The 249,997-nt window shown below is 44.8% G+C and overlaps 2 protein-coding genes across 5 annotated transcripts; one reads left to right on the plus strand and one right to left on the minus strand.

The window, feature by feature from the left end:
• Positions 1 to 114,678: 114,678 nt before the first annotated feature.
• Positions 114,679 to 199,756, minus strand: HDAC2 (histone deacetylase 2). The gene is made up of 14 exons (XM_069726158.1): positions 199,408 to 199,756; positions 180,442 to 180,554; positions 180,067 to 180,184; positions 168,934 to 169,008; positions 152,903 to 153,041; positions 149,682 to 149,823; positions 140,927 to 141,019; positions 140,726 to 140,834; positions 126,689 to 126,829; positions 124,046 to 124,154; positions 123,615 to 123,745; positions 122,350 to 122,505; positions 115,115 to 115,172; positions 114,679 to 114,985 (listed from the first exon to the last, which is right to left on the minus strand). The coding sequence occupies exons 1-14, from the start codon at positions 199,457 to 199,459 to the stop codon at positions 114,955 to 114,957; spliced, it is 1,467 nt and encodes a 488-aa protein (XP_069582259.1). The 5' UTR covers positions 199,460 to 199,756; the 3' UTR covers positions 114,679 to 114,954.
• A 71-nt stretch (positions 199,757 to 199,827) lies between these two features.
• Positions 199,828 to 243,535, plus strand: LOC138637455 (uncharacterized). 4 transcript variants are annotated; one of them, XM_069726160.1, is made up of 5 exons: positions 199,828 to 200,109; positions 205,732 to 205,915; positions 206,289 to 206,383; positions 236,210 to 236,356; positions 242,109 to 243,535. In XM_069726160.1, exons 2-5 carry the CDS (start codon positions 205,772 to 205,774, stop codon positions 243,001 to 243,003), a joined length of 1,281 nt encoding a protein of 426 aa, XP_069582261.1. In that variant the 5' UTR covers positions 199,828 to 200,109; positions 205,732 to 205,771; the 3' UTR covers positions 243,004 to 243,535. The 4 variants fall into 4 exon arrangements, with proteins under 4 accessions (XP_069582261.1, XP_069582260.1, XP_069582263.1 ...); XM_069726159.1 differs by having other exon boundaries at positions 199,830 to 200,081; XM_069726162.1 differs by having other exon boundaries at positions 199,867 to 200,101.
• Positions 243,536 to 249,997: the final 6,462 nt, after the last annotated feature.

Below are 249,997 nucleotides of genomic sequence, written 5' to 3' on the forward strand. Positions count from 1 at the left end.
CCCCACAAATATTGGCTGTGAGTAGGAGAGGAAAGACACACACAGGCAGAAAACAGGATTTAGCACAAGAGGCCACTCTAGCTAAAATAGGAAAGGATAGGACAGAGTACTGTGCGGTGAGTATTAAAACCCTTCCAAAAATATCCACAGCAGATTATACAAAAAATTCCTCCATCTAACTAAAGACGTGGAACGTATATCTGCAACTCCAGAGACTCCTACACTCAGAGCAGGAATACAATCAAAAAACAAGCACACAGCTTGTGTGCCACAGAAAAAGAAACAGACACTTATCTTTGCTGAATTGGCAGCTAAGCAGGAGAAGCCAGACAGAGGTCCAACACTTCCCAAGAAACAGTGACAACTGGCAAGGACTAATGAGTCCTGCAAACCTAAATACCCCAGTCAGAATTGCAATTAGCAGGTACACCTGTCCAGGACTGCAGCCCAGGGACAACTGCATTACCACCTACAACCACCGGAGGGAGCCCAAAAGCAGAATTCACAACAGTACCCCCCTTGAGGAGGGGTCACCGAACCCTCACCAGAGCCCCCAGGCCGATCAGGATGAGCCAGATGAAAGGCACGAACCAAATCAGCGGCATGGGCATCAGAGGCAAAAACCCAAGAATTATCCTTTTGACCATAACCCTTCCATTTGACAAGGTACTGAAGCTTCTGCCTCGAAAAACGGGAATCCAAAATCTTCTCAACAACATATTCCAACTCCTCATCAACCAACACAGGGGCCGGAGGATCAACAGAGGGAACAACGGGCTCCACATATTTCCGCAATAAAGATCTATGGAAGACATTATGGATCGCAAAAGAGGCCGGAAGCGCCAGTCGAAAAGACACCGGATTAATAATCTCAGAAATCCTGTAAGGACCAATAAACCGAGGCTTAAACTTAGGAGAAGAAACCTTCATAGGAACATGACTGGAAGACAACCAGACCAGATCCCCAACCCGAAGCCGGGAACTAACACACCGACGACGGTTAGCAAAACGTTGAGCCTCCTCCTGAGACAACACCAAATTGTCCACCACATGAGCCCAAATCTGCTGCAACCTATCAACCACAGAATCCACACCAGGACAGTCAGAAGGCTCAACCTGCCCAGAAGAAAAACGAGGATGAAAACCAAAATTACAAAAGAAAGGCGAAACCAAAGTAGCCGAACTAGCCCGATTATTAAGGGCAAACTCGGCCAATGGCAAGAAAGCCACCCAATCATCCTGATCAGCAGACACAAAGCATCTCAAATAAGTCTCCAAAGTCTGATTAGTTTGCTCGGTCTGACCATTTGTCTGAGAATGAAACGCAGAAGAAAAAGACAAATCAATGTCCAGCCTAGCACAAAAGGCCCACCAAAACCTAGAAACAAACTGGGAACCTCTGTCGGACACAATATTCTCCAAAATACCATGCAAACGGACCACATGCTGAAAAAACAACGGAACCAAATCCGAAGAGGAAGGCAATTTAGGCAAAGGCACCAAATGAACCATCTTAGAGAACCGGTCACAAACAACCCAGATAACCGACATCCTCTGGGAAACCGGAAGATCAGAAATAAAATCCATAGAAATATGCGTCCAGGGCCTCTCAGGGACCGGCAATGGCAAAAGCAACCCACTAGCACGGGAACAACAAGGCTTGGCCCGCGCACAAGTCCCACAGGACTGCACAAAAGAACGCACATCACGCGACAAAGAAGGCCACCAAAAGGACCTACCAACCAAGTCTCTGGTACCAAAAATGCCAGGATGACCAGCCAACACGGAACAGTGAACCTCAGAAATCACTCTACTAGTCCATCTGTCAGGAACAAACAGTTTCCCCACAGGACAGCGGTCAGGTTTGTCAGCCTGAAATTCCTGAAGAACCCGTCGTAAATCAGGGGAAATGGCAGAAAGAACCACCCCTTCTTTCAGAATACCGACCGGTTCTAAGACCTCAGGAGAATCAGGCAAAAAACTCCTAGAGAGGGCATCAGCCTTAATGTTCTTAGAACCCGGAAGGTACGAGACCACGAAATCAAAACGGGAAAAAAACAAGGACCATCGAGCCTGTCTAGGATTCAGCCGTTTGGCAGACTCGAGGTAAATCAAATTCTTATGATCGGTCAAGACCACAATACAGTGCTTAGCTCCCTCAAGCCAATGTCGCCACTCCTCAAACGCCCACTTCATAGCCAACAACTCCCGATAGCCGACATCATAATTGCGTTCAGCAGGCGAAAACTTACGGGAAAAGAAGGCACACGGTTTCATTAAGGAACCAACAGGATCCCTCTGAGACAAAATGGCCCCTGCCCCAATCTCAGAAGCGTCAACCTCAACCTGAAACGGAAGAGAAACATCTGGTTGGCGCAACACCGGAGCAGAAGTAAATCGACGTTTAAGCTCCTGAAAGGCAGAGACAGCCGCAGAGGACCAATTCGCCACATCAGCGCCTTTCTTCGTCAAATCGGTCAAGGGTTTAACCACGCTGGAAAAATTAGCAATGAAACGGCGATAAAAATTTGCAAAACCCCAAAATTTCTGAAGGCTCTTCACAAGTGTGGGCTAAATCCAATCATGAATGGCCTGAACCTTAACCGGATCCATCTCTATAGACGAGGGAGAAAAAATAAAGCCCAAAAAAGAAACCTTCTGCACCCCAAAGAGACACTTAGACCCTTTCACAAACAGGGCATTGTCACGAAGGATCTGAAATACCATCCTGACCTGTTCCACATGAGACTCCCAATCATCGGAAAAAATCTAAATATCGTCCAAATATACAATCAAGAACTTATCAATATAAGTCTGGAAAATATCATGCATGAAGGACTGAAAAACAGATGGAGCATTAGTGAGCCCGAATGGCATCACAAGGTATTCAAAATGGCCTTCGGGCGTGTTAAACGCAGTTTTCCATTCATCACCCTGCTTAATACGAACAAGATTATATGCCCCCCGAAGGTCAATCTTCGTAAACCAACTAGCTCCCTTAATCCTAGCAAACAAATCGGTAAGCAAAGGTAAAGGGTATTGAAACTTGACCGTGATTTTATTCAAGAGGCGATAATCAATACAGGGTCTCAAGGAACCATCTTTTTTAGCAACAAAAAAACCCCGCTCCCAACGGTGAAGAAGATGGCCGAATATGCCCTTTCTCCAAAGACTCCTTAATATAGCTCCGCATGGCGGTATGTTCAGGCACAGACAGGTTGAAAAGTCGACCCTTAGGAAACTTACAGCCTGGAATCAAGTCAATAGCACAATCGCAGTCCCTGTGCGGTTAAAGGAAACTGGACTTGGGCTCATCGAATACATCCTGAAAATCAGACAAAAACTCTGGAATTTCAGAAGAGGAAGAAGAGGAGATTGACATCAAAGGAACATCATTATGAACCCCCTGACAACCCCAACTAGTCACAGACATGGACTTCCAATCCAACACAGGATTATGTACCTGCAACCACGGAAAAACCAGCACGATAGCATCATGCAAATTATGCAACACCAGAAATCGACAATCTTCCTGATGGGCTGGCGCCATGCGCATGGTCACCTGTGTCCAAAACTGGGGCTTATTTTTAGCCAAGTTTGTAGCATCAATGCCCCTTAAAGGAATAGGGTTCTGCAAAGGCTGCGAGGGAAAACCACAACGCCTGGCAAACTCAAAGTCCATTAAGTTCAAGGTGGCGCCTGAATCCACAAACGCCACGACAGAAAATGATGACAATGAGCAGATCAAGGACACAGATAACAGAAATTTAGGTTGTACAGTGTTGATGGTAAATTAACTAGCAATCCTCTTTGTCCGCTTAGGGCAGACTGAAATGACATGAGAAGCATCGCCACAATAATAACACAACCTATTCTGACGTCTGAATCCTTGTCGTTCCGTTCTAGACAGAATCCTATCACACTGCATTGGCTCAGGATTCTGCTCTGAGGACAATGCCACAGCGCGCACAGTTCTGCGCTCCCGCAAGTGCCGGTCAATCTGAATGGCCAGAGACATAGAATCACTCAGATTGGAAGGCGTGGGAAACCCCACCCTAACATCTTTAATGGATTCAGAAAGACCCTTTCTGAAAATTGCCGCCAAAGCATCATTATTCCATTTAGTCAACACAGACCATTTTCTGAATTTCTGACAATACAATTCTGCCGCCTCTTGACCCTGAGACAGGGCCAACAAGGTCTTCTCAGCTTGATCCACAGAATTAGGTTCATCATATAATAATCCTAAAGCCTGAAAAAAGGAGTCTACATTAAGCAAAGCCGGATTCCCAGATTCCAGGGAAAACGCCCAATCCTGCGGGTCGCCACGCAGCAGGGAGATGACGATTTTAACCTGCTGAATGGAATCACCGGAGGATCGAGGTCTCAAAGCAAAAAACAGTTTACAGTTGTTTTTAAAACTCAAAAATTTGGACCTGTCACCAAAAAACAAATCAGGAGTAGGAATCTTCGGTTCTAAAACAGGAGTCTGAACAATATAATCAGAAATACCCTGTACCCTAGCAGCAAACTGGTCTACACGAGAAGCTAATTCCTGAACGTTCATGCTCGCACAAGGCTCCTCAGCCACCCAGAGATAAAGAGGGAAGAGAAGATAAAGCAGACTGAAGAAAAAAAATGGCTCAACACCTTTCTTCCCTTCTTCTGAGATGCATTTAACTCATTATTGGCCTGTTGTACTGTTATGATCCGGTGACCTTGGAGCAGCATGAAAACTTTCACTGGAGTAGGTGGTAACTATACTGACTGCAAATCCTGATCTTAACACCGCAACTAGAAGTAGCCGTGGGGTGTACCTAACAAACCCTAGACACCTCGTCACAGCCGGAGGACTATATACCCCTATAGATGGAAATAGGAATTCTACCTTGCCTCAGAGCAGAACCCCAAAGGATAGGCAGCCCCCCACAAATATTGGCTGTGAGTTGGAGAGGAAAGACACACACAGGCAGAAAACAGGATTTAGCACAAGAGGCCACTCTAGTTAAAATAGGAAAGGATAGGACAGAGTACTGTGCGGTCAGTATTAAAATCCTTCCAAAAATATCCACAGCAGATTATACAAAAAATTCCTCCATCTAACTAAAGACGTGGAACGTATATCTGCAACTCCAGAGACTCCTACACTCAGAGCAGGAATACAATCAAAAAACAAGCACACAGCTTGTGTGCCATAGAAAAAGAAACAGACACTTATCTTTGCTGAATTGGCAGCTAAGCAGGAGAAGCCAGACAGAGGTCCAACACTTCCCAAGAAACAGTGACAACTGGCAAGGACTAATGAGTCCTGCAAACCTAAATACCCCAGTCAGAATTGCAATTAGCAGGTACACCTGTCCAGGACTGCAGCCCAGGGACAACTGCATTACCACCTACAACCACCGGAGGGAGCCCAAAAGCAGAATTCACAACAGTACCCCCCTTGAGGAGGGGTCACCGAACCCTCACCAGAGCCCCCAGGCCGATCAGGATGAGCCAGATGAAAGGCACGAACCAAATCAGCGGCATGGGCATCAGAGGCAAAAACCCAAGAATTATCCTTTTGACCATAACCCTTCCATTTGACAAGGTACTGAAGCTTCTGCCTCGAAAAACGGGAATCCAAAATCTTCTCAACAACATATTCCAACTCCTCATCAACCAACACAGGGGCCGGAGGATCAACAGAGGGAACAATGGGCTCCACATATTTCCGCAATAAAGATCTATGGAAGACATTATGGATCGCAAAAGAGGCCGGAAGCGCCAGTCGAAAAGACACCGGATTAATAATCTCAGAAATCCTGTAAGGACCAATAAACCAAGGCTTAAACTTAGGAGAAGAAACCTTCATAGGAACATGACTGGAAGACAACCAGACCAGATCCCCAACCCGAAGCCGGGAACTAACACACCGACGACGGTTAGCAAAACGTTGAGCCTCCTCCTGAGACAACACCAAATTGTCCACCACATGAGCCCAAATCTGCTGCAACCTATCAACCACAGAATCCACACCAGGACAGTCAGAAGGCTCAACCTGCCCAGAAGAAAAACGAGGATGAAAACCAAAATTACAAAAGAAAGGCGAAACCAAAGTAGCCGAACTAGCCCGATTATTAAGGGCAAACTCGGCCAATGGCAAGAAAGCCACCCAATCATCCTGATCAGCAGACACAAAGCATCTCAAATAAGTCTCCAAAGTCTGATTAGTTTGCTCGGTCTGACCATTTGTCTGAGGATGAAACGCAGAAGAAAAAGACAAATCAATGCCCAGCCTAGCACAAAAGGCCCGCCAAAACCTAGAAACAAACTGGGAACCTCTGTCGGACACAATATTCTCCGGAATACCATGCAAACGGACCACATGCTGAAAAAACAACGGAACCAAATCCGAAGAGGAAGGCAATTTAGGCAAAGGCACCAAATGAACCATCTTAGAGAACCGGTCACAAACAACCCAGATAACCGACATCCTCTGGGAAACCGGAAGATCAGAAATAAAATCCATAGAAATATGCGTCCAGGGCCTCTCAGGGACCGGCAATTGCAAAAGCAACCCACTAGCACGGGAACAACAAGGCTTGGCCCGCGCACAAGTCCCACAGGACTGCACAAAAGAACGCACATCACGCGACAAAGAAGGCCACCAAAAGGACCTACCAACCAAGTCTCTGGTACCAAAAATGCCAGGATGACCAGCCAACACGGAACAGTGAACCTCAGAAATCACTCTACTAGTCCATCTGTCAGGAACAAACAGTTTCCCCACAGGACAGCGGTCAGGTTTGTCAGCCTGAAATTCCTGAAGAACCCGTCGTAAATCAGGGGAAATGGCAGAAAGAACCACCCCTTCTTTCAGAATACCGACCGGTTCTAAGACCTCAGGAGAATCAGGCAAAAAACTCCTAGAGAGGGCATCAGCCTTAATGTTCTTAGAACCCGGAAGGTACGAGACCACGAAATCAAAACGGGAAAAAAACAAGGACCATCGAGCCTGTCTAGGATTCAGCCGTTTGGCAGACTCGAGGTAAATCAAATTCTTATGATCAGTCAAGACCACAATACGGTGCTTAGCTCCCTCAAGCCAATGTCGCCACTCCTCAAACGCCCACTTCATAGCCAACAACTCCCGAGAGCCGACATCATAATTGCATTCAGCAGGCGAAAACTTACGGGAAAAGAAGGCACACGGTTTCATTAAGGAACCAACAGGATCCCTCTGAGACAAAATGGCCCCTGCCCCAATCTCAGAAGCGTCAACCTCAACCTGAAACGGAAGAGAAACATCTGGTTGGCGCAACAACGGAGCAGAAGTAAATCGACGTTTAAGCTCCTGAAAGGCAGAGACAGCCGCAGAGGACCAATTTGCCACATCAGCGCCTTTCTTCATCAAATCGGTCAAGGGTTTAACCACGCTGGAAAAATTAGCAATGAAACGGCGATAAAAATTTGCAAAACCCCAAAATTTCTGAAGGCTCTTCACAAGTGTGGGCTAAATCCAATCATGAATGGCCTGAACCTTAACCGGATCCATCTCTATAGACGAGGGAGAAAAAATAAAGCCCAAAAAAGAAACCTTCTGCACCCCAAAGAGACACTTAGACCCTTTCACAAACAGGGCATTGTCACGAAGGATCTGAAATACCATCCTGACCTGTTCCACATGAGACTCCCAATCATCGGAAAAAATCTAAATATCGTCCAAATATACAATCAAGAACTTATCAATATAAGTCTGGAAAATATCATGCATGAAGGACTGAAAAACAGATGGAGCATTAGTGAGCCCGAATGGCATCACAAGGTATTCAAAATGGCCTTCGGGCGTGTTAAACACAGTTTTCCATTCATCACCCTGCTTAATACGAACAAGATTATATGCCCCCCGAAGGTCAATCTTCGTAAACCAACTAGCTCCCTTAATCCTAGCAAACAAATCGGTAAGCAAAGGTAAAGGGTATTGAAACTTGACCGTGATTTTATTCAAGAGGCGATAATCAATACAGGGTCTCAAGGAACCATCTTTTTTAGCAACAAAAAACCCCGCTCCCAACGGTGAAGAAGATGGCCGAATATGCCCTTTCTCCAAAGACTCCTTAATATAGCTCCGCATGGCGGTATGTTCAGGCACAGACAGGTTGAAAAGTCGACCCTTAGGAAACTTACAGCCTGGAATCAAGTCAATAGCACAATCGCAGTCCCTGTGCGGTGGAAGGAAACTGGACTTGGGCTCATCGAATACATCCTGAAAATCAGACAAAAACTCTGGAATTTCAGAAGAGGAAGAAGAGGAGATTGACATCAAAGGAACATCATTATGAACCCCCTGACAACCCCAACTAGTCACAGACATGGACTTCCAATCCAACACAGGATTATGTACCTGCAACCACGGAAAAACCAGCACGATAGCATCATGCAAATTATGCAACACCAGAAATCGACAATCTTCCTGATGGGCTGGCGCCATGCGCATGGTCACCTGTGTCCAAAACTGGGGCTTATTTTTAGCCAAGTTTGTAGCATCAATGCCCCTTAAAGGAATAGGGTTCTGCAAAGGCTGCGAGGGAAAACCACAATGCCTGGCAAACTCAAAGTCCATTAAGTTCAAGGTGGCGCCTGAATCCACAAACGCCACGACAGAAAATGATGACAATGAGCAGATCAAGGACACAGATAACAGAAATTTAGGTTGAACAGTGTTGATGGTAAATGAACTAGCAATCCTCTTTGTCCGCTTAGGGCAGACTGAAATGACATGAGAAGCATCGCCACAATAATAACACAACCTATTCTGACGTCTGAATCCTTGTCGTTCCGTTCTAGACAGAATCCTATCACACTGCATTGGCTCAGGATTCTGCTCTGAGGACAACGCCACAGCGCGCACAGTTCTGCGCTCCCGCAAGTGCCGGTCAATCTGAATGGCCAGAGACATAGAATCACTCAGATTGGAAGGCGTGGGAAACCCCACCCTAACATCTTTAATGGATTCAGAAAGACCCTTTCTGAAAATTGCCGCCAAAGCATCATTATTCCATTTAGTCAACACAGACCATTTTCTGAATTTCTGACAATATAATTCTGCCGCCTCTTGACCCTGAGACAGGGCCAACAAGGTCTTCTCAGCTTGATCCACAGAATTAGGTTCATCATATAATAATCCTAAAGCCTGAAAAAAGGAGTCTACATTAAGCAAGGCCGGATTCCCAGATTCCAGGGAAAACGCCCAATCCTGCGGGTCGCCACGCAGCAGGGAGATGACGATTTTAACCTGCTGAATGGAATCACCGGAGGATCGAGGTCTCAAAGCAAAAAACAGTTTATAGTTGTTTTTAAAACTCAAAAATTTGGACCTGTCACCAAAAAACAAATCAGGAGTAGGAATCTTCGGTTCTAAAACAGGAGTCTGAACAATATAATCAGAAATACCCTGTACCCTAGCAGCAAACTGGTCTACACGAGAAGCTAATTCCTGAACGTTCATGCTCGCACAAGACTCCTCAGCCACCCAGAGATAAAGAGGGAAGAGAAGATAAAGCAGACTGAAGAAAAAAAAATGGCTCAACACCTTTCTTCCCTTCTTCTGAGATGCATTTAACTCATTATTGGCCTGTTGTACTGTTATGATCCGGTGACCTTGGAGCAGCATGAAAACTTTCACTGGAATAGGTGGTAACTATACTGACTGCAAATCCTGATCTTAACACCGCAACTAGAAGTAGCCGTGGGGTGTACCTAACAAACCCTAGACACCTCGTCACAGCCGGAGGACTAAATACCCCTATAGATGGAAATAGGAATTCTACCTTGCCTCAGAGCAGAACCCCAAAGGATAGGCAGCCCCCCACAAATATTGGCTGTGAGTTGGAGAGGAAAGACACACACAGGCAGAAAACAGGATTTAGCACAAGAGGCCACTCTAGCTAAAATAGGAAAGGATAGGACAGAGTACTGTGCGGTCAGTATTAAAACCCTTCCAAAAATATCCACAGCAGGTTATACAAAAAATTCCTCCATCTAACTAAAGACGTGGAACGTATATCTGCAACTCCAGAGACTCCTACACTCAGAGCAGGAATACAATCAAAAAACAAGCACACAGCTTGTGTGCCATAGAAAAAGAAACAGACACTTATCTTTGCTGAATTGGCAGCTAAGCAGGAGAAGCCAGACAGAGGTCCAACACTTCCCAAGAAACAGTGACAACTGGCAAGGACTAATGAGTCCTGCAAACCTAAATACCCCAGTCAGAATTGCAATTAGCAGGTACACCTGTCCAGGACTGCAGCCCAGGGACAACTGCATTACCACCTACAACCACCGGAGGGAGCCCAAAAGCAGAATTCACAACAGTACCCCCCTTGAGGAGGGGTCACCGAACCCTCACCAGAGCCCCCAGGCCGATCAGGATGAGTCAGATGAAAGGCACGAACCAAATCAGCGGCATGGGCATCAGAGGCAAAAACCCATAAGGAGAGACATGTTAGTCACCTGATACAGCATTCAGAGAAGCCAGTTGGGGGTAGATTTTTAAAGTATATTTTCTATTAAATGCTGAGCATTTCATAGAATCATATACTGTACCTGGCTACAATCGTGGAGCTGGGCTGCAATTCATGCTGCCCATGGTTTGAAGGCTTAGCATAAATACCATTAGGGCATTTGATTGCTGTTTTTTCTAAAGACACTGTCACCAGTCACACACATGATGTGGAGCAAGCTGTTTTCTTTCTTAAGGTACCTTCACACATAACGATATTGTTAACGATATCGTTGCTATTTGTGACGTAGCAACGATATCGTTAATGAAATCGTTATGTGTGACAGCGACCAACGATCAGGCCCCTGCTGGGAGATCGTTGGTCGCTGAATAAAGTCCAGAACTTTATTTGGTCGCTGGACTCCCTGGAGACATCGCTGGATCGGCGTGTGTGACACCGATCCAGCGATGTCTTCACTGGTAACCAGGGTAAACATCGGGTAACTAAGCGCAGGGCCGCGCTTAGTAACCCGATGTTTACCCTGGTTACCATGCTAAAAGTAAAAAAAAACAAACAGTACATACTTACCTACAGCCGTCTGTCCTCCAGCGCTGCGCTCTGCACTCCTCCTGTACTGGCTGTGAGCCGGAAAGCAGAGCGGTGACGTCACCGCTCTGCTTTCCGGCTCCCAGACAGTACAGGAGGAGAGCAGAGAAGCAGAGCGCAGCGCTGGAGGACAGACGGCTGTAGGTAAGTATGTACTGTTTGTTTTTTTTTACTTTTAGCATGGTAACCAGGGTAAACATCGGGTTACTAAGCGCGGCCCTGCGCTTAGTTACCCGATGTTTACCCTGGTTACCGGCATCGTTGGTCGCTGGAGAGCGGTCTGTGTGACAGCTCTCCAGCGACCAAACAGCGACGCTGCAGCGATTCGGATCGTTGTCGGTATCGCTGCAGCGTCGCTAAATGTGAAGGGGCCTTTACATCTTCCGAGAAGGTAACCGTAGCTGAAATAAAATAGATTCCATTGCAGTTCTACAACTGGTAAATTTACGTAGGCCATTAACAGAGGCACTCACAGAACAGCAGTGAAGAATTGTCAATGTATGCCTTTTATTACAGATAAATGCTGCAATAGTTAATTGATTAGTATGCACATAAATAGCCTATAGATATGCAAATGAGTTGAATGCAACAGAAGGAACTTGGATTCAGTATATTTTACTACATGCGGTGCTAAATCCGGTATGGAGAAGTGAAAATAATCTAGGACTTAATTTCCAAGGTGAGAAACAGTCTCGTTGTGGTATTTTCTTTTTCATCCTAAATAATCATATTTTGAGCAGCATTATGGAATTACATACTATTTCTGCAGAAGTCAACTTTATAGACAGTTTATTTATTTATTAGCTAAATATGCTATTTGATATAGCATATCTATATCATATATGCTATTTGATAGTGTATATATATATATATATATATATATATAGACTACTGTTCAAAAGTTTAGGGTCACTTAGAAATTTCCTTATTTTTTAAAGAAAAGCACATTTTTTTTTCAATGAAGCTAATATTAAATGATTTAGAAATACACTCCAGTGTTCTTATGGTACTTTGCGTTTGCTATCTGTGTAAGACGGCTGATGGATGGTTAGAATACCCTTGAAAACCCTTGTGCAAATATGTTAGCACAGCTGAAAACAGTTTGGCTGATTAGAGAACCTATAAACCTCACCTTCCTTTGAGCTAGTTGTGTATCTGGAGGATTACATTTGTTGGGTCCATTAAACTCTCAAAATGGCTAGAAAAAAAGAACTTTCACGTGAAACTCGACAGTCTATTCTTGTTCTTAGAAATTAAGGCTATTCCATGCGAGAAATTGCCAAGAAACTGAAGAGGAGAGCACAAACAGGATCTAACCAGAGTAGAAAGAGAAGTGGGAGGCCCCGCTGCACAACTGAGCAACAAAACAAGTACATTAGAGTCTGTAGTTTGATAAATTGATGCCTCACAGGTCCTCAACTGGCAGCTTCATTAAACAGTACATGCAAAACGCCAGTGTCAACGTCTACAGTGAAGAGGCGAGTCCAGGATGCTGGCCTTCAGGGCAGAGTGGCAAAGAAAAAGCCATATCTTAGATTGGCTAATAAAAGGAAAAGATTAATATGGGCAAAAGAACACAGACAATGGACAGAGGAAGATTGGAAAAAAGTGTTATGGACAGACGAATCCAAGTTTGAGATGTTTGGATCACACAGAAGAACCTTTGTGAGACGCAGGACAACTGAAAAGATGCTGGAAGACTGCCTGACGCCATCTGTCAAGCATGGTGGAAGTAATGTGTGCTTTCTTGCTGGTGAAGTGGGAGATTTGTACAAGGTAAAAGGGATTTTGAATGAGGAAAGCTATCACTCCATTTTGCAACGCCATGCCATACCCTGTGGACAGCGCTTGATTGGAGCCAATTTCATCCTACAACAGGACAATGACCCAAAGCACACCTCCAAAACATGCAAGAACTATTTAGGGAAGAAGCAGGCAGCGGGTATTCTACAGTCATGGCCAAAAGTATTGACACCCCTGCAATTCTGTCAGATAATACTCAGTTTCTTCCTGAAAATAATTGCAAACACAAATTATTTGGTATTATTATCTTCATTTAATTTGTCTTAAATGAAAAAACACAAAAGAGAATGAAGCAAAACATTGATCATTTCACACAAAACTCCAAAAATGGGCCAGACAAAAGTATTGGCACCCTCAGCCTAATACTTGGTTGCACAACCTTTAGCCAAAATAACTGCGACCAACCGCTTCTGGTAACCATCAATGAGTTTCTTACAGTGCTCTGCTGGAATTTTAGACCATTCTTCTTTGGCAAACTGCTCCAGGTCCCTGATATTTGAAGAGTGCCTTCTCTAAACTGCCATTTTTAGATCTCTCCACAGGTGTTCTATGGGATTCAGGTCTGGACTCATTGCTAGCCACATAAGAAGTCTCCAGTGCTTTCTCTCAAACCATTTTTAGTGCTTTTTGAAGTGTGTTTGGGTCATTGTCCTGCTGGAAGACCCATGAACTCTGAGGGAGACCCAGCTTTCTCACACTGGGCCCTACATTATGCTGCAAAATTTGTTGGTAGTCTTCAGACTTCATAATGCCATGCACACGGTCAAGCAGTCCAGTGCCAGAGATAGCAAAGCAACCCCAAAACATCATGGAACCTCCACCATGTTTGACTGTAGGGACCGGGTTCTTTTCTTTGAATACCTCTTTTTTTCTCCTGTAAACTCTATGTTGATGCCTTTGCCCAAAAAGCTCTACTTATGTCTCATCTGACCAGAGAACATTCTTCCAAACCGTTTTAGGCTTTTTCAGGTAAGTTTTGGCAAACTCCAGCCTGGCTTTTTTATGTCTCGGGGTAAGAAGTGGGGTCTTCCTGGGTCTCCTATCATACAGTCCCTTTTCATTCAGATGCCGACGGATAGTACGGGTTGACACGGTTGTACCCTCGGACTGCAGGGCAGCTTGAACTTGTTTGGATGTTAGTCGAGGTTCTGTATTCAACATCCGCACAATCTTGCGTTGAAATCTCTTGTCAATTTTTCTTTTCCGTCCACATCTATAGGGAGGTTAGCCACAGTGCCATGGGCTTTAAACTTCTTGATGACACTGCGCACGGTAGACACAGGAACATTCAGGTCTTTGGAGATGGACGTGTAGCCTTGAGATTGCAGATGCTTCATCACAATTTGGTTTCTCAAGTCCTCAGACAGTTCTTTGGTCTTCTTTCTTTTCTCCATGCTCAATGTGGTACACACAAGGACACAGGACAGAGGTTGAGTCAACTTTAATCCATGTCAACTGGCTTCAAGTGTGATTTAGTTATTGCCAACACCTGTTAGGTGCCGCAGGTAAGTTACAGGTGCTGTTAATTGCACAAATTAGAGAGGCATCACATGATTTTTCGAACAGTGCCAATACTTTTGTCCACCCCCTTTTTTATGTTTGGTGTGGAATTATATCCAATTTGGCTTTAGGACAATTCTTTTTGTGTTTTTTCATTTAAGTCAAATTAAATGAAGATAATAATACCAAAGAATTTGTGTTTGCAATCATTTTCAGGAAGAAAATGAGTATTATCTGACAGAATTGCAGGGGTGTCAATACTTTTGGCTATATATATATATATATATATATATATATATATATATATATATATATGGAGCGCCCCCAGACACAGGGCCACGAGTTCTCGGTATCGGGCCTCTCTGGTTCAGTTCTGAGGCTGTCACGGTGGCTAGACCCGGTCAGCGACCCTGCCAAGGGGCGTCCAATAAAGGTGGTACAGTCTGTCAGGGATTCGTAACGCCACCTGTGGTGTTCGGTCAGGGTGACCGACGCTGCTGTGGGGTCCGCTGAGGTGATGGAATGGCAGCTGGATGGTATACCTTTCCACAGGTGAAGTCTGTCCCCAGGGCTTCCCAGCAAGGTAGATGGTGATGGTGTGAGGTGCAGTCAATAACGAGGACACAAGGTTGCAGTCTCTTTACCTCTTTACTGTAGACTTCAGGATCCTCAATCCGGAGCACGCTTAACAGGGCTATCTGAGACCGGCCGGTCCGATGGGCACATCCAGAAATCCCTTTGCAGGTGGAAATCAGTGCCTACCACTAGCGCCTGTGTGTTGTAGTGCTACCCTGCTGAGCATTCGGAATAGTCCTCACAACTGCTGTTCTCGTTCGTTCTTTCTAATTCTCTCTCGCTTGTTCCAGATGTTACTAGTTTCTCATCCCCCAGGTATGTTATGGCTAGGACGCACCCGTATGATGGGAAGGCTCGGAGCTCTTTCGGGACCCTAGAGACGCCCCTCTCCATGCGTTGCCCCCTATGTCTTCGTAGGAAATTTAAGGTAGACAGCCAACTTATAATTAACTGTCCTGCGGAGTTCGAAGTAAGGCCTAGAGTCAGTTACTCCCGCGGTGTTTCGGCCACCGGCTACGCGCCTCAGTAGGATGTTGCCTCGGTCTCACGGCACGACTCCTACTGGCTCTCCTTTGTGCTTTATCTCGTTTCTCACTGTTCCACAATATCCTTCCCTTCGTGTCACTCTCTTAAGATACCGCCGCGGGGTGTGCAGGCGCGGTTCCGTAACGTTCCGCTCTGTTCGCTAGGCACCTGCCAGGTTCCCACGCCTGCCAGGGACCTCCCTGTGTCTTCTCCCTGCAACACCCCCTGCCACGGGATGTTGCCTGAATCCAACCCAGTCAGCTTCTGACTAACTTCCTATCCAACCCCTAGTTTTACCAGTGTGAGGAGTGGCCCAATAAATAAAGCCTTTTTCTCCCCCTAGTGGCCGGAGTGTGAAGTGTAATGTGTGCTGGTGATACCTGGTCAGTAGAATTCCTTCAGTGCCATCAGACGTACCATCACTCCCCTTAGCGGCAGAGTGTCATAGTGCAACGACCAGATCTCTGGGGCGCTGCATATATATACACACACTATTGTATAAAAGTCCCAGAAAAGTACGGAAAAAATGCTGCAAGGTCAGAGAGCTATTGTAAATTGAAGTTTTAATACACTGTGTGCAGAATTATTAGGCAAGTTGTATTTTAGAGGATTATTTTTATTATTGATCAACAACTATGTTCTCAGTCAACCCAAAAGATTCATAAATATCAAAGCTTTAATATTTTTGGAAGTTGGAGTGGTTTTTTTTTAGATTTGGCTATCTTAGGAGGATATCTGTTTGTGCAGGTAACTATTACTGTGCAGAATTATTAGGCAACTTAATAAAGACCACATATATTCCCATCTCACTTGTTTATTTTCACCAGGTAAACCAATATCACTGCACAAAATTTAGAAATAAACATTTCTGACATGCAAAAAACAAAACCCCAGAAAAATTAGTGACCAATATAGCCACCTTTCTTTATGATGACACTCAACAGCCTTCCATCCATAGATTCTGTCAGTTGCTTGATCTGTTTACGATCAACATTGCGTGCAGCAGCCTCCACAGCCTCCCAGACGCTGTTCTGAGAGGTGGACTGTTTTCCCTCCCTGTAGATCTCACATTTTATGAGGGACCACAGGTTCTCTATGGGGTTCAGATCAGGTGAACAAGGGGGCCATGTCGTTATTTTTTCTTTGAGACCTTTACTGGCTAGCCATGTTGTAGAGTAGTTGGAAAAATCATTTTTTTCTTGAACAATACCGACTTCCTCCTGTACCACTGTTTGAAGAAGTTGTCTTCCAGAAACTGGCAGTAGGTCTGGGAGTTGAGCTTCACTCTATCCTCAACCCGAAAAGGTCCCACAAGTTCATCTTTGATGATACCAGCCCATACCAGTACCCCACGTCCACCTTGCTGGCGTCTGAGTCGAAGTGGAACTCTCTGCCCTTTACTGATCCTGCCTCTGGCCCATCCATCTGGCCCATCAAGAGTCACTCTCATTTCATCAGTCCATAAATCTTTGAAAAGTCAGTCTTAAGTTATTTCTTGGCCCAGTCTTGACGTTTTATCTTATATTTCTTGTTCAAAAGTGGTCGCTTTTCAGCCTTTCTTACCTTGGCCATGTCCCTGAGAATCACACACCTTGTGCTTTTTGTTACTCCAGTAACGTTGCAGCTCTGAAATGTGGCAAAACTCATGGCAAATGGCATCTTGGAAGCTTCACTCTTGATTCATGCGCAGTTATTTTGTGACCGTCACATCCAAACATGGACTAAGTGTGAACAGGTGTTGAACCTAGAGTCACCAACTCATATACTCATATAAAAAGGCAGCACACTGTAGCTCATAGCATGCAAACATGAAATACGAAAATTGAGTTGCATCACTGCACTAGAAATATGAAACATTTAGAAAGTTTAGCACATAAATTGGCCAATTTGAGTATCCCAGCATACACTTGGGTTTCTCAAACAAAATGTCATCAAGCTGGAAGTAGGTTAGCTTTAGCTCACCCTTTTAAGATCGTTGCCCTGCAGCAGAATTAATTTAGAGCCAATTAGACACCTGTATGATTATATTTCAGGATGGATAATCTGCCTGTATTTCTCAGCATTAAGGACTCTAAGAAATGGGCAACAATGAGGACCATAGATGCAGTGATCAGCCAAGGAAGGTTATTCCAATAGATGAAAGACATCTTGTATACTTCCCTTTAAAATCATCGGAAGTTGTCCTTTAGTGCCAATAGTTCAGAACTGGCAGCAACCACACTTTTGACATGGAAATAAGGCCAAGTGGATTTATTTTGCATAAAAACTTAGAAACTGGAGTGCTCTGCACTGATAAGTCAACATGTGAAATATTTGGTTGTAACAGAAGACAATATGTTTGCCAAAGGCCTGGAGTGTGATACTATAATGAGTGACTGCAGGTAACAGGTGGAAGTTTCTTTCAAGTTTGAGGCTGCGTTTCAGCACATGGAGTTCGGTCAAGATGAATTGTATTCTCAATGCTGAGGAATACAAGTGGGTACTTACCCATCATGCAGTACCAGGGAGGTATCTGATTTCAAAATTATTCTGCATCAAGACAATAGCCCCAAATGTACAGTCAATATAACTAAGAACTATTTTCAAGGTAAAGAAGAACAAGGAGTCCTGGAACGGATGATATTGCCAACACAGAGCCCTGAAGTCAACACTAGAGATGAGTGCACTTGTTTCGGGAAAACGTTCGCCAATCTCAAAAGTCGGCATGAACATGGCACATTCGGATTCGTGTTCAGATTCCCGAGTATTTTCCTCAAAATTGGTAAAATTTGTCTGTCAGATGTAAGCATGACCCCGCAGCTTTGACTGTGACCCTTGGTAAGAAGCATACCGCAAGTCACAAGCATCATCTGATGAGAGATTACCACTCCCATCATCCTACGCCTGCAAGCGCTGATAACAGCGTAGTCATCAACCGGCGCCTGTGCTCAAGGTAAAGAAAAAAAAGTTAAAATAAAGAAATACTGTACATGTTAAAATAAAAAACCCAATATATTCTCACCTTACACGTAATCTCTGAAGCCCTTTGTGTTCTGTAAAAAATAAAATATGAAAAAACCTCCATATACTCAACACTTAATTGCCGATGCCCATGTCACCTGGAAAAGAGTAAAAATAATAAACCTCCATATCCCTCACCTATCTGCCATAATTTATACTGTACTGCAATGATTCAGATCACTTGTAGAGCAGTCACATAAGCTGATGCGACTGCTCTACCTGGCAACTGGTGACATGCTGGCAGGAGCGTGTAATTACTCCCGCAGTGTGTAGTGCTGAGCTGCAGTGAGAAAGTTCACCAGTGATCACACCAGGATGTTCAGGTCTGGTGAGTTCAGCCGAACAGTTTCAAAAACTTAGGGTTCGGGTCCCAGAACAGTATCCAGACCCGAACCCGGACCCCATTCACTTGAATGGGGGGCCCGAACATCCAGTGTTTGTTGCGCTGTTATGTGCATGACAGCGCTGCAAACACCGCTTCTGATCGGCGGTGAAATCATCCCTGCCGGTAAACGAGCTGCCGTTACCACACTGTCAGTAGACAGCGTGAGCGCTCAGCTCTGATCGGAAGTTTAAAGTGTTTACCTCCGGTCACTGGTGTCAGCTGATGGGACAACTTCTCCCATCATCCGACACCTGCTGCTGCTAATATCAGTGAGAGCAGGAGCGGCAGATGGGAGTATTCATCAGCCGCTCCTGCGCTGTAAATAAATAATTTGAAAAAAACCTGGCTCCGATTCCCCTGTATTTTTGTTAACCAGCCAGGCAAAACTCACAGCTGGGGGCTGCAATCCTCAGCTGTCAGTGTTAGAAAGGCTGGTTATCAAGAATAGAGAGGCCCACATGTCGTACTTTTTAATTATTTAAATAAATAATTTAAAAAAACAGCTGGGGTTCCCCCACTTTTGACAACCAACCAAGGCCGGCTCCAGGTTTTTGAGGGCCCCGGGCAAAAGAGTCTCAGTGGGCCCCTTTAACACATGCCATGATTCATGATGCACAGATACAGCAGAGAAATATAGGTATAGTACAAAGCCAGATTTCACTTCTTACATTAGGTATAATTGTAAAAAACCAATTTAGCCAAACAAAAACAAAGGGGTACCACAGTGAAGGAAGTGCCCTATAACCAATGAACAGAAAAAGGTGGTGGTGGTTGTTAAAAAGGTACTACTGGCCCACAGATCCTCAATATTAATCTGACCTGATAGCCGCAAACCGCAGTACTAGTACGGCGGCACGATCGCGCAGTCTCACAGTGAGCACCGCGGCGATTGCGTGCGGGTGTCAGCTGTATGTGACCGATCGTGGGCATTTAACCCCTCTGATGCCACTGTCAGTAGTGACAGCGACATAGAGTGGCATCGCGCAGGGACAGGGGTTGGGGGCATATTAAGGTTTTTAATATTAGACAGTGTAGGACCGTCCCGATCAGAGTTACCTTGACATGGTGGGATGGCTTTTATGCTATTTTTGATCAAAAACAGTATTACTAAAAATTCTGTGTTACTCAGATGCACTTTTTGCTTTTTTTACTTAGTTACAGCAGGGTTTTTGCTCATTTTTTCTCTTGTAGGTTTTATCAAGATAAAGGGAAGGATAATAGATTGGGAATCCTACAGTAGTGAATCTTAAATCTACTGTAGAGACAAAGGTCAACAGCAATAGGTTAAAATTGTAGACAGTGAGAAAAATATCTACTAATACCATACCACATAGTGGATGCACTATAATTAGGTACATGCAATAGCTGTAAATCTAGAATCTCGGATGGCAGTGTATTAAAGTATCTATAGTCCTACAAAATGACAGCTAGAGTAATCCCCCACATCACTTCTCAAGACCAAAAGTAACTCATATAATGACCAATACAAAACTTGTGGTTTTATAAATCCACTTTTATGAAATTGTCAAATAAAAGTAAATTTTTAGTGACTTTACAGAATCTTTAGTTAGGTTCTATTTGTCATTGGCAATTTGTAAATAAATATCTAATACCCTATGCTGATTCTTTCTGAGCAAGTGAAGAAGCTTGTTTTTCTAGCTTAACCCCTTAGTGACGGAGCCAATTTGAAGCTTAATGACCAGGCCAATTTTTACAATACTGGCCACTGTCACTTTATGACATTATAACTCTAGAACGCTTTAACGGATCCCGCTGATTCTGAGAATTTTTTTCGTGACATGTTTCATGTTAGTGGTAAAATTTCTTCGATATGTCGAAAATGTTTTAAATTTTGCAATTTTCAAACTTTGAATTTTTATGCCCTCAAATCAGAGAGATATACGGTATTACATAAAATAGTTCATAAATAAGATTTCCCACATGTCTACTTTCCATCAGCACAATCTTGGAAGCAAAATTTTTGTTTGTTATGAAGTTATAAGGGTTAAAAGTTGACCAGCGATTTCTCATTTTTACAACAAAATTTACAAAACCATTTTTTTACGGACCATCTCACATTTAAAGTCACTTTGAGGGATGTACATGACAGAAAATACCCAAAAGTGACACCATTCTAAATTCTGCACCCCTTAGGCTGTGTGCACACGTTGCTGATTTTTCACGTTTTTTTTGCTATAAAAACGCTATAATACCGCAAAAAACAGCATACATTATGCATCCCATCATTTAGAATGAATTCTGCAATTTTTGTGCACATGATGCGTTTTTTTCCACGAAAAAAACGCATTGCGGTAAAACACGCCGCATGTTCATTAATTTTGCAGATTTTTTTGCAGATTTCCCACATTATAATGCATTGGGAAATGTTTGGAAAAATCCGCTAAAAAAAGCACCAAAAATGCACCAAAAACACGGTAAAACGCGCAAAAAACGCATGCAGAAAATTTTAGGTTTTTCTCAGGAAATTTCTGCAAGAAATCCTGAACTTGTGCACATAGCCTTAAGGTGCTCAAAGCAACATTCAAGAAGTTTATTACCCCTTACGTGCTTCACAGAAACTGAAGCAATGTAGAAGGAAAAAGTGAACGTTTAACTTTTTTTTACATTTTACATCAGAACTATTTTTTTTTATTTTCACACGTGTAAAAAGAGAGAATGGACCACAAAATTTGTTTTGCAATTTCTCCTGAATACGACGATACCCAATATGTGGGGGTAAACCACTGTTTGGGCGCACGGCTGAGCTTGTAAGAAAAGGAGCGCCGTTTGACTTTTTCAATGCAGAATTGGCTAGAATTGAGATCGGACACCATGTTTCGCTTGGAGAGCCCCTGATGTGCCTAAACAGTGGAAACCCCCCACAAGTGACACCATTTTGGAAACTAAACCCCTTAAGGAACTTATCTAGATGTTGTGGTGAGCACTTTGAACCCCCAAGTTCTTCACAGAAGTTTTTAACTTAGAGCCATAAAAATAAAAAAAAATATTTTTTCTGCAAAAATGATATTTTCTCCCCCAAATTTTTATTTTTACAAGGGTAACAGGAGAAATTAGACCCATAATATTGCTGTGCAATTTGTCCTGAGTACGTTGATACCCCATATGTGGGGTAAACCACTGTTTGATTGCACGGCAGAGCTCGGAAGGAAAGGAGCGCCGTTTCACTTTTTCAATGCAGAATTAGCTGGAATTGAGATCGGACACATGTCGCGTTTGGAGAACCCCTGATGTGCCTAAACAGTGGCAACCCCCCACAAGTGACACCATTTTGGAAACGAGACCCCTTAAGGAACTTATTTAGGTGTGTGGTGAGCACTTTGAATGCCCAAGTGATTCACAGAAATTTATAACGCAGAGCCATGAAAATAAAAAATCTTTTTTTTTCAGAAAAATTATTTTTTAGCCCCCAACTTTTTATTTTCCCAAGGGTAAGAGGAGAAATTGGACACCAAAAGTTGTTGTCCAGTTTGTCCTGAGTACTCTGATACCCCATAAGTGGGGGATGGACCACTGTTTGGGCGCATGGCCGAGCTCGGAAGGGAAGGAGCGCCTTTTGGAATGCAGACATTGATAGAATTGTCTTTGGGCGTCATGTTGCATTTGCAGAGCCCATAATGTACCTAAACAGTAGAAATCCCTCACAAGTGACCCCATTTTGGAAACTAGAACCCCCAAGGAGCTTATCCAGATGTGTTGTGTGAACTTTGAACCCCCAAGTGTTTCACTAAAGTTTATAACGCAGAGCTGTGAAAATAAAAAACATTTTTTTCCACAAAAATGATTTTTAACGCGCAATTTATTATTTTCCCAAAGGTAACAGGAGAAATTGGACCCCAAAAGGTATTTTCCAATTTGTCCTGAGTACGCTGATACCCCATATGTGATGTTTTGGAATGCAGACTTTGATGGAATGGTCTGCGGGCGTCATGTTGCGTTTTTGAGAGCCCATGATGTGCCTAAACAGTAGAAAGCCCCCACAAGTGACCCCATTTTGGAAACTAGACCCCCCAAGGAGCTTATCTAGATGTGTGGTGAGCACTTTGAACGCCCAAGTGCTTCACAGAAGTTTATAACGCAGAGCCATGAAAATAAAAAATAATTTTTTTCACAAAAATTATTTTTAGCCCCCAATTTTTCATTTTCCCAAGGGTAACAAATGATATTGGACCCCAAAAGTTGTCAAATTTGTCCTGAGTGTGCTGATGCCCCATATGTGAGGGTAAACCACTATGGGTGCACGGCAGAGCTCAGAAGGGATGGAGCAGAATTTCACTTTTTGAAGGCAAAATTGGCTGGAATCAATGGTGGTGCCATGTTGCCTTTGGAGACCCCCTGATGTACCTAAACAGGGGAAACTTCAACCCTAACCCCAACACAGCCCTAACCCTAATCGCAACCCCAACCATAACCCTAATCACAACCCTAACCCCCACACACCCCTAACCCTCATCCCAACCCTAACCGTAACCTGTCATGATCCCAATGGCAGGGGATCACAAAAGGACAAGCACACAAAAAACAGAACAAGCTCTAGGGTGATGGAAACTGAGCTGACCGCGATCCTGAACCTAATTCACAACACTAGCAGTAGCCGGGGAACGTGCCTACGATGATTCTAAATGTCTCAACCCAGCCGAAGGACTAGCTTACCCTATTAGAAGAAACAAAGACCTCTCTTGCCTCCAGAAAAACACCCCACAGAAATAGCAGCCCCCCACATGTAATGACGGTGAAATGAGAGGAAAGCACATACGTAGTAATGAAAACAGATTCAGCAAAATGAGGCCCGCTAAAACTAGATAGCAGAGGATACAAAAGTGAACTGCGCGGTCAGCGAAAAACCCTACAAAAAACCATCCTGAAATTACCTGAACTCATGTGCCAACTCATGGAACATGAGGAGTAATATCAGCCCACTAGAGCAACCAGTAACAAGGAATCACATAACTGCAAGCTGGACTAAAACAAAAATAAAACAAAACGTGGAACAGGAAAATCAAAAACTTAGCTTGTCCTGAAGATTACAGAAGCGGAAAGCAGAGGTAACAAGACACACTGATTACATTGATCGCCGGCGAGGAAATGACAAGAAAGCCAGGTTAAATAGGAAACTCCCATATCCTGATAGAACAGGTGGACACCAGAGACCGCAGAGAACACAAGTCACCCAGTACCATCTGTAACCACCAGAGGGAGCCCAAAAACAGAATCCACAACAGTACCCCCCCCGAGGATGGGTCACCGAACCCTCACGAGAACCACCAGGGCGACCAGGATGAGCCCTATGAAATGCACGGACCAAATCAGCAGCATGAACATCAGAGGCAACCACCCAAGAATTATCCTCCTGACCATAACCCTTCCACTTGACCAAATACTGAAGTTTCCGTCTGGAAACATGAGAATCCAAGATCTTCTCCACAACATACTCCAATTCTCCCTCCACCAGCACCGGAGCAGGAGGCTCAAGCGAAGGAACAACAGGTACCTCATACTTCCACAACAACGACCGATGGAACACATTATGAATAGCAAACGATGCCGGGAGATCCAAACGAAACGACACAGGGTTAAGAATTTCCAAGATCCTATAGGGACCGATAAACCGAGGCTTGAACTTAGGAGAAGAGACCTTCATAGGAACAAAACGAGAAGACAACCACACCAAGTCCCCAACACGAAGTCGAGGACCCACGCGGCGACGGCGATTAGCAAACTGCTGAGCCCTCTCCTGGGACAACTTCAAATTGTCCACCACATGACTCCAAATCTGATGCAACCTATCCACCACCATGTCCACTCCAGGACAATCAGAAGGCTCCACCTGACCAGAAGAAAAACGAGGATGAAACCCCGAATTACAAAAGAAAGGAGAAACCAAGGTAGCAGAACTAGCCCGATTATTAAGGGCAAATTCGGCAAGCGGCAAAAAGGTAACCCAGTCATCTTGATCAGCAGAAACAAAACACCTTAAATAAGTTTCCAAGGTCTGATTAGTTCGTTCCGTCTGGCCATTCGTCTGAGGATGGAATGCAGACGAAAAGGACAAATCAATGCCCATCTTAGCACAGAACGTCCGCCAAAATCTAGACACAAACTGGGATCCCCTGTCAGAAACAATGTTCTCCGGAATCCCATGCAAACGAACCACGTTCTGAAAAAACAGAGGGACCAACTCAGAGGAGGAAGGTAACTTAGGCAAGGGGACCAGATGAACCATCTTAGAAAAGCGGTCACACACAACCCAGATGACGGACATTTTTTGAGAGACAGGGAGATCCGAAATAAAGTCCATGGAAATGTGCGTCCAAGGCCTCTTCGGGATAGGCAAAGGTGACAACAATCCACTGGCCCGAGAACAGCAAGGCTTAGCCCGAGCGCAAACTTCACAAGACTGCACAAAAGAACGCACATCCCTCGACAAGGAAGGCCACCAAAAAGACCTGGCCACCAAGTCTCTAGTACCAAATATTCCAGGATGACCTGCCAACGCAGAAGAATGGACCTCGGAGATGACTCTATTGGTCCAATTATCCGGAACAAACAGTCTTTCAGGCGGACAACGATCAGGTTTATCCGCCTGAAACTCCTGCAAAGCACGTCGCAAGTCTGGGAAGACAGCCGACAAAATCACCCCATCCCTAAGGATACCAGTGGGCTCAGAATTTCCAGGGGAATCAGGCACAAAACTCCTAGAAAGAGCATCCGCCTTCACATTCTTTGAACCTGGCAGATATGAAACCACAAAATCGAAACGGGAGAAAAACAGTGACCAACGAGCCTGTCTAGGATTCAGACGCTTGGCAGACTCAAGGTAAATCAGATTTTTGTGATCAGTCAAGACCACCATACGATGTCTAGCACCCTCAAGCCAATGACGCCACTCCTCAAATACCCACTTCATGGCCAAAAGCTCCCGATTACCAACATCATAATTCCGCTCAGTGGGCGAAAACTTTCTAGAAAAGAACGCACATGGCTTCATCACCGAGCAATCCCAGCTTCTCTGTGACAAAACCGCCCCCGCTCCAATCTCAGAAGCATCAACCTCAACCTGAAAAGGAAGCGAAACATCTGGCTGACGCAACACAGGAGCAGAAGAAAACCGGCACTTAAGTTCCTGAAAGGCCTCCACAGCCGCAGGAGACCAATCAGCAACATCAGCACCCTTCTTAGTCAGATCCGTCAAAGGCTTAACAACACTAGAAAAATTAGTTATGAAACGACGATAAAAATTAGCAAAGCCCAAGAACTTCTGTAGACTCTTAAGAGATGTAGGCTGCGTCCAGTCACAAATAGCTTGAACCTTGACGGGATCCATCTCAATAGTAGAAGGGGAAAAAATATACCCCAAAAAAGAAATCTTCTGGACTCCAAAGAGACACTTTGAACCTTTTACAAACAAAGAATTGGCCCGCAGAACCTGAAACACCTTCCTGACCTGCTGAACATGGGACTCCCAGTCATCAGAAAAAACCAAAACATCATCCAAATACACAATCATAAATTTATCCAGATATTCACGGAAAATATCGTGCATAAAGGACTGGAAGACAGAAGGAGCATTAGAAAGTCCAAAAGGCATCACCAAATACTCAAAATGGCCCTCAGGTGTATTAAATGCGGTTTTCCACTCATCAACCTGCTTAATCCGCACAAGATTATACGCACCCCGAAGATCAATCTTAGTGAACCATTTAGCCCCCTTAATGCGAGCGAACAAATCAGTCAACAATGGCAAAGGATACTGATATTTGACCGTAATCTTATTCAAAAGACGGTAATCTATACAAGGTCTCAAGGAACCATCTTTTTTGGCCACGAAAAAAAAACCTGCTCCCAAAGGAGATGAAGATGGACGGATATGTCCCTTTTCCAAGGACTCCTTAACATAATCCCGCATAGCAGTATGCTCTGGCACTGACAGATTGAACAAACGACCTTTAGGAAATTTACTGCCAGGAATCAAATCTATAGCACAATCGCAATCCCTGTGAGGAGGAAGCGAATTGAGCTTAGGCTCCTCAAAAACATCCCGATAATCAGACAAAAATACAGGAACCTCAGAAGGAGTAGATGAAGCGATAGAAATCGGAGGTGCATCATCATGAACCCCCTGACATCCCCAGCTTAACACAGACATCGTTTTCCAGTCCAAGACTGGGTTATGAGTTTGTAACCATGGCAGACCAAGCACTAAGACATCATGTAAATTATACAGTACCAGGAAGCGAATCACCTCCTGATGAACGGCAGTCATACGCATGGTCACGTGTGTCCAGTACTGAGGTTTATTCATAGCCAAAGGTGTAGAGTCAATTCCTTTCAAAGGAATAGGGACTTCCAGAGGCTCCAGACTAAACCCACAGCGGTTGGCAAATGACCAATCCATAAGACTCAGGGCAGCGCCTGAATCCACATAGGCATCGACGGAAATGGCTGATAATGAACAAATCAGAGTCACAGACAGAATGAACTTAGACTGTAAAGTACTAATGGCAACAGACTTATCAACCTTTTTTGTGCGTTTAGAGCATGCTGATATAACATGAGCTGAATCACCACAATAAAAACACAACCCATTTTTCCGCCTATAGTTTTGCCGTTCACTTCTGGACTGAATTCTATCACATTGCATTGTCTCAGGTGCCTGTTCAGAAGACACCGCCAAATGGTGCACAGGTTTGCGCTCCCGTAAACGCCGATCAATCTGAATAGCCATAGTCATAGACTCATTCAGACCTGTAGGCGCCGGGAACCCCACCATAACATCTTTAATGGCCTCAGAAAGGCCATCTCTGAATTTTGCAGCCAGAGCGCACTCATTCCACTGAGTAAGCACCGACCATTTCCGAAATTTCTGACAATATATTTCTGCTTCATCTTGCCCCTGAGAGAGAGCCAATAAAGCTTTTTCAGCCTGAATCTCTAGGTTAGGTTCCTCATAGAGCAAACCCAATGCCAGAAAAAACGCATCCACATTGAGCAACGCAGGATCCCCTGGTGCCAATGCAAATGCCCAATTCTGAGGGTCACCCCGCAGGAAAGATATTACAATTTTGACTTGCTGAGCAGGGTCTCCAGAGGAGTGAGATTTCAAAGAAAGAAACAACTTGCAATTGTTCCTAAAATAATTGTTCCTCTGGACGTCCATGATAAACAGCTGAGGTCAAAGCCATTCAAGGATTAAGAGGAGGTAAGACGCAGCCAGGCTGCAATTAAGGCTAGGCAGCAAACTCTGAGGGAAGGAAAAAAAAAAAACTTCCTCAGACTACTTTTCCTCCTACTTCAGCCAATACGATTACCACTTTTCGGGCCGGCGATACTGTCATGATCCCAATGGCAGGGGATCACAAAAGGACAAGCACACAAAAAACAGAACAAGCTCTAGGGTGATGGAAACTGAGCTGACCGCGATCCTGAACCTAATTCACAACACTAGCAGTAGCCGGGGAACGTGCCTACGATGATTCTAAATGTCTCAACCCAGCCGAAGGACTAGCTTACCCTATTAGAAGAAACAAAGACCTCTCTTGCCTCCAGAAAAACACCCCACAGAAATAGCAGCCCCCCACATGTAATGACGGTGAAATGAGAGGAAAGCACATACGTAGTAATGAAAACAGATTCAGCAAAATGAGGCCCGCTAAAACTAGATAGCAGAGGATACAAAAGTGAACTGCGCGGTCAGCGAAAAACCCTACAAAAAACCATCCTGAAATTACCTGAACTCATGTGCCAACTCATGGAACATGAGGAGTAATATCAGCCCACTAGAGCAACCAGCAACAAGGAATCACATAACTGCAAGCTGGACTAAAACAAAAATAAAACAAAACGTGGAACAGGAAAATCAAAAACTTAGCTTGTCCTGAAGATTACAGAAGCGGAAAGCAGAGGTAACAAGACACACTGATTACATTGATCGCCGGCGAGGAAATGACAAGAAAGCCAGGTTAAATAGGAAACTCCCATATCCTGATAGAACAGGTGGACACCAGAGACCGCAGAGAACACAAGTCACCCAGTACCATCTGTAACCACCAGAGGGAGCCCAAAAACAGAATCCACAACAGTAACCCTAATCACAACCCTTACCCCAACACACCCCTAACCCTAATCCCAACCCTAACCCTAATCCCAACCCTAATTCCAACACACCTCTAACCCTAATCTCAACTCTAACCATAACCCTAACCACAAACCTAACCCTAATCCCAACCCTAACTCTAATCCCAACCCTAACCGTAATCTCAACCCTAACCCTAATCCAAACTCTAATCCCAATCCTAACCCTAATCCCAACTCTAACCCTAACTTTAGCCCCAACCCTAATCGTAATTTTAGCCCCAATCCTAACCCTAATTTTAGCCCAACTCTAAACCTAATGGGAAAATGGAAATAAATACATTTTCTTTATTGTATTATTTTTCCATAACTAAGGGGGTGATAAAGGGGGGGTTATTTACTATTTTTTTTATTTTGATCACTGTGATAGGGTCTTTTACAGTGACCAAAATTAACCAATAAGAAAAATCTTTCTATTGTTGCGGGTGTCGGATGGCAGATCTCGGTAGGCACACTGCGCATGCGCCTGCGATTTTCTTACCGGAAGAAGACGCCAGCGGCTGTGTGGGGAAGCAGGAGGACCCAGGGACACCGGGAGATACAGCTATTGGGGGGATTGGGGACCATATTTCTCTGTCTTCTGATGTGCGATCACATCAGAGGACAGAGAAATTAAATGGCAAATTGCACTTTTTTTTGCGGTCACCGTTATACAGTTAATAACGGCGATCGCAACCCTGGGGTCAGTAAAAACTGACCCGAATCATGTTTTCTTGGGTCTCGGCTACCCCGGGCAGCTGAGACCCCGGAGAAAACCCGACTTTGGGGGGCGCGATACACGTTTTCCACAGCGATGTTAATTAATGGCGCTGTGGTTTAAGGACCCTTAACTACTACCGTTAAAAGGCGTATCGGCAGTCATTAAGGGGTTAAATTATTATGTGTGCTCTCCTCGGTACAACAATGCCAAACATGTGGCCGCTTACTGTGGTTTAGGCACAGTGGGGCTCAGATGGAGGGGGTATTTGGGATTTCACTGGATTTTATTTGGGGGGCAGGAGCCATGTTGCTTTTCTATAGTCTTTATTCTACCAGTAACTTGTGAACTCCCGATATTTCCAGTGACAGATGATGGACCTGAGTGGGGGCAAGTTTTTTGCAGTCTAAATTAGGGTTTTTATTGGTAACATTTTGGGGTACATAACATTTTTGATCACTTTCAGTATAAGACTGGGATCACTTTCTTGTGTTCTACGCTAAGTACTTATGTTGGGGTTTCCATGTAAATCTCACAAAAATGAGTTTTCACACCCCGAAGGAACCACTGACCATGATGAGGCAGAGACATATTTGAGTATGTTTTCCATCTGTTTAGGTGGTATCCATTTTTTTAGGTGCCGAGTGGTTTGTCCTGATGAAGAAGTTTGAAACTTCAAAACGCGTTGACTAATAAACCGCATTTCTGGATATCTTTCTTCTTTTCCATCTTTAATGTCGGTATCGCAGAATAAACTTTTATTTAATTTCTGATGGTACCGTAGCCGTGCGTCTGCAGCAGCCTTGAGCCTTTTTAGTTTTTGTGGTTTCACAACCACACCAGGTGATTACCGTTGCTTTCGGTCTCCCCATTTCTACTTGTATAAGACTCTATTATGCTTATTGTTTCTCCAGTCTTCTACCTAAAGATGAAAAAGTGAATTTTTTGGCATGTTTTTGTTAGTTTTTTTTACAGTGTTTGTCATGTGGAATAATTAAAGTGACAGTTTTGTAGATCGGGTCGTTCTGGACATGGCAATGTAAATTGTGTGTTCTTTTTTTGCTTATCTATGTTTTATCACAAATGCTGCATTTTTAAAGGCGAAACAGATTTTTGTGCTTTTTTTGTGTGTTTTGTTTATACATTTTATTTTACTTTTTTTCAGTTTTTCACTGGGACATGTATAATTTCTACTCTGATGGTTGGTCTCATGCACTGCTGAACTTGATTCACTGACAAAGCTTAAGGGACCAGGCTTATAGCTGAATCACACAGGCCACTGAACCCTGGGGTCATCAGATGACCTCAGGGTACCATGGAAACGATCAGTACCTGCGATAACGATTGCAGGGGAGCCGATCCTGCCATAGGTGATCTTTTAACCATTTTTAACCACTAAGATACTGCTGTCGTGATTGAGTTATTTAAAGGGTTATTCGGCCCCAAACCTGAACAGGGCCGATACCACAGGGTGTCAGCTATCATGTACAGTTGTCACCCGCAGGAATTGCACCTGCAGAGGGAGGCGCTATTCACTTATTCCCAATTGGTTTTAAAGGACGACCAGGAATGATGCCCCTTAACAGCCACCTTTTTAATGCGTATTGGCAATTGTTAACAGGTTAAAATGCATCATGGTGAACAATGAAATACTGAAGGTCTCAAACTTATTGTCCATACAGCTGATTTAGTTATTCTCCCTCTTTTAAATGTACCATATTTTTTGGAGTATAGGACGCACCTTTTTCCCAAAAAATTTTGGGAGACAATGGGAGGGTGTCTTATAATCCAAATTGTAGCGAATTGTAATTGTGGTGATGGAGGCAGGAGTCATGCGATGACTGCAGACCCCACGCTGGTATGACGAGGTGTTTAGTGGTGCTGGGGCTCCGCCAACATTTTGTGAAAGCTCGGAGCCCCACACTTCCATACTCTTCTGTGTGGTGGACCCAGGCAAAATAGCCACCGGAGATCTCATCTCCCTAGATCTCGGCTTCAGAGATCTCAACTGCGCATGTACCGCCTCTGGCAGCCATTTTCCCAGAGTCCACCGTTTTAGTATGGAAGGTGCCGGGTTCTGGCTTTCACAAAATGTCAGCGGAGTCCCCACACCACTGAACACCTTGTTGTACCAGCCTGGAGCCTGCTGCCGCCAAACACCCTGTCCTACCAGCCTGGAGCCCGCAGCATCATCTGCCTCCACCAGCAGTGACCCTACCACATGGAACCCAGCTTCACCACCGCTGCCCCCCAGTTAAGCCATCGCAAAAGCGGATTATAGCATGCACCATTTTATTGAAGAAACATTTTTTCTTATTTTCCTCCCCAAAATTTGTGGCGCGTCTTATAACCCGGTGCGACTTATAACACGCAAAATACGGTATACCTGCAGAATTGTCCTCACGTCTTCAGGCTGTGCAGGGAACATCATCTGTTCTTATCCACTTAAAAAGTGAGAGTAGCCTGAGTGCTACCGTTTAAGGGGAAAACAAATGTTGGGGACATAGCGCTCCACTAGAACTGCTGACCAGATTTTGCTTACTGACTAGGGATGACCAAAACAAGTGTCAGGACCCTGATCCAATGACCAGATCATTATGCCGTTGCAGTTGAACCAAAGATCTGCAAACGTCTCCTACCTGCCCGCTTCCTCAGTACCTCTACTGATTGCAAGGTCTGTGAGAAATCATGAATGCATCATGAAGTATGTTTCGCTATTCTTGCTATGACATCATGACGTTGCATGGTAAAATAATCAGAAAAGGTGCTGAGAATTCCATTGACTAGTAGTGTTTTGCTCTGACTGCCTTGGAGAATGGGCATGATCACTAGACCAGGGTCCTGTAAGTTGTTTTTCTCATCTCTACACCCAATATCTTAAGGTACCGTCACATTAAGCGACGCTACAGCGATATAGACAACGAGCCGATCGCTGCAGCGTCGCTGTTTAGGTCGCTAGGAGACGTCAAACACCGGCAACAGCTGAACGATGCAGGAGTGATCCAGTGACGTACTTATCGTTCTCGCTGGTTGTAGCTCCATGAAAAACCATTGCTGGCATCGTTGCTTTTGCTGTCAAACATGACGAATCACGCCGACCTGACGACCAAATAAAGTTCCAGACTTCTAGCTACGACCAGCGATGTCACAGCAGGATCCTGATCGCTGCTGCATGTCAAACACAACAAGATCGCTATCCAGGACGCTGCAACGTCACGGATCGCTGTCGTTCTCATTGGAAAGTTGCTCAGTGTGAAGGTACCTTTAGTAGAAATGTTTTGCTTGGCAGAATATCAGGTGCTGTTTACGAAACACCACATGTAAAATGTGAGACAATGTCTCAGCTAAATCTAAAAAAAAAAGATTGTCTGAACACTGCTACAGATAATGAGGTAACTGCAATTAGTGAGAAGCTGTCTGATGCTCAAACATATTGACAAAAAGATTAGCAAAACAGTCTTAATGGTACATGGTGATTGTGCACGAGATACCAGATACAGTAAAAGGATTTGAACAAAGATTATGCTTCAGAATCAAACATTAAAGGTACCTTCACACTGAGCAACTTTAGAACGAGGACAGCGATCCGTGACGTTGCAGCGTACTGGATAGCGATCTCGTTGTGTTTGACACGCAGCAATCAGGATCCTGCTGTGACATCGTTGGTCGTAGCTAGAAGTCCGGAACTTTATATGGTCGTCAGGTCGGCGTGATTCGTCATGTTTGACAGCAAAAGCAAGGATGCCAGCAATGTTTTTCATGGAGCTAACAACCAGCGAGAACGATAAGTACATCACTGGATCGCTCCTGCATCGTTCTGCTGTTGCCGTGTTTGACGTCTCCTAGCGACCTAAACAGCGACGCTGCAGCAATCGGCTCGTTGTCTATATCGCTGCAGCGTCGCTTAGTGTAACGGTACATTTAGATCAAGAGCAGTAGCTTCTACTACATACAACATACCATTTAATAGCTGCTATAATAGAACACAAAAGCCATAAAAATTAGACATTGTTTAAATACCAAAGTCTATTTGTTGCCCACCCGGACATGACTTCACCTTGTCATAAAGTGTACATAATCTTGCACTTGTTTCACTAACATGATAAGTTAATTGCACAATAACCACCTGCATAGTCAGAAGATCTTACAATAAAAGTGCATTATTTGTCGACAATGTGAAATTGGCAATTTGCTGACCGAATACAAAGCCAAAAATATGCAGTGATGTGAACCAGACTCTCCAGCACCTCACTAAATCTATGCCATGACATATTCTGACTTTTGTGGGGGTAACATGTGTGTTACCCCATACTGAAGATCGCTAATGATGCTGATTCATCCCATATTAGTGTAAAGATAAGGGAGACTTGGTTAAAACTTTACACTGTGCTTGGCGCAATACCGATCGTACAGTCTCCTGAAGTTAAACCGCTGCCAGACAAGTCCGGCCCAGCTCTAATAGAGAACACATGAGCACTCAGCCAAACAAACTCTCTAATGTATGGGAGAACTGTCTGAGATGGCTGCCGGCTGATGATCAGCAGAGCCATCATTCAGCTGACAGCCATCTAATGTGTGTGGTGGGATTTAGTCTCAGGTCACTTTCAGGCCAAAGTTGAACAGGGCTTTGAACATATTGGCCAGGTGCTTCAAGTGGTCTTCATAGGTCTTGGAGAAGACGATGATGTTATCCAGGTACAACAGAATGGTTTCAAAGTTCTTGTGCCCAAGGCAACACTCCATCATCCTTTGGAACATCCCTGGTGCGTTGCAAAGCCCGAATGGCATGTAGTTGAACTCGCAGAGGCCCATTGGTGTCGTGAAGGTGGTCTTCTCTTTATCAGCCTCTGCCACGGGAACCTGCCAGTACCCACTGGTGAGATCTAAGGTTGAGAAATAGTTAGCGGATCTCAGTGTAGCTAGTGACTCCTCAATTCTAGGTAACGGGTAGTCGTCCTTGTGTGTAATGCTGTTAATTTGCCTGTAGTCAACACACATTCTCAGGGTACCATCTTTCTTTTTAACAAGGACTAACGGCGTTGCCCAGGGGCTACAACTATCTCTGATTACACCAGCCTCCTTCATCTCCTGTAACATATCCTTAGCATGTTGATAGTGTGCTGGGGGTACAGGCCAATACCTTTCTTTAATGGGCGGATGATATCCAGTGGGGATATGGTGTTGGACCCCTTTTACCTGCCCAAAGTCTAGAGGAGGTTTGCTGAAGACCCGCTCATACTCTCGAACCACCCGATAAGCCCCATGCTTGTGGTACAAAGGATGGAGTCTACGTGTAGCTGTTGACACCAATCCTCCATCTGCCCCTCAGAGCCATTGTCCTCCACCTGGTCGGATGGAAGCAAGTGTTCGGCTGTATCTATTGCATTGTTACATACAGTGAACAGCTTAGCAAGGGTGGCATATCGGGTTAAATGGACCCCTTTTCCCCCACAATTCAGAATGTACTCTCCCCTTGCGGATTACCCTCCTGGCTGTCAGGACAGTGGGCCTACTATCGGAGTACACTGGTTCTACAAGGCTTGGTAATCTTGACCCCTGAGGCATATGGTTGCCTGACACCAAATTAACATTTCACTCCTTGGGGGTACTGCAATGGGGAATGGATTACTCACTCTGACACTACCGACTTCTCCACCAGACAACTCTACCTGTTGTCTTTGCATCAGTGCTTTTTCCTTTTGCAGGACGCGTTGCTGACTGGAACTGGCGGTCTCGGCTACCTGTTGCAAAAAAACAATAATTTCTGCAAGACAATGTTCTATTACATTAGTGCCTAAAGTGATCATAGGATGGCACTCTCGTTTGTCAATATCAACTATAATCAAACCTTGTGACTGCAATTCTTATACCCCACTTGTGGCAAAGGCTGACCATTGCTGGCGACTATTTTCAAATCATCATCTGGACCACGGGTAATATCAGAGTCAGCCCAGTACCGTTTGTAAAGAATATATGGCATAGTCATCACCTGGGAGCCGGTGTCCAGTAAAGCGTTCATTGGGATGCCATCAATCACAACAGGCAGGACCGGCTGTCCTCCCACATACTTGTTTCGCCAACTGAGGAGGCCTGAATGCCTTACTCCTGAGGGTTGGCCCTCTGCCCCAGGGGTTGCTCGTTTAAATTGCAGAATCTTGTGATGTGTCCCACCTTGTTGCAGCGGCAACAGATGAGCTGTCCATCCTGGTCTTTGTCTTTCCTTCTGGTTGGTGGGATCTTCTGCTGTCACCATTGGACGTCATCTGGACTGGAACCCAGCTGGATCTTCTCATTTGGGGACACTTGCAGGGACTGCACAGTTTTAGTTAATGCAGCCATACTTTTAATCAGCTCCTAGACCTGGAGACGTAGGTCTGCAGAGGAGTTATTATCTAGGGTCTGCGCGTCGGCTTCCATGAGGGTCTGGGGAAAGGATGCTTCTTCTTGGTGGTATGTAATTGCATTGTGCCCAGGGGGCACTGTGCAGCTGGAATTTGGTTCATGCAGCACCCGGACGGCCCTATCTTTGAAGTGTGCAAAGTCTAGGTCAGGGTTTTATAGAACCAAGATGCACAGCTGTGTCCTGTGAGTGCTGGACAAGAGTCCCTCAATAAATTGCTCCTTTAACAATCTGTCATCTTGCAGCTGTTGGGGTCAACATGCTTAATGGCCCGCAGCGCGTCCTGGAGATTAAGAGCATAGTCTCGTATACTGTCCTGCACCATTTGTTTACACCCAAAGAATCTCATTTTTGTCTCTGATGCAGTGCGGGTGTCAAAGGTGTCCTTCAGCCTGGCTAAGATTTGTTTAACAGTTCTTTTATTGGTGTCCAGCCAGGACTTTACTTCCCTCTGAGCTGCACCAGTTAACTGGCCAATGAGGATGCTGACCTTTTGATTCTCAGACAGGGGGTACACTTCAAACAAACTGCAAAGTCTCTCCTTAAAATTGCTCAGGGTGTGTGACTCCTCAAAGTACTGCGGTAACCAGGCTGCTCCTGGTATGTACAGCATTGATAATGGCATTCTGCAAGCTGTGGCTGCGGCTGGATCTGGCTGCATCATGGGAGCTGTGGCTGCAGCCGCCACGGAATCTCCACCCGAATTGGACATTTTCTCCTCCCCCCTAGTTAATCTCAGCCAGGCCCTGCGTTTCATTACCGTAGTCAGCGGCTGTTCCACCGGCAGTCTGGATGGTGCTCCTTCTGGTTTTCAAGTCCGGGGCCTCCTGCTTTTTCACCCGCTGAAGGCAGAGCATGGAGCGCAGCTCCTCTTTGCGCTTTCTCTTGCTCCGCCCATGAAGACACACCACCTCTGCTCCTCTCACACCCAGTGGTGCAACAATGGCGGCGATCAAACAGTTCAATAGGGTCTATGGCGCACAGGACCCAGTTTGCTGTGTCGATCCATCCTGTTCATGACACCAGAAATGCAACACCCGCCTGGGCCGTGGGGTACTCAGAACCGGGTTAGACGGCTCTTAAAGGGGTGGTAACTGAAGCAGTGACCCGATCCGTGGCCCTGGGTGCACAATAAAAGGGATGAGGGAAATTAGGGGATTATTCGGGATGCCACCTGTGGTGTTTGGCTAGAGATGGCCGACGCTGCTTAAATGGACTACTGGGGCCAGTGGTGTTGCAGCTGAGATGGTTTGACTCCCCACAGGTGGAGCAGGGTTCCAGGGCTACCAGAACAGTCTATGAGGGGTTGTGGACTTTTTTGGTGCAAGAATAATTGGAGGACACAGGGACTGTAGTTTCTTTACCTTTAATTGTAGGTGCAGTCCGGAGCACAGGTAACAGGTTGTATTAAAGATCCAGGCAGCCTGGAAGCAGTTCAGAATTCCCCTAGCCAGGTGGGGCTGGAAGCCTCCCTACTGTGCTGCTCTCTGGGTTCCTGATGCTTGTAGTTCTCAAGTCCCACTCTCAGTCTGTCCACTTAGTGAAATGCTACTCGCTTGGCAGGCAGCTTGAGCCTTTTACACACTGAACTCACCAAACTCGCCTCCAGGTCAGAACTTATAAGGAAGCTACCCTGAAACCGGGTTTAGAGCTCCCCCTTCTGGTCTGGAGTCAGGAAAGGTATTGTATGCCAGCATACCTGCTAAGGGAATCCCTTCTTGCTTCCAGGCATGGCATCACCCCTGTGAGGGAGGCAATGCCACCATGGCAACTGGACTCCTGGGGTGCCACAGAACCTCTACCTGAACTATTATAATGCATAGAAATTGTAAGATGTAATCTTTTTCTTTGAACTCACCTTCACTTGGCTGCAGTAAGTAGACAAAGGGCCTGAGCTCTGTATATTAATGAAGCATCTACGAGTCCATTGTACTTTGTCTCTGAGCTTAGGAGTCCTGGGGATTCATTACAATGCAAAGCACAGATTGATTACCATCTAAAACTATATTTATTCAGGTGCAAAAAACTTTTCTGAGAGGGAAATTTTAAAGGATAGAAGAGAATCTTAGAGTAAGTATCTGAAGTAAAAATACACCAAAAATCTACATTGAAATCCATATGGGTTTTCATTAGAGATGATTGGATTGATCCGTAGAGGAATGAGTTCACGTTGAATTTTCTGAATTTCACACAAATTAGGCATACGTCATTTTGCATTGCCATGTTTGCTTCCCCCTAATGCTCTGCAACTGTGACATCTTACGGATTATCATGCGTAAGTTTGTACAACAGGCTTTTTCCATCTCCAGACTCTACTCTCTTGTCTGTATAATGTAAGCCCTTATGGTCCGCTGGGTTCTGTCACTTGTAAATTCTAAGCTCTTATGGCCAGTGGGATCCTCGCTCTCTTTCCTGTAGTGTGTAAGCTCCTATGGTCAGTGAGGTCCTCTCTCATCTGTAGTATAAGTTCTTATAGTAAATAGGGTCCTCTCTCCTGTAGAGTGTAAGCTTTTATGGTCAGGGAGGACCTTTCTCTCTCTCCTATAGAGTCTAAGCTTTTATGGTCAGGGAGGTCCTTTCTCTCCTATAGAGTGTAAGCTTTTATGGTCAGGGAGGTCCTTTCTCTCCTGTAGAGTGTAAGCTTTTATGGTCAGGGAGGACTTTTCTCTCTCTCCTATAGAGTGTAAGCTTTTATAGTCAGGGAGGTCCTTTCTCTCTCTCCTATAGAGTGTAAGCTTTTATGGTCAGGGAGGTCCTTTCTCTCCTGTAGAGTGTAAGTTTTTATGGTCAGGGAGGTCCTTTCTCTCTCTCCTATAGAGTGTAAGCTTTTATGGTCAGGGAGGTCCTTTCTCTCCTGTAGAGTGTAAGCTTTTATGGTAAGGGATGTCCTTTCTCTCTCTCCTATAGAGTGTAAGCTTTTACGGTCAGGGAGGTCCTTTCTCTCTCTCCTGTAGAGTGTAAGTTTTTATGGTCAGGGAGGTCCTTTCTCTCTCTCCTATAGAGTGTAAGCTTTTCTGGTCAGGGAGGTCCTTTCCCTCTCTCTCCTGTAGAGTGTAAGCTTTTATGGTCAGGGAGGTCCTTTCTCTCTGTCCTATAGAGTGTAAGCTTTTATGGTCAGGGAGGTCCTTTCTCTCTCTCCTGTAGAGTGTAAGCTTTTATGGTCAGGGAGGTCCTTTCTCTCTCCTATAGAGTGTAAGCTTTTATGGCCAGGGAGGTCCTTTCTCTCTCTCCTGTAGAGTGTAAGCTTTTATGGTCAGGGAGGTCCTTTCTCTCTCTTCTATTGAGTGTAAGCTTTTATGGTCAGGGAGGTCCTTTCTCTCTCCTGTAGAGTGTAAGCTTTTATGGTCAGGGAGGACCTTGCTCTCTCTCCTATAGAGTGTAAGCTTTTATGGTCAGGGAGGTCCTTTCTCTCTCTCCTGTAGAGTGTAAGCTTTTATGGTCATGAAGGTCCTTTCTCTATCTCCTGTAGAGTGTAAGCTCCTATGCTCAGTGGGTCCTCTCTCTCTTATTCTCTTCTCCCGCACATGTATTTTCTGAGCATTTACAAACTTTCTAATATTGAAATTTGCATGAATTTATTTACCACAAATAGAACTTGTTGGAAAAATTTGGTGAAGTCGAATTTCAAAAGATTGACTTGTCTTTAGTTTTCATTGCAGATTTTGGTCATAGGCTTGGATTTCAGTCTTTCCATAACAATTAATGAGTGAAAACTCTGCTGGAGATCATCCGCAGCATGCCTAAAAACATTTATAGATTGTTATGCTGTAAGGGAATAGAATTTCTTGAAACCTAATTAAGTAACATTGTACTGTACTTTATTAAGGATTACCGACAAACTGCAATGTGTGAATCAATGTCACATCTTTCTGAGCAAATGACAAACCCAACTATATCAATCTCAAAATGAATGTACTGGTGTTATAAAAAGAATGAGGAACAAGAAAATATCAATCAAGAAACTGAAACTGCATCACTTTTTTTGAGATGCAGTACTTTTTTTAAATTATTTTATTTTACACATACAGTATGACACTGATCTATATGTGCTATACTAGAAAAATAATGTCTTCAAAGGGAGATTTGTAGTTAAAATTCTGCGCTGCCACTAAGATGAATTTAAGGAGAGTATAGTTGATTCACAGTGGTTTTATTCAACGCGTTTCAAGGGTCTCATGCCCCCTTCATCAGGAAATGTGGTGTGGTATTTCCTGATGAAGGGGGCATGAGACCCCTGAAACGCGTTGAATAAAACCGCTGTAAATCAACTATACTCTCCTGAAATTCACCTTAGCGGCAGCGCAGAATTTTAACTACAAATCTCCCTTTGAAGACACTATTTTCTCTGGTCGATGAAGACCTGTGGATCTGCAGCAGCCGCTATCTATATGCTCTAATCTCATCCTAACCAGGTGAGCAAATTTGGTGTATATTCTCCTCTGTGTAACGTGGATAACACCCTATTGCGCTCTTTGTCTCCCCATTGTTTTGCAATACTAGAAAAATAGAATTTAAACTAAGATTCCATTGTTATGATCTACAATATTTGCAAAGTGACACTGTATTGTATGTATTTGCATTTAATTCTGCATTACTAACCACATATTTCCTGTGAGATGTGGAAGCTTTATTTTAGCTATAACACGTGTGCCTCACATTTACAATTATTTTCACATTAACACCTTCACAAACATGGTTGAAAGTGCACAAAGCAAAAAACAAACTTGTTTCTGCAATTTAAAGAGGTTGTGCACTACTTTTACACTGATGACCTATCATTAGGATAGGTCATCAGTGTCTAATTGGCCGGGGTCCGACACTCGGAACCTACACCGATCAGCTGTTATTGGTGTCGGCTGTTATGACCTGGTGGTTAGGAGCACCTGGAATGACCTGATAATTAAACCTCATACAGGACGAGCTCTGGGATGTGGGAGCTCTGCTGACCGCAAGCCCTAATCCTATCACACACACTAGAAATAGCCGTGGAGCGGTCCTGACCAGACCTAGGCGCCTCGTCACAGCCTAAGAACTATCTAGCCCTAGAGATAGAAAATAAAGCCTACCTTGCCTCAGAGAAATTCCCCAAAGGTAAAGGAAGCCCCCCACATATATTGACTGTGAGTAAAGATGAAAGTCACAAACGCAGAAATGAAACAGGTTTCAGCAAAGGGAGGCCAGACTTACTAAATAGACAGAGGATAGGAAAGGTAACTTTGCAATCAGCACAAAAACCTACAAAAGACCACGCAGAGTGTGCAAAAAAAGACCTCCGCACCGACTCACGGTGCGGAGGGGCCACTCTGCATCCCAGAGCTTCCAGCTAGCAAGACAAAATCATGAAAACCAGCTGGACAAGAAAACAGAGAACAAAATAAGACTATAAGGAACTTAGCTTCTGCAGGAGAAGGCAGGTCACCAGAGAGATCCAGGAGCGAACTGAACGAATGCAAAAACATTGACAGCTGGCATGGAGTAACGATCTGAGAGGAGTTAAATAGAGCAGCCAACCAAAGGATAAACCACGTCACCTGTGTAAGGAACCTCAGAAGCAGCAGCTTCACTCATAGCCACCAGAGGGAGCCCATAGACAGAACTCGCCGAAGTACCATTCACGACCACAGGATGGAGCTCGACAACAGAATTCACAACAGTCGGCGGAGGCTGTCGGCTGGAAGTACTCACTTACCTAGCTGCTCCATCTACTTGTAGTGGCTGCCACACAGTACAGCACATCCCCCTGTCAGTACATGAAGCAGTTCAGTAAGTGAGGATGTCCAGCTACCGACACCGATAATAGCTGATTGGCGGTTGTGCCCTCATCAGAACCCGGCAGATCAGACATTATTATGTTTCGTAATCTTCCTTGTCCAACGTTTACTGGATGGTAGATACCTTTCTAAAACACTAAAACTAGTTATAAATAAATAGAAAGATATAATGAAACCATGTCTAAAGACTTTGTTTTCGGCTGACTTCAGTGATATTGACTTCTCCACCATAAAAACTTACTATCGTGATCAAATGTCTCTTTGCAGTGTAAGGAAATATAAAATCTGAATTCATGCAACATAGTAACATAGTTAGTAAGGCCGAAAAAAGACATTTGTCCATCCAGTTCAGCCTATATTCCATCATAATAAATCCCCAGATCTACGTCCTTCTACAGAACCTAATTGTATGATACAATATTGTTCTGCTCCAGGAAGACATCCAGGCCTCTCTTGAACCCCTCGACTGAGTTCGCCATCACCACCTCCTCAGGCAAGCAATTCCAGATTCTCACTGCCCTAACAGTAAAGAATCCTCTTCTATGTTGGTGGAAAAACCTTCTCTCCTCCAGACGCAAAGAATGCCCCCTTGTGCCCGTCACCTTCCTTGGTATAAACAGATCCTCAGCAAGATATTTGTATTGTCCCCTTATATACTTATACATGGTTATTAGATTGCCCCTCAGTCGTCTTTTTTCTAGACTAAATAATCCTAATTTCGCTAATCTATCTGGGTATTGTAGTTCTCCCATCCCCTTTATTAATTTTGTTGCCCTCCTTTGTACTCTCTCTAGTTCCATTATATCCTTCCTGAGCACCGGTGCCCAAAACTGGACACAGTACTCCATGTGCGGTCTAACTAGGGATTTGTACAGAGGCAGTATAATGCTCTCATCATGTGTATCCAGACCTCTTTTAATGCACCCCATGATCCTGTTTGCCTTGGCAGCTGCTGCCTGGCACTGGCTGCTCCAGGTAAGTTTATCATTAACTAGGATCCCCAAGTCCTTCTCCCTGTCAGATTTACCCAGTGGTTTCCCGTTCAGTGTGTAATGGTGATATTGATTCCTTCTTCCCATGTGTATAACCTTACATTTATCATTGTTAAACCTCATCTGCCACCTTTCAGCCCAAGTTTCCAACTTATCCAGATCCATCTGCAGCAGAATACTATCTTCTCTTGTATTAACTGCTTTACATAGTTTTGTATCATCTGCAAATATCGATATTTTACTGTGTAAACCTTCTACCAGATCATTAATGAATATGTTGAAGAGAACAGGTCCCAATACTGACCCCTGCGGTACCCCACTGGTCACAGCGACCCAGTTAGAGACTATACCATTTATAACCACCCTCTGCTTTCTATCACTAAGCCAGTTACTAACCCATTTACACACAATTTCCCCCAGACCAAGCATTCTCATTTTGTGTACCAACCTCTTGTGCGGCACGGTATCAAACGCTTTGGAAAAATCGAGATATACCACGTCCAATGACTCACCGTGGTCCAGCCTATAGCTTACCTCTTCATAAAAACTGATTAGATTGGTTTGACAGGAGCGATTTCTCATAAACCCATGCTGATATGGAGTTAAACAGTTATTCTCATTGAGATAATCCAGAATAACATCCCTCAGAAACCCTTCAAATATTTTACCAACAATAGAGGTTAGACTTACTGGCCTATAATTTCCAGGTTCACTTTTAGAGCCCTTTTTGAATATTGGCACCACATTTGCTATGCGCCAATCCTGCGGAACAGACCCTGTCGCTATAGAGTCCCTAAAAATAAGAAATAATGGTTTATCTATTACATTACTTAGTTCTCTTAGTACTCGTGGGTGTATGCCATCCGGACCCGGAGATTTATCTATTTTAATCTTATTTAGCCGGTTTCGCACCTCTTCTTGGGTTAGATTGGTGACCCTTAATATAGGGTTTTCATTGTTTCTTGGGATTTCACCTAGCATTTCATTTTCCACCGTGAATACCGTGGAGAAGAAGGTGTTTAATATGTTAGCTTTTTCCTCGTCATCTACAACCATTCTTTCCTCACTATTTTTTAAGGGGCCTACATTTTCAGTTTTTATTCTTTTACTATTGATATAGTTGAAGAACAGTTTGGGATTAGTTTTACTCTCCTTAGCAATGTGCTTCTCTGTTTCCTTTTTGGCAGCTTTAATTAGTTTTTTAGATAAAGTATTTTTCTCCCTATAGTTTTTTAGAGCTTCAATGGTGCCATCCTGCTTTAGTAGTGCAAATGCTTTCTTTTTACTGGTAATTGCCTGTCTTACTTCTTTGTTTAGCCACATTGGGTTTTTCCTATTTCTAGTCCTTTTATTCCCACAAGGTATAAACCGCTTACACTGCCTATTTAGGATGTTCTTAAACATTTCCCATTTATTATCTGTATTCTTATTTCTGAGGATATTGTCCCAGTCTACCAGATTAAGGGCATCTCTAAGCTGGTCAAACTTTGCCTTCCTAAAGTTCAGTGTTTTTGTGACTCCCTGACAAGTCCCCCTAGTGAAAGACAGGTGAAACTGTACAATATTGTGGTCGCTATTTCCTAAATGCCCAACCACCTGCAGATTTGTTATTCTGTCAGGTCTATTAGATAGTATTAGGTCTAAAAGTGCTGCTCCTCTGGTTGGATTCTGCACCAATTGTGAAAGATAATTTTTCTTGGTTATTAGCAGAAACCTGTTGCCTTTATGGGTTTCACAGGTTTCTGTTTCCCAGATACATACACTGCATTATTTATAGCTGTCATGGATAACAGAGAGGCCACTTAAACAGTATAAACAAGCAGTTTTTGAACAAGTAGGTGACCAGAGATAGTAACTTCTATGAGAGACAAAATGGATACATTGCTACCAGACACGGTTACGTACCTATCTCTATTCCAGGGCCAGGCTCCACTCCTTTTTTCTATGAACACCTCTTTTTACTGTGCTCCATATCAGTGTTCACAAGTAATGTGGCACTCCTCAATGACGTACCGTATATACTCGAGTATAAGGCAAGAATTTCAGCCCATGTTTTTAGGCTGAAATTGCCCCTCTCGGCTTATACTTGAGTCATTCCCAGGGGTCGGCAGGGGAGGGGGAGCGGCAGCTGTGTAATAATACTCACCTGCTCCTGGCGCGGTCCCTGCACGTCCCTGGTTCCCCGGCAGCTTCTTCCTGTGTTGAACGGTCACATGGTACCCCTCATTACAGTAATGAATATGGACCCGACTCCACTCTCATAGGGGTGGAGCCGTATATTCATTATTGTAATGAGCGGTACCATGTGACCACTCACTACAGGAAGAAGCTGTCGGTGCCCGGAGAACCAGGGACCTGCAAGGACCGTGCCAGGAGCAGGTGAGTATAACGGGGGCATTGCGCGATATTCACCTGCCCTCATTCCACCACCGGGCTCCGTCTTCCTCATCCTCTGTGACGCTCAGGTCAGAGGGCATGATGACGTGTTAGTGTTTGCGCCGCCCTCTGCCTGAATAGTCACTGCGGAGGACGCTGAGGAGCAGCGGGCAGCGACGAGATGTGAGCAATGTATGTCTTTTTTTTTTAATTGCAGCAGCAGATATACTGTAGAGTTAACAATATCAGCATATGGAGCATCTTATGGGGCAATAATAACTTTTATGCAACATTTTATGGGGCAAATATCTCTATGGAGCATCTTATGGGACCATAATCAACATTTGTGCAGCATTATATGGGCCAAATGTCTCTATGGAGCATCTTATGGGGCCATTATTAACCTTTGTTCAGCATTTTATGGGGCATATTTTAATATGGAGCATCTTACGGGGCCCATCATTAACTTTATGGAGCATTATATGGGGCGTATTTTATATGGAGCATTACATGGGGCCCATCATGAACTGTATGGAGCATTATATGGGGCGTATTTTGTATGGAGCATTATATGGGGCCCATCATGAACTGTATGAAGCATCTTATGGGGCCCATCATGAACTATATGGAGCATTATATGGGGCTCCTTATTCAATATGGATATTCAAAAACACTTAACCTACTGATGTCTCAATTAATTTTACTTTTATTGGTATCTATTTTTACTTTTGAAATTTACTGGTAGCTGCTGCATTTCCCACCCTAGGCTTATACTCGAGTCATTAAGTTTTCCCAGTTTTTTTGTGTCAAAATTAGGGGGGGTCAGCTTATACTCGAGTATATACGGTAATCACCAAAGGCCTTTCAAGACCCAATTAGATACACGTGTTTTTGAATATTCAGTGTTTTGTGGTGTTGAGTGACGTTTATTTTGGAGCTTGCCACCATCCAGTTCCTTCAGCTGCAATTATCTTTGCAAAGTTGTGTTGCTTCTACAGTCTGCATCTACTTCTTTTCAGACCTGCTGACTAACCCATTGTCTGCTATAAGCATTTCGGACTGTTATTGACTGTTCAAATTATGCTGCAATCATGGGCAGCACGGTGGCTCAGTGGTTAGCACTGGAGCCTTGAAGCACTGGGGTATTGGGTTGGTACTGTATGGGTTTCTTCCGGTACTCCAATATATAATGAGTAAATTAAATCATGCCTGAAAACTCTACAACCTTTATTTATATCCTAATTCAGACCTGCTGTGAGGCCCTTCATCAGCTTTTTTGTGTTTGCTTTTACTCCTTAGGCTACTTTCACACTGGGGTTTTTTTGAATACGTCAAAATGCGTCGTTTAGGGGCAAAAACGCATCCTGCAAAGTTGTTTGCAGGATGCGTTTTTGCCCCATAGAGTAACATTACCGACGCATTGCGACATATTGTCACACGTCGCCGTGTTGTGGCGGACCGCTAGGAGCAAAAAACGTTAAATGTAACGTTTTTTGCTGCCGACAGACCGCTTTTTCCGACCGCGAATGCGCGGCCGGAACTCCGCCCCACATCTCCGCACTTCACAATGGGGCAGCGGATGCCCCGGAGAAATGCATCCGCTGCACCCGTTGTGTGGCGCATCAAACGCTAGCGTCGGCATCTCGGCCCGACGCAATGCGACGGGCCGAATCCGACGCTAGTGTGAAAGTAGCCTAACTCTGATTTCTGGTTTGTCCTGCTCTACTTGATTGTTAGCCATCCACCATAGCCCATTGTTCAGGTCCTCAATGTTCCACGTGCCATCCGGAAAATCCAACCCGCTGTGTTATTTTGTTCACCCAGATCAGCAGCTTAGTGAATCTATCTCAATAGTGGAGCCCAACAAACTTTTTCCTGCTCCACAGAATGATCATAAATGGACTGCAAACATTACAAATTCAGTTTTTTACCCCGTCATGAAAAACCGTTCCAGCTCTACAAGTAAGATATGTTGCGTTGGTAGAAACAGTCTTCAAGTCATACCACAGATTCTCCATTAAATTGAGGTCAGAGCTTTTGAGTAGGCCATCCCCAAGACATATGTTTCGCCTTAAAGGGGATGTCCGGCCTTAGGCTACAAGTTTGCATAACATACAAACATAACAGGAAAAACAGCAAGAGAGGCTGAATACATTTACAAGGCATTGTATGTTCAGTTTCACAGTTATTTTGTGGTGTGTAAGTGTAAGCTAGGTTCACACAGAGCAGGTTTAGTATGCAAAGCATGCAGCAAAACAGCATTGTGTCAGCTAGGCCTCATACGCTTAAAGGGGTATTCCCATCTCCAAGATCCTATCCCAAAATGTGGTAGGTATAATAATTATATTAACAAATACCTTCAATTAGAAATGTAGTATAGTCCTTCTGATTCACTATGTCTCTTTACTCATGCGCTGACATTACAGGACCTTAGGTATCCATGGTTACAACTAGATAACTAACAGTCACTATATGAGTGGTCATAACCATGGATACCCAAGGTCCTGTAATGACTGCACATGAAGAAAGAGACATAGTGAATCAGAAAAACTATACATTTCTACTATTATTATTATTACACCTGCTACATATTGGGATAGGATCTTGGAGATGGGAATACCCCTTTAATGTCAATGCAAATTATCTAAATAGTCAGTTTCATATGATAAAACAAAACATGTAATCTAATGGGTTGACTAGGTTTAGAAAAAAAGAGTCTGCTTGATTTATGAAAACAGCTCCACCCTTGACTAATGGCTTTATTTGGTACTGCCGGTCAGCTTCTCTCATTGGCATAGACACATCTCATGGACAAGAAAGTGAATGTTTCTGAGAGAAAATAAAACTATTCTTATAATCCTCTAAAACGCTTTTAAAAGTGGCTGTGTAATAAAAGTGAAAAAGTCCTATATACTGTGTATTTATTGCATAATTACAATTTTATACTGGAACTGCATTTTTTTACTATCAGTAATTGTTCTTACAGAGTATGTATGGCTGTATGCATTCACTCAAAGGTAATCCCCCCATGTCGCTCCTGCATTCATATTTACAGCAGCATCATGAGTAACCAAATCAGGGCTAGTTCATCCCTTCCATTTTGTGCGGTTTATTCACATAATTATGACAATACATCATTATTTATTTAGTGTTATTAAATTGTTGTCATTTTTTTGCTTTTCCTATGAAAGATAAACATACAGTGGCCGTCCTCACGGTAGATCTAATGTCTATTTGGCTCGTAGATAATGAATTCAAATACCCAGGGAAGCGTACAGCTCGGTTACCGCTTTGCCACCAAGTACAGATCTTTAGTGCCACCCAGTGGTCATTGTCAATATTATTTTTTGTTCTAAATTATTCATAAATTCCTGAAATACCAGTCCCCTGTAGGGTCTAAGAGGTCCTGGGAATTACAGAAATGTATTTCAAAGTAAACATTTAATGGACATATATTTCTTGTAAACTCTGAGACAAGCATTTTACTCCACCATTTCATTTATAGTCACCAGTTTTAGAAACGCGCGTACTACATATTTTGTTAAATTACAATTTCTGTACATCATATTTCACAATGAATGAGACTTTTTACATTTTTTCTCTGCCGTGGTAGTTTGTTTCTGATTGAAATGTAACATTTTACTTAAACAAATAATATTAATGTAATAATTTTCCACTTGGTCCTAAAAAAAATTATCAGAAAGTTGAAATTAATTTTGATTTGCGAAAGTAGCCAATGGATCCTAATGGAAAGTAAAGCCATCCATAGCCTTTTGTAAGGATCGATTATGCTTCCTGTCTTAATCCCTTAAAAACATATTTAGCTAATAATTTGCACACAATCTCTGATGTTTTCTGTTCACGTTTCCTGTGGATCATGAGAAACCCTGCTTAAAGACCCAGGGTGCAGGGGCAGCCTGCAGTGGATCCCCCACCCTTTAGGTGTAGGGTGAATACTCTCACTCAATTACTTGAAACGATCCTTAGGATCGGTGGAGGTGTGACACTTGGCACCCATGCCGATCAGCTCTTCCCGGTGTTGGCGGCGGCAGGAACTGCTCAGTTACAAGGCTGCACAGCTCCGTTGACTGTATAGTGGCCGCGGTACTGCATATCCACCATGTATTGAAATTTAAAGGAGGGGGTGTGTAGTACCCCACCGCAGCCAAAATTCAGATGACAAAGCTGTGACGTTCAGCTCTGTAACAGCTGATCAGCGGGGGGTGCCCAACTGATCAGTCATGTATGGCCTATCATAAGGATAGTCTGGAAATATGCCTTTCTTCAAACACCTTGCATTTTCAAATATGCCTGTGAGCGACGCTATCACTGTCCGCTCATAACCATCATGTGACACCCGGCTGTAGCTGTCTCCGATGTCCAGAGATGTCAAAACAACTTCTGGAATTGGGAGCTGACCCAGCATCACCGAGGTGGGACCCAGTCTCCCTGAGTGACTGAGCTTCATCGCACATCACAGCCCAGCATCGTGGGGGCTTGCTGCGCTGTTAATGAAGGCAGTGCAGGAGAGAGTGTGCGCGATGCTAGGCTGGGAATAGACTCAACATTCATCATCTGCATGTTTTTGAGTCTGTGTATTAGAATAATTAAATGAAATAGCAGTGTGGAGTTCAATTAATGAGGTCAATCATTCTGTGAAGGAACAGGTATGAATCAGGTGACCCTTATTTAAGGGTGAAGCCAGGACATGTTGTCCGGACTAGGACTCAAATTCAGCCCTGGCATTTGAAGTTACACAGGCCCACTTGTCACATGGTGACTGTATAATATCTTTGTACACTTGTAGGTTACAAGAAGTGAGGGGAGTGTAACATGACTATATAACATATAATCACAGCTGCATCCAGCATTACAGCTCAGTCCTATTTATTGCTTTTAGTTGTGGTTACAAGAAAAGCCGCTACTTTACCTACATAACTGGATCTCGTAGATAATGAAGGGATTTGTGGAACCTCATTCTGATGCTCCATATACTTTGCCTACAGCCACTTTTGGTTCCGCTGCGCAGCACGAGACCCGGTGACTCTGAAGAGCGGTGACATCAGTAACGTCACCGCTCTTCAGATATTCCGAGCATTGCGCTGAGCTCGGCGACTGTGAAGAGCGGTATTGTTACTACCGTCACTGGTCTTCAGATTCGCTGGGTTTTGCCAGGTCTGGGCTAGTAGTGGGGATGTCTGATAGACACCTCTCCATTACTTACACCAGGTATTGATAGCAGCTGACATCAACCCTAAAAATCATTACACATACCAGAATTAAATGCTCTGGCGGCTGGGAAAAGCAGTAGAGTTAGCGCTATTCCCAGGCGTCGGGTGCTAACTACAACTGTCATCATCCTTGCCTGGTCTCCCTGCAAAGCATTTCTGCTGTATTTACATGCGCTGATCTCAGGCCACTAAACAAGTGTGATCAACAATACTGAAGTCTTTGCTTGTTTCCCGGCCTCTTTACACCAACTGAGAAAGAATGAAGGGAACAGAACAATCACAATTAGATCAATCTGTCCCCATACAGTATCACGTTATCAGCAGCACATCTACAGTTTACACCGGCGATGTGCTGCTGAGAACAAGGATTTCTGTTCCCACATAAACAATCCAATCACTCGATGAATATGCAGCATTTTGCTTGTTTAGTATAAAACACCCCATAGTCCTCCATATATTATAATGTGCACCTCAGTCCTCCATATAGTATAATACACTCCTCAGTCCTCCATATAGTATTATACACTCCTCAGTCCTCCATATAATATAATGTACTGCCACAGTCCTCCAAATAGTATAATACACTCCTCATAGTGCTCCATATAGTATAATGCACCACCATTTTCATCCATGTAGTACAATTCACTTTCCATAGTATAATGCACCCCATCGTTCTTTATATAGTGTAATTTATTCCCCATAGTCCTTGATACAGTATAATGCAGCCTATATATAGTATGATGCCACTCCACAGTATAATGCAGCCACCACACAGAATATATAGTAGCCCCCTGAGTATAATGCAACCCACAGAGAATATAATGCAGCCCCCTCATATAGTATAATGCAGCCCCTGCATATATATATATGGTAGCCCCCTCATAGGGCATAATGCAGCCCCCCATAGAATATAATGTAGCCCCTCCATAGAATACAATGCAGCCCTCCTCATATAGTATAATGCAGCTCACCATAGAATATAATGTAACCCCTCATAGAGTATGATGCAATCACCCCTCATAGAATACAGCCCCCCATAGAATATAATGTAGCCCCCAGAGAATGTAATACAGCCCCCCATAGAATGTAATATAGCCCCCATAGAATATAATACAGCCCCCATTGAATATAATACAGCACTCCATAGAATGTAATACAGCCCACCTCCCCACAGAATATAATACAACCCCCCATGGAATATAATGTAGCCCCATAAGATGTAATACAGCCCCCCCATAGAATGTAATACAGCCAGCCCCCATAGAATGTAATGCAGCACAGCCCCCATAGAATGTAATGCAGAACAGCCCCCATAGAATGTAATGCAGCCAGCCCCCATAGAATGTACTGCAGCTAGCCCCAATAGAATGTAATAAATCCCCCCATAGAATGTAATACAGCCCCCCCAATAGCTCCACAATCCACTTATCACTCATTGCTATATTTAAAAAAAAAACACTTTCCTCACCTCTCCTCGTGCTGCTCCCGGCTCCGGTCTCAGCAGCTGCAGTCTGCACAACACACAGCAGGTGCGCAATGATATGACGTCACTGCTCACCCGCAGTGTCAGAGCAGAGGCAGAGCGGGGAATGATGGGAGAGGGAGCGTCAGTGGACGCTCTCCTCCATCATTACATTAAACTGTACCGGCGTCATAAACGCCGGTATAGTTAAATGCGTGAGTCGGCGCTGGCGGGAGGGGTCGGCTCTGGCGCCACTGATAGCGGCAGCGGCCCACTCCTGGCACCGGCCCTTCTGGCATTTGCCAGAATTGCCCGATGGCCAGTCCGGCCCTGCATGTAACGTATTTCTCCTTGAAAGGCTGAGGAATATGGGTTGTTCAAGACATTGTTCAGAAGATGATTAAAAAGTGGATTGGAGTGAGTAAAACTTATAAAGAAGTGCACACAATGATAGGCAATTCAGCTAAAATTATCTCCAATGCTTTAAAATGGAAAGCTAAACCAGAGAGACGTGAAAGAAATGGAAGACTACCATTCAAATGGATGGAAGACTAGCCAGAATGGGAAAGGCTGAGACAATGATCAGCTCCAGGATGATCAAAGACTGTCTCATGTTACCTGAGTACTGTGACAGTTAGGAGACACCTGTGTGAAGCTAATCTTTTAACAAGACGTCCCCACAAAGTCACACTGTTAAATAAAAAGACATGTACTGAAGCTTACACAATTTGCTGAAAAACACATCAACTGGCCTGAAGAGAAATGGAGAAACATTTTGTAGACTGATGAAATTAAAGTTGTTTGTTGGGGGTCTAAGGTGTTGTGAATTCTGTGGCTGAATTCACTCCTGTGGTCACAAGTGGTACTGCAGCTTCTGAGCTTCCTCCCTCAGGTGTTCTGGTGAGCTCGTTAACTGCTTCATTACTTAACTCCGCCTGATGCTGCTATCCTTGCTCCTTGTCAATGTTTCAGTGTTGGATCTGAGCTTCTCCTGATTGTTCCTGTGACCTGCTGCTCTGTATAGCTAAGTGCTTTTTGCTTTTTTGTTGCTTTTTTTCTGTCCAGCTTGTCTTTTGTTTTGCTGGAAGCTCTGAGACGCAAAGGGTGTACCGCCGTGCCGTTAGTTCGGCACGGTGGGTTTTTTTTTGCCCCCTTTGCGTGGTTTTGCTTTAGGGTTTTTTGTAGACTGCAAAGTTCGCTTTACTGTCCTCGCTCTGTCCTAGAATATCGGGCCCCACTTTGCTGAATCTATTTCATCCCTACGTTTTGTCTTTTCATCTTACTCACAGTCATTATATGTGGGGGGCTGCCTTTTCCTTTGGGGAATTTCTCTGGGGCAAGTCAGGCCTATTTTTCTATCTTCAGGCTAGCTAGTTTCTTAGGCTGTGCCGAGTTGCCTAGGTAGTTGTTAGGCGTAATCCACAGCCGCTTTTAGTTGTGTTTAGGATAGGATCAGGTGTGCAGTCTACAGAGTTTCCACGTCTCAGAGCTCGTTCTTGTATTTTTGGGTATTTGTCAGATCACTGTGTGCGCTCTGATCGCTAAGCACACTGTGTTTCTGGATTGCCTTCATAACACCTGTCATTAGCAAACATAACAGTACAAGGAGCCAAACTAATGATTCTCAATAGAGGGAAAGAAAAAGTTCTGACATCATTTTTTTTTTTTTCTGCTCTGTGTTCACTTTTTTTTTTTCCCCTAGACATTTGGGTGATTCTGGACACAGGTGTGGACATGGATATTCAGGGTCTGTGCTCTTCAATGGATAATCTCGTTATAAATGTACAAAAAATTCAAGATACTATTGATCAGAAATCTATGTTAGAACCAAGAATTCCTATTCCTGATTTGTTTTTTGGAGATAGAACTAAGTTTCTAAGTTTCAAAAATAATTGTAAGCTATTTCTGGCCTTGAAACCTCATTCTTCTGGTAATCCTATTCAACAGGTTTTGATTATTATTTCTTTTTTGCGCGGCGACCCTCAAGACTGGGCATTTTCTCTTGCGCCAGGAGACCCTGCATTGAGTAGTGTCGATGCGTTTTTCCTGGCGCTCGGATTGCTGTACGATGAGCCTAATTCAGTGGATCAGGCTGAGAAAAATTTGCTGGCTTTGTGCCAGGGTCAGGATGATATAGAAGTATATTGTCAGAAATTTAGGAAATGGTCAGTACTCACTCAGTGGAATGAATCTGCGCTGGCAGCTTTGTTCAGAAAGGGTCTCTCTGAGGCTCTTAAGGATGTCATGGTGGGATTTCCTATGCCTGCTGGTTTGAATGAGTCTTTGTCTTTGGCCATTCAGATCGGTCGACGCTTGCGCGAGCGTAAATCTGTGCACCATTTGGCGGTACTGCCTGAGGTTAAACCTGAGCCTATGCAGTGCGATAGGACTATGACTAGAGTTGAACGGCAGGAATACAGACGTCTGAATGGTCTGTGTTTCTACTGTGGTGATTCCACTCATGCTATTTCTGATTGTCCTAAGCGCACTAAGCGGTCCGCTAGGTCTGCCGTCATTGGTACTGTACAGTCCAAATTCCTTCTGTCCATTACCTTGATATGCTCTTTGTCGTCGTTTTCTGTCATGGCGTTTGTGGATTCGGGCGCTGCCCTGAATCTGATGGATTTGGATTATGCTAAACGTTGTGGGTTTTTCTTGGAGCCTTTGCGGTGTCCTATTCCATTGAGAGGAATTGATGCTACACCTTTGGCCAAGAATAAACCTCAATACTGGGCCCAGCTGACCATGTGCATGGCTCCTGCACATCAGGAAGTTATTCGCTTTCTGGTGTTGCATAATCTGCATGATGTGGTCGTGTTGGGGTGGCCATGGCTACAAACCCATAATCCAGTATTGGATTGGAATTCCATGTCGGTATCCAGCTGGGGTTGTCAGGGGGTACATGGTGATGTTCCATTTTTGTCGATTTCGTCATCCACCCCTTCTGAGGTCCCAGAGTTCTTGTCTGATTATCAGGATGTATTTGAAGAGCCCAAGTCCGATGCTCTACCTCCGCATAGGGATTGTGATTGTGCTATCAATTTGATTCCTGGTAGTAAATTCCCTAAAGGTCGATTATTTAATTTATCCGTGCCCGAACACGCCGCTATGCGCAGTTATGTGAAGGAATCCCTGGAGAAGGGACATATTCGCCCATCGTCATCACCACTGGGAGCATGGTTCTTCTTTGTAGCCAAGAAGGATGGTTCGCTGAGACCGTGTATTGATTACCGCCTTCTTAATAAGATCACTGTTAAATTTCAGTATCCCTTGCCATTGTTATCTGACTTGTTTGCTCGGATTAAGGGGGCTAGTTGGTTCACTAAGATAGATCTTCGTGGTGCGTATAATCTGGTGAGAATCAGGCAAGGAGATGAATGGAAAACTGCATTCAATACGCCCGAGGGTCATTTTGAGTATCTAGTGATGCCGTTCGGACTTGCCAATGCTCCATCTGTGTTTCAGTCTTTTATGCATGACATCTTCCGTGAGTATCTGGATAAATTCCTGATTGTTTACTTGGATGACATTTTGATCTTCTCAGATGATTGGGAGTCTCATGTGAAGCAGGTCAGAATGGTTTTTCAGGTCCTGCGTGCTAACTCTTTGTTTGTGAAGGGATCAAAGTGTCTCTTCGGTGTGCAGAAAGTTTCATTTTTGGGGTTCATCTTTACCCCTTCTACTATCGAGATGGATCCAGTTAAGGTCCAAGCCATCCAGGATTGGATTCAGCCGACATCTCTGAAAAGTCTGCAAAAGTTCCTGGGCTTTGCTAATTTTTATCGTCGCTTCATCTGTAATTTTTCTAGCATTGCCAAACCATTGACCGATTTGACCAAGAAGGGTGCTGATTTGGTTAATTGGTCTTCTGCTGCTGTGGAAGCTTTTCAGGAGTTGAAGCGTCGTTTTTGTTCTGCCCCTGTGTTGTGTCAGCCAGATGTTTCTCTTCCGTTCCAGGTCGAGGTTGATGCTTCTGAGATTGGAGCAGGGGCGGTTTTGTCACAGAGAGGTTCTGATTGCTCAGTGATGAAACCATGTGCTTTCTTTTCCAGGAAGTTTTCGCCCGCTGAGCGTAATTATGATGTGGGCAATCGAGAGTTGCTGGCCATGAAGTGGGCATTCGAGGAGTGGCGTCATTGGCTTGAAGGAGCTAAGCATCGCGTGGTGGTATTGACTGATCATAAGAACTTGACTTATCTCGAGTCTGCCAAGCGCTTGAATCCTAGACAGGCCCGTTGGTCGTTATTTTTTGCCCGCTTCGACTTTGTGATTTCGTACCTTCCGGGCTCTAAAAATGTGAAGGCGGATGCTCTGTCTAGGAGTTTTGTGCCCGACTCTCCGGGTTTATCTGAGCCAGCGGGTATCCTCAAGGAAGGAGTCATTGTGTCTGCCATCTCCCCTGATTTGCGGCGGGTGCTGCAAAAATTTCAGGCGAATAAACCTGATCGTTGTCCAGCAGAGAAGCTGTTCGTCCCTGATAGGTGGACTAATAAACTTATCTCTGAACTTCATTGTTCGGTGTTGGCTGGTCATCCTGGAATCTTTGGTACCAGAGAGTTAGTGGCTAGATCCTTCTGGTGGCCATCTCTGTCACGGGATGTACGTACTTTTGTGCAGTCCTGTGGGATTTGTGCTAGGGCTAAGCCCTGCTGTTCTCGTGCCAGTGGGTTGCTTTTGCCCTTGCCGGTCCCAAAGAGGCCTTGGACACATATTTCGATGGATTTCATTTCTGACCTTCCCGTTTCTCAAAAGATGTCAGTCATTTGGGTGGTCTGTGATCGCTTTTCTAAAATGGTCCATCTGGTGCCCTTGGCTAAATTGCCTTCCTCCTCTGATTTGGTACCTTTGTTCTTTCAGCATGTGGTTCGGTTGCATGGCATTCCTGAGAATATTGTTTCTGACAGAGGTTCCCTGTTTGTTTCAAGGTTTTGGCGAGCCTTTTGTGGTAGGATGGGCATTGACCTATCCTTTTCCTCGGCTTTCCATCCTCAGACTAATGGCCAGACCGAACGAACCAATCAGACCTTGGAAACATATCTGAGATGTTTTGTTTCTGCAGACCAGGATGATTGGGTGTCCTTTTTGCCGTTGGCTGAGTTCGCCCTTAATAATCGGGCCAGCTCGGCTACCTTGGTTTCTCCATTTTTTTGCAATTCTGGGTTCCATCCTCGTTTCTCTTCAGGACAGGTTGAGTCTTCGGACTGTCCTGGTGTGGATTCTGTGGTGGATAGGTTGCAGCACATCTGGACTCAGGTAGTGGACAATTTGATCTTGTCCCAGGAGAAAGCTCAACTTTTCGCTAATCGCAGACGCCGTGTGGGTCCCCGACTTCGTGTTGGGGATCTGGTTTGGTTATCTTCTCGTCATATTCCTATGAAGGTTTCCTCTCCTAAATTTAAACCTCATTTTATTGGTCCGTATAGGATTTCTGAGGTTCTCAATCCTGTGTCTTTTCGTTTGACCCTCCCAGACTCCTTTTCCATACATAATGTATTCCATAGGTCGTTGTTGCAGAGATACGTGGCACCTATGGTTCCATCTGTTGAGCCTCCTGCCCCGGTTTTGGTGGAGGGGGAATTGGAGTATATTGTGGAGAAGATTTTGGATTCTCGTGTTTCTAGACGGAAACTCCAGTATCTGGTTAAATGGAAGGGTTATGCTCAGGAAGATAATTCCTGGGTTTTTGCCTCTGATGTTCATGCTTCCGATCTTGTTCGTGCCTTTCATGCGGCTCATCCTGGTCGGCCTGGGGGCTCTGGTGAGGGTTCGGTGACCCCTCCTCAAGGGGGGGGTACTGTTGTGAATTCTGTGGCTGAATTCACTCCTGTGGTCACAAGTGGTACTGCAGCTTCTGAGCTTCCTCCCTCAGGTGTTCTGGTGAGCTCGTTAACTGCTTCATTACTTAACTCCGCCTGATGCTGCTATCCTTGCTCCTTGTCAATGTTTCAGTGTTGGATCTGAGCTTCTCCTGATTGTTCCTGTGACCTGCTGCTCTGTATAGCTAAGTGCTTTTTGCTTTTTTGTTGCTTTTTTTCTGTCCAGCTTGTCTTTTGTTTTGCTGGAAGCTCTGAGACGCAAAGGGTGTACCGCCGTGCCATTAGTTCGGCACGGTGGGCTTTTTTTTGCCCCCTTTGCGTGGTTTTGCTTTAGGGTTTTTTGTAGACTGCAAAGTTCGCTTTACTGTCCTCGCTCTGTCCTAGAATATCAGGCCCCACTTTGCTGAATCTATTTCATCCCTACGTTTTGTCTTTTCACCTTACTCACAGTCATTATATGTGAGGGGCTGCCTTTTCCTTTGGGGAATTTCTCTGGGGCAAGTCAGGCCTATTTTTCTATCTTCAGGCTAGCTAGTTTCTTAGGCTGTGCCGAGTTGCCTAGGTAGTTGTTAGGCGCAATCCACAGCCGCTTTTAGTTGTGTTTAGGATAGGATCAGGTGTGCAGTCTACAGAGTTTCCACGTCTCAGAGCTCGTTCTTGTATTTTTGGGTATTTGTCAGATCACTGTGTGCGCTCTGATCGCTGAGCACACTGTGTTTCTGGATTGCCTTCATAACACCTGTCATTAGCAAACATAACACTAAAGGTACCGTCACACTTAGCGACGCTGCAGCGATACCGACAACGATCCGGATCGCTGCAGCGTCGCTGTTTGGTCGCTGGAGAGCTGTCACACAGACAGCCCTCCAGCGACCAACGATCCCGAGGTCCCCGGTAACCAGGGTAAACATCGGGTAACTAAGCGCAGGGCCGCGCTTAGTAACCCGATGTTTACCCTGGTTACCATCGTAAAAAAACAAACAGTACATACTTACATTCAGCTGTCTGTCCCTTGCCGTCTGTTTGCTGCACTGACTGCTGGCCGCAAAGTGAAAGCAGAGCACAGCCACAGCGGTGAGTCACCGCTGTGTGACTCACCGCTGTGCTGTGCTTTCACTTTCACTTTGCGGCCAGCAGTCAGTGCAGCAAACAGACGGCAAGGGACAGACAGCTGAATGTAAGTATGTACTGTTTGTTTTTTTACGATGGTAACCAGGGTAAACATCGGGTTACTAAGCGCGGCCCTGCGCTTAGTTACCCGATGTTTACCCTGGTTACCAGTGAAGACATCGCTGAATCGGTGTCACACACACCGATTCAGCGATGTCTGCGGGGAGTCCAGCGACGAAATAAAGTTCTGGACTTTCTTCCCCGACCAGCGACAGCACAGCAGGGGCCTGATCGCTGCTGCCTGTCACACTGGACGATATCGCTAGCGAGGACGCTGCAACGTCACGGATCGCTAGCGATATCGTCTAGTGTGACGGTACCTTAAGGACTGCAAACAGTTCGTCAGACGACCCCCAAACTCTGCATTCAAGCCAGAGTACAGTCTGAAGACAGTGAATCATGGTGGTGCAAGCATCATGATATGTTCAGGTTTCTCTTACTGTGGTGCCGGACCTATTTACCACATACCAGGGATCATGGTCCAGTTTGCATATATTAAAATACTTGAAAAGGTCATGTTGCCTTAAGCTGAAAAGGATAAGCCCTTGAAATGGGTGTTTCAACAAGACAGCGACCCTAAACACACCAGTAAACAAGCAAAATCTTGGTTCAAGTCCAACAAAATTGAGGCTATGGAGTGGCCAACCCAATCCCTGGACCTTAATCCAAAAGAACACTTGTGGGGTGACATCAAAAATGCTGTTTTTGAGGCAAAGCCAACAAATGTCAAAAAATTGCGGGATGTAGTCCAAGCATCCTGGGCTGGAATAACAGTTAACAGGTGCTTGGAGTTTGTTGACTCTATGCAACATAGATGTGAAGCAGTTCTAAAAAAAACTGTGGGTGTACAACTAAATATTAGGTTAGTGATTCACAGGAATGCTAAATCATCATAAAAATGGTACATATTGTGAGTTTGTAAAGACAAATGCAGACACTGCTATTTTTAGGACAGCCCAATGTTCTTATTATATTTTCTGTGAAGTAGTTACAAATTATATACATTTCAAGTTTAGAATTAGAAAATAGTGCGCAATGTTCCCAATGCATGGAAATAAAAGGATAAAGATTTTGTGATTAACTCACATTTTTTAACACACTGCTATTAACACACTCCTAGAAGTCAGCAGGGTTCTCTCTCCTGTAGAGTGTAAGTTCTGATGATCAGTGGAGTCCTTTCTTTGTCTGGCCTATAAAGTGTAAGCTCTTATGGTCAGCAGGGGTCCTCTCTCTCCTGTAGAGTGTATGCTCTTATAGTCAGCGGGGTCCTCTCTCTCCTGTAGAGTGTAAGCTCTTATGATCAGCGGGGTCCTCTCTTTCTCTCCTGTAGAGTGTAAGCTCTTATGATCAGCGGGGTCCTCTTTCTCTCCTGTAGAGTGTAAGCTCTTATGATCAGTGTGGTCTTCTGTCTCTCTCTCCTGTAGAGTGTAAGCTCTTATGGTCACCAGGGTCCTGTCTCTCCTGTAGAGTGTAAGCTCTTATGGTCACCAGGGTCCTCTCTCTCCTGTAGAGTGTAAGCTCTTATGGTCACCAGGGTCCTCTCTCTCTCCTGTAGAATGTAAGGTCTTATGGTCAGCAGGCTCCTATCTCTCCTGTAGAGTGTAAGCTCTTATGGTCAGCGGAGTCCTCTCTCTCCTGTAGAGTGTATGATGTATTTACAATGATGGTCCAGCCATCTTCAGGGGGTGGGGGATAGATGGAGATAGTGAATGGGCTACACACACACAAACATAAAATGACTTTGATTACTGAATGTGATAGGCTGCTCTGAACAAATGTATTTTGAGCGAGCGTGGATATTGTGGATGGTCCTAATATTTTGGGGTAGAGCATTCCAGAGGATTGGTGCAGCGCAGGAGAAGTCTTGGAGTCGGGAGTGGGAGGTACAGTTTAGTGCAGAGGTTAGTCGAAAGTCATTTGGAGAGCGCAGCGGTCGGTTAGGCCGATAGACAGAAATAAGGGAGGAGATGTATGGGGGGCGCTGCACTGTGGAGAGCTTTGTGGGTGAGAACAAGTACTTTGAATTGTATCCTGTCATGAATGGGCAGTCAGTGTAATGACTGGCGAAGAGCGGACAAGTCCGAGTAACGATCTTTCTTGTAGAGTGTAAGCTCTTATGATCAGCGGGGTCCTCTCTCTCCTGTAGAGTGTAAGCTCTTATGATCAGCAGAGTCCTCTCTCTCTCCTGTAGAGTGTAAGCTCTTATGATCAGCGGGGTCCTCTCTCTCCTGTAGAGTGTAAGCTCTTATGATCAGCAGAGTCCTCTCTCTCTCCTGTAGAGTGTAAGCTCTTATGGTCAGCAGGCTCCTCTCTCTCTCCTGTAGAGTGTAAGCTCTTATGATCAGCAGGCTCCTATCTCTCCTGTAGAGTGTAAGCTCTTATGGTCAGCGGGGTCCTCTCTCTCTTCTGTAGAGTGTAAGCTCTTATGATCAGTGGGGTTCTCTCTCTCCTGTAGAGTGTAATCTCTTATGATCAATGGGGTCCTCTCTCTCCTGTAGAGTGTAAGCTCTTATGGTCAGCAGGCTCCTATCTCTCCTGTAGAGTGTAAGCTCTTATGATCAGCAGAGTCCTCTCTCTCTCCTGTAGAGTGTAAGGTCTTATGGTCAGTAGGGTCCTCTCTCTCTCCTGTAGAGTGTAAGCTCTTATGATCAGCGGGGTCCTCTCTCTCCTGTAGAGTGTAAGCTCTTATGGTCAGCAGGCTCCTCTCTCTCTCCTGTAGAGTGTAAGCTCGTATGGTCAGCAGGCTCCTATCTCTCCTGTAGAGTGTAAGCTCTTATGGTCAGCGGGGTCCTCTCTCTCTTCTGTAGAGTGTAAAGGTACCTTCACACTAAACGACGCTGCAGCGATCCAGACAACGATCCGGATCGCTGCAGCGTCGCTGTTTGGTCGCTGGAGAGCTGTCACACAGACCGCTCTCCAGCAACCAACGATGCCGGTAACCAGGGTAAACATCGGGTTACTAAGCGCAGGGCCGCGCTTAGTAACCCGATGTTTACCCTGGTTACCATCCTAAAAGTAAAAAAAACAAACGCTACATACTTACCTACCGCTGTCTGTCCCCGGCGCTTTGCTTCTCTGCTCTGGCTGTGAGCGCCGGGCAGCCGGAAAGCAGAGCGGTGACGTCACCGCTCTGCTTTCCGGCCGCTATGCTCACAGCCAGAGCAGAGAAGCAGAGCGCCGGGGACAGACAGCGGTAGGTAAGTATGTAGCGTTTGTTTTTTTTACTTTTAGGATGGTAACCAGGGTAAACATCGGGTTACTAAGCGCGGCCCTGCGCTTAGTAACCCGATGTTTACCCTGGTTACCAGCGAAGACATCGCTGAATCGGTGTCACACACGCCGATTCAGCGATGTCAGCGGGAGAGCCAGCGACCAAAGAAAGGTCTGGCCCTCTAGCCCCGACCAACGACATCACAGCAGGATTCTGATCGCTGCTGCGTGTCAAACTAAACGATATCGCTAGCGAGGACGCTGCAACGTCACGGATTGCTAGCGATATCGTTTAGTGTGAAGGTACCTTAAGCTCTTATGATCAGTGGGGTTCTCTCTCTCCTGTAGAGTGTAATCTCTTATGATCAATGGGGTCCTCTCTCTCCTGTAGAGTGTAAGCTCTTATAGTCAGCAGGCTCCTATCTCTCCTGTAGAGTGTAAGCTCTTATGGTCAGCGGGGTCCTCTCTCTCTTCTGTAGAGTGTAAGCTCTTATGATCAGTGGGGTTCTCTCTCTCCTGTAGAGTGTAATCTCTTATGATCAATGGGGTCCTCTCTCTCCTGTAGAGTGTAAGCTCTTATGGTCAGCAGGCTCCTATCTCTCCTGTAGAGTGTAAGCTCTTATGATCAGCAGAGTCCTCTCTCTCTCTCCTGTAGAGTGTAAGCTCTTATGGTCAGTAGGGTCCTCTCTCTCTCTCCTGTAGAGTGTAAGCTCTTATGATTAGCGGGGTCCTCTCTCTCCTGTAGAGTGTAAGCTCTTATGATTAGCGGGGTCCTCTCTCTCCTGTAGAGTGTAAGCTCTTATGGTCAGTAGGGTCCTCTCTCTCTCTCCTGTAGAGTGTAAGCTCTTATGATCAGCGGGGTCCTCTCTCTCTTCTGTAGAGTGTAAGCTCTTATGATCAGCAGAGTCCTGTCTCTCTTCTGTAGAGTGTAAGCTCTTATGGTCAGCAGGCTCCTCTCTCTCTCCTGTAGAGTGTAAGCTCGTATGGTCAGCAGGCTCCTATCTCTCCTGTAGAGTGTAAGCTCTTATGGTCAGCGGGGTCCTCTCTCTCTTCTGTAGAGTGTAAAGGTACCTTCACACTAAACGACGCTGCAGCGATCCAGATCGCTGCAGCGTCGCTGTTTGGTCGCTGGAGAGCTGTCACACAGACCGCTCTCCAGCAACCAACGATGCCGGTAACCAGGGTAAACATCGGGTTACTAAGCGCAGGGCCGCGCTTAGTAACCCGATGTTTACCCTGGTTACCATCCTAAAAGTAAAAAAAACAAACGCTTTGCTTCTCTGCTCTGGCTGTGAGCGCCGGGCAGCCGGAAAGCAGAGCGGTGACGTCACCGCTCTGCTTTCCGGCCGCTATGCTCACAGCCAGAGCAGAGAAGCAGAGCGCCGGGGACAGACAGCGGTAGGTAAGTATGTAGCGTTTGTTTTTTTTACTTTTAGGATGGTAACCAGGGTAAACATCGGGTTACTAAGCGCGGCCCTGCGCTTAGTAACCCGATGTTTACCCTGGTTACCAGCGAAGACATCGCTGAATCGGTGTCACACACGCCGATTCAGCGATGTCAGCGGGAGAGCCAGCGACCAAAGAAAGGTCTGGCCCTCTAGCCCCGACCAACGACATCACAGCAGGATTCTGATCGCTGCTGCGTGTCAAACTAAACGATATCGCTAGCGAGGACGCTGCAACGTCACGGATTGCTAGCGATATCGTTTAGTGTGAAGGTACTTTAAGCTCTTATGATCAGTGGGGTTCTCTCTCTCCTGTAGAGTGTAATCTCTTATGATCAATGGGGTCCTCTCTCTCCTGTAGAGTGTAAGCTCTTATAGTCAGCAGGCTCCTATCTCTCCTGTAGAGTGTAAGCTCTTATGGTCAGCAGGGTCTTCTCTCTCTTCTGTATAGTGTAAGCTCTTATGGTCAGTAGGGTCCTCTCTCTCCTGTAGAGTGTAAGCTCTTATGGTCAGCAGGGTCTTCTCTCTCTTCTGTATAGTGTAAGCTTTTATGCTCAGTGGGCTCTCTCTCCTCCCCGCTTCCCCACGTGAATTTTACGAACAACTCCGAGCTTTCCAGTATTGAAATCTGCACAAATATTTAGCAAATTTAAATTTTAAAAGAAATGTCATAAAAAAAAAACACAATGTTGTGCATTTCATCTTCTCTACTGGTGATCAAATGTAAAAATAAAGAATGTCAACCCAAAAAGCATTGCTTAGTAAATTGTTATCAATGGATGCTACTTGTGTCATTTTACCATAAATTAATACAATAAAACATCAAGAATGTTGGTAATTTAGAATTAATTTGTGTTTTGCCATTCAACAAAAAATGTGACACTTCTTAAATCTCTGGAGCCATTTTACTACTGTTGGATTTATTAGGAAATAAACTAAAAGAGTAGCAAAATAGTATTATGCTGGATTTGCACAAAAATGTAATCTGCAGAGTTGATGAGGAAATCCTAGCGTGACAGCTGCTTGGACTGGACTGTAAGTCTGTGAAATTGGTGGCTGCTGTGGCCGCAATGGATGGATTTATGCAAGTACCAGCAATCTCCTGCTTTCAGGGCTGGCAGCGTTATTCACATGGCACATACAGATTGTGTTAGAAGGTTAGGATATGCCAGGACCTTACATCAGTGCTCACATTCCATTCCATTCATGGTTTTAATGTAATGTAAACCGTTTCTAACTTGTAAAAAAATAAAAAGAAGAGTGATCACTTATTAGACGAACCCATTATAGCTGGGTGGAATCAGTACAATCCATAATGACACAGTAATTGAATGTGCATGGATTTGGAATGTGTCTACATTCCACAAGAGACCCTTAAATACTCCCAGGCTGTAAGATTCCTATACACAAAAACTGTAAGTAAAATAAATGATAGACTTCCCCAGATTCACTCAATTTTGATCTATTTAAAGGGAACATGTGACTTCAAAGAACGATTTTTAGCTGCAGATGTAGGGTCAATCTGTAAGCAGTGTTACAATGTGTGCTGCGGCCACTGTTCTATTGACAGCGCTGAGACGTTCACCTCCGCAACTCAGCACTTCCGGCCATAACTATCACCGGTAACAGCTGATTGGAGGGGGTGCCAGATGTCACACCACCACCATTATCTATTGGTGGCTTTTTCTAAGGATAGGCCATAAACATAAAAGTGAATGTAACTATCCAAAAAAACTCTAACCAATGAGAGGGCAACACTTCACAATACATGAACCCAAAGTGACCACTGAAATTAATCTCAGGTCAAAAAGCGTACAAAAAAAGGTATAAAAATAATCTTTACTAATTAATCAAAACAAAATACGGTGACTCATGCCAAGAAGAGACGCAGCAACATGACATTATAAAAGGTAATAATAATAGCAATGGACACTGCACAATATTAGCTATAATAATCTTGGTACCAGTTTAAATGTACCACTGTATAAAATCAAAATAATAATGCAAAGTTCTAAATATAGATGCCTATAGTGGATCATCTACAGCTATAAATATGGTAACAGAATCTATTTTGTCTGAAATCAAAGTGCTAGTGGCTTCCAGAAGAGAGAGAGTGCTGCTTCCCTCCACCCTGACGCACGTTTCGCCTTGCTTCTTCCGGGTGTCTGTGTGAGGGAGAGCCGTTGCTACTTAAAGCCAAAAAGCCAGTGAAATGTAAAAGTCCTGAAAAAGACTTCTGCCATCAGGATAAAGCTTTTTATCATCTATGTCATTGGAAGCATGCAGTTCCCACACATGCTGCACTCGAAGTACTAGAACTGTATTTATTAATTTTACTTGCTTATATAGCTAATACATCGCATTACAGTCATCATTATCCCTAACCCTAATGCGGTCTGAAATTTTTAGTTTCTAGAGTGTGGAAGGAAACCAGAGTACCTGAAGGAAACCTAAAAAACACAGGGATAATATACAAACTCCTTGGAGATGTTGTCCTTGGTGGCATATGAACCCAGGATACTGCAAGGATACAGTGCTAACCACTGAGCTACCCTGCTACCAGTAATGAACTGAGTGGTGAAACCATTGTGCCATGATCTGAGGAGAGCCTGGAGGGGCATGACTAGGTGCTTCACCAAGTCCAACCTTGGATACACAGCGGCTGATGATACCGCGATCCGAGGAAGAACTAGAGAGGCGGCACCAGGTGCTACTCCAGGGCTGACCATGGCAGCTGATCCCCAAGTAACCGGAGGCAGGAACAGCCAGGGACGGTAGACTTGGCAAGGAGAGGTGGCTGATTGATAGGCAGGTGGGTACCACTGATAGACAGGCAGGCAGACATGTTAGATCGGCAAGAAGGCGAGCACGGCTGATAGACAGGTAGGTATACAGGAATATGAGCACTGGGACCTGAGAACTAACAAGAGTGCTATGAAATAAACTCACGACATTGCATTGGCACCTCCCACCTGGTGGAGGTGCCTGAAATAATAAGTGTTAATATGCCGGGACCGCACGCTTGTGTATGCCTTAAGTGCAGTGCCGGGGATCTGCGAGCAGTGCACAGAACCCGGTCAGCCGCAGGAGGATGAGGACTGGAAATGAAACTGCAGCGGTATGTCGGCATCTCTGCTGGAGGAGGGAGGCAGAGTGCAGAGACGCCGAAGCCATGGCAGGGACAGCAGGAGAAAAAGATGTAGGTGCGGGGCCACGGCGGTGAGAGCGTCAGCATCTCTGCTGGGAAAGGGGTTGCAGAGATGTTGGCGTTACACTACCTTTGGCTGTAAGTGACAGTCACATGCTCTTACTAATGGCAAGGATCAGAGAAACTTTCTCTGCAACTTCAAGCAAGAAAGGAAAACACAGGCTGTCATATTTGCCCCTGTACAAATACAGGATGCCTGGGGGATATACGCAAAACCTGCCCCCTCTTAACAAAAAGAGTAGCTATTTGCTCTGTGACTGTCACATTTAGGAAGTATATTATTTCCAATAGCAACAATAAGTTGGGCAGTTGCTCATCTCATCATCCCCTGGGTCTGCTTCAAAAATATGTTCTGCAGAAAGAAGATGCGGGAGGGTGGGGGAGTGTATTTCGGAAAACAGTATAACAGTATCACAACAGCAACTCTCTCAATTTCTTATAGAAGAAGCTAGCGATGCTCTCCTGATTTCATTAAATATCTAGGAATAAATAATGTATAATTGTTTGAGAAGTTAAACTTAATGGCCTTATGTCTTTTTCCAACCTATATAACTACAGTATGTAAATTTAAAATCGACAAATACTGTTATATATTTGGTACAGAATTAGACAACATGTCACTGTATAGGAATGAGATTGTATGTAGTGTCAGAATCAATTAATAGAACAGGATGGGGCTGAGTAATGGAGTAACAAAGAAAATGGGTGCATGGCTGCATGAATAAGTGTAACTTCCTCCGTCTCGGACAAGGGCGCACTGTAAATTGCTGTGAACAATTTAGAATATTTAAGCCATGTACAGAAAAAAAAGGTCACTGGCTTTGTTCCACTTGATGGACTTTTTGTTTGTGACCCCAATACTTGTCTGTTGAATACCAGTCTTCAGTCGAAAATGAATACATTTATTATGTGTCCCGTTTATTAATACATGGCAAAGGGAAAACAGCCATTAGTCAGATTATATGTGCATTGTATGTGGTGACCTGGCTTAAGAGGTCACATTTCAGTGGCTGAAAAATAAGAGTAATTCTGTGTGATCGTTGTATTGAAGCAATCAATGTCAAAACAATACAGAAAAGACTTACTAACATGCAAATTAGTTAAACTTGTTGTTTTTTAGTATATCTTACTGCCAACAGTAAAAAGGAAAAAAATGGTATTCTAGAACCTACAGACTAGGCTCTAGTACATATTATACTTTGGTATTACAGTAGATAGTAGATTGTTATTTCTAATATTAACCTTTGATTTATTTTCATCAAATAATATATTGTAGGGCAGCAGTAGCACACTATGCAGTGATGAGGCATTGACCCAGCCAAGTTCAAAGCAAAACGTCTCTTTAATGTTCAACTCGTATAAACACAGCATACAATATCCTCTGGATCGCAGCCGGGCATATATTATTATTATTTATTGTTATAGCGCCATTTATTCCATGGCACTTTACATGTAAGGAGGGGTATACATAATAAAAACAAGTACAATAATCTTAAACAGGGGTGGATTAAGGGTAGCCAGGGCCCCGGGCTGTTCAGACACTGTGGGCCTCCCCAGTCATGTGACGGGGGTCATGTTATACCTGAACCAGATTATTCCAGAAAAATGGCCGGGCCCTACTCTACTGTAACCTATTAAATATTTGTTAAAATATGCAACACAATTTAGGTATATTTTGACCAATATCACATACAAGGAACAAATACCACTGCACCATGACCAGACCACAAATTACAACCACAGTGATCGAATAATATCACATACAAGGAACAAATACCACCGCACCATGTCAAGACCACATATTACCACCACTTGGTGACCAAATAGCACATACAAGGGACAAATACAACAACACCATTTCCAGACCACATATTACCACCACATAGTGACTGAATACTACAATACTGATCAGTAATAAAAAAAACAAAACACAATACTATCAACATAAGTGCCAGTATTCACAGGAGATCTGTACTTAGTATGCAGTGTCTGTGTAGAGGTAATACAGAGATCACTGGTGACATTATACACAGGAGCTCTGTATATAATGTATAGATAATACAGTGATCACTGGTGACATTGTACACATGACCTCTGTATATAGTATACAGTGTATATTGTCAGTGTATAGGTAACACTGACTCACCAGTGACATCTCTAGGTGAAGTCCTTCATCTTTCATCCAGCACAGACCACCATCATTTCTTCCAGCCAGGACTCGTTTCTGCAGGAAATAACAGTTATCTCAAGCTCCGCTTGCAGAACACATTACTTAATTTTTCACAAATTCTACATTACACCACATGAAGAAAAAAAGGCGATATAGTGTCACTCTACACAGTAACAGGACCGCCCCCCCCCATTTAAAACAGTATACTCAAAAAATAAAATAAATACATCACTGCAGTAATAATATCCCTTAATTAGCTCCTATGGTCATAATATTCCCCATCCTGGCCCCGTTTATCTCATTCCTGGCTCCAGCCATATGTTCTCGCATCCTGCCCTTGTGAGTATCCATTCTACCCCATACGATCTCCCCATCCTGCCCCATCTGTCTCCATCGTATCCATCCTGCCCCATGATCCAATCCTGCGCCATGTCTTTCATTCTGCCCCGTGTCTCCAATCATGCCCCGTATCTACATTCTGCCCATGCCTCCAGTCCTGCCCCCAGTGTGTCCAGCAATCTGCCCCAGTGTGTCCAGCAATCTGCCCCAGTGTGTCCAGCATATTACCCCCAGTGTGTCCAGCAATCTGCCCCAGTATGTCCACCAGTGTGTCCAGCATTGCCCCCAGACAGTGTGTCCAGCAATCTGCCCCATTGTCTGACTCCAGCATATTGGCCCCAATGTGTCCAGCAATCTGCCCCAGTGTGTCCAGCATTGCCCCCAGACAGTGTGTCCAGCAATCTGCCCCAGTATGTCCAATTGTCCAGCATTGCCCAGTGTCCAGCAATCTGCCCCAGTGTTCAGCATTGCCCCAGTGTCTCCAGCATTGCCCCCAGACAGTGTGTTCAACAATCTGCCCCAGTGTCCAGCATTGCCCCAGTGTCTCCAGCATTGCCCCCAGTGTGTCCAGCAATCTGCCCCAGTGTGTCCAGCATATTACCACCAGTGTGTCCAGCAATCTGCCCCAGTATGTCCAGCATTGCCCCAGTGTCTCCAGCATTGCCCCCAGTGTGTTCAACAATCTGCCCCAGTATGTCCAATTGTCCAGCATTGCCCAGCAATCTGCCCCAGTGTCTCCAGCATTGCCCCAGTGTCTCCAGCATTGCCCCGTGTGTCCAGCAATCTGCCCCAGTGTGTCCAGCATATTACCACTAGTGTGTCCAGCAATCTGCCCCAGTATGTCCAGCAATATGCCCCAGTATGTCCAATTGTCCAGCATTGCCCAGTGTGTCCAGCAATCTGCCCCAGTGTCTCCAGCATTGCCCCAATGTCTCCAGCAATCATCTGCCCCAGTGTCTCCAGCAATCATCTGCCCCAGTGTGTCCTCCAGCATTGCCCCCAGTGTGTCCAGCAATCTGCCCCAGTATGTCCAGCATTGCCCCCAGTGTCTCCTGTCCAGCAATATGCCCCAGTATGTCCAGCATTGCCCCCAGTGTCTCCTGTCCAGTAATAGAAATCTCAAACATCTCAACTTACAATCACTCTCTGAGTCCCTTCTCCCTCTCACAGACATAGCCTCCCTTCATGACACAGATGCTGCTGCCACTTTTTATAACACCACAATAACAACAACACTCGATTCGGCCACCCCACTCATGCATAGTAAAACTCGTACAATTAACAGGCAGCCCTGGCTGACCAGCCTGACCAAAGAATTGAGACGGGCTTCCAGGATTGCTGAGCGGAGATGGAAGCGATCCCACTCTGCCGACCACTTCACTGCATACAAGCAGTCCCTCGCCAGCTTCAAGTCTGCGCTCACTGCCGCAAAACAAACTTACTTCTCATCCCTCATATCCTCCCTGTCCCACAACCCTAAACAGCTTTTCAACACTTTCAATTCTCTACTCCGTCCCCCCACACCTCCTCCCTCCCCCCTCATTTCTGCTGATGACTTCGCCTCTTTCTTTAAACAGAAGATCGATACGATCAGAGAAAGCTTTGGCCCACAGCGCCCACTGCCCCTCTTAGCTGCTCAACCCTGCTCCTCCAAAACCAGCTTCTCCACCATGACAGAAGATCAGCTCTCCACCCTCCTGTCAAGATCACACCTCACCACCTGCACGCTTGACCCGCTCCCATCCCACCTCATCCCTAACCTTTCCACGGTCTTCATCCCAACCCTAACACACCTCTTCAACCTCTCACTCACAACAGGTGTCTTTCCCTCATCCTTCAAGCATGCCAAGATCACACCCATCCTCAAAAAGCCCTCCCTCGACCCATCCTCTGTGTCTAGCTATCGCCCAATATCTCTTCTCCCTTATGCCTCCAAATTGCTGGAGCAACACGTCCATCTTGAACTGTCCTCCCACTTCTCCTCCTGCTCCCTCTTTGATCGGTTACAATCAGGCTTCCGTTCCCATCACTCAACTGAAACTGCCCTAACTAAAGTCACCAATGACCTACTAACTGCCAGGAGCAAGCGACACTACTCTGTCCTCCTTCTCCTGGACTTGTCTTCTGCCTTTGACACTGTAGACCACTCCCTTTTGCTACAAATCCTCTCATCCCTTGGCATCACAGACTTGGCCCTTTCCTGGATCTCGTCATATCTGACAGACCGAACATTCAGTGTCTCCCTCCCCCACACCACCTCCTCACTTCGCCCCTTGTCAGTCGGTGTTCCTCAAGGCTCTGTTCTAGGACCCCTACTCTTCTCCATCTACACTTTCGGCCTGGGACAGCTCATAGAATCCCACGGTATGCAGTACCATCTCTACGCTGACGACACGCAGATCTACCTCTCCGGACCTGACCTCTCCTCCTTGCTTACCAAAATCCCGCACTGTCTGTCTGCCATTTCAGCCTTCTTTTCTGCTCGCTTTCTACAACTGAACATGGACAAAACAGAATTCATCATCTTTCCCCCATCTCACTCTACCCCTCCACCAGACCTATCCATCAATGTCAATGGCTGCTCACTATCCCCAGTCCCACACGCCCGGTGCCTCGGGGTGATCCTCGACTCTGCCCTCTCTTTCAAGCCACATATCCAAGCCCTTGCCTCCTCCTGTCGTCTCAAACTCAAAAATATTTCCCGGATCCGTGCTTTCCTTGACCGCAACACTGCAAAAACGCTAGTGCATGCCCTTATCATCTCCCGCCTCGACTACTGCAACCTCCTACTCTCTGGACTCCCCTCTAGCACTCTGGCACCACTCCAATCCATCCTACACTCTGCTGCCCGACTAATCCACCTGTCCCCCCGCTATTCCCCAGCCTCTCCCCTGTGTCAAGCCCTTCACTGGCTTCCTATCACCCAGAGACTCCAGTTCAAAACCCTCACACTGACATACAAAGCCATCCACAACCTGTCTCCTCCATACATCTGTGACATGGTCTCCCGGTACCTACCTACACGCGACCTCCGATCCTCCCAAGACCTCCTTCTCTACTCCCCTCTCATCTCTTCTTCCCATAACCGCATCCAAGACTTCTCCCGTGCTTCCCCCATACTCTGGAACTCTCTACCCCAACACATCAGACTTGCGCCTACCATAGAAACCTTCAAAAAGAACCTGAAGACTCATCTCTTCCGACAAGCCTACAGCCTGCAGTGATCCTCAACCTACTGAACAGCCGCACAGCCAGCTCTTCCCTCTCCTAGTGTATCCTCACCCACCCCCTGCAGACTGTGAGCCCTCGCGGGCAGGGTCCTCCCTCCTTATGTACTCGTGTGCCTTGTTATCTGCTCATGTTTAATGTATTTGTCTATATTTGCCCCGTATTCACATGTAAAGCGCCATGGAATAAATGGCGCTATAAAAATGTATAATAATAATAATAATAATATGCCCCAGTATGTCCAATTGTCCAGCACTGCCCACAGTGTGTCCAGCAATCTGCCCCAGTGTGTCCAGCATTGCCCCAGTGTCTCCAGCATTGCCCCAGTGTCTCCAGCATTGCCCCAGTGTGTCCAGCAATCATCTGCCCCAGTGTGTCCAGCAATCTGCCCCAGTGTCTCAGCATTGCCCCAGTGTCTCCAGCATTGCCCCAGTCAGTGTGTAGTTACACCCCTACACACACACATCCAGGAAAACACACATAGGAAACCACACATACTCAGAAAAAAAAAAACACATACTCTGACCTGTCATATTTAATTTGTCAAATGCCCCCTCCCCCCTGCTACTTAGCACAGCAAACCTTGAGATGAGCAGCTGGAGAGATTAGCTGGAATGTGCTGGGCAGTGGACACACAGAGCTGCCTACCTCTCATCTTCTCCTGCCCTCCTGTCCTGTGCTGCAGCTCTGCACACTGTAGCTCCTCCCCCTCCAGGTCCTGGCAGATCGGACATCAGAGACAGATAATAATAATAATAATAATCTTTATTTTTATATTGCGCTAACATATTCCGCAGAGCTTTACAGTTTGCACACATTATCATTGCTGTCCCCGATGGGGCTCACAATCTAAATTCCCTATCAGTATGTCTTTGGAATGTGGGAGGAAACCGGAGTACCCGGAGGAAACCCACGCAAACACGGACAAACTCTTTGCAGATGTTGTCCTGGGTGGGATTAGAACCCAGGACTCCAGCGCTGCAAGGCTGAAGTGCTAACCACTGCGCCACCGATCTGCACAGTGCACACAGAAGAGGAGAAGGCTGCGTGCGATCACTATGTAAGTATTGCACCCATCCTCCTCTTCTGGGTGCCAGGAGCTGCCCCCACTCACCGCAGCCTGCACATTACTGAAGCCGGCCATGGCTCCGGCCACAGGTGCAGGCTGCGTGTCCCGCCCTCCTGTTCCTGCTCATCACAAACAGCAGTGCAGGTCCTCCAGCGGCCCTCAGCAGCTGCTTACACACCGCCCGGGGAGCATATGCATTCCTGCAACCCGACCCAGCCCGCCCCTGGTCACGTGCAGTAATGCCCTGATGGCGGCGGCCGGCGAGCAATCTGTGCGGTAGCCCAGGGCCCCCCCCCCCCACACCACTGGGCCCTGGGCTACCGCCCAGATTGACCCTCTTATAATCCGCCCCTGATCTTAAACAATCTTAAACAATACAAGTCTCAACTGGTACAGGAGGAGAGAGGTCCCTGCCCGCGAAGGCTCACAATCTACAAGGGATGGGTTAGAATACAGTAGACGAGGGTAGAGCTGGTCGTGCAGCAGTTTGGTCAATCGTGGTCATTTGATGGTTACTGCATATATCCTCTGGATTAGTCACTAAACACGCCAGCCCACCTCTGGCCGGTTGCTGTGGGTGACTGCACCGCCGTGTTAATGTCTCTTGACTCACAGCATTACACAGTACACGATATCATCCGGATTGCAGCCGGGAACCATATCCTCCAGATTACTGTCACTAAACACGCCAGTCCACCTCCTGAGATCATTGCCGTGAGCAACTGCACAGCTGTGTACGCTGTGGGTGCCAGGCCTTCCAGCCCCCTTGGCTGCTTGGCTCCACTTGCCTGTGTTGCCTCACACGGACGGAGCTCTGTACTCCTGTCAACACCAGACTGACACCGACTCTGAACCTGACACACCCAAACCCTATACTGCAGGGTTTTTAACTGGAATCTGTGGCCTTGAGCCACATGGAAAACCCAGCCAGGAATGAAACGGACTGCCTGACTACCACCCTGTAGTTAATTTCAAAACACAAAAGCCCAGCAGGTTTTCTTAAAGCTGCCCTGGACAAATAGCTTGCTCAGGGCTAAAACTTTTTTATTTCGCATTGCAATCACAGCTATGCCTATGACTGCAATGCACTCCCATGGCCTCAATATGCCTCTATGTGCATCTTGGGGTAACATACAGCGACCCCTAGATGTAACACCAGTCACTGCCTCACAATATGGATATCTTTTATGAGCTTAGCCCCAACCCTAACCCTAACCCTAGCTTTAGCCCAACTCCTATAGCTGCCGGCCGGCAGATCATGGCGGGTGCACTGCGCATGCGCCCGCCATTTTCTTACCGGATGAAGAAGCCGGCAGCCAGGAGGGGACGCAGGAGGACCCAGGGACACCGGTAAGTATAACAGGGTTCCCAAATCTCCCTATTTCTGTCCTCTGATGTGCGATCACATCAGGGGACAGAGAATGACACATCGCTTTTTTTTTTTTTTTTGCGGCCGCCGGTAAACAGTTAATTACCGGCGATCGCAAAACAAGGGTCCGACCCCGATCATGTTCTTTGGGGTCTCGGCTACCCCCGGCAGCCGAGACCCCAAAGATCTTCCGGGTGCCAGCCGGCAGGTGCACTGCAGATGGCGGCGCCCATCGGGAGCCACGAGGAGCACCGGGGAGACAGGCGAGTATCAGGGGGCGATTTGCGACCCCATTTCTCTGTCCTCTGATGTGCGATCACATTGGAGGACAGAGAAATCAAATGGGAAATCGCGTTTTTTTTTTTTCGAACGCCGGTAAACTTTTAATTACTGGCGATCGCAACCCAGGGGTCGGTAAACCCTCCTGAATCATGTTCTCTGGGGTCTCAGCTACCCCCGGCAACCGAGACCCCAGAGAAAATCTGACTCTGGGGGGGCGCTATTCACTTTTTCCACAGCGCCGTTAACTAACGGCGCTATGGTTTAAGTACCCTTAACTGCCGCCGTTAAAAGGCGTATCGGCGGTCGTTAAGGGGTTAAACTAATTTTTGTTGATGTTTCCAGGTGTTTCCATTATTTAGTCCAACCCCCGTATATTCTATCACTAAATAAATATTTGAATGAAAGAAAAAATGTAAACAATAAAAGTACATATATTTGGTATCACCGCGTCCGTAATGACTCGACCTATAAAACTGTCCCACTAGTTAACCCCTTTAGTGAACACTATAAAAAATAAAAATAAAAAAACAAGGCAAGAAACAATGCTTTATGATCATACCGTCGAATAAAAAGTGGAATAACACGCAATCAAAAAGATGGATATAAATAAACATGGTACCGCTGAAAATGTCATCTTGTCCCGCAAAACACAAACCGCCATACAGCATCATCAGCAGAAAAATAAAAGTTACAGCTCTCAGAATAAAGTGATGCAAAAATAATTATTTTTTCTATAAAATAGTTTTTAATGTATAAAAGCGCCAAAACATAAAAAAAAAATATAAATGAGGTTTCGCTGTAATCGTACTGACCCAACGAATAAAACTCCCTTATCAATTTTACTACACATGGAACGGTAAAAAACACGCCCCCAAAAGAAATTCATGAATTACTGGTTTTTGATCATTCTGCCTCCAAAATTTGGAATAGAAAGTGATAAAAAAATGTCATGTGCCCAAAAGTGGTACCAATAAAAACGTTAACTCGTACAGCAAAAAACAAGACCTCACATAACTCTGTGGATCAAAATATGGAAAAGTTATAGCTCTCAAAATGTGGCGAGGCAAAAACTATTTTTTGCCATAAAAAGCGTCTTTTAGTGTGTGACAGCAGCCAAACATAAAACCAGCTATAATGTCTCTTTCACACGACCTGATATTTCTTGTACAGGAGATGTCAGTGTCCGTGTGTGTGTAATACATGTGGCACGTGTGTGCTATGCGTGTGCCGCATCAGTACCACAAGGACGGGCGCCGATGCACGTCATACAGATGACATCCATGTGTGTTATGCGTATGCACATGTGCGTGACGTTTTGTGGACCGTGCCAACATAAAAAAAAAGAAATATCAGCGTGTTTTGCCCACGGACACACGGTTGGTGGAAACAGACTGACATGTGCACAGACCCATGCACTTGAATAGGCAAATAGTGCTCCGTTCCTCCCTAGTCTCTCCGCATAGCTAAGTAGTACTGTTATAGCCATATGAGGTATTGCCACATTCAGTAGAAATTGTGGGACACATTTTGATGCCATTTTTACCCACTTTGTATGAAAATGTAAAATCTCTGGCTTAAACAAAATTTTAGTGGTGAAAGTGTAGTTATTTTGACTTCACTGCCCAATGGTATAAAATTCTGTGAGACACCCGTGGTGTCAATATGATCACTGCATCCCTAGATGAATTCTTTGAGAGGTGGTTTGCAAAATGGGGTCACTTATGGGGGGTTCTGCTGTTCTGGCACCTCATGGGCTCTCCCACTGGGTTATGGCATCTGCAAACCATAACAGTAAAATCTGGCGCTCCTTGCCTTCTGAGCTTTGCACTGTGCCTGAAAAATATTTCCCGATTACATGTAGGATATTGGCACACTCAGGTAAAAATGGACCTGAGTTTGTTGTAAAAAAATTTCCTATTAGTCCTTACAAAAATTAAAAACTCAGGGCTAAAACAACATTTTAGGGCAGTTTCACACGTCCAGATATTTCCGGTACCGGAAAAATCGGTATCGGAATTATCCGTGTCCGTGTGTCGGTGCGTTTCTGTGGCACATCAGTGTGGCACACGTGTGCCACCCGTGTGCCCACTGGGTACCACACGCACCGTGCCGGAGACAGCGCTAAAGTTTAGCGACGTCCCCGGCATCGTGCTGAAGCCCCATTCATATCTTCCCTGTAGCAGCGTTTGCTGTAGAGAAGATATGAATATTAGTGTGTAAAATCAATATCCAGGTCCCCACCCCCCTCCCACCCCCTGTGCGCCTCCACCGCTGTGATTAAAATACTCACCTAGCTTCCGGATCCCTCGCAGCGCCCTGTCCTGGCCGCACCTTGTACTGTATGAGGGGTCACGTGGGGCCGCTCATTTACAGTAATGAATTTGCGGCTCCACCCCTTTGGGAGGTGGAGCCGCATATTCATGATTGTAATCGGCGGCCCCACGTGACCGCATACAGAGGGAGCGAGCTGGGTGAGTATTTTCAGAACAGCGGGGGGGGGGCGCACAGGGGGTGGGGGGGCGCACAGGGGGTGGGAGGGCGGGGGGCACATAGATCTTTATTTTAAACACACTTATTCATATCTTCTCTACAGTAAACGCTGCTGCACAGAAGATATGAATCGCGGCTTCAGCACCAGTGGGGGGGACAGCGCTTAATGTAGCGCTGTCTCCTGCCCGGCAAACGGACTGCACACGTACAATAGGGTACGTGCTTTACACGGACCCATTGACTTTAATGGGTCCGTGTAATACGTGCGCTCCCACGAACACTGACATGTCTCCGTGTTTGGCACACGGAGACACGGTCCGCAAAAAATCAATGACATCTGAACAGATGCATTGATTTTTATGTGTCTACATGTGTCAGTGGCTCCAGTACGTGAGGAAACTGTCACCTCACGTACCGGAGCCACTGACGTGTGAAACCGGCCTTAGTGGTAGAAACGTAACTTATTCTTTCTTCACCTCTCAGTGGTATAAAATTCTGTGAGGCACATGTGGTGTTAATATAATCACTGCACCTCTAGATGAATTCATTGGGGCGTGTAGTTTGTAAAGAGTTCACATATGGGGGGTTTCTGCTGCTCTGGCACCTCAGGGGCTCTGCCAATGTGACATGGCACCCTCAAACCATTCCAACAAAATCTGAACTCCAATATGGTGCCTCAAAAGTAGTATTCCCCTACATATGGGGTATCGACGTACTCAAGAAAAATTACACAACTTTTGTGGTTCCAATTTATCTTGCTACCCTTGGCAAAATAAAAAATTAGGGGTAAAAAGATCATTTTTGTGGAAAAAATGATTATTTTTATGGCTCTATGTTATAAACTTCTGTGAAGCATACGGAGGTTCAAAGTGCTCACCACACATCTAGATAAGGGGGTCTAGTTTCCAAAATGGGGTCACTTGTGGGGGGTTTCTACTGTTTAGGTACATTAGGGGCTCTCCAAATACGACATGGTGTCCTATCTTAATTCCAGACAATTTTGCGTTGAAAAAGTCAAACAGCGCTCCTTCCCTTCCAAGCTCTGCCATACACCCAAAGTGTTTTACCCCCACATATGGGCTATCAGCGTACTCAGGACAAATTGCACAATAATTTGAGAGGTCCAATTTCTCCTCTAAGGCTGTGTGCACACAATGCAGATTTAGGGCAGATCTGCAGCGTTTTTTTCCGCGCAGAAATGCTGCAGATCTGCACTGTGATTTACAGTACAATGTAAATCAATGTGAAAAAAAAAAGCTGTGCATATGGTGCAGAAAAATCCGCGCAGAAACACTGCGGATTTCAAGGAAGTGCATGTCACTTCTTTTGTGGAGATCTGCAGCATTTCTGTATCCCTCCATTAATAGAAATCCGCAGTGGTAAAAACTGCAGAAAATCCGCACAAAATCCGCATCAATTCCGCACAAAATCTGCATCAATACCGCACAAAAAACGCAGTAAAACTGCATAAAAACCGCGGCAAGTCCGCAGCTGCGGATTCTGCCAGGAGATGCGGATTTTGTGCAGAAAATTCTGCACCTCTTTTGTTACGTGTGCACTTAGCCTTACCCTTGGGAAAATAAAAAATTGAGGACGAAAAGATCATTTAAAAAAAAAAATATGATTTTTTATTTTCACGCCTCTATATATTAACTTCTGTGAAGCAGATGGGGGTTCAAAGTGCTAACCACACATCTAGATAAGTTCCATGGGGGGAGTCTAGTTTCCAAAATGGTGTCACTTGTGGGGGTTTCAATGTTTAGGCACATCAGGGGCTCTCCAAACGCAACATGGTGTCCAATTTCAATTCCAGCCAATTTTGCATTGAAAATTCAAACGGCGCTCCTTCACTTCCGATCTCTCCCATGTGCCCAAACAGTGGTTTACCCTCACATATGGGGTATCGGCGTACTCAGGACAAATTGGACAACAGCCCTTGGGGTCCAATTTCTTCTTTTACCCTTGGTAAAATGAAAACAAAATAGGGTCTGAAGTACATTTTTTGTGAAAAAAAAATAAAATGTTCATTTTTTTTTAAACATTACAAAAATTCCTGTGAAACACCTGAAGGATTAATAAACGTCTTGAATGTGGTTTTGAGCACCCTTAACCCTTATAACTTCCTAACAAAAAAAAATTTAGTTCCAAAATTGTGCTGATGTAAAGTAGACATGTGGGTAATGTTGCTTATTATTAGTGATGAGCGAATATACTTGTTACTCGAGATTTCCCGAGCATGCTCGGGTTTCTTCCATTTTCTTTTTAGTGCTCGGAGATTTAGTTTTCTTCGCCGCAGCTGAATGATTTACATCTGTTAGCCAGCATAAGTACATGTGGGGATTCCCTAGCAACCAGGCAACCACATGTACTTATGTTGGCTAACACATGTAAATCATTCAGCTGCGGCAAAGAAAACTAAATTTCCGAGCACTAAAAAATACTCGGAGGACCCCGAGCGTGATCGGGAAATCTCGAGTAACGAGTATATTTGCTTATCAATACTTATTATGTATTTTATGTGACATATCTCTGTGATTTAAAGGCATGAAAACTCAAAGTTGGAAAATTGCGAAATTTTCAAAATTTTCACCAAATTTCCATTTTTTTTCACAAATACAGTAATTGCAAATATAAAAGAAATGTTACCACTATCATGAAGTACGATATGTCACGAAAAAACAATGTCAGAATCACCGGATCCAGAGTTATTACCTCATAAAGGGACAGTGGTCAATTTTAAAAATGACATGCAAAACACCCTCGGGGGTAAAGGGGTTAAAAAAGTTGTGCAAAAAATTGTCTAAAGCTTCTGGTCCCAACGCGCAATTTGTAACCTGGCCCTACAGCTGTCTCCTTTATATTAGAGGGGACTTAAGCCCCTGTTACTTACAGCTTTGTATTGTACATTTCATTAGCGGTCAGTAAAGTTGGTGCAAATCTCTTGGAAGGGCCCGGTCCATTGGCCATATCAGTAATATGTGGACAGGAGCCTTGAGAACCTCCTCCTCCAGCGGTTACAGATTACTGACATGGCTAATTTTTTGAGTCCTGGGAACCAATTCACACCAACTCTAGCTGTCATCTTTTTATGTAGATGGTGGCCTTCAATACTCTCCTTTTGAGGTGTAAAAAATAATATAATAGAGCAATCGTGTACATATGTGAATGATATGAAATACAAATTTTTTTATATCCTTCATTTGACCTCAAATAGCACAATAGAACTCATAAGGGTCAATCAGAATAAAAAAAATGCCAGTAGTAAATAGGAGATTAAGTTGAATGCAGGATTAGTTTGTCTCACTACGATTTGCTGCATAAGGAATCAAAGCTCAGAGCTATGTAGCTTAATACAGTTGTAACATTAAATCGCTCTTCCAAGAGAGTCTGCAGAAAGAGGTCACTGGCAGCAGGCCATGGAGGAGGCAATGCTGGGGAGGAGTGATGAAAACTGAACTACAACTATCAAGAATATACTATAGGAGAATTGTGTTATGCTATCTCTCTATTTAATATAAACTACGAGGAAATAGACAGCTCATTAAGAAACATTATAGTTGATGCTCGGCCAGTGCACAGGTAGTTTTCTATACCCAAAGAGAATGATAAAATTGACTAAATTATCTACTTTGTAACCATATATTAAAGGACCCAAACACCAAGTACATATTTGTTAACCTGCCACAAATTCTATATATAGGTGTGTCTGGAAGCAGTGAATTCAGCCATCCAATCTAGGACAGGAGTGTGCCGAGCTGTCAGTATGGTGATGGACAGCTCAGCCATAAAATCAGAGACTCAGGTGTGCTGAGCTGTTGGTGTGTTGAGTGACAGTTCTGCTGTCCAATCAGAGCTGAGGCGTGTCAGGTCTACCTCCTTGTTTCTGCTATTTAAGTGATTACCTGGCTATTTAGCTAGCTCTTTGCCTCCAATTAGTGCCAGTTGTAGCTTAGCTCAAATAGTGTGCATTTGCAATGTTCTGTGTTACTGTATTCGATCTTTGTTGCCTGACCTTTGACCTTGCCTTTTGTCTTGTTCTGCTACCTTCCTGGAATTCTGACCCCGGACTGTGACCTAAATATTTCTTTACCCCTTTTTTTTATGATGAGCCCTCTGGGTATCAGACCCCGGAACTCTTGACTAGAGATGAGTGAATATATCAATATTCGGTTCCAATCACGATTGCGGAATTTGCAATATTTGGCGATATAATCGCCGAATATAGCCGAACGCCATACACAACACATGTGCCGGTGTTTCCCACACTGTGACAGCGTGGGAAACACCAGTGTAGCTCTTCTGACCGGCGGTAACATTACCGCCGGTAGATTGTTACCGTAGTCAAAGCCTTGCAGGGTTATGCTGCCAGATGTCGGCATGACCCCACGGAGATGCGGTGACCCGCGGTAAAAAGCTGACTGCAGGTTAGCAGATGCTGGCTCATGAGAGATTACTCCCATCAGCGTATGTCTGCTGTCACTGACAACAGGAACAGCGGGTGCCGCGAATGGGAGTAGTCTCTCATTAGGCGGTGCCTGTGCTCAAAGTTAAAAAAAAGAAAACGTTACCGACATCAGAGCACTGCAGGATCACACTGTAAGATGTCAGCATTACCCCGTAGCTATACTGTGACCTGCAGCGGTGACGCTCGGTGAAAAGCTTACCGCAGGTCAGCAGGCGCCGGCTGGTGAGAGACTACTCCTCCCATCAGGCTGTCTGCTGTAACTGGTAACAATGACAGCAGGTGCACCATTTCTGGGGTGGCTAACAGATGATGTTTTTAGTCTGGGAGGGGGCCAATATCCATGGCCCCTTCTTAGGCTATTAATATCAGCCCGCAGCTGTCTGCCTATTCTTTGCTAGTTCATTTTATAGGAGACTCTTATGTAAATTTTTTTCTAGGGTTCCCATGTAAACAGCTGTGAGCTGACATTAATAGCTATTGGCTCCTTCCCAGAAGATTAACATCAGCCCTCGGCTTTCCCTCTGCTGGTACTGAAAATTTCACGGGAGCTCATGCATTTTTTATTTTTTTTGTAAAAATTAACAGTTGCTGTTTGGTTACAGTCTTTTGGCTCATTCTGTTAACACTCTCATATAGGCTGGTTACTGCGTGTGCGTGCGTTTATTTACCAGCTTGGTAATGAGGTGTCTAGGTGAGACGTTTTCATTTCTAATCCTAGGGATCGGTGTCAATGACAGCTGCTGACACCAAGCCATAATCCTATTACCCTGATGCTACTGCATCAGAATGAAAAAGAAGGTGTTGAAACATGAAATTACACCATAAAACTTTTTTAAAATATCTTTAGGGTAGGCACATTGTCAGTAAATGCTGCGGGTTAGACGCTGCTTACTTGCGCAGCGTCCAGATGTTACAGCATAGTGGATGGGATTTCAAGAAATCCAATGTTCACTATGTCCAGAGTCACCCACAGCTCACCTACAGAGACGGACATACGGCATGTCTTTCCAGACTGCAGATGTCTATTTATCTTGCAGAGATGCGAGCCTCCACAAGATAAATTTCATCTGTACAAAGCGCTTTGGACACAGCAGACAGGTGCTGCGTTCAAAGCGCTGCCAATTACTGAACATGTGCACATACGGTCAGATATAATCATGGTGATCTGTGGTGAAGTCACTGAGCTTGAACTGCGGTGATCTCATCACTGACTTCCCACGGTGCTGAAATCACCACAGTTCAGCCTGGCTGGAAACAGCCTCAGTGACCGACAGGCAACCTAGATGACAACACCGCTAGACATTGAGGCTGTGTTCGCAGCAGCTCATTCATTAGTGGTTTTCAGCCTGGACAGTTGCATCTTGGCACCATCTAGGTTAAAAACTATTAATCTCCAGACATGGATTATGGCTTGCGACAGAACGGAAAGGTAAGGGATATTATTGTTTTTTATTTTTGGTTTATTACAGGAGACAAGGGATTCAGTAGAATTAGGCATTAGGTGAGTATAACTGTGTGTTATTTTTAAATAAAGAAGTGTGATTTGTTTTATTTCTAATAAAGAACTTTATTCTGGCTGTGTCTTTATTTACCATATAACTATAGGATTAGTAATGGATAGGTGTCTTATAGACGTCTCTCCATTACTAAGACGTGGGCTTGATGTCACCTGACAATACAAAGGTGACATCAACCCCACAAATTTGAACCCCACTTGCCACCGCTACAGGGCAATTGGGAAGAGCCAGGCAAAGCACCAGAAATGGTGCATTTAATAGATGTGCCTTTTCTGGGAGGCTGCGGACTGCTATTTTTAGTCTGGTGGGGCCAATATCCATGGCTCTTTATGAGCCCGAGAATACCAACTCCCAGTTGTCAGTTTTAGCAAGGCTGGTTGTAAAAAATACGGGAGGACGTCACGCCATTTTTAAAAAATTATTTATTTAAATAATTATAAAATATGGCGTGGGGATCCTTCTATTCTTGATAACCAGCCTTGCCAATGCGGACAGCTCAGGGTTGCAGCCCCGTGTTAATTCTGTCTTGCTAGTTGTCAAAAATATGGGGGAACCCATGCCCTGACAATTTTTTCACATTTTCGTTGTCATTTTGCAAAAAGTGTAACATTTTTATTTTTCTATCAATGCAGCCATATGAGGTCTTGATTTTTGCCACACAAGTTGTATTTTTAACGCCTTCCTGACATTTGATGCAACTGTACGTCATAATCAGGAGCTTCCCTCACACTGAAATACAGTTACATCATGATGAACGCTGCTGGGAGCTCAGCTTAAGTGATAGCCAAGCTCCTGCTGTCATAGCCAGGGCCGTTGTTTGCACCACCATGATGTCATCAATAGCGATTGCAGCATTTAGAAGGCTAGGAGAGGGTAGGGATGCCCTATCCCCCGATCGGCACCCTAGCAACAAAGTATTGAATACTTGAAGAAAAAGACGTACAAAAAGCCATGAAAAATAATATCATCTGGATCAACTCATGGCCTGTAAAAAGATGTCTCATTACCAAGGTGCCACACATGAAACATCTCATGACAGGTAAAATCAGTGAGTTTTCTCAAGACCTTTGAATCCTTACTATAGCAAGAAATACTGATGGCATTGGTTACAGAAGAATTTCTAAACTACTCAATGTTCTAGTGAGTACTTTTGGGGACATAATCTGGAAATGGAAAGAACATCATGTCACCATAAACCATCCACGACCAGGTGCTCTTTGCAAGATTTCAGACAAGACTGAAAATAATTCTCAGAAGAGTTGTCCAAGAGCCAAAGACCACCTGTGAAAAACTACAGAAAGACCTGGAATCAACAGGTACAATTGTTTCAAACAAAACTATACGTATTGCACTCAACCTCCATGGCCTGTATGGATGCTCAACAAGCAAGACTCCATTGCTGAAAAAAAGCATGTTCAAGTTCATTTACAGTACAGTTTACTGACCAACATTTAGACAAACCTCTAAAATACTGGGAGAATAGTCTGGTCAGATAAGCTCAAAACTGAACTGCTTGGATGGCATATTATGCATCATGTTTGGGGGCCAAATAGCACTGCATATCACCCTCAAAACACCATACCATCAGTTAAGTTTGGAAGTGGGAACATCGTGGTGTGGGTCTGTTTTTCAGTATACGGCACTGGAAAATTTCATGTAATTGAAGGAAGGATGAATGGATAAATGTACCAAATTTACCAGACTTGATAAAAATCTGCTGCCATCTACCAGGATGGCGACGGTGAAATGAGGGTGGACATTTCAGCTAAATAAGGATTCCAAAGACACAGCCAAGAAAACTCTCAGTTAGTTTCAGAGAAAGAAAATAAAGCTGCTAGAATGGCCTAACCAATTATCTGACCTGAATCCAATAGAAAATTTATGGAAGAAACTAGACTGCAGAGTTCATAGAATGAGCCCACGGAACCTTTAGGATTTCAAGAGTCTTTCTGTGGAAGATTGGGCCAAAATCACACCTGAGAAATGCATTCGACTAGTTCTCCATACAGGAGGCGTCTTGAAGTTGTCATCACCAACAAAGGCTTGTGTTCAAAGTATTAAATACATTTCAGTACAATACTTTTTACCTGTGTAAACATAACTTAATTTATGGGAATTTATAGTTTGATTTCTTTGCCTGAGTGGATTAGATGGGTTGTTACCAACATCTGGTGAGAATTTCATATCAATGGCACCTTAACCCCTTTACCCCCAAGGGTGGTTTGCACGTTAATGACCAGGCCAATTTTTACAATTCTGACCACTGTCCCTTTATGAGGTTATAACTCTGGAACGCTTCAACGAATCCCAGTGATTCTGCCATTGTTTTCTCGTGACATATTGTGCTTCATGATAGCGGTAAAATTTCTTTGATATTACCTGCGTTTATTTGTGAAAAAAACGGGAATTGGGCAAAAATTTCGCAATATTCCAACTTTGAATTTTTATGCAATTAAATCACAGAAATATGTCACACAAAATACTTAATAAGTAACATTTCCTACATGTCTACTTTACATCAGCACAATTTTGGAACCAAAATTTTTTTTAGTTAAGGAGTTATAAGGGTTAAAACTTGACCAGCAATTTCTCATTTTTACAACACCATATTTTTTTAGGGACCACATCTCATTTGAAGTCATTTTGAGGGGTCTATATGATAGAAAATAACCAAGTGTGACACCATTGTAAAAACTGCACCCCTCAAGGTGCTCAAAACCATATTCAAGAAGTTTATTAACCCTTCTGGTGCTTCACAGGAATTTTTGGAATGTACATGTATGTAAAAATGAACATTTAACTTTTTTTCACAAAAAATTTACTTCAGCTCCAATTTGTTTTATTTTACCAAGGGTAACAGGAGAAAATGGACCCCAAAAGTTGTTGTACAATTTGTCCTGAGTACACCGATACCCCAAATGTGGGGGTAAACCACTGTTTGGGCGCATGACAGAGCTCGGAAGCGAAGGAGCGCCATTTGACTTTTCAATGCAAAATTGACTGGAATCGAAATGGGACACCATGTTGCGTTTGGAGAGCCCCTGATGTGCCTAAACATTGAAACCCCCCACAACTGACACCATTTTGGAAAGTAGACCCCCTAAGGAACGTATCTAGAGGTGTGTTGAGCACTTTGACCCTCCAAGTGCTTTACAGAAGTTTATAATGCAGAACCGTAAAAATAAAAAATCATATTTTTTCACAAAAATTATATTTTCGCCCCCAATTTTTTATTTTCCCAAGAGTAAGAAAAGAAATTGGACACCAAAAATTGTTGTACAATTTGTCCTGAGTACGCTGATACCCCATATGTGGGGGTAAACCACTGTTTGGGCGCATGGGAGAGCTCGGAAGGGAAGGAGCGCCGTTTGACTTTTCAATGCAAAATTGACAGGAATTGAGATGGGACGCCATGTTGCATTTGGAGAGCCACTGATGTGCCTAAACATTGAAACCCCTCACAAGTGACACCATTTTGGTAAGTAGACCCCCTAAGGAACTTATCTAGATGTGTGGTGAGCGCTTTGACCCACCAAGGGCTTCACATAAGTTTATAATGCAGAGCCGTAAAAATAAAACAAAAATTTTTTCCCACAAAAATTATTTTTTAGCCCCCAGTTTTGCATTTTCCCGAGGGTAACAGGAGAAATTGGACCCCAAAAGTTGTGGTCCAATTTGTCCTGAGTGCGCCGATACCCCATATGTGGGTGGGAACCACCGTTTGGACGCATGGGAGGGCTCGGAAGGGAAGGAGCACTATTTGGAATGCAGACTTAGATGGAATAGTCTGCAGGCGTCATATTGCGTTTGCAGAGCCCCTAATGTACCTAAACAGTAGAAACCCCCACAAGTGACACCATTTTGGAAAGTAGACCCCCTAAGGAACTCATCTAGATGTGTTGTGAGAGCTTTGAACCCCCAAGTGTTTCACTACAGTTTATAACGCATAGCTGTGAAAATAAAAAAATCTTTTTTTTTCCCACAAAAATTATTTTTTAGCCCCCAGTTTTGTTTTTTTCCCAAGGGTAACAGGAGAAATTGGACCCCAAAAGTTGTTGTCCTATTTGTCCCGAGTACGCTGATACCCCATATGTTGGGGTAAAACCCCTGTTTGGGCACACGGGAGAGGTCGGAAGGGAAGGAGCACTGTTTTACTTTATCAAACGCAAAATTGGCTGGAATTGAGATCGGATGCCATGTCGCGTTTGGAGAGCCCCTGATGTGCCTAAACAGTGGAAACCCCCCAAATTATAACTGAAACCCTAATCCAAACACACCCCTAATCCTAATCCCAACAGTAACCCTAACCACACCTCTAACCCTGACACACCCCTAACCCTAATCCCAACCCTATTCTCAACCGTAAATGTAATCTAAACCCTAACCGTAACTTTAGCCCCAACCCTAACCCAAACTTTAGCCCCAACCCTAACTGTAGCCTTAACCCTAGCCCCAACCCTAACCCTAGCCCTAATGGGAAAATGGAAATAAATACATTTTCTTAATTTTTCCCTATCTAAGGGGGTGATGAAGGGGGGTTCAATTTACTTAGCGGGTTTTTTAGCGGATTTTTATGATTTTCAGTGTGTGACGGCTGCCAGACGCTTTTTATTGCAAAAAATATTTTTTGCATTACCACATTTTGAGAGCTATAATTTTTCCATATTTTGGTCCACAGAGTCATGTGAGGTCTTGTTTTTTGCGGGACGAGTTGTCGTTTTTATTGGTAACATTTGCGGGCACGTGACATTTTTTGATCGCTTTTCATTCCGATTTCTGTGAGGCAGAATGACCAAAAACCAGCTATTCATGAATTTCTTTTGGGGGAGGCGTTTATACCGTTCCGCGTTTGGTAAAATTGATAGAGCAGTTTTATTCTTCGGGTCAGTACGATTACAGCGATACCTCATTTATATCATTTTTTTATGTTTTGCCGCTTTTATACGATATATACTATTTTTGTATCGCTTTATTCTCAGGACTATAACTTTTTTATTTTTTTGCTGATGATGCTGGGTGGTGGGCTCATTTTTTGCGGGTCAAGATGACGTTTTCAGCGGTACCATGGTTATTTATATCGGGCTTTTTGATCGCGTGTTATTCCACTTTTTGTTCGGCGGTATGATAATAAAGCGTTGTTTTTTGCCTCGTTTTTTTCTTCTTACGGTGTTTACTGAAGGGGTTAACTAGTGGGCAAGTTTTATAGGTCGGGTCGTTACGGACGCGGCGATACTAAATATGTGTACTTTTATTGTTTTTTTTTTTTTATTTAGTTAAAGAAATGTATTTATGGGAATAATATATTTTTGCTCAGAGCAGGCACTTGGTAAGCCACCTCCCTCCCTGCAAGACCCGGATGCCGCGGCCATTTTGGATCCGGGCCTGCTACAGGGAGGGAGGTAAGGAGACCCTCGCAGCAACGCGATCACATCGCGTTGCTGCGGGGGTCTCAGGGAAGCCCGCAGGGAGCCCACTCCCTGTGCGATGCTTCCCTGTACCGCCGGCACACCGCGATCATGTTTGATCGCAGTGTGCCGAGGGTTAATGTGCCGGGGGCGGTCTGTGACCGCTCCTGGCACATAGTGCCAGATGTCAGCTGCGATAGGCAGCTGACACCCGGCCGCGCTCACAGGGGGATTGCGTATGACGTACTATCCCGTCGGTGGTCATACGGGCCCACCCCACCTCTACGGGATAGTACGTCATATGTCAGAAAGGGGTTAAGAAATATATTTACTTAGAAAATTGATGACGTGTTCAAAACCTATTTCACCCGCTGTATGTCAAAGTGAATCGTATCGCTGAAAACATCATCTTGTTGCACAAAAAAAACAAGCCCTCATTCACTTCTGTCAGCGGAGAAATAAAAAAGCTATAGCTTTCAGAATAAGGCCATGCAAAAACATTTTTTTTTCCGTAGCATTGTTTTTATTGTGTAAAAGCAACAAAACACAAAAAAGATATAAATGTGGCATCTCTGTAATGGTACTGAGCTGAAGAATAAAACTGTGCTATCACTTTTACCTGTTTATTGCCAATTCTGCCTCCCAAAAATCAAAATTGAAAGTGATCAAAAAATGTTAGCAATAAAAACTCCAACACATCCTGCAAAAAGTAAGCCATCACATGACTGTCAGTAGGAAAAATTATAGCTCTCAAAATATGGTGATGCATAAACATTTTCTTAGCGTGTGCTAGTAAAAAAACCTTAACCCCTTTACCCCCGAGGGTGGTTTGCATTGTTATTGACCGGGCCAATTTTTACAATTCTGACCACTGTCCTTTTATGAGGTTATAACTCGAACGCTTCAACGATCTTGGTGATTCTGAGATTGTTTTTCGTGACATATTGCACTTCATGATAGTGGTAAAATTTATTCGATATAACTTGCGTTTGTGTAAAAAACTGAAGTTTGGCGAAAATTTAGCAATTTTCAAACTTTTAATTTTTATGCCCTTAAAACAGAGAACTATGTCACACAAAATAGTTAATGAATAACATTTCCCACATGTCTACTTTACATGAGCACAATTTTGGAACCATCATTTTTTTGTTAGGAAGTCTTAAGGGTTAAAAGTTAAACAGCGATTTCTCATTTTTACAACACCATTTATTTTTAGGGACCACCTCACATTTGAAGTCACTTTGAGACATCTATATGATAGAAAATACCCAAAGTGTGAAACCATTCTAAAAACTGCACCCCTCAAGGTGCTCAACACCACATTCAATATGTTTATTAACCCTTCAGGTGCTTCACAGGAATTTTTTGAATGTTTAAAAAAATAATAATAAAAAATGAACATTTAACTTTTTTCACAAAAAAAATTAATTTAGACCCAATTTTTTTATTTTACTTCAGATGCATTTTTTCTTTCTACCAAGGGTAACACGAGAAATTGAACCCCAAAAGTTATTGTGCAATTTGTCCTGAGTACGCTGGTACCCCATCTGTAGGGGTAAGCCACTGTTTGGGCTCATGGCAGAGCTCGGAAGGGAAGGAGCGCCATTTTACTTTTTCAATGCAAAATTGGCTGGAATTAAGATGCCGCGTTTGGAGACAATACAGCACGGGATCACAGTGGATTCGTTTTGTGAGGTAAAATATTTCACTGACTGTTTTTAAACAATATTATACCTTACAAAATGTATCCTCTGTCATCTCCTGCTGTAATGTCAGTATTGTCTTTTGCTTCCTCCCCTGCCCAGGAGATGTGGTACGTTCGGTACATGGTCAGACACAGACAATTTTTAAAATGAACTTTTGTTCGTGGTAAAACCCCTTTAAAAAGCAAGTATCAACACCAACATGGCTCCTCATAAAAAGTACGCCAATTACAATGAAAGGAAAGCAGCAAAGGCACAACGTCGAAGACAACAAAGGGCAAATAAGACTCTTGAAGAGCAACAGCATCGCTGGGACAAAAGCAATGCATAAAAGCTAAGGTGTCAAGCACATGAGTCCCCTGATGCAAAAGTCATTAGATTATCACAGGATGCCATTAGGCAACAACATTGCCGCATGCCTGCCTCCATCATGACATTACCGCCTCCCGATGCGATAGCATCGAGCCTCCATCTAGTTCATTATAATTAGCTTATATCTATTCTCCAGCATCCGAAGAAAAATTTAATATGGCAATGAATAACCTACACATTACGTAACCCCAATTTATGTTCACTCAACTGAAGGTGTTAAATATGCTTTATACATGTATCCTTTAGAGGAAAAGGTGCAAGTCAAAGCAAGGTTAAGAAGATTATGTTGTGCTGTATCCGACTGATAGATCAACTATTAAGGAGATTATTTGTGATGAGATCAACTTGAAGTACAATCTTTTAACTGGATTAAAGCCCTGATGAGTAGAAAAAAAATAACATAATTGGCAACCAAAGATAATGTTGTGCTCCAGTTTAGTGCTCAAAACATGCAGTATTACAGCAGAGAGGATGGGTGGTGACAGGAGGGATCCAGTGTTGCCCATGTTCTCTACCAGGAACCAGCACAACTGGAACAGGAAAGGTTAAAAGGGGCAAAATAAAACAGCTGCTCTGCACAGAGGCAAAAGTTTCCAAGAAAACAAGAAAAGTTGCTTGAAAAAAGAATGCTGAAGCCTCCCCTGCATCTCGACCCCATCTTCTAAAGGCCCCTTCACATTAAGCGACGCTGCAGCGATACCGACAACGATCCGGATCGCTGCAGCGTCGCTGTTTGGTCGCTGGAGAGCTGTCACACAGACCGCTCTCCAGCGACCAACGATGCCGGTAACCAGGATAAACATCGGGTAACTAAGCGCAGGGCCGCGCTTAGTAACCCGATGTTTACCCTGGTTACCATGCTAAAAGTAAAAAAAAACAAACACTAGATACTTACCTACCGCCGTCTGTCCTCCAGCGCTGTGCTCTGCTTCTCTACACTCCTCCTGTACTGGCTGTGAGCCGGAAAGCAGAGCGGTGACGTCACCGCTCTGCTTTCCGGCTCACAGCCAGTACAGGAGAAGTGCAGAGCACAGCGCTGGAGGACGGACGGCTGTAGGTAAGTATCTAGTGTTTGTTTTTTTTTTACTTTTAGCATGGTAACCAGGGTAAACATCGGGTTACTAAGCGCGGCCCTGCGCTTAGTTACCCGATGTTTACCCTGGTTACCAGTGAAGACATCGCTGGATCGGTGTCACACACGCCGATCCAGCGATGTCAGCAGGAGTCCAGCGACGAAATAAAGTTCTGGACTTTATTCAGCGACCAACGATCTCCCAGCAGGGGCCTGATCGTTGGTCGCTGTCACACATAACGATTTCCTTAATGATATCGTTGCTACGTCACAAATAGCAACGATATCGTTAACAATATCGTTATGTGTGAAGGTACCTTAACCATTTTCACACATTCCTACTTTGCAAAAAAACAAAACAAAACCCTGCGCTTTCAAGTCTAACCAAAGAACACATTTGTTTCACTGTTTTTCACTGCACACTTATGATACTGTATGTAAAAGCTGCTCAGAGTTTTAATCAAAGTGACTTATTCTCATTGATAACTAGTTTTATTCACAAATTTACAAATATATATATATATATATATATATATATATATATATATATATATATATACATACACACACACACACACACAGCTCAAAAAATAAAGGAAACACCTAAACAACACAATGTCACTCCGAGTCAATCACATTTCTGTGAAATCAACCTGTCCAGTTATGAAGCAACACTGTGAATCAATTTCCCCTGCTGTTGTGCAAATGGAACAGAAAACAGGTAAAATTATAGGGGGAGACCACAGACCATTTCTCTGTTCTCACATCCCTTTTGGAAGTTGTTTGGGTCACTTTTGAATTTCATCATTGCTCTCTCCCCCCTAGAGGTACAGTACAGTAGCCAGAGGCTGAGTCTACAACCCACAGAAGTTGCTCATAGTGCAGCTCATCCAGGATGGCACATCAATGCGGTGAGCTGTGGCAATAAGGGTAGCATTGTCTATCAGTACAGTGTCCAGGGCATGGAGCAGATACCTGAAAACACAGCAGTACATCAGGAAACGTGGAGGGGGCCCGTAGGGGCCCAACAACCCAGTAGCAGGACAGCTATCTCCTCCTTACTGCAAGACGGAAGAGGAGGTGCAGTGACAGACACCTGCTAAATGACCAACAGCAAGCCACTAAAATCAATGTGTCTGCTCAAATTGTCAGAAATAGGGATTTTTGTGTTACTCACCGTAAAATCCTTTTCTCCGAGACGCTCATTGGGGGACACAGGACAGTGGGTGTATGCTTCTGCCGCCAGGAGGCTGACACTAAGTAAACGTAAAAAAAAAGTTAGCTCCTCCTCCATCGTATACACCCTGACACTGGCTACCAGAGACTCCAGTTTGGTGCAAAAAGCAGTAGGAGAACAAAACACAAAAAATAATATAACAGCATAAATACAGAAACTTTATGTCTAGAAAAGATCCTACTGAGTAATGTAATCAGATATAACCAAAGCAGCCATAAGGCTACCAGGGAGGGAGCTGTGTCCCCCAACGAGCGTCTCGGAGAAAAGGATTTTACGGTGAGTAACACAAAAATCCCTATTTCTCCTTCGCCTCATTGGGGGACACAGGACAGTGGGATGTCCTAAAGCAGTCCCTGGGTGGGAAAAATAACTCACCAGTCAAATACATCCAGATGATGGTTGTCTATAAATGCGCCACTGCCGCTTGAAGAATCCTTCTACCCAGACTTGCATCTGCAGAGGTCTGGGAGTGGACATTATAATGTTTGACAAACGTATGCAGACTAGACCAGGTCGCAGCTTTGCAAACCTGTTCTGCTGAGGCCTGGTGCCGAACAGCCCAGGAAGCCCCCACCGCTCTTGTTGAATGAGCCTTGATTCCGGCCGGAACCGTCATGCCCATAGTGCGATAAGCCTCCTGAATGGTCGCCCTTATCCACCTGGCCAGGGTAGATTTTGAAGCAGCGCATCCCTTCCTGCGACCCTGCGGAAGGACAAACAGAGCATCTGTCTGGTGAAAAGGAGCCGTTCGGGAAACGTATCACCTCAGAGCCCTTACCAGATCCAACGTATGGAGAGCTTTTTCTACACGGTGCGTAGGTGCCGGACAAAAAGAGGGCAGAACAATATCTTCATTGATGTGGAATGACGAAACAACCTTCGGCAAAAAGGACGGTGCTGGTCTGAGAACCACCTTGTCCTGATGAAACTGCAAAAAAGGGGAACGACAAGAAAGGGCTGCCAGCTCCGATACCCGTCTTATGGACGTTATGGCCACTAAAAATACGACTTTCCAAGAAAGAAACATCAAAGAAATATCTTGAAGAGGCTCAAAAGGAGCGTTCTGTAAAGCCCTTAAAACCAGATTAAGGTCCCAAGCTTCCAAAGGAGTCCTATAAGGAGGGACCTTATGAGCGACTCCCAGGAAAAAAGTCCTGACCTGACGATTCGTAGCAATCTTGCGCTGAAAAAGGACTGATAAAGCCGAAATCTGCCTTTTAAGAGTACTTGGAGCAAGCCCAGAATCCAGGCCTGCTTGAAGGAAGGCTAGAATGTTCGGAATGGAGAAACGCAGAGGAGGCAGCCCGCGCTCTCTACTCCAGGAAAAGAACACCTTCCAAGTGTGATAATAAATCTTGGCCGAGACGGGCTTACGTGCACTGATCATGGTATCCGCCACTTCTTGAGAAAACCCTGCCTGGGTTAAAACCCAAGATTCAACGGCCAGGCCGTCAAACGTAGGACCTCTGAGTTCTGGTGGTAGATCGGCCCTTGAGATAGAAGATCCGGCCGATCGGGGAGCCGCCAAGGAACCCCGGCGAGAAGTTGTACCAGGTCTGCATACCAGGTCCGTCGTGGCCAATCCGGAGCGATCAGGATGGCCGGTGCTCTCTCTGATTTGATTTTCTTGATTACCCTCGGGAGCAGAGCCAGAGGAGGGAACAGATAAGAGAGATGAAACTGGTTCCAAGACAATACCAGCGCATCCACGGCGATCGCCCGGGGGTCTCGGTACCGAGAGACAAAACTGGGCACCTTGGCATTCATCTTGGACGCCATTAGATCCACGTCCGGAGTCCCCCAAAGATGGCAAATCTGCAAAAATACCTTGGGATGGAGAGACCACTCCCCTGAGGCCAGACCCTGATGGCTTAGGAAATCTGCCGCCCAGTTTTCTTCGCCCGGAATGTGGACCGCTGAGATTACAGAGTGATTCCTCTCCGCCCAGAGTAGGATTTGCTTTACCTCCCGCATGGCTGCCTTGTTGCGGGTGCCCCCCTGGTGATTTATGTAGGCTACCGCTGTGGTGTTGTCCGATTGAATTCGAACAGGGCGACCTGCCAGAAGATGGTGGAAATGTAACAAGGCTAGTCGAACTGCTCGAATCTCTAAGATATTGATGGGGAGGGCTGATTCCAGAGGAGACCAGAGCCCCTGAGCAGTGTGATGAAAGAATACTGCTCCCCAACCCAGGAGACTGGCATCTGTTGTGACCACTAGCCAATTGGTTGGGGGAAAGGGCTTCCCCGAGTAGAGATGAGCTGTTTAGCCACCAAGAGAGGGCCCGCCTGGCCTGGAGAGACAACCGAAATCTGCGGTTGAGAGAGGATTTCTGTTCCACACTGATAGGATTGCTTGTTGGAGGGGTCGAAGATGAAGCTGCGCAAACGGAACCGCCTCTATAGTCGCAACCATCTTTCCTAACACCCTCATGCCAGACCGAATCGTATGAGGGCCTGGTTGTTGAAGATTCCTCACTTCCCACCGAAGGGCTAGGACCTTGTCCTGGGGAAGGATTGATAGGGCTTGAGAGGTGTCGAAGATCATGCCTAAAAATGAGATCTTCCGGGACGGCTGTAGGGATGACTTCCTTAAATTCACCAGCCAACCTAGACGAGAAAGGGTGTTCAGAGTGAAGCCGACATTTTCCCTGCAAGATTGAAAAGTCGGTCCCTTGATCAGCAGATCGTCCAGGTATGGCAAGACAACTATACCTCGGGAGTGCAGAATGGAAACCACAGTAGACATGACTTTTGTGAACACCCTGGGAGCGGAGGCCAGCCCGAAGGGTAATGCCGTGAATTGAAAGTGTAGATTGTTTACGGCAAACCGGAGAAATCTTTGATGAGGTGGAAAGATGGGGATATGTAGATAAGCATCCTGGATGTCTACTGAGGCCAAAAACTCTCCCTTTTCCAAAGAGGCGATGACTGACCGGAGAGACTCCATCCGAAAGTGACGAACGCGGACAAACCTGTTTAAGAGTTTGAGATCTAGAATAGGCCTTACTGCTCCGTCCTTTTTGGGCACTACAAAAAGATTGGAATAAAAGCCCTGAAACCTTTCCTCCCTTGGAACAGGAGAAATGACACCGCTGATACGAAGGGACTCTACGGAATTGAACAGGCTTTAACGAAGAGACTTGGACCTGGGAAGACGGGATGGAAAGAACCGGGGAGGAGGCAGCTGAACCAGCTCTATTTTGTACCCTGAAGATACGAGTTCTCCAACCCACTGGTCGTGGATTACCTGAAGCCAGACCTGGCGAAATAAAAGTAGACGTCCGCCTACTCTGTTGGAGACACCCAGAGGAGGCCTCCAGTCACTTAGCCGAAAATCTTTGAGTCCTAGATCCTCTGGATCTAGTAGATTGGGGACGCATTCTTCCGCCCTGGCTGGCCGTATAAGGGGTCCGACCGTCTCGGTCCTGATTGTGTCGACCCTGCGCAGGAGAGCCTGATGCTGGGGCCCATCTAACGTTGCGAAAGGTTCTAAAACGGGCCTGAAATTGGCGACGAAAAGGCTGTCTAGACCTCTGCTGAGGAAGCAAATTACTCTTCCCTCCTGTGGAGTCAGAAATAAGCTGATCCAGCTTCTCTCCGAGCAAACGCCCACTCTGATACGGTAGGGATGTAAGAGATTTTTTAGAGGTAGAATCAGCCCGCCAGGACCTTAACCAAAGGGCCCATCTGATGGCAATAGCATTAGATGCAGCCGAAGAAGCACAATCTGCCGCATCTAGGGATGCGTTAATCAGATAACTACCAGCCATTGCTACCTGAGATGACATTTCTGCCAATTCTGCTGACAAATTACCTTCTTGGAGAGCCTTAGATAACGACTCTGACCAAGAAATCATAGCCCTGGCAACCCAAGTTGCTGCAAAGGAAGGAAAAAGTGCTGGACTGGAAGCCTCAAAGACGGAACGAGCCAAGCTCTCTATCAGACGATCCGTAGGATCCTTAATCGATGAGCCATTAGGGAGAGATAGCAACGTGTTAGAGGCTAAACGGGACACTGGAGGATCTACAGAAGGGTTTCCTGCCCAGTTACTACAAAGTTCCGAAGCAAAGGGATACCTGGCCTTCAGAGCTCTTTGCCCTGAAAAACGCTTGTCTGGGTGCTCCCGGTTGCGTTGAATCAGATGCTCAAACTCAGGATGAGAGGAAAAAACCCTATGGGCCCATTTAGCCCGCTTAAATGAGACCTTATGATCAGAGGATGAGGCGAGCTCGTCCTCTATCCCCAAAGACTGATTGACAGCCTCAATCAGGCTATCTACCGACTCCTGAAAACCAGGTTTCTCAAAATTAAGAGACCCTTCTGACTCGTAATCAGTCTCAACTTCCCCGCTTTCTGCAGGGGAAGGAGAACGAGATACGGAACTCCAGGATGCGGAAGCACCTGAGTGCCTGGACGACGCTTTGCAAATCTGCTTTCCGTGCGTCTGTCTAGAGTGAGCGCGGCCCCTGCAGGCCGAAGGCTCCTGAGACCTCGAGGCCCTCTCCGAGACAGGTGGACTACCGTCCCTGACTGCCAGGGTCTGCAGAGATTTGATTGCTTCAGTAAGGGACGCCATGGATTGTGACAAGGACGTGACCCATTCTGGCGGAGCTGCCCCAGCATCTGCTTGAGGAACCGGAGCGACTACTGGAGAACTGGCAGGGGGTGGCTCCTGGGCGCGTTCAGAGTCAAAGGCCTCGCAGAGGCGATTACTTTGGGCGTGCGGAAAAGGGGCACGACAAGATACACAACCGGTAAAAAGAACCGTGTGAGTCTTAACCCTTCTAGACATAACGATCCGTAAAGCTATACCCAGGGCCAGAGACTGGGACAAAAAGAATGCTTCAGCCAGATGGAGGGAGAAGCACTTACCCCAGTCCTGTGTCCCCCGTGATGGATCCTGAAAGCACGATGCGGAGCCCAAAAGCGCTGTCTTATATGCACAGCAGGCCTTAGGGGGGAGGGACCGCCAAACGATGCTGCGGCCTGGAGCAGGCCCGAAGTCGGGGCCTCAATTTTTCCCCCTTAGAGAGAGGAGAGCCGGGACCGGAAGTGACACGCCGGAGAGGGCGGAGCCTCACAGCGCGGTCTGATGGCCGGAAGTCCCGGGCTCCAGGAAGCTGCCCCACGCCCGTAGCAGCCAGGCAGGGCCGAAGCCTCTGGGGGGACAGCGGCACCGAACATACCCGCAGCACCGCTCCTAACGCCGCGGCGCCGCCCGGATCACGCTGTAGCGTAGCTGCGCTGCAGCGCCGCTGTCCTAACGCCACAGCGCCGGATCACGCTGCAGCGCCGCTGTCCCAACGCTGCAGCGCCGGATCACGCTGCAGCGCCGCCGGCCCAGCACACCAAGACGCCTCAGCAACGCTAAAAAAGGCGCCGCACTCCCGGAGGACGCAGCAGCAGGTAATGCCAGGAGCCCCCCTTGTCATACCGCACTCAGCGAGGGGTAGAACAAACGACGGTGCAGGAACCCTATCTCCATTATCCCCAGGATAAGGAGAGGGACCGTCCACCACCCCAGCTAACACCCGCAGGGGTGTAGAAATCAGGGGGAAACACACGGACATCTTACGGGCGCCTGTAAAGCCTGGAGTCTAGCTACCTCAGGGTGGTCAGGGCTAAGTCCGGTGAAGAATCCCACGTAGCGGGGAAGGATACGTGGAGAAACATCGCATGTACTTGCCCGTTGATGGTTTGGGGAGATCGGACCCTCAAAAAGGTCCGTCGCCCCTTCAATCCAAAGATGTTGAAAAATCGGGTCCAACGATCCAGGACCCAGAGATGTGCCTCCTTGAGACACTAAGCATAAACTGGAGTCTCTGGTAGCCAGTGTCAGGGTGTATACGATGGAGGAGGAGCTAACTTTTTTTTCAAGTTTACTTAGTGTCAGCCTCCTGGCGGCAGAAGCATACACCCACTGTCCTGTGTCCCCCAATGAGGCGAAGGAGAAAGTGTCTCCATGAGGGTGGTCTGAGGACCTGACGTCCACAAATGGGTTTTGTGCTTACAGCCCAACACTGTGCAAGGCATTTGGCATAGAACACCAAAATTGGCAGATTCGACATCGGCGCCCTGTGCTGTTCAAGGATGAGAGTAGGTTGATACTGAGCACATGTGACAGACATTACAGAGTCTGGAGACGCCGTGGAGAATATTCTGCCTCTTACAACATCCTCCAGCATAACAGGTTTGGCAGTGGGTCAGTAATGGTGAGGGAAGGCATTTCTTTTGAGGACCACACAGCCCTCTATGTGCTAACCATATGTAGCCTGACTGCCATTAGGCACCGGTATGAGATCCTCATTGTGAGACATTATGCAGGGGCAGTGGGCCCTGGGTTCCTTCTGATGCATGGCTATGCTAGGCCTCATGTGGCTGAAGTGTGCCAGCAGTTCCTGCATGATGAAGACGTTCACGCTATAGACTGGCCCGCCCGTTCCCCAGACCTGAATTCGATTGAGCATATCTGGGAGTTTATGCCTCGTTCCATCCTCCAACGCCACGTTACACCACAGACTGTGGCCAGACACCAGATTCTGGTAGTGTTCCTTAGCCCATTCTTCATATTAATGAATTGATGAGCAACTCACCAGTTCATTAATATTCTAGGGTTGTCAAGAGCGGTCCAAAAATTTAAGACAAGAAATACTAAAGACACTTGTCATATAGGAGTCACAACTTTCCATATAGTTATGCTGAGATATTTAATTGTACTCCCTTAATTAATTTATTGCAAAAAGTAGAAAATGTTGGCAGTAAACCTACCTTGCATTGAGGGAGTTGAATGGTTTTGATTATATATACAAGAACACAGACTTTACTATCTGGCCATATACCACAACTGCCACCTAGTGGTTGCAAGGGGAAGAACAGTTCTTATTGAGAAAAAAAGGGATATTATTTTGTGTTTCTCAAAAATTGCAATAATTGTAACCCACATTTTCATAAGAACGGATAAAAAGGACCTTATTTCTCATGAGAGTTGCTGGTCACAAAATACCTTATGGCCGATTCATAATAACCAAGTGCACGGTAGCTGTAATGAAAGAACGAGATGGAGTAGGATGTGCCGAATTTATTAAAAGGTGCCTGCTACGTAATGAATTTGGCGCATTTTCACATGTGCGCTCGCCACAAATGGTACGCTTTCAGGGACTGGAGCAACATTTCTGGTGTAAATAACCATATAGCTTTTGAATAATTTAATGGCGAAGTGCTAACCCACCTTGTCTCGTCAACCTTGCTGGAGGCGGCCGGGAGTGGAACGAAAAAGTAAAAAGTAGCAACATTTTTATGTAACTTCACATTGAAAAGTTGCAAAATTTTGGTGCAAAGTGTTTTATGCCATAAGACTGGTGTAAACATGTTGATGAATTGGTCATTTAGTGTATTCATGTGACAATCGTTAAAAAGGATTGTTTACCACAACCTATCCTAGGAGGAACAAGAATGCCCAATTTGGGAAGGTATTCCCGCAAGTACACGTGCCAGATTATCATGGTGCCAGGCATGTGCACCAATAGAGCTCATTGCCAGCAGCACCAGATCATGGCTGATGAACCCAGTAGATGCTGCAGCCAATAGCTACACTACATCTAGATGCACTGCATGGTGCTAATGATTTCCATGGCATCAGAGGTCAAAGACTTCCAGGTCGGCCTGGTACAAATCCGATGTTTTGTTGGATGGAACGTGAGCCGAAAATACACTCGTCTGCACCTGCCCTAACTAACACAGATTGTCTAATTCACAACCTGCGCTTAAATATTTTTCTCATCTGATTTGTATGTGATACATCAGCACTAAATAGTCTGAGTTGGTGAAGTGAGAATAATATAAGCATAAATTAAATTTATGGGATCAAACAGCTAAAAATTGGCATGTGCATATGTATTCACCCCCTTTGCTATGGAGCTCCCAAAAATTTCTGGCGCAAGCAATTACCTTCATGAGTCACATGCTTAGTGAAAGAAGTCCCCCTGTGTGCAATGTGTCACATGGTCTGTCAGTATATACACACATTTTCTGAAAGGCTATGTGCACACATAGGAAAAGTGGTGCAGAATTTTCTGCACAAAATCTCATCTCCTGGCAGAATCCGCAGCTGTGGATTTGCCGCGGTTTTTATGCAGAATTGATGCGGATTTTCTGCGGTTTTTGCCACTGCGGATTTTTAACCCCTTTACCCCCAAGGGTGGTTTGCACGTTAATGACCGGGCCAATTTTTACAATTCTGACCACTGTCCCTTTATGAGGTTATAACTCTGGAACGCTTCAACGAATCCCAGTGATTCTGCCATTGTTTTCTCGTGACATATTGTGCTTCATGATAGTGGTAAAATTTCTTTGATATTACCTGCGTTTATTTAAGAAAAAAAACGGAAATTTGGGGAAAATTTCGCAATTTTCCAACTTTGAATTTTAATGCAATTAAATCACAGAGATGTGTCACACAAAATACTTAAAGGGAACCTGTCACCCCGTTTTTTGAGATTGAGCTATAAATACTGTTAAATAGGGCCTGCGCTGTGTGTTCCTATAGTGTATGTAGTGTACCCCGATTCCCCACCTATGCTGAGAAATAACTTACCAAAGTCGCCGTTTTCGCCTGTCAATCAGGCTGGTCAGGTCGGGAGGGCGTGGTGACATCGCTGGTTCTTCCTCAGCTTTACGTTGGTGGCGTAGTGGTGAACAAGCAGCGCGCGATCTGCGCTGTAATCCCTTGCATCGGTGGGGGCGGCCATCTTCCTGGGGCCGCGCGTGCGCAGATCGAGTGCTCTGCTGCACGGGGCTTCAGGAAAAAGGCCGCGGGATGCCGCGCGCGCGCATTAGAGATCGCGGCGGCCATTTTCCCAAAGCCGAGTTTGCATCTCGGCTTTGGGAAAATGGCCGCCGCGATCTCTAATGCGCGCGCGCGGCATCCCGCGGCCATTTTCCTGAAGCCCCGTGCAGCAGAGCACTCGATCTGCGCACGCACGGCCCCAGGAAGATGGCCGCCCCCACCGATGCAAGGGATTACAGCGCAGATCGCGCGCTGCTTGTTCACCACTACGCCACTAACGTAAAGCTGAGGAAGAACCAGCGATGTCACCACGCCCTCCCGACCTGACCAGCCTGATTGACAGGCGAAAACGGCGACTTTGGTAAGTTATTTCTCAGCATAGGTGGTGAATCGGGGTACACTACATACACTATAGGAACACACAGCGCAGGCCCTATTTAACAGTATTTATAGCTCAATCTCAAAAAACGGGGTGACAGGTTCCCTTTAATAAGTAACATTTCCCACATGTCTACTTTATATCAGCACAATTTTGGAACCAAATTTTTTTTTTGTTAGGGAGTTATAAGGGTTAAAAGTTGACCAGCAATTTCTCATTTTTACAACACCATTTTTTTTTAGGGACCACATCTCATTTGAAGTCATTTTGAGGGGTCTATATGAAAGAAAATACCCAAGTGTGACACCATTCTAAAAACTGCACCCCTCAAGGTGCTCAAAACCACATTCAAGAAGTTTATTAACCCTTCAGGTGTTTCACAGGAATTTTTGGAATGTTTAAATAAAAATGAACATTTAAATTTTTTTCACAAAAAATTTACTTCAGCTCCAATTTGTTTTATTTTACCAAGGGTAACAGAAGAAAATGGATCCCAAAAGTTGTTGTACAATTTGTCCTGAGTACGCGGATACCCCATATGTGGGGGTAAACCACTGTTTGGGCGCATGACAGAGCTCGGAAGCGAAGGAGCGCCATTTGACTTTTCAATGCAAAATTGACTGGAATTGAGATGGGATGCCATATGTTGCGTTTGGAGAGCCACTGATGTGCCTGAACATTGAAACCCCCCACAAGTGACACCATTTGGGAAAGTAGACCCCCTAAGGAACTTCTCTAGAGGTGTGGTGAGCACTATGACCCACCAAGTGCTTCACAGAAGTTTATAATGCAGAACCGTAAAAATAAAAAATCATATTTTTTCACAAAAATCTTTTCGCCCCCAATTTTTTATTTTCCCAAGGGTATAAGAAGAAATTGGACCCCCAAAGTTGTTGTCCAATTTGTCCTGAGTACGCTGATACCCCATATGTGGGGGGGAACCACCGTTTTGGCGCATGGTAGGGCTCGAAAGGGAAGGAGCGCCATTTGGAATGCAGACTTAGATGAAATGGTCTGCAGGCGTCACATTGCGTTTGCAGAGCCCCTAATGTACCTAAACAGTAGAAACCCCCACAAGTGACCCCATATTGGAAACTAGACACCCCAAGGAACTTATCTAGATGTGTTGTGAGAACTTTGAACCCCCAAGTGTTTCACTACAGTTTATAACGCAGAGCAGTGAAAATTAAAAATCTTTTTTTTCCACAAAAATTATTTTTTAGCCCCCAGTTTTGTATTTTCCCAAGGGTAACAGGAGAAATTGGACCCCACAAGTTGTTGTCCAATTTGTCCTGATTACGCTGATACCCCATATGTTGGGGTAAACCCCTGTGTGGGCACACGGGAGAGGTCGGAAGGGAAGGAGCACTGTTTTACTTTTTCAACGCAGAATTGGCTGGAATTGAGATTGGACGCCATGTCGCATTTGGAGAGCCCCTGATGTGCCGAAACAGTGGAAACCCCCCAATTATAACTGAAACCCTAATCCAAACACACCCCTAACCCTAATCACACCCCTAACCTTGACACACCCCTAACTCTAATCCAAACCCTAATCCCAACCGTAAATGTAATCCAAACCCTAACTTTAGCCCCAACCCTAACCCTAGCCCTAATGGGAAAATGGAAATAAATACATTTTTTTAATTTTTCCCTAACTAAGGGGGTGATGAAGGGGGGTTTAATTTACTTTTATAGTGGGTTTTTTAGCGGATTTTTATGATTGGCAGCAGTCACACACTGAAAGACGCTTTTTATTGCAAAAAATATTTTTTGCGTTACCACATTTTGAGAGCTATAATTTTTCCATATTTTGATCCACAGAGTTATGTGAGGTCTTGTTTTTTGCGGGACGAGTTGATTGGTAACATTTTCGGGCACGTGACATTTTTTGATCGCTTTTTATTCCGATTTTTGTGAGGCAGAATGACCAAAAACCGGCTATTCATGAATTTCTTTTGGGGGAGGCGTTTATACCGTTCCGCGTTTGGTAAAATTGATAAGCAGTTTTATTCTTCGGGTCAGTACGATTACAGCGATATCTCATTTATATCATTTTTTATGTTTTGTCGCTTTTATACGATAAAAACTTTTATAGAAAAAATAATTATTTTTGCATCGCTTTATTCTGAGGACTATAACTTTTTTATTTTTTGCTGATGATGCTGTATGGCGGCTCATTTTTTGCGGGACAAGAGGACGTTTTCAGCGGTACCATGGTTATTCATATCCGTCTTTTTGATCGCATGTTATTCCACTTTTTGTTAGGCGGTATGAGAATAAAGCGTTGTTTTTTGCCTCTTTTTTTTTTTTTTTTACGGTGTACGTGAGCGCGGCAGATCGCTATGACGTACTATCCCGTCGAGGATCAGATAAGCGCAGGTCACCTCGACGGGATAGTACGTCATAGGTCAGAAAGGGGTTAACATGGAGGGGTGCAGAAACGCTGCAGATCCGCAGAAAAGTGACATGCACTTCTTTGAAATCCACAGCAATTCCGCACCATCTGCGCAGCTATTTTTTTATCCCATTGATTTACATTGTACTGTACATCACAGTGCGGACCTGCAGCGTTTCTGCTCGGAAAAATCCGCTGCGGATCCGCAGCAAATCCGCATCGTGTGCACATAGCCAAAGGCTACAGAGGCTGCAACACCATTAAGCAAGAGGCATCACTAAGCAAACAGCACCATGAAGACCAAGGAGATCTCCAAACAAGTCAGGGATAAAGCTGTTGAGAAGTACAAGTCAGGGTTGGGTTATAAAAAAAATTCCAATCTCTGATGATTCTAAGGAGCACTATCAAATCCATTATCGTCAAATGGAAAGAAAATGGTACCACAACAAACCTACAAAGAGAGGGTCACCCTCATCAAGGGCAAGGAGGGCATTAATCAGAGAGGTAGCACAGACAGCAAGGGTAATTCTGAAGAAGCTACAGAGGTCCCAAGCAGATACTAGAGTATCTGTCCACACGAACACAATAAGCAGTACAATCCATAGAGGTGCAGAAAAAAAGCCTTTACTTTCACACAGAAATTGTAAGGTTTGTTTTGAGATTACCAAAAAACATGTTGGAGACTCCCCAAATGTGTGGAGGAATGTGCTGTGGTCAGATGAGACCAAAATTTAATTTTTGGCCACCAAGGTAAATGCTAGGTGTGGTGCCATGGCAAACCTTGTCACCACAATAACATCATCCCCACAGTCAAACATGGTGGTGGCAGAATCAAACTGTTGGGATGTTTTTGGCAGCAGGGGAAGGGAAAATGGTCTCAGTCTAGGAGTAGATGGATGATGTGAATTACAGGGATATTCTTGAGCAAAAGATGTTTCAGCCTGTCAGTAATTTGAGACTGAGACGGAGGTACTTCTTCCACCAAGACAATGACACAAAGCATACTGCTGAAGCAACACTTGAGTGGTTTAATGGGGAAATGTTTAAATGTTTTCGAGTGCCCTAGTCAAAGTCCAGACATTAATCTAATTGAGAATCTGTGGTCAGACTTGAAGATTGCTGTTCATCAGAGGAAACCATTTAATTTGAATGATCCAAAGCAGTTTTGCCTTGAGGAATGGGCAAAAATCTCATAGAAACTTATCCAAAGCGACTTGCAGCTGTAATTGTTGTAAAAGGAGGCTCTACAAAGTACTGACTTTAGGGGTAAATAGTTATGCACACTGAAGTTTTCAGTTATTTTGTACGCAATTATAATGTAGAGGATCACAGTTCAGTCTCCTGACTGTATACTTATAGTGATTTAGCAATATACAGAGGAGGATAATCACAGTGTTAAAACAGCAAGCCCATTTGGTACTATTTGTGGCTGCCTGGGTGACAGACTCATTCAAAGATTTATACAGTTGCGTGAAAAAGTGTTTGCCCCTTCCCGATTTCCTATTCTTTTGCATGTTTGTCACACTTAAATGTTTCAGATCACCAAATTTAAATAATAGACAACGATAACACAAATAAACTCAAAATCTAGTCTTTAAATGAAGGTCTTTATTATTAAGGGAAAAAAAATCAAAACCTAGAGGGCCCTGTTTGAAAAAGTGATTGCCCCCTAAACCTAATAACTGGTTGGGCCACCCTTAGAAACAACTGAAATCAAGCATTTGCAATAACTGTCAATGAGTCCTTTACAACGCTCTGGGGGAATTGTGCCCACTCATCTTTGCAGAATTGTTGTAATTCAGCCACGTTAGAGGGTTTCTGAGCATGAACCACCTTTTTGTGTAATCTACGTGAGCACCTTCACAGTAGTGCCACGGGATACTTTACATAAACGGTGACCTTAACTGAGGCAAGTGAGGCCTGCAGTTCTTCGAATGTTGTTGTGCGGTCTTTTGTGACCTCTTGGATGAGTCGTTGCTTATCTCTTGGGGTAATTTTGGTCGGCCAGACACTACCGGGAAGGTTCGCCAGTGTTCAATATTTTCGCCATTTGTGGATAATGGCTGTAAGTGTGGTTCGCTGGAGTTCCAAATGGCTTTATATCCTTTTCCAGACTGATATATCTCAACTACTTTGTTTCTCATTTGTTCCAGAATTTGTTTGGATAGTGGCATGATGTCTAGCTTTTGAGGAACTTTTGGTCTATGCCACTTTATCAGGCAGGTCCTGTTTAAGTGATTTCTTGATTGAGAACAGGTGTGGCAATAATCAGGCCTCGGTGTGGCCGGGAAATTTGAACTCTGCTTCCTAAATATGTGATAAAGGGGGGCAATCACTTTTTCACACAGGGCACTGTTGGGTTGGATTGCTTTTATCCCTTAATGATAAAGACCTTCATTCAAAACTGCATTTTATGTTTACTTGTGTTATCTTTTTCGAATATTTACATTTGTTTGGTGATCTGAAACATGCAAAAGAATAGGAAATCAGGAAAGGGGGCAAACACTTTTTTCACACACACACACACACGTATATATTTGTGTGAAAAAAGTGTTTGCTCTTTCCAGATTTCCTATTCTTTTGCATGTATAAAGGCAGTCCTAAAAGAGGACTTGTCAACAGGTCAGGAGTGGACAATTGTTGCGGTCATTCATTAAAGCAGCTCTTCTGAGCATGTTTTTGTTTTTTTAATCTATACGATTCCAGAAATATGGGTCTTTTTATTTTGTATTCATTTTTTTAAAGGGAAGGTGCCACCAGTTTTCTTGTATTTTGTTTTTTTGTGAAATTAAGCTTAAAATAGTAATTAAAATGTATTAATGCAATGTTTGCACTGTTTGCAAACATTTCTATATGAAAAATATTATATATTTTTCTACAAATATACATATTTACCACTAGGGGGAGCATTTTCCGTTTTAGACCTCAAGCAGCTATAGTAAGATTTAGCAGCTCTGCCCCAGGGATATTAGACCATCCAAAAGGGGAGGGAAATGATGATGTCAGCAGTTACTGCTCCAACAGTAAGAATGAAGAGCAGCATCACAGGGCAGCACCATTTTGTGTGTGACTGCCCTGTGATCTGCTATCACCAGCAGTTACTGCATCAGAGTGACAGCTCGTATATGTGACAGCTCGTATATATATGTAGCATGTATGCAGCATGTATGTAGCACGTATGTATTACTGTCCCATAATTGGCTAATGTGTCAATCACTGTCATTGTAGCAGGCATCGTCCGATGGGACTTGTAGTCCCATCGGACGATGCTTGCACACACGCATAGAGCCCCCCCACGCCGCACAGAGACCCCCCCACGCCGCACAGAGACCCCCCCACGCCGCACAGAGAGGGAGAGCGACACAGGGGGAGAGTGCAGTTTCCCGGAGATCACTGGGACTGTGTGCAAGTGGGGAGGCGAAGACAGAGCAGAGGGAAGCACACAGGGCAGCGTGTGAGAGCAGAGGATGTCTGCCCACTGTGCCCAGGATGTGCCTGCCTGGAGTACAGAGGAGCAGTGAGGGCTTCTGTCCTGCGATAGAGTGTAAGTGGACCTCAACAAATAGCACTAGACTATAATAAAATGGCAGCTAGTCACACCTACAGCAGTGAGTTGTGCAGCCCACAGAGGCGTGCCCAGCTCACTGCTAATGCTGCTGCAATGTTACAGATAGGGTCCGAGCCGGTCTATTATCTCCTATGTCCATGGGGTGCCGTAATCTGACACTGATAGGGCCCTGCTACTGCTGCAAAACCAAGATGTCAGCCCCCAGTGCCTTCTTTCTACTCATATATCACACAGAATCTGTTTTACATGCATTCAAATCTGGGTTATAACAGCATGTTATGCTACATTACATTGATTAATTAATGATCTACAAACGCGGTACCTTCCCTTTAAAGGTCTTTACCAAGGGAGCAGTGTTCACAGGCTTTTCTAGGTCATGTCTTTAGGCTACTCTATATTATTACCCTGTGAGCACGACCACCTTGAAAAAGACCATAAAAATGCTAAAGGTAGTGCTAAAGATAAAGGCCCATATCTTTGGTAATGTATGGCATTTTTACAAGAAATGAAAAAGCTGGCAACTTTTGGTCCAGTGACAGAACCTGTTTAAACACAAAGGTGCAATAAATTAGTAGATTCATAAGATACTAAAATGTAGCCCGAACCATGCTAACAAATGTGGACATTAACCCCTTCATGACCCAGCCTATTTTGACCTTAAAGACCTTGCCGTTTTTTGCAATTCTGACCAGTGTCCCTTTATGAGGTAATAACTCAGGAACGCTTCAACGGATCCTAGCGGTTCTGAGATTGTTTTTTCGTGACATATTGGGCTTCATGTTAGTGGTAAATTTAGGTCAATAAATTCTGCGTTTATTTGTGATAAAAACGGAAATTTGGCGAAAATTTTGAAAATTTCGCAATTTTCACATTTTGAATTTTTATTCTGGTAAACCAGAGAGATATGTGACACAAAATAGTTAATAAATAACATTTCCCACATGTTTACTTTACATCAGCACAATTTTGGAAACAAAATTTTTTTTTGTTAGGAAGTTATAAGGGTTAAAATTTGACCAGCGATTTGTCATTTTTACAACAAAATTTACAAAACCATTTTTTTTAGGGACCACCTCACATTTGAAGTCAGTTTGAGGGGTCTATATGGCTGAAAATACCCAAAAGTGACACCATTCTAAAAACTGCACCCCTCAAGGTACTCAAAACCACATTCAAGAAGTTTATTAACCCTTCAGGTGCTTCACAGCAGCAGAAGCAACATGGAAGGAAAAAATGAACATTTAACTTTTTAGTCACAAAAATTATCTTTTAGCAACAATTTTTTTATTTTCCCAATGGTAAAAGGAGAAACTGAACCACGAAAGTTGTTGTGCAATTTGTCCTGAGTACGCTGATACCTCATATGTGGGGGCAAACCACTGTTTGGGCGCACGGCAGGGCTTGGAAGGGAAGGAGCGCCATTTGACTTTTTGAATCAAAAATTGGCTCCACTCTTTAGCGGACACCATGTCACGTTTGGAGAGCCCCCGTGTGCCTAAAAATTGGAGCTCCCCCACAAGTGACCCCATTTTGGAAACTAGACGCCCCAAGGAACTTATCTAGATGCATAGTGAGCACTTTGAACCCCCAGGTGCTTCACAAATTGATCCGTAAAAATGAAAAAGTACTTTTTTTTCACAAAAAAATTCTTTTAGCCTCAATTTTTTCATTTTCACATGGGCAACAGGATAAAATGGATCCTAAAATGTGTTGGGCAATTTCTCCTGAGTACGCCGATACCTCATATGTGGGGGTAAACCACTGTTTGGGCACATGGTAAGGCTCGGAAGGGAAGGAGCGCCATTTGACTTTTTGAATGAAAAATTATTTCCATCGTTAGCGGACACCATGTCGCGTTTGGAGAGCTCCTGTGTGCCTAAACATTGGCGCTCCCCCACAAGTGACCCCATTGTGGAAACTAGACCCCCCAAGGAACTTATTTAGATGCCTAGTGAGCACTTTAAACCCTCAGGTGCTTCACAAATTGATCTGTAAAAATGAAAAAGTACTTTTTTTTCCACAAAAAAATTCTTTTCGCCTCAATTTTTTCATTTTCACATGGGCAGTAGGATAAAATGGATCATAACATTTGTTGGGCAATTTCTCCCGAGTACGCCGATACCTCATATGTGGGGGTAAACCACTGTTTGGGCACACGGCAGGGCTCGGAAGGGAAGGCGCGCCATTTGACTTTTTGAATGGAAAATTAGCTCCAATTGTTAGCGGACACCATGTCGCGTTTGGAGAGCCCCTGTGTGCCTATGCATTGGAGCTCCCCCACAAGTGACCCCATTTTGGAAACTAGACCCCCCAAGGAACTTATCTAGATGCATATTGAGCACTTTAAACCCCCAGGTGCTTCACAGAAGTTTATAACGCAGAGCCATGAAAATAAAAAATAATTTTTCTTTCCTCAAAAATGATGTTTTAGCCTGGAATTTCCTATTTTGCCAAGGATAATAGGACAAACTGGACAACAATATTTGGGGTCCAATTTCTCCTGAGTACGCTGATACCCCATATGTGGGGGTAAACCACTGTTTGGGCGCACGGCAGGGCTCGGAAGGGATGGCACGCCATTTGGCTTTTTAAATGGAAAATTAGCTCCAATCATTAGCGGACACCATGTCACGTTTGGAGAGCCCCTGTGTGCCTAAACATTGGAGATCCCCCAGAAATGACCCCATTTTGGAAACTAGACCCCCAAAGGAACTAATCTAGATGTGTGGTGAGGACTTTGAACCCCCAAGTGCTTCACAGAAGTTTATAACGCAGAGCCATGAAAATAAAAAAAAAATTATTTTCTCAAAAATGATCTTTTAGCCTGCAATTTTTTATTTTACAAAGGGTAACAGGAGAAATTTGACCCCAAAAGTTGTTGTCCAGTTTCTCCTGAGTACGCTGATACCCCATATGTGGGGGTAAACCACTGTTTGGGCACATGCCAGGGCTCGGAAGTGAAGTAGTGACATTTTGAAATGCAGACTTTGATGGAATGCTCTGTGGGCGTCACGTTGCGTTTGCAGAGCCCCTGATGTGGCTTAACAGTAGAAACCCCCCACAAGTGACCCCATTTTGGAAACTAGACCCCGAAAGGAACTTATCTAGATGTGTGGTGAGCACTTTGAACCCCCAAGTGCTTCATAGAAGTTTATAATGCAGAGCCGTGAAAATAATAAATACGTTTTCTTTCCTCAAAAATAATTATTTAGCCCAGAATTTTTTATTTTCCCAAGGGTAACAGGAGAAATTGGATCCCAAAAGTTGTTGTCCAGTTTCTCCTGAGTACGCTGATACCCCATGTGTGGGGGTAAACCACTGTTTGGGCACACGTCGGGGCTCAGAAGGGAAGTAGTGACTTTTGAAATGCAGACTTTGATGGAATGGTCTGCGGGCGTCACATTGCGTTTGCAGAGCCCCTGGTGTGCCTAAACAGTAGAAACCCCCCACAAGTGACCCCATTTTAGAAACTAGACCCCCCAAGGAACTTATCTAGATATGTGGTGAGCACTTTGAACCCCCAAGTGCTTCACAGACGTTTACAACGCAGAGCCGTGAAAATAAAAAATCATTTTTCTTTCCTCAAAAATGATGTTTTAGCAAGCATTTCTTTATTTTCACAAGGGTAACAGGAGAAATTGGACCCCAGTAATTGTTGCGCAGTTTGTCCTGAGTATGCTGGTACCCCATATGTGGGGGTAAACCACTGTTTGGGTGCACGTCGGGGCTCGGAAGTGAGGGAGCACCATTTGACTTTTTGAATACAAGATTGGCTGGAATTAATGGTGGCGCCATGTTGCGTTTGGAGACCCCCTGATGTGCCTAAACAGTGGAAACCCCTCAATTCTAACTCCAACACACCCCTAACCCTTATCCCAACTGTAGCCGTAACCCTAATCACAACCCTAACCCCAACACACCCGTAACCCCAACACACCCCTAACCCTAACCACAACCCTAATTCCAACCCAACCCTAGCCCTAAGGCTATGTGCCAACGTCGCGGATTCGTATGAGATTTTTCAGCACCATTTTTGAAAAATCCGCGGGTAAAAGGCACTGCGTTTTACCTGCGGATTTACCGCGGATTGCCAGTGTTTTTTGTCCGGATTTCACCTGCGGATTCCTATTGAGGAACAGGTGTAAAACGCTGCGGAATCCGCACAAAGAATTGACATGCTGCGGAAAATACAACGCAGCGTTCCCGCGTGGTATTTTCCGCACCATGGGCACAGCGGATTTGGCTTTCCATATGTTTACATGGTACTGTAAACCTGATGGAACACTGCTGCGAATCCGCAGCGGCCAATCCGCACCGTGTGCACATAGCCTAATTCTAAAGGTATGTGCACACGCTGCGGAAAACGCTGCGGATCCGCAGCAGTTTCCCATGAGTTTACAGTTCAATGCAAACCTACGGGAAACAAAAATCGCTGTACACATGCTGCGGAAAAACTGCACGGAAACGCAGCGGTTTACATTCCGCAGCATGTCACTTCTTTCTGCGGATTCCGCAGCGGTTTTACAACTGCTCAAATAGAAAATCGCTGTTGTAAAACCGCATTGAAATGCGCAGAAAAAACATGGTAAATCCGCCATAAATCCGCAGCGGTTTAGCACTGCGGATTTATCAAATCCGCAGCGGACCAGAATACGTGTGCACATACCGAAACCCTAACCCTAACCCTACCCCTAACCCTAACCCTACCCCTAGTTCTTACCCCAACCTTAGTGGAAAAAAAAAAAATATTTTTTTTTATTGTCCCTACCTATGGGGGTGACAAAGGGGGGGGGGGGGTCTTACTTTTTTTTTTAATTTTGATCACTGAGATATAACCTATCTCAGTGATCAAAATTCACTCTGGAATGAAACTGCCGGCCGGCAGATTCGGCGGGCGCACTGTACATGCGCCCGCCATTTTGGAAGATGGCGGCGCCCAGGAAAGAAGACGGACGGTCCCCGGGAGGCCAGGTAAGTATAAGGGGGGGGAGATCAGGGCACGGGGGGGGGGCGTCGGAGCACGGGGGGTGGTGGACCGGAACACTGGGGGTGGATTGGAGCACGGAGTGGGGGAGCGCTGTGCGGGCGGGTGGATCGGAGCACGGGGGGGGGGGGGGGAAATCGCTGTGCGGGGGGGGGGGAAGATCGCTATGCAGGGGGGGGATCGGAGTGCGGGGGGGTTTGATTGGAGCACGTGGGGTGTGATTGGAGCACGGGGGGAGCGGGCAGGAGGACGGGGGAGCGGAGCACAGGACCGAGGGGAGCGGACCACAGATCGGGGGCTGGGGGGGGCTATCGGAGGGGTGGGGTGGGTGCACATTAGTGTGTCCAGCCATGGCCGATGATATTGCAGCATCGGCCATGGCTGGATTGTAATATTTCACCATTTTTTTAGGTGAAATATTACAAATCGCTCTGATTGGCAGTTTCACTTTCAACAGCCAATCAGAGCGATCGTAGCCACGAGGGGGTGAAGCCACCCCCCCTGGGCTAAACTACCACTCCCCCTGTCCCTGCAGATCGGGTGAAATGGGAGTTAACCCTTTCACCCGATCTGCAGGGACGCGATCTTTCCATGACGCATATGCTGCGTCATGGGTCGGAATGGCACCGACTTTCATGACGCAGCGTATGCGTCAAAGGTCGGGAAGGGGTTAAGTGAAAAATAGCAGCAACTCGCGATGACCTGTCATCAGTATGTCACAAGTGCAAAACGAATTTGCAGATAAGATACAAAAACATGCTTAACTGGATAGCAGCATCAAATTCAGGCCTTGTTCAGACAAGCGTGATTTTGGTCCATGTGCGCCAATACCCCAAACATGGACAGCACCCAGAACAATTGTAGTACTTCTTTCCTCACAAACTGATGCTCTGCATGAAAAAACTGCATGCACTATTCCAGAGAATAGATATGACGAGTCCAAGAAGCTACATGAGGACTCAATTTTTCTTTTAACACTGCCGATTGAACCCGGCCTCAATAAAGGAAGGGCAAAAAAAAAAAGCCACAGTTAATAAAGGCAAAAAAAGGCATTTTAATAGATCAGTTTAAGACATGAAACATGACACATTCATCTTAAATACTATTACATAAAGCATGGCAAAGATAAGAAATGTTGCTCCATAATTAGAAAACTCAATACGACCTGCCAGGAAAACGATACCGTTTTACAATAAATACGGTCCATGCCAAGTGCTAAGGGGACAGAATCAGAAGTCTCTTGTAAGAAGGTCGGGGATGAGGCATACTCTACTTCCATCTTCAGACAGTATTCAAAAATTCGCTTCATCTCAGGGATTGCTTTGCTGTTCTGACTTAACACTGTTTAAGAGAAAGGGGGAAAAAAGGGAGCAATTTACCTTACAAAAGTTCTAGATTATTGGCACAGGACCTAAAATGCCACATAGTAGATAAGGGCCAGATTACTAATGGAGCAAAAAATAAAGTTACCCTTTGGTGTCCATTTTCTCCACAGCATTCTCCTTTGATTTATCTTCTTCCTTTACGTCTGTTAACAAAGAACTGACATTGATTTCGAAGTTTAAGAAATGAGGGATACTGAAAGAGTAGTAGTTGTTAGAATGAAACGCCCAACCAGCATAGTTGAAAAATCCAGAGTAGGCAAGTTCAGCATATATTAACACTAATATGAGATAAGACCACCACCTTTCTGGCCTGATATAGAGCATTCTATAATATAATGCTGTATATCGGCCCCCAATCCGACCTGCAAGACAAGAAAAAGAGCTTTTATTATACTCACCTGCGGGGCGGTGTGGTCCAATGGATGTTGAGGTTCTTGGCCGGCGCCTATCTTCTTACGATTGCCGCCCTCATTCTTGCTTGGTGTGAATGACGCGTCCCTACATCATCCACAGTCTCCCCGGCATTGCGCTCCTGTGTTGGCGTACTTCTGCCCTGTCGAGGGCAGTGCAAAGTACTGCAGTGTGCAGGCGCTCTCTGACATTTCCTGGCGCCTGTGCACTGCAGGACTTTGCCCTGCCCTCAACAGGGCAGACGTACGCCAACGCAGGAGCGTGATTCTGGGGAGACTGTGTGGATGAAGCAGGGATAAGTAGCACAGAAGGAGGACAGCATCGCTAGAAGATGGGAGGCGCCAGACCAAGACCAGTGATGCCCCTCTGACCAGACCGCCCCGCAGGTGAGTATAATAAAAGTTATTTTTCTTCTCTTACAGGTTGGGTTGGGGGCAGATATACAGAAGTATAGAATGCTGTATATCAGGCCTGAAAGGTGATGGATGTATCTCCTATCGGCCAAATCTGGTGACAGGTTACCTTTAAAAAAAAATCATACAGAAAATAATATAAGTGCAAACTAAATAGAATAGAAAATCACTGCATGGTTTAGATTTATACCATAACCAGATTATATCTGTACCTCCATCAGGGCACTGGCATGATAGAAAGAGCCCACTTGCTTGGCCCCCATGAGTCAGAATAGACACAGCTGATCGCCAAGGCTAGAGGAGCGGAGGTAGTCTTCCATTTAAGAAGGGAAATGTTACAAGACGTTACTGAAAAAAACCCTCTAGAAAACTATAGATTTTTTTTGCGAATTTTCAGCTTTGATTTAGCCCATTGCTATGGAAATGTCCAATTTGGGAATTATTTGGTCACATAGTCCTTATCTGTATCCCCAGAGGGAGAAACCACTGCATGTAGTCGTCTTATTCCTCACTAACCTCAGATGGGAGCCCAAAATCCCACCGCTGCCATCACTCACATCTTACATCCCGTCCACTGTAGGAGACATCTGACAACTGAGCCAGGCAGCCATAAGTCTGTCAATATTTGTACAACGTGTATGACAAGGAAGTGAACGTCCGGGATTAAAGACCTGTTTTCTTATTATTCAATTTAACCCCTTTCGGAAAACCTCGTCCCGCGGCAGCAGTTTGCATAAACCACAGTTTGTTTCCTGCTAAAACGCTCTCCCCTGGTCCAGTGCCGAGCTTCTGCTGTGGTGCAGCGCAGATGTGATGTCAGTGCTGCAGATGATGTCACAGGGCGAGTAAATCATTTGTTTGTTTTTTTTTTTTCCTGCAGCTGTTGGACAGAGGTTTTCCGAAGCAAGAAAATCTCCTTAACCCCGGGGCCATTTTCCGTTTTTTGCTCCCCTTCTTCCCAGAGCCATAACTTTCTATTTTTTTAGTCAAAATGGCCATGTGAGGGCTTGTTTCTTGCGGGACGAGTTTGTACTTTTGAACGACATCACTAAATTTAACATATCGTGTACTGCAAAACGGAAAAAAATTCCAAGTGCGGTGAAATTGCCAAAAAAAGTGCAATCTCACAGTTGTTTTTTTTATGGCTTTTTCCCCCCCATGTTCACTCAATGCTAAAACTGACCTGCCTTTAGGATTCTCCAGATTATTACGAGTTCGTGGACACTAAACATGTCTAGTTTTTTTTATTTAAGTGGTGAAAAAAATTCCAAAGTTTGTTAAAAAAAAAAATAAATGCGCCATTTCCCGATACCCATAGTGTCTCCATTTTCCAGGATCTGGGGTCAGGTGAGGGCTTACTTCCTGTGGGCCGAGTTGATGTTTTTAATGATACCATTTTGGTGCGGATATGATCTTTGATCGCCCGTTATTGCATTTTAATGCAATGTCGTGGCGACCAAAAAACGTAATTCAGGCGTTTTGCCTTTTTTTCTCATCATGCCGTTTAACGATTGGGTTCATTCTTTTTTCTATTGATAGGTCGGGCGATTCTGAACACAACGATACCAAATATGTGTAACGTTTGATTTTTTTTAGTGTTTTATTTTTAGGGGTGATTTGAACTTTTATGTTTTTAATTGTTTTAATATTTTTAAAAACATTTTTTTTTACTATTTTCATGCTTCAATAGTCTCCATGGGAGACTAGAAGCTGTAATGATCGGCTCTGCTACATACAGGTGATGATCAGATCACCTGTATGTAGCAGAAATGCTCACTTGCTATGAGCGACCAACAACCGGGTGGTGCTCACAGCAAGCCGGCAGTGACAATCAGAGGTCTGCTGGAGACTTCTGGTTGTCATGCCAACCCATCAGTGACCCATGATCACGCGATGGTCTCAATGATGGGCAGGATTTCCGAAGTGCGAGTTAAATGCCACTGTCAGAAATTGAGAGCAGCATTTAACTAGTTAACAGCCATGGATGGATTGTGATTCTACCAGTGGCAGTTGCAGCCACATGTCGGCTGTATATATACAGTGGGGCAAAAAAGTATTTAGTCAGTCAGCAATAGTGCAAGTTCCACCACTTAAAAAGATGAGAGGCATCTGTAATTTACATCATAGGTAGACCTCAACTATTGGAGACAAGCTGAGAAAAAAAAATCCAGAAAATCACATTGTCTGTTTTTTTATCATTTTTTTTGCATTTTATGGTGGAAAATAAGTATTTGGTCAGAAACAAACAATCAAGATTTTTGGCTCTCACAGACTTGTAACTTCTTCTTTAAGAGTCTCCTCTTTCCTCCACTTATTACCTGTAGCAATGGCACCTGTTTAAACTTGTTATCAGTATAAAAAGACACCTGTGCACACCCTCAAACAGTCTGACTCCAAACTCCACTATGGTGAAGACCGAAGAGCTGTCAAAGAACACCAGAAACAAAATTGTAGCCCTGCACCAGGCTGGGAAGACTGAATCTGCAATAGCCAACCAGCTTGGAGTGAAGAAATCAACAGTGGGTGCAATAATTAGAAAATGGAAGACATACAAGACCACTGATAATCTCCCTCGATCTGGGGCTCCACGCAAAATCCCACCCCGTGGGGTCAGAATGATCACAAGAACGGTGAGCAAAAATCCCAGAACCACGCGGGGGGACCTAGTGAATGAACTGCAGAGAGCTGGGACCAATGTAACAAGGCCTACCATAAGTAACACACTACGCCACCATGGACTCAGATCCTGCAGTGCCAGACGTGTTCCACTGCTTAAGCCAGTACATGTCCGGGCCCGTCTGAAGTTTGCTAGAGAGCATTTGGATGATCCAGAGGAGTTTTGGGAGAATGTCCTATGGTCTGATGAAACCAAACTGGAACTGTTTGGTAGAAACACAACTTGTCGTGTTTGGAGGAAAAAAAATACTGAGTTGCATCCATCAAACACCATACCTACTGTAAAGCATGGTGGTGGAAACATCATGCTTTGGGGCTGTTTCTCTGCAAAGGGGCCAGGACAACTGATCTGGGTATATGAAAGAATGAATGGGGCCATGTATCGTGAGATTTTGAGTGCAAACCTCCTTCCATCAGCAAGGGCATTGAAGATGAAACGTGGCTGGGTCTTTCAACATGACAATGATCCAAAGCACACCGCCAGGGCAACGAAGGAGTGGCTTCGTAAGAAGCATTTCAAGGTCCTGGAGTGGCCTAGCCAGTCTCCAGATCTCAACCCTATAGAAAACCTTTGGAGGGAGTTGAAAGTCCGTGTTGCCAAGCGAAAAGCCAAAAACATCACTGCTCTAGAGGAGATCTGCATGGAGGAATGGGCCAACATACCAACAACAGTGTGTGGTAACCTTGTGAAGACTTACAGAAAACGTTTGACCTCTGTCATTGCTAGCAAAGGATATATTACAAAGTATTGAGATGAAATTTTGTTTCTGACCAAATACTTATTTTCCACCATAATATGCAAATAAAATGTTAAAAAAACAGACAATGTGATTTTCTGGATTTTTTTTTCTCGGTTTGTCTCCCATAGTTGAGGTCTACCTATGATGTAAATTACAGACGCCTCTCATCTTTTTAAGTGGTGGAATTTGCACTATTGCTGACTGACTAAATACTTTTTTGCCCCACTGTATATCAGTTGTTATGTGCCCGGAAAGGTGCAGGCTCAGCGACAGAGCCCGCACCAAAAAAGGAGTCTGACATTGGTGTACTATTACGCCCAATGTCGGTAAGGGCCTGGCAATTTTTTATTTTTACGTTTTGGTTTTTTCCTCCCCTCCCATGAGCCACCATTTTTTTTCCATTTTTCCATCAACAAAGCTATATGAGGTCTTGCTTTTTGTGGGACAAGTTCTACTTTTGAATGATGCCAATGATTTCTTCATATAGGGTACCAAGAGGGAAAAAAGGGAAAAAGATATTTCAAGTGGGGTGAATATGTCAAAAAAAACCAAAACTTAAAATTTCCGCCATTGTTGTTTTGGGTTTAGTTTTTACAGTGTTCATTGTATGGTAAATAAAAACCTGGCAACATGACTTTCGGTTGGTACAATAAGATTCCAAATGCACAAAGAGTAATTTTGCAGAGCTTTCCAAGCAGAAAACGACGTTTTAGAGGAGTTTTGAATGAAGATTTAGGCCATGTGCGTGCAATGTCTTTTTCAGGCATAATCTGCCCGGAATCCATGTGCTGCAAAAGCGCCCCATAAAATTAAAATAGTGTCAAAATGACATTGCTGTGGGGTTCCATTTTATGTCTCTTCTTTTAACCAATTTAGGGCTCAAAAAAGCCTGGAGTGTTTAAGTGGCATGGTGATTATACACGGTTCAGAGCTGCTGCTGGCTGCAAGAACAAAGGGTCAAGCCGCTTCAGGAAAACGACCGCCGGTATTTTGCTGCATCGCCTCCACCTAGGAAAACTCAACGGCTATGCTGGAATATAAATAACGCCTTGTGCACACAGCTTTAGGCCTCTTTCACACGTCTGTGTCTCCGGTACGTGTGGTGACAGTTTTCACAGGTACCGGAGACACGTACAGACGTAGTCCCTCCGTGTGACATGCATCGGCACCAGGGAAGAAGCACTACAGTAAGCGCTGTTCCCCGGCGGCAGGTGCTGAAGCCGGCTCTCATCATTCTCCCCTGTGATCGGCGCGAGCAGAGAAGAATGATGAGAGTTATATTAAAGTGTGAACGATGACAGCAGGTGGGGGGCTTTTGGGACTCTTAGGGTCTGTGCAAACATTGCGGATTTGGAAAACCAAATCTGCAGTGCACATGCTGCGGAAAATTCCTCGCGGAAACGCAGTTTATTTTCCGCACCATGTCAATTCTTTGTGCGGATTCCGCAGCGTTTTACACCTGTTCCATAATTGGAATCAGCAGGTGTAAAAACGCGTGTCAAATCTACATAAAACCGCACAAAATCCGCAGCTAAAATGCAGGGTGTTTTACCTGTGGATTCTGCAGAATGGAATCCGCAACGTGTGCACATACCCTTACTCCCATCATCCGACAGCTGCTGCCGCTAATAACAGTGACAGCAGGAGCGGATGATTTCTCAGCCTCCACCTGCGATCTAACAAAATAATATTTTCTTGAACCAAACAGGCAAAACTCACAGCTGGGGGTTGCAACCCTCAGCTGTCATCAAGGTTGGTTATCAAGAATAGAGGGGTCCCCACACAGTTTTTTAAAATTATTTAAATAAATTTAAAAAAACGTGTGGGGCCCTCCTCGTTTTTGACAACCAGCCGTGCTAAAGCTCACAACTGGGGGCTGCTATTCTCAGGCTGGTAAGGGGCCACTGATATAGGCCTCCCAGCCTAAAAACAGCAGCCCGCAGCTGCCCAAAAAAACAGCATGATGACCCCTCTATTCTTGATAACCAGCCTTGCTGAAGCTGACAGCTGAGGGTTGCAGCCCCCAGCTGTGAGTTTTGCCTGGTTGGTTCAAGAAAATAAGGGGGAACCAACACCCGGTTTTTCATTCATTTATTTTATGATATCGCAGGCAGCAGCTGAGGAATTCCGTGATCATCCGCTCCTGCTGTCACTGTTATTAGAGACAGCAGGTGTCGGATGATGGCAGTAAGAGTCCCAAAAGCCCCCACCTGCTGTCATGATTTGGACTTTAATATAACTCACATCATTCTCCTCTGTTTGCGCCGATCGCCGGCAGAGCAGAGGAGAATGATGAGAGCCGGCTTCAGCATATGCCGCTGGGGAACAGCGCTTAGGCTACGTTCACATTTGCGTTGTGCGCCTCTGCGTCGGCGACGCAACGCACAACGCAAATAAAAACGCACGCAAAAACGCTGCGTTTTGCGACGCATGCGTACTTTTTTGCCGAAATTTGGACGCAAGAAAAATGCAACTTGTTGCGTTTTCTGCGCCCGACGCTTGCGGCAAAAAAAACGCATGCATCGCACAACGCATGTCCATGCATCTCAGTTTGCATCTCGGCTTTGGGAAAATGGCCGCCGCGATCTCTAATGCGCACGCGCGGCATCCCGCGGCCATTTTCCTGAAGCCCCGTGCAGCAGAGCACTCGATCTGCGCACGCACGGCCCCAGGAAGATGGCCGCCCCCACCGACGAAAGGGATGACAGCGCAGATCGCGCGCTGTGTCTTCACCACTACGCCACCAACGTAAAGCTGAGGAAGAACCAGCGATGTCACCACGCCCTCCCGACCTGACCAGCCTGATTGACAGGCGAAAACGGCGACTTTGGTAAGTTATTTCTCAGCATACATGGGGAATCGGGGTACACTACATACACTATAGGAACACACAGCGCAGGCCCTATTTAACAGTATTTATAGCTCAATCTCAAAAAACGGGGTGACAGGTTCCCTTTAATTCTAGGTTTATTAACATGCTGGATTGCCTAACCGCACTGTAGCCTTTCAGTTATAAACTTAATCATCACAAATACAAATTGCCTAATTGTGCACACTGTGCAGATCTCCGAGACCCTTACCTGATTTCTTGTCATCAGTTTCCTTTTTGTCTTCCTCGAGTCTTGCTTTTTTGGGTCCCTTTTTGTGGTCAGCTACATTACGTCTCCCTCCTTCACCTTCGTCTTCAGAATCTGAAAACTCCTCCTCGCATGCTATCCGTTTATCAGATGCTCGTACTAGAAAATCGCAGAGAGAAAAAAAAATGTGAAGATCACAGGACTGGAAGACATTGAAGGATTGTTCCATGAAATTCCAGGAGGACCCAAATAATGTTTTTCAGTCTAAATTTCACTTAACGGTTTTGGAAATCTTATGTAATATTGTCTATAGGGGCTTTAAGAGTAACCTTTTTAATTTTTTGTTTTTCAGAAATCAATAGGACATTTGAAAATAAGAACTTTGTAATATATCGGATTACAGATATCCGGTTCTCCTAATGGAATGGGCATTCACTCTCGTAATTCTCAATCCATGAGTAAAATCTGTCTTCGTTGAATACAGGTTTTCCCATCACTGAGATAGAAGATAACAGTTGATGCTCATAAACTTCAATGGAGAACTAGAACTGTCATTACTTGCAGAACGACTGCCTCCACTACGCCCTCCTCTCCATAGAGCCTTATACGCACCACTTGTCACCTCCTATCTCAGTAATGTGAACATCTGTACTCTCTGAAGGCAGATTTTACCCAGAAATTAGGAGTGAAAGATCAATCTAAGAAGAGAAAGAAATGGATTTCTCAGATAAGATATATTTCAAAGTTGCTTATTTCCATGTGTTCTATTGATTTATGAAATAAAGTTAAAATAACGGTTTCTCTGACTCTTTTACGGCACTGGTATGGCTCATAGATACTTGGCTAGTTTACATGGCAAGATATACTTTCGCGGCATTAGGGGTGCTGACTGAGTTAGGCTACGTTCACATTTGCGTTCTGCCGGGCTGCGTCGGGCGCAGCCGCGGCGACGCATGCGCAATGCGCCCCTATATTTAACATGGGGGCGCATGGACATGCGTTTGCATGCGTTTTGCGATGCATGCATTTTTTTTGCCGCAAGCGTTAGGGCGCAGAGGACGCAGCAAGGTGCATTTTTTTTGCGTCCAAAATTCGGCAAAAAAGGACGCATGCGTCGCAAAACTATGCGTTTTAGCGTGCGTTTTTGTGTGTTTTTGTTTGCGTTGCGTCGCCAACGCCACATCGCACAACGCAAATGTGAACGTAGCCTTAATGTCTTAAATTAAATTCTACCATTGAATTTCATCACAAAAGATAAATCAACTTACTTGAGATACGCTTGTCAGGATCTTCACCTTCTTCATCACCGCTGTCTTCTTGAATAGCATCTTCTGGTATTGCCTGCATCTGAACACCAGGAGCATGTGGTAACATACGCAGGTTCTCAAACAGGCGCTGCCTAAATACAAGATATAAGCAGATACCACAACACATTTCAGCAGATTTTCTTTTTTGGCACATGTCTAAGGATCGATATCTAATTTTATTATTAGATTATATGGCCAATATATTTTACAAAAACAAGGCCTACTGGTGAAGTATGGATCCAGAATCAGATACGTGTTTACTGGCAAATTACTGCTTGGCAATGTCAGTGATCTAATATTACCCAGTAGATAGATATTACCCAGCATCTACTGGCTAACAAGGTACAAAGATATATTTTCCCTGTATGTAATATTACCCAAAATGTCCTTACTTTATTTTCTCCATGTATTCAGGAGTGTTTTGATTGGTCATATTAGAAGGACTAATATGAAGCTTAAAGTCTGGACCAAAATATTCAAAGTAATCATTGTACGGCAGCTCTGGGGAGACAAAACAAAAGCAAACAAGACATCATCCAGCAGAAACGTTTCACATGTCTAGGACTAAAGATGGCCATAGACAGGAACCGAGAGCAGATAAAAGAGGACATACTTCTCCACACCTCAGTGTTTTGCAAGAACTCTAGACAGTGAATATATAATGGAGGAACTCTACCTTTAAGACTTTACATCTAAAGGACAAGTCAGGCAGAGAATTAAGTTGCAACCGGTAGTGCCTTAGAAGCGTATGCAGAGGGCTCCCAGTGGCAGCCTGACAAATTAGATCTAGGGAGGCATCAAGGTAACGTATTAGACACCTCCTCAAGTCAAGACAATGAAAATGGCAAAATAATGCAGCTTTTTATTGGAAATATGACACAACATTGGGTAGAAAAGCTGGCAGTTTTCATAATGACCCCGACATCCTAGTTTGTAGTGGTAGTATTGGAAAAGGGACGGCCGAGGTTCAGCAATTGGTGGAGGAGGGTAGGTCGAGGGACAGCAGTAGGTGAAGGAAGGTAGGTTGAGGTATTGCAGTAAAAGGATGAGGGTAGGCCAAGGATGGTAGACCAAGGATGGCAGTAGGTGGAGAAGGGAAGGTCGAGGGATGGCTGTAGGAGTAGGGTAGGCAGAGGAATGGCAGTAGGAAGAATAGGGTAGGTCGAAGGACAGCAGGTGGAGGAGGGTAGGTTGAGAGACGACAGTATGTGGCGGAGGGTAGGTCAAGGGACAGCAATAAGAGGATGGTAGGCCAATGAATGGCAGTAGGAGGAAGAAGGTAGGCTGAGGGTTGGCAGTAGGAGTAGGAGGGTAGGCCAATGGAAAACAGTAGGACGACAGTAAGAGGGTGGGTCAAGGTAATGGCAAAAGGATTAAGAGGAGGAAAGTAGGACGAGGGATGGCAGTAGGAGGGTAGGCCAAAGGATGGCAGCAGGAGGAGGACGGTAGGTCGAGGGACGACAGCAGGAGGAGGACGGTAGGTCGAGGGACGACAGCAGGAGGAGAGTAGGCCGAGGGATGACATCAGGAGGGTAGGCCAAGGGACGACAGCAGGAGGAGAGTAGGCCAAGGGATGACAGGAGGAGGAGGGTAGGCCGGGGGATGAGAGCAGGAGGAGGAGGGTGGGTCCAGGTAATGGCAGCAGGATTAAGAGGAGTGTAGGCTGAGAAAGTCAGTAAGAGGAGGACGGTAGACCAAGACAGGTTGGAAATACTGGCTCTACTTGCTAAGTGCTGACACTTGGGACAATAAAAAAAAATTGTCAGGCACCACTTATTTCTGCAGTGAGAGGCGAGTGGCGCTAATGAAATCTCATCTGCACATATCTGCCATAATGAGTGGCACCAAATTGGTCTCATTTACCCCCTACTGCTGTCGTTGTGCTGTAGTCAAGTCATTTCCACTGCTACTATGTCAACAAACACAGGGGATAATAGCAGTAACAGTGCTGAAGCAGTACGGGGTAAAGACTTCTTCACATTAAGCGACGCTGCAGCGATACCGACAACGATCCGGATCGCTGCAGCGTCGCTGTTTGGTCGCTGGAGAGCTGTCACACAGACAGCTCTCCAGCGACCAACGATCCCGAAGTCCCCGGGTAACCAGGGTAAACATCGGGTAACTAAGCGCAGGGCCGCGCTTAGTAACCCGATGTTTACCCTGGTTACCAGCGTAAAAGTAAAAAAAAACAAACACTACATACTTACCTACCGCTGTCTGTGCCCGGCGCTCTGCTTCTCTGCACTCCTCCTGTACTGGCTGTGAGCACAGCGGCCGGAAAGCAGAGCGGTGACGTCACCGCTCTGCTTTCCGGCTGACCGACGCTCACAGCCAGTACAGGAGGAGTGCAGAGCACAGCGCCGGAAGCAGACAGCGGTAGGTAAGTATGTAGTGTTTGTTTTTTTTTACTTTTACGCTGGTAACCAGGGTAAACATCGGGTTACTAAGCGCGGCCCTGCGCTTAGTTACCCGATGTTTACCCTGGTTACCAGTGAAGACATCGCTGGATCGGTGTCACACACGCCGATCCAGCGATGTCCACGGGAGATCCAGCGACGAAATAAAGTTCTGGACTTTGTTCAGCGACCAACGATCTCCCAGCAGGGGCCTGATCGTTGGTCGCTGTCACACAACGATTTCCTTAACGATATCGTTGCTACGTCACAAAAAGCAACAATATCGTTAACGATATCGTTATGTGTGAAGGTACCTTAAGTAACGTTGATGTTTGTTATTTTTACATAGAGAATACCTATGAAATAAAAAAAACGTAAACCTATAAAATCCTTTTAAAGATACATACTCTTAGTAGGCTTTTGCCATCTCAATGAAAAATGTCTCTCTCCTTCTTCCTTTCCCCTTTATGGACCATCCCTCATTTTCTAGTTAACTATTAAATACAGCATAATGTCCATCATCCAAATACTCCTTTAATATCTTAGAGACAGACCATTTGATGATTTTTAAGATCTGGCATGAAACATGTTATGAATGGACTTTAATTATTATACTAGACTTTAATTAAATTGACTTACCATTGGGGATTTCACAATCGAGTGCAACAGCAGTCTCGTATGTCCAGCAGCGAGCAACATTACGAATAGTGTACCCACCTCCACCAAGCATCAAGAGTGGCAAATTGAAAGTCTTTACAACTTCAACACATTTTGCATGACCTGTGAAAATCAATGTTTTGGCATCAATACTATTCTATTTACGAACAATATGAAAAACAAAATCTCTGTAAAATGAGAAATAATTGTAGGTTACCTAAAACTAAAGGATAAATGCAAAAAAATACTCATGTATAAATAAATAATAATTATATTATTATTTAATAATATATATATATATATATATATATATATATACATATATATATATATATATATAATTAAACATTTTTCTGTATTTTCATGACTAAGGCTGGTTTCACATTTGCGTTTTTTGCCGCTGCGTTACAGCGCAAAAAAAGCATGCGTTTTTTTCCTATACTTAACATTTAAAACGCATGCTTTTTTTTGCATGCGTTTTGCCGCGTTTGACGACGCATGCGTCGTTTCTATGCTTGCGTTTTGTTGCGGAGATGCAACATGTAGTAATTTCTAGAGGTTTTTTTTGCGGCAAAAAAACGTATCGCTGTCTATGTAAACGCATGCGTTTAAGCATATGCGTTTGCTTGCGTTTTTAAACGCATGCGTTTCAATAGAAAAAAACAAGAATACACACTGATAAGCCATAGCAAAAGGTGGCTACTTTGAAGACCCCCCTAATTTTGCCACAAAAAACTGGGAAAACTTATTGACTCGAGTATAAGCCTAGGGTGGAAATGCAGCATTTACCGGTGAATTTCAAAAATAAAAATAGATCATTATTTCCCCATAGCTGTGCCATATAGTGCTCTGCACCGTTCATTATTGCCCCATAGCTGTGCCATATAGTGCTCTGCACCTTTCATTATTGCCCCATAGCTGTGTCATAGTGCTCTGCACAGTTCATTATTGTCCCATAGCTGTGCCATATAGTGCTCTGCGCCGTTCATATTTCCCCATAGCTGTGCCATATAGTGCTCTGCACCGTTCATATTTCCCCATAGCTGTGCCATATAGTGCTCTGCACTGTTCATATTTCCCCATAGCTGTGCCATATAGTGCTCTGCACCGTTCATATTTCCCCATAGCTGTGCCCCATATAGTGCTCTGCACCGTTCATATTTCCCCATAGATGCTCCACATAAATCTGTGCCGCTGCTGCAGTAAAAAAAAAAAAAAAAAGCCATACTCACCTCTCTTGCTTGCAGCTCCCAGCGTCCGGTCTCGGCTTCTCTCCGCACTGACTGATCAGGCAGAGGGCGCCGCGCACACTATATGCGTCATCGCGCCCTCTGACCTGCACAGTCAGAGCGGATAGACGCCGGGAAGATGGAGCGGCGCCCGGCGGTTGGAACGGGGATAGGTGAATATGCGATACTTACCTGGTCCCGGCGTCCGGCTCCTTCTCCCGGACAGCTGTCTTCGGTGCCGCAGCCTCTTCCTCTATCAGCGGTCACCGTTACCGCTGATTAGAGAAATGACTATGTGACTCCACCCCTATGGGAGGTGGAGCCGCATATTCATTTCTCTAATGAGCGGTCCCACATGACCGCTGAACAGGGGAAGAGCTGCGGCACCGAAGACCGTGGGACGGCAGGGGGAGCGCCAGGATCGCTGGAAGCAGGTAAGTATGCCTCAGCGCCCTCACCCGCCGACCCTGCCACCCACCTTGACTCGAGTATAAGCCGAGAGGGGCACTTTCAGCCCAAAAATTTGGGCTGAAAATCTCGGCTTATACTCGAGTACATACGGTAGATGTAGCTTTTCTTCTGAATATGACATTGTTTATTTGTTGCTCCTACGCTTAGCACTTCCTATAAATAAATCTACCGGTAGTTATATTAGTCGAGGACCAAGCCAACACCCACAGTAAGAATAGATCTGCATACAAGGAGAGGCGACCATATCTCTAGAACAGAGGTTCTTTGCTACCTAATTTGAGAGTGTGATGGAGGAGTGGAGGCCCTGCTTCCAGCAATGTGTAACTTAGGCTACTTTCACACTAGCGTCGGTACGGGGTCTTCGCCATGCGTCGGCCCGACGTACCGACGCAAACTGCAAAAAAAAAAAAAAGAACAACGGGGGCAGCGGATGCAGTTTTACAACGCATCCGCTGCCCCATTGTAAGGTCCGGGGAGGAGGGGGCGGAGTTCCGGCCGCGCATGCGCGGTCAGAAATAGTGGACTCGACCCACAAAAAAAGTTACATGTAACGTTTTTTTGTGCCGACTGTCCGCCAAAACACGACGCATCCGTCGCACGACGGATGCGACGTGTAGCAATATGTCGCAATACGTCGCTAATGCAAGTCTAAGGAGAAAAAAACGCATCCTGCGGGCACATTTGTAGGATGCGTTTTTTCTCCAAAACGATGCATTGTGACGTATGCCAAACAATGCTAGTGTGAAAGTAGCCTTACTGGGATGTTTCCTGTAGTTTTTACAAAATCATTGTTTTGTCAGCAATAGATTTATTTTAGATAGATGTATTACAGTTTTTAATCAAAACTATAGCAAGCAGCCCAGTAACTATCGCTTTACTGGAATTGGGGTTTCTGTCCGTTATTATGCTGCTTTCACATGGGATAGCAAAAACCTGGTGTCAGATTCATTTTAAAGGAACTTGGCAGGGAGGTTTTTGCAAACATGTTGAAGAAGTAACCACAGATATTCTGTACAAGTGGGCTTGAAAGAAAAAAAAAAATAGAAATTATACATTTTTTTTTGTTTAAAATACAAAAGTAAATGTTTCATCTTTAACTTTAGGCCTTTTAGAGATCATTCATCTTCAACTTTACTAGCTGTTCACAATAACAGTAATTTTGACCAGGGATGCCAAAACCTTTACATGCAACTGGATATGTATATCTGTGGGGTCTCAGCACCCAAACCTGAATCAATCAAAACCTCAGCAATGTCATGACATGTTCAAAGTTTTAGACACTGGAACTAATTGTGTCTACAAGTCTTTTCATATATTGCGTAGGAATGCAGCTGGACAGATCCTGGATGGAGTATGTGTCACCGAGGTGCCTTGCCTTGGTGACGTGAAACCCTGAGAAGTAGGCTCCAGCACGTATAGTATATTGCTGATGAGCGAATATACTCATTACTCGAGATTTCCCGAGCATGCTCGGGTGTCCTCCGAGTATTTATTAGTGCTCGGAGATTTCGTTTTCATCGCCGCAGCTGAATGATTTACATCTGTTAGCCAGCTTGATTACATGTGAGGATTCCCTAGCAACCCCCACATGTACTTATGCTGGCTAGTAGCTGTAAATCATGCAGCTGCGTCAACAAAAACTAAATCTCTGAGCACTTACAAATACTAGGAGACCCCCCGAGCGTGCTTGGGAAATCTCGAGCAACGAGTATACTGACTCCTCACTAGTGCTGAGAAGTGTTTTTGATGGGCCAAGATTTTGGGTCCATGTTTTAGGAACGACTGATGGAGCTGGGCGGGACTGGTCATTCTGGTCCTCCAAAGGTTAAGCTGGTGTAAAGGGAAGCTAAACTGCTCCTTAATGGTCTATGTAACGAGTAGGAAAAACCTGTTGTACTGGTCAGTCCTGATCAGAGTCAACTAAGAACTGTGATACCTGAATGGCTGAGCCATATTCCTGTATGGACCATTTTTGTTTTGTTTCTGCTTTATGCCAGGAGGTTATACATTTGTTTATGGTGCAAAATTATAAACTTTAATAAATCTGGTGGTTTGGACATAGAAACCTTGAGCCTGTGTGAACGCTGCATATGCCAAAGAGAGCCGAGTCCCTACAGTTGATACATTTTTGTCTTATTTTTCATGGTCAAGCAGTAGTAGAGAATTAACACGACCAATTTTAAACCCTTCACGACATCTGAGGCAAATGGAGACATGATCTGTCTGGCGTATGAACTGTCCGTGTCAGTCTTTTTAAGCGTGTACAAAAGAGCCGTGAGTTACAGTTTTGTGCACCTCTGAAATGAAATAAAACACTGAACAGAGTCCAGTCGGAGTCCAGAGTAACTCTGCTGCCTCATTATAGTGAATGGATGCCTAAGGGGTTTCATCTGAATCACGTCATTGGGAGATTTAGTTGGAAACCCTGATGTAAGTGCTCAGCGTAGAGCACAGGATAAATGTGATCCGAAATCTAGGGGGCTTCCATGTTACTGGTAACAAAAAGACTATGGAAAAGTGAAATAGCTCTCCCCTATAGAAATCCAGCGAATTTTGCGCTCCCAAATTCAAATGTCCCCCTCCCATCTAAGTCCTCAGTATACCTACACTACATTTGATGTGCACATGTTTGTCAATACCGTAGAGATCACAGCCTCCTTACTTTACGGGGTACAGGTCTCCAGAAGCATCAGCTGGGCACAAAGTGCGGGAACTACAATGTACTGGGCACTACAACGACAGATTTGCAATTTTCACTCAGCAACATCTATTGCTGCTTGTTTCTGGAAAACACCCATGGAGTCAACGTTGTCACCACACCTGTAGATAAAATCCCAGAGGGGTGTAATCTCCAAAATGGAGTCACTTGAGGGGTGAGTCTGCTGTTCTGGAACTTAAGGACTCTGTATATGGAGTCCACAAATTATTTTAGGAAAACCTGTGGTCCAAGAGTTAAATTGCGCTTCATCCCCCCTGAGTCTCGCTGTGTGGCTAAGAGGACTGGACAGGCAGGTATGGGATATAACCACATTCAGCAGAAATTGTTTACCGATTTCACAATGTGAAAATGTAAAATATGGGGCTAAAACTTAAACTTTGTTGGAATAATGTTTGTTTTTTTCACCGCCCAATGGCAAGGCTCTGTGACACACTTATTTTGTCAATATGATCACTATACCCTTAGAGGAATTCATTGAGTGCAGTTTGCAAAATGGAATCACTTGTGGGAGGTTTCCACTGTTGAGGCTCATCAACGGCTCTGCAAATGCGAAATGGCATCTGCTATCTATTCCAGCCAATTTTGTGCTTCAAAAGTCAGATTATGCTCATTCCCATCCAAGCCCTGCCCTGCGGCAAACAGTAATTTTCCACATCATATGGGGTACTGGCGTACTCTGGAGAAATTGCACAGCAAATTATGTGGTCCATTTTCTTCTGTTACCCTTGTGAAAATTAAAAATTTGGGACTAAAGTAATATTTTTGTAAGGAAAACTTTTTTATTTTCACAACTCAACACTATCAAATTCTGTGAAGCATCTATGGGTTCCAGGTGCTCATCACACCTCTAGATAAATTCCTTGAGGGGTGCAGTTTCCAAAATGGTGTCACTTGTGGAAGGTTTCCACTGTTTAGACACATCAGGGGTTCGCCAGACATATCATGGCATCCACAGTCTGTTCTAGCCAATACTGCTCTTCAAAAGTCATTTGACGCTCCTTTCCCTTCTGAGATCGGTCGTGTGCCCAAACAACCACATATGGGGTTTTCTACCACATATGGGGTGTCTGTGTACTCAGGAGAAATTGCACAATAAATGTTTGTGTACATTTTCTCCTGTTTTTCTTGTGAAAGTGAAAGATTTGGGACTAAACAACATTTTCATTGGAAAATGTTATATTTTCATTTTTTCCTTCCATATTTCTTTAATTCCTGTGAAGCACCTGAACGGTTAATAAACTTCTTGAATGTAGTTTGAGTAGTGCAGTTTTTAAAATGGTGTCACTTTAGGGTATTTTCTGTTACATAGGCCTCTCAAGTCACTTGAAATGGGATGTGATCTCTAAAAAACGGTTTTGTAAATTGTGCTGGAAAAATGAGAAATTGCTGATAACCTTTTAACCCTACTAACATCCTAACTAAAAAAAATTGTTGCACAAATGAAGCAGATATAAAGTAGACATGTGACAAATGTTATTTGTTAGCTATTTTGTGTGAAATAACTCTCGTTTATGTGGTCCGGGTTTTCTGTATAATTTGTTTGTCTACCTATGCTGCAGAATGCAGACAGTTTGTAATATATAGTGGGGAAAAAAGTATTTAGTCAGGCACCAACTGTGCAAGTTCTCCCACTTAAAAAGATGAGAGAGGCCTGTAATTGACATCATAGCTGGAACACAACTATGAGAGTCAAGATGAGAAAACAAATCAGAAAATCACCTTGTCTGATTTGGCAAGAATTATTTAGCAAATTATGGTGGAAACTACCGTATATACTCGAGTATAAGCTGAGATTTTCAGCCCATTTTTTTGGGCTGAAAGTCCCCCTCTCGGCTTATACTCGAGTCATACCCAGGGGTCGGGCAGGGGAGGGGGAGTGGGGGGCTATCTAATTATACTCACCTGCTCCTGACGCGGTCCCTGCACGTCCCTGCTTCTTCCTGTACTGAGCGGTCACATGGTACCGCTCATTACAGTAATTAATATGCGGCTCCACCTCCCATGGGGTGGAGCCACATATTAATTACTGTAATGAGCGGTACCATGTGACTGCTCAGTACAGGGAGAAGCTGCGGCGCCGAGGAAGCAGGGACTGCACCGCGCCAGGAGCAGGGGAGTATAATGGGGAGGGGAGCGCAGCGCTGCGCGATATTCACTTGCTCCTCGTTCCTGCGCCGCTCCATCTTCTGCAGCGACGCTCAGGTCAGAGGGCGCAATGACGTGCTTAGTGCACGCCCTCTGCCTGAACGTCAGTGCAGAAGGAGCTGAAGATGGAGCGGAGCCAGAACGGAGTCAGGTGTATATAGAAAGTGCCGGGGACATGAACGACGGAGAGGTGAGTATGTGATTTTTTTTTTATAGCAGCAACAGCAAATGGGTCAAGTGTCTGTATGGAGCATCTTATGGGGCCATAACCAACATTTGTGCAGCACTATAAGGGGCAAGTGTCTGTATGGAGCATCTATGGGGCCATAAGATTTGTGCAGCACTATATGGGGCAAGTGTCTGTATGGGGCCATAACCAACATTTGTGCAGCACTATAAGGGGCAAGTGTCTGTATGGAGCATCTATGGGGCCATAACGTTTGTGCAGCACTATATGGGGTAAGTGTCTGTATGGAGCATCTTATGGGGCCATAATCAACGTTTGTGCAGTACTATATGGTGCAAGTGTCTGTATGGAGCATCTTATGGGGCCATAATCAACGTTTGTGCAGCACTATATGGGGCAAATATCTTTATGGAGCATCTTATGGGGCCATAATTAATGTTTGTGGAGCATTATATGGGGCAAGTGTCTGTATGGAGAATCTTATGGGGCCATAACCAACATTTGTGCAGCATTATATTGGGCAAATGTGTCTATGGAGCATCTTATGGGGCCATTATTACCCTTTATGCAGGATTATATGGGGCATATTTTAATATGGAGCATCTTATGGGGCCATCATAAAAATTATGGAGCATTATATGAGGCTCCTGATTCAATATGGATATTCAAAAACACTTAACCTATTGATGTCTCAATTAATTTTACTTTTATTGGTATCTATTTTTACTTTTGACATTTACCGGTAGCTGCTGCATTTCCCACCCTAGGCTTATACTCGAGTCATTAAGTTTTCCCAGTTTTTTGTGGCAAAATTAGGGGGGTCGGCTTGTACCCGGGTCGGCTTATACTCGAGTATATACGGCAAGATTTCTGGCGCTAACAGACCTGTAACTTATTCATTAAGAGGCTATTCTGTCCTCCACTCATTACCTGTAGCAATGGCACCTGTTTGGACTTATCAGTGTAAAAGGCACCTGTCCACAACCTCAAACAGTCACACTACAAACTCCACTATGGTGAATACCAAAGAGCTGTCGTAGGACACCAGAAACAAAATTGTAGCCCTGCACCAGGCTGGGAAGACTGAATCTGCAACAAGCAAGCAGCTGGTGTGATGAAATCAACTGTGGGAGCAATAATAAGAAAATGAAAAACATACAAGACCACTGATAATCTCCCTCGATCTAAGGCTCCACGCAAGATCTTACCCCATGGGATCAAAATGATCACAAGAACGGGGAGCTAAAATCCTAGAACCACACGGGGCGACCTAGTGAATGACCTGCATAGAGCTGGGACCACCGTAACAAAGGCTATCATCAGTAACACACTACGCCGCCACGGACTCAGATCCTGCAGTGCCAGACGTGTCCCCCTGCTTAAGCCAGTACATGTCTGGGCCCATCTGAAGTTTGCTAGAGAGCATTTGGATTATCCAGAAGAGTCTTGGGAGAATGTCATATGGTCTGATGAAACCAAAGTAGAACAAACAGTTCTAGTGTGTGGAGTGTGACTGTTGAAACAAAACTCGTCGTGTTTGGCGGAGAAAGAATGCAGAGTTGCATCCAAAGAACATCATACCTACTGTGAAGCATGGGGGTGGCAACATCATGCTTTGGGGCTGTTTCTCTGCAAAAGGACCAGGACGACTGATCTGTGTGCATTAAAGAATGAATGGGGGGCCATGTATCGTGAGATTTTGATTGCAAACCTCATTCCATCAGCAAGGACATTGAAGATCAAAAGTGGATGGGTCTTTCAGCATGATAATGATCCCAAGCACACCGCCAAGACAATGAAGGAGTGGCTTCATAAGAAGCATATGAAGGTCCTGGAGAGGCCTAGCCAGTCTCCAGATCTCAACCCCGTAGAAACCCTTTTGAGGGAGTTGCAAGTCCATGTTGCCCAGCGACAGGCCCAAAACATCACTGCTCTAGAGGAGATCTGCATGGAGGAATGGGCCAACATACCACCAACAGTGTGTGCCAACCTTGTGAAGATTTACAGAAAACGTTTGACCTCTGTCACTGCCAACAAAGGATATATAACAAAATATTGAGATGAACTTTTGTTAATGACCAAATACTTATTTTCCACCACAATTTGCAAAATTAATCTGGCCAAATCAGACAAGGTGATTTTCTGGATTTGTTTTCTCATTTTGACTCTCATAGTTGTGGTCTACCTATGATGTCAACTACAGGCCTCTCGTCTTTTTAAGTGGGAGAACTTGCACAATTGGGGGCTGACTAAATACTTTTTTTCCCAACTGTACTCCCTGATAGCATTCTGCATGGTGTTCTCAATATCACATTTAGTCTGGTGGGCAGCTATCTCCTGATTCTGGAGGTACTGCTCACTCCCTGACTAGAGTTTACCTGTCTGACAGAGACAAGTAGCAACCACCCCCAGTCTCTGAGAGACCCTTCATCTCCTGCTCCAGCATCCACATGAAGCACACAGTGCCAGGCAGCAGGGGAATGATTCAGCTGGATGAACGAAGCAGAAAGGAAAAGGCTTCTACTTAGGTGAGTATATTGTGCTGTGTGCATCCCTCCCTCATCCAAACCCTCCCTCAACCATCCCTCCCTCATCCACCCATCAATCCCTCAGCCATCCATCCCTCAGCCATACTTTTCCCAGTCATCCGGTCCCCAGCCATCCTTCCCTCAGCTATCCATTCCTCCATACAATACTATAGACTGAGGTTTTACAGCAGCTGAGGTGTACCATGTGGTTTATATGTAGATGCACACACAGGCATCATTATAGACTCTTTACCTCACAGTACTCGTATGTCAGGAGTAATGTGGGGACATGTGAAGCTCTATCACCACTGTGGATGTGATATGTGGGGACATGTGAAGCTCTATCACCACTGTGGATGTGATGTGGGGACATTTGACGCCCTATCACCACTGTGGATGTGATGTGGGGACATGTGACGCCCTATCATCACCACTGTGGATGTGATGTGGGGGACATGTGAAGCTCTATCACCACTGTGGATGTGATGTGTGGACATGTGAAGCTCTATCACCACTGTGGATGTGATATGTGGGGACATGTGAAGCTCTATCACCACTGTGGATGTGATGTGGGGACATTTGACGCCCTATCACCACTGTGGATGTGATGTGGGGACATGTGACGCCCTATCATCACCACTGTGGATGTGATGTGGGGGACATGTGAAGCTCTATCACCACTGTGGATGTGATGTGTGGACATGTGAAGCTCTATCACCACTGTGGATGTGATATGTGGGGACATGTGAAGCTCTATCACCACTGTGGATGTGATATATATCGTGACATGTGAAGCTCTATCACCACTGTGGATGTGATATGTGGGGACATGTGAAGCTTTGTCACCACTGTGGATGTGATATGTGGGGACATGTGAAGCTCTATCACCACTGTGGATGTGATATGTGGAGACATGTGAAGCTCTGTAACCACTGTGGATGTGATATGTGGGGACATGTGAAGCTCTATCACCACTGTGGATGTGATATGTGGAGACATGTGAAGCTCTATCACCACTGTGGATGTGATATGTGGGGACATGTGAAGCTCTATCACCACTGTGGATGTGATATGTGGGGACATGTGAAGCTCTGTCACCACTGTGGATGTGATATGTGGGGACATGTGAAGCTCTGTCACCACTGTGGATGTGATATGTGGGGACATGTGAAGCTCTATCACCACTGTGGATGTGATATGTGGAGACATGTGAAGCTCTGTAACCACTGTGGATGTGATATGTGGGGACATGTGAAGCTCTGTCACCACTGTGGATGTGATATGTGGGGACATGTGACGCTGTCACCACTGTGGATGTGATATGTGGAGACATGTGACGCTCTGTAACCTGTGTAGATGTAGCGAAGAGTGTAATGATTGTTCTGCTTTCTACAAATTTGTGGTGTGTCGTTCGCGAATGCTCCGAGTCAAAGAGCTGGCTCCCTGCAGGGAACCATGGGAGCCAGGACCCCAGTGAGAGTCACTAAATTCTCTGAATGGCTCTCACTGGGCATAAATTCATTGTGTTCAACAGACGTAACTCCGCCCACCTGAGCAAAACTGGAGTTTGACGTAGGTGGGTGGAGTTTCGGACGCCTTACGTCAGCATAAATATAAAAAAGACGGCTGTTTTTGGTGAGCGGAGCCATGAGAGCCGAAGCACCAAAAAGAGGCGGACTGCCCGTCACTACGACACAGGATCACTGCCCTGTTATTTCCAATACTGGAGTGATGATAGAGGTCAGTGCTGGGGCAGATTACTGACAGCCAATGAGTGTGCAGTGGGCGGGCAGAGGGCGGTGCTGCACACGGAGGCTGGGCGGTGCCAGCTCTGGCTGTTAGGGTATGTTCACACAGGCCGGGATCACACATGCGAGAAACACGTCCGTGTCTCACATGTGAAATCCAAGCTCTGGCGCCGGCACTTCGGAGCGGAGCGTGCAGCTCCATGTGTTGCTATGCGGCCGCACGCTCCGCTCCACAGTGACGGCGGCAGAGCTTGGATTTCACATGCGAGACACGGACGTGTTTCTCGAATGTGTGATCCCGGCCACAGGGCGTTTTTGCTGCTTTTTTATGCTAATTTTCAGCTGCTTTTTACAGTACCAGCAAAGCCTATGAGATTTCAGAAATCCCATGCACACACACATTGGGTTTTTGTGTGATCCAGTATTTTGTGCTTTGCAGCGTTTTATTTTTTACATATTTGCATATTTGCTGCAGAAAAGTTAAGGAGAGCCGGATGTGACATCACACTCGACTCTGCTACATCTAGATGACAGGCTGCATGATGCATTCACGCAGCCTGTCATCGAGCAGCGGACCCCCATTCACTTGAATGGGGTTCCGACAATACAGTGTTTGACATGCTGTCATATGCAGCAAACACCGCTTCTGATCGGTGGGGAAATCCTCCACACTGGTCAGAGAGACGCACCTCCCCGCTGTCAGATAGCGGTCAGCTGTGATCGGAGGTGTAAACTTCACCTCTGATCACTGGTGTCAGCTGATGGGACAACTGCTCCCATCATCTGACACCTACAGCCAGTAATTACAGTGCGAGCAGGAGTGGCGGATGGGAGTATTCATCTGCCGCTCCTGCGCTATAAATAAATAATGAAAAAACTGGCGTGGGTTCCCCCCTAATTTTGATTACCAGCCAGCCAAGCTCACAGCTGGGGGCTGCAACCCCACCTGTCAGTTTTCAGCAAGGCTAGTTATCAAGAATAGAGGGGTCCTCACGCTTTTTTTTAAATCTAAATAATTAAAAAAACAGTGTGGTGTCCCCCCATTTTTGACAACCAGCCTTGCTAAAGCTCACAGCTGGGGGATAGTATTCTCAGGCTGGTAAGGGGCCGTTGATATAGGCCCCCCAGCCTAGAAATAGCAGCCCGCAGCTGCCCAGAAAAGGTGCATCTATTAGAAGTACAAATTCTGGCGCTTTGCCCAGCTCTTCCCACTTGCCCTGCAGCTATGGCAAGTGGGGTAATAAGGGGTTAATGTCACCTTGCTATTGTAAGGTGACATTAAGCCGGCTTAGTAATGGAGAAGTGTCAATAAGACACCTATCCATTACTAATCCTATAGTAATTCAAGGGTTAAATAAAAACACATACATGCAGAAAAAAGTCTTTTAATGAAATAAAACACCACACAGTTTTGACCATTTTTTTTATTGTTCTGTCATTCCAAATCAAATCCCTCGATCTTCTGTAATAAAAATAAAATAAAACAGCAAAAGTATACTCCCAGATCCGTCATAGTCCAATATAATAAGTGTCCCACGCATGGGGGAGATAAAGCTTACAACTGGGAGAGCTGCTAATGCGACCGCTGCTTATGCGACCGCTCCCGGCTGTAAATGATTGGGGAATGAATGAGCCGGAGCGGGCGCAGGCTGAGTAACGAGCGGTGATGTCACCGAGCCTGCGCTCCCTCACAGCCTGACCAGAGGTAACCTCTGCACCGTGGGAAAATGCCGGGGAAGAGGATACCACAGGTAATGTATCTATTCTATCAATCTATCTATTCATTCTATCTATTCTATCAATCTACAGTATCTATCTATTCATTCTATCTACAGGAAGTTATTTTTTCCCTCTGTGTGCACTCAATTTTATTGGCATGCACAAAGAGAACACAAATGCATAAAAAAAGCAACAAAAACGCACCTAAACCGGAACTTTTGGTGCAGCTTCTTTCCTGCCAAGAAGATCAGGTTTTGCTGCAGAAAAAAACGCAGCAAAAATGCCCTGTGTGAACTTACCCTTAGGTTACATAATAAAGCACAGGGAGCTGTCAAGTTTGATTGAGCCACAGGTAAAAACAAACTGGATGCAGGGAATGAAGTGAAATTCCGGAGGAACGGAAGGCAGAAAAAAACACAAGATGTATAGGGGTGTTGTACATAATAATACAGTACAGATTAGCTTGCAACATTTTCACCAAATGGCAGATATTTTCACAAATGAACGCAAAAAATATTGACCTAAATTTACCACTAACAAAGTACAATGTGTCATGAAAAAAAAAACTATCTCAGAATCACTGGTCAGAATTTAAAAATTTAGCTTGGTCAGGAAGGTGAAAACAGGCTTCGGGGTGAAGGGATGAAAGGGTTTACTAATAGTGTAAACAAGCCACCTGAGGTTTTCTTAGGCTAAGTTCACATGTTGCATTTTCGTAGCATTTTTTTTCTGCAGGCAAAGCCTTCTCTCTTGGTAGTTTAAAAAAAAAAAAAAAAAAAAAAAAAAGCTGTCGTTTTTATTGTCTCTTGTGCCTGTCAATAAAGTTTCATACCCCCCAAAAAATCAAGATGCAACTTCCTTAGGTTTTTGCACCAAAACCTGATACCTGCGTTTTTGCTGCATTTTTGCACTGACTCATTGTTGTCTATTTGTCAAAAAATGCTGAAAACAAATTGAAAACTGCAGTTTTCCAAATCATTTAGGAAAGAACAAAACAATGTGTGCACATTCGGTTTCTGAAATGTCATAGCCTATGCTGGTACTGTAATATGTAGCTTAAAATTTGCATAAAAAAAGCAGCAAAAACTCAATGTGTGAACATAGGCAGATCCCAGGTCCAATACAGTTTTTTGTTTTTTTTTACAACCCCATTCATCATGGTTCCATACTGAGTTTCTAGAACAGAAAGCTAGGAAAACTATCAAACCACAATGAACAGCTTTGTAGATAATTAGTTCATTTTCAAAAATGACTATTTTCCAGCTTCAATTACCTTTCACTGTCAAATTGAAGCATCCAAGGCGATCCCCAGACAATGAATCAGCTCCACACTGTAAGACCACGGCGCTGGGCTGGTACATTTCCATCACTTTTGATATGATCTACACCACAGAAATGAGAATATTAATATCACTAGCATTTGCCGAAAATCGTGAAGCAGTGTGAAGGATCGGTCAGTAAGCAATATACTCACTGGTTTGAAGATCTGCCCATAAGATTCGTCATCGATCCCATCCCTCATTGGGAAATTGACAGCATAATACTTTCCTTTACCAGCCCCGATATCCTAAAGACAAATAAAAGAAAATGCATAACTTTGTAATCAAATCCCATTAAATCACAAGTCATAACAAAAAATATAGTGCATGATCATCCTAAGGGTATGTGCACACGCTGCGGAAAACGCTGCGGATCCGGAGCGTTTCTGCAGCTGCGGATCCGCAGCAGTTTCCCATGAGTTTACAGTTCAATGTAAATCTATGGGAAACCAAAAACGCTGTGCACATGCTGTGGAAAAAAACGCGTGGAAACGCAGCGGTTTACATTCCGCAGCATATCACTTCTTTCTGCGGATTCCACAGCGGTTTTACAGCTGCTCCTATGGAAAACCGCAGTTGGAAAACCGCAGAAAAACCGCGATAAATCTGCAGCAAAAATCCAGCGTTTTTGCCCTGCAGATTTATCAAATCTGCTGCGGAAAAATCCGCAGTGGACAAGAATACGTGTGCACATACCCTTAGAGAATGTAAAGCTACTGCATACAAAGCAATTACCAAATTTATTGTTATTATCAGCAACACTGCCTTTCAAAAAAACTACATAAGGGGGTTATTGTGGGCAAATTTGTGTATAGTGCACCTGATGACAGATTTCCAGGAATGTCTTGAGTTTTCTGCTGAAAACAGAAATTTTGATAGATTGAATAAATATTCAACTCCCGAATGTATGTGTGAGGTCACTAACAAGCAATATTTCTAAGGGGATTTACATCAGAGCATCGAGTGTGCGCTTGCGGGGCTCTGCCCATGAAAGCAGAGGAGAGAGGGAAAGCTTCTACAGCACGCACTAAATACTGGGCTGTGTAGTGCTGCGGTAGCCCCTTTACGCAGTGATAAGGCAGTGGCCCACAAAATTCAAAACAAACTCTCTTTAATGTGTTTACCTCACACAATAAATCCAAACTTCACACAAGTGCATATCATTAATGCTTCGTTCACACCAGTTCAGAGCACTACATAGTACACAGCTTTAAATCACAGTTTCTATACACGCCGGACTTTCCTGTGTCCAGTTTCCGTGGACGACTGCACGCTGTGACAAAGTCTCTTACACACAGCTTCACTCCATTAGTTGCAATTACATATTATACAGCTTCCTTCCATTGTACAGACACTACACACGCCAGTTCTCCTAACTAGTTCCCGTGGGTGTCTGCGCGCCATATCTAAGTCTCTATTCACACAGCATTACATGTCGCAGGCACTACACATGCCAGTCCTCCTCTGACTAGTTACTCTGGGTGCCCTGCACCACTTTATCACAGTCTCTACTCACAGCTTCACTACATTGGCTTGCGGCCACTAAACACGCTGGTCCTCCTCTGACCAGTTGCCGTGGGTGGCGGCAGTGATGTGTTAGCTGTAGATGCCAGGCGTCTCAGCTCCCCTGGCTGCTTGGCTCCGCTCTGTCCTGTTTCACCACACACCGACAAAGCTCCGCAGAGCCTCTTGCTCTCCTTTAAACACCAGGAGGACACTGACTCTGACCCTGACACACCCATACCCTTCCTTGCAGGGCTTTTAACAAAGAATCCTGTAGTCTAAAGCCAAATGGAAAACCTGGGTCCGGAATGGAACAGACTGCAACACTATCATACTGTAGTCTATTTGAAACACAACATCCAGAGAAGTTTTTCCCTACATATGCCTTGGACACTAACATGTACAAGACTAACCTTATTTATTATTACATTTAACCTGCATTGCAACTACAGTTACGCCAGTGATTGCCATGCACACCTATGGCCTACATACACCTCCGTGCATATCCTGGGGAGACTACACAGCGACCCCTACCTGTGACATCGGCCACTGCATCACCACTGCAATCCCAGCTACGCCTGTGACCGCAATGCATTCCCATATCCTCAATACGCCTCCGTGCGTATCCTAGGGAGCACTAATAGCGACCCCTAGCTGTAACACGGGTCACTGCCTCACAGCTGTGACGTGCGGTGAAATGCCGCCCACAGCCCAGTTAATCAGGGGGAGCGCATGAGACTGGGTCACACCTTGGTGATGCAAGGACAACTTCCAGAGTCCAAAAGTTGACATGACATCACCGGATGTCAGCGGCGGCTGCAGCCGGGCGTCATGTGATCGGGACTAATCGAGCAGCGTCAACGGCAAATATGTCAACATAAGGTATTTGCAAAAAGACTTATGTGAAAGGTTTAAATCGATGTGCACAAGATACACAGCAGTGGACCACCTTTTTGTGAGGTTTACAGAAACTTTGCGGCATTGTATTTCTGAAATCCTAACAAATGAGAAGTATTAAAGAGGATCTGTCAGCTCTCCGGACATCTCTAAATAAATAACTGCATCTAACACAATATAACAGTTTTATATTATCCTTTACTGTAAAACTCTGCACTGTGCCATTCCCGGATATTACTACTCGTAAGGACAGTTAGGGTACCGTCACACAGTGGCATTTTGATCGCTACGACGGCACGATTTGTGACGTTCCAGCGATATATCCGTGACGTTCCAGCGATCTCGCTGTGTCTGACACGCTCCTGCGATCAGGGACCCCGCTGAGAATCGTACGTCGTAGCAGATCGTTTGAAACTTTCTTTCGTCGTCTAGTGTCCCGCTGTGGCGGCATGATCGCATGGTGTAACAAAGGTGTGCACGATATTGTATACGATGTGCGCATAGTAACCAACGGCTTCTACATCGCACATACGTCATGAAATTATCGCTCCAGCGTCGTACATTGCAAAGTGTGACAGCAGTCTACGACGCTGGAGCGATACTGTTACGATGCTGGAGCGTCACGGATCGTGCCGTCGTAGCGATCAAAACGCCACTGTGTGACGGTACCCCTAGACATTACCAGGAGACTTGTCCGTTATCTGATCAGAGCTGATGGTGCCGGCTGTGAAGGGTCAGACAACCTTTTGTTTTCAATGTGCAGTCAAAGTAACGTGTTCACGTATGGCCTTTAATTTTGCATTATTAAAACATTTTCTTATGAAAAAAATTCTAAAAGTTATTTGTGTGTGGCTGAATTCCAAAAGCCATAACCTTATTTTGTGTAGACACAGTGGTACGAGGAATTATTACTTACGGGACAGACAATCTGTCATCAGATTCCTGCTGCCTGAATCCTGGCCAGCATGAACCAGACTCTCGCTGGGTGATAGCAGCCAGGTATATTTTACTCTTGAACACTGTGGTTTCCATACCTTGAAAAGCTGGGAACCGATTATGTGTCTCTGCTAGCTAGTCCAAGGTAGGTCTCTAGTAGCTTCTCCCTGACCCCACTCCAGTTAACTAACAACCCTCTCCCTAAGTATACTAAAAGAGACCTGTAAGTCAACTCGAGCAGTGGGGTTCCCTTTAATCACTGGGGTTGCAAGAGTGGAGATCAACTTCATGGTTTGCCCAAGGCAATTTCCAACAGCCTGGGTATCAGGATTGGGCTACATATAGCAATGCAATGTTCTTAAGTGCTACCAGTAAACGATCACCGAAAACACTACACTGGCAGGTAAAAGTTTGGGCACACCGGGTCAAAATTACTGTTATTTAGGGTACCGTCACACTGAAACGACACTGCAGCGATACGACAACTATGTCGATCGCTGCAGCGTCGCTGTTTGGTCGCTGGAGAGCTGTCACACAGACAGCTCTCCAGCGACCAACGATCCCGAAGTCCCCTGGTAACCAGGGTAAACATCGGGTTACTAAGCGCAGGGCCGTGCTTAGTAACCCGATGTTTACCCTGGTTACCAGCGTAAACGTAAAAAAACAGACATTACATACTTACATTCCGTGTCTGTCCCCGGCGCTCTGCTTTCCTCTGCACTGTCAGCGCCGGTCAGGTCTGGCTGGCCGGCGCTGACACAGGATGCAGGAGGAGTGCAGAGAAGCACAGCGCCGGGGACAGACAGCTGAAGGTAAGTATGTAGTGTTTGTTTTTTTAACGTTTCCGCTGGTAACCAGGGTAAACATCGGGTTACTAAGCGCGGCCCTGTGCTTAGTAACCCGATGTTTACCCTGGTTACCAGTGAAGACATCGCTGAATCGGCGTCACACACGCCGATTCAGCGATGTCAGCGGGAGATCCAGCGACAAAATAAAGTTTCAGACTATCTGCTACGACGTACGATTCTCAGCAGGGTCCCTGATCGCAGTAGCGTATCAGACACAGCGAGATCGTAACGATATCGCTGGAATGTCACGGATCGTGCCGTCCTAGCGATCAAAGTGCCACTGTGTGACGGTACCCTTAGAACAGTTAAGCAAGTTGAGGAGGAAATGATTTCTAAAAGGCCTAAAGTTTAAAGATGGCAAATTTCCTTTGTATTTTAGGCAAAAAAAATATATAGTCATTTTTTACATTTTAAAAATTACAAAAAGGAAAATGGGCCGATGCAAAAGTTTGACAAAGGTTCAGACCTTAATTAGCCCATAAGGGTTCACCATCATTGTTAAGAAAGGCCAGGTGATGCACAATTTCCAGCTTTATAAAAACTCAGCCTCCTCTAACTTTGTGCCAAAAAAAAGCACCCATAAGTTCTTCTAAGCAGCTGTCTAGCACTCTGAAAATGAAATTGGTGGAGGCCCACAAAGCGGGAGAAGACTATAAGAGGATAGAAAAGTGTTTTCAAGTTTTGAAATGTAATTGAGAAATGGCAGTTTACAGGAACAGTGTAGGTCAAGAAAACATCTGGAAGACCAAGCAAAATTTCAGTGAGAGCTGCTCGTAGGATTGCTAGAGAGGCAAATCAGAACCCCCACTTTACTGCAAAAAACCTTCAGAAAGATTTAGGAGACTCTTGGAGTTGTGGTACATTGTTCTACTGTTCAGATACACCTGCACAAACATGGCCTTCATGGATCAGTCATGAGAAGAAAACCTCTCCTGTGTCCTTACCATAAAATTCAGCGCCAGTAAAAGAAAATGTAAACAAGCCCGATGCATTTTGGAAACAAGTCATTTGGACTGATGAGGTTAAAATAGAAGTCTTTGCCCACATTGATCAAAGGGGGGCCATGCATTCCAATATAGGGATCAGGGGGCCATGCATACCAGGATAGGGGATATTAAGTACAGAATTGACCACATTTTTTCATTCAATTTTGTATTTCTATTTTCCTCCTCTAAAACCTAGGTGCATATTATAGCCCGATGCGTCTTGTAGTCAGAAAAATATGGTATGTGGCAATACTGAAGCAACATTAGAAATGGATCTTCCAAATGGACATTGACCTGAAGCATACTGTCAAAATGGTAACAAAGTGGCTTAAGGGTAACAAAGTCAATGTTTTGGAGTGGCCATCACAAAGCCCTGATCTCAATACTATTGAAAATTTATGGGCAAAGCTGAAAAGGCAGGTGGGAGCAAGGCGACCTACAAACCTGGATCAGTTACACCAGTCTTGTCAGGAGGAATGGTTTATTCTGATTTCATGTCAGATACTGAGAAAAATATACACATGTGTCTTTTTATACAGTGTATGTAAACTTTTGGTTTCAACTGTATGTGTGGAAAAAGGGCACAGAATTTCAGGAAAAGAACATTTCGCCCAATATTAAGCATGGGTTGGATCAATCATGCTTTGGCGTTGTGTAGCCAATGTCACGGGAACATTTCACAGAAGAATGAAACTTCAACAAATTCTTGATGTTGAAAAGAGGACATCTTACACAAAAGTATACTGATCTTAAAGACACATCAAAATCCACAATAGACTACCTCAAAAGGTGCAAACTGAAGGTTTAACAATGGCCATCACAGTCTCCTGATCTGAAGATCAATGAAAATCTGTGGCTAGACCTCAAGAATCTCATAGAACTGGAAGAATTTTGAATTTTCCAAGGAAGAATGGATGAAAATCCCTCAAACAAGAATTGAAAGACTCTTGGTTGGCTACAAAAAGCTTTTACAAGCTGTGATACTTGCAAAAACGGCAGTGCTTTAGGTACTAACCATGCAGGGTGCCCAAAACTTTTGTATAGAACCATTTTCCTTTTTGAAATTTTTAAAAAGCAAAAAGATGAAAATATATATATCTACTATATAAAGCTGAATGTGTGTATGTGTGTGTGTGTGTGTGTGTATGTGTGTATGTATGTTCGGGATTGGCATCTGCATCGTCGCAGCTACAGCCACAAAATTTTGCACAGTCACACGTCTGGACCCTGAGAGCGTCATAGGCTATGTTGTGAGGTGAAATTTTAACCCCGCGCTTTCCAATTCACCAAACAATTTTGCCCCTATCTACATAATGGGGAAAAAGTGAAAGGAAAGGTGTTGGAGGCGTCGCAGCTACAGCCACAAAATTTTGCAGTCACACGTCTGGACCCTGAGAGCGTCATAGGCTATGTTGTGAGGTGAAATTTTAACTCCGCGCTTTCCAATTCACCAAACTATTTTTCCCCTATCTACATAATGGGGAAAAGTGTTGAAGGCAAATTGACAGCTGCCAGATGTGAACAATGGGGACTTAAAGAATGAGAGCGATGGCGCAAAAGAGTATATACCGATCAGTTGCTAAGGTGGGGCCCTGACATGAGATACTCACCACACATGGGGATATGAACACACACACAAAATGCGCCACACACTACCACGTGCTTGAACACATATACCACCCTCAGCACACATTTCACCACACATACACCAACCTCGCCACATAAAAGTCGAAACACAAAAGTCGCCGCTCAAAACTCGCCACGCGCAAAACTCGCCACATGCAAAAACTAGGCTCACGCAAAACTCGCCACAAGTGCAAAACTCACCTCATGGAAAACTCGCCACACGCAAAACTTGCACACGCGGAAAAATTGACACATGCACAAAATTTGCAACACATGCAAAAGTTGCCTCACACAAAACTTGCACATACTCAAAAGGCACCAGACATAAAACTCACCACGCGCAAAACTCGCCATGCGCAAAACTTGCTGCACACAACTTGCTACACTAACCTGTTACATGCAACTCGACACACAAAAAGTTGCTACACGCATGTTGCCACACAAAACTCAACACACACAACTCGACAAACGAAACTCGCCCTAAAACACACACAAGTCTGGTATTAGCCTTCAAAAATAAAAATCTGATTAATAAGCAGACAAACTACAAGAGCAACAAATGTACCATATAGGAAATACAGCAGCTGTCAGTCACATGACCTGTCTATTATGTGTATGTGTGAGCTAATATATACTGCCAGGGGGAGGGCTTCCTGTTGGCTGGGGATTTATCAGGCTGCCAATTTATCTTACAAATACTGAGGTAAAAATACTGAGCAAATAACGTGTTAACGAGGTCTAATACAGGAGATCACACAGGTATATACTATATACAGGAGAGATAACACACAGGTATATACTATATAGAGGAGAAGATGACATACAGGTACATACTATATACAGGTGGAGATGACATACAGGTATATACTAAATACAGGAGGAGATGACACACAGGTATATACTATATACAGGAGCAGATTACCTACAGGTATATACTATATACAGGAGGAGATGACATACAGGTATATGCTATATATAGAAGATGACATACAGGTATATACTATATACAGGAGATGACACACAGATATATACTATATACAGGGGAGATGACACACAGGTATATACTATATACAGGAGGAGATGACATACAGGTATATACTATATATAGAAGGAGATGACATACAGGTATATACTATATATAGGAGGAGATGACACAGGTATATACTATATATAGGAGGAGATGACATACAGGTATATACTATATATAGGAGGAGATGACATACAGGTATATACTATATACAGGGGAGATGACACACAGCAGGTATATACTATATACAGGGGAGATGACATACAGGTATATACTATATACAGGAGATGACATACAGGTGTATACTATATATAAGGGAGATGACAAACATGTATATACTGAGGTGAAAATGAGAGGTGTGAGGTGAAAATGAAAAGGTGTGAGTGCAAAATGAGAGGAGTGAGGGAAAATAGTGTAGTGATCGGAAAATGACAGATGTGAGGTCGAAATGACAAGTGTTAGGCGGGAATGAGAGGAGTGAGGGAGAAAATGAGAGGTGTGAGGGAGAAAATGAGAGATGTGAGGGGGAAAATGAGAGGCATGATGGGAAAATAAGAGAAGTGACGTGCTATAACTAACCACAGATATTTACTATGCCCAGGCAACGCCGGGCTCTTCAGCTAGTATATATATATATTGCCTAAAATACAAAGGAAAGGTATCATCTTTAGTCCTTTTAGAGTTCATTTCATCTTCAACTTGCTTAACTGTTCACAATAACATTAATTTTGACCAGGTATGCCCAAACATTTACATGCTTCTGTATGGTGTTTGTTAAGAGGGTTAAAACAGTCAAAGTAACCCCCTCTGAATCAGCTGAGGACATAAACTAGTCACAAAAGTGAAATTTTGTGATCAATTCACATCATAGATGAGTTTTCAACACATAAGCCAAAAAAAAAAAAAAACCTCCCCAGAACACACCCGATGACCTTACAATGCGACCTGGGGCTGCAGTATTTTTTACTACAAAAATAGCATTGAAAACAATGCAGGTTTTGTTGTAAAAAATATCAGAACTCCAAAAACAAAACAAAAAAACAAAGACATGGGCATGGTAGGTTACATGCAGCAATTCTATACATACTCTGAGATCTCCAGTGCCTGGGAAATATTCCCCATATTTGTGGAAAGAAACACTCATGACACGGTCAGTGGTATAAAAAGCCTCTTCAACACCATCACCATGATGGATATCTATATCAATATACAACACTCTTTGGTGGTACCTAAAGGGGAAAATTGAGTTTGAGTCATTAGAAATCAGCAATAAATGTAAGTATCACTGTACAGCAAACCATTTTAGCATAAAAACCCTAAAAGAGATACAAGCATAGAAGCAACCCCTAACTTGGCCAAGTAGGTTACACTGAACGTAGTAAACTTTAGGAGGGTTTTCCAGTTTCAGAAAACCAACCCTTTTCCATGGTTGCAGTTTGTTTAAAGAAATCAAACTGTCCTTTATTCACCCTCCCCGGGTCCAACGCTGAGTCTCCGCTGCTGTGTTGATAGTACTGCAGTCAGTAACATAGTACAGTATCTGCTCGAGTTGATGGCAAAAGTCACTGAGGTCAGCGATTGGTTGCAGTAATGAAGAAAACAGACACTGAAATCAGCAGAGGACCCAGTGAGGGTGAGTAAAACCAGTCTAAACAGGACTTGTCACTTGCTAAGAAAAAAGTTTGTGAAATAGCTTGTAAAAATCCTTGGACTCCACCGATTCTGCCACTTTTCTTCTGTTTGTAATGCGTCACTCCATCACAGAGATCCATTTCTTCCGGAGAGCATTATGTGAAATCTCTGCAGTCCAACTGAGCATTTCTTCAGTCTATTCTGGGGGCATGCATATTCACCCCTCCAGGACAATGCCCATCACAGCTCAGCAGTGTCTGACACTGAAGAACTTTTAAATGAGCTGTTGAGTTGTAGTTGGCGTCTGGGAGGGAAGGGGTGAAAATGCACATCCCCAGAGAAAACTCTGAAGAAACCCAGATGGACAGCAAAATAGAGATTTCACATACTGCTCTCAGAACAAACAAAAGTGAATATCTTCGCAATGGAGTGACGCAGCGCAAAACCGAAAAGAGCAGCAGAATAAGGGATGCTCCTGGATTGTACAAGGTATTTATTTGTTAAATAAGTGACAGGTCATTGGTAAAGCAGAACTCGTTTGTTAAAGAAATTAAGAAGAGAATTAAGGGATTATGGGAATACAATTTCTCATCTTCGTTTCTTACTAGCTCTAGAAGATTTAATACTGTATTCTTTTTTTTTTTTTTTTTTTTTTTTGCTATAAGGCTTGGCGTTCCCTGAATAAATGGCTTTAACTAGTCTTTTTTTGAATGTTCGTAACAGGCATAAAAGAAATTTAAAAACACCCATAGTACATAAGTGTATAGCAACAATGTTATTACTAAAGGCTTATGTGTAACAAAGGTAGCCATTTCATCAGTGGAGAAAGGGTGTAAGACCCCCTTTTCATCAGTGATGTCAGTTCCACCGCTTAAACCAAACTATCTCACATTTCTAGCATATCGCATGCAGGAAGGCCACTCCCACATAAAAAACAACCCCTTTAATATATCCTACAGCATAGGAAAGCACTATCTGCTGCTGATGTATACCATTTTCAAAGAAGCCAGAAGAGCAGTTTTTTAGCCACTGTTGATGTTGTTCATAATGCAATCCACAATATGAACACAGCCTTGTTTTGATACATTGTTTGGCTGTTTTTAAAAAAAATGTTTCAGTATGCTGTATTTTTAATTATTTTTTCACTACTCGGACAGTCCCTCCCTCAATCACTATATCCCCCCTTATAACACCCATACTCACCTCTGGTGCAGTTCCAGTGCTGTTGGCGCTGGCTCTCCCAGGGCTCGCATAACATTTTTACGTCACGCGATCCTTGAGGCAAATCAGCGGTTACTTCATTTTCCCCTATTCTTTACAAATCAGACATCCAGAGGAAGTGAGAGAGCAGTCACAGCTCTCCGTACTGGAAGTGAGTATAGATATTATTTTACTTCGGAAAAAAACATAAATAACTGAAAAGGGGTGGTCAGCGTACTGGACAACCCTTTTAATCCCTTAACAACCAGAGTTTTTTTTTATTTATTTTGCATTTTAATTTTTTGCTCCCCTTCTTCCCAGAGCCATAACATTTTTATTTTTCCGTCAATATGGCCATGTGAGCTTGTTTTTTGCGGGATGAGTTGTACTTTTGAATGACACCATTGGTTTTACCATGTTGTGTACTAGAAAACGGGAAAAAAATCCAAGTGCGGTGAAATTGCAAAAAAAAGTGCAATCCCACACTTATTTTGGGGTTTTTTTTTCCAGTGGTGAAAAAAAATTTCAAACTTTGTTTAAAACAAAAAAGCACCATTTTCCGATACCCATAGCGTCTCCATTTTTCGTGATCTCAGGTTGGGTGAGGGCTTATTTTTGCGCGCCGCGCTGACGTTTTTATTGATACCATTCTGGTGCAGATACGATCTTTTGATCACCCGTTACTGCATTTTAATGCAATGTTGCGGTGATCAAAAAAACCTAATTCTGGCGTCTTGACTTTTTTCTCGTTACACCGTTTAGTGATCAGGTTAATCCTTTTTATATTGATAGATCGGGCGATTCTGAAAGTGGTGATACCAAATATGTATAGGTTTGATTTTTTCATTGTTTTATTTTTGAATGGGGCGAAAGGGGGCCGTTCTGAACTTTTATATTTTTAGAAACTTTTTTTTTTGTTTAATTTTTGGCATGCTTCAATAGTCTCAAAGGGAGACTAGAAGCTAACATAACCCGATCGGCTCTGCTTCATACAGGCGATGATCAGATCACCTGTATGTACCATATTTGCTTACTTGCTATGAGCGCCGACCACCGGAGGCGCTCATAGCAATCTGGCAGTGACAGCCATAGAGGTTTTCATTGACCTCTGGTTGTCATGACAACCTATCGGTGACCTGCGATCACGTGACGGGGGTCACCGATGGGCGTATTTCCAGCCCGATAGTTGAAAGCGTGTGTTAAATGAGGCTGTCAGTTTGACAGCGGCTTTTAACGGGGTAATAGCTGCAGGTGGATCGCGATTCCACCAGCGGCTGTTCCGGGCACATGTCAGCTGTTCCAAACAGCTGACATGTGCCAGGAAAGATGTGGGCTCACCACCGGAGCCCACTTGAAAGGGAGGGAGTCCGACACCGGTGTAAATGTATGCCCGATGTTGGAAAGGGGATAAAAACGTTCCACAAATTTTATACAGAACACATTAAACAAATCATATACTGTAGAATTTTAACTCACTTTAGTAGTTCCAGAATGGCAAGAACAATATCATTGACATAACAGAAGCCCGACGCTTCCGACTTCTTAGCATGGTGTAACCCGCCTGCCCAGTTAACAGCCATGTCAGTCTGCTGACGATTCAGTTTTACTGCACCTGCTGAAAGATAACGGGTAACATTACAGGGAGGAATAATCATAACTATTAATATAGCACAACTATAAATACTGATTATCAATGAACAGCACAATCTCCATTTGGTTATCTCACAGGGACAGCACAATAAGGGTATGTTCCAATGGTCAGTAAACACTGCAGGTTGGGAGCTGCGTACATCCGCAGCGTCCAACCAGCAGCAGCCAGATGATACAGTATAGTGGATGGGATTTAAAGAAATCCCATCTCCACTATGCGTCCACAGATGCCTCCGGCTTTGCTGTGGAGACGGACATGCGGCACGTCTTTCTAGACCGCAACATTCCAATTTATCTTGCAATGTATTGGGTGCGGTGATTCCACACGGTTCAATGTGGAATCACCTGCGTTCAAAAGCCGCCAGCGCTTTGGAAGGAACGGACATATGCTGCGTCCAAAGCGCTGCCGCTTCCTGACCGCGGGAACATACCCTAAAGGTAATTTGCACACGTTAAGTATTTTGAGCAGACATTTATGCATAAAAAAAATTATCTCTTGGTAGGAAACCTGCTGCATAAAAAACATGTTTTTGACACCTTTTCTTCCCATTCAATCTATGAGATATATTTATAACTGCGGCAAAAACATGTTTGAGCATACCCGTACCCGATACTCTGTAACGGGACACATCTGGGAGTATATATACTAAACATTGAAATTGCAACACCTAGAAGAAAAAAATGTGGAAATATGGAAATCACAGGATGGATACACATATTAATGATATGCAATAGTGAAAAAACGGACACCACAATTTCAAAACATCTTGATTTATTCCGTATCGCTTATAAGTGCCACATGCAGAAATACACACACTTACCTATCTTGGTATGTTATCAATAAGGATATTAAGCCTATGTGCGCATGTTGAGTATTTGCTTGCAGAAATTTCTGCAGGGTTTCTGCATTTCTTAGCATCAAAATGTGCGTTTTGTATGCGCTTTTGTACAGCAATGAATGCTTTTTTTTAAGCTAAATAAAGATATTTAAGTGATGTAATTTCTTGATTCAACACCTTTTTCAGGCTGGAGTCACACTCAGCGTAAGACAATACGGTCCGTATATTACGGCCGTAATACGCTGAAAAGTCTCCAAAATAGTGGTCCATAGCTCCTCCGTAGGCAGGGTGTTTCAGCGTTTTTTGCGCATGGCATCCTCCGTATGTAATCCGTATGGCATCCGTACTGCGTGTTTTTCTCGCAGGCTGGCCAAACCGACATACGGCTATACAAGGGATCCATGTGTAAAAAAAAAAAAGACACATACAGTTAGGGCCAGAAATATTTGGACAGTGACACAAGTTTTGTTATTTTAGCTGTTTACAAAAACATGTTCAGAAATACAATTATATATATAATATGGGCTGAAAGTGCACACTCCCAGCTGCAATATGATAGTTTCCACATCCAAATCAGAGAAAGGGTTTAGGAATCATAGCTCTGTAATGCATAGCGTCCTCTTTTTCAAGGGACCAAAAGTAATTGGACAATGGACTCTAAGGGCTGCAATTAACTCTGAAGGCGTCTCCCTCGTTAACCTGTAATCAATGAAGTAGTTAAAAGGTCAGGGGTGGATTCCAGGTGTGTGGTTTTGCATTTGGAAGCTGTTGCTGTGAGCAGACAACATGCGGTCAAAGGAACTCTCAATTGAGGTGAAGCAGAACATCCTGAGGCTGAAAAAAAAGAAAAAATCCATCAGAGAGATAGCAGACATGCTTGGAGTAGCAAAATCAACAGTTGGGTACATTCTGAGAAAAAAGGAATTGACTGGTGAGCTTGGGAACTCAAAAAGGCCTGGGCGTCCACGGATGACAACAGTGGTGGATGATCGCCGCATACTTAATTTGGTGAAGAAGAACCCGTTCACAACATCAACTGAAGTCCAAAACACTCTCAGTGAAGTAGGTGTATCTGTCTCTAAGTCAACAGTAAAGAGAAGACTCCATGACAGTAAATACAAAGGGTTCACATCTAGATGCAAACCATTCATCAATACCAAAAATAGACAGGCCAGAGTTAAATTTGCAGAAAAACACCTCAAGAAGCCAGCTCAGTTCTGGAAAAGTATTCTATGGACAAATGAGACAAAGATCAACCTGTACCAGAATGATGGGAAGAAAAAAGTTTGGAGAAGAAAGGGAACGGCACATGATCCAAGGCACACCACATCCTCTGTAAAACATGGTGGAGGCAAAGTGATGGCATGGGCATGCATGGCTTTCAATGGCACTGGGTCACTTGTGTTTATTGATGACATAAGAGCAGACAAGAGTAGCCGGATGAATTCTGAAGTGTACCGGGATATACTTTCAGCCCAGATTCAGCCAAATGCTGCAAAGTTGATTGGACGGCGCTTCATAGTACAGATGGACAATGACCCCAAGCATACAGCCAAAGCTACCCAGGAGTTCATGAGTGCCAAAAAGTGGAACATTCTGCAATGGCCAAGTCAATCTCCAGATCTAAACCCAATTGAGCATGCATTTCACTTGCTCAAATCCAGACTTAAGACGGAAAGACCCACAAACAAGCAAGACCTGAAGGCTGCGGCTGTAAAGGCCTGGCAAAGCATTAAGAAGGAGGAAAACCAGCGTTTGGTGATGTCCATGGGTTCCAGACTTAAGGCAGTGATTGCCTCCAAATTATTTGCAACAAAATATTGAAAATAAAAATATTTTGTTTGGGTTATGTTTATTTGTCCAATTACTTTTGACCTCCTAAAATGTGGAGTGTTTGTAAAGAAATGTGTACAATTCCTACATTTTCTATCAGATATTTTTGTTCAACCCTTCAAATTAAACGTTACAATCTGCACTTGAATTCTGTTGTAGAGGTTTCATTTCAAATCCAATGTGGTGGCATGCAGAGCCCAACTCGCGAAAATTGTGTCACTGTCCAAATATTTCTGGCCCTAACTGTATATGTATATATATTATTACTTCATACAGCGCTAGATAGCAAAAGCCGGCAATTGAATTACCGGCTTTAAAGCTATCTCCTTCCTAAAACCCGACATGATATGAGACCTGGTTTACATACAGTAAACCATCTCATATCACCTTTTTTTTGCATATTCCACACTACTAATGTTAGTAGTGTGTATGTGCAAAATTTGGCCGTTCTAGCTATTAAATTAAAGGGTTAAATGGCGGAAAAAATTGGCGTGGGCTCCCGCGCAATTTTCTCCACCAGAGTAGTAAAGCCAGTGACTGAGGGCAGATATTAATAGCCTGGAGAGGGTCCATGGTTCCATGGTTATTGCCCTTTCCCCCCCCCCCCCCCGGCTAAAAACATCTGCCCCCAGCCACCCCAGAAAAGGCACATCTGGAAGATGCGCCTATTCTGGCACTTGGCCACTCTCTTCCCATTCCCATGTAGTGGTGGGATATGGGGTAATGAAGGGTTAATGCCACCTTGCTATTGTAAGGTGACATTAAGCCAAATTAATAATGGAGAGGCGTCAATTATGACACCTATCCATTATTAATCCAATAGTAGTAAAGGGTTAAAAAATACACAAACACATTATTAAAAAGTATTTTAATGAAAAAATCACAAAGGTTGTTGTAATATTTTATTCTACGCTCAATCCACTCACTGAAGACCCTCGATCTGTAAAAAAAAAAAAAAAAAAAAAAAAAACAATATACATACCTTCCGAAGATCTGTAAAGTCCCACGATGTAAATCCATCTGAAGGGGTTAAAATATTTTGCAGCAAGGAGCTCTGCTAATGCAGCGCTGCTCCTTGCTGCAAAACCCCGGAGAATGAAGGTAAAGTAGGTCAATGACCTATATTTACCTTCATTTGCGGTGAGGCGCCCTCTGCTGGTTGTTCCTAGATCGTGGGAACTTTCCTAGAAAGCTCCCAGGCTCGAGTTCACAAGAGGCGCCCTCTGCTGGTTGTCCTCATATGAACTCGAGCCTGGGAGCTTTCTAGGAAAGTTCCCACGATCTAGGGACAACCAGCAGAGGGCGCCTCACCGCAAATGAATGTAAATATAGGTCATTGACCTACTTTACCTTCATTCCCCGGGGTTTTGCAGCCAGGAACAACGCTGCGTGGCTGCAAAATATTTTAACCCCTTCAGATGGATTTACATCGTTGGACGTTACAGATCTGCGGAAAGTATGGATATTGTTGGTTTATTATTATTTTTTTTTTACAGATCGAGGGTCTTCAGTGAGTGGATTGAGCGTAGAATAAAATATTACAACAACCTTTGTGATTTTTTCATTAAAATACTTTTTAATAATGTGTTTGTGTATTTTTTTAACCCTTTACTACTATTGGATTAATAATGGATAGGTGTCATAATTGACGCCTCTCCATTATTAATTTGGCTTAATGTCACCTTACAATAGCAAGTTGGCATTAACCCTTCATTACCCCATATCCCACCGCTACACGGGAATGGGAAGAGAGTGGCCAAGTGCCAGAATAGGCGCATCTTCCAGATGTGCCTTTTCTGGGGTGGCTGGGGGCAGATGTTTTTAGTCAGGGGGGGGCAATAACCATGGACCCTCTCCAGGCTATTAATATCTGCCCTCAGTCACTGGCTTTACTACTCTGGCGGAGAAAATTGCGCGGGAGCCCACGCCAATTTTTTCCGCCATTTAACCCTTTATTTTAATAGCTAGAACGGCCAAATTTTGCACATACACACTACTAACATTAGTAGTGTGGAATATGCAAAAAATGGAGATATGAGATGGTTTACTGTATGTAAACCAGGTCTCATATCATGTCGGGTTTAGGAAGGAGATAGCAAAAGCCGGTAATTGAATTACCAGCTTTAAATCTATCTAGCGCTGTATGAAATAATAATAATATATATATATATATATACATACATACTCGCTAGTGTGACTCCAGCCTCATTCTGATGCAGTCGTGGGATTAGGGGTTGGTGTCAGCCGCTGTCATTAACACAAAGCCCTAGGTTTAGTAATGAAGAGATGCGCAGAAGAGATCGCGGCGGCCATTTTCCCAAAGCCGAGATGCAAACTCGGCTTTGGGAAAATGGCCGCCGCGATCTCTTCTGCGCACGCGCGGCATCCCGCGGCCATTTTCCTGAAGCCCCGTGCAGCAGAGCACTCCATCTGCGCACGCGCGGCCCCAGGAAGATGGCCGCCCCCACCGATGAAAGGGATAACAGCGCAGATCGCGCGCTGTTTCTTCACGTGCGCGCAGGGAATTCGGAACTTGGACATGCGCACACCACTACGCCACCAACGGAAAGCTGGGGAAGAAAAGAGTGATGTCACCACGCCCACCTGACCAGACCAGCCTGATTGACAGGCGAAAACGGCGACTTTGGTAATGTATTTCTCAGCATAGGTGGGGATTCAGGGTACACTACATACACTATAGTAACGCACAGCGCAGGCCCTATTTAACAGTATTTATATCTCAATCTGAAAAAAGGGGGTGACAGGTTCCCTTTAACATAACTATCGATCCTGTGATTTCCATAATTCCACAACTTTTTCTTCTTGAGGTTGTAATTTCAATGTTGACGATGTATTTATAACTCAAAAAGTACCAAGGCAGGATGAAGAAACAGGTCGGTGTGAGAGCCAAGACGCTATCCCACTTGGATGAATATTGAACATGGCTTGTGGACGGAGCATCTCCTACTTCATGTATGGCTTTCCAAATCTAATGTAGCTACTTTAAGCCCTTACCTGATTTTATGAACATTAAGCATTGTGACAGAAGTTGTGCAGTCACTCATCTTGTAGACACACTGGCATGAACACTGGTTTTGGATCGAAAATACATTAGTTTATGGGGTGGCATGGATGTTTGTGCGCATGAACAGAGTGATCTAGAAATTAGGCTAACATAGTAAATGACACTGCTTTAACATCACCTGCCTGACATACTGTACTTACATTTCTACAGGATTACTTGCCTATATACACCACTGTAACCAGCTCCATTTTATTTGTCATCAGATGCCTGATCATTACAATGTGGATGCGAGGAGCCTCTTCAGAGAGGAAGAGGACTTAGACTCCAGTGCCACCTATTGGGACTGCAATCCTACAAGTCACTATCGACCCTTTAACGAGCCTTGTCACATGACTTAGTATAAGAAATCAAACCAGACTCCATTTGTAGAAGAGGCTATTTGGATAATTACATTGGCAGAGAAATACTGCATGGCCTATAACAGTTGGCACTTTCCACAGAGAGAAACATTACCCCTTAGACCCACCAATATGGAGGTGGACATGGATAACATGCTGCAACATCACTAACTGACCATATTTGCTAATAACATTATTTTGAGACACTGGGTTATGCATCAGTTCTGTATACACATTTCATTATTTGATATGTTGTCATTGTGGTTATCAATACATTCAGAAAATGATACTGATTTGTGAGTCATGTCCCATTGGCCAATGGAGTAGTATGCTTTCTGGATAGTTGTAATATCAGTTGGGATTAGCACAAATAAAATACAATTTATTGAGTGATAATATGCATTTGAAGAGTACTTTTGTAATAAACTAGTGTATTTAAGTCTGTTTCACTTATAAGCCTGCACTAAACACAAACAATTTCTGTTTTCTCTATCATGGCACACATTACTTTTCCATTACATGACACTGTGCGCCAAATTGTGATGTACAGTACGTACACCACATTTTGTCACCCATTCCTTCCGCTGCCTCCATATAGAAATTAGACTATTCGCGAGGGGCTGTATCAGAGCATCAAAGTTGTGCATTCAGATACTCCCACGACTCTGTTGTCAGGTGTCCTGGGACCACGGGCTCGTTCCCTGTCACTAACGCTAGGAGGCACCTTAGCTCACACAGTTGCCCGGGTTACTTCTGAAGGTGAAGATGCCAGGGACACGGACCTTACCTTAACTCCTGAATCGCCCTCAGACTGCACCCTTACCCCACCCAAGGGAGAGTGGAGTAGTAGTGTACCGTAATTCACCAACCAGACTCACAAGGCAATGCGAACAGGGGTAACGGAAAATACCAAACATGCACACATATAACAGAGGTATGCACAGGGGAGTAAATTATGCAGTTAACCCAAAGTAAGAGAAGAAAGAAAATGATCACACACTCAAAACCTAGCAACAGTCACAGATAAATCTATCTACTCCAATAATCACCAACCCCCAGACATGCAGCATAAGCTAGCTCTGACGATGTAGGTCAGTCAGGACCCATATTATATAGGAGATAGGAGTGGCTAACCGTGCACAGCCGAGAGCCTTAGCTCCCGGAACTCTCAACAAGGCAGATTAATCTCTCCACTGCCCAAAGAAATTAACACTTTTTAATAAGAAGGTGAAGTGCCTCTATTCAGCGCAGGAGTAGGAGAAAACAGACCTGCGGTCTCCTGGCTCCTCTCTGTCGCGGTAACCCCGTGACAGATACAATATGAGTTGCCAACAATCCACATATCCATCTAGTAGTATCTTTACTCATTTGTTAATGGTCTCTCTGCTGTGCTCTACATATTCTAACTATTCCTTCCTATGGTACTTCCCTTGCTTTGAGCTTCCCTATATGATAGTTCTTCATGCTCCATGCATGCTACATGCTCTTTTTACCTATAGGGCCGTTTTTAACTATATGCATATATCTATATATTCAGGCTGTTTTCACATATGCCAATGGAGAATACTTTAGCCACTTGGGTTTACAATATCTAACACTAGGTTTAAAAGATGTATGTTTATAGTGCATAAATTATTGCACATTTTAAAATTGTGGGATACATGCCGTAATTCCACATAAACTACCCCAATACCAATTTTCCTTATCACACTTTGCGATAGCAGTTGAATTCCATCTCTATTGAATACTTGAGTGCTTCCACTGTAAATATGCATGTATACTTTTGCCATACACTTTACTAAGTGATATGAGTCCTTCCTCTTTGATATGCCACACGCATGTCTTATGGCATTTCATATTGTCCTGATCGATATCCCAGAAAAGTTCTCACGCAGCGAGCGGTGACATCAGAAAGGTCAAAGCAGTTCACAGGCCGGCTCACACAGAGGTTACTGCAAGAACCGCTGCCTGTGATCTGCGATAACCTTAATTATGTCATCACTCATCATAGCAGCCGGGTTCACGGTACTCTCACTGTATTACAGCTGGCGTGCTGACCAGTCACATATCTCTTCACCGCTCAGCACACCATCCGGATGTAGCAGAGCTGGCCACCGTCATGTGACCTCATCATTATGGAATTACGGAGAACAGATGAGGATTACTTTGATTTTTTATTTTAGGCTAAAAAATGGGTAATGGGGTCAGTGTTTTTTTTTTTTATTAAAAGACTTTTCTATGTGTGTGTCTTTATGCATTTACTATACAGGATTAGTAATGGGGCGTCTGTCATTACTAGCCTCTGGGCTTAATCTCAGCGGACAATGAGCAGATGACATCAACCCCCAAACTATTACCCCACTTGCCAACGCACCAAGGCGAGTGCCAGACTTGGAGCATCTAATGGATGTGCCATTACTGGGGTAGCAGAGGGCTGGTATTTTTAGTCTGGGAGGGTGCCAATATACATGGCCCCTTTCCAGCCTATAAATATCAGCCAGCAGCTGTCTGATTAGGCTTTGCTGGTTATTAAAAATAGAGGGGACACCAAGTCAGTTTTTTGGGGTGCTCATTTTTATAACCAGTTTATAGATACCACTTTGAGGTAGACATGACGATGCTTTGATTACTTTGTATTGCGGAGTTGCAGCAACCAAAAACCTACAATTATGGCATTTCAATTTTGTTTTCTCTTTACAGTTTTTTTTTTTTTTTTACTTTTTTCCTTGCCTGCTGCCCTGGTGTCAAAGGTCTCTCTCAGCTTGTGTCTATAGGGAGAGACCTCGGAGTCAGTGGAAGACGACAGGAAGGATCCGCCAGGGAACCTGCCACTCTGACTTGTCTCTGGTACGGCTCGAACCTTGGCAAATATTAAAGTATGATTTTCTCTGTAACGCATGTAATAGTGCTGATGTAGGTGGTAAACGTTATTAATTATTTGGTTTGGTGTGACTTTTAAAAGGGCAGGAAAAAAAATGAAAGTTTAAAAATTGTGATTTTTTTTTTTTAATTTGTCAAAATTTAGATATTGTCCTAAATATACGCAAATCATATCGACCTAAATTAACTACTTACACAAAGCACAATGGCCCCAATTCATGAAGGCTGGTGTGAAGGAGGTGGTGGAGTCAGAGGTGCCTGATTCAGCAAGAGGAGCATGACAATGAATCAGGCACGTCTTAAAGGGTGGTGAGTGCCTCACAACAAATCTTGCTCCATAGACAGGTGGAGCTGAGTGAAATTCATGTGAAACCACAAATGGCTACAAAAAGTATTGCGCAGCCTTAGTTTCTAGATTAAAATTTTGAAGAACCTGGGCCAATGTGTCATGAAAAAAAAATCAGTCTCATAATCACTGAAATGTAGAAGCATTCGAGAGATATTACCACATAAAGGGACATGTCAGATTTGAAGCATTTGGCCTGGTCAGTAAAACAGTCTTTGGTGAGATGAGAAAAAAGTGGCACTCACCATCCCATAAAATAGATCCTTTACTATTGACACATTAAACACTTGTTGCAGGGGATGTGGGTAGCGCTGTGGACCAAGGAAAGTAAAAACTGGCTTTAGCGGTAAGAGGTTAATCACCTCATTGAGATCATGCTAAGGTCTGTAAGTGCATGTATTTCTGAGCATGGCGCACACACACTTGATACTGAATAAATTCGAGAGGTTTTGGAAATTTTGTTTTCATGTCTTCACATTTGCATATCATTAACATGTCTATTCATCCTGTGATTTCTAGAACTCCATTGCTTTTCTTCCTTGGTGTTGCAGATTCAATATTGAAGAGTGTATTTGCACATTACTGATAATGGGTAATCGGGGTAACCAGCACACATATACATTACTGATATAGTTAATAGGAATAACCTGTACACTTACAGTGGATGTAAAAAGTCTACACACAACTAAAATGCCAGGTTTTTGGCAAGAAAAAAAAAATCAGCCCAACAAGTATAATTTCAGAAATTTTTCAACCTTTAATGTCACTTAATCAATTTAATTGAAAAATAAACCACTTATTTTTCAACTCAACAAGAATCCAAAGAACTAAACTTATGTAGTTGCATAAATGTGCACTAATATTTGTGAACTAATACTCTGTTGAAGTATACATTTGAATTTATAACAATTCAGTCTTTTTGGATAGGAGTCTTTCAGCTAAGCACATCTAGACTTGGCAATATCTGCCTACTTTTCCATGCAGTAGCAATACAAATTTGTTAAGATTGTGAGAGCATCTTCTGTTTACTGTCCTTTTCAGGTCACCCATAGATTTTCAATTGGAAACAGGTCTGGGCCACTCAAACTCTGATCATCTTCTGGTGAATTCATTCTTTCATTGATTTTTTGTTGTGCTGAAAGATGAAATTCCTCTTCATTCCTCTGCTAAGAACATGAAGATGAAGGTTGATGCAAAATGGACTGATATTTGGCTAATAATTTCCTCCAACGTGACTAAAGCACCTGTTCCAGCTACTGAAAAACAGCTCCAAAGCATAATGCTGCCTCCACCATGCTTCACTGCGAGTATGTTGTTCCTTTGGTAATGTAGTGTTGGCTTTACACAAAACATACCTTTTGGAATTATAGCCAAAAACCTTTGTCTCATCAGACCATAAGATATTTTCCACATATTTTTGTCACACTGTATGTAAGTTTTAGCAAAACACAGCAGGGGCTTTGCTGTTTTTCTGCGTAAGAAAAGCATTAAGCTACTTACTGGTAGCGGCATTTTTCGGAGGCCCATGACAGCACTACGAGAGAGGGGATCCGCGCTTCAGGAACAGGAAACCTACAGATACAAAAGGGCGGCACCTCTCCCCATGCATCAGTTGTATTTCAGAGCCGGAGAGGACTACCGCGGTTAGTAGCACACAAATATACATTATATACAGTTTATGTACAAAAATAATCCATCATATTGAACTATATACCACACGTGAGATCTATCTATCTCATTATATATACTATAGAAAGTGCAACCCCCACGTGAATAGGGAGGGAACTAAGGGTGCTGTCATGGGCCTCCGAAAAATGCCGCTACCAGTAAGTAGCTTAATGCTTTATTCGGATTCCCATGACAGCACTACGAGAGAATTACAGAGATGTAAACTACCTTAGGGAGGGACTATAGCCTGCAGCACCCTTAACCCGAAGGTGAGATCAGAAGAGAACCCCAAGTCCAACCTATAGTGCTTGAAAAAGGTGGAAGGGGATGACCACGTAGCTGCCTTACATATCTGGTCGATCGTCACTCCAGATCTTTCAGCCCAGGATGTAGCCATGGCGCGGGTGGAATGTGCCCTCAGATTCTGAGGAGCTGGGCCTCCACCTGCAGTATAAGCCAGAGATATAGCCTCCCTAATCCACTTCGCTAGCGTGTACTTTGAAACTCTAAGACCTTTCCTGGGACCTTGGAAGGATAGAAACAACGCATCCTCTCTCTTCCAAGCATCAGTGACTGATATATATTCTAATAGACATCTCCTAACATCTAATGTATGGAGTAACTCCTCTTTGGAATTAGAAGGATTAGGGAGAAATGACGGTAACACTATCTCCTGAGATCTGTGAAAATCTGAGGCCACTTTTGGTAAATAAGCCGGATCTGGTCTGAGGACTACTCTGTCCTGTAGAAATTCTGTATAAGGGGACAGCCTAGAAAGAGCCTGTATGTCTCCTACCCTACGAGCAGATGTAATTGCCACCAAAAACGCTGTTTTGAGGGATAGTAATTTAAGTGAGGCTGAATGTAAGGGCTCAAATGGTTCCTTAGTCAAGGCTGAAAGGACTAGATTGAGATCCCAAGGCATTGACCTATTCCTGTGTATAGGTCTGGATCTACTAGATGCTTTGATAAACCTTGATACCCAATAATTACCCGCAATGTTACAAGAAAATAGAGCCCCCAGGGCTGATACTTGTACTTTTAGTGTACTTGTGGATAGATTTAGCTCTAGCCCCCTCTGCAGGAATTCTAGAATCTGGTTGATTGGTATACCCTCTTCAATATTAAAATTTGAAGAGGCCAGAAACTTCCTCCAAGTTCTAGAGTAGATCATAGTTGTTATGTTTTTCCTACTCTTCATAAGGGTATCAATTAGGTTTGGAGAAAAACCTCTGCTTTTTAACAATGACCTCTCAAAAACCATGCCGTCAAATGGAGACCCTTCACTTGTGGATGGTTGATCGGACCTTGATGAAGTAAGTCCGGAATGTCCGGCAGCACCCAGGGGTCTTTCACGGACATGGTCCTGAGCCAGGAAAACCAAGCTCTTCTGGGCCAGAACGGAGCGATCAGTATGACTCTCACTTGATCCTCCCTTATCTTTCTGACCACCAGCGGCAATAGATTGAGCGGGGGGAACGCATATGCCAATCGGAAATCCCATCTGATCAGGAAGGCATCCACTGCCAGTGGATATTCCCTGGGATTTAAGGAACAGAAATTTATCGTCTTTCTGTTGTGCTTGGTGGCAAATAAGTCCACTTCTGGATGACCCCACATGCGGACAATCCGGTTGAAGATCTTTGTGTTCAGAGACCATTCTCCTTGTTTTAAGGTGCTTCGACTTAGAAAGTCTGCTCTTATATTCTCTCTCCCTCTTATGTGAACTGCGGATAAAGATAGAAAATGGTTTTCTGCCGTCTGGAGCAGGCGATCCGCTACTTCCATCAGGGACTTGGAGCGTGTTCCACCCTGGTGATTCACATAGGCCACTGCCACCTGGTTGTCGGAGAGGATTTTGACATGGTGACCCTGTAGATATACGAGGAGTTCTTTAATTGAGAATTCAATTGCCATTAACTCCTTCTGATTGGAAGAGGCTGATGTTTGGGGATCCCATAACCCCTGGACTACTACGTCGCCCATGTGTGCCCCCCACCACGTGGGGCTGGCGTCCGTCGTAATTACCCGAGTCACTTGAGTCACCCAGGGAACTCCTGCTAACAGATTGTCTTCCTCTAGCCACCATTTAAGAGATGCCAGAACCTCTGGACTCAATGTCATCTGACCCTGCAAGGAACCCTGTAAGACTCTATCATAATTCAGTACTTCAAACTGTAAAGGTCTGGAGTGGAACTGTGCCCAACGGACGGCGGGAATACAGGAAGTTAGGGAACCTAATAAAGACATAGCCTGTCTAAGAGTCATGGTTGGTTTATTAATTGCTTTTAATACCTGTTGTTGGATATGGAGCAGTTTATCAGGTGGAAGACGGCATTGTTGGGACTCGGAATCTAACAGCAGCCCTAGAAATCTCTGGGTTTTTAGGGGTTGTAATCGGGATTTTTCATAGTTTATAATCCAGCCCAGATGTTCTAGTTTAGACATAGCTGTTTTTACCTGAGCAAGGCAATGGTCTGCTGAGTTTCCAACTATCAGGAAATCATCCAGATAAGGGATTATGAGGATATCAGATTCACGCAAGTGCGCCATGACCTCCGCAACCACTTTAGTGAATACTCGGGGAGACGTTGAGAGGCCGAAGGGAAGGGCTCTAAATTGAGGCTACAGCTGGTGGGTCAGCGCAGTGTGTGAGGAGTCCGGCGTTCAGGATCGATGGGCGCCGCCATCTTGGATGAACTGCGCATGTGCAGTTCCCCAGTGACCCGGAAGCGCCTGCTGACTCCGCCCCCTCGACGTCACTGCACCCGGAAACGCTCCAGCTAACGCTGAGAGCGATGCAGGACGCCGAAGAGCACTCAGCAGCGCTCCGGATAGCGTTCCCCTCCTGGCACCGCTACCTCACCACCGCGCTGCACCACCACATGGACCAAAGGAGCGCTATACTTACCGGCGCTGAAGGAGATCAGGAATCCTCCGGACTCTGCTCCCTGCTGTCTACGTCACTGACGTGCAGTCCAGCCAGGACCGCCGTGACGTCTTCCAGGGGCTTCCGCACCGGCCGAGGTAGGAGACCCCCCCGCTACCTGAATCGACCGGCCGGCCTGGGATCCTCAGCAGCGCTCCACACTACGAGATTCATCTGTAGGATCCTGTCCCTTCAGGAACAGGAAACCAACTGATGCATGGGGAGAGGTGCCGCCCTTTTGTATCTGTAGGTTTCCTGTTCCTGAAGGGCGGATCCCCTCTCTCGTAGTGCTGTCATGGGAATCCGAATAAATGCTTCTATCTTGCCATCCTATCCCACAGGCCAGACATATAAAGAATACAGGAGACTGTGGTCACATGGAGTACACAACCAGTGCTAGTCAGAAATTTCTGGAGTTCCTTCAACGTTGTTGTAGACCTCTAGGCAGCCTCCAAGAATAATTTTCTTCTGGTCTTTCAACCAATCTTTGAAGGGCATCCAGTTAATAATAATAATAATAATAATAATAATAATCTTTATTTTTATATAGCACTAACATATTCCGCAGCGCTTTACAGTTTGCACACATTATCATCACTGTCCCCGATGGGGCTCACAATCTAGAATCCCTATCAGTATGTCTTTGGAATGTGGGAGGAAACCGGAGTGCCCGGAGGAAACCTACGCAAACACGGAGAGAACATACAAACTCTTTGCAGATGTTGTCCTGGGTGGGATTAGAACCCAGGACCCCAGCGCTGCAAGGCTGCAGTGCTATCCACTGCGCCACCGTGCTGCCCAGTTCTATGTAATGTCACTGTTGTGCCACATGTAAAGGTGTTGTCCCACGAACAAAATAGATTTAAATTAATAGATCTTTGAATAAATAGGATGTGTTAAAAAGTGTCCCCTGCTATGTACTGTGTAATGGCCATGTCTGAGCAAATAGTTACAAAGTTATGTAGGTTGAAAAAAAGACCTAGGTCCATCAAGTTCAACCTTTCTCCACCAATTATACATTTCATCACTAATTTAACTATAACCTGCAATGTTATATAAATCAAGGAAATCGTCCAGCCCTTTTTAAAAGCTGTTATAGTGTCTGCCATTACTACCTCCTGTAGTAGGTCATTCCACAGTCTGACTGCACTAACTGTAAAGAACCCTTTCCTGTTTAGCTGCCGGAATCTCCTTTCTTCCACCTGTAATAAGTGCCCCCTGGTCCTCAAGACAGTCCTTGGAAGGAACAAGTCATGTGCCAGTATTTCGTACTGGCCACACATATACTTATATATGTAAATGAGATCCCCTCTGAGGCGTTTCATCATATGTGAGGCCTTCAATCCCTTGTAATAATCTAGTTGCCAGTCTTTGAACTGATTTTAACTTCTGAATATCCTTTTTAAAATGTAGCAGGAGCATGACCAGCACACAACACAGCGCCTAGTCAGGAAAGCCAACTCCTGTAAGACATTTCTTGGTGACAGTATGCACAGAGCTCCATGGTATATCTAATGCTTTGGAAAAAAACTTTTTATACCCTGCTCATGACTGATAGCAAAGGGATCTTATTGATGAAAGTTGTGTTGTAAGCAGTTTACAAGCCCATGGCTTTTCCTGTAAAATGCAACTAACAAAATGTCAGGAAAATAACAACTAAACTTTATTTGGGGTAATCAGAATAACTGTAAATGATGGCAGCTATATACTGACCACTATATAACATGATAATAAATGTGATTGGCCAATTCGGAACACAACCACATCCCCAATTATAAAGGGGTGCACTGTTGCTCAAGGGGTTTGTACAGATTATGGGTGACATAAAAGGTGGAAACAATTCTAAAATGATTCTTCTTGATATGGTATTTTAACAGGTAAAGACTGTTTCTATACACGCATTACTAATATAGATAATAGGGGTATCCAGCACACTTACCAACAGAGCCTCCCGTAGACAGCTGACAGAACTCAAACAGGCCGTCAAATACAGGACAGTCCTCTCCTACATTGACTGAATAATATACAACATAGGTTATATGTGGCGACTCATTGTACATAACATGATAGAAATGAGATTAACCTACTGCTAACCACAGCTTTTAGATGAATAATGCATAGCGTGACGAATATTCAAAGTATGCAAGGGTTAAGGATCAGGAACGTCACCTTTCAAAATGAAGCTTTCTGAAGTCAAGTTCATATTGGATGCAATTATTGCAGATTTTCAGATTACAGCACAATGCATGTGATTGTGCTGAGGAAATGCCCATTAAGGTGTTTTCACACAGCGGACAGTCACCCGTTCAGTGGTCTCATTGGGGCTTATGTCCGAAGCCCCCGCAAAACAGGATTTGGATGTCTGCTCTGATGGGCCATAGACTATAACGGTGCTGACACTCTGCCATGCACCATTTTCGGGCGTATACCCCTACCGGAGGCGGACACCCAAATGGAGTCTACTACGTCAAGTGTCCGTCTCTAGTAGGCGTACATTACCGAAAATGACACGTTTGCTCTGTCGGCACCATCATAGTCTATGGCCCCTTAGGCACATAGGTCCAGCTTTGTGGCAGGCCACTGAACGGGTGCCTAAATGCAATGTGAATGCACCCTTATATGTAGCGGGAAAATGGAACACAATTCATAGCATGCTATATACTCTGTAAAAATAGTAAATTGTAAAACTGCACATTTACAGTACTGACAGCATATATACTGGAAAGCACCATACATTTGGGATACAGAGATGGTGAGATAAATAGAATTGGTAATACATAACTCATAATTCATATAATAAAAAGAATTCAGAATTTATCCCACATGGTGAACACCTTCATAAATAGATATTGGTAGAAAAGCAGTTTTTGATCATTCCACACAAGAAAAAAGATAAACTAAAGAATCACTCCCATCAATGTTTTTAAACGCTTAATAAACTGCAATAATCATATTATATAGCACTGTGTACTTACAATTGCTCATTTTGTACTATTACCCAGTCATTTCTTCTCTTTTCCATTAGGTCTACGACACTACGTGATCAAAGACTACCCAGCTGACTACTTCTAAGCTTTATGTAGAAACAGGAGGTCAATTTTATCTGTACAAGTAAGGAGTCACTGCAAATTCTATGGCAGGAGGGAGCAGCTGGGTCAGGAATTGAAAAGGGGAATAATAAATGCAGGGACAAGAGATTACCTGTTATTACATAGAGAAGAAAACAGAAGAATAATCTGGATAGAAAGGCAAAATTATCCATTGTAAGTACAGAGTGACATAATATGGTGAGTGCAATATATTCAGAGGATAAAAGCTTTGATGAGACTGCTTCTTTATTATATCGCAATCATATATTATATAGCCCTGTGTACTTACAATTGCTCATTTTGCCTTTCTACTCAGATAATTCTCTTTTCCATTAGGTCTATTACATCACATCATTAAAAACTGACTAGCTGACTCCTTCTAAGCTCCATGTAGAAACAGGAGGTCAATTTTTCCTGTATGACTCATAAGTCACAGCAAAAGTCCCAGGCAGTGGGGAAGGAGGGAGCAGTTGGGTCAGATGTTGAAAAAAGGGAATGATCATTTCAGGGAAAAAAGACTTACCGTTTCTACACAAACTAGAGAAAAGAGAAGAATTAGATGGATAGAAAGGCAAAATGACCAAGCTATACAATATGATGATTGCAATATATTAAGAGGATACAAACTGATGGAAGTGCTTCTTTAATAAACAATTCTCAAGGTTTATGGAACTCAAAATGGAACATATAGCAGGGAAGGGGGAGCGGCAGCTGTATAATAATAATACTCACCTGCTCCTGGCGCGGTCCCTGCATGTCCCTCCCATAGGAGTGGAGCCGCATATTCATTACTGTAATGAGCGGTACCATGTGACCGCTCAATACAGGAAGAAGCTGCCGGCGCCCGGAGAACCAGGGACCGCGCCAGGAGCAGGTGAGTATAACGGGGGCATTGCGCGATATTCACCTGTCTGCGTTCCATCGCAGCTCCGTCTTCTGCGTCCTCTGCAGTGACGCTCAGGTCAGAGGGCACGATGACGCAATTAGTGTGTGCGCCGCCCTCTTCCTGAACTTCAGTGCGTACAGCGGTGAAACGGGGAAAGGTGACTATAGCAAGTGCCGGGGGCCTGAGCGACGAGAAGTGAGTATGTGATTTTTTTTTTTTTTTTTTTTTATCGCAGCAACAGCATATGGGGCAAATGTGTCTATGGAGCATCTTATGGGGCCATAGTCAGCATTTGTGCAGCACTATATGGGGCAAATGTCTATATGGAACATCTTATGGGGCCATAGTCAGCATTTGTGGAGCATTATATGGGGCAAATGTGTCTATGGAGCATCTTATGGGGCCATAATCAGCATTTGTGCAGCATTTTATGGGGCAAATGTGTCTATGGAGCATCTTATGGAGCCATAATCAGCATTTGTGCAGCATTTTATGGGGCAAATGTGTCTATGGCGCATCTTATGGGGCCTGTTGTGAATTCTGCTTTTGGGCTCCCTCCGGTGGTTGTAGGTGGTAGTGCAGTTGTCCCTGAAGGGCAGTCTTGGTCAGGTGTTTCTGCTGATTGCAGTTCTGACTGGGGTATTTAGGTGTGCAGGATTCATTAGTCCTTACCAGTTGTCCATGGTTCTGGGAGGAGTAGGTTCTCTGTCTGGTTCCTCCTGCCTTGCTGCTAAATCAGCAAAGATAAGTGTTTGGTTTCTTTTTCTGTGGCACACATGCTGTGTGCTAATAATTTTGTGCTATTCATTGTTTTCTCTTGTCCAGCTTAGATTGTGTCAGTGTTTTCTCAGTCTAGTTGTATTCTCAGGAGTTGCAGATATACGCTCCACATCTTTAGTTAGATGGTGGAGTTTTTTGTATCATCTGCTGTGGATGTTTTTTGGAAGGGTTTTAATACTGACCGCTTAGTATTCTGTCCTATCCTTTCCTATTTAGCTAGAAGTGGCCTCTTTTGCTAAATCCTGTTTCCTGCCTGCGTGTGTCTTTCCTCTACTACTCACAGTCAATATTTGTGGGGGGCTGCCTATCCTTTGGGGTTCTGCTCTGAGGCAAGGTAGAATTCCTACTTCCATCTATAGGGGTATTTAGTCCTCCGGCTGTGTCGAGGTGTCTAGGAATTGTTAGGCACACCCCACGGCTACTTCTAGTTGCGGTGTTAAGTTCAGGATTTGCGGTCAGTATAGTTTCCACCAACCCCAGAGAAAGTTCCATGCGGCTTCAAGGCCACCAGATCATAACAGTATAACTGGCCAATAATGAGTTAAATGCATCTCAGAAAAAGGGAAGAAAGGTGTTGAGCCATTTTTTTTTTCTGTAGTCTGTTTTTTCTTCTCTTCCCTCTTTATCTCTGGGTGGCTGAGGAGTTTTGTGCTAGCATAGATGTTCAGGAATTAGCTTCTCGTGTAGACAAGCTTGCTGCTAGGGTACAGGGTATTTCTGATTATATTGTTCAGACTCCTGCTTTAGAGCCGAAGATTCCTACTCCTGATTTGTTTTTCGGTGACAGGTCCAAATTTTTGAGTTTTAACCCCTTTCTGACCTCGGACGTACTATACCGTCCGAGGTCAGATCCCCTGCTTTGATGCAGGGCTCCGCGGTGAGCCCGCATCAAAGCCGGGACATGTCAGCTGTTTTGAACAGCTGACATGTGCCCGTAATAGGCGCGGGCAGAATCGCAATCTGCCTGCACCTATTAACTAGTTAAATGCCGCTGTCAAACGCAGACAGCGGCATTTAACCACCGCTTCCGGCCGGGCGGCCGGAAATTACGTCATCGCCGACCCCCGTCACATGATCGGGGGTCGGCGATGCGTCAGGATGGTAACCATAGAGGTCCTTCAGACCTCTATGGTTACTGATCGCCCGTCGCTGTGAGCGCCACCCTGTGGTCGGCGCTCACAGCACACGTGCAATTCTGCTACATAGCAGCGATCAGCAGATCGCTGCTATGTAGCAGAGCCGATCGTGCTGTGCCAGCTTCTAGCCTCCCATGGAGGCTATTGAAGCATGGCAAAAGTAAAAAAAAAAAAAAAAAAAGTGAAAAAAATATAAAAGTTTAAATCACCCCCCTTTCGCCCCAATCAAAAAAAATCAATAAAAAAAATATAAAATCTACGCATATTTGGTATCGCCGCGCTCAGAATCGCCCGATCTATCAACTAAAAAAAAGCATTAACCTGATCGCTAAACGGCGTAGCGGGAAAAAAATTCAAAACGCCAGAATTAAGTTTTTTTGGTCGCCGCGACATTGCATTAAAATGCAATAACGGGCGATCAAAAGAACGTATCTGCACTGAAATGCTATCATTAAAAACGTCATCTCGGCACGCAAAAAATAAGCCCTCAACCGACCCCAGATCACGAAAAATGGAGACGCTACGGGTATCGGAAAATGGCGCAATTTTTTTTTTTTTTTTTAGCAAAGTTTGGAATTTTTTTTCACCACTTAGATAAAAAATAACCTAGTCATGTTAGGTGTCTATGAACTCGTATTGACCTGGAGAATCATAATAGCAGGTCAGTTTTAGCATTTAGTGAACCTAGCAAAAAAGCCAAACAAAAAACAAGTGTGGGATTGCACTTTTTTTGCAATTTCACCGCATTTGGAATTTTTTTCCCGTTTTCTAGTACACTACATGCTAAAACCAATGATGTCGTTCAAAAGTACAACTCGTCCCGCAAAAAATAAGCCCTCACATGGCCAAATTGACGGAAAAATAAAAAAGTTATGGCTCTGGGAAGGAGGGGAGTGAAAAACGAACACGGAAAAACGAAAAATCCCATGGTCATGAAGGGGTTAACCCCTTACCGGCATCGGACGTACTATACCGTCCGATGCCGGCTCCCCTGCTTTGATGCAGGGCTCCGCGGTGAGCCCGCACCAAAGCCGGGACATGTCAGCTGTTTTGAACAGCTGACGTGCCCGTAATAGGCGCGGGCAGAATCGCGATCTGCCCGCACCTATTAACTAGTTAAATGCCGCTGTCAAACGCAGACAGCGGCATTTAACTACCGCTTCCGGCCGGGCGGCCGGAAATGACGTCATCGCCGACCCCCGTCACATGTCCGGGGGTCGGCGATGCTTGTGAATGGTAACCATAGAGGTCCTTGAGACCTCTATGGTTACTGATTGCCCGTCGCTGTGAGCGCCACCCTGTGGTCGGCGCTCACAGCACACGTGCAATTCTGCTACATAGCAGCGATCAGCAGATCGCTGCTATGTAGCAGAGCCGATCGTGCTATGCCTGCTTCTAGCCTCTCATGGAGGCTATTGAAGCATGGCAAAAGTTAAAAAAAAAAGTTTAAAAAAATGTGAAAAAATAAAAAAAAACATAAAAGTTTAAATCACCCCCCTTTCGCCCCAATCAAAATAAATCAATAAAAAAAATATCAAATCTACACATATTTGGTATTGCCGCGCTCAGAATCGCCCGATCTATCAATTAAAAAAAAAGTATTAACCTGATCGCTAAACAGCGTAGCGGGAAAAAAATTCGAAACGCCAGAATTACGCTTTTTTGGTCGCCGCAACATTGCATTAAAATGCAATAACGGGCGATCAAAAGAACGTATCTGCACCGAAATGCTATCATTAAAAACGTCATCTCGGCACGCAAAAAATAAGCCCTCAACCGACCCCAGATGATGAAAAATGGAGACGCTAGAAGTATCGGAAAATGGCGCAACTTTTTTTTTTTTTTTTTTAGCAAAGTTTGGAATTTTTTTTCACCACTTAGATAAAAAATAACCTAGTCATGTTTGGTGTCTATGAACTCGTAATGACCTGGAGAATCATAATGGCAGGTCATTTTTAGCATTTAGTGAACCTAGCAAAAAAGCCAAACAAAAAACCAATGTGGGATTGCACTTTTTTTGCAATTTCACCGCACTTGGAATTTTTTTCCCGTTTTCTAGTACACGACATGCTAAAACCAATGATGTCGTTCAAAAGTACAACTCGTCCCGCAAAAAATAAGCCCTCACATGGCCAAATTGACGGAAAAATAAAAAAGTTATGGCTCTGGGAAGGAGGGGAGCGAAAAACGAACACGGAAAAACGAAAAATCCCCCGGTCATGAAGGGGTTAAAAACAACTGTAAACTGTTTTTTTGCTCTGAGACCTCGATCCTCTGGTGATTCCATTCAGCAGGTTAAAATCATCATCTCCCTGCTGCATGGCGATCCACAGGATTGGGCATTTTCCCTGGAATCTGGGAATCCAGCATTGCTTAATGTAGACTCCTACTGTTATGATCTGGTGGCCTTGGAGCCGCATGGAACTTTCTCTGGAGTTGGTGGAAACTATACTGACCGCAAATCCTGAACTTAACACCGCAACTAGAAGTAGCCGTGGGGTGTGCCTAACAATTCCTAGACACCTCGACACAGCCGGAGGACTAAATACCCCTATAGATGGAAGTAGGAATTCTACCTTGCCTCAGAGCAGAACCCCAAAGGATAGGCAGCCCCCCACAAATATTGACTGTGAGTAGTAGAGGAAAGACACACGCAGGCAGGAAACAGGATTTAGCAAAAGAGGCCACTTCTAGCTAAATAGGAAAGGATAGGACAGAATACTAAGCGGTCAGTATTAAAACCCTTCCAAAAAACATCCACAGCAGATGATACAAAAAACTCCACCATCTAACTAAAGATGTGGAGCGTATATCTGCAACTCCTGAGAATACAACTAGACTGAGAAAACACTGACACAATCTAAGCTGGACAAGAGAAAACAATGAATAGCACAAAATTATTAGCACACAGCATGTGTGCCACAGAAAAAGAAACCAAACACTTATCTTTGCTGATTTAGCAGCAAGGCAGGAGGAACCAGACAGAGAACCTACTCCTCCCAGAACCATGGACAACTGGTAAGGACTAATGAATCCTGCACACCTAAATACCCCAGTCAGAACTGCAATCAGCAGAAACACCTGACCAAGACTGCCCTTCAGGGACAACTGCACTACCACCTACAATCACCGGAGGGAGCCCAAAAGCAGAATTCACAACAGGGGCCATAATCAGCATTTGTGCAGCATTTTATGGGGCAAATGTGTCTATGGAGCATCTTATGGGGCCATAATCAGCATTTGTGGAGCATTATACGGGGCAAATGTGTCTATGGACATCTTATGCGGCCAAAATCAGCATTTGTGGAGCATTATATGGGGCAAATGTCTCTATGGAGCATTTTATGGGGCCATAATCAGCATTTGTGGAGCATTATATGGGGCAAATGTCTCTATGAAGCATCTTATGGGGCCATAATCCGCATTTGTGGAGCATTATACGGGGCAAATGTGTCTATGGAACATCTTATGCGGCCAAAATCAGCATTTGTGGAGCATTATATGGGGCAAATGTCTCTATGGAGCATTTTATGGGGCCATAATCAGCATTTGTGGAGCATTATATGGGGCAAATGTGTCTATGGAGCATCTTATGGGGCAATAATCAGCATTTGTGCAGCATTGTATGGGGCAAATGTCTGTATGGAGCATCTTATGGGGCCATAATCAGCATTTGTGCAGCATTATATGGGGCAAATGTCTGTATGGAGCATCTTATGGGGTTAATCAACATTTGTGCAGCATTATTTGGGAGCATATTTTAATATGGAGCATCTTATGGGGCCCATCATGAACTGTATGGAGCATTATATGGGGAAAATGTGTCTATGGAGCATCTTATGGGGCCATAATCAGCATTTGTGGAACATTATATGGGGCAAATGTCTCTATGGAGCATCTTATGGGGTCATAATCAGCATTTGTGGAGCATTATATGGGGCAAATGTCTCTATGGAGCATCTTATGGGGCCATAATCAGCATTTGCGGAGCATTATATGGGGCAAATGTCTCTATGGAGCATCTTATGGGGCCATAATCAGCATTTGTGCAGCATTATATGGGGCAAATGTCTGTATGGAGCATCTTATGGGGTCATAATCAACATTTGTGCAGCATTATGTGGCACCCCTAGGGGTATTTGCCACAAAAATAGTTACTGACAGTAAGTACAAATACTAAAATAGCAAGACTGCACTACCACCTCCGGCCAGAAGGGGGAGCTCCAGAAACTCCCCTTGATCCATTCTGGTCTGAGAGAAGAAATGGCAGTTGGGCTAAGGAGCTGAAAGTGAGAGGTCATACAGTTGAATCTCTAACAGCCCTGTGACTGTTACCAGGCCTAAATCACCGGCCTGAGGAGAAGAGGGATAGAGAAAAAGGACATTGTGAGAACCGGGTAGCATTAATCACTACCCAGAACAGGCGCAAAGACGGATACCGGATCCGTGGCTGTATTCATTATATATAATACAGCAACCGGAAAAACGTGAGGTGATATCAGCTTCACTAGGGTCGGACGCAGCAACAGACACAGAGTTCAGCGGTACTCCCAGAGGGGGTAAACCGATAAAAGGACTCGGGTTGCCCGTCGAACCAGGACCCGGAGGGGACAGATTGGGCCGGCAGCCAGTTCACATACAGCAGCAGGGCCACACAGAAATTGCGCACAATAAGAGGCGAAGACCCCGGCAGGGTCAAAGTAACTCAGAGTTCCCATACAGACTCCGGTGACAGGACTGGTTGTAAATCCTTTTATGTTAAAGTAAACTGGTTAAACGTTTCAGTGCCTCAGTCTTTCATTTGGACAATAGCCATCTATCCAGGATCAGGATCGTCACCGCTGGGAGAACCTGCTGCTGATCAAGTAAGTGCCTGTCCCCTCATGATACCCCTTACACTGTGCATTGCCTGAGGCCACAGCACCGGGTCAAGCCACCCGTGACATCCCCCCTCAAGAGACAGACTCCATTGGTCCGGTGCTGGGTATCCCGGTCTCCTGGGCGTCACAATTATATGGGGCATATTTTAATATGGAGCATCTTATGGGGCCATCATGAACTGTATGGAGCATTATATGGGGCTCCTGATTCAATATGGATATTCAAAAACATTTAACCTACTGATGTCTCAATTAATTTTACTTTTATTGGTATCTATTTTTATTTTTCACATTTACCGGTAGCTGCTGCATTTTCCACCCTAGGCTTATACTCGAGTCATTAAGTTTTCTCAGTTTTTTGTGGCAAAATTAGGGATCTCCACTTATACTCAGGTCGGCTTATACTCAAGTATATACGGTATTTAGATTTTAAAAAAAGTGATAAGCCCTCATATGCCATAACAATGGAAAATAAGTTATGGCTCTTGTAGCACAGTGGTGGAGAGTCCCTAGGCCCACAATAGTCACTTCGTTAAAAAGTAACAAAAATGTAAGTTTGTATTTTTTAAATATGCCTGCTAATCAGTGGGGGGCCAGGTCCTGAGATCCCCACTGATTGCTCAGTAAACCACTGAACAATGAGCAGCACAGCAGACAAGGTCATACACATATACATAAAGTTTGGATGGAGAGCGTTTGTGAATAACAATTTTCAAGCTTTGCCATATATGCTTAATGGCATTTAGGTGTGGACTGTGACTGAGTCATTCACACACGTGAATATACTTTGATCTAAACCATTCCAGTGTTGCTCTGGCAGTATCTTTAGTGTTATTGTTCTGCTGAAAGGCGAGCCTGTGCTCTAGTCTCAAGTCTTTTGCAGCCTATTTTCCTCCAGGGTTGCACTTTATTTAGCTCATTCCATCTTCCCATCAACTCTGACCAAATTCCCTGTCCCTGCTGAAGAAAAGCATCCTCACAGCATGATGCTGCCACCACCATGCTCGACAGTGGGATGGTGTTTTCAAGGTGATCTTTAGGGTTCATTTTCCACCACATATAGCATATTGTATTTTGCACAAAAAAATTCTACTTTGGTTTTATCTAGCCAGAGCACCTTCTTCCACGTTAGAGGTGTCCACTAAATGGCTTTAAGCAAACTGCAAACTGGAATTCTTATGGATTGCTTTAAAAAATAGGCTTTCTTCTTGCCACTATTTCATAAAGTGTAAACATATAACCCAGCCTTTATAACCCTTTATATCGGATAATCTGAAATGTCAGTAGGGTTGCAGTCACACTGTGATTTATTTAACCCTTTTATCTAATACGGCTATTATAGCGTTAAACACTGCTAATCCAGCGTGATTTATGGTCTTTCCTTGATCTGTTGGTGGGGCTTCTTTGAAAAAGTTGGCTTAGCATATAGCCATTCAAACCTGCATATTTTGATGCTAGTTTTTTGCTCGTACATGGTATGTGGATATTATTATTGATACATCTAGCTGCCACTTTCATGCTTTAAGCTTTACACTAGCACTTTAACAATTATAGATAATCTTATTTACTAAGAATTGGAAACTGATAAAATTGAATTTTTTCCTGGATTTATGTATTCCTTACGCTTACCTATTAATACAGTATTTTAGCGGTTTTGAGGCACTATTTTAACTGTATGTTTTGTCTGTTGGAATATATGTTAATAAAATGGTAATTTTTTAAAAACTACAACACTCTTTGATTCAAAGCGGTTTAATAACATGATCGTTGGCCAGTATGTGTATGTAACTATTTCATAAAGGCCAGATTTGTGGAGTATACGACTAATAGTTGTCCTGTGGACAGATTCTCCCATGAGAGCTGTAGATGTCTGCAGCTCCTCCAGTGACCACAGGCCTCTTGGCTATTTGTCTAATTAGTGCTATACTTGCTTGAGATATCAGTTTTGGTGCGACAGCCATGCATTGCTAGGTTTGCACTTGCACATTTTTGGATGATGGATTGAACAGTGCTCTGTGAGATGTTCAGATATGTATTCCACAATGGCATTGGGAACATTAGTTGTAATGCAAAGAGATTAGCAATATTTAGACGGGCCATCTACTATATTATATTTCTTTTCAATTGATTCTTGGCATTGAGATATACATTTAGTAATTGAGATTGGCTGCAGACAAAGGGACCCATTTATAACAGAAAACCTAATGAATCTTTGCAATTTTGCATAGAATAGCTCTTGTACTTTTCCTGTAAAGACAAGGTCTTTATCACAACACATAGGAAAAAGTATAGATGACTTACATCTCTGCATTTGTTTACTGTACTCTGACATGTTGTCTGGTCTTATAGATCGTAGAAATTTAATGTATTCATCGCTGTGATACTTGGTCATCTCTTCAGCAGTTGCCTTGTGAGGACGCTAAGGAAGAGAACAGGGTAAAATAAGTCACAAAGGCAAGAAGGGTGCATTTATGTGTCATTAAATAGTGGTGTGCATACAAATATTCTAGACAAAAAAAAAAGCTTGCACCCATCCCAAAAGGTAAAAGTCCAACCACGCTAAATACTTTGCACCTTTCTTTTCCAAATTGGTAGAAATTGGGGAAAACCCATGTATCCAATTATAAAATACTCATCTAAGGGCAACATTACAGAATAATATTTTCATACACTCACATATATTTCCATCTTTCTGTACAGTCCATAGTTCAGAAGCAAATTGTGAGTCATTCGTATTCGATGAGGCTTCATTGGGTGGCCTTGTCCATAGTAGTAATTTCCAATGTCGCCTAAAGAAAAAAAAAGTAAACATTTGTTTCTCAGAATTATGTAGTACATAGCTCATTCACCAAACACATTTAAGCCAATACATAACATGGAACGGCCCATGCAGGCCCCCAATGCATGTCAGCAGGATTTCTCAATATAAACTGAAGGCAGCATTTTTAACTCCTTATGTACCGCAGTCTAGCGATCTGTATATAAGCACCATTTCCTCCTGCATAGCTAAAAATATGGTTTAGAACCCTCTTGCGCTGCATGCCAATTTACATGGCCGGTCTAATGGGCATCGCAGGTCGTTCTCTGCCGTCTCCTCCTGCCTTGATTGACGTGGATGACGCGTTCTACGTCTTCCACACAGCTGTGAATCCCATGTCTGTGCGGTTGAAGCACAGACCTCAGCAGGCGTTCTTTGCTCTGCTACCATCATATACACAATATATCGTTTTGCCTTGTCCTTAACACGTTCAAAGCAAAGTGTGCCTGCGCTTCAAATTGCTCCACCCAAGTTGAAATAACTGCCCTGTAAAACAGACACATATTTCCTTTAGTTTCTAACCAAGATCTCCCAAAGAATGAAATAAGAAAAAAGCACGAAAATTTTGTATGCTCAGGAAAAGGAATAAATGGCCTGGCCTTGAACTGATGTCTTAGACACTAGATGCAAACACTCCAAAACTAAAGGAAAGTTGGTCTTGCAAGAAGGCCATTTTCTCCTTTGCAGAATCTCCTGTCCTAAGAGTAGCCATGAAGAAACCCATCACAAGCAGAAGGCAGAGTAACCAGGTCTTGTACTGTTTATGTCTTTTATTAAGCACACCAAGTAAACATCCACTAAGCAGGAAAAAAACCCAAACAATTAAAATGTAATACAACAGATCCCCCTTAACAGCAATCGCCTCCACCAAACAAGATTTCTGGAATGTCTTCCGTGCACAGGCAAGGAAAGGACTATTACAAAACACAAATCATTTTTTTCCAACTCTTCTTTAGTTGATTAACCTATGTGTTTTGGGTCATTATCTAGTGGCATCTCCCAACATGTTTTCAGCTTATCCTTTCAACTTTTTCATTTTTGTGTTTCATTTTTTTCCACTCCCATTCTCATTAACTCATGTTAATCAAAGAAAAAAATCCAAGTGGGATGAAATGGTTAAAAAAAACAATTTGACAGATTTGGGGGTTTGTTTTTATGTTTTTTTTAATTGTGCAGCAAACATGAATGGGAAACTTGATTCTCCAGCACAGCAGACTTTTTTTTTCTTTTTATTCAAGTGGTGAAAAAAAAATTAAGGAGTTTGTATACTAAAAATAATCTAATAAAAAACTAAAGTTTTTATTTTTCCATTGCTGGAATTATATAAGGGCTTGTTTTTGCCGACAGCTCTACTGATGCCACTTTGGGGTAGATATGTTTGATCCTTTTTATTGCATTTCTTTTTGTTTGTTTAGGAAGGTGTGATGTCTGAAAAACCACAATTGCGGTGGTTCGATTTTTCTCTTTATGATAGTTAATTAATTCTATATTTTAAGAAATTTGACTTTTTTTTTATTAAAGATAAGAGCCCAATAAAACATTTCACATTAAGACATAAATTTCCATTTTCCCCACTCTTAACCCCCCTTACCCAACCCGCCCCCCTCCTTCCCTTTTAGACAGCTCACTCTTTCCTCTTAACATATGCTGTAGTATTATATACATTAACCATATACAATAACTTTTATTTGTAAACGAATACACTGTAAGGGTATGTTCACACGTTCAGGATTTCCATCCTTTTTTTTTCAGGACAGTTTTTTTAAAAACTGCAGCTCTTGGCAGAAAACGCAGGTCCTTTTTTTGGTCCGTTTTTGATGCGTTTTTTGATGCGTTTTTTGAGGCGTTTTTTGATCCTGTTTTCTATGCAGAGACTGTGTGTTTCCTGGGAAGCTTTTTAGGGCTAAAATGGCTGAAAATACCCTAACCCTACCCCTAACCCTACCCCTACCCCTACCCCTATTCTAACCTTAGTGAAAAAAAAAAAAAAAAATTCTTAATTTTTTTATTGTCCCTACCAATGGGGGTGACAAAGTGGGGGGGGTGTCATTTACTATTTTTTTTATTTTGATCACTGAGATAGGTTATATCTCAGTGATCAAAATGCACTTTGGAGCGAATCTGCCGGCCGGCAGATTCGGCGGGCGCACTGCGCATGCGCCCGCCATTTTGCAAGATGGCGGCGCCCAGGGAGAAGACGGCCGGACGGACACCGGGACGCCGGGTAAGTATAAGGGGGGGAGATTAGGGCACGGGGGGGGGGCATCGGAGCACTGGGGGGGGGCATCGGAGCACGGGGGGTGGGCATCGGAGCACGGGGGGGCAGGATCGGAGCACGGGGGGGCAGCCACACTCCGCCCACGCACTTCCGCCCGCTCCCCCGCACTTCCTGCTGCAGCGGTTCTGCACATCAAATCGCAGTAAAACCCGCAGATATATTTTTGATCTGCGGGTTTTACTGCGATTTTGACCTCACAATGGAGGTCTATGGGTGCAGAACCGCTGCGGTTCAGGAAAAAGAATTGACATGCTCCTTCTTTTTTCCCGCAGCTATTCTGCGCGGCTTTTTACACGAAATTCCGGATCATGTGCACAGCCGTGACTGTTTTCCATAGGGTTACATTGTTATGTACCCTGCATGGAAAACAGCTGCGGAACCGCAGCGGCAATACCGCTGCGGTTCCGCAGTAAAAAACGCACTGTGTGAACATGGCCTAAAGGTACCTTCACATTAAGCGACGCTGCAGCGATACCGACAACGATCCGGATCGCTGCAGCGTCGCTGTTTGGTCGCTGGAGAGCTGTCACACAGACCGCTCTCCAGCGACCAACGATGCCGGTAACCAGGGTAAACATCGGGTAACTAAGCGCAGGGCCGCGCTTAGTAACCCGATGTTTACCCTGGTTACCATCCTAAAAGTAAAAAAAAACAAACGCTACATACTTACCTACAGCCGTCTGTCCTCCAGCGCTGTGCTCTGCACTCCTCCTGTACTGTCTGTGTGAGCACAGCGGCCGGAAAGCAGAGCGGTGACGTCACCGCTCTGCTTTCCGGCTGACCGACGCTCACAGCCAGTGCAGGAGGAGTGCAGAGCACAGCGCTGGAGGACAGACGGCTGTAGGTAAGTATGTATGTATGTATGTTTTTTTTTACTTTTAGAATGGTAACCAGGGTAAACATCGGGTTACTAAGCGCGGCCCTGCGCTTAGTTACCCGATGTTTACCCTGGTTACCAGTGAAGACATCGCTGGATCGGTGTCACACACGCCGATCCAGCGATGTCAGCAGGAGTCCAGCGACGAAATAAAGTCCTGGACTTTATTCAGCGACCAACGATCTCCCAGCAGGGGCCTGATCGTTGGTCGCTGTCACACATAACGATTTCATTAACGATATCGTTGCTACGTCACAAAAAGCAACGATATCGTTAACAATATCGTTATGTGTGAAGGTACCTTAAATATATAGGCGAACCCTCCTCAGGCCTTACTTCTCTTAACCTCCCCTAGCCTAGTTCCAACCAAGGCGTCCACAATTTTCCGAACAGGCCCATCTTCCCTCTTTTCTGATATATAGTCATGGCCAAAAGTATTGACACCCCTGCCATTCTGTCAGATACTCAGTTCCTTCCTGAAAATGACTGCAATCACAAATTCTTTGGTATTATCATCTTCATTTAATTTGTCTTAAATGAAAAAACACAAAAGAGAATGAAGCAAAAAGCAAAACATTGATCATTTCACACAAAACTCCAAAAATCGGCCAGACAAAAGTATTGGCACCCTCGGCCTAACACTTGGTTGCACAACCTTTAGCCAAAATAACTGCGACCAACCGCTTCCGGTAACCATCAATGAGTTTCTTACAATGCTCTGCTGGAATTTTAGACCATTCTTCTTTGTCAAACTGCTCCAGGTCCCTGATATTTGAAGGGTGCCTTCTCCAAACTGCCATTTTTAGATCTTTCCACAGGTGTTCTATGGGATTCAGGTCTGGACTCATTGCTGGCCACCTTAGAAGTCTCCAGTGCTTTCTCTCAAACCATTTTCTAGTGCTTTTTTAAAGTGTGTTTTGGGTCATTGTCCTGCTGGAAGACCCATGACCTCTGAGGGAGACCCAGCTTTCTCACACTGGGCCCTACAATATGCTGCAAAATTTGTTGGTAGTCTTCAGACTTCATAATGCCATGCGCACGGTCAAGCAGTCCAGTGCCAGAGGCAGCAAAGCAATCCCAAAACATCAGGGAACCTCCACCATGTTTGACTGTAGGGACAGTGTTCTTTTCTTTGAATGCCTCTTTTTTTCTCCTGTAAACTCTATGTTGATGCCTTTGCCCAAAAAGCTCTACTTTTGTCTCAGCTGACCAGAGAACATTCTTCCAAAATGTTTTAGACTTTTTCAGGTAAGTTTTGGCAAACTCCAGCCTGGCTTTTTTATGTCTCGGGCTAAGAAGTGGGGTCTTCCTGGGTCTCCTACCATACAGTCCATCTTCATTCAGACGCCGACAGATAGTACGGGTTGACACTGTTGTACCCTCGGACTGCAGGGCAGCTTGAACTTGTTTGGATGTTAGTCTAGGTTCTTTATCCAACATTCGCACAATCTTGCGTTGAAATCTCTTGTCAATTTTTCTTTTCCGTCCACATCTAGGGAGGTTAGCCACAGTGCCATGGGCTTTAAACTTCTTGATGACACTGCGCACGGTAGACACAGGAACATTCAGGTCTTTGGAGATGGACTTGTAGCCTTGAGATTGCTCATGCTTCCTCACAATTTGGTTTCTCAAGTCCTCAGACAGTTCTTTGGTCTTCTTTCTTTTCTCCATGCTCAATGTGGTACACACAAGGACGCAGGACAGAGGTTGAGTCAACTTTAATCCATGTCCACTGGCTTCAATTGTGACTTAGTTATTGCCAACACCTGTTAGGTGCCACCGGTAAGTTACAGGTGCTGTTAATTACACAAATTAGAGAAGCATCACATGATTTTTCGAACGGTGCCAATACTTTTGTCCACCCCCTTTTTTATATTTGGTGTGGAATTATATCCAATTTGGCTTAAGGACAATTCTTTTTGTGTTTTTTCATTTAAGACAAATTAAATGAAGATAATAATACCAAACAATTTGTGATTTCAATCATTTTCAGGAAGAAACTGAGTATTATCTGACAGAATTGCAGGGGTGTTAATACTTTTGGCCATGACTGTACACCTTTTCCCAGGGTAATGACCTGCTTCACATATCTAAGATATTCTCCCCTCGAGGGAGGTTCCTCTTTGATCCAATTTCTGGCTAAGACCTTCCGAGCCATGTATAGTAGTCTGATGATTGTTATTTTCAGCTTGTTATCCACAGCTATCTCTTCCACGTAGCCCAGCACGCACACCAAAGGTTCTCTTGGAATTACACATCTATATGCCCCTTCTATCCGGCTAACAACCACCAACAAAAAAGCAGTCATTGCAATTTCACCGCACTTGGAATTTTTTTCCCGTTTTCTAGTACACGACATGCTAAAACCAATGATGTCGTTCAAAAGTACAACTTGTTTTGCAAAAAATAAGCCCTCACATGGCCATATTGACGGAAAAATAAAAAAAGTTATGGCTCTGGGAAGGAGGGTGTAACGCTCGCGCCGAGACTGGTTGGCGCGGGCTCCTGGGGGTGTGGCCCCACTGGACCACCGACCGAACTTCCCTGGAAGGGGCGTAACTAAGTAGCTTCCTAGGTGTTCGTTGGAGCCTCTGATGGGGAGGTCAGACTTGTGCAATAGGAAGCTACCAGGTACCACTCCAGGGTGGAGTCGGACTGTGGATGCTGATCCCACCGGGGACAAGACACGGGCAGGCAGGCACGGCTGTGACACTGGCTGACAGACGGGTATGGCAGAGGCCCTGACGGGCGGACTGGCTTGACAGAGATACAGGCAGGCAGACGGGCGCGGCTGGCACTCAGGCGGGCACGGCTGGCACTGGCAGACAGGACTGATACTCTGGTAGGACCTGGTATTCAGATGGATGTGTGGAAACCGGTAAGAACCTGTTCAGACTGGAGAATATAAAGCAACAGGTAGAGACCTGTAGGGAAAGTTGCAGAATTAAGATAGAGCAAGAGTGGAAGAAAAGCTGAATCGCAGGAGGCGGAGTACGAGTAGAAGGTGGAGCTATGAGCAGAAAAGGAGAAGGCAGAGCAGAGAAGGAGAAGGCAGAGCCAAGGACGGAGCCGCAGGAGGCGGAGCCAAGGGCGGAGCTGCAGGAGGCGGAGCCAAGAGCGGAGACGCTGGAGGCGGAGCCAAGAGCGGAGACGCTGGAGGCGGAGCCAAGAGCGGAGATGCTGGAGGCGGAGCCAAGAGCGGAGACGCTGGAGGCGGAGCCAAGAGCGGAGACGCTGAAGGCAGAGCCAAGAGCGAGAACGCTGGAGGCGGAGCCAAGAGCTAAAGACATAGAACCGCAAGGAGCGGTGCCAGGTGGAACCGCAAGGAGCGGAGCCGTAGAGCAAAGCCACAGAGAGCGGAGCAAGGTCAGAGAGCAGAGTGAAGAGAAAAGCTGAGAGACACAGAGCCACAGGTTGTGGTAGAACGGAGCAGAGAGAAGCAGAGCCACAGACAGTGGCGAACAGAGCAGAAAGATAAGGCAGAGGTACACACAGCTGAGTGGGAAATGACTAATGACAAAGAAGGAGCAGGGACGGACATAGACCAGAGTACAGACAGGAACGGACACGGATACACAAACAGAACACAGATGAAGGCCTGCAATAGTGCAGCCCTCAGAGACAGGAAACACACGACCTGGCAGCTCAGTAGCAAATGCTAACTGAGGGGACTAGTTTGCTCAGGCATCCTCCAATGGGTGAGGATGCCTTAAGTATCAGAGGCCTCAAGGCTATTGGCCAGAAGCACCTTAGGGAGGTAACATAACATAGTAACATAGTAACATAGTTAGTAAGGCCGAAAAAAGACATTTGTCCATCCAGTTCAGCCTATATTCCATCATAATAAATACCCAGATCTACGTCCTTCTACAGAACCTAATAATTGTATGATACAATATTGTTCTGCTCCAGGAAGACATCCAGGCCTCTCTTGAACCCCTCGACTGAGTTCGCCATCACCACCTCCTCAGGCAAGCAATTCCAGATTCTCACTGCCCTAACAGTAAAGAATCCTCTTCTATGTTGGTGGAAAAACCTTCTCTCCTCCAGACGCAAAGAATGCCCCCTTGTGCCCGTCACCTTCCTTGGTATAAACAGATCCTCAGCGAGATATTTGTATTGTCCCCTTATATACTTATACATGGTTATTAGATCGCCCCTCAGTCGTCTTTTTTCTAGACTAAATGATCCTAATTTCGCTAATCTATCTGGGTATTGTAGTTCTCCCATCCCCTTTATTAATTTTGTTGCCCTCCTTTGTACTCTCTCTAGTTCCATTATATCCTTCCTGAGCACCGGTGCCCAAAACTGGACACAGTACTCCATGTGCGGTCTAACTAGGGATTTGTACAGAGGCAGTATAATGCTCTCATCATGTGTATCCAGACCTCTTTTAATGCACCCCATGATCCTGTTTGCCTTGGCAGCTGCTGCCTGGCACTGGCTGCTCCAGGTAAGTTTATCATTAACTAGGATCCCCAAGTCCTTCTCCCTGTCAGATTTACCCAGTGGTTTCCCGTTCAGTGTGTAATGGTGATATTGATTCCCTCTTCCCATGTGTATAACCTTACATTTATCATTGTTAAACCTCATCTGCCACCTTTCAGCCCAAGTTTCCAACTTATCCAGATCCATCTGTAGCAGAATACTATCTTCTCTTGTATTAACTGCTTTACATAGTTTTGTATCATCTGCAAATATCGATATTTTACTGTGTAAACCTTCTACCAGATCATTAATGAATATGTTGAAGAGAACAGGTCCCAATACTGACCCCTGCAGTACACACAGTCTCAGTCACAGTCACAGTGTGCAGTGCACACAGTCTCAATAAGAATCCGGAGTGGCTGGCGCCGCCCCCCTATGCACACAGCCAGGAAGTGTACACAGAGCAGGCCACCATGAAGCACATGGCATGAAACCAGCAGCAGACAGATCTCACAGCATGGCACTGGGTGAGTGAGTAGATGTAATAGGCAGGTGGGGAATGGAAGGCTATGCAGTGATGCCGGCAGGGTTGTTACAGTGGGGAGCGAAAAACGAACACGGAAAAACAGAAAATCCCAAGGTCATGAAGGGGTTAAAGAGGGACCCAAAATTATTTCACCTGAGACTGGAGAATGGTCGGAGAAAGTTTTAGATTCAATTCTGACATTTTTATATACATAATAAATAAGTCGATACGTGAAGCGGATTGGTGGGTGTCTGAAAAGTGAGTAAATACCCTAGATGTGGTATTGATACATCTGAATAGGTCGAAGAGTTCGTTTTTAAAGAGCCAATTGTTGAGGGTAGTAGATAGGTAACGGTTTGTGGACGAAGAGTTTAAGTGGCCGACAGGAACTATGTTAAAGTCTCCCGACATAATTAAGTCGCCTTTCCTGATTAAATTAACTTTTTTTAGTCATCTATCTAAAAACTATGTGTTGTGTTATTCATTTGACAAATCAAGATATGGTATCTATCCTGAGTGTCACTGTGTTCGTCAATAAAATCAAATGAGATGGAATGTTTTATTATTGTTAACTAGATGGCAGCCCGATTCTAAAGAATCGGGAGTCTAGAATCCATATATACTTTATTTATTCAAATGTAAGAATAATACAATTAATAAATAATAGTAAGAAACAAAAAAAATAATAGGCAGTATATGGAGAAAACACCAAACAAAAGTTCAAAATGTCACTGAACCACTTCACAACTAAATATATATAGTTTTGGTAAATGGTATTATCATTTTTTTGACGAAATTCGGCAGGAGCTTGAAGAGCAACGTCACTGGGCCCGCCTCCACGCAGTAGAAACTTGCTGTGAGGTAAAAATTCAAAAATCACACCAAAATGGCGGGCGGAGTGTGTCACAGTACGGCACGTTTCTGATTGGTCGCTCGCAGCAGGCGGCAACCAATCAGACACTGGACACTGTTGACGTCACTTATCTCCAGACATTAGCTCCGGACATTATCTCCGCACATTAGCTCCGGACATTAACTCCGCACATTAGCTCCGGACAAAGCCACGGAAGTTGGCACAAATTGCAGGAAGTAGTATTCTAGGCAATTATATATTAGACTAGATGGCAGCCCGATTCTAAAGAATCGGGAGTCTAGAATCCATATATACTTTATTTATTCAAATGTAAGAATAATACAATTAATAAATAATAGTAAGAAAGAACAAAAATAATAGGCAGTATATGGAGAAAACACCAAACAAAAGTTCAAAATTGGTGTGAAAATGTCACTGAACCACTTCACAACTAAATATATATAGTTTTGGTAAATGGTATTATCATTTTTTTGACGAAATTCGGCAGGAGCTTGAAGAGCAACGTCACTGGGCCCGCCTCCACGCAGTAGAAACTTGCTGTGAGGTAAAAATTCAAAAATCACACCAAAATGGCGGGCGGAGTGTGTCACAGTACGGCACGTTTCTGATTGGTCGCTCGCAGCAGGCGGCAACCAATCAGACACTGGACACTGTTGACGTCACTTATCTCCGGACTTTAGCTCCGGACATTAGCTCCAGACATTAGCTCCGGACAAAGCCACGGAAGTTGGCACAAATTGCAGGAAGTAGTATTCTAGGCAATTATATATTAGATACACCTGCCTTTTTTCTGTTAGTAGATTCAAAAAATGTATGGAAAATTGTTATGGAAAAATTTGGGGTGGTTATCCTTCAGAAATCTGGTCTCTTGTAAGCATATTAGGTCAGCGTGTGAGTTATTAATTTTTCTCCATAAAGTGAACTCTTTATTAGGGCTGTTTAGGCCCCGTACGTTATAAGACATAAGTTTAATGCTCATGGTGATAAACTGTAGATTGAGAATTTAAATGCAAAAATACTTATATGTACTGGGAATGTACCCCTCAAGTTATAATTGCTATGTATATGGTGATCAAAAGTATCCAAAAAGAGACTTAATATAACAATTAACAAAATCAGAAGTATAATAAAAAATAAACCATGTAGAACAAATTACTGTATATACGCGAGTATAAGCAGACCCGAGTATAAGCCGACCCCCCTAATTTTGCCACAAAAAACTGGGAAAACTTATTGACTCGAGTATAAGCCTAGGGTGGAAAATGCAGCAGCTACCGGTTAATGTCAAAAATAAAAATAGATACCAATAAAAGTAAAATCAATTGAGACATCAGTAGGTTAAGTGTTTTTGAATATCCATATTGAACCAGGAGCCCCATATAATGCTCCATACAGTTCATGATGGGCCCCATAAGATGCTCCATATTAAAATATGCCCCATATAATGCTGCACAAAGGTTAATAATGGCCCCATAAGATGCTCCATAGAAACATTTGCCCCATACAATGCTGCATAAAGGTTGATGGCCCCATAAGATGCTCCACACATTATGGCCCCATAAGATGCTCCATACATTATGGCCCCATGAGATGCTCCACACATTATGGCCCCATGAGATGCTCCACACATTATGGCCCCATACATTGTGGCCCCATGAGATGCTCCACACATTATGGCCCCATGAGATGCTCCACACATTATGGCCCCATACATTGTGGCTCCATGAGATGCTCCACACATTAGGGGCCCCATGAGATGCTCCACACATTATGCCCCATACATTGTGGCCCCATGAGATGCTCCACACATTAGGGGCCCCAAGAGATGCTCCTCATATATGCCCCATAAGATGCTCCATACATTTGCCCCATTTGCTGTAGCTGCGATTAAAATAAAAAAAAAAAAAAAAAATCACATAACTTACCTCTCTTCGCTCAGGCCCCCAGCACTTGCGATAGTCACCTTCCACATTCCATCGCTGCGCGCTGCTCTGTCTTCCATCCTTGGCACTGACTGTTCAGGCAGAGGGCAGCGTGCACACTAATCGCGTCATCGCGCCCTCTGACCTGAACAGTCACAGCCAGAGGACGGAAGACAGAGCAGGAAGGTGACCATCGCGCAATGCTCCCCCTCCCCTGATATACTCAACTGCTCCCGGCGCGGTCCCTGGCAGTTTCTCACTGTCAGATGGTCTCCGGGAGCATCTTCCTGTGTTCAGTGGTCACGTACCGCTCATTAGAGTAATGAATATGCGTGCATATTCATTACTTTAATGAGCGGTACCACGTGACCGCTGAACAGAGGAAGCGCTGCCTGGAGACCATGGGACATGCACGGACAGCGCCAGGAACAGGTAAGTATATCACAGCCGCCGCTCCCTCTCACCCGCCAACCCCACACCGACACTGACTCGGGTATAAGCCGAGAGGGTCACTTTCAGCCCAAAAAAGTGGGCTGAAAATCTCGGCTTACACTCAAGTATATACGGTAATACACTAAACTGGAGTTCTCATGAGGAAGCCTACACGCTAGTGGATTCTACTTCTTTTTTGGGGGGAAAAGTCCGTGGAAGGAGTTCGTGAGGTAGCAACCTCAAGTAACACGTGAAAAAATATACCGGTATGTTCTGTTTAAAGAAAATTTTATGCATACATATTTGGTAATAGAGAGACAATACTGGTGATCATTGCCAATATGGTATAAAAGACTAGCAAATAGACTTACTAAGATATATTATAATGTGTGGGGAGCATTAGCTACGATCAAGCAGCTAATTAAAATATAAACAGAATCCAATAGGATTTATGAGTTTTAACATTTGTCATTGAAAGGAGGATAGGATTTCAGGTAGGAGGCATCTTTTAAAGGGAACCTGTCACCACCAAAATCGATGGTGAGGTAAGCCCACCATCATCAGGGGCTTATCTACAGCATTCTCTAATGCTGTAGATAAGCCGCCGATGTAACCTGAAAGAGGAGAAAAAGAGGTTAGATTATACTCACCCAGGGTCGGTCCTGCTCCGATGGGTGTCTCAGGTCCGGAACAGCGCCTCCCATCTTCATTCCATGACGTCCTCTTCTGGTCTTCACGCCGCGGCTCAGGCGCAGGCATACTTTGTCTGCCCTGTTGAGGGCAGAGCAAAGTACTGCAGTGCGCAGGCGCCGGAAAGGTCAGAGAGGCCCAGTGCATGCGCACTGCAGTACTATGCTCTGCCCTCAACAGGGCAGACAAAGTACGCCTGTGCCAGAGCCGCGGCTGAAGATCAGAAGAGGACGTCATGGAATGAAGATAGGAGGCGCCAGAGCAGACCCGAGACACCCATTTGACCAGACCGCAACGGGACCGCCCCTGGGTGAGTATAATCTAACCTCTTTTTCTCCTCTTTCAGGCTACATCGGGGGCTTATCTACAGCAATACAGAATGCTGTAGATAAGCCCCTGATGACTGTGAGCTTACCTTACCATCGATTTTGGGGGTGACAGGTTCCCTTTAAAGAGATGAAATTGGATGCATCTTCAGGTAAGTAGAGGGGGAAAGTTTTCTTTTTGAAAAATACCAGTAGTTTCAGAGGGAAACCCCATCTGTAGGGGATTTCCATGTTCCTGAGAGAGGTAGTTATTTCTCGAAATGACTTTTGGGCTTTGATTGTGTCTTTAGATCTGCAAAGATTTTTAGATGGCTATATGGTTCAGGAAATGTTTTATATTCTTTAATATAGTTCTGAATTTTCTCTTTGGTATTAAAAAAATGTACACATAGTATAGTGTCTCTCGGAGAGTCTGTTGGGATATTTGCTGAACGGGGGATTCTATTGTCAGTTCGGAGTTAGATAGAGATGGTTCTGGTTTTTTGAAAAGTGATTTAACATAATCAGAGATTATTGGGAGTAATATTCTCTGAGATTCCACAAATTTTTATGTTGTTCCTACAACTGCAGTCCTCTAGTTTGGATTTGAGTTTATGGAGTTCTTGATTTACGTCCAATTTTCCCCTAAAAAGCATGTGTTTTGTTCTTAACTGCAACTATTCTTTTTTCATGGTCTTCCAATTTTGTGTTGAAAAGGTCTAAAGTAGATTGAAAAAGTTCTGCTTGCTTCTCAAAACTTAGCTTCATATTTTAATTGATCTGATTAGCGAGGTCCAACATGTAGGCCTCTGCATTATTTTTCCCAGGCATAGGGAGTTCCTTGTTTTTATTGACTACAGGAGAGGAGGAGTCCGTCTTTTTTTTTTTTTTTTTAAACGGTTTTTATCCGGGCTTAAGTTTGGAGAGGAGTCATCATATTCATCCTCAGAAACTTCTTGAGAAAAGGTATATTTATGACTCTCAATTTTAAACCATGTTTTTTTTTTTCCTTTTATACTATGTTGTGTATAAATATGTGATTCTTCAGAATTTCTTTTAGTCTTTGCCTGATGAAGTGGCCTGAGTAGTCTCGAAAGCTTGCAATTTATTACCATCTTTTCATTTAGCCATTAAAAGGTATCAACCACTGAGGACTCTCAATTCTAAATATTTATTTATGACCCCAGTCACCCGGATCTTTTCTTTTAATGGATATCGAGAGGTCTATATCCTCGACTGAAGATTTATTGAAAATTTTGGATGTAAGTTTTTGTTTGTGTCTGTGTGTTTTTTATTAAAGGGTTTAAGGGGAGGGTGTCCGATTGAATTTTTGAAGGACCTCCAATTTTAGCCGTTTTGCTGTAAGCGAGAGACATATTTGTTAGGATGTGGTTTGTTTTCTTCCCTTTTAAGAGGAGATCTTGATTTTGATGGACTAATGGTATTAGATTGATCCTCTGAGGGGTTACAATAAGATTGATGCTGAGTATTTCTCTCTGAGTTTTAGGTGGTTTATTCACTGAAGCAGTATTGGTTTTAGCTTTTGCTGCACTATTATTCATTTTAGAATGGAGTAGATAAGAATAGGTTCGATTCTTGTAGGTAGATATTAAAATAAGACACTAAATGGGATATAGTATATTGGATATGTATATATAGATTTAGGTCACAATGTAAAAGAGAAAACAAGATGTTATGTTAAAGGGTGCTAAAATTAGGTTAATGTAATATTATGGCTAATAAAGTATGATGGAAGACCATATTAGCCTAATAGAGCTAAAGAATATACAAGCCGTGCCAAGATCAAGAAGCAATGGTGTAAGGTGGCAGTAGTCAAAACACAGGACTTACCCTTATAATAAACAAATATTAAGGTATAGTCAGCTGAATAAGATTACTGAGGATCAACTGTAATTATAAATTTTGAAATATTAGGTGTACTGGAGGAAAAATGATGGAGAATTAAGGGTATCGAGTCAAAACACATATAGACTGTAGGATAAGTTTGAGCCAAATAATGCTTTTTCACTAGGAAATCAAGAGAATCCTAAAGGATTAATTACCTCCTATTGGTGCGGCTTAGTTCTTAATAAAGAGAAAATATGAAAGTAGAACACTATAACTTGTATTGCAATAACTTGTATCAAATGTTTTGTCTAGTGCCCTTAAGGCGATTAAATATAAATGTAACCTTTGGCTGCTCTTTTATCTCGACCCACGAATCCACACGTCAGTGTTCTCGGTTTAACATCACATGCTACTGGGTTGGTCTCTGGCCCGATATAATACCATTAACGGACCGGGCTTATATCTAACGAGGAACTCTTCGCAGTCTTACCTGGCTGGCAAGGCTCTGATTCACTGGTGGTAGCTTATTGTACTCATTTATATAGCGCCATTAATTCCACAGCGCTTTACATACATTATTGGCACTGTCCCCATTGGGGCTCATTTCTCAGCCTGTCAGGGTTGTGAGCAAGTGTTGTGCCACGCTGGCAGTTACAAGAGCCACTCTCACTCCCCGTGTCTCCCCGTGCCCATGTGGACAGGGGATGCCTGTATAAAAACTGTGTCAAGCTGACATTACACATCCGGGGGGGGGGGGGGGGGGGGGGGGACAGAATCCACACAAAAAAGTCCAGAAAATCACATTGTATGATTTTTACATAATTAATTTGCATTTTATTGCATGAAATATTGATTAAATAAAAAAAAACAGAGCTTAATATTTAGTACAGAAACCTTTGTTTGCAATTGAGGTCAGATGTTTCTTGTAGTTCTTGACCAAGTTTGCACACACTGCAGCAGGGATTTGGGCCCACTCCTCCATACAGATCTTCTGATCTTTCAGGCTTCGGGGCTGTTGCTGGACAACATTGAGTTTCAGTTCCCTCCAAAGATTTTCTATTGGGTTCAGTTCTGCAAACCGGCTAGGCCACTCCAGGACCTTGAAATGCTTCTTACGGACCACTCTTTAGATGCCCTGCTATGTGTTTTGGGTCATTGTCATGCTGGAAGACCCAGCCACGACCCATCTTCAATGCTATTACTGAGAGGAGGTTGTAGGCCAAAATCTTGTGATACATGACCCCGTTCATCCTCCCTACAATATGGTGCAGAAAAGCACCCCCAAATGTATGATGTTTTACCCACCCATGCTTCACGGTTGGGACGGTGTTCTTGGGGTTGTACTCCTCCTCCTTCCTTCAAACACAGCAAGTGGAGTTGATACCAAAAAGTTCTATGTTGGTCTCATCTGACCACATGACCTTCTCCCATGCCGCCTCTGGATCATCCAGAAGGTCACTGGTGAACTCAAATGGGCCTGGACATGTTCTGGCATGAGTAGGAGGCATGCCATGCCTCCTATGAAGGCATAGTGGGTTACTAACTGTAATGTTTGAGACTGTGGTCCCTGCTCTCTTCAGGCCATTGACCAGGTCCTTCCATGTAGTTCTGGGCTGATTCTTTACCTTTATCAGAATCATCCTTACCCCACAAGGCGACATCTGGCATGGAGCCCCAGACTGAGGAAGATTCACAGTCATCTTGCATTTCTTCCATTTTCTAATAACTGTGCCAACAGTTGTTGCCTTCTCACCAAGCTGCTTGCCTATTGTCCTGTAGACCACCCCAGCCTTCTGCAGGTCTACAATTTTGTCCCTGGTGTCCTTAGACAGCTCTTTGGTCTTGGCCATGGTGGATAGGTTGGAGTGTGATTAATTGAGTCTGTGGACAGGTGTGTTTTATACAGGTAACAAGTTCAAATATTTGCAATTACTACAGGTATTGAGTGCAGAGTAGGAGGGCTTCTTAAAGAAAAACTAACAGGCTGTGAGAGCCAGAATTCTTGCTGGTTAGGTAATCAAACACTTATTTCATGCAATTTAACTATTTAGAAAGTCATACAATGTGATTCTTTGCTTTTTATCTTTAGATTCTGCCTCTCACAGTTGAAGTGTACCTACGATAAAAATTACAGACCTCTCCATTCTTTGTAGGTGGGAAATCAGACTGCAATGATTGGCCCCACCATACATATAAAAGGATGTGATGGGCTTAGGCTAGTTTCACACTAGCGTTTTGCTGAGCTGCGGACTTCCTCCGTGAAGCGCCGCCCACGGCCGCACCTCCACCTACGTCTGCATGTGGCCTGCATACCCTATCTTTAACATTAGGTACGCAGGTCACGCGGATGTATACGGATGTCTCCGCATGCGTCGTTTTGACGATGCAGAGAAAAAAATAAATTCCAACCAGCTGTGTTTGACGCGGGTCGCCGCATCGTCAAAACGACGCATTCGGAGGCATCCGCACAACCTGCGTACCTAATGTTAAAGATAAGTACGCAGGCCGCATGCGGACGTAGGCGGAGCTGAGCGGCAGAGGTGTGGCCGTGGGTGGGGCTTCACGGATGCAATAAAATGTTCAGAGATTTACATATTTTGCCATAGGTTGGCCCACTTAAGTCAGTGCTCGCGCATGCCAGAACACCGCACAGACCAGAAGAGCCAGTCTTCAATAATGAGGTTACAGTGACCCCGTCACCAGCTCAGAGTTAGATTACACTCAGGAGGGAGGGGCGGTACGGTGAGCGGCTCAGGTCCGGCACCTCCCATCTGCTTATGATCGCCTCCCTCCTGCTGCTTCATGGCTCCCCGGCATCGCGCTCCTGCGCAGGCGAACTTATCTGCTCCGCAGTGCGCAGGTGTTGGGAGAGGTCAGAGAGGCCCAGCGTCTGCAGCACTTTACTGTGTCATCAGAGCGCGATGCCGGGGAGCCATGAAGAAGCAGGAGGGCGGCGATCAGAAGAAAATGGGAGGCGCCGGACCCGCGAAACCAATCGGATGGACCGCCAACCGCCAGACACACACACCGTGCACAGCAGCACAGACACACACACACACCGTGCACAGCAGCACAGACACACACACACCGTGCACAGCAGCACAGACACACACACACACACCGTGCACAGCAGCACAGACACACACACACACACCGTGCACAGCAGCACAGACACACACACACACCGTGCACAGCAGCACAGACACACACACACACACACCGTGCACAGCAGCACAGACACACACACACACACCGTGCACAGCAGCACAGACACACACACACCGTGCACAGCAGCACAGACACACACACACACACCGTGCACAGCAGCACAGACACACACACACACACCGTGCACAGCAGCACAGACACACACACACACACCGTGCACAGCAGCACAGACACACACACACACACACCGTGCACAGCAGCACAGACACACACACACACACACCGTGCACAGCAGCACAGACACACACACACACACCGTGCACAGCAGCACAGACACACACACACACCGTGCACAGCAGCACAGACACACACACACACCGTGCACAGCAGCACAGACACACACACACACACCGTGCACAGCAGCACAGACACACACACACACACCGTGCACAGCAGCACAGACACACACACACACCGTGCACAGCAGCACACACACACACCGTGCACAGCAGCACACACACACACACACACCGTGCACAGCAGCACACACACACACACCGTGCACAGCAGCACACACACACACACCGTGCACAGCAGCACAGACACACACACACACACACCGTGCACAGCAGCACAGACACACACACACACCGTGCACAGCAGCACAGACACACACACACCGTGCACAGCACACACACACACCGTGCACAGCAGCACACACACACACACACACCGTGCACAGCAGCACACACACACACACACACACACCGTGCACAGCACACACACACACCGTGCACAGCAGCACAGACACACACACACACACACCGTGCACAGCAGCACAGACACACACACACACACACCGTGCACAGCAGCACAGACACACACACACACCGTGCACAGCAGCACAGACACACACACACACACCGTGCACAGCAGCACAGACACACACACACACACACCGTGCACAGCAGCACAGACACACACACACACCGTGCACAGCACACACACACACCGTGCACAGCAGCACACACACACACACACCGTGCACAGCAGCACACACACACACCGTGCACAGCAGCACACACACACCGTGCACAGCAGCACACACACACACCGTGCACAGCAGCACAGACACACACACACACCGTGCACAGCAGCACACACACACACCGTGCACAGCAGCACAGACACACACACACACCGTGCACAGCAGCACACACACACACACCGTGCACAGCAGCACACACACACACACCGTGCACAGCAGCACACACACACCGTGCACAGCAGCACACATCTCGGCTCTCGGTAGTCTGGAGATGGAGCTGGCCGCACGTCCTCCCGGAGGCCTCACACTTTAGCCCAGGCCCAGTGCCAGCATCTCCAACCTGTCACCTGTGGTAGGCGGCACACAAAGCCTGGGGTCCAGGAGGAGGCCTCCGCGGGGACGCTGCCCGGCACCGGGCGCTCTCTTACCATCATAGTAGTAGCAGACCTTCTTCTTTCCGCCCCCCTGACTGTACGCCATGGAGTCCTGCGCGTAGGCTGCTGACACTAGGAGCCGCCGATGCTCGGGACAGGCCGGCTTCCCCGCGACCCGCACTCTCACCCACAACTACCCGTTATTCGGGGATCAATGAGAATTTCCCGCTCGGCCGGGAACGCGCACAGACACACATAGACAGACACGGTGCAGACAGCGGTGGGAGGAGCCAGGTAAGGTAAGAGTTGATGGGAGGACCTACAGAGAGAGAAGGCGTGACCAGCCAGATTGTGAAGAGCAAGGAAAGATGCAATAAGTGGGCGGGGGTGACACGAGGTGGGCGTGCCTAGCAGGAGAGACTCCCTGATCAGCCTATATTGGGGCGTGTCTTTCTCCTGACTGTGGGAGGAGCTGAACCGCCTCAAAACATCAACCACACTAGGGCACGTAAAAGGCGCGGCGTTGCCGTAAGGGAGAAACCAAAGGGCCGCATCTAATAGGGGGATTGCGGCCGGAAGGATTGAAGCCTTTGCTTCTTACTAGTCTGACTCTTCGGAGGTTTTTCTTTTGGTTGCCACCCCTGGACGTAGCGGGAAATAGTACAGACTTCTCCTTGCTTTGGCTGGAAGTAGCAGAGGCTTTCTTCAGGATTTGGCTGCGCGGCTGTGTACGTACCGGGAGCAGCGGGTGTGCTGGTAACGCTGGGGTCACTGTGGGCAGTAAGCGGGGTAATGGCCTCCCGGTGAGGGCGCTGGAGCCGGCTATACCTGTAGGGGGCCGGTACATACTGCTCCCGCCATGGAGTACTGCACAGGGAATCCGTCAGCAGACTGACCTGAGAGCAGCAGAATGTAGGGGCAGAGACCCTGATTCCAGCCATGTGTCACTGGGTGCAGCAGTAGTGATAGACTTAGAGGTGGCCCACACCCCTGATTAGCAGCTTTCTGTGTGCGCTATACTGTCAGTCAGTGCTGGGGATCTGGGTGGACTAAGGCATCTTGTCCTGCACTGATAATCTCCTGCAGATAAAACACTGATTGTAGCCACAGCCCAGGAATCGGACTCTCTGCCCCTACATAAAGTGGCTGTGGCCATAGCTCAGCCGGTGGCTGCTTCTACTCCGCTGCCATCATCCGCACCACTGCGCGCACAATGCTAGAGACGCGGTGGGGTGCGTGCTGTTTGGGAACTACCCAAGCTAACTTATTCTCTGTCAATGTGATAGAGCGGGGATGGGGAACGTTTTTCTGCGATCCTCCGGGTGCACAGGATGACTGTTCAGATTAAGTCCCGCCACTCGGTGCTACATCATTTCTGCGCCCTCCCACCTGCATGACCCCTCATCTAAGAGGTTAATCTGCCTCAGTAGAAGGTGCAGGCATGTACCAGTAATGAGAAACCGAAATCCGGCATTCGGCTGCCACTGAACCCGATGTGCTGTGGATTAGGCCCATGAAAGCCACTCCGGTGACATTGATTTTAGATTTACTTTTTCATGGCCAAGCCTTTCCTTTCTTACTGAGAAATCAGTGTTTGAATTGATATGCAATTAGCTGTAGTAGATCTAAAGCCTCTGTCACTCCAGCTCTACTCGTCACCCAGCACCACCTCTCCTCCATGCTGTGTAACACTAGGCAAAGAAGGAGGAATCTGTGCAGGGGAGGAGTAGAGCTGGAGTGACAGAGGCTTCAGATCCACCATAGCTCTTCAGCCTCATTTGCATATAAAATTAAACATTGATTTCTTAGTAACAGAAAATCAGACTATCCATGTTAGCGGATTGCTGGACTTGTCTTTGAAGGAACTATTAGGGTATGTTTCCACGTGCAGGAAACGCTGCGTGTCTGACGCTGCATAGAGCCGCAGCGTCAGACACGCACCGTGCAGATGTTACAGCATAGTGGAGGGGATTGAATGAAATCCCGTCTTCACTATGTGTGGTAACACGCACGCGGCGGCCCTGCGACTCCGGACATGCTGCGCGTCTCTTCAGATCGCAGCATGTCCGTATATCTTGCGGCGACGCTGCGTCGCCGCAAGATATAGCACATGGCGCTATGGTGGGGAGCGATGATCCCGGGTGTGTGCTGTGAACACATCCGGCATCATCGCGTCCCAGAAAGGGGGCGGGGCTTAGCGCAGAGCGGCAAAGCCGCTCCGACGATACCGCCGGCCATCCTGAAAGTGGACACATACCCTTACTATGGGCATACAGGTAATAGAATGGCTAAACCAGCCTTACCTGTATGCCTCAGCTGCGGTCTAGGTGTGGAGAAATGCAGATTTTATGTTAATGACCTCTTCCAGGCTCTGGGGTGTGCGGTGCTTGCCAGAAATCCCTGCCTCCTGTCTTCATTATGTCGCCCATCAGGTCACCCCATCCTGTCACATGCAGTTGCGGCTGCACAGTAGTTTTTCTATTTTAACCCTTAATGCCCGGGCCAATTTTTACATTCTGACCAGTGTCACTTTATAAGGTAATAACAATGGAACGCTTCAATGGATCCCGGTGATTCTGAGATTTGTTTTTTTTTTTATGACGTATTGTCCTTCATGTTAGTGTTTAAAATTTCTTCAATATGACTTGTTTATGAAAAAAATGGAAATTTGGCCAAAATGTTGCAATTTTCAAACTTTTAATTGTTATGCCCTTAAATCAGAGAGATATGTCACACAAAATAGTTAATAAATAACGTTTCCCACATGTCTACTTTACATCAGCACAATTTTGTAAATATATATATATATATATATATATATATATAACTTTTTTTTTTGTTAGGAACTTAAAAGGGTTAAAAGTTGACCAGCGATTTCTCATTTTTCCAACAAAATTGACAAACCATTTTTTTTTTTTTTTTTATGGAGCACATCACATTTGAAATGACTTTGGAGGGTCAGAAAATACCCAAAAGTGACACCATTCTATAAACTGCACCCCTCGAGGTGCACAAAACCACATTCAAGAAGTTTATTAACCCTTCAGGTGCTTCACAAGAACTGAAGCAATGAGAAAGGAAAAAATGAACATTTTACTTTTTTCACAAAGAATTTAGTTTAAGACCGAAACTTTTTTATTTTCACAAGGGTAACTGGAGAAAATGGACCACAAAATTTGTTTTGCAATTTCTCCTGAGAATGCAGATACCCCATATGTGGGGGAAAACCACTGTTTGGGCGCATGCACGGCTCAGAAGGGAGGGAGCGCCGTTTGACTTTTTGACCACAAAATTGGCTGTAATCAATGGCGGATACCATGTTGCATTTGGAGACCCCCTGATGTGCCTAAACAGTGGAACCCTCCCCCCAGTTCTAACCACAACCATAACTAATCATTCATTGGCTAATTCAGGTCACATGGGCACTGACAATCACAGGTGGTAAATCATGTGCTTCCATACTAATGAGCAGGACTGTTCGGCTATGTGCACACGTTACAGATTTGACTGTGGAATTTTCTGTGCAGATTCTGCATTTCTTGGCAGAAAACGTAGGTCGAAAGCTGCGCCTTTTTTTGGTATGTGCACACATTGCAGATTTTTGTGCAGATTTCTTCCTTTTTTTTTTTTTTTTTACCCCTGCGTTTTCCTATTATGGAATGGGCCCAGGAACACAGCAGATCTGCACAAAGAAGTGACATGGTCCTTTTTTGAATCTGCTGCGTTTTCCGTGCAGATTTTTCCGCACCATCAGCACAGCATTTTTTTTTGCCATTGATTTACAATGTACTGTAAATCACTTGCGGAACTGCAGCGTTTCTGCACGGAAAAAAGAGCTGCAGATCTGCAGGAAATCTGCAACGTGTGCATATAGCTTAAACCCTTAGCGACCGCCGATATGCCTTTTAACGGCGGCCGCTAAGGGTACTTAATTAACGGCGCTGTGGAAAAAGTAAATAGCGCCCCCCAGAGTCGGATTTTCTCCGGGGTCTCGGCTGCCGGGGGTAGCCGAGACCCCAGAGAACATGATTCAGGGGTTTTTTTACCGACCCCGCATTTGCGATCGCCGGTAATTAACCGTTTACCGGCGATCACAAAAAAAAAAGTGATTTTCTTTTTAATTTCTCTGTCCTCCGATGTGATCGCACATCAGAGGACAGAGAAAAGGGGTCCCAGGTAGCCCCCCGATACTTACCTGTCTCCCCCGGTGCTCCTCGTGGCTCCCGGTGGGCGCCGCCATCTTCAAAATGGCGGGCGCATGCGCAGTGCGCCCGCCAGCCGGCACCGGGAGAATCTTTGGGGTCTCGGCTGCCGGGGGTAGCCGAGACCCCAAAGAACATGATCGGGGTCGGTTTTATCGACCCCTGTTTTGCGATCGCCGGTAATTAACTGTTTACCGGCAACCGCAAAAAAAAAAAAAAATCAAAGTGTAATTCTGTCCTCTGATGTGATCGCACATCAGAGAAATAGGGGGATTCGGGGACCCTGTTATACTTACCGGTGTCCCTGGATCCTCCTGCTGCTCCTCCTGGTCTTCTTGGCAAAAGAAAATGGCGGGCGCATGCGCAGTGCGCCCGCCATCTGTCGCCATCTGCCGGGCGGCAGGAGAAGAGCGGTTAGGGTTAGGGCTAGGGTTGGGGCTAAATTTAGTGTTGGGGTTGGGGCTAAATTCAGGGTTAGGTGTTATGAACAGGATATTCAGAACCACAATGGACCTTGAAGTTCAGAGCACACAAAGTGACCTGACAATTACCAAAAACATAGGACGAGCTCTGAGACGTGGGAACTCTGCTGACCGCAATCCCTAATCCTATCCAACCACACTAAAGGTAGCCGTGGAGCGCTCCTGACCAGTCCTATGCGCCTCGAGCACAGCCTGAGAAACTAGCTAGCCCTAAGAAAGAAAAATAAGCCTACCTTGCCTCAGAGAAATACCCCAAAGGAAAAGGCAGCCCCCCACATATAATGACTGTGAGTTGAGATGAAAATACAAACGCAGAGATGAAATAGATTTAGCAAAGTGAGGCCCAACTTACTGAACAGACCGAAGATAGGAAAGATTGCTTTGCGGTCAACACAAAACCCTACAAACAACCACGCAGAGGGGGCAAAAAGACCTAAAAAAGGGGATAATGTGGAGACGGTCCTCATTTATATTGATCACCACAGACAGCAGTGGCTGGAGGGCCTAGGTGCAGGATCACTGCATATGGGGTACCTGATGATCAGATCCTCCCAGATCATCCAACCTCCGAGAGCTTTAGGTGGTCTGGGAAACGCTAAAGTGATGTGGGCCAAGTCTAAAGAACAGGCACATTAGGATTCTGTCAGAAAATATTACTACAGTGGCCTTCCTAAAACATCAAGGTGGTCTAAGACAGGGGTCCCCAACTCCAGTCCTCAAGGCCCACCAACAGGTCATGTTTTCAGGATTTCCTTTGCTTTGCACAGGTGATGCAATTATTACCTGGGCAAGACTAAGGAAATCCTGAAAACATGACATGTTGGTGGGCCTTGAGGACTGGAGTTGGGGACCCCTGGTCTAAGACACCACCTTTTGCAGGCAGTAGCATGGACGATCTTCCTTTGGGCAGAGGAAACTGTGCTATTGGTGACCGCAGTGCCTCTGAAAGGGTCTCAGAATGTGGTAGCAGACTTTCTCAGCCAGAAGACAATTCAACAGTCAGAATGGGAGCTGAACTGGGAAGAATGCAGTCACATAGTAGGCCAATGGGGTACCCCCCAGGTGGACCTGTTCGCTACAGGGAAAAAACGTTTTTTCACTCCATCAGGGAGATGGGCCAACAGGAGTAGGCGCAATATCTCAAAAATGGGACATGGAACTGGCGTATTCTTTCCCCCCATTTCCTCTAATCCCAGCAGTGCTGAGGAAGATGCATGAGGATCATGCTAAGGTGATCATATTACCTTTTTGGCCCAGAAGGAATTGGTTTCCCTTACTAAAAAGGTTGGCCATAGAAGATCCCATCTCCTTCCAGAGAGGCAGGAGGTTCAGGGGAGAGTACACCATCTCAATGTGAAGCTCCACAGTTGTCTGACTGGATCCTGAGCGGCAGATAATGAAGTCTAGAGATCTCTCGGACTCGGTCATAATGACAATACGAATTTCTTCGATTTAGTTGCAAAAGTCAGTTCTTCTACAAACTTGTATATACATTTTTTAAATGAAAATAAAATCTCAACTTTATTGGTAAAAAATCATTGAATTTTCAAAATGTACCCATATTCTAACATATATAGTAGTATCTTTTGCTGTAACAAAGGCGTTTTTATGTTTTGGTTTTTTTTTCTTTATGAAAAGCACTTGCCTCAGTAATGTCAGTTTCTTCAATGATAAAATCCTTCTAACTCTTGTAGGATATTAGGCTGTTTGCAGAGTTGTTCACCTATACTGGAGATGGAATCGAATGGGAATCCCGCTAATGGAAATCCTGTCAGTGCAGAGGATACTGGAAATATTCCGCTGCCTCCAGTAAGACTTCCCTCAGCACATATGGCACTTCTAGTATTACTGGCAAGGAGAAGAAAACTGAGGAGACAAGTAAGTTTAGGACCACATTTGGTGCCCGCTCCGCAGTGGTCTGTGGCCGATGCATTAGAGTGGGATTACCAGCTCTTAGCTGCTGGCGTCCATGGCTCTCCTATTGATCAGCTGTCCTGGTGTAATGTCACTTGTCACAATTCAATGTTGACATCTGGGCAGGCCACCTAGTCAGAAGAAAAGCCACGGACGTTGGCAGGTATGAGGTGATACACTTCCCCCTCATGCAGCCACAGCCCACTGTCATGGTTGATGGAATGGAACTTGCCAATTGATTTGCACCAGCTCTGCTAGTTAGGTGAATATTTTGGTGTTGGATCCAGAACCTAGAAGTGTACATATTTTGGTAATCTCATATATTATGTATCTATAGGAGGCGTCTAGGCAGAAGCGCATGTGGATTCATCCAGAAATCAGAATGAAACAAGAGAAGGGTCATTTTGCCATGTTATATGCAGATCTTCGCAGGTAAGGTGAAAAAGCCTTTTAAATGTGAGAACTTGGGTCCTGTATTTAACATATATTAAAGCTACAAAGGGGAAAGCTTGTTTCTCTAGTCACCTTCCATGACAGCATAGGATGATGTCTCCATTCCCTAATGGGGGACAGGAAGCACAAGAGGTTAAAAGGCCCCTCCTACCTCCTATTCGCCAGTGTGTTTCCTGTCCCCCATGGGGCACGGAGAGGTTTCGTATGCTGCGTGGCCGGCGACTGCAGTGTACCTGTTTTTTCCTGCTGGGCAGTGGTGGTTGTGGGCTCTGCCTTCCTCCTCATTCCTGCTGCTCCCGTCTCCCCGTGATTCAGGACCTTCCTGGCCCACCTGCGCCCCCGTGGGGGGTAAAGCGGGCCAGTGATCCCCAGCGTTGGCCTCCATGAGCTATTAAGAAAAAAGGAGCGCACTCAGCTATCTTAGGTTGGTGCTGGCTGTACTTGGGGAAAAACCCAACAACAAGTCCAATATAGAAAAATCAGCCGCACTCTTATGGTATATCTTTGTAAAAAATGTGATGTATTTATTCACATGTGTTGAGACAAAATTTTCATACACACACACACACACACACACACACACACACACACACACACACACACACACACACACACACACACACACACACACACACACACACACAGTATAAACGGAGTAGTAACGTTTCGACCCTGCCTCGGGTCTTTCTCAAACTGCGTTTTCTAGATAGTGTGAAAAATAAGAAGTGTGGTCCCTTTAAGGGCTCCTATTGTTGTGGTGTCAGGTCATCCTGCTTCTGTGGGCGTGTGTCTATATTGGCCTCCGTGAGCTCACCGCCGGTTTCCTCCTCCTCTGCTGCGGTGTTCGGCGTCCGTAACATCACCGCTGCCGCGCGTCACTTCCGGTACGGCACTTCTCTGGTGGAATGCTCCCACTTCCTGGTTTTCAGCCTCCTACGGCCTCTGAATCCCCGACGCCGCAGAGAGCATGCTGTTCCACGTGGAGGCCTGCTCTGGGACCCAGGGAGGGGGAGGGGAACTTCTTTGATCTGCGCTGGGGGCTGGGTTTAGTTTCTATATAAACCGGCCTGAAGACACCTCCAGGTAAGGCTGATCCCTGTCAAAATGGATGGTGCTTCCTGCCCTGCATCTGCAGAGCCCAGCGCTGCCTCAGCTCCAGTAAGTCTGTCGCTGGGTGGGTCCAAGCCTGGGGTAGTAGGGGCCCTCCTGCTTCCTTACTCCACTCTCCCTCTCTTTCAGGGAGAAAAGTCTGCCCAGAAAATCCCAGTCAAAAAGTCGTCAAAATGCGCAATCTGAAGCTTCCCTCTCTATAGGAGAAGCTGTGTCAGGGGTGCACGGACAAAGTTGTCAGAGCCGAACAGCCTTCCCAATCCTCTTTAGCCGTCTTCAATCCTCCTCCACCTCCTTTGCAGGGTCCATCTCCTAAGAAAAGGAAGATATAAATAGAGGACTTTGACTCTGAGTCTGATCACTCATATTCATCCTCTTCGGAGAGATGGGGTGAACCTTCGACTTCTAAATTTGCGGAATCGAGAAAATGTTTTTTCTCCTCTGATTATATTGATGAGCTTGTAATGGCTGTACGTAACACAATGGGGTTACAGAAGGAGTCTGTTCCCCAATCTATACAGGACGAAATGTTTGGAGGATTGAAGTCGGAGAGGCAGATGGGGTTCCCGGTGCATAAAAACATCCTAGATTTAATATCTCAGGAGTGGGAGCTCCCGGAGAAACGCCTAATCAGCCCCTCTGAAATGAAACACCGGTTTCCCTTAGAAGCGGGTTCTCCTTCATGGGATGTGCCAAAAGTCGACACACAGGTAGCGAGAGTAGCAAAGAAAACTTCGCTCCCCTTTGAGGACTCCTCTCAGCTGAGGGATCCGTTAGAAAAATGGAAAGTTTATTGAAGAAGTCATGGGAAGCATCCACCTCAGGGTTAAAATCCAATATTGCTGCTGCCTGTGTCGCAAGAGCCCTCTCTCGATGGATGGATGAGCTGGAGAAACATATTTCTCAGAGTACTTCGATTGGGGAACTATTGGACTCTTCCCATGCTCCAAAAAACTTCTGCTTTTCTAGCAGACGCCGCCATGGAGTCTATAAGGATTGCGGCCAGATCCTTAGTCCAATCTAATTCTGCCCGAAGAGCCCTTTGGCTCAAGATGTGGAGCCGTGACGTTTCTTCGAAAATTAAGGTCTGCTCAATTCCTTTTAAAAATCAACCCCTTTACCCCAAGGGTGGTTTGCACCTTAATGACAAGGCCAATTTTTACACTTCTGACCACTGTCCCTTTGAGGTTATAACTCTGGAACGCTTCAACGGATCCCGGTGATTCTGACATATTATACTTCATGATAGTGGTAAAATTTATTTGATATTACCTGCGTTTATTTATGAAGAAAATGGAAATTTGGCGAAAAATTTTGAAAATTTCGCATTTTTCCAACTTTGAATTTTTATGCAATTAAGTCACAGAGATATGTCACAAAATACTTAATAAGTAACATTTCCCACATGTCTACTTTACATCAGCACAATTTTGGAACCAAATTTTTTATTTTTTGTTAGGGAGTTATAAGGGTTAAAAGTTGACCAGCAATTTCTCATTTTTACAACACCATTTTTTTTTTTTATGGACCACATCTCATTTGAAGTCATTTTGAGGGGTCTACATGATAAAAAAAAAAATACCCAAATGTGACACCATTCTAAAAACTGCACCCCTCAAGGTGCTCAAAACCACATTCAAGAAGTTTATTAACCCTTCAGGTGTTTCACAGGAATTTTTAGAATGTTTAAATAAAAATGAACATTTAACTTTTTTTTCACAAAAAATTTACTTCAGCTCCAATTTGTTTTATTTTACCAAAGGTAACAGGAGAAAATGGACCCCAAACGTTGTTGTACAATTTGTCCGGAGTACGTTGATACCCCATATGTGGGGGTAAACCACTGCTTGGGCTCATGGCAGAGCTCGGAAGGGAAGGAGCGCCGTTTGACTTTTCAATGCAAAATTGACTGGAATTGAGATGGGACGCCATGTTGCGTTTGGAGAGCCACTGATGTGCCTAAACATTGAAACCCCCCACAAGTGACACCATTTTGGAAAGTAGACCCCCTAAGGAACTCATCTAGGTGTGTTGTGAGTGCTTTGAACCCCCAAGTGTTTCACTACAGTTTATAACGCAGAGCCGTGAAAATAAAATTTCTTTTTATTTCCCACAAAAATTATTTTCTAGCCCCCAGTTTTGTATTTTCTCAAGGGTAACAGGAGAAATAGGACCCCAAAAGTTGTTGTCCAATGTGTCTTGAGTACGCTGATACCCCATATGTTGTGGTAAACCCCTGTTTGGGCACACGGGAGAGCTCGGAAGTGAAGGAGCACTGTTTTACTTTTTCAACGCAGAATTGGCTGGAATTGAGATCGGACGCCATGTCGCGTTTGGAGAGCCCCTGATGTGCCTAAACAGTGGAAACCCCCCAATTATAGCTGAAACCCTAATCCAAACACACCCTTAACCCTAATCCCAACAGTAACCCTAACCACACCCCTAACCCTGACACACCCCTAACCCTAATCCCAACCCTATTCCCAACCGTAAATGTAATCTAAACCCTAACTGTAACTTTAGCCCCAACCCAAACTGTAGCCCTAGCCCTAACCCTAATGGGAAAATGGAAATAAATACATTTTTAAAAAATTTTTATTTTTCCCTAAGGGGGTGATGAAGAGGGGGAGGGGGGGTGATTTAACATTTATAGCGTGTTTTTTAGCGGATTTTTATGATTGGCAGCCATCACACACTGAAAGACGCATTTTATTGCAAAAAATATTTTTGCATTACCACATTTTGAGAGCTATAATTTTCCCATATTTTGGTCCACAGTCATGTGAGGTCTTGTTTTTGCTGGATGAGTTGACATTTTTATTGGTAACATTTTCGGGCAGATGACATTTTTTGATCGCTTTTTATTCCGATTTTTGTGAGGCAGAATGACCAAAAACCAGCTATTCCTGAATTTATTTTGGGGGAGGCGTTTATACCGTTCCGCATTTGGTAAAATGGATAAAGCAGTTTTATTATTTGCGTCAGTACGATTACAGCGATACCTCATTTATATCATTTTTTTATGTTTTGGCGCTTTTATACGATAAAAACTATTTTATAGAAAAAATTTATTATTTTTGCATCGCTTTATTCTGAGGACTATAACTTTTTTTGTTTTTTTGCTGATGATGCTGTATGGCGGCTCGTTTTTTGCGGGACAAGATGACATTTTCAGCGGTGCCATGGTTATTTATATCTGTCTTTATCGCGTGTTATTCCACTTTTTGTTTGGCGGTATGATAATAAAGCGTTGTTTTGTTTGTTTTTTTTTTACCGCGTTCACTGAAGGGGTTAACTAGCGGGACAGTTTTATAGGTGGGGTCGTTACGGACGTGGCGATACTAAATATGTGTACTTTTATTGTTGTGTTTTTTGTTTTTTTTTTTAATTTAGATAAAGAAATGTATCCGGAGACAGGGAATCTGTATCATTCCTTATCTGGACGATCTGCTACTGATAGCCCCTTCGGCTCAGACTCTCACCAATCATGTTTCGAAGACTCTCGATATTCTCAGAACAGTGGGGTGGCTCCCAAATCTTAAAGGGCCACTGTCACCCCCCTCCAGCCATTATAAACTAAAAGAGCCACCTTGTGCAGCAGTAACGCTGCATTCTAACAAGGTGGCTCTTTTAGTTTTGTGTTCATGTATTACTAAAATAAAGCGTTTTGAAACTTTTCAAAAATACCTGTCTTTGTCCATGGAGGCGGGTCTGAAGCCTCTGTGAAGCGCCCAACTGCAGTCACTCATCTCTTCTGGGGCGATGGTCGCCGCCCCCTGCGCGCTGTTTTCTTCTGAAATCCGGCGCCTGCGCTGTGCGTGCCTGCCTGGGGCAGGTGCAGTGAGAATTGGCCGTCATAGCTCTCAGATGCCGGGTTCCTGCCTGCGCCTGTGCGGGCAGTGCGGCCACCCTGTTACTGAATCCCCGCCCCACACTGTGCTATGCATTATGCACAGTGCGGGGCTGGGATTCCTGGGCAGATTCCTGCACAAACCGACGCTGGAAGGCGGGGTACCTGGGGGAGCGTCTGACAAGCGCACTGTGCATAATGCATAACACAGTGCGGGGCGGGGATTCAGTAACAGGGTGGCCGCACTGCCCGCACAGGCGCAGGCAGGAACCCGGCATCTGAGATCTATGACGGCCAATTCTCACTGCGCCTGCCCCAGGCAGGCACGCACAGCGCAGGCGCCGGATTTCAGAAGAAAACAGCGCGCAGGGGGCAGCGACCATCGCCCCAGAAGAAATGAGTGACTGCAGTTGGGCGCTTCACAGAGGAGGCTTCAGACCCGCCTCCATGGACAAAGACAGGTATTTTTGAAAAGTTTCAAAACGCTTTATTTTAGTAATACATGAACACAAAACTAAAAGAGCCACCTTGTTAGAATGCAGCATTACTGCTGCACAAGGTGGCTCTTTTAGTTTATAACGGCTGGAGGGGGGTGACAGTGGCCCTTTAACCCCTTCAAGACCCAGCCTATTTTGACCTTAAAGACCTTGCCGTTTTTTGCAATTCTGACCAGTGTCCCTTTATGAGGTAATAACTCAGGAACGCTTCAACGGATCCTAGCGGTTCTGAGATTGTTTTTTCGTGACATATTGGGCTTCATGTTAGTGGTAAATTTAGGTCAATAAATTCTGCATTTATTTGTGATAAACACGGAAATTTGGCGAAAATTTTGAAAATTTCGCAATTTTCACATTTTGAATTTTTATTCTGTTAAACCAGAGAGATATGTGACACAAAATAGTTAATAAATAACATTTCCCACATGTTTACTTTACATCAGCACAATTTTGGAAACAAAATTTTTTTTTGTTAGGAAGTTATAAGGGTTAAAATTCGACCAGCGATTTGTCATTTTTACAACGAAATTTACAAAACCATTTTTTTTAGGGACCACCTCACATTTGAAGTCAGTTTGAGGGGTCTATATGGCTGAAAATACCCAAAAGTGACACCATTCTAAAAACTGCACCCCTCAAGGTACTCAAAACCACATTCAAGAAGTTTATTAACCCTTCAGGTGCTTCACAGCAGCAGAAGCAACATGGAAGGAAAAAATGAACATTTAACTTTTTAGTCACAAAAATTATCTTTTAGCAACAATTTTTTTATTTTCCCAATGGTAAAAGGAGAAACTGAACCACGAACGTTGTTGTCCAATTTGTCCTGAGTACGCTGATACCTCATATGTGGGGGTAAACCACTGTTTTGGCGCACGGCAGGGCTTGGAAGGGAAGGAGCGCCATTTGACTTTTTGAATCAAAAATTGGCTCCACTCTTTAGCGGACACCATGTCACGTTTGGAGAGCCCCCGTGTGCCTAAAAATTGGAGCTCCCCCACAAGTGACCCCATTTTGGAAACTAGACGCCCCAAGGAACTTATCTAGATGCATAGTGAGCACTTTGAACCCCCAGGTGCTTCACAAATTGATCCGTAAAAATGAAAAAGTACTTTTTTTTCACAAAAAAATTCTTTTAGCCTCAATTTTTTCATTTTCACATGGGCAATAGGATAAAATGGATCCTAAAATGTGTTGGGCAATTTCTCCTGAGTACACCAATACCTCACATGTGGAGGTAAACCACTGTTTGGGCACATGGTAAGGCTCGGAAGGGAAGGAGCGCCATTTGACTTTTTGAATGAAAAATTATTTCCATCGTTAGCGGACACCATGTCGCGTTTGGATAGCTCCTGTGTGCCTAAACATTGGAGCTCCCGCACAAGTGACCCCATTTTGGAAACTAGACCCCCCAAGGAACTTATCTAGATGCATATTGAGCACTTTAAACCCCCAGGTGCTTCACAGAAGTTTATAACGCAGAGCCATGAAAATAAAAAATAATTTTTCTTTCCTCAAAAATGATTTTTTAGCCTGGAATTTCCTATTTTGCCAAGGATAATAGGAGAAATTGGACCCCAAATATTGTTGTCCAGTTTGTCCTGAGTACGCTGATACCCCATATGTGGGGGTAAACCACTGTTTGGGCACATGCCAAGGCTCGGAAGTGAAGTAGTGACGTTTTGAAATGCAGACTTTGATGGAATGCTCTGTGGGCGTCACGTTGCGTTTGCAGAGCCCCTGATGTGGCTTAACAGTAGAAACCCCCCACAAGTGACCCCATTTTGGAAACTAGACCCCGAAAGGAACTTATCTAGATGTGTGGTGAGCACTTTGAACCCCCAAGTGCTTCATAGAAGTTTATAATGCAGAGCCGTGAAAATAATAAATACGTTTTCTTTCCTCAAAAATAATTATTTAGCCCAGAATTTTTTAATTTTCCCAAGGGTAACAGGAGAAATTTGACCCCAATATTTGTTGTCCAGTTTCTCCTGAGTACGGTGATACCCCATATGTGGGGGTAAACTACTGTTTGGGCACATGCCGGGGCTTGGAATTGAAGTAGTGACGTTTTGAAATGCAGACTTTGATGGAATGCTCTGCGGGCGTCACGTTGCGTTTGCAGAGCCCCTGATGTGCCTAAACAGTAGAAACCCCCCACAAGTGACCCCATTTTAGAAACTAGACCCCCCCAAGGAACTTATCTAGATATGTGGTGAGCACTTTGAACCCCCAAGTGCTTCACAGACGTTTACAACGCAGAGCCGTGAAAATAAAAAATCATTTTTCTTTCCTCAAAAATGATGTTTTAGCAAGCATTTTTTTAGATTCACAAGGGTAACAGGAGAAATTGGACCCCAGTAATTGTTGCGCAGTTTGTCCTGAGTATGCTGGTACCCCATATGTGGGGGTAAACCACTGTTTGGGCACACGTCAGGGCTCGGAAGTGAGGGAGCACCATTTGACTTTTTGAATACGAGATTGGCTGGAATCAATGGTGGCGCCATGTTGCGTTTGGAGACCCCTGATGTGCCTAAACAGTGGTAACCCCTCAATTCTAACTCCAACACTAACCCCAACACACCCCTAACCCTAATCCCAACTGTAGCCATAATCCTAATCACAACCCTAACCCCAACACACCCCTAACCACAACACTAACCCCAACACACCCCTAACCCTAACCACAACCCTAATTCCAACCCTAACCCTAAGGCTATGTGCCCACGTTGCGGATTCGTGTGAGATATTTCCGCACCATTTTTGAAAAATCTGCGGGTAAAAGGCACTGTGTTTTACCTGCGGATTTTCCGCGGATTTCCAGTGTTTTTTGTGCGGATTTCACCTGCGGATTCCTATTGAGGAACAGGTGTAAAACGCTGCGGAATCCGCACAAAGAATTGGCATGCTGCGGAAAATACAACGCAGCGTTCCCGCGCGGTATTTTCCGCACCATGGGCACAGCGGATTTGGTTTTTCATATGTTTACATGGTACTGTAAACCTGATGGAACACTGCTGCGAATCCGCAGCCAAATCCGCACCGTGTGCACATAGCCTAATTCTAAAGGTATGTGCACACGCTGCGGAAAACGCTGCGGATCCGCAGCAGTTTCCCATGAGTGTACAGTTCAATGTAAACCTATGGGAAACAAAAATCGCTGTACACATGCTGCGGAAAAACTGCACGGAAACGCAGCGGTTTACATTCCGCAGCATGTCACTTCTTTGTGCGGATTCCGCAGCGGTTTTACAACTGCTCCAATAGAAAATCGCAATTGTAAAACCGCAGTGAAATGCGCAGAAAAAAACGCGGTAAATCCGCCATAAATCCGCAGCGGTTTAGCACTGCGGATTTATCAAATCCGCAGCGGAAAAATCCGCAGAAGACCAGAATACGTGTGCACATTCCTACCCCTAGCCCTACCCCTAGCCCTACCCCTAGCCCTACCCCTAGCCCTAACCCTAACCCTACCCCTAACGCTAACCCTATTCTAACATTAGTGGAAAAAAAAAAATTTCTTTATTTTTTTATTGTCCCTACCTATGGGGGTGACAAAGGGGGGGGGGGGGGGGTCATTTATTATTTTTTTTATTTTGATCACTGAGATAGATTATATCTCAGTGATCAAAATGCACTTTGGAACGAATCTGCCGGCCGGCAGATTCGGCGGGCGCACTGCGCATGCGCCCGCCATTTTGGAAGATGGCGGCGCCCGGGAGAAGACGGACGGGACCACGGCTGGATCGGTAAGTATGATAGGGTGGAGGGGGACCACGGGGGGGGGGGGGGGATCGGAGCACGGGGGGGGGATCGGAGCACGGGGGGGGGAATCGGAGCGCGGGAGGGGTGGAACGGAGCGCGGGGGGCGTGGAACGGAGCACGGGGGGGCTGGAATGGAGCACGGGGGGGTGGAACGGAGCACGGGGGGGTGGATCGGAGTGCAGGGGGGGTGATTGGAGCACGGAGGGGTGATTGGAGCACGGGGGGAGCGGACACGAGCACGGGGGGGAGCGGAGCACAGGGCGGAGGGGAGCCGGAGCAGTGTACCGGCCAGATCGGGGGGGTGGGGGGGCGATCGGAGGGGTGGGGTGGGGTGGGGGCACACTAGTATTTCCAGCCATGGCCGATGATATTTCAGCATCGGCCATGGCTGGATTGTAATATTTCACCCGTTATAATGGGTGAAATATTACAAATCGCTCTGATTGGCAGTTTCACTTTCAACAGCCAATCAGAGCGATCGTAGCCACGAGGGGGTGAAGCCACCCCCCCTGGGCTAAACTACCACTCCCCCTGTCCCTGCAGATCGGGTGAAATGGGAGTTAACCCTTTCACCCGATCTGCAGGGACGCGATCTTTCCATGACGCCGCATAGGCGTCATGGGTCGGAATGGCACCGACTTTCATGACGCCTACGTGGCGTCATGGGTCGGGAAGGGGTTAAGAAGTCCCAGCTCCAACCTTCCAAATCAAGAAGGTTTCTGGGGGTCCTGTTAGACACGGTAAAACAAATCTTTTCTCACGGAAGATCATCGCCGGGCTTTAATAGAAAAGGTAATAGATTTCAGAGAAGACAGATCTCCGATTATACGGAAAAGTATGTCGGTCCTAGGCTCCATGACGGCCTGTATGCAGTCAGTGTCCTGGGCTCAGGCCCATTCCAGAATCCCTCAAGACCACATCCTCGCAAACTGGAACGGAAATCCAGGTTGTCTAAACAAGACTACAAACTCCAGGGTGTGTGAAAGCATCCCTAGTGTTGTGGTTGAACCCCAGGAACATCTGCAGGGATGTGAGCTGATCCAATTCCCCCTTGTAAAAATTACAACCGATGCCAGCTAGCAAGGCTGGGGGGCTGTAATTTTGCATACTCTGTTAGGCTACGTTCACATTAGCGTTGCGCGCCGGTGCGTCGGCGACGCGACGCACAAAACGCGCGCAAAAACGCTGCGTTTTGCGACGCGTGCGTCGTTTTTTGACGAAAATCGGACGCACGAAAAATGCAACTTGTTGCATTTTCTTGCGTCCGACGCTAGCGTCGGAAACGACGCACGTGTCGAAAAACGCTAACAAAAAAACGCACGCGTCCCCTATGTTAAACATCTGCAGGGATGTGAGCTGATCCAATTCCCCCTTGTAAAAATTACAACCGATGCCAGCTAGCAAGGCTGGGGGGCTGTAATTTTGCATACTCTGTTAGGCTACGTTCACATTAGCGTTGCGCGCCGGTGTTTTTTTGACGAAAATCGGACGCACGAAAAATGCAACTTGTTGCATTTTCTTGCGTCCGACGCTAGCGTCGGAAACGACGCACGTGTCGAAAAACGCTAACAAAAAAACGCACGCGTCCCCTATGTTAAACATAGGGGCGCGTCGCCGACGCAACAGCGACGCACATTAGCGTAACGCTAATGTGAACGTAGCCTTACAGGGACACTGGAATCAGGCAACGAGTGCCAGATCCTCCAACTTCAGGGAGTTGAAAGCAGTGGAGGAAGCTCTCCTGACCGCAGGCAGCCTAATATCAGGCAGTCACGTCAAAGTTTATTTGGACAACACGACTACTGTTGCTCACCTCAAGCATCAGGGGAGCTCAAAATTCAATAGCCTGGCCGGCATCTCAAACCGAATATTCTGTTGGGCCGAAAAGCACCTTCTCTCCCTCACAGCTGTCCACTTGAAGGGGTCCTCTAACCTTCAGGCGGATTTCCTGAGTCGCCAGGACATTCAACCAGGAGAATGGAGCCTGAACAAAGGCGTCTTCAGGACACTGGTAGACAGATGGGGTCTACCAGAGGTCGATTTATTTGCCTCAAACCAAAATACACAGGTCCAAACCTTTTTTTTTTTTTTTTTTTTTTTTTTTTTCCTGAATCCCAGGGACAATTCCAGAGGAGTGGATGCGCTTGTCCAGCCATGGAACTTCCGATTAGCCTACGCCTTCCCACCAATCCCAATATTGGTGCAAATCCTTCGGAAGATCCGAGAGGAACAGGTGCCAACCATCCTAGTGGCCCCAGTATGGCCGAAAAGAAGCTGGTTCAATCTCATCATCGAACTTCAGATAGACGAACCAGTCCACCTGCCATTAGATGCCGATCTTCTTTTGTAGGCGCCCTTCCAACATCAGAACCCCCAAAAGTTGAACCTAGCGGCCTGGTTACTGAGGCCCAGGTCCTAAGGGCTAGAGGGTTGTCGGATTCTGGAATTTCTACGTTGCAAAGGTCTAGGAAGCCTGTTACTAATGCAATCTACAGTAAAGTGGGGAAAACATTCTCGTCTTTCTGTCTACCTAATAATCCAGATCCACTTCATCCGAATATATCACAGATATTGGACTTCCTCCAGCGTGGGTGAGTTAGGGTACCATCACACATAATGATATCGTTAACGATCTCGTAGCTTTTTGTGACATAGCAACGATATCGTTAACTAAATCGTTATGTGTGACAGCGACCAACGATCAGGCCCCTGCTGGGAGATCGTTGGTCGCTGGGGAAAGTCCAGCACTTTATTTTGTTGCTGGATCTCCCGCTGACATCGCTGAATCGGCGTTTGTGACGCCGATTCAGCGATGTCGTCACTGCTAACCAGGGTAAACATCGGGTAACTAAGCGCAGGGCCGCGCTTAGTGACCCGATGTTTACCCTGGTTACCGTTGTAAATGTAAAAAAAACAAACACTGCATACTTACATTCCCGGTGTCTGGTCATGTCCCTCGCCTTCAGCTTCCCGCACTGACTGGTGAGCGCCGGTCAGCCGTAAAGCAGAGCACAGCGGTGACGTCACCGCTGTGCTTTACGGCCGGTGCTCAGTCAGTGCTGGAAGCTGAAGGCGAGGGACATGACCAGACACCGGGAATGTAAGTATGTAGTGTTTGTTTTATTTACATTTACAACGGTAACCAGGGTAAACATCGGGTTACTAAGCGCGGCCCTGCACTTAGTAACCCGATGTTTACCCTGGTTACCTGGGGACTTCAGGATCGTTGGTCGCTGGAGAGCTGTCAGTGTGACAGCTCTCCAGCGACCAAACAACGAAGCTGCAGCGATCGACATCGTTGTCGGTATCGCTGCAGCGTCGCTTAGTGTGACGGTACCCTAAGGCCTTAAACCCAGCACACGAAAGGTTCAGGTTTCCGCTCTTAGCGCTGTTTTTGACCAAGACCTGGCCAACCACCGTTGGATCAGAAGATTCATGGTATCAGCTCTCAGATCACAACCCGGGAAACAACCTATTGTACCTTCATGGGACTTAAATCTAGTCCTCAGGGGGCTCACACAAGCACCATTTGAGCCCTTAACTTCTTGTTCGCCTCAATTCCTGTCATACAAAGCTACCTTTCTGGTAGCAATAACCACACCAAGACGTCAGGGGGAGCTTCAAGCCTTATCGGTTAGAGAACCATATTTGTTCATTACAGATGACTCTATAATCCTCCATCTTGATCCATTTTTTCTGCAAAAGGTGGTGTCTGATTTTCACCGATCTCAGAACATTGTTCTTCCCTCCTTCTGCCAAAATCCTGCAAACCCAAAAGAGGAAGAGTTCCATACTCTCTATGTTAAATGAACTATCCTACATTTCCTTGAACAAACTAGCTCTTTCAGAGTTGATCAAAACTTGTTTGTCCATATGTGAGGTCAGAATAAGGGGAGGAAGGTGGCAAAAAGCACCATCTCTAATTGGATCAAGAGGGCCATACATGAAACCTATCTGGCCCAGAACTTGACACCTCCGATTGGGGTCAAGGCCCACTCCGATTGGGGTCAAGGCCCACTCTACAAGATCTACTTCAGTTTCATGGGCAGAAAGAGCGGGCGCTTCCATCGAGCAGATCTGCAGGGCCACAACATGGTCTTCACCAAACACTATAGATTGGACTTATTGTCCAATAGGGATCTAGTCTTTGGCCGGAAAGTTCTCCAGGCTATTATCCCCCCCCACCTCCCCCCCCTCCAGTGCAGAATTGGTTGGTACTCCTCCTATGCTGTCGTGGAAGGTGACTAGAGAAAATAGAATTTGACTAACCGTTAATTTGGTTTCTAGGAACCTTCCACGACAGCACTAATTCCCTCCCTTTCCTTGGATTAATCCTGGGTTTATTAAGGTAGCTAGTGCTATGGTATCCGTTATAAGTCACTGGTGAATAGGAGGGGCCTTTTAACCTCTTGTGCTTCCTGTCCCCCATCATGGAGACATCCTCCTATGCTATCGTGGAAGGTTCCTAGAAACCAAATTATCGGTAAGTCTAATTCTATTTTTCCATCCACCTCCTTAATTATCAGTGCTGTCTTCACTTGGTATAGACGTCGCTGGAACAATATTTCAGTATGTGTTAATGGGCAGAAGCTTCAGGAGAGAATTTTCTTCCATGTGAAAAGCTGTGCATGTTAAGTATTTCAGTTCAGACGGTGGTGGACTTGGTGAAACCTTCCCTGTCAATCAGTGACGCGGGGGTTAAGCTGGCCAGGCATACTGAGTGAAGAAAGATGCTCCAAACCACACAGATTAACGGTCTGCATGGAAAAAATTGCATCATGCATGGCTTTGGTTTAATTTACAGACTAGTGCATGTAATTAGCAGACCTCCCCCGCACTCATTTGAGTATGGCAGTCTTAAGGTACCGTCACACTAAGCGACGCTGCAGCGATACCGACAACGATCCGGATCGCTGCAGCGTCGCTGTTTGGTCGCTGGAGAGCTGTCACACAGACAGCTCTCCAGCGACCAATGATGCCGGTAACCAGGGTAAACATCGGGTTACTAAGCGCAGGGCCGCGCTTAGTAACCCGATGTTTACCCTGGTTACCATCGTTAAAGTAAAAAAAACAACCACTACATACTTTCCTACCGCTGTCTGTCCCCGGCGCTGTGCTTCTCTGCCCTGTGTGAGCACAGCGGCCGGAAAGCAGAGCGGTGACGTCACCGCTCTGCTTTCCGGCTGCCCGGCGCTCACAGCCAGAGCAGAGAAGCACAGCGCCGGGGACAGACAGCGGTAGGTAAGTATGTAGTGGTTGTTTTTTTTACTTTAACGATGGTAAACATCGGGTTACTAAGCGGCCCTGCGCTTAGTAACCCGATGTTTACCCTGGTTACCAGCGAAGACATCGCTGAATCGGCATCACACACGCCGATTCAGCGATGTCAGCGGGAGAGCCAGCGACGAAATAAAGTCCTGGCCTTTCTGCAGCGACCAGCGATATCACAGCAGGGGCCTGATCGCTGCTGCCTGTCACACTGGACGATATCGCTATCCAGGACGCTGCAACGTCACGGATCGCTAGCGATATCGTCCAGTGTGACGGTACCTTTAGGCCAAGTTCACACATTCAGTATTTGGTCAGTATTTTACCTCAGTATCTGTAAGCTAAACTCAGGAGTGGAACAGTCAGAGGAAAAGCATAATAGAAACATGTCACCACTTCTGTTTTTATCACCCACTCCTGGTAATGGCTTACAGATACTGAGGTAAAAACACACTGACCAAATACTGAATATGTGCACATGGCCTTAACCCCTTTCTGACCTCGGACTGGATAGTACGTTCGAGGTCAGATCCCCTGCTTTGATGTGGGCTCCGGCAGTGAGCCCACATCAAAGCCGCAAAATGTCAGCTGTTTTGAACAGCTGACATGCGCGCGCAATAGCGGCGAGTGTAATTGCAATTCGCCCGCCGCTATTAACTAGTTAAATGCCTCTATCAAACGTTGACAGCGGCATTTAACTACTGCTTCTGGCCGCGTGGCCGGAAATGCGCGCATCGCCGACCCCGTCACATGATCGGGGGTCAGTGATGCGTCAGGATAGTAACCATAGAGGTCCTTGAGACCTCTATGGTTACTGATGCCGGTTTGCTGTGAGCGCCACCCTGTGGCCGGCGCTCATAGCAAGCCTGTAATTCAGCTGCATAGGAGCGATCATCAGATCGCTCCTACAGGTCCTTCTCAAAAAATTAGCATATAGTGCGGGGGGAGAGAAAAACCGCTTGACCCAGCCGTGACAGGGCGCCCCGTGTCAGGAACCGACTGGATCAGCCCCTGGTATCCCACGAAGGATCTTCAGGTACGTGCTGTAGGTTCCCCGTCAGGGACAGGAAACCAACTGATGTGGGTGAGAGGTACGCCCTTTTTCACCTGTAGGTGTCCTGTCCCTGGGGGCGGACCCCTCTCTCCGTGGTGCCATCATGGGGGAAAGAGAAAAAGTGCAATCCCATGTGTGTTTTTTGCTTGGCTTTTTTGCTAGGTTCACTAAATGCTAAAACTGAGTGGTAAAAAAAAAAATTCCAAACTTTGCTAAAAAAAAAAAAAAAAAAATTGCGCCATTTTCCGATACCCGTAGCATCTCCATTTTTCGTGATCTTAGGTCGGGTGAGAGCTTATTTTTTGCATGCCGAACTGACGTTTTTAAAGATACCATTTTGGTGCAGACACGTTCTTTTGATCGCCCGTTATTGCATTTTAATGCAATGTCGCAGCGTCCTAAAAAACGTAATTTGGTTTCTAATTTTTTTTCCTCGCTATGCCGCTTAGTGATCAGGTTAATACTTTTTTTTTTTCTTATTGATAGATCAGCGATTCTGAACGCGGCGATACCAAATGTGTATATTTGATTTTATTTTTATTGTTTTATTTTGAATGGGGCGAAAGGGGGGGGGGGGTGACTTAAACTTTTAGATTTTTTTTTTAAACATTTTTTTTTTTTTACTTTTGCTATGCTTCAATAGCCTCCATGGGAGACTAGAAGCTGGCACAACTCGATCGGCTCAGCTACATACAGGTCCTTCTCAAAAAATTAGCATATAGTGTTAAATTTCATTATTTACCATAATGTAATGATTACAATTAAACTTTCATATATTATAGATTCATTATCCACCAACTGAAATTTGTCAGGTCTTTTATTGTTTTAATACTGATGATTTTGGCATACAACTCCTGATAACCCAAAAAACCTGTCTCAATAAATTAGCATATTTCACCCATCCAATCAAATAAAAGTGTTTTTTAGTAACAAACAAAAAAACCATCAAATAATAATGTTCAGTTATGCACTCAATACTTGGTCGGGAATCCTTTGGCAGAAATGACTGCTTCAATGCGGCGTGGCATGGAGGCAATCAGCCTGTGACACTGCTGAGATGTTATGGAGGCCCAGGATGCTTCAATAGCGGCCTTAAGCTCATCCAGAGTGTTGGGTCTTGCGTCTCTCAACTTTCTCTTCACAATATCCCACAGATTCTCTATGGGGTTCAGGTCAGGAGAGTTGGCAGGCCAATTGAGCACAGTAATACCATGGTCAGTAAACCATTTACCAGTGGTTTTGGCACTGTGAGCAGGTGCCAGGTCGTGCTGAAAAATGAAATCTTCATCTCCATAAAGCATTTCAGCCGATGGAAGCATGAAGTGCTCCAAAATCTCCTGATAGCTAGCTGCATTGACCCTGCCCTTGATGAAACACAGTGGACCAACACCAGCAGCTGACATGGCACCCCACACCATCACTGACTGTGGGTACTTGACACTGGACTTCAGGCATTTTGGCATTTCCTTCTCCCCAGTCTTCCTCCAGACTCTGGCACCTTGATTTCCGAATGACATGCAAAATTTGCTTTCATCAGAAAAAAGTACTTGGGACCACTTAGCAACAGTCCAGTGCTGCTTCTCTGTAGCCCAGGTCAGGCGCCTCTGCCGCTGTTTATGGTTCAAAAGTGGCTTTACCTGGGGAATGCGGCACCTGTAGCCCATTTCCTGCACACGCCTGTGCACGGTGGCTCTGGATGTTTCCACACCAGACTCAGTCCACTGCTTCCTCAGGTTCCCCAAGGTCTGGAATCGGTCCTTCTCCACAATCTTCCTCAGGGTCCGGTCTCCTCTTCTCGTTGTACAGCGTTTTCTGCCACATTGTTTCCTTCCAACAGACTTACCATTGAGGTGCCTTGATACAGCACTCTGGGAACAGCCTATTTGTTGAGAAATTTCTTTCTGGGTCTTACCCTCTTGCTTGAGGGTGTCAATGATGGCCTTCTTGACATCTGTCAGGTCGCTAGTCTTACTCATGATGGGGGTTTTGAGTAATGAACCAGGCAGGGAGTTTATAAAAGCCTCAGGTATCTTTTGCATGTGTTTAGAGTTAATTAGTTGATTCAGAAGATTAGGGTAATAGGTCGTTTAGAGAACCTTTTCTTGATATGCTAATTTATTGAGACAACCCAAAAAACCTGTCAGGAGTTGTATGCCAAAATCATCAGTATTAAAACAATAAAAGACCTGACAAATTTCAGTTGGTGGATAATGAATCTATAATATATGAAAGTTTAATTGTAATCATTACATTATGGTAAATAATGAAATTTAACACTATATGCTAATTTTTTGAGAAGGACCTGTATGTAGCTGAGCCGATCGAGTTGTGCCAGCTTCTAGTCTCCCATGGAGGCTATTCAAGCATAGCAAAAGTAAAAAAAAAAAAAATGTTTAAAAAAAAAATCTAAAAGTTTAAGTCACTCCCCCCCCTTTCGCCCCATTCAAAATAAAACAATAAAAATAAAATCAAATATACACATTTGGTATCGCCGCGTTCAGAATCGCTGATCTATCAATAAGAAAAAAAAAAAAGTATTAACCTGATCACTAAGCGGCATAGCGAGGAAAAAAAATTAGAAACCAAATTACGTTTTTTATGCAATAACGGGCGATCAAAAGAACGTGTCTGCACCAAAATGGTATCTTTAAAAACGTCAGTTCGGCATGCAAAAAATAAGCTCTCACCCGACCGAAGATCACGAAAAATGGAGATGCTACGGGTATCGGAAAATGGCGCAATTTTTTTTTTTTTTTTTTTAGCAAAGTTTGGAATTTTTTTTTTTTTTTTTACCACTCAGTTTTAGCATTTGGTGAACCTAGCAAAAAAGCCAAGCAAAAAACACACATGGGATTGCACTTTTTCTCTTTCCCCCATGATGGCACCACGGAGAGAGGGGTCCGCCCCCAGGGACAGGACACCTACAGGTGAAAAAGGGCGTACCTCTCACCCACATCAGTTGGTTTCCTGTCCCTGACGGGGAACCTACAGCACGTAACTGAAGATCCTTCGTGGGATACCAGGGGCTGATCCAGTCGGTTCCTGACACGGGGCGCCCTGTCACGGCTGGGTCAAGCGGTTTTTCTCTCCCCCCTTTTCCCCTTCCCTGAAGCACCACCGCTGGGGTCGGCGGACCTTAAGGGTGAGTGAGAAGGGTGAGGCAGTGAAGAGGATCAAGTCTGCCTTTCCCAGGAAAAAAAAAAGGGAGGAGGAGGTGGCGGCGGTCACCGACATAGCCTCCGTACCGCTGCACAGTGGTGCATGGGGGTAGCGGCGGCTACCATTCCATGGGGTCCCAGGCACAGAAGAGCCGGTATCTGGAGCACTGGACATGTGGGACCGCTGAAATGCCGGCGCCATTGCCGCCGGGGGCTCAGAGCAGATGTGTGGGCAGGCAGAACGCTGAGAGACGCGCGCGCATCCTCGCTTATATCTTCCCCTATGTGATCGAGCTGTGCGCATGCGCAGATCACCACTTCCGCCGGCAGCGCAAGGCATAAAGGGGGCGCTTCCAGGCGGGAAAACATGGTCAATTCAAACCTCCTTTGCACTAATCACAGTGCAGAGGCCACTATGAGCGACCAGGAGCAGCAAGATGCGCAGGAGATTATACAGTTATCTCCTGAGCAAGCGCAGGTACAGCGGCACCAGCGCAAGGGAAACACTTCCTCTCAACAGCGCAGCAGCAGTGGACGCTCAGGGTCACAACGCAGCCGAGTTTCTGCGAAAACCACGCGACCGGTGACGAATCCAACGGTGGATATAGTCCCCAGGCCCGAGACGGTATCTCTTATCCACAGGAGGGTGAGTGATCTACGTGAAAGTGCTGTGTTTAATACGGAGTTAAGGTACCTTCACACATAACGATATCGTTAACGATATCGTTGCTTTTTGTGACGTAGCAACGATATCGTTAAGGATATCGTTATGTGTGACGTCACCGCTCTGCTTTCCGGCTGACCGACGCTCACAGCCAGTACAGGAGGAGTGCAGAGAAGCAGAGCGCCGGGGACAGACAGCGTTAGGTAAGTATGTAGTGTTTTTTTTTTTTTTTACTTTTACGCTGGTAACCAGGGTAAACATCGGGTTACTAAGCGCGTCCCTGCGCTTAGTTACCCGATGTTTACCCGGGGACTTCGGGATCGTTGGTCGCTGGAGAGCTGTCTGTGTGACAGCTCTCCAGTGACCAAACAGCGACGCTGCAGCGATCCGGATCGTTGTCGGTATCGCTGCAGCGTCGCTTAATGTGAAGGGCTCCTTACTTTTTCTTCTAGGGAAGAAAATGTGTAGACAAATCAAAGCACAGAGTATGTGCTATATGCTCAGATGAGCTACCTTCCTCATGGGAGAAAAAGCTATGCATCACTTGTATAGAGAAAACAATTCAAGAGGAATCCCCGGTGTTTGCCTCAGACCTAAAGTCACTAATAAAGAGCCAGGTTGAGAGTGCCCTCAAAGGCATTAAGACCTCAAAGAAAAAATGCAAATCAAGTCATAGGTCCCCTGAATCCAGTGTGGACGAGTCAGAAAGCGAAATCTCTGATTCTAGTGATTCATCAGCCTCCGAGACCTCTTCGCTATCTTCAGAAGGGGGACGCAGTTGCTTCCCTATCGAAGAGACAGACGCTCTTGTAAAAGCCGTCAGGACAACAATGGGTCTAGTATATGAACGCCCTAAAGAAAACAGCGCAGGATATAATGTTCAGTGGTTTGGAACAAAAAAGAGCATTCTCAATAAATGAAAAAATTCACTCTCTAATTAAGAGAGAATGGAAGAAACCAGACAAAAAAGTTCTCTTAACTCCCAAGAGAAAATACCCTTTTGATGACCCAGCCTGCTCATCTTGGAGTAAGGCACCAAAATTGGATGTGACCATAGCAAAGGCCTCTAAAAAATTCTCCCTTCCCTTCGAGGACATGGGTACCTTAAAAGACCCAATGGACAAAAAAGCTGAGACTTTCTTGAAAAGCTCCTGGGAAGCGGCAGGGAGTGGACTAAAACCGGCCATCGCGGCCACTTGTACGGCCCGCGCCTCAATGGTATGGCTCGAGCACTTAGATTCCCAATTAAAGAAAAAAGTCTCAAGAGAGACAATTCAAAAGTCAGTGTTTGTGATGAAAGGTGCGGCAGCCTTTTTGGCTGACGCATCGGTAGATTCGGCTAGATTAGTGGCTAGGTCAGGCTCCTTCTCAAACGCCGCGAGACGTGCCTTGTGGCTAAAATGCTGGCCAGGGGATTTGCAAACCAAACTATGCTCAATACCTTGTGAAGGCAAATTTTTATTTGGGTCAACATTAGACGATATCCTTGACAAAGCCGGAGATAAGAAAAAATCTTTTCCCAGGTTCCCCAATCAGTCTTACAGGCGTCCCTTTCGGAACAGAAAGTTCATGCGGAGGAGACCCCCGAAAGGGAACAGAGATGGATGGGAAGACAAAAGGAATAAGAACAGAGGCTTTATGTTCAACAAACCCCCCCCCCTTCACGACAATAAGAGATCACAATGAAGGTATTCCCCGGGCCGGAGGGAGACTAGCCTGTTTTCTTCCAGCCTGGGAAAAAATTTCAGTGCCTGGATGTTAAACATAATACGAGAAGGTCTCAAACTGAAATTCCGCACTCCTCCCGGCAATTCCTTCATGCTAACACCTCAGAGACAATCACACGAACAGTCAGCTCTCCAGGAAGAAATTTTGAACTTAATTCAGAAGGAAGTGCTATAAGAAGTCCCATACCAGGAAAAAGGCATGGGCTTCTACTCTCCCCTCTTCCTTCGCAGGAAACCGGATGGATCATACAGGGCGATCATAAATCTCAAAAGATTAACCCCTTAGTGACCGAGCCAAATTTTTGAAATCTGACCAGTGTCACTTTATGTGGTAATAACTCTGCAACACTTCAACAAATCCCAGTGATTTTGAGATTGTTTTTTCGTGACACATTATACTTTATGATAATGGTAAATTTTGTTCAACATTTTTTGTGTTTATTTTTAAAAAATATCAAAAATTTGAGAAAAATGTTAAAAAATTAGCAATTTTCTACATTTGAATGATTATCCCTTTAATCCAGATAGTCATACCACAGGAAAAGATTAATAAATAACATGTCCCACATGTCTGCTTTACATCAGCACCATTTGTAAAATGTTATTTTATTTTTTTAGCATTTTAGGAGGTTTAAAAATGTAGCAGCAATTTTTCATTTTTTCAAAGAAATTTACAAAATTTATTTTTTTGTGGACTTATCCATGTTTGAAGTGACTTTAGGGGTCCCATATATTGGGAAACCCACAAACATGATACCATTTTAAAAACAGCACCCCTAAACATATTGAAAACTGCTGTCAGGTAGTTTATTAACCCTTCAGGTGCTTTACAGGCATTAATGCAAAGTGGCATGACAGAAATGAAAATGTGTATTTTTACCACCTAAATGCCTCTAACTTCTGAACAGGTTACAACAGCCGTCAGACTTTAAGGCCACTATTTGGTCATGAATTGCCATGGCAAACATCAGGACAACAAAATCATGATCTGAGGGCACCAATTGTGACAAAGAAGAAGCCCCCACACTCTGTTAACCATTTATAATGATGTAGCCACTATTGACAGCAGCATCTAAGGGGTTAAACAGATTTAGATGGTGCAAATACTGATCGTGGCTGGTACAGCAAGTTGTCAGCTATAGTGTACAACCGACAGATGCTGGATTGTCATCTGTATGGGGAGGCTATTCTCTTATATCTCAGGTCAGTTAAAAGACGTATTGGCGGTCATTAAGGGGTTAAACAGTTTCCTCGAGATTCAACATTTCAAAATGGAGACAATAAAATCTTGCGTAAAAATGCTCTTTCCCTTGTGTTTCATGACTGTTCTAGATTTACGAGACGCATATTGCCATGTGCCTATCCACAGGGATCATCAAAAATATCTGACTGGCAGTAAATATCCAGGAGGAAGTGAAACACTACCAATTCAGGGCTCTCCCCTTCGGGTTAGCCATCGCACCTCGGGTGTTCACGAAAATAATGTCAGAAGTAATGGCCCACATACGGGAACAGAATGTCCTAATAGTTCCCTATCTGGACGATCTCCTGGTGGTAGGGACCTCATCCCAACATTGCAAACAGTTGGATTTGGTCATGGCTTCACTGTCCAGTCTAGGTTGGCTACTAAACATACCCAAATCCAGAATAGTACCAACCCAGGTACAGGAGTACTTGGGGATAGTCCTAGACTCGATCACGCAGAAATGCTATCTTCCTCAGGGTAAGATCCAAAAAATGACACAGGCAGTGTTACAGATGACAATGTTTCCAGTCACTTCTCTAAGAAAAGCGATGTCCCTGCTGGGATCCATGACAGCCTGTATCCCGGCTGTGCAGTGGGCACAATGTCATACCCGGGACCTGCAATGGGAAACTTTAGATTCAAGCATATCCCTGCGCGGAAATTTAGTCGTCAAGCACAATACACTCTCTACTATGGTGGGCAGACCCAGTGAATTTAACCAAGGGGGTTCCCTGGGCACAGCCGACGGAAAAAATCCTAACGACGGATGCAAGCCTCTGGGGGTGGGGAGCACACATAGACGATCAAGTGGCACAGGGGAATTGGAGCAAAAATCAAGAGCTAGTCTCTTCAAACATGAAAGAACTGTTAGCGGTAAAATTGGCCCTAACGCACTTTCTAAAACTCATTTACTCCCATCACGTAAAAATCTTTTCGGACAACCAGGTAGTGGTAGCATACCTAAACCACCAAGGGGGCACCAGGTGTCGAGCATTAATGGAGGTAACCCAATCCATCTTCCACATAGCAGAACACAATCTGAAGTCCTTGACAGCTCTCCACATAAAAGGCTCAGAAAACCAAACTGCAGATTTCTTGAGCAGGACATGCTTAAAACAGGGGGAGTGGGAGCTAAAACAATCGGTATTCAACCAGATCGTAAAACTTTGGGGGCAGCCAGAAATAGATCTGTTTGCGAACAGTCAAAACCAGAAAGTAAAAACATTCTGCTCAATCGATCCCCGGGGGGGCCCAGTAGCTCTAGACGCCTTTACAATTCCCTGGAAGTATCGTCTCACCTACGCGTTCTCTCCGATATCCCTCATTCCCTTAGTGCTGAGGAAAATTCGGGAGGACGGAGCAACAGTGATAGTAATAGCTCCATTCTGGCCCCACAGAATATGGTTTTCTTGGCTAAGAAAAATGTCCATATCAAACCCTTGGGTTCTACCAGACACTCCGAAACTTTTATCCCAGGGACCGGTGTTTCATCCCAATGTAAAGAATCTACACATGACAGCTTGGCTTTTGAAAGGAAGCTACTAAGCGATAAAGGCTTTTCCCCCAATCTAGTATCCACTCTATTACAGAGTAGGAAACTCGTAACCACCAAAATATATGGGAAAGTGTGGAAAAAATTTGTCAGTATCCGGCGCAGACCCATCCGGGGAAACCCCAATAGAGAAAATCCTTGAGTTCCTGCAGAAGGGACAGGAAAAAGATCTAGCTACAAGCACTCTAAAGGTTCAGGTAGCAGCCTTGGGAGCTTTGTACAACCATGATCTAGCCAGAAATCGCTGGATCATGAGATTCATTAGAGCCTTAAGTAGGTCCAGGCCTATTCCTCTCCATACTACTCCTCCATGGGATCTAAACTTTGTCCTAAATGCTCTAACCAAACCTCCCTTTTGAGCCCCTGGCAGACGCTCCTTTAAAAATTTTATCTCTAAAAACCACGCTCCTGGTAGCTCTAACCTCGGCCCGCCGCATTAGCAACATACAAGCGTTATCTCCATGCCCACCCTTTACTCAGATACTCGAAGACAGAGTCATTCTTAAAACTGACCCGGCTTACCTCCGTAAAATCGCGTCACAATTTCATAGAACTCAAGAGATCTCTTTGCCCTCCTTTTGTCCCAGCCCCAAAAATGAGGGGGAAAAAACATTGCATACCCTAGACGTAAAAAGGTGTGTCTGGTCCAGTATCTATCAGCCACTAGGGAGTGCAGGATGGATAGGGCTCTGTTTGTCTGCTTCCAGGGTCCACGGAAGGGACAGAAAGCATTGAAAGCCACGTTAGCGAGATGGATAAGAGACGCCATCGCCCTATCCTACTCATCCTGTGGGACAGCCATCCCGGAGAAATATAAAAGCCCATTCAACCAGAGCAGTGGCATCATCCTGGGCGGAGAGAGCTGGCGCTTCAATACAACAGATATATAGAGCTGCCACTTGGTCTTCCCAGTCTACATTTTTTCAAACATTACTGTGTAGACTTGACCTCCTCTGATCTCACCTTTGGGCGAAGGGTTCTAGAGGCAGTGATCCCTCCCTAAGAGTTACAATCTATGCAAATCTCTCCGTGGTGTCATCATGGGGATAGAGAAAATGGTAGTTACTTACCGATAACGGTATTTCTCTGATCCCATGATGGCACCCGTATATTCCCTCCCTTTTCACACACAGGTGTGCACATTATAATGTATTAGCGTTAGCTTTAGTCACGGTGCCTCTGTTAAGTTAATCTGGTTAAGTTTAATTTGTGCAAATATTGAGTTGCAGCTGAAGTTCTGTATAAGGCTCTGTAAACCAGCTGTTGTGGGAGAGAGGTACGCCCTTTTTCACCTGTAGGTTTCCTGTCCCTGGGGGCGGACCCCTCTCTCCGTGGTGCCATCATGGGATCAGAGAAATACCGTTATCAGTAAGTAACTACGATTTTTTGCAATTTCACCGCGCTTGGAATTTTTTTCCCATTTTCTAGTACACGTCATGGTAAAACCAATGATGTCGTTCAAAAGTACAACTAGTCTCGCAAAAACATAAGCCCTCACATGGCCATATTGACAGAAAAATGAAAAAGTTATGGCTCTGGGAAGTAGCGGAGTGAAAAACGAATACGGAAAAGCGGAAAATCCCAAGGTCATGAAGGGGTAATCAGGTTTTTGTGTCACATGTATGTAAAAAAGAAATTGCCAAAAACTGTTTGTTTTTTTTTCCCCAGTATTGCAATTCTTTCATTTTGCATAGTCAACTGAGACTTTTTTTTTTTTAGACTCTTATTTCCTGTCCTTTTAGGAAGAGTTTACAGTAGTTTTGTTATCAGTAGAGGAATAATTTCAATGACAGGTAGGCCGTGTATACATAGCCAATAACAAAAGATCCACCAATCACAATAGGAGCTCACAGCTGACCCTGCTCCCCCTCCCTTCACGGTGGCCTTTGCACATGCTCATTAGATACCTCCATACAAAAGATATGATCTGGATCCAACCATTGTGCCTTGTACATGTGGTGTTTCCTGAAACAGGAAATATAGATCTAAAAAAGCCCCATTGGCCAGTGTGAATATTTGAAGAGCTCTGTTTTTAATAGAACTTGTGATATGTATAAAAAAAATTTTTTAAAAAAATACACGTATATTAAACACTGAAATCTGATTTTAACCCCTTTCTGTCATTAGACGTACTATTCCGTCCATGTGGGGTGGGCCCTACTTCCCATGGACTGAATATTACGTCATAGGCGATCGGCCACGCTCTAGGGGGGAGCGTGGCCGATCACTACTGGGTGTCGGTGCCGGATGTCAGCTGTAATAATCAGCTATGTGCCAGGAGCGGTCACAGACCGCTCCTGGCACATTAAACCCCGACACACTGCGATCAAAGATGATTGCAGCGTTATGGCGGCATAGGCAAGCATCGTGCTGGGAGGGGGCTCCCTGCGTGCTTCCCTGAGACCGTCGAAGCAACACGATGTGATCGTGTTGCTCCGAGGGTCTCCTACTTCCTCCTCCCTGCAGGTCCCGGATTCAAAATGGCCTTGGGGGGCCTTCCGGGTCCTGGAGGGAGGTGGCGAGCAGGCGCCGGCAAGCCTCCTTCAGTGCCTGTGTGATCTGACACAGTGCACTGCAAAGTGTCAGATCAGCGATCTGTCACTGTAACATGATGTCCCCCAACCCCCCCCCCCCCCCCGGAGCAATGCCCTAAAGTAAGAAAAAATATTTACATGTGTAAAAAAAAAAAAAAAAAAAAAAATCCTAAATAAAGGAAAATATATAGAACTAAAAAAAAAATATAAAAGTACACATATTTAGTATCACTGTGTCGGTAACGACCCGACCTATAAAACTGTCCCCTAGTTAACTAGAGGCAAAAAACAACGCTTTATTATCATACCGCCAAACAAAAAGTGGAGTAACACGCAATCAAAATGATGACTATGAATAACCATGCTACCGCTGAAAACGTCATCTTGTCCCGCAAAAAACGAGCCACCATACAGCATCAACGAAAAAATACCAAAAGTTATAGTTGTCAGAATAAAGCGATGCAAAAATTATTTTTTATATAAAATAGATTTTATCGTATAAAAGCGCCAAAATATTAAAAAATGATGTAAATGAGGTATCGCTGTAATTGTACTGACCCGAAGAATAAAACTGCTTTATCAATTTTATCAAACGTGGAACGGTATAAACGCCCGCCCAAAAAGAAATTCACGAATCGCTGGTTTTTGTTCATTCTGCCTCACAAAAATCGGAATAAAAAACGATCAAAAAATGTCATGTGCCCGAAAATGTTAAATAAAAACGTCTACTCGTCCCGCAAAAAACAAGACCTCACATGACTCTGTGGACTCAAATATGGAAAAATTATAGCTCTCAAAATGTGGAGACGCAAAAACTATTTTTTGCAATAAAAAGCGTCTTTCAGTGTGTGACGGCTGCCAATCATAAAAATCCACTAAAAACTCCGCTATAAAAGTAAATCAAACCCCCCTTCATCACCCCTTAGTTAGGGAAAAATAATAAAATTTAAAAAATTTATTTCCATTTTCCCGTTCGGGTTAGTGCTAGGGTTAGGGTTGGGGCTTGGATTACATTTACGGTTGTGATTAGGGTTAGGGGTGTGGTTAGGGTTATGGTTGGGATTAGGGTTAGGGGCATGTTCGGGTTAGGGGTGTGGTTAGGATTATGGTTAGGGGTGTGTTTGGGTTAGGGTTTCAGTTATAATTAAGGGGTTTCCACTGTTCAGGCACATCAGGGGCTCTCCAAATGCGACATGGCATCCGATCTCAATCCCAGCCAATTCTGCGTTGAAAAAGTAAAACAGTGCTCCTTCCCTTCCGAGCTCTCCCGTGCGCCAAAACAGGGGTTTACCCCCACATATGGGGTATCGGCGTACTCAGGACAAATTGCACAACAACCTTTGGGGTCAAATTTCTTCTCTTAACCTTGGGAAAATACAATACAGGGGGCGGAAATATCATTTATGTGAAAAAATATGATTTTTTTTATTTTTACAGCTCTACATTATCAACTTCTGTGAAGCACTTGGTGGGTCAAAGTGCTCACCACACATCTAGATAAGTTCCTTTTTGGGGGTCTACTTTCCAAAATGGTGTCACTTGTGGGGGGTTTCAATGTTTAGGCACATCAGGGGCTCTCCAAACGTGACATGGCGTCCCATCTCAATTCCAGTCAATTTTGCATTGGAAAGTCAAACGGCGCTCCTTCCCTTCCGAGCTCTGCCATGCGCCCAGTGGTTTACCCCCACATGTGGGGTATCAGTGTACTCAGGACAAATTGTACAACAACTTTTGGGGTCCAATTTCTCCTGTTACTGTTGGTAAAATAAAACAAATTGGAGCTAAATTAAAAAAAAATTTAAATAAAAATGAACATTTAAACTTTTTTTTCACAAACATTCCAAAAATTCCTGTGAAACACCTGAAGAGTTAATAAACTTCTTGAATGTGGTTTTAAGCACCTTGAGGGGTGCAGTTTTTAAAATGTGTCTCACTTGGGTATTTTCTATCATATAGACCTCTCAGTGACTTCAAATGTGATGTGGTCCCTAAAAAAAAAAAATGGTGTTGTAATAATGAGAAATTGCTGGTCAACTTTTAACCCTTAGACCTCGTAACAAAAAAAAATTTTGGCTCCAAAATTGTGCTGATGTAAAGTAGACATGTGGGAAATGTTACTTATTAACTATTTTGTGTGACATATCTCTGTGATTTAAGGGCATACAAATTCAAAGTTGGAAAATTGCAAAATTTTCATAATTTTTGCCAACTTTGTTTTTTTTTCACAAATAACCGCAGGTCATGAGAAAACCGTGTCAAAATCACCGGGATCGTTGCAGCGTTCCAGAGTTATAACCTCATAAAGGGACAGTGGTCAGAATTGTAAAAATTGGCCCGGTCCATAACGTGCAAACCACCCTTGGGGGTAAAGGGGTTAATCAGTAGTTCTCTTTCTGATGATAGCTTTCCTTTTAATGGGTTTTCCAGGTTGATTTACAGGATTAAAAAAAAAACCTAACTTTTTTATATTTTTTTTTTTCACATGACCCCACACTTGTTCAAAGGCTGCATCTAGTATTGCAGCGTACGCCTCATTTACTTTCATGGAACTGAACGTCCACTTTCTGCCAGAACCGGAGAGAATTTGCAGGTGACTGGGGGTGGGTGGGATCTTATGCAAGTAGTGACATGCCTTAAGATTTGCAGTTATAAATGCTACATGAAGTTTCTCAACACTCTTTTCCAAAATTCCATTGCACACATTTTGGCAAACAAAACTTAAGTTTTTAAAGCGCCACTCCAAAGTTTTTTTGTTTAGTTCTGAAATGCTGCGTTAAAATTAAGGTCCCTGCACCCTACTCTTATACCATTTTTTGGTGCTGCTCCAATCCTTCTCCAATCCTGTGTCACTATCTTGTGACTGCAGCTTCTGACTGTCCGGAAGTCCAAAGCTACGTTACAAGCTGTCAGTTCATGTCTGAGCGCCTCAATGAGGATGTCATAGACAGGTATTTAGGTGTGACCTCCAGCTCGCTCCATGAAACAAGCAAGCAAGTCACAAAGTGACGGTGGCCAACAGGAGCGCCGGTGATAACAGATGAAGACGCCGAAAAGAGTGTAAGAAAGGGGACTTAGATTTGAAGGATCACTCCAGTGGTAAAATAAAAAAGCTGTGGTGCTTTAATTGATTAGAATAAAAATTCATATCTCATAATGCAGGGTCTGGATAATTACAAAACTACCGTAAGTTCGGGCACGAAATTGTGTATTGTGCTTTTAAGCAATGACCTGGATGCTAGTTGTATAGACACTTCATTGGTGGAGTATCACTTGAGCTTCTGGACACTGGTGGTCTTAAATGGAAAACTGGTAAGACTGCACCAGTCATGCCCCTGCAAAGCTTTCTTGAAAGACTGATTTTATTTAATCTTTTCATTTAGGTGCCCTGAGAAATTTCAAGAGTTTATCCAAATGTCCACATCTGCATTTGATGGACTTCTCGACCTTCTAAGACCCCTGCTTACTATGCAGCAGACTTTATTGAGAAGGTGCATCAGTCCTGAGCAGCGGCTGCTCATCACTTTACGGTACTTTGATTGTCATATTCTATGTGAATATTTGTCCATTTCTGTTACATTTCATCCATGTAACATACAGTACAGACCAAAAGTTTGGACACACCTTCTCATTTAAAGATTTTTCTGTATTTTCATGACTAAGAAAATTGTACATTCACACTGAATGCATCAAAACTATGAATTGACACATGTGGAATTATATACTTAACAAAAAAGTGTGAAACAACTGAAATTATGTCTTATATTCTAGGTTCTTCAAAGTAGCCACCTTTTGCTTTGATGACTGCTTTGTACACTCTTGGCATTCTCTTCATGAGCTTCAAGAGGTAGTCACTGGGAATGGTTTTCGCTTCACAGGTGTGCCCTGTCAGGTTTAATAAGTGGGATTTCTTGCCTTATAAATGGAGTTGGAACCATCAGTTGTCTTGTGCAGAAGTCTGGTGGATACACAGCTGATAGTCCTACTGAATAGACTGTTAGCTGCTTTTTTCTTGCCATAATACAAATTCTAAGTAAAGAAAAATGAGTGGCCATCATTACTTTAAGAAATTAAGGTCACTCAGTCCGAAAAATTGGGAAAACTTTGAAAGTGTCCCCAAGTGCAGTGGCAAAAACCATCAAGCGCTACAAAGAAACTGGCTCACATGAGGACCGCCCCAGGAAAGGAAGACCAAGAGTCACCTCTGCTTCTGAGGATAAGTTTATCCGAGTCACCAGCCTCAGAAATTGCAGGTTAACAGCAGCTCAGATTAGAGACCAGGTCAATACCACACAGAGTTCTAGTAGCAGACACATCTCTACAACAACTGTCAAGAGGAGACTTTGTGCTTCAGGCCTTCATGGTAAAATAGCTGCTAGGAAACCACTGCTAAGGACAGGCAACAAGCAGAAGATACTTGTTTGGGCTAAAGAACACAAGGAATGGACATTAGACCAGTGGAAATCTGTGCTTTGGTCTGATGAGTCCAAATTTGAGATCTTTGGTTCCAACCACCGTGTCTTTGTGCGACGCAGAAAAGGGGAACGGATGGACTCTACATGCCTGGTTCCCACCGTGAAGCATGGAGGAGGAGGTGTGATGGTGTGGGGGTGCTTTGCTGGTGACACTGTTGGGGATATACCATATAAGCCGAGATTTTTAGCCCAAAAAAATGGGCTGAAAGTGCCCCTCTCTGCTTATACTCGAGTCATGGTCGGCGGGTGAGGTGGAGCGACAACTGTCACATACTCACCTGCTCCTGGGGATCCTAATGCAGTCCCAGCATGTCCCATGGGCTTCGGCGCCGGCAGCTTCTTCCCCTGTTCAGCGGTCACTTTGTATTGCTCATTGAAGTAATGAATATGGACTCCACTCCCATAGGGGTGGAGCCGCATATTCATTCCTGTAATGAGCAGTACCAGTGACCGCTGAACAGAGGAAGGAGCTGCTGCGCCCAGAGACCTCCGTCCGGGAGAAGCTGCCAGGGACCACGCCGGGAGCAGGTGAGTATTTCATATTCACCTTTCCTCGTTTCACCGCCGCCCCGTCTTCCGCGTCCTCTGCAGTGACTGTTCAGGTCAGAGGGCGTGATGGCTTATTAGTGTGTGCGCCGCCCTCTGCCTGAACAGTCACTGCGGAGAGACGGGACTCTGAGGAGTAGCGGTCAGCGACGAGAGGTGTGTCTTTTTTTTTTTTTTTTTTTTTTTTTTTAATTGCAGCAGCATTACATGTGGCACATTGTTATATGGAGCATCTTATGGGGCCATATTCAACATTTGTGCAGCATTATGTGGGGCATATTTTAATATGGAGCATCTTATGGGGCCCATCTTAAACTGTATGGAGCATTATATGGGGCGTATTTTATATGGAGCATTATATGGGGTCCATCATGAACTGTATGGAGCATTATATGGGGCTCCTGTTTCAATATGGATATTCAAAAACACTTAACCTACTGATGTCTCAATTAATTTAACTTTTATTGATATCTATTTTTATTTTTGACATTTACCGGTAGCTGCTGCATTTTCCACCCTAGGCTTGTACTCGAGTCAATAAGTTTTCCCAGTTTTTTGTTGCAAAATTAGGGGGGTCGGTTTATACTCGGGTTACCTTTATACTCTAGTATATACGATATTCAAAATTGAAGGCATACTGAACCAGCATGGCTACCACAGCATCTTGCAGCGGCATGCTGTTCCATCCGGTTTGCGTTTAGTTGGACCATCAATTATTTTTCAACAGGACAATGACCCCAAACACACCTCCAGGCTGAGTAAGTGATGTGGTGCTACGCCAGATGACCTGGCCTCCACAGTCACCAGACCTGAACCCAATTGAGATGGTTTGGGGTGAGCTGGACCGCAGAGTGAAGGCAATAGGACCAACAAGTGCTAAACATCTCTGGGAACTCCTTCAAGATTGTTGGATGACCATTCCCGGTGACTACCTCTTGAAGCTCATAAAGACCATGCCAAGAGTGTGTAAAGCAGCCATCAAAGCAAAAGGTGGCTACTTTGAAGAACCTAGAATATAAGACATAATTTCAGCTGTTTTACACTTTTTGTTAAGTATATAATTCCACATGTGTTAATTCATAGTTTTGATGCCTTCAGTGTGAATGTACAATTTTCATAGTCATGAAAATACAGAAAAATATTTAAATGAGATGTCCAAACTTTTGGTCTGTACTGTATATTCTGTATTTTTCAGATTATAAGATGCACCGGACCATAAGATGCACCTAGGTTTTAGAGGAGCAAATTAGGGGGGAAAAACTGAAGCAAAAAATGTGGTCAATTCTTTACATAATATCCCCTATCCTGGAATATATTTGGTCCCCTCATCTCCTTCCTGATTCACATCGCCCCCTCATCCCTATGCTGGTAGGCATGGCCCTCATCCCCATCCTGGCATGCATGACCTCCTCATCCCTACCCTGGTATGCATATCCCCCTTATCTCTAGCCTGGTATGCATGGCCCCCTCATCCCTATACTCATATGCATGACCTCCTCATCCCTATCCTGGTATGCACGTCCCCCTTATCTCTAGCCTGGTTAGGCATGGTCGCCCTGGTCCCCATCCTGGCAGGAGTGGTCGCCCTGGTCCCCATCCTGGCAGGAGTGGTCGCCCTGGTCCCCATCCTGGCAGGAGTGGTCGCCCTGGTCCCCATCCTGGCAGGAGTGGTCGCCCTGGTCCCCATCCTGGCAGGAGTGGTCGCCCTGGTCCCCATCCTGGCAGGAGTGGTCGCCCTGGTCCCCATCCTGGCAGGAGTGGTCGCCCTGGTCCCCATCCTGGCAGGAGTGGTCGCCCTGGTCCCCATCCTGGCAGGAGTGGTCGCCCTGGTCCCCATCCTGGCAGGAGTGGTCGCCCTGGTCCCCATCCTGGCAGGAGTGGTCGCCCTGGTCCCCATCCTGGCAGGAGTGGTCGCCCTGGTCCCCATCCTGGTATGATTGGCCCCTATTTTGGTATGCATGGCCTCATCCGAAAACATTAAAAAAAAAAAAATCCATTACACTTACCTTCCCAACAATCTCCCTCGCAGCAACTTGTTCCGGTGCCAGCAGCTGCTTTATGCTTGTGGGCAGCGCATGGCAGGGATGTCATGCGCTGCTTGCATGCTGAAGGACAACTGCCAGAATACTCAACGCTCCCCAAGCCGGGGCTATGTGCATGGAGGGCAGTGAGCATTCATTGCGCACTCTTTAGTAGCACGCAGTGTCAGATGCTGGCTGCCGGCGGTTACATGTGCTGCTACTTAAGAGAAATTTATATTCACCGCATTTCACTCGCATGGGCATGGAATGCAGTGAATATTAATTTCTCTTTAGCAGCGGGCACAGGAGTTAGCTGCAGCAGCCGGCTCCTGCTTTTTGTGAACCGTTGCCGTGCCGCTCCCCACCACAGCCAGAGATGGTACATCCGGACAATAAGACGCCCCCGATTTTCCTTCTCGTTTTTGGAGGAAAAATGTCTGAGTCCGAAAAATACGCTAGGTGGAGGGATGGAAGATGTAAAAGTGAAAAGGAGCCATGACTGTGTGGATGGCTTACATCAACTGGCAACTCTGACCGAAAGATGCATTTTTAATATTAAGTTATAGATTCTCAAAACTTAATAATTCTGAGGATACATGTACAGAAATAGCACCGAAGATATTTGTTATTGTTCTAACTTCTCGAAGAGACCGTTTTAATGAAATACAGCGGAGGTCCCAACTTTTCTGACCTATAGAGCCACATTCAGCTCCTGTGCCACTCACCGTAGTGACACGCAGAGCCCCTATTACCGGTATAATGACAGTCCAAACTTTTCCGCTGTAATCACACCAAGGCAGTATGCCAAGCTCCAGGGTTTCCTATATCTACTCCTATTCTGATCTGCTCTTCTGTGGAGGACTACACACAAATCACCATCTAGAGATCTACTCTTAATAGCGGTTTTCTACACCTGGTAATAATGCACCACGTTGGCAGAAGGTCATGAGCCACACATCATGGGCCCGCGAGCCACATGTTGCTCTCAATCTACAGGTTTGGGTTCCCTGACATTCTACTATATAATTGTCTAATTCTGTTTGTCTGTAACGGAAATCCCGCATCGCTGATTGGTCGCGCCAGCTGCCCCGCGACCAATCAGCGACAGGCGCAGTTCTGTCAGTCACAGTGCCACGTAGTTCAGTCACGTTTACTAAATAAGTTCTGTCAGTCACAGTGCCAAGCACAAATATATTAGTGTCGATGTACTTCTTTCGTCCGATGATTTATTTAAATACAGTTAGATATTAATGAAATGGTTTATATATTTTGATGATCTGTTTAATAATTTTGTTCAGTTGTATTAAGTTCTATGAGCAATAAAATTTAATAATGTATATATTTTACCCGGAAAATCCTGCGTATTCATTGCATTATTCTTAAATCTTCGTAAATAAACTACATACATATTCTAGAATACCCGATGCGTTAGAATCGGGCCACCATCTAGTATATGGTATATCAGTTTGTAGTCTGCAATGATAACATAAAAATCATAATTGTCAGATGGGTGGAGGTAGTTTACAAATGGTCACCGTAGCTGAGCTCCACATAGTAATGTATTAGTAAGTGACTTGTTCTGCTCTGTGCACACTTCTGAAAATTATAAAGCCATGGTCCCATGTGAGAAAATGCTTCATGCAATTGCAGACTCCTCTGATTATTGCATTGTTTTGCTCCCCATAGAAGCCTATAGGAGAAATAGTGGATATAAGTTTTTAAGACTCATCCATTTTGCATGAACTGCTCAAAGCAGAAGTTAAAAAAATGCAGTGTCCAACTCCTTTAACTTTTTATGATAAGTGATAGTTTTTCTCTATATAATGTGGGAAGTTTGGTTACCCATCGAAAGGTGTGGTGAAACGGGCTGCCAGTACAGTGAAATAACAAATTGTTCACTACTCGCCTGCTATCTTCCCAGGGATTCATCGTAGACCCTCCTGTAGTGCTCAGTCTCTAGTAACCTATCTGAAATCTGTGGCATACTGGTGTACAGTCCCTATGGACCTCATTGGCATCACTATTTTGACATGCCTGATAATACAACCATGTACACAGGACATAAGTCCTGGTCCTTTTCTCCTGCAGCATTGCCATCCTTCCTTCTGCCTATATGTTCTTCAAAACCACCGGAGTGACTTGACTTTTATGTCAGCTGTTGTTAAATCCCTTTAACTGGCACTACTTTTTAACGTTCTTTGTTGTCATGTTCTTAAAATTCTACTGCTTTCTCTTGCTAGGTTCCTGTCAACTGGGGAGACGTATTCTTCACTCCATCAGCTATTCCACGTGGGAAAATCTACAATCTCTGGCATTGTTCGGACCACTTGTGAACTGATCTTTCAGAATTTGCGGACGTCTGTTATGGCTGCTCCCACCCAGGAGACATGGCTGCAGATTGCAGAAGGCTTTGAACGTGCAGTTTCCTTCCCCAACTGCATCGGGGCAGTGGATGGAATACATTTCTGTGTCCACCAGCCACCTCACTCAGGATCAAAAAGCTTCAACAATAAGAAGTTCTTTTCAGTGGTCCTGATGGCGGTGGCAGATACAAAGTACAGGTTTCTTGCAATTGATATTGGTGCCTATGATAGTTCTGGAGATGCCAGAGTGATTGAAGCGTCGCAAATTACACAAAAAATGTTGCACGATGAGATGTCTTTGCCAGCCCCAAGGCCTCTTCCGGGTACAGATCAACCAGTGCCGTTTGTTATGGTTTCAGATGAAGCTTTTAGTGTGACACCATGCCAGCTGCGACCATTCCCCAGAAAAGGACTGGACACCCGGAGAAGGGTCTTTAATTATCGCCTTAGTCGGGCACGAAGGTACACCGATTGTACCTTTGGATTATTAATAAAAAAATGGAAAATCCTTGGCTCATCCATACAGTTAGATGTGGCTACAGTTGATGCAGTTGTGAAGGCATGCTGCATTCTGCACAACTATGTACTAGAGCAAGATGGTGATGGTCTGGATGCAGAGGCCAGCATGCCTTCTCTTGGCACTGCAATCAACTGGCAGACATCTAGGCCTGATGATTCTGGCTTAGATATCAGGGATTTATTTGCTGATTATTTCATGACCCCAGAAGGATCTGTGGAATGGCAAATGGCATGTGTTAGTGGGACAGCCTAAGTGGTGATTATCCATTTTCCTTTTTGTTTGTGAACCTTTTAATGCTCCCTTTTTCTTTTGTTTTTTTTCTTCTATATTTGTTCTACAGAATCATATTTACCCGTTTGTAAGCATATAATGTGCAACTACTATGTTAAGTGTCAAAGAAAAACTCTTTAGGACCAATATGCCTGATTGTAATTCAAATGTACTTTTTTTTTTTTTTCTTAAAGGCTCTGCTCAATTTGGTTGTCCATATTTTGCCTCCTTTTTCTTATATTGTGGCCAACATGTGCCTATATATCCATATAACGGTAATACATTTCAGCTGATGCACATAGGACGGAGTAATCCTATTGCTGCATATACATTAAATGCGAGTATACGTGGGACTACAGAACAGGAGAAGATATTCTGGTTACAAGTAAGCTAAGCAGCAGTACTCAATGTCAAGCAGCAGCCGCAAAAGCAAACAAGATCTTGTGTTTAAAATAAGCTAAAATGCTGTAAACCCAACATATTGTTACCCTTTAATAAATCACTGGTGATGTCACATCTAGAATATGGAATCCAGTTTTTGGGGCCACATTTCAAAAAGGATATACAGAAACTAGTCAGTTCGACGATGAACGACTAGATTATTACATGGGATGGAAGGCCTCTCATATTAGAAGAGATTGGAAAAGTTGGGCTTGTTTAGCTTAGAAAAAAGATGTCTCAGAGGAGATCTCCTCTACTATATAATTGACTAAGGGTCACTTCCATCTGTCTGTCCTTCTGTCTGTCACGGTTATTCATTCGCTGATTGGTCTCGCCAGCTGCCTGGCATGGCTGCCGCGACCACTCAGCGACGGGCACAGTCCGGAAGAAAATGGCCGCTCCTTACTCCCCACAGTCAGTTCCTGTCGCCCGCATACTCCCCTCCGGTCACCGCTAACACACGGTTAATGCCGGCAGTAACGGACCGCATTATGCCGCGAGTAACGCACTCCGTTACCGCCACTATTAACCCTGTGTGTCCCCAACCTTTTACTATTGATGCTGCCTATGCGGCTTCAATAGTAAAGTAATGTTAAAAATAATTAACAAAAAACCTGCTATACTCCCCCTCCGTTGTATGCTGAGCCGCTCCCGCCGACCGCCATCTTCCGCTGCAGTTTCCGGTGGCAAAGATGGTATGGCAGAAGGACCTGCCATGACGTCACGGTCATGTAACCGCGACGTCATCACTGGCCCTGCGCGACATGGACCGGCCATGTCACGGTCATGTGACCGTGACGTCATCAAAGGCCCTGCGCGCCTGCACTAGAAAGACCTGCCATGACGTCATGCGATGGTTGCGTCGTGTTGTGGCGGACCGTCGGCACCAAAAAATGTTGCTTGTAACGTTTTTTGGTGCATTGTGTCCACCATTTCCGACCGCGCATGCGCGGCCGGAACTCCGCCCCCCTCCTCCCCGCATCTCACAATGGGGCAGCGGATGCGTTGTAATAATGCATCCGCTGCCCCCGTTGTGCTGCGTTGGCACAGGATGCGTCGGGCCGACGCTAGTGTGAAAGTAGCGTTAAAAACAAACTTTTTTTTTTTTTTTCAGATTTTTAAAAACATTTTTTTACTTTGGCCATGCTTCAATATTCTCCAAGGGAGGCTAGAAGCTGGCCTAACCTGATTGGCTCTGCAACGTAGGGGGCGATCTGAGCATCGCCTCTATGTAGTAGAATTACAGCATTGCTATGAGCGCCAACCACAGCAATCTGCATCAACAACCATAGAGGTTTCCAGGAGACCTCTGGTTGTCATGCCAATGCACCGCTGACCCCCGATCAGTGTCTGGCAGCGGCAATTAACTAGTTAATAGGCGCTGGTGGATCGCAATTCCGCCTGTGCCTATTGCAGGCACATGTCAGCTGTTAACTCCCCATTAGGCCTTGGAACCCACATACTGGATGGGCCCATGAAAATCCACTTCACATTATGCATTTTGTACTCCTTGGTTTTATACATTGGCAGGAAGGCCAGCCCTGCTGAATAGTCAGATGCACCCCATTAGGCCTTGGAACCCACATACTGGATGGGCCCATGAAAATCCACTTCACATTATGCATTTTGTACTCCTTGGTTTTATACATTGGCAGGAAGGCCAGCCCTGCTGAATAGTCAGATGCACCCCATTAGGCCTTGGAACCCACATACTGGATGGGCCCATGAAAATCCACTTCACATTATGCATTTTGTACTCCTTGGTTTTATACATTGGCAGGAAGGCCAGCCCTGCTGAATAGTCAGATGCACCCCATTAGGCCTTGGAACCCACATACTGGATGGGCCCATGAAAATCCACTTCACATTATGCATTTTGTACTCCTTGGTTTTATACATTGGCAGGAAGGCCAGCCCTGCTGAATAGTCAGATGCACCCCATTAGGCCTTGGAACCCACATACTGGATGGGCCCATGAAAATCCACTTCACATTATGCATTTTGTACTCCTTGGTTTTATACATTGGCAGGAAGGCCAGCCCTGCTGAATAGTCAGATGCACCCCATTAGGCCTTGGAACCCACATACTGGATGGGCCCATGAAAATCCACTCATATTTTTTCAATGGTTTGATGGTTCCCTCTTTGCACAATTATTTCCAGGTGAATTTGGCAATTTTATTTGCCTTGTTTTTAATACTAAGTTTCTGAAACGGCTTTAAAAAAGGCGCATACTTGCAATACAAGGCAATTTTATTGCAAACTACAAAATTCAAGGAAAAGTATGATTGAATAGTGTGAGTGTGTACACTTTTGTATATGTTAACATACACAGGTTAAAAAGTACATATAAGGATTAAATAAATATAGTGATTACGTATATATGAAAATTAACTACATACAGTATACTTAGATCATCACCAAGATGCTTTTAAATCTCATCCGTCTGGAATATCAGAGAAGCAACACCAAGACAGAGAACCCCTGGGAGATTACCTACACTGCATGGGCGTCCCCAATTATACAGGTATCAGCACACTGTACAGGTACCCCAGTTTTGGCATCTGTCTTAGTCATGTTCCTCTGGTCTTATACACTGTGTGCAGAATTATTAGGCAAGTTGTGTTTTAGAGGATTATTTTTTCCATCATACATGACGGCACCACGAGAGAGAATGGGGATCCGCCCTTCAAGGACAGGAAACCTTCAAGATAAAAGGGGCAGCTCCTCTCTCCACATCAGTTGGTTTCCTGTCCTTGATGGGGAACCCTTAAGATGGAAGATCTTGAAGACAAAAGAGGATGCCTGGGTCGGATGGGTTTGGGCAGGCACTGGTCTGCTGCATCCGTCACCAGGTAACGGTAGTCGCCTGGGGGGCCATGTATATCCATGCCCCCCCTGAGCGACGCATGGCCAAACTCCGTACTGGGGAGCGTCAGGACGTTGGGGGTGAGTGCTGCGCTGCCTCCTGGAATCTGTGGTGTGGACATTCCCGGCGCTGCGAGCTCCTTCCCAGCCGGCGCCGGGTACCCGGAAATGGGTACGCGTATGCGCACAAAACCCGGCAGCAGCACTCGGAACGTTTGTACAGGACTATGGGGCAGGGGGACAGAAAAAGGCGACCTTTACTTCCGGTGCGGGTGCTGAAGGACTGCAGAGCGGCGTGCACCGGAAGTAATGGTTGGGGGCGCGCGCAGGACCCGACGGTAGCGCTCTGAGCAGAGGCAGGATCAACCAGGTGAATGGTTGATTAATTAGCACACGACGGACATGACTACCGGCGGCGCGCTTAGAATGGGAGCACAAATGCTAGAACATTGATTTACCAGCTGAGGCTGGTCGGCGGCAGAGGCAGGATCAGCCAGGTGATGATTTTATTAAATCAACATATGGGGTGCATGCACTTGATTTCAGCGCACAGGCAGCGGAGCACTAAGTGGTTAATAATAGAAGCAGAATCAACCAGGCGTTCTTTAAAAAAACAAAAAAAAGGGGGAAGGAAGTTATTTAAAGATGGTCAGTAGTACTGTCAGGTGTCACTAACCAGTCCAGGTTGAATGCGATTGCTCTTGTGTGACAGCAGGATGGAGATTTTTTTCACCAGATCATTTACAGCCACAGCAAGAGGTGCAAATGAAGCGATCTCGCTCAAGTGAGAAGAGCCAGATCTGCCATGGCAGCAGTAGAAGCCGCTCTGGCAGCGTGCGGACGGATCACCGTGATAAGGAGGATTCTTTGGTCCCATTGGGAGACGTTGAAAAATCCAGCCATCCTCCGGATCCGGTACCCGTACTTCTAAGCGTCCGAGTAGTGAGTGAACTTCGAGAAAGTCCAGCACGCTAATGTCTTCTCTTCTCTCTGTCTCTCCCCTCTTACATACATTTGGGGGGTGGAGTATAGGAGGTCCCCAAGAAGTGTAAATCAAAGGCTAAAAACAAGGAATGTCCCTTATGCAAAAAAGCGTTAAAACCATCCTGGAATAAAAATCTGTCAGGATTGCATTAACAAGACGGTAGCGGAGGAAACACCCTCCTTTACAGAGAGTCTAAGATCACTGATCCAATCAGAGGTCTGTAGGTCTGTAAAAGCATTGCAGACAGCCGACATGGATACCAGGTGTAGGGACAGATCCAGCCCCTCAGTAGCATCTCAAAGGGATTCTTCGGAGTCAGAAGGAGACTCAGATACAGCTCATTGCTCAGATAGTAGCTTAGAGGAGGAAGATACATTTCCAGCGGAGGCTACAGATAAGCTTATAAAAGCTGTTCGCTCTACCATGGGGCTAGTAGACGAGAAAGCAAAAAGACAGCGCAAGAACTCAGTGGTCTGCAGAAGAAAAAACGGAGGTCATTCCCGATTAACGAACAGCTACAGGAACTGGTTAAGAGGGAATGGCAAAAACCAGAGAAAAAGTCCCAGATAATTAACTCCCTAATGAGAAGATATCCTTTTGAGGAGGAGGCGTGCTCCGACCTTGAGCATCCTTTTGGAAAAGGACTGCTCCAGCACCAACGGATGAGGCATCCACCTCCATTATAAACAGCTTATCTACATCGCGGGCGATGTAGGATGGGAGCGCCAGCAAAATGAGACTTAATAGAAGTGAAGGCCTTGGAGACCTCCTCAGACCACAATTTGGGATTTGCTCGCTTCTTGGTGAGGGCTACCAAGGGAGCTACCAAAGTTGAGAAATGAAGGATGAACTAGCGATAATAGTTAATGAACCCCATAAAGCCCTGCACCACTTTAAGAGAAAGGGGCTCTTGCCAGTCCATCACAGCCTGTAGTTTGGCAGGATTCATGGCCAATCCCTGGGCAGAGATGATATAGCCCAGGAAAGGTAAGGACTCCTGCTCAAACACACATTTCTCCAACTTGGCGTAGAGGGAATTTGCCCGTAAGAGGTCAAAAACTCTGCAAACATCTTTCCGGTGGGAGTCGATATCTGGAGAGTAGATGAGAATATCATCCAGATAGACTACGACCGAGGTGGAGAGCATATCACGGAAGATATCGTTTACAAAGTCTTTGAAAATGGCTGGGGCATTACAGAGCCCAAAGGGCATCACTAGATATTCATAGTGCCCATCCCTGGTGTTAAAAGCAGTCTTCCATTCATCCCCCTCACGGATGCGAATCAGGTTGTATGCACCCCGCAGATCTAGATTAGTAAATACCCTTGCTCCCCAAAACCTATCAAAGAGCTCAGATATCAGGGGCAAAGGATACTTATTCTTAACGGTGATGGCGTTAAAACCCCTGTAGTCTATGCATGGACGTAGTTCCCCGTTCTTCTGCACAAAGAAGATTCCTGCCCCCACAGGTGACACTGACTTCCTAATGAATCCTCTTGCCAGATTCTCCTGGATGTACTGTGAAACTGCCTGCGTCTCAGGGAGAGATAATGGATTGACTCGACCCCGGGGAGGCTCAGCACCAGGCAAGAGGCCAATAGAACAGTCATAGGGGCAGTGAGGCAGAAGGGTTTCCGCAGCCCTTATGGAGAACACGTCCGCATAGGGCCAATATTGCTTGGGGAGAGAGGAAAGATCTGCAGGTACCTCAGTGGTAGCAACCTGAACGCATTCCCTCTGACATCTACCCCCACAAGATTCACTCCATCCCAAAATTCTGCCTGTGGACCACTCAATATGTGGAGAGTCGTACCGTAGCCAAGGTATCCCCAACAGGACCTCATCAATTCCCTCAGGAATGACAAGCCGAGATATAATCTGATGAGATGGCGCCATGGATAGAGTAAAAGGGATAGTCTGGTGTGTTATCTGTGAGGGCAGTGTCGACCCATTCACCACTCGTACGGTTATAGGTTAAGCAAGCATCACCAGGGGTATTGCGTGTCGTTGGGCGAAGGCAGAAGACATAAAATTGCCCTCCCCGGAATCCACGCAAAGCTCTACCGAATGAGTGGATGAGCCAATAGTAATTGTCCCATTAAAGGACAATTTGGTGGCAAACGTTGCTGTGTCTAGTGTACCTCCACCTACTACCACTAGACGCTGACTTTTCCCCAACCGCTGGGAACATCTGGTGGCAAGATGTGCTGACTGCTGGCAGACATGACAGTCCTTGAGTGCACAAGCGGTCCGGGACTTATATCCCGCTCATGACACTTCCATGGCCTCATGTGACTCAGGCGCCTGGACCGGAGATTCCAAAGGTTTGGCGAAGGTAGGAGCCAGACGAAACCTCTGCCTACACTGGGCTCGCTCTAACCTCCGCTCGTTAAAACGGAGGTCAATATGAGTGGATATAGCTATGAGCTCCTCCAGTGTGGCGGGAATCTCCCTAGTGGCAAAAGCGTCCTTGACATCGTCAGCCAGCCCCCTCCAAAATACTGGGATAAGGGCTTTATCCGACCACTCCAGCTCAGATGCTAAGGTGCGGAAGTGGACCACAAAATGGCTGACCAAGGACGAGCCCTGAGTCAATGCCAACAGTTGGAGCGCCGTATCATGGGTGACTCGAGGTCCTAAACAGACCTGTTTCAGAGTGCTCAGGAAGAGCGGAGCACTCTG

Source organism: Ranitomeya imitator, chromosome 5 (genome assembly GCF_032444005.1).
Source record: "Ranitomeya imitator isolate aRanImi1 chromosome 5, aRanImi1.pri, whole genome shotgun sequence".
Taxonomy (NCBI): Eukaryota; Metazoa; Chordata; class Amphibia; order Anura; family Dendrobatidae; genus Ranitomeya; species Ranitomeya imitator.

Coding starts and splice junctions, on each gene's coding strand:
- HDAC2 (XM_069726158.1), bottom strand. CDS start 199,459: ATGGCGTACAGTCAGGGGGGCGGAAAGAAGAAGGTCTGCTACTACTAT. Junction 180,185..180,441: donor ACAGAAAGATGGAAATATAT/GTGAGTGTATGA, acceptor TCTCTTCCTTAG/CGTCCTCACAAGGCAACTGC. Junction 114,986..115,114: donor GAGAAAATGGACACCAAAGG/GTAACTTTATTT, acceptor TCTCTTAAACAG/TGTTAAGTCAGAACAGCAAA.
- LOC138637455 (XM_069726160.1), top strand. CDS start 205,772: ATGGAATCGAATGGGAATCCCGCTAATGGAAATCCTGTCAGTGCAGAG. Junction 205,916..206,288: donor GAAGAAAACTGAGGAGACAA/GTAAGTTTAGGA, acceptor ATGTATCTATAG/GAGGCGTCTAGGCAGAAGCG. Junction 206,384..236,209: donor TTATATGCAGATCTTCGCAG/GTAAGGTGAAAA, acceptor CTTTTCATTTAG/GTGCCCTGAGAAATTTCAAG.